This window comes from Hypoxylon fragiforme (genome assembly GCF_022984875.1).
Source record: "Hypoxylon fragiforme strain CBS 206.31 chromosome Unknown GGS25scaffold_1, whole genome shotgun sequence".
NCBI lineage: Eukaryota > Fungi > Ascomycota > Sordariomycetes > Xylariales > Hypoxylaceae > Hypoxylon > Hypoxylon fragiforme.
The window spans coordinates 1548-236864 of record NW_026054756.1 but is presented as its reverse complement, the minus strand read 5'-3'; the positions used below and the strand labels follow the sequence as shown (position 1 = coordinate 236864).

The window sequence follows — 235317 nt, the reverse complement described above, 5'->3', positions numbered from 1 at the left end:
CACATAAGACAACATACCTAACTTAGGTATGTACCTGCTTGTAGGTAGTTTGCTATGGAACTTTTTCCTTTCTTTACATTTGTAGATGCCTAGAACTAAGTCCTCAAGCCGCTGATGGGAGTATGACGGCGAATCGATACAGTTTACGTACACTTGCATATAGTTTTCAAGCTACTTTACTTACCTATATCAGTTTACTCAACTAATGTAAACTAGCACTCGTATATCAACGAAGTAACATAGTATTTACACTATACACGCACATAAGTATCTATGAATGTATGAGCAATTCTTTTCGTTCTAGTGTTTCCATAATGATACCCAAGACAGACCCATTTAAGTGCTCCTGTTCCATCCGTCCACCCTCCCGATGCCTTGGATCCATCTCTGGACCAAGGACGTCGAGATCGGAGATCGAAACGGGGGGCCCTGAACCCCTACCACTTAGATACGGGATGTGCCTTTCTCCCTACCCTGTCTATCCTCTTCGTTCCTTTTCCCCCTTGTCTCTTTCATCTACTAGTTACCTAGATAGTAAGATGGAAATTTTGACCTTCTTAATAATATTAGAAACCTGGATGTTTCGTTGCTGGCGTCCCTTATTTTCTTTTTTTCGGGACCGTAGCGAATCTTATCTAGTTCGATCAATGTGCATGCAGTAAGAGTGACTGCTCAAAAGGTCCCAAGGCGGCAGTTTATAGCGTGATAATGGACAAGTTTTGCGGGTTGGTCACCTATTAGAGTGGAGTAGAGTACCAGAGTTGTATACTAGTGCTACGACAGCACTTTGCAGTATACTTTTCTCGTACATGCCTACATACATAGATACAATACATCAGTGGCTTTTTACTAAGCCTTATTCTCCCCCCTTTCCCCCTTTGTTCCTCGTCCCCTACTCCTTACCCCCTTACCCTTACCCCCTACCCCCTACCCCCGACTCTCTTCCCTGTACAGTTATACGTCCATTCATTCGAGGATTCTTCTTGCTACATGTACATACATGTACCTACTTACTACTTAGCCAGCCCGCTAATATTAGAAATCATAATTATATCACTTGCCAAGCTATCCATCAACCCATCTAGCCACGGTGGCTCGTTCGTTCCTGGACATGCAGGCAGGCAGGGCATATTTATACATGGTTACGAGAAAATCAGGGGGATCAACGTTCCGCATCCGCGTAGGTGTGGGACATGGAAGTTGACACGGGCCCGCCATGATGAGGTGATGTCCGCTTCACTTTTTGCCACTCCGGCTGCTGGCAACGGCCTGACTTTCATCTACACTACATAGTATGTAGCGGTACTACTAGACCGCTGCGTGCCGGTCTGTTAATCTGTTAAACACAAATGAATGTCGTTGTTCTTGGCCTCACATCGGTGAAAGGGTGCAATTTATAAAAAGATGCTTGTAAACCAGGATAATTCCACAAGCGTCGTAGCACGTACCAGTCGGCTCATCATCTGCAGCGACACAACATATTTGTACATATGCAACTAACTCTGCATGGAGGCGGCTGTTTTGGGAGGTAGTTTAGGTTAGCTTAGGTAGGCAAGATAGTCATTATTGAGTATCTACCTACTGGTCGCCTGCATACTTACCGAGATGCTGATACATACCTATACATATGTATGTGCCTCTCTAGGTAGGTAGGTACATATTAGCCCAATGCCTAAGCCATATACATACATCCTACACACTAGGACCGTAGTAGGACGGCTAGGCCAGGTAGCTGGTGGTACATATGTAGTAACTGCCGGTTGCTATCATCCGGATCCGCGCGGTAACATAGAAAATCAAGCCACAATTTAATTTAATGACCCGGTCCTGTTCCCACGACATACACCGACTTACATACACACATAGCACACACATACACACACCTCTACATTGCCTACTAACTACATGCTAGGCAAGGTAGTACATACACTACCCACGAGCTTTCTCACGTGGCGGGGGGCGGATTCAATTTACGAAACTGACATGTCTCTTTTCTTCTTCTCTATTTCACAAAACCACATTGCCGTAAATCTCAGCCAACGAAGATGGAACAAGAAAGTCATCTCTTCGGTCTAGATCGCTTAGATCCTTTAGTCCTACACACTATCATACCTTTACGACATGCCGGCATGAAGAAGTTGTTTCGGTTTTAGAAGCGAGAGAGCGAGAGCGAGAGTGAAGGGGCGGTCTAGGAATCTAATTCGAAGTTCAGCTTGCCATTTCCTGTGAAGGAAAAAAGGAAAAGGGGAAAAAAAATCATGGTGATCGGCAATGGAGTTGAAACAGAGCTGACCCCGTGAAGACCCTGTGCTATTGTATCTGGGCCTGGACTCCCTCATTATTCAATTATCCTACCATCTGCGACCCACGTTATCCCCACGTCAGAATGTTGTCAATTCATCAATTCAGCAATTACTTACTACGGCCTCGCCTCACGCCACAAAAAACGCTAACTACAGTCAGCCTCCGGAGAGTACCGTCACTGGATCGGGGTCCACGGAACTCCTGGCCGGCGGCACCTTGCGGTAGGTACATTTCCTTCCTACTAACGTCGTACCCATTCTTTCCCTCAGCACTAATAAGGAAGACTGTCATATCTCATATAATATCCTGCAAGTTGTAAGAATTATTCAGGAGATTGGGTGTGGCAGGACGTAGGCATCATTCTGATTTGCTTTTCTTTAGATTACTATTATTAAAAATTATTATTTCTTATTCTTACTGTTTTTATTTTTATTTTTATTCTTATTTTTTTTTTGCTTTTTCACCGATTTTTGCATCGTGAGAAGAATTTGGTGTATTCTGTATTCAGGGGTCTTCTTTTGTGTAACTCCTAAATATATCCAATTCTGGTATGCCGTGGGCTATTAGCTAATCTCTTAGATCTCCCGAACGAACATACATAAAGTACGTACGTACGATGTGCCGTCCATAGACCATACATGGAACCCCGTTCCCAATATATGGAACCAAATTGCCAACAACCTGGCGGCTGGCGGATAGCGACACCTTGGCCTATGAAATGTGAAGGTACAGCGGCAGTACAATCCAATATCCATAGATGGAGGAAGGAAGGATACGCACAGGATGCGCAGAGTCAAGCCCTGTCTGTCGTAGTGGTGCGCCGAACGCCTCCACGGTCGCTGTACGGTGCCGCTAAACACGTACCAGGTTCCAGGGAGCCAAGCAAGCCCCTCAAAGCACCTATCCACACCCTCCACTCTTCAGATCTGAGGTATGGGGCTAGGCGCATGGGTACGGGTATGTAAATTTTTGCAACGCCTGTAGGAAGTCTTGGTACCGTGACAGTTATTAATACCGTTAGCCATGTAGCTTCTGCTGCAGCGTCTCGGGATGCAGGGTTCTCATGCAACAGGCAGCATGGATGAAGTAACGGGGTACTTTACTAGGTTATGTAGGCCTAGCATTGCAGCATATACGCCCTGCTAGGGACACCCGCGGACGAGCCAAGGCCAAGGACTGATGTATTTTTTATTATTTTCTTTTTGCCATCGGGGGGCCACGACACGAAGCCATACGAAAACGCACGATAAGGAAGACCTGTATCAAATCGATGCTCGTCCCCATACCATAACACAACGAAGAGACGGACGACGATCTCGGCATATTCTAGGCGTGTCCATCAAGGATCGTGTCATCCTGTCCATATCCGAGCAGGAATAGGCTCCCCCGCGGCCAAGGAAATGGAACAGATCTCGATCGCGACGCGACGCTTCTCTATCTCTGCCTCTCTCGTGCGAAGAGAGGAGAATATGGAACACCAGCGCCCTCTACGGTTGTCGACAGGTTTTCAAGCGGTGTGACACGGCCACGAACTCATGAGCTGTGCGCGATATTGGAGTTATTGGAGTGGGGGAGGTTCTGGACGCACGCACGCACAACGATTTTCTGTTTTTCCTCTTCGGGAGTTTTTTTATTATTTTCCTTCCCTTCCAGTACATACGTCGATCCTCGAGGGGGAATTCGTGCGCTCTGAGTGCAGGAGGATACGAAAGGCGCGCTTGAGAAGAAATAGTGACTAATAAGACGAGACGACGAGTATTTTCGTCGCGTAGCCCGTGTGCGAGTGTGTCAACGGTAGTGTAGTTAGAAGAGTTTGGGACGGCTCCATTTCGAAGGGGACGGGTTTCGGCAACGCTTCTGCATGCTGACGAATGGAGTCGGGGCCAAAACTTCCATCTCTCCGGAAAAAGCCAGTGTCAGTGCGACATTTTGGGATGTCGAAAGTGTTAGTTGGATGAGCTGGATTAGTTGGATGGGGCTAAGAATAGCCCATCCCTCCGGCCTTACTGCCCAACCTAATGGGCTACCTAGTGCTATTCCCAGGCACACCACGTCCATATTCCCTACGAGTCTAGCTTATAGGCAGACGAGGGGGGGCCCCAAGATCTTCGAGTCTGGTCGTTTACGTACAGGACTGGCATGGGATGGGATAGGATGGGATAGGATAGGATCCGTACCTAAAAAAACTGCCCGGCTAGTGCCATCGGATAATCAGGGGTCAGCAGGTAATCACATACCTACACGCAACACACACACGCACACATCCAGCTATACATCATGTATACATATAAGGAGCACAGGAGTAACTTGCCTTCCTTTCCATGTGTACCTAGGGAGGTACCTGTTGCAAGATGATGTAGATACATACCTACCTGCCTGCCTACCTACATACATACATGTAAGTAAGTTAAGTTCCGCGGTAAAGTGGATGAGACAGGTTTCATGTTCGCAATATGGATTTCCACGTCCTGCGGTTACATTGGTAGATATGTAGGTAAGTACGTACGTACTCACGCAGATATGTATGTTTGTATGTAGTATGTACCAGGTAAGTGAGTAGGTAGGTAGGAGGGCAGGGAGGTATGCGAATATGGGTCGTATCTCCCCGATCTCTGGAGAAAGAGAGAAGATGCCTCCACTCCAAAGGCTTCTAGCCAAGTCATTGGTGTATAAATTGCTGGATTCATTCTACTTTGATCCCCTCTTCATCGCAAAGGAGCTGGCTCCTAGGTAAGTGACGTATCCTATCCTCCTCTTTCGACAAATATCGAGTCCCCAGTCTTTCCACGGGGACCGCTAAGACATCGGAGGATATCTGAGATGCCACATCAGTCAATCTGCAGCCGGAATGCGTCGGATATGCACGCTCGCCGAATCACCTCGTCATCCTCTCTCATAGTACATACATACCTATCCTCTTCGGTCTTAACTTCATACCCGCTCCAATGGAAGGGGGTCATCCCAAGTTTCGATCTCGTAAGTTCAGCATGACTAATTCCGGCCGACCATGTTTAACCTGTGTGGCCTAGTTCGGAACGATGTCCCCCCGAGAAATAATACACCACTTTTGCTGCACGAAAGGTCTTTCATCGCACGTCCCTCCAGGACCCCGGGCGCTTTGATCTCACCGGATCACGTCGATCTGAAACGAAACCAACCCGGTTTTCACATCAGGGACGACCCTGTATCACATCATAGGTGATTTGTCCGTATAGTACCTAAGCCTAGGTAATCTTCAAAGTGAAAGCCATTGATGATAATCACATGAACCATCATCGAAACAACGACGTCCATCATGGAAATTCGGCCCAGCTTTTAGCCTCATAACAACTAGGAGTTGTTGGACCATGAGGCAATGGAGACCTCCGTTGAACAAAACGTACTCCTAGGTATTCATGAAGTCCCTTCCAAAGACAGAGGACAGTCTACCTAGTATGATTCGGATGGAAACGAAGTTTGGAAAACACCGACTCGGCGAAGAGATGTTGTTATCTAGAAGGAGAAAATTAGCTGAGGTGCGTTTGAGGGACCCATCAAAGCTATATATTAACTCGAGCACGCCCAATCTGACCATTTACGAAAGGCTTTTTTTTTCTAGGCGCAAAGCTCTCTACCTAGTCATCATTCAAAACTTGTGCAACAGTCCCATCTAGACTTTTTTTTGATGCCATTCCACCACCTCGTGGGGCCTACTCGTGTCACGGCAGCCAGGGCGGCGGGCCGAACATAAGCACTAAAAAGCGGTTTCTGTCTATGATCACCTATCACTCCATCATTCATCAATCTCTCGGGGACGCCTCCTTGGGATGAGATGGAGTATAATGGGCGTGGCTCCCCCCTTACCTTAAGCCGCATCCCAACGCAAACGGTCAATGCCGAGCTGCGGCTAGGAAAGCCCTGAACGCGTGGGCTGGCGACCCTGCAGATACCAATGGATTCTGCACCTGCCTGCTTACCTGTTTGCTCACCTGCCTATGCGATGCCGAGTCTGGACTTCCGTCATCATGGCTTGCAGCTATTGGGACCCAAAGCCTTCGCGAACCGCAAGAAAGCCGGCGTTTCCCGCAGCGGCATTACAAGGCAGAGGGGTGCGCCCCCCGGGTACATGAAGAGCTGAGAGAGAAAAGGGGGGCTTGGCTTCGTTTACACATCTTAGTACTTGCTTCGATGGGCGAGGCTCTGTTATACATACGAGAGACAGCCAAGTCTGTGGGTTGGCAGGTAGGCAGGCTGGGAGATCTGTTGGTATAGTAGAATGGTATTATACGATGGAGCGGAGACAGGGCCGGGCAGGTAGCCAATTAGCCCGAGTTTTCGGAATACCTAGACCGATGTTTCTTGCTCCTTACTTTCACAAGGCTGTGTGCGTGTGTGCCTAAGATGACTTTGTTTGTTTGCTGTTGTCTGGATGACCTATGAGGACATTATGACGTTTCTACGATGATGGTGCCTGTGTCACATGCGTATATGTTACCTACATACCCTACAGACATGTATACCTACCTAACCTGCCTCCGACTTACGGATCTACGTTGGCTGGTAGGTTGGCAGCTGAGTATGTACGGAAGCAATGAGAATAACGACTACTAGGTAGGAACAGGAAAAGAAGCACTTACGCCCACACCTACCCACCTACTCAGGCACATATATACATGGTAATCGGTACCTAGATTCAGGGGGTGCATGTGCTGTGCATACCATCTATCCATCCATCCATCGATCTCTGTCACGATTTCCCAAAGATCTACAGATTAGGTACCTACCTAACCCCTAACCGACCTACCCAAAACCCACAGACTCATGCACTGGAGATCGACGGCTTGGGAGTATGTATGTATGTAGGTAGGTAGCATTCGGGAGCGAGGGAGATCCACGATATCTCTGGGCATTTACCGAGATCTGCGATCGCGTCATTGATCCAGGGATTTTCTGGGCTTGGGTGATACTTACCTACACCTACCTAACCTACACCTACCTGCCTGCGTACATACCTGTCTAACTACCGGTCTACCTACTAAAGAGGCACCTCGTGTAGGTACACTGGTAGGGCTTTCAAGAAAGCTCATTCAAAGATACCCTCCCATCCACCATATCAATCTATCTTGGCTGATCTAACTGACAGGGGAGAGGAGGCATCGAAACGATTTCTCGGGATATACCTACACATAATATGTAATGTTGGCTCATGGATGTATGGTGGATGATGAGGTTAATCGAATGCCTACCTATTATTCGTCGCTTCTACCGAGAGAAAGAGATAGTTAGGTACAACTACTGTGATCACAATCGGAGGGCCTTCCATGGGTTGGGCTGCTTCTTATTCACAGCCAAGCGGGTTTATGCCATTCTCCTTTTCTTTCCCTCCCCCTCTCTCTCCCCACCCACCCCATTTACTTTCTTCTCCTTCAGTCTTTGCGATAGGTACCTAGCCTAGGTATCTAGTATCTTTGCCTACCTAGTACATGTGTTGGGCTAGTTGATGGTTTATGGTAAGTTGCTGGTCTTGTGGTTTTGACGAGGGGGGTCGTCGCGTTGGTGGGGCCAGCTGAGGATGGGTAGTGGTAATGGGAGACGTAGTATGTGCCTACCTACCTACCTATAGATGGTGATATGGGCATGTCGACGTATGGAATCCCTCAGGTGGCATTTTATGAGATCTTTTGTGCCTACCTAGGTAGGTAGACCCCAAACTTAGTATCTATGTTGTTGGTCAGTGCCATGGGTAGATAGGTCAGATAGGTATCCCACCGTGAGAAGTTGCCGTTGTTGAAGAAATTCTTCCTCCGCTACGCTATTTGATATGATATAATGGTGTGTGATATGCAGACTGGTGATATATGCCTACCTACCTACATATCCATTAGCCGTCTTGGTCATCTCACGATCCGTCATTTTATAGGTACTAGGTAACTGACAAGTACGCAACTTCGTCTTTTCTAGCACCCATGAGGATCTTGAGTTTCAATATTCGTAGACTCTTGGATATAGGAGCTTGAAGCTTTACCATGCACCATGGTGAAAGCTAACAAGGTAGCGATGTCACAGGTCCGTTGAAAAGCCAGTAGGAGTTCATTTCACGTATGCGATACCCCTATACTTGGAGTCAAGGGAGGTTTTGGTCGGTCGATATCTAGGTAGGTAGTTAAGGTTAATTTTGGATTGCAGAAACATGTCTACCTAGGTAGTTATTCTAGGCAGCGATAACAATGTTGAAACTCTCAGGGCTGTTGGTGTTATTGCCTGCCCTAGGTACCTACAGACCACCCAATGTTCGTCTTTCTAAGGGGAACAATTTTTGGATCATGTATTCGGTAACATGCAATAACTGGCTGCTCCCTGTCAAGCAAGCTGATAAGTTGGCACTGGCCTCCAGCTCTTATCAGGTTTTGTTGGCTTCTACTCCATTCATTCGTATGTTCGACTTCTCCTCCTTTATATTTCAGGTAAGACGAACACCTCGTGGCTTCTTGGTAGCTTTTGAGAATGGTAGGCTACCTTTGTATGACGCTTCTCACATTCGAATGGTGATGAAGTAGAACATCTATCATATCTCGCCAGGGCTGGTATCTTCCGTTTCTCTTGGGCCATTATTAGATAAGTACCTACCTAGGTACCTGGCATCCATCGTTTATCTGTAAAGCTACCAAAGCAGGTGATTCGCGAGGAAGTCGACAGCGTTCACTTTACATATGCTAGGAAAACTGCCAAGATAATACGGCAACGATATGATACTCTTGTCTGAGGTTCGAGTAAGGTATTGTACTTATGGATGGACAGTTTGAGAACGAAATTTGGCCTTGAAGCGTGAGAGATTCTAATGACACAAGTCCTGGTTGAATTAAAAAGGGAAAATATTATAAGATGAACTGCGATGTTCATCGTATAGCCAAAGGCTGCTGGATCTCAGTCGGCCGCTTCACTTGAATGGGCGCAAAGAAGACTGACTAGGTACCCGGGTACCTAGTGTCACAGTTGATATTATCCGCCTCAATTATTTGGATATCTTGCTGGCATAATACTAGTATCTACTTAAGGTAGTCAGTAGATTGATGTCAACGTTGAATATATATTCTGGAGTCTAGAAGAGAGGAATGTATGTACTGAGTAGTAGGTACCTAAGAAAGTTGAGGTGGCTCTCACCATCAAGTTCTGGTGAATCACATGCACGTGTCTGTGAAATTGATGATCGTACCTACCTAATGTGCTTATTACATATATTTACATATCTAAGTTAGGGTAGTATTAGTAGTAGGCATGTATGACTTCCTAGGGTAGGTATTGTACTACATAGATTGATGTAGGTACAGAGTATGGGGAAACGATTTGAATTGTGATTGGTGGAATGGATATGGATAGATCTATTTTTGTATATAGTTATGTATCTAAAGAACCTTGCTGAACATGCCTAACCTTACATACTAACCTAGGTAGGTACATATGTCAACTACATAAGGTTAGAGTGGATAGGAATACTTGAGTCGGGCACCTAACCCCACTGTCGTCCCTTACAGCTAGTAAATTAGCTCTATGCGTCAAGGTTTATCAGTCATTTGGACCGTCAACTACAACGTCAACTACAACTTAAACTTCCCAAGCTCAATTTCAAACGTTGAAACATCCAAACATCGGAAGGTCAACGCCGAGCTTTTGCAAATTCATCCGCATAAATTGCCACTACGCCGAATCATCAATTAATTACTCAGCTATCTCCTTGGATACTTGTCTAATTACTACATACCCAACACTCAACATCTAACGCCTAACACCCTGAGTCGTATTGACCATAACGGTGATACCTCTGTTAACCTATGATGTCATGGCTAGGAATATGACCTCGGATGGAGAGCTCCAAGTGGGCAGATGCTTTTGCGAGACTGGTCGTAAGAGGGTACGTTCAAACACTTTTAAAGCTTCCTTCCATTACACAAATGATTTATACTAACATCTTCCCTTCTACATATATAGCTTCGTGTTCCCAAATCTGTTCATATCCCCTTTGAGATTCCTCAGGGAGATTTCCACGACCTAACCGATGGCGAAGAAGACCTCGGAGCTGACGATCACAGTGATGGCGGACTATTTATTCCGGATGAGCCCGACGCAGAGGAAGAAGTTCATGATCCTGTACATGAGTATGTGCCTCCTCATCCATGGAATAATACTGTGTCTCATGTTGGAATTAGTACACCACTCTCAGCCCAAGCACCTGCAATGGGCCCACCGCCCCCACACATAATTGACATGATTGCCGCACTATTCGACCCATCTCCAGAAGGTGAAGGGCTACTAGAACTAGAAGGATTATGGGACGACCCGGAGATTCTATTTGCAGGGCAGGCGACCCCAGGCCCTATGGAACTTACCCAGGGACTTGTTCCAGAGATGGACCTTCTGCCATCTAACGAAACTGTGCCGGAAGTAGACGAAGCACCAGAGGATGGTGCCTCTGAGGGTGATCTGCCAAAGATTGCAACATGGAGACTTAACCTCACAGCATTGTCACAGGTTTACAACATCTATATGGCTGCATATGCAGACAAGATTCACATCTCTCGACCCCGCAGCTGCGTTACCAACACTTTACCCCCCAAACCAGATCTAATTCTACAACCTAACCCCAGTTCCAAGGCTCTTATTATCGGCGGCGATTTGGATCAGGCATTCCCACATCAAGTTAACCATCTCATCATTGGTGATCTTGGGGAAGAGGAAATCATTCTTCTTGCTTATGATGATGGCGACGTCATCGGTTACTATACCCGTGATATTGAGACGACACTCCTGTGCCAGGAACGAAACGAAGAGACTGCTGTCCCGACACCATTCTTTCATGAAAATGTTAACAGGAGTGCCTGGGGACTTGCAATTCACAAAAAGTCTCGTATTATCGCCGTTAGTTCAAACCTGCACGAAGTCAATGTTTTTGTTTTCGCTCTTAGTGGTTCTGTCTATTCACCTACTCGGAATACCCACCCTACCGACCTTTTCAGGACTATTGTCAAAACTGAGAATGGAAACACGCCGCAGACTTCTGCACCGGACATACTGGAAAGCATAGTCCGACTTCGAGAGTCTAACTGGCGCATTGTTCTACGAACCGGCCGCTTAGGAACTAATATACCAAACATTGCCTTTAGCAACGACGCTATTGGATTTGCAGATAAGATTGTCGCCGTAGACATTAACGGAAGGCTTTGGTTGATGGATATATGGGAATTTGGACATCATCCCAACCGCACCATTGATAGTATTCAATCCAAACATGATCGTGACACACGCTTTGAGCGCCCAAGGTGAGTATTAGGTAGTTCCGATGACCTACAAACACAAGAAGTCGAGCTAACAGAAGATAGGCCCAGGGGCTGGGGTGTTCTTGTGCTGCCGAAAAGCAGTTTCTTGCCAACAAAAGGCTGCCGTAAATCGCTTGGGCTATCAATAGACGAGGCCAGAGTAATTGACGACGACGAGGTGGGAAAATGGGTGGATATCAGTCAAAGTATCCATGCGCTGAAGAACAATTCGATGCTCCATCCATGGGTCAGATCTAGTAATTCCGACCGGTTCGTTGTAAACCCTTTGGGAGCCAGATGGAATGGGTCCTGGTATGACTATAAGCATAACAAGTGCTTTATACTACGGCCTAATCTGGCTCACACAGGTTCTGACGCAGTTATGAGCCGTCCAAAATCCAAAAAAGTCCTACAGGATGGCAGCATCATCATGCGCACGTACGAGATCGACATTGAGCTTCGTAGCTCTGAAGTAGATGGTTATGGGGTCATGTTTGAGAAAGTGATCGACCAACTCCGGCCCCGATATACGGTGATACCGGCATTGAGAATGACACATGAGCGCCTGGCCAATCTTATACATGTCCCAGAACTATCGCTAGTCGTGGCAGGTTCATTGTGCGGACGGGTAGCACTTGTGACTCTTACTCACACGATGGACACATTTGAGGTATTGCAGGAGGCCTTCAAGGTCGAAGCTATTCTGCCCACGGAACGAGATGAGGATAAAAAGTTGCGGCCTATTTGCCCATTGCTAGGCGTGGCTGTCTCGCCGGTTGCCTTCTCGGGTAGCATGGAATCCAAAGGCAAAGCGGTCAGTCGAAGGCGTTACCGCATCATGCTTCACTACTACGACCTCCGTATCCTAAGCTACGAAATATCTCGAAACTTGGAAACGGACACCCTCTCGATTGATTAGTGGAATTATTTCCCTTTGCCCTCCTCTTTTCGGCATTTGGCCTTTGGCTTTCGGCTTTCATCTTTTCCCTAGATTGTTTACTATGATACCCAAGGTTTTGATGATTATGGAACGGATTAAGGCCAAACTAGGCTGGTAGGCCTTTAGGTTGCACAATGAGAATTTTTGATGAAATGAATCAATACAAGGCTTTTACGATGTGCTGCCGCTGAACATTCGAGCTTCTCAGCTACATACATAGTACTATGTACTGTACTAACCTTAGGTGTCTACCTCATATATGTGATGACTGCGATGAGCAGTTAACTCGTGGGGGAATCAAGCCAGACAAGGGTACGACTCCTTCTAGAAATAATCTCTAGACAGGGATGCCACATGCATGTGTTCAATGTACCCAATGTACCGTAGGTACTACTAACTACCTAGTACTCAGTGCTATTATAACATAGCACAACTTGCACAAGGCTTCAAGCACTACATGTATGTAGTAATAGTATATTCAAGTAATGCTCGATTGCTCTTTGGTATTTCTCCTTTGATATTTTTTATAATAACTATCGTGAAGTAAATAAAACGCGTACATGATATGTAGGCCAGGTATGTACATAGATGTAGATGATGAAAATGTACCTAGGTACATAGTCGTATTGGAGATCGGGTGCCAAGTTCCATCAATTCGATTTCATGGAGGAATGATAAATCAGTCAAGGGGATGATGACTTCTGATTGGATGACATGTCAGAGATAAGGCTCGAAGTTTGACTTTTCCATCTCGAGTTTAGAGGGCTTGGTGTGGGTCACATTTTATTTCCGGGGCGGGGGGAAGGGACTTGAAAGATCGAATAATCGAATGGGAAGCAACTATGTAATTTTGATAAGGGACTCTATCACTTGGCTTGGGAAGTTGGGACTTGGGAGGCAATATTTACAACTATTCGGTAAGTAGTAGGCAACTTGAACCTTGAAGTCTATCATTTCAGCCCTTGCTCAGCCCGGGGATTCGTTGGTTTTAATCTCCGACAAGCCATATGCGTCTTTTCACTTTTACTTTTTTTATTTTGTTCTTTTGGGAACTTCTAGAAATCTTGCACATATTAGGATGGTAACACGACAACACCATTGGGATTTTGGCATAATATCGAGAAGGCTATTATTAGGTGCCGCCGAACAGCGGGCTTCCTTTCAGCGTTGCCGGAACGGGGGTTTTTTTTTGGCATCATCTTCAGGACTCAAGTGAGATAGATACATGCAGAGGGATCCCCTACTCCCAATTGAGCAATTGACCTATGGTCGATCCCGACACTAGCAAGTCCTAGTAGCCTAGTAGTAGGCCCTTTCTGTTTCGGAGGGTCCTGCTGAAAACGAACTTGGGTATAGCTGATCAGCGCTGAAAAAAAAAATGAAAAGAAAAGAACCTGGTCAAATACGAAAAACAACGCAACGCATGGGGTATTGCTATGGTAGTTTCTTGGTGCTGAAAACTCATTTCATTTTCTAGACACATTGGTTGATCATGTGGCCAGTGGCTTGCGTTAGATAGATGAGGACCTATAGAGTAAGTAAGACGGTAAGCTTGGGAAGAGACATCGAGTTATTACGAGTTGACAACTTGATGTTGATAATTACCAATTCTGTCACATCTATGGACAAAGGCATATTTTGCGGCTACAAAGTCGCAGCTCTAGAGGCTAACTAAGCTTTGACGGGCTTCAGGCCAAGCCTAAAGCACCCGATCTCAGCCCCATCGCACGACTCATTCGCGATACAGCCCAGAGATAGGAATTGTTCGGGCTGAAGGGCTGGCGTTATCATTCGCCTGTGTCGAGGCGGTTGCAAATGGTTTGCAGGGAACCAGACAAACTATTTCGTAACAAATACTCCTGTCCCACGCGATCTAGACGGCTCGAGCTTTGGGTGCCCTTAGCTTGCCGAGCTAGGGCGGACCTGCATCGAGGGTCCGTCCCTTGGCCCTGGGATTTTTGGGTTGAATTGATGACCAAGAAATCTATCTAGCTACCTACGACTTCACCTCGCGATGCTTGGTAACTGTGTATGATTTTACCAGATCGTGGATCGTCTGTTCGTTGCTTTGTACTTTACCCTAGGTATGCAAGCCTTCATGAGGTCATGCTACAACCAAAAGCAGATAGTCGGCGTCACTTCTCTACCTTTTCGCGGGCAAGGGAATACCTACATAACTACATGTAGCTACTAGCTACTACCTACTAGGTAGTTGCTGGTAGGCATTTTGTGCAGTGAATAGTAACAAGCCAAATCCTGGCCACTGCAGACTACCGGGTAGTTCAACGCACCCCACACACGGGCTACAGAGAAAGTCGACGACTATGATGACAACGCCCCGGGCGGCATCGAAGGTTCGATGGCAGAAGTTAGACGTCCCGAGGTTAAATATTAGTACCTTAGGTAGGTACCTACATGTATATGTATACACACACACACACACACCAACACATATACATGCAAAGTGGCTCCCCCGTATTCACACCCTCCAGATCTGGATGCTGCGTTGCCCTAGTACTTCGTGTGAAACATATCAATGTACAGTAGGTAACTCTTGGAAACCTACCTAAGCATGTATGATTGGACTCGGAGAATTCTTGGTCACTTACTAAGGCATAAGGTATCTATCCTTGAATGGAGCAGAGCCTCAAGTGTTCTCTAATTGCATGGTATTCACCGTCTACTGTGTAGGGCTATGGATATCCCTTTGAACGTTACAAGGCAACATATTGAAGCTCAAGTGGAGCGGTACCAAAAATGGGTATAGGCATGTACATCGATACTTAAGAATTCAATGTTGTGTGACACATGGGGGTCCCTTACAAAGCCACATGTGCCTGACCATCATCAGCGCCCTTTAGGTTTGGGGTGCTGGGGGGTTTTTGCAACTAGTGCTAACTATGCCCAGGATATGTAGATTTAACTCACATATACCCCGGCATCCCGATTACATCAATTACATACGACTGCAAGTAAGACGCTTGCTCGTGATTGGTCCGATAGCTATCTATCATCCTAGATTTGGTTCCCGTCTCGTTAAGGTCTGGCCGGACTGAACTCTCAAGTCCACTATGTGTGTATTGGCAGGTGGTTGTGTAGGTACCTTCCTTCTCATATATATTGCGTAGATCCCATTGCTGCCGTTGGTTAAGTCCGACGTTGTTTCATTTTTACTTTTTCACTTTTTCGTCCAACCTTTCTCGCTTCTTCCCGGACCTACCTACCTAAGTATTCACTTACTTACAAGCTACCACCGTAGACTCCTTCGATATTCTATTATTATCTGGAGAATAAGTTTATCTACTTTGTCTATTTAAGTAGTCTATGAAATAAACAAAGGCATTATATACTCAACACGGCCATTTAATCACCCGTTCGGTTTTCTGTCCTAATCACACGACTTCTCGTCGTCGACAAGATGTCGTGGGCACCCTCCTACTCGTGGACGGGTGCGCCCGCCGAGTTCAATGGCACAAATGCCGAGACTGGCGGAGATTCCAGTATGAACCTTTACAATAGACCCCTAAAGTTTTTTTTTAATGATAGAAAGAGAAAAAAATAATGAAATTGGAAAATGAAGAGAGACACCTAGAATAGAAGCTAATGTGATATTCCTCTTATCATAGGTACCGAGAACTTAAACCAATGGTATCAATCCGGTGATCAGGCCTTCATCCTCGTCGCGGCATGCATGGTTTTGCTCATGATTCCCGGAATCGCCTTTCTCTATTCCGGCCTCTCCCGAAGAAAGTCGGCCCTCTCTCTCATCTGGGTCGTCATGATGTCTTTCAGTGTCATCATCTTCCAGTGGTACTTTTGGGGTTATTCGTTGGCTTTTAGCACCACAGCGACCAATGGATTCATCGGCGACCTCCACCATTTCGGTCTCATGAACACCCTCGCATTGCCCTCTCCTGGCTCTCCGCTTATTCCCGAATTACTTTACTCATTCTACCAGGTAAGAACTCGATATATGCGCAGTCATTATAGACTCAAAATGGTGTCGTGTAACATAGTGATGTGCTAATGTATTATCGTGAACTCAGATGATGTTCTGCGCAGTAACGGCAGCTCTTGTCATTGGCGCGGTCGCCGAACGAGGTCGCATGCTTCCCGCCATGGTTTTCACCTTTTTCTGGGCCACTCTCGTCTACTGTCCTCTCGCTTGCTGGGTCTGGAACGTGAATGGCTGGGCTTTCAACTACGGTGTTCTTGATTATGCTGGTGGCGGTCCCGTCGAGATTGGTTCCGGTCTTTCCGCCCTCGCGTATTCGTGGGTTCTCGGCCGACGCCACGAGAAGATGATGCTGAACTTCCGACCCCACAACGTCTCCCTCGTCACGCTCGGCACTGTTTTCCTGTGGTTCGGCTGGCTCGGTTTCAATGGCGGCTCTGCATTCGGTGCTAACTTGAGGGCTACCATGGCATGCTGGAACTCCTGCCTTACTGCTATTTTCGCCTCCATGACTTGGTGTCTGCTCGATTTCCGCTTGGCGAGGAAGTGGTCCATGGTTGGATGGTGTTCTGGTGTTATTTCTGGACTTGTTGCTGCTACCCCTGCGTCTGGGTTTATCCCTCCTTGGGCCTCCATCATCCTTGGTGTTGTCACTGGCGTCTGCTGCAATTTTGGCACAAAGAGTATGTGAAACTGATTATTTTATTACCATGCATTGAGCACAGACTAACAACTGAAAATAGTCAAGTTCCTCGTTAGAATCGACGACTCGCTCGATGTGTTTGCTGAGCACGGCATTGGCGGCATCGTCGGACTCATCTTCAACGCTCTATTCGGAGCGAACTACATTATCGGCCTCGACGGCGTCAACAACGGCGTCTTCCCTGGCGGCTGGATCGACCATCACTGGGCACAGCTGTACATCCAGATCGCTTACATCGTGGCCGCCTGTGCCTACAGCTTCGTTATGTCGGCTATCATCGCCAAGATCATCGACATGATTCCGGGGTTGCACCTACGGGCGACTGAGGAGGCAGAGCTCCTCGGCATGGACGATGATCAGCTCGGCGAGTTCGCGTACGACTATGTCGAGGTGCGCCGCGACTTCCTCGCCTGGACCCCCGCCAAGGAAGAGCCTACCGCTGGCGGCCATCGCTTCATCCCCCAGCATGGCATCGAGGAGCACCAGAACATGGCCAACACTAACGGCCAAGCCATTGAGCGCGAGCTCGAAAAGGCGGGCGCCTCCGCTAGAGCACCTGCTAAGGAACAAGCTGTCGAGGCCGACGTGGATGAGAAGAATGAGAAGACTACACAAGGGAGCGGGGCAAGCCAGTGATTTGTCGAAATACTGCATCTACTTATCCACGTGACCTGCGTTGTACTCTTTCATCCTTTCTTATTTCCCCCTCGTTGGCTATTTTGTTGATATATACTGCGTGCGTGCGTCTCTCTATGTGTCTGTACATGTACATATTGAATACCCATCAGCCTTTTCCTCCTTCACATTTTTTCTATATATAAAAAACACTATGGGGAGTTGGGCCAAAAATCGGGTTCAGGGTGGCTGGTTTGGTTAGGGTATTTTTGAAGAAAAAATAGTTGCCCCCTTCCTTTTTTTCTTGGGGGTGGGAGTGGGAGCATGGTGCATGAGGCGTTTTATTTCGTTTTTTTGTTGGGTGGAGGGGCTTTTATAGAGGAGAGAAGCTCGGCTTGGGCTGATGAAAGTAAAGGGGGGGAAGGGGGGATAGGGGTTGTTGTGTAAAAGACTTGGGAGATACCTACCTACCTATACCAGCAATAAAGATCCATCTAACGCATCTTGTATGGTTTGTTACGAGTGCCTACCTTAGGTACCTACCTATGTGTGTATCTGCTCGCCTGTCTTGAGTCTTGAGCCTGGGCTACTAGATACCTAGGTACTTGGGTGGCAATGGCTACGGTCCTACTTCAATAGAGTAACAGTAATAGTAGCAGCAATGGTAGAAGCAACATAAATCTAAGGTTACTAGCATCAAGGCCCATGCTACTGATATAGGTACACACCTACACAAAGAACTCGACCATCAATATCACAGATTCAATTGCAAAACGGTTCCAAAGCTCGAATATCGATCGACCCGTAATCCATTCATCTATTTGTTTATTTAGGTAGGTAGGTGGTACCTATCCGGTATTTATTTCTTCATTCATCAACCCACCCACCTCATCTGAGTAGCTCGTGACATCTCTCCCCTTCCCTCCCCATCCGTCATCATATATCTCCGAAATCCCTTTAGGTATTCCAGCCTGGTAACAACCTCTGCACAGCACCACTACTCCAACTTCAAGCTCTCAAACTGCCTAATAGTCTGCGTGAAGCTATTCGCCTCGGACTCAAGATCCGCAAGCCTTTTCTTGTCAGCCTCCTGGAGGGCGGCGGCGACCTTCTGCTGGTAGCCTGGGTCGGCGAGGAGCTTCTGCTGCTTGTTGATGGCGGCGCGGGTCTTGTCGAGCTTCTTGTTGGCCTTGGAGATCTCGTCGTCGAGGTTGACGCGGCCCTTTACGTGCAGGAAGACGGCGGCGGCGCTGGAGACGGGGAACGCGACGCAACCCGCGGGACGGGCGTCCGAGCCCGGGATAACTTCTATGCTGGTCACGCCTTTGCCGCTTAGGGATTTGATGGACTGGACCTGCTCTACGGCGGTTTGGTGGGCTGTATCATCGTATGTTTGGACGAAGACTGTTATGGTTGAGGTTAGCTCTAATCAGAGGAGAGTGCCAGTACAAATAAGTAGCTTACCTTTAGCTTCGTCCTTGAGTGCATACTCAGTTGTCAACGACCGGATACCCCTGGAACATCCTAGGACGAGTTCGTAAGCAGCCTCGGCTGAAGGGTTATCGAACTCTGGATTATATAGAGGGTATTTCGCCAGCATAATCGACTGCGTCTCATCACCAGGTCGTCGCGGAAGGCGTTGCCATAATTCTTCCGTCAGGAATGGCATAAAGGGGTGAATCAGTCTCAGCGCGTTGTCAAGAGCTGTGTATAGCGTGTCAACAGCTGAGCGCTTCTCGTCCTCGGTACCATCCTGGATGAGAGCTTTGGAGTTCTCAATGTATACATCGCAGAGATGACTATACCAGTATTGATACACCGTCGCCGTTGATTTGTTGAATTCTCGGCCAGCAATAGACTCGTTGATTTCCTTGGCAGCTGTGTTCATCTTGTGAAGGATCCACTTCTCGGCAAGAGATTCCTTGCCGGTAAGCTTCTCTGTCTTCTGAGGGACGAAGTCCTGGTCTAGTTTACCTAGCACGAATTTTGTAGCTTGGTAGATCTTGTTACAGAATTTCCTGTAGCCGTGCATAACCTTGATGTCGAAGTTGATGTCTCCGCCACCAGTAGTATAGTTGATCATACAGAATCGAAGGGCATCCGCTCCGCACTGTGGTATGCCATCTGGGAAGGCTGTCTTCTGGTATTTCTTGGCCTTCTCGACTTCGCTAGGATGTAAGTTTCCAAGAGCCAGTTTGTCGTGAAGTTGTTCAAGGGGAATTCCGCTAATGACATCGAGAGGATCGATGACATTACCTAGAGATTTGGACATCTTTCTTCCGTCAGAATCTCTGACGAGAGAGTGGCAGTACACCTCATGGAACGGAATTTCCCCAGTCATCTTGAGGCCAAGCATGATCATTCTCGCGATCCAGAAGAATAGAATATCCCAACCAGTCTCGAGGATGCTGGTCGGGTAGAGGTTCTGTAGGTCGTGAGTCTGATTCGGCCAGCCAAGTGTGGAATACGGCCATTGTCCGGAAGAAAACCACGTATCAAGGACATCCTCATCCCGCTCCAAGGTGAATTTCTTTCCTGGTAGAGCTTTTTCGGCCTTTGCTTGTGCTTCTTCCTCCGTGCGACCAGAAAACCACAAGTTGTCGTCCGCCTGATCGCCAGTCTCGCCCTCAATGTTGGCGAAGTAGACGGGACATTGATGACCCCACCAGAGTTGACGCGAGAGACACCAATCGTTGATGTCCTCCATCCATCTGTAGTAGCTCCTTTCGGCAGTCTCGGGCTTGATATTAATCTTGCCTTCTTTCACGACCTTGATAGCCTCGCCGGCCAGGCCCTTCATCTTCATCCACCACTGGGGTTTCATAATGGGCTCAATGACATCCTTGGACTTTTCGCAGAGGGGTACCTTCATGGGGTTGTCCTTCTTGTCTACATACAGCCCACGCTCCTTTAGCGCCTCCTGAATGGTATACCTCACGTCGAATCGCTTCTGGCCCTTATACGGCCCGGCGTTTTCATTCATAAACCCATCGTCCGTTAGGATGTTGATGAACTCGAGGTTGTGCCTCTGGCCTAATGCGAAATCGTTGGGGTCGTGTGCCGGTGTGATCTTTACGGCACCGGTTCCGAACTCCTTGTCAACGTAGTCATCGGCCACGATCGGCAGTAGGCGACCCTCAATAAAGGGGTGAACGGCATTCTTGCCGACAAGGTGCTTATATCGTTCATCCTGGGGGTGGACGGCAATGCCTGTGTCGCCTAGCATGGTCTCGGGACGGGTAGTGGCAACCTCGATGGTCTCGTTGGAACCTTCGATTGGGTACTTGAAGTGGACAATGATACCAAATTCAACCTTCTTGTCGTATCCCGGAACATCCAGTGTTGTTCGCCCAGTTAACTCCTTATTGACCACCTCGAGGTTGGAAAGCGCCGTGTTGAGTTGGGTGCACCAGTTCACAAGGCGGTTTGCGCGATAGATGATGCCTTCTTCATGAAGCTTGACAAAAGTCTCGGTCACGGCAGCACTTAGGTTCTTGTCCATAGTGAATGCCTCCCTACTCCAATCAGTAGAACCGCCCATCTTGCGCTGGGCATTATTGATGCGCTTGTGGTAGTCTTCCTTCCATTCCCAAACAGTCTCTATGAATTTCTTACGACCAAGGTCGTGTCGTGTCTTTCCTTGCCGCCTCCATAACCTAGTTCGCTGTTAGTATATATTCCACTTCACAGGTTGGTTGACAGGGTCTAGCACGGACATGTTCTCCACAACGCTCTGGGTGCTGATACCGGCGTGATCACAGCCTGGTAGCCAGAGAGTAGTCTTGCCACTCATACGCGCCCATCTGATCATAACATCCTGAAGAGAGTTACCCAATGCGTGGCCCATGTGTAAAGCGCCCGTCACGTTCGGGGGAGGGATAACGATGACGAAGGACCCTGCCTCCTTGACCTTGCCCTCAGGGGTGAACTCAGGCTTGAAAAAGCCAGACTTCTCCCACCACTCGTACCAGGCGCTCTCGACAGCGACGGGGTTGTAGGCTTTTAGTTGGGGGTCATCGAGGGGCCTTAATCGCTTCTTCTCGCCGAGAGGGGTTTCTTCGACATAAGGGGGAAGAGGCTCTTCTTCGGCTTTCGGTGCCTTTACCTTCTTCTCCTTGGCCTTGGCATTGGAAGCAGCGGGTGCAGCAGCTTTAGCCTTCTTTTGTTCGAACTTGGCTGCCTTCTCTGCCTTTTTGCGCTCCTTCTCCAGCTCCTTTTCGGTCTTTACCTTGGGCGCGGGTACAACTCCTGCATCTTGTCCTCCGGCATGCACACCAGCACCGTCTGCCTGTCCCGCAGCTTCCTTTACAGCACCTTTGGTACTGGTAGCTAGGGGAGGAGGAGTACCCTCTCCAGTCTTACTTGGACCGTCGGCGGCGTCGATGGGATTGCCGCGACCACTGTTGGTAGCCATTGTGGCACGAGTGAGGTGAAGAATCGGACTGTGTATCGGCCTATGCACTCGAAGTGCTCGAAGAAATAACTTAGACAACTTGGCGGTGCTGAATGTTGAATATGATAATTAGGATAGAAGTAATCTTGTCATTGGAGGTGGGATCATATATTAATTAATATTTTTTTTAATATTCTTTTTCGGCTTTTACTTGACTCACACCTTTTTTTGTACCTCGTTGACTCAACTTTTTCCTTTTTCCATTTTCCTTTTCCATTTGGAGGAGTAAAAAGGGTATGGAGGGGTAAATACGCCCTATCGATAAGAGTCATTCAATTGCATTGCCTCTACTACGTCGCATGTACTACTAGGTAGTACTACAGTACTACTACTATGAGTCTACTACATAGTACCTAACTACCTAACCTAGTAGTATTGCACCTTTGTAAACCATTCAACTTTCAACCTTGGAACATTACAACTACAAATCATACATCTTGTAAGCACTTATACTATTGTATTCAAGCCGCAGTCGAGATCTTCACGCTCTCTGACGCATTACCTTCATCCCCGTTCGTGTACTCCGAGATCGTCGGCATATTGTCGACTTTCGAAAGCTGCGGTGGTCCTTGTTTCTCCTTACTCTTCCCTTCGCGCTTCTTGCCTCCATCTACCACAGCCTCCTCTTTCCCCTTCCCGCTTTCCTTTCGCCTCTTCACCCTCTCTTTAGCAATCCACGCCAAGAACAGGGGCACATCCTTCCAGATGACTCCCGGCGCTGCCAGATTCTGTACCCACGCCGGCAATGCACCCGCCGCATCGCTCGCTGTCGCCATGAGCCACTCTATCTTGCCCGCATCTTCGTCACTATCTTCGGCATCTAATATCCGGATCCTCTCAACGCTGACATAGACCCCAATCAGCGCATCCTTCTCCTTCGCCAACACACTCGCCTCTGAAGCCGTCCCAAAGTCAGGCACCGGGATACTCACAACCACAAACTCCTTCTTCCCAACAGCCCCACACGTCATCTGCAGCACCGGAAATGTGCGGTCCTTCAAAACCGGCTTCCCAATTCGATGCCGCATCTCCAGGACCATGAGCCCAAACCCACCCCATGCCAGCCCGCTCCCTTCCTCCCCCTTCTCTTCCTCCACCGTCACCTCAACACCCGCACAATCCCACGCAACCGCCTGCCGCGCAGCCAGACACGCCGGCGTAAAGCTCTTCTCCGACTTGGCGTGCTCCTCGCGGAAGGATTTCTCAAATTCGTCCCAGTCAGCAGTGCCTTTCTCCCGTGCATTCGCATGGACACTGCGGCGACAACACCACGTCTCACCGCGCACTTTTCTCTTCTTCCCTTCCTTTTCTTCATTAACCGCAGCAGCAGCCTTGTCTAACTCGGTGCTCAACACAACCCGTTCCAAGACCTCGATTTTGGCCGCCGAATCTGCGTGCGCGTGCGTGCCCTTCAGCTTCCAGAGCTTGTGGTCGGGCGCAGCCTTCTTCTTCTTGGGCGCCGCGCCGTTAATAAACGGGATAGCTTCTCGTAGGACCGCGGCGAGGAACGGCTTCAGCTCGTCGGGCGACGCGTTAGCCGCAGGGAGCTGCGCTGTGCGTAGGCCCCATTGGCGGACGAGGGGACCAAGGTCGCTCGTGGACATGGTGTTCCAGTAGGTGAGCAAATTTCCAGTGATAAAGCGAGAAGGTAACCTGGTAAGTAACTATCTATATTTTGTTTCTCGCGCGGCTTTGCCTAGCTCTTGCGTGGATAGATAGATAGAGATTAAGTAGGTAAGTAGGTGCTCTCGATTCCCACGTTTGTAATAAGTATGTCGCGATACCAGTTACTACTAGTACGCCAGGTAGTGCCTAAATATCGTTCTCGTAGTTTTATGTGTAGAGCAATAAAGGGAGGTGGGCGATTTCAAGTTCGATGGTGGTGTTGGTCTGTACCCAAGGTACCCAGGTATCAATGCAACGGGCCGGCAAGGAGACAGGAGCAAGTTACCTTAACCTAACCTAGCTGTTTCAGAGCTCTCTAAGTTCATAGTCGCATCATGTATTTACCTAGTTAACTATGAAAAAATAAATATGCATAACTGCCGGGATCCCCCTAGGTAAATAATCATCAATTCCACCTTCCAACGAAGAAATCACATCCCATCATCCATCCCATCATCCATCCCATCATCCCATCCCGCTGCAACAGTAACGTTAGTGAGTGTAGTGATAGGAGCCAAAAAGACATACGTGCAACTCATACGGCAAGAAGAAGGAAAACAAAAAAATAAAAAAATACAAAACCAATATCAATTATCCTGAGGGTGTACAGTCAATCACCGCAGTAATACCTACCTACCTACCTACCTTCCAACCACCCAATCCACCCATCCATCCATCCATCCATCTGCGTCATCAATATCCATCGTTGCCACCTTGGCCTTTTCCGTCTTCGTGGTTGTGTCATTTCCAATTGCCGACGAGGAAAACACCCTGGGACAAGATACCCCCCTCCCTGATGCCCTGATGTAGCAAGGAGGTAACTATTGCCAGGTAGGTTATGTAGGTTTCTTTCAAAACGTCGAGAGGAGCTTTTGATGCTTCATTACATACCTATCTGTTCGCATGCATGCTACAGTACCACAATACCACAGTACCACAGTACCACAGTAATCCAGTATGCACCTCGTAGGGACTTATCTTTGATCTTTTCACTTATTAATTATTATTCTAATTATGTTGTGTCTTCTGCTCTCGTGTCATGCCCTGCCAGAGCTGCTTTGTCTCCGGCGTGTTCGTCATCCAGTGAAAGGTGATATGTACAGATTTCTAGGTAATCAACAAAATGCGCCTCATTTCCTCCCTTCTCCGTCCCTCTCTTTACTCCCGTGTTTCCCAGAAGATGTTGGCAGGCTCGATCGGCCTGGAGAAGAGCGAAGCGTAATCTGTGCCGATGATGTTGTTGCTTCCATCCACGTTCCTGAACTTGTACAGGCGAACGATGACGGCTGTGATAGTCTGCAGTTGGACATTGGCAAACTGTTCACCAATGCAACGATGCCTTCCAGCACCGAACGGCAGGTAAGGCGAGTGACCACCCTTGCTCACTAACCCATATCCGTAATCAATCTTCTCCTCGTCCGCCTCGCTACGTAGAGACTTGGGCGCAAGAGATGAATCCTTGGCCCATCGTGTAGGCTCCCATAGGTCTGGCTCGGGGAAGTACTCGGGGTCCGTTGCCGTTACACCAGAGGCCGAAAGTAGAGTGTGGCTAGTAGGAATGACGTACTTGGTTCCAGGGACAGGCATGGGGGATTTGACAGCGCGCATAATGGAGTGGATGGGTGCGTGTAATCTCAAGGTTTCCTTGACGATGGCTTGGTTGAGAGGGAGCTTGGCGAGGTCTTCGTACTTTAGGGGGGGAAGGTCGGCACCTAGAGCCTCAACTTGTTCGCGGTACAAGGCCTCCATGATATCCGGGCGCGAAGCGAGACGTAGCATCATCCAGGAACTTGTCGAAGAGGAAGAGTGTTGGCCGGCCATGAGTAATGCAATCAACATATGGGCGATTTCGTGGTCGGGGACCTTGACACCATTCTTGTAGCTAGCGTTCATCAAGTGCCACATCAGATCCTGGGAATCAGTCTTGCCAGCCGCGCGACGTTCCTTGATGGTATCCATATAGACCTTGGAGATAGTCCTCTGGGCATGGTCTCGTCTCTTGTTCCACGGTAAGGGAGCCCAGTGAAGCATGAAGTTAATCGGGGTAAACCCCATATCCAAATCGTGATACAATGAAGCCAACGACTCATCAAACTTGCTTCGGACCTCACTGCCCTGAAGAGAATGCGAAGCGGTGAAGATAGTGATTTCGGCCATGTTCTTGGGGATGTTGACGATTCCAGACTTTCCTTTGAAGTCGGGGCATCTCTTGAAATAGCTGGTTACTTCATCGGCAATGATGGGTACATAGGACTGGAAGGCTGTGGTGGTAAGGGCAATCTTCATGAACTGTTTCCCGTTCCGTTAGTATGTTTGATGTCTCGACTATAGCATTGGGAATGGTATTGGAAATGGTGGTTTACCTTCTTCTGTTCCATGAGCTTGGAGTTGGGGCAATCGTAGACCACATCCTTTCCGAAGACAGGGGTAGTGAGGACGGTATATATATCCTCTGCACAAACATCCTTCACCTTGCCGTTCAAGATAAAGTCGTTGCCAGTGGTGCCAAGGTATACAGTGGTTTTCTTTCCGAGGAGTATGAAAGTGAAGATATCGCCATACTGTTACAAGGAGCAACTATGTTAGTACTCGCTGCCTGACTCGTTTTCAGGGGGTGGGTAGGTAGCCAATGACTGTAGGGATAAGACGTACCTTAGCTCGGTTCTCCTTGAAGAAACGCGGAGGGTCCATGCCATAGGTAATGGTGCTTCCTATTAAAGGGAACCAGTGAAAGACAACGGGAGGTTCATTGCGATTCCTGAAGAGGACCTGATTTAATACGTTGAGGAAAACGATGAGAAATAGACCGGTGGCAGCAACAACACCAATTTGCGACGGCGTGGTAAGTTGCGACATGTACTGGGACACATGTCCCTGGACATCCTCTAGAAGTCCCATTGCTAAAACTTGCTTGCGACTGACTCGGCTTGTCGTCGACGGGCACTCTCAGCTATTTGGACTTATGAGAATACTTTTGTTAAAAAGGATGAGGTCGAGATAGAAAAGTTAGGAGGGAGTTTGATAAATAATAAATAATAAATACAAGAAAAATGATGGTCAAGGATAGACGATTTTTGGTAAAAGATGGCAAGAGATTGGCCAATCGATAGGGGGTCAGAACATCGGACCATTTAGACATCGAGAAAAAAAGGGTACATGTAAGAGTACGTTAGTACAGAGTTACCTCGTATTCGCATTCACAGGTACAAAGCTCAATGTATCTCAAGCTAGTTACCTAACCTAGTAGTTATTATGTACAAGTTGAACTTAAATGGCCATTGAACTTCGAAGGTTCCGCGTCACTCACCTAGGGTAGAGATAAATGTGGGTGGACCTGTATATTAAAAGGATAAGATCTAAGGATCAGACCTTGCTACTGAAATGTTCTTAAATACATGACCACAGTGCTTCGCACTTTCCTCTCTGGCGTACCTGCCACCATCTGGTAGGTATTGTACATGTATGTATCTGACAGCAGTCAACATAGTTACACATTGGATATGCACTTCAACCTTGCAGCTACATTCAATCAAATCAAGCTCATTTCAATTCATAATTGCACGTGAGAAGGACCACCACATAACATCATGTGTTCCTGGCCGATGATCGAAGCAAAAAAAATGCCATTGGCCTTACACCGCTTAGCACACTTATCCATCGAGCCCATCGAGTTGCACCCAATTCGCAATCCCCTCTAGGGTACCACTAACTTACCAGGCATACTGATTGGAAAAAAGCTTACCAACGCAAGAGATATGATACGAGCACGATCGGTCTGTAAGGCATGATAATGATACGATTTGGTATTAGATTCGAATACCTCTCTATGTGTACATGGCTGGCCTTGGCGTTGTTTAATCTTATATGTTATCCACCGTGAACTACTAGACGCCTAGGTATGTAGTTATAGCTTAAAAGTTAACACTTTAGATCAATGTCTTCCTGATCTTACATCTCCTAGGAACTGTTATTAGTTCAACCAAACGCTTAACTACAACTCTTATTCATATATTAACTCTAAAACTAAGCCCAACCACGGCGGCAGTGATAAAGAATAATCAGATTCTTCCTCACATCGCGCGTCAGACACACGATAGCAACGAATAATACCTATTAAGAGGATACCTAAAAAGGCCTTGGTATTCTTCTAAGTTCTTCTCACTCTAGAACGATTAGGATAGGGATTTAACTATAGGTCAATAAGAAGAGGATGATCTTTCAAAGGACAACCACAGCAAAAATATTTATATGCTCGCGATTTCGCGATCCGTGAATAGTGGGGCGGCATTAGACGGCAGTGGGGCGATACTGCCGTGTATGCAGGTACACGCCTACCGTTCTGCGGCACGGAGCGGGAAGGAATATTTTACTCACATTCAGCTACCGGCGCCTATATGGTGGTTTTTGCCCGAAGGCAAGTACTACTAACCTTGGAATGGAATACTGGGTAGAGACGGTATACATAGTATGCCCCCTTCGTTCACTACTAAGGTAGGTAACATACTAACCTAGGTAGATGACAGGCGTCAATACACCCTCTACCTAAGACTCAATCGAGAGGTCCTGCCCACTCAACTAGGTTAGTAGGTCCTGCTCTGATTAGAGCATAGGAGAGTATATATGGTACCTTCCAATAACCTAGATAGTTAAACTATATAAGTATCCTTAAAGATTAGAAGGCTCAGCTCTTCTAATCCCCAGGCTGTATAATACCAACTCTACTACAATACTTGATTTAACCGATTAGAATGGCCATACATGTATCATGGTCTCTCATTAGAGCAGCCTGGTGCTTATAGTAGAAGCCTTCCTCCCCTCTCCCTCCCTATGGCTACCTATGGCTACAGCCCCTTCTTCTCCTTATTCGATACGCGTAGGAACCATTCATCATCATCCGACCTAAAGCAAAACAAGTCCTTGCCAGATAACTATCTAGGTGTCATAGCAATACTTTATCTTTCGTCACAGCATCCCCCCTCCCTTATCGCCACTACCACTACCCCTACCCCTTACCATCCCGTCCCCATTTCTTGATATCTCGCAAACCTAAGTGCCTAACCTACCTACTTACTTTGTATGTGCGTACATTCCCATAGGTACCCCAAGTTCAGGCCACCGACGAAATAGGCAGGTATTCACAGCAAGAGGCTAAAGGGGCTCGAGGGACCATCTACATTAGCTAGCACCTACCTCTAAGTTCCCAGTCGTATTTTCACTCCTCAAATAGTTATGTAGACAAAGGTCCTAGCGATAGTAGCATAACAGAGAACGTTTCGAGAGCTACGTTGAGCTTTGACTAGGCACCCACCCCTTGGTTCAACGAAGCCTCCAGGAACATTAGAGGAGCACGCAAAGTGTTCTTCATACCCTACCACTCAAGCCGAAGTTACTAAAGATATCGACATTACGGATATAGATTTAGATGTACTGTCTTGCCATCTGAATATAAATGAAATACCATTTGTAGCCGGTATGGCTTGCCTACGAAGGAAGTGCAACGCCCTCCCCTCCCCCTAACCTACCCTACCCTCGCGAGTGGGCTATGCTGCTCTCTAGATACTCTTTCTCTTGACGCCTCTATTCACCCCCCAACATGCTTCATCCCATGATGTCAAGATATCTCATGCTTCCGTCCCACTCGTCGAAAACTTAGTCCGTCTTGAAAAAAATAAAAATAAAAACTCCTTCTTTTCCCTAAACGCCCGAGATTGGCTATGCTGTATGCAAGGATATCTTTTTACTTTGTATGCCGGCTCGTCTGTTTTGGGAGCAAACAATCAAACGCCTGAAAAACGCCACGCCGGGTGCTCATGATAGCGATAATGCAGTCCATCGGAAGTCCCCATCGATGTTAACCCATCTCTCTTCTTCCATCGCCTTTTCCCAGCCCATAATCACTGCTAGCAATCGACATCCCATTGCGCTCATAGTGCAAATGACAACATCACTAGCTTGGCCCAGTACAGCTAGGTCCAGCATATAAGCTCGTCCGATCAGCCCCCTTAGTCGCATAGTCTCTGCCGACGGTTTGAGCGTTGTTTGCATTTCGCCTGCTGCTCCCGCGTTGGCGTTGTTCAAGGTCGACCGGCCGAGATTCCAGAACATGCTCGCGAAGAACCCCCCCTCCCAACCGAAAGCCTCATCGACAAATTTGTGCATTACTGTCTTATCCGGGTTCGCCTTCGGGGCGCGTTGTGTACTGGCCAGCTTGATTTGCTCCTGAGCTCGAAGGGAACCCGAAAACTCTTCCGTTTCGTACACGTCGGGATCGTCTGATGCAATAATAGAGAACGAGTGTTGCTTCGCAGCCACATCCTCTCCCCCAAAGGGTGTACTAAAATTATGATATTGCTCGATGAGTTCCCTTGACTTCTGCACGTATATGTTTAAGGGTACGTATGCCCCATTGTATTGGTATTCGTAAGGGTGTAGATCACCGTGTCGAATATGAACGCCAACAATCAAACCATCGTTATAGTTTCCCTCAGCCACTTTGGCCATTCTTCTCAGCCCCTTGACACGCTGCTCCACGTAAGGTTGGTCATCTTCGTTCAGATGAAATAAAGCCTCGTAGCCTGCCCGTGCAAGGTTGTATACTGGCCGTTCTCGTTTTACGTCGCTTCGTCTGGAGTTTTCGTATTCGAGATGGAAGCTTTGGCCGAAGGTCTGAGGGGCTGTGGCGGCCGATACAACAAGATGTCGCGCTGTACGGGGACATGGTAACATCTCGTGACGTGGTGGCGGATTGCAATCTGGCATCGGTGGCGCCTTGAAAATCGTAGTATATTCGCCATACGCCCATCGTGAGTCGTCAATGAAAAACGACCTCCTCTCCTTTTGCGCGAGACCATACGCCATCCATAGCATCATCAATGTATGGCCCAGCCCAGCATCCGCCGATTCGAGGACAAACGTCAACGATGTTTTGCAGAAGCTCTTATCGACTAGCCCGTCTGCTTTCTCCCCCACCAAGTGGCCGCTTTGAGCCTTTGCTGTCACTTTCCACGCCTTGCCCTCCATTCCAGGAAGAAGTCCACGTTTCTCGGCATCGCTGACGTCGACAAAATAAGGATCTTCATAATAATAGTCTGTTTGGATATGCTTTGAAGGATTCGTGTAGCCGTGTAACTCTCTAACATGGGCTGCCACCTCCCGGCATTGGACACACATGTCTGTATACTCCTCAATGGTCAAGGGAAATTCAGACGTAGGTGGAATGGAGACAGTCCACTTAGACCTGCCATTCCGGTCTGTCACGGCAATAGGCGTAGGAAAATCAGGTAAGTCATATTGTCCAACCATTTCATACTCCTCACTGTCCGTCAGGGTCCAGCTGACGGGCACCTGTATATCCTTCTTTACAATACTCCTGACTACGAAGGAGATCAATACTAACGCGGCGATCCACGCGGTTATTCGGAGGACGCGGCTTGGTCTTGGCCCGCTAGAGGACTTCCGGGGCCGAGGTACCAAGGCAGGCAATCCAGGAGAAGGCGGAGGAGAGAACATGAGTTGGTTGATGGTGAAGCGGGAGGAGGTGGATGATAGAGGTGCCTTTTCATGCTGGTACGATGCGGCCCTACGCAAGTTCAATCGAGGTGGTGAGACAATCATTTTGGCGTGGGTGCTCTGCGGTACGTTTAAAGTCGGCGCCATCATTCGGGCGGGTGAATCGGTGGTGACGTCGAAGACGACTTCACCACAGGGGCCTGCAATGAAACGGAACGGGATGTCGGGATTCGGGTTGACCCGTCAATGAAGTATTAATATAAGTTTGAGGAGTATAAGGAATGATAGGAAGCTGAGCTGCAAGCTGCTGCAGCGGTGGTGTGGGTACTTGGAATGGAAAGGTGTGAAAGGAACGACAAGTGGTTCAAGAACGGCGATTAGCCATTAGAGGCAGGCCATCGGGCATACAACGTATGGAACAACGTATGGAGTTCTCGTCAACTACATTTGTGGTGTATCGAAGAATAGGTTACCTAACCATCTGACTGCCGAAAGATGGTGAACCTCGAATCGCAAAAAGGTAAAGGCAACTCCGGGTGGTGGCCGAGCTTTGTGCGACGCGGTACTTGTATGCCTAATGTCTTCGACACAGGGAGACGATCGTGTCCAGAAAAAGTAGGTGATGGTTCTTGCGAAGGCGAGTGACGATCCGGTTCACTAGCGAGTCCCTTTTTTTTTTCTCTATCGGCACTAAATCGTAGAGAGCCCTCCGCTTATGTATACACGGTACAGTGATCCCAGGAGATGGGGAAAAATGGGGGTTGGCATGGGGCCAATACTAATATGATTTGACCATCCAATGCTTTCCCGTAGTGAAGCGACGATCACAAGGAAAGGTGGTCCAATGGGGCTGAGGACCACGAGGGAAATGGAGTACACAACTAAGAACGACCCAAGCAGCCAAGTTTTATTCAAACGCTCCGGGCATACGAGACGACGATAGCTACACGCCGCGGGGGGGCGGGTTGCTTGCCTAGTACCAAGTACAGTAGTGTACAGTGACTGACCAGATGTCCGATGTCGTCAAAGGAGTACATATGTAAAGAAGATTTAATGTTGAACGGAGAATATTATGCAGATCGTATAGAAAAGTGTTCAAATGTTGGTAGCTGGTAGCAGTACCTTACACATATAACTATACCGTATGTATAATTAACAGTGCTCCAGATAAAAAGGAGTTGGTTCAATGTTATAATTGCGCTAACTTGAACTGACAAAAGGAAGAAAAAGAAAAAACATGAAGGAATAGCATGAGTCTGCATGACACCATCGTGGTTACGCAGGGCAGGCGGGATGATGTCAGACCAAACAGACATAGACAGCATAGACAGGCCAGAGAAAGGACCAATACTGCATAGTTAGTACAAGTAACTACCATTTTCAAACCCTCAGGCTGGGAACATTAAAGATCGACCTACAGTAATTTTAAGAATTCCTGATCTCCGTCGGCCCTGTTATGGATTTGCAAGGGGCCAATAATTTGACGCAAATGGAATTGAAATCGAAGTCGTCTTAGATGACTCAATGCTTGATCGTCGACAAACCCTCCCATTCCATTATCGACAAACGGATGGGATGATGGATAGACACAAACTGGAGGATGGATGATGCACTGAATTGAGTGAGTTGAGTGAGTACAAGTTGGTTGGTTGGTCCATCAGCCAGCCCACTACAGCCCACCAACCTATTTACCTACCCTAGGTAGTAAGTAGGTAATAACTAGCTCATAAGGCAAACGGAGCTAGTTATGTATTAACTATGTATGGAAAAAGATGAAAAAAGGGTCCAATGTTGGACAAGCATCTTAATAGTTAGTACATCTACCTTCCTTTCTATTGTCGCTTAGACGAATAAGGTAACCGGGTCGTAGTGTCATTGGATGAATTCCATCCCCTGGAAATTTTAAGCTTTGCAAGTGCATCCGAACCTCGTTTCTGGTCCCCTATTAAAGAAGTTGCATCCTACGATCATAGTATGATGTACCTACTATGTACATCACCTCCAAGGTTAGTAGGTGGTGAGTTTGGATATCTTGAACAGTTGAACTGTTTCAATCCTCTGTCTCTCCTCTTTTTTTCTTTCCCTTCTCAATCTGATATTAATAAAACTTTTACTTTTTTTTGTCCCTTCTAATATCCCCACACAAACTGGCATAACACCTGCATACCTAGTAAATACTTACCCCAAAGTTCGGGTGACACGGTATTATTTTGATACCATCATCCTTACGAGGTGTACATTGCTACTACATTAAAATGATTATGTAGGTAAGAGGTACTTACATACGCTAGAAACGGTATAGAACGATTGGACGGATTCGACCTCGAGAGGATTAACCATTGCAAGACCCTGGAAAGTCTGAAACAACGCTAAAAGTACGCTCCAAGGGGTCCCGTCTGATTGGTGCTTTTGCTCTCGGAAGTCCTGGTAGGTTGGAGGCAAAAGGCGCAGGGGGGAGGGAGAAAAGGCTTAGAGGCTGTTTGGGAGCATAAGTAAAAAAAGACTTATGGGGAATTAGTGGGTTTTCAGCAAAAGGATAAGTAAAGTGTTTGTGAGATAATTATTCTGAAACCCACTATAATTCTGCTTGTGGATCGAACCATAATACTTTTTTTTTTATCCAATCATCTTTCTTGAAATAGCTTATGCTTATTGCCTTTTCATGAGCAGCTATTTGGATGCTTATTTCTACTTATGTCCTTACTTACAGAGGGGCCACAGGGGCCACAGGGGCCACAGGGGCCACAGAGGCCTTAAAATATACGAATAGCCCTGAAAGGCTCTAAAGCCCTTTGTCCTAAATTCAAGGCCCGATATAGCGGCGTGGCAGCTCCAAAGGGGGTCACGTGGACGCCTTAAGCTTAACACACAGCGGCGGCTACTACTGCTCCCGGTCTTCAACCTCAAATATCACCCGAACCGGGTCAATTGAAACGCTGCAAACTGATATTCTTAATCAGTCAATTAATGCGATTCAAATAGGGCCCTGATCAATTGATTTGAGATAGTATTGAAGAAATTATTCAATTGCAAAGCTTAAAAAAGGTAACATCTGTGGAATATCAACAGGTACATGGCCGTACAGCAAATTTAGGTTTGACCCATCGTACCTCCTGTTAACGCCTGGACAATAGGTTATGTACTGTAGCTACAGTCCAGCTCAAATTCATAAATAACACACACAAACATCTCAATACTTATCGACATCGAGAAATGCGTTGATTGGTCGTGGTTTTAGTGGAGAAAACCCCCATAATCAAAACGCACTTCAGCATACTTATGTACTAAAGTGTCACGGACCATAAGTATAAGCAAAACTTATGCTCCCAAACAGCCTCTTAGAAACCGGGGCTTGGGGGTGGCTCACTTTTTTATCACTTTTCACCACTTTTCACCACTTTTTTTTTTTTTTTTTTTTTTCTTTCTTTCTTTACATCGTACATAACTAACTACTTAGTGCTCGATTTCAGCTTCAATTACGGCTTATCATTTCCTTCAACACTAAAACATCTAGTTCACTTGAGGAAATGCTCTGCAAATTTCACCACCATTCGATGTCGGAAACTTCATCCTAGTTCCAAGCTTCCCAAACCTCGGCACGTCGGAACTCGTGGGTGTCCCAGAGGAATGGCGGAGGCGAAGTCACCTCCCAAGTCACCTCCTAATACGGGTTGGTTTCTTGACCGGATGTTGATGGTCTTGTCAGCTACCTCTGCCGAATTGAAAGGGGCACACACGTACACCAACACACATACATGTAGTTACAACTTACATGTACATGTCTATCACACAGCTACATAGATGTAGGGCTGGTGGGCAGTATATCCATGCATCCATACATCATGTCTACTCGTATTGGATATGTGCACTATATAGATAGGCTATGCCCTCATTGGCCATTCCCACCTGCAATTGCGTACACCACTAACTTAACTAAACCTACACTTACACTTACATACCTACATACATAAGTCGTAGTATTGGGGACAAGTAGTCGCCGTGGAAAACACAGGCGAAACAATCTGGTTGGACGAAGCCGACCTGTATTCGCCGAGGCGGTCATTTTGGCAAACACCCACGTTGCAGAAGATGTGGTACGGCACTGGCGAGGCGAGAAGCGCAAATAGTAGGTGTCGCTCGTGTGGATAGTTGTCATTCTAGCCCTCACCGCGCTGTCTGTGCCCTCAAGCTTCTGCGCTGCTGTGTCACCAGGAGTTCGTAAAGCCACGAGATTACATGTACGAATGCGTGTGGGGATATCTTATGAGATGTTTCTTCTTGCGTAAGTAGGTGCCTCATTGGAAGGAATCTTAGTCAACCACATGAGATCCTCCGTTGTCCTGACATTGGAAAATGGGCCTGCGTTTACAGGCAAAACCCAGTCTTAGACTCTCTCCTTTCGGACATCTGGAGCTATGTATTCATCCTCCATGATGATTTGATCAGGTAAATTATATTGAATGGGAGTCGTCCGGAATCGCTATACCTCCCATCGGGTAATATAAGAGTCGTTTATGTGCTACTATCAAACATAAATAGAAAAACGTCGTTTGATACCTAGTCGTATAAGAATAGCAGCACACAGAAATAGCCCTTTTACATGTTGAACCTTTCAGATGTTTTTATCCACAGGCAAGCCTATTTGCCAACCTCTTACATATATACCTACCTACCCACCTACCTTACTACAAGCTGAACTCGGCTATTAACCGTAGGAGTTTTCGTTAAAAAAAAAAAAAAAAAGGCATCCGGCACGATATCATATGAGTAGGCCAATATTACCACCCTGCGAGAACCGTATGTGATTGCCATATTGATTCGAGGTTTCATCTCTATCACCCTATGTCTATGGATATATTAGATTAATCGTCGGCACCGTTATTTATGAACTGGGCCCAACAACCATCTCCCATCCATAATTGCATGCGTGTGTGCCAACATACATATGTATATATTCATTACCTACCCTAGGTAACCTGGATCGGTACGCACTCGCAACCCCTTGTATATAAGTATATGTATACATACATGTACGATCCCATCCTGTCTGCTAGGTAGCTATGTATATGAAAAAAAAAAAAAAAAGCGACAAGGTGATGTGTATATGTATATGTATGGCGAGAGAGAGAGAGAGCAGCAACGCGAGGTAAACACAGACTTGCGTGACATATGCCATAGACAACCACATGTCAACACCAGCACCAGCACCAACACAGCGCCAGCGCCAACGCCATCATCCACCAAATGCAGGAACCCGGCGTAGGGCAACCTAAGCTAGATAGTACCTATCTACTAATCTGATCCCTCCAACACCAAAAGCGGACATATATTGTACATATGTATGTATGTAGTGTGAGATGCAAGCCAAAGCCAAAGCCAAATCATGATCATGTAAGCAAGTAAAAGCAAGCCCCTATAGATGCCCCTATAGATCACGTCTATGTAGATGTGGATGTATGTACTACATACCTACTACATATGTAGTTAGGTTAGTAGTTTTAACAAAGAAAATACGAACAATGTGAGCAAATGCGGGTGACCGAACTCCGGGCGCCTGCTCGTTTACCTACCTAATGTACAGCGATGGCTACCTCCAGATGTCCAACTTCAAGCCATCCACTCTGCCACTTGTTTTACGTAGGGATGCTTACATGTACATATTAAACATTCATCACATTCAAATAATATACATATTAGGCATGTGGTTAGCTGGATACATACTAAAGAAACAAAAGAAACTAGGCGTATCCTTGGGGTGTGCCAAACGAGTCCGTCTACCTAGCTAAGGCTCGTATTATTCATACTGATCTGGACCTTACAAAGCCGCCTCGGGCGTGAAGTGCGGTTTCACAGATTCAATAGCATCCTTGCATTAGAGCTCCGATCAAGTCTACATATGTAGGTAATCTGAAAATATTAGGTACAAGGTATCAATAGCAATTATAGATCATATTCACGCCCCTTTTTAAACGAGCATCAGCCCGGCATAGGATAGGTAGGTTTCAATAATATACAAGACGAATAAAGCCCCTAAAAGGGGAAACAAAGGTTGCCCTGCCACCTTTTCACCCTTCCCGTGAACTGTCACCAAGAAAGCGAAAAAAATACAACCCACACCACAACTCGTTTGATACATCCTGATAATAAAACATGGTCATTGTCTGATGGCTCGGAAACGGCTCAGATGACCCGCTAACCTCCTTTCCTTCGTCAGGACATTCACGTTCCACAGGCCCATTGCCGTAGCAAACAGTCGAATTCGATAGGGGTATAAAACAAACAGCAGAAGCAGACCCTAACCGGAACGCCTCGTTAATTCGCAAATATGATGGATGTTGTGTCCTGCATCGCCCATGGGGATATCTATGCCTCAAGTACGACCTGTCTTGACTCGTTCAGTACGGCTGGGCTCCCTCGTAGGGGCTCAAGATCTGAACCCGAACCCGAACCCGAACCGTGCTGCTCTACTAGAGTCTCGCGTTTGCCGCCGTTAACTACCCGAACGCTGCCACGAGAACCCCTAACAATATCGCCGGCCTCGACTCGGTCCTGAATCATTTCGTCTAAGATGCGACTCATCTCGTCAACGCTCCTAGTCCGCTTACGAAGTGACGAGTGGCCCTTAATACTAGCAATGGGAGGATCGGGAAGAGCTCCTTGAGGCGGCGGGCTTGCAGCATGCTCGTATAGGAGAGAAGACCGAGTCTCGGCCCTTGAAGTCTCAGCCCTAGTCTCAGCCCTTGAGATCTCGCCCCCGCTCCTTGAGGTCTCAATCCCCTCGGCAACATCTCTTGAGCGGGCAGCATTGCGCAGAGCCCCTAACATTCGGTCCTTGTCTTCAAGTCTTGCTCTCAGCTCTGCAATCTCGGCATCCTTCTCCTTTAGCACGGCGGAGACACTATGGTCTTCTCCGACCATGATAGCCTTGTTAGGTGCCGAGAAGCCACCTGACGTCCGCCCGGAGCTGGCCCGCCTAGCTTGCAAAAGACGCTTCTCGAGGGTGGAGATATATCGATTCTTATCGGCGAGATCTGCCTGCAATGCTTGGTTTTGAGATTGCAGCGACGCTGTGCCGTCGCCATATTCACCCGTACTGTCATCTTCGTCATTTGATGCTTGGTCTCCAATGCTCGTGCGCCGCCGTCGAATTGACTGTTGGCCAATAGTGGAGCAAGAGCCCATAGAACCTGTTCTCTCTAACATTGGACGACTGCCGGTAGACGTGGCGATCGACGTCCGGATGGACGATTGAGAAAATCGGGCATGCATTCCCAGCGCACTGAAGGTTCCACCAGTATTTACTCCAGTGGATTTCGAACTGAGAATCAGTCGGTTTAAGTGGTCGATCCGCTCTTTTAGTGCTGTGCGTGCAAGCTGCATCTCCAACATTTGCTCCTCGTGCCTCGCCTCTGCTTCCTTTTCCCGAGCACGCTCTTCCTCCTCGTCCCTGACCTTGTCTTCATCATCAACCTTGTCTTTATCTGTCTTTGCTTGAGTCTCAAGTTGATTCCTGAGCTCGAGAATTTCCATTCGATAGCGTTCCAAGAGAACCCGGGCCCCTCCCTCTCCTCCGGCACCGAGTGCTTCTTCAGCCTTTTTAGCATGACTAATAATGCTGTTCTTTGCTCTCGATGCGAACTTGAGTGTATTCAACGTCTCGGTTGCGTGACTATTCGTGGTTGCTGCACTACCAGCAGATCCGGTCTGAATTGTACAGAGAATGCTCACTAACGAATTTCCAGAAAGAGCTCCTTGAAGGAGTCTGGTCAACTTGCTATCACGGTACGGCAAGTGCTTCGCATCCTTGTCACCCCCTTTTCCTTCCTTGTGTTCTGACAGCTTGGAGATAACTGTCCCTAGGGTTAGTAAACTTTTGTTTATGTGAGATCCCTCAGTTCGGCGTTCTTTGGATTCGGCTGCCTTTTCTGAGCCCGCTAGATCGATCAAGCTCAGCGTAGAGACACGAACACCGCCTGGCAATATGCCCGAACGTTTGCTCTCCGCGCCCGCATTACCGGGCATTCGCTCCCTGCTCTCGACAACGATCTGTACCACAGCGTGACTTCGAGAACTCCTCGAGTTAAATTGGGTGCTTGCAGTTCTGCGAGCTTGGTCACCGCGAGCAATCACTCGCAAGAGCTGCGTTGGACTCTGGACGATCTCTTCCTTCAATGGAGTAGCGTACACACCCCGCTTGCTGTCTTCTCGTAGTTTAATCTCCTCCTGTGCGCCGTTCCCAGTACCGTTACCAGAAGCCATACTTAGAAGGTCATGAATCCGTTCGTTGTAAATTTCTAGGTAGCTGACCCGAAGTAGGAACTCTCTAGATGGAGTCTCGCGGATATACGAGAAAATATCTGTAATGGCGAGTGGGATCACACCCGGAGATGAGGCTGTTCCTTGCATCGAAAAAGTCTTTCCGGTGCCCGTCATACCATATGCGAATACAGTACCATGATATCCTTCCATCACTCGACGTACGAGGCGCTTCGCAAGGTGGTCGTAGACTCTGCTATTATCGTCATGTGTCGAAAAGACATTATCTATGAGCTGGTTAGCCAGGCCGCTAGCTCAGCATGCAAATATTGAATATGCTTACCATAGTAGTAATCACCCCCTTCGCGCCCACGATAGGCTATCAAGGATTTCCGGCCATCTACCAGCCATTCACCTTCTGGGCTGCTATTACTATTGTTTCCTACATCCGGCCTGACTCGTACGCTAACCAAGACATTTCCCTTGCCATCCAATCCTTTAGAAGCACGTCTGTCGCCCATCGAAGTTCCGGTTGTATCGGCGGGATCATCGTAAGTTGTTGCTGATGTCGAGTATGAGTCTTGGGCAGAGGAGCTTCGGCTTTGCGGGGGAGACGACACGCTGATCAGTCCATCCGAGTTCCTCGCACCAGCTCCGCCTAAGAGAGATTTGCCATCCGCGCTACCGTTTAATAAACTTGGTGCGCTACTCCCTACATGTGACATCTTGGATGTTGGTTGCGGAGTACGCGCTTTCCTCACCGGGGTGATTGAACCGGATAAAGGACTTGGGGGAAGGCTCGCGACTCGGCTCGGCGGTCGAGGGAATGAATTGATACTGACGGTTTTCCTAATACTTCTTCCAGCGCTATTGATCCCATGTGTGCTTCTCGGCACTGGGAGAGCCGTGGTAGGCGCAGGAGATGGAGGAGGGCCAGGGTATGCGTTGGATGAGGGTGCTCGTAGACCACTCTTGGGCGAACCTGGAGAGACATTGTGAGCTGATAAGGCGCCAGTGCTTTTTCGAGTTTTTGCGATGGGTAGGGCGGGAAGTGCACTGTTCGGCGGGGCATTCGAACCGCGTGGTTTTGGCAAGGTGGTAGCCATGGCGGTGAGAATAGAGAGCGTCTATGCCCTGACACCAGATGAAGCGAGGAATGGTCCTTTCGATAGCGTCTTCTTTGGCACCAACTGAAACTCCAAGTACTTGAATAGTACTTAGGAATGTTATTCGACTACCGCAAACGATCCGAGAGCGACACTCAAAATGCCGAATGCAGGGTTATACCAAAATCTGAAAGCGTTCCTTTCGTTTCATATTAAAATTCTTGGTATAAAATGATCTCGAAAATCAAGGTCGTTACTCCCTAGACGGACGGGTTTCGGCAATCGAAAATCGTCGGACGCTGGGTAGATTGGACTCGATCGAGTAGGGTCCAGGAAGCCGAGCTGTTGCTATGATTGTAGCTAATAACCGCGGTCTTTGTTGGATCTGGGAAACAGCTCTGTTGATATTAATAATGACTAATTGGATCAATCAATGGCGAAACTTCATGTGTACCAAGGTAGGTATAGATCACGGCCTTTTGGTTAATCTAACTCGACATCTTATGTCAACAAGCCCGCAACTTTACAAAGAACATCAAACCACAGCATTGCACAACTTGCGACAGTAGGCGACAGAGGAATAAGGAAACTAGGCAACTTACTTGGGTCGCAAGTTTAACACTATGTTTTTTTTTGTGTTTTTTTTTGTGGTGTTGTAAAGTCGGTATGGTGTCTACTCAAGTCCAAACGGCATTCAATGGTTGACGCCGGAATGGGTGTGTGAGGAATGAAATATGGTATGGTTTAGAAGAACAGAAGGACCCAGTGATTTCCAGGCTTCGGCTCGTAAGAATGGTAACGGGATACAGAGGAACAAATGGGATTGATTGTATTCAGTGGTCAGTGGTTGGTCCACCTATGGGCACGTTGTAGTATAGATGTTGCTTTTCTGGTCGATTAAGTCCCCTCCGAATTAGACGATAGGGCCGAGACAATGTTTAGAGACACAGTTCAGCTCCTTTGTGGACAAGAAAAAAAAAGCAGTAAAAACGGCGAAACCAAAAAGGTATAAGATGATAAGATGAATTGGAAATAATGAGATGAGATTAATTTAGTAGGTACGGCAGGTAAAATATGGAGAAGCACCTATGTATTCGTATGTAAAATAGAAGGTACAATAAAGTAACTATAGTAAGTGAAGGAATGAACGACAACTTCAAATTGAAATGTCTAGCTCAAGGTAGGCAGCAGCAGCAGCAGTTACCTCACTCCAAAGCATCAACAGTGAATCATCTCAAAATGCAAAATGCAGGCGCGAATACTGAAAGTTCAAGGTTGAGAATTCGAATTCAAGCTCCAGAGTCTGTTGACCGCAGTGGAGTACGACGTAGAGAGGAGAAACACTAGCTCTGGAGGGAAGGAACTCCAGCAACAAGGCCCTTCGAGTTCAATGTGGCCAGAGCTTGCACTGCATTCAGGGGTGTGGTTTTGGGTTTGGAGTGCATCATGAATTCAACTCGGTAGTAAGTACCTTGTAAATGAGGTCAATCTGTGCATAGCGACCGACATCTACTAGGTTAGGTAGTTAGTAGCTGCTCTGATTGTCCACTTGTCCACTTGTCCACCAATCCAACCAGTTCACCCCCGCCCGCTTCTGTGCTTTAAATGTGCTTAACCTTAAAATTGTTAACGCAACTAGGTAACTAGTTACATGTAGGGATAGCCCCAGCATGATGGCAGCACAGCATCAACTCATCTTTCTTACTTGAAATTCTTGAATGTTGCTCAAGGTTCTACTATGCATAAGTACATAAGGTTTTTGACTCCAACATTGAACACTTACTCATTGCTTCAATGTTCTTATCCAACATTGCTAGTTATCGATTCTTTTTCTTGGTGACTCAACCCTTTATCTAAACATGAAGGGTGTCTGTCTACATGATAGACACTAACTAGACCTACAAATAAGAAACACGACTCTGAGGCGAAAAAGAGAACATTACACAAGGACATCTATTCGATGCTCTATGACAACATCCACCGACCAATAGACGCTCTTTACCATGTACACCATGCTCGTAACCCCTGATAACCTGCACGCTTTCAAGACCAATCTACATACGTCGTAGTCCAGCTCCAGGGATTGGACATGCACTCTCTTTACAGTGAAGGGGTCCCCTGTCGTGATAAGGGTCTCCAATCCTTACTCTCGTCGATGGGTTCATTGGGTTGACCTTTTTGGGGAAAAGAAGAGTAACTTCGCGTAAATCGAAGAGTTGCCTTGACCTTGGTGATTCCCCTACTCACACGCAGCGCAGCATCTTAAAAGCTCAGTTATTGATCCTCTCTAATCTTCAGTCTCTACAGTACACTGCCTAGGTCCTGGTCCTAGGTACTAGGTAATATAGTACCATCATAGCTACACATGTCACATGTATGTAGTGTATGTACTTCGTAGGTGAGTACAGATCTGTCCCTGGCTCCAGTGACTGACAAACTGTGAGACCCAATGTCTGTCTCATTCACTCGTGGTTACTGTACTTCTAAATTAGAAAGCGCCATTTCGGTTGTGGCTGGCATAAGTTGGTTTGATAGAAGTTGGAGGAGATGACTGGATAATACGAGATGACACTAATATTCCTTTTTTTTCTTCCTCCTCCCTTTTTTAATCGGGCAAACATCCGCTTTTGAAACTCGTTTATCATTAGGAGAGCAATGCTTGGTAACAGGGTTGTTTGCTAAAGCCTAAGACTGGTTGACTTCAATTCGTATAACATGCTGCATGCACACTTGTGTCTATAAGGCTTTAAGGCTTGCTTTCGAACCTGTCAGCCAGGCTGTGTGCCCTGGCTTTTCCCTCCGTCATAACGGGTTGACTGCCTCTTTCGAAAAGAAAGACACGCGAACTTTGGGAGAAATGCCTGCTTAGGGCGTGATGGCGACAACACAAAAAATTTCCTCCCGCTTTGGAGATTTTTTTTTATCTCTTAATCTTGGTCTCCTCCCTAGCTCATCTGTGGGCTAATACCTACTATTATATGTACAATGTAATAGTACCTATCTACATTACATTACGCTCGCTGATCCGAATGGTTGCTAGCCTTTCTAGCCTTTAGTGCTCTGGGTCTGCTGCACGAGCGGGAGTCACACATTTGCAGATGCAATGGAACTGCACCCAGTGCCACCCACGCAGGTCCCGCAACTATTCTGGAAGTCCGGTTGCCGGCCAACCCGGCATCCTCTTTTCGTTGCTTCAACAAAAACCACACACAATACTATATAATATAATAAGATGTGCGCAATACACGAGCCTTTCCGCAAAGCTGAGACCTAAAGTCTTCCTTAAGAGATTTGAGAAGTTATTTAGGGGTTAGTTAGTACGTATGGATTATAACCACATGGTGTGAACCGTGTGATACTACTAGTAGTAATTACATATACATATTACATAGCTAGCTGGCTGGCCGCTGAGTCCTTTTAACTAGTGGAAGAATGGAGCGACGTATGTATGTACTACTACCCAGCTTTCAGGGGGGGCTCCTTTCTTATTCCTCCCCACAGTCCACAATTCAACCCAAGGCCCAGGGGGGGTGTCAACGCACGTCAGCAACCACTCGTCACGTCTTTGTCATAATATGCTACGCATCTTGGGGTTGCTTGAGATCTTTCGGAAATGTAATGCCCAACACGTTATTAATAGGTGTAAGTTAGGTATTATGCTTTCAGTATAGGTACGCAATAGGGTTTCTAAAGTGTAGCACTTTTCGGAAAAGTGCTGAATAGTGTAAAGTGCTGTTTAAAACAGCACTTTACACTTTACACTTTTCCCCACTTTTCCCAAAACATCACTAACCTTAGTGTACTACCGTTACTATCACCACAATAACTTACACTTAAGCTTCAATCCATAATGTTTAGGGAATATAATATCGAGCTTGCTGTCGCTACGATATTACGAATTTGTGACTATCACGATATGCCTCTTAAAGACACGCGAAGAGGCTCAAACTTGAAATAATATTACGGCTACAAAAAAGCAAAAACTCAAATTTGGTATATTCAACCAAGATATTTATCAGGAATTAACTGAATTCATATCTTAAATATGGGTCCCAAATCCTACATATATGGGTCCGGAATATTTCCGGCCCGAAAAGTGCTACACTGATTTGAAAAGTGCAGGTTTAGAACTGTTTAGAACTGTTTAGTGCACTTTTACACTTGTGCAATCCGAAACCCTAGTACGCAATAAAACGGCCGAAAGGTCAGAGGTATATCGTGGGTAGTTAATTTCGGAAAATCTTAACGATGCCACCACATCTGCAAGATAGTAGGTCTGTGCTATTAAAGGTAGTAAGCACCTTACATCGCAGGACTAAAAATTGTTGCATAACTAAACAGTGGCCTATGTATGCCGTTACCAAGCTACCTACCTATCTATGAAGACAACTTGTACTGTACTTACATACATACCTAGGTGTGTACGTATTACGAAGTGTACGTGACGTCGTGACGTGATTAGACTAACTAGCAAAAATTCTATCTAGCGTGATGTTAACGAATCTCGCCCACGATGTTACAACACGCGCTACCGGTTTTAGGTCCCAAGGTAACTAATATTTTACCATCTTTTGCCAGCGTAGCCAAGGAGACCTCGACTCAGGAACAATCCGTGCGTAACTAAACCGCGGCGTCGTGACTAGTGTAATATGCCGTGGGAGAAAAGAAACTCCATTACTATCTACTCAACTGCATGTATGTAAGTCCCAGCCTGCGATCCCAGTAACGCCTACCGTTTCCAATCGACTTCCCATTGTCAAGACGAAACTTGATCTAACCACAACATCGATCCCCAGAAAAAAAAAAGCCGTAGGTGCCCTTGCAAGTGGGATACTTTGTAAATAGGTAGGTAAATAAATAAATAATCCTAACTAGATCATCGATGTGATGTGATAGGCACAAAAGTAGATAAACACATCACACGTAATAAGCAATAGCCTCATATCTCAGCGGCTAATACCTAATACCTCAATTATACAGATCTTTCCTATTTCTTCATTCCTTTCGAAAAAAAAAAAAAAAAAAGCTTTTCGCCGACATCGTTTCATTCAGATTGATGGGTGATGGAAGGATTTATCCCACGATCAGGCTAGACCACATACGATAGGGATATGCAGGAACCAGTGTAGCTTAATAGATAGGTCTGCAACGGTGCTACACCACCGTACACTCAATTAGGAAGAATACCACCGATCTGCATAGGAAGGAATCATCCCGTGGATAATTTACCTCGAGGTACATGTACATCTACCTTACTACTAAGTAGACTCTAGGTATGTATTAGGTGTACTAGATAGGGAAAAGGGGGTCTTCTCTTCAACATACACTAGGTACCTACCTATTACTCCCCAGAATGAAAAAAAAACCAAAAAACACCATAGACACTCAAGGCATCATCGACACATGGGAGCCTTACGTAACCAGGGCCCCGAGGCTACGGCCCTGGGGTAAACGTGCTATCTCGTACCTAGACGCACGTATATAAATAGGTAGCTAGCATGTCGACTATCATACCTTAACCCCCCCAGATTCCCATGCCAGATACCAGGCGCAGGGCAAACTGTGGAGAGAGGGGAAAGACATGCCGCCGGGGAGGCAGGTGTCTTGGCTTTCAATGCGTATATACATATACAGCAAGATCCTACAGTCTCGAAGGCCTGCCTGCTTCTGTTGTCTAACCGCCACGTTCATGCTGACTAGGTCTATTCTCCAATAAGTACGGCAAGAATAACAGCACAAGTAGAAAAGTCTCGGGAGGGTGCCGGTATATCGAATGAAGCTTGCCATAAATGGCTATAATAAATGCGAATACCGCCAGAGGTAGGTTGTTGATAGGTTCATACTTCGAGATCGCCGTCTTACCACGCCCAAAGGACGATCCGGCTCTCATTGATCTGCCCAATCTCCCGCGGATCTGTTTGATACCGGACCGTGGTTACGGCTCTGGCTTGACGCTTCATACCCGGCTCTCGGGCTCCAGCGCTCTCCTGAGACATCTTCGAATCCTCATATAACTAAGGGTAGTTGATAGGATCTACCACCATAGCATAAATAAACAAAAAGGCATGATAGAAGCCACCGAATTCGAATCTTGTAGATGTCTCATATTCCCTTTCTCCATGGTGTTTCCAAACATTTACTTAAGCCTAGAATCATTCCATCGATCATAGCGTAGCCTTACAAACTCACGCATGCTAGCTTCGGTGACGTTTCCAGTAATAATGCATCTCGCAAAAATTACCTAATGCAATGGAACAAAAACATCCACGTTCGTTATGTAGGCAGGCATATACCCTTGCAGTACTCGGCATGCAAGGAAACGGTTATATAGCACGAACTCCATGGCCAACGCTCCGAGTTTCAAAGACCTCTACCAAGCCGGACCCGACAGCCTCCTGCAACACCCAGTCGAAGGATAATCCATAGAACTGCCTCCACTTCTTGGTCTGGCCGGGCAATAACCCCGCAAACTCCCCTCGCGCCCGCTTCGCCGAGCAGCGTGCCTCAGATTTGGCCACGCCGCCGTCCCAGCGATCGCGAAGCACCGACTCCGGCGCCTCGTGGAACTGTGACTTACTCAACAGCGAAACGAAATGTTCGAGCGCTGACGAGAGAAGCTTGAGGAATGTACCGTTTCCAGGCACGGCGAGCTCGAGCTCCGGGGTTGCGACGCTGAGTCTGGATCCTCCGAGGGATCCCCCGCCGCTACCACCGGCTTCGCGCAGGGCGCCACCGCCCCCGACCGCGCCAAGTGTACCGGTGGGTTCGCGCGAGATCCTTTCGAGGGACGTGAGCGTTATCTTGTCCTCGGGCCGCGAGTACCGGTTCATAGTATGCGACATGGACCCATGATGGATTAGGCCCGTATGATGAGAGGTTATAAATCCAGCCCGGACTAGCTGGCTGATCTGCGACGCACTCAGCGTGCCCCCCTTAACCATCTGTGTCCCCGGGTTCTCTTTCAAAAACGCTATGAATCTGTCTTTTGTATCCTCATCTAACGCGGCAGAATCCTTAACCATCTGCTCAAAGTCCGTAGCCAGTACCACCGTTTCTCCTATATCTCCCCGCCGAGCGACAACCACCTTACGTACGAAGCCTGCCCGGGCAAGTTCTGCGATCTCGCGCTCGGCCGCACTCGGCGACGATAGTAGGGTTTGTATATGTGAGATAGTCACGATAGGAGGCAGGCGCTTTCGATAATTGAGCACTTCTGCGATTCGTGTAGAATTCATCCCAGCTGCCCGCTCAGGCATGGGAGAAAACATGTGCTGGCGCAAGTATAAGATGGCCTGGGAGGTATCGCGTAGGTTTAGATCGGTGGCTAAGGCTCTAACAAGTCCATAATCGTCGAGCTTGTCACCAAAAAGGTCGTCATTGTCATCGTCATCTTGTTGATTCCCTTTAGATAACTTCTGATGCTGGGCTCCTGGTTTGCGACGGGGTAATGAAGAAGTCCATGATGAAGATGATGGTGTCGAATTCGATAGATTTGTGTTGGACCTTTTGGTAGACTTTTTAACCCGGCTGGAGCCTCCTAAAATGGACCTTAGGCTCATCTCTGGTATGACAAGACATGAGAATGTCTACATATGTATGTATAAAATTGAAATAATTAAGGTGTACGGCTGGAGGGGTTGAACAGGAAGTAAGTAACCGTTCATTTAGGTGAGTCAGCATGCTGTGGTCGCTCTTTCAACGTTTATGTTCAACTTGAATACATCATAAATAGTACGAGTGACGCTAATGGTGCGTGGCGTAATTAGCGTCATACCCTTAGCTGTACGAAGTTACCGTTTCTAATTGGTCAACTGACGGATAAAAGGGTTCGCTAGTATTTAACTAAACCCAATTCGGCTTTCTATGAATATCAAAACTCTTCTCTCTTGCCAGTTGAAAGTTCTGCCTGCCTCTCCAGGTATGTATATAATATATCTAGGTTAGAACACTTTTTTGAAATATTTATCTTTGATCTTCTTTAGTCTTCAAATTCAAATAACTTCATAATTAAAACCCTGGAACTCATACTGTGATCCATTCATCTACGTATAAGGATATATGAAATTATGCATTCATCCAAAAAGCACGCCCATAGAAACCTGGCCTGCTTTGTAACTCACCTCCTTTTCTTTAGCCTAATCTAGGAAAGACAGACAAACACCTGGATGATTCATCGAAAAAGCATCAAAGATGGGTAAAACAATCATTCTCATACGCCATGGCGAAGCTGAGCATAGTAAGTCGTCTTATATCTCACTCCATAATGACAAGTTCTAACCTATCGTAGATATTGCTGATAAGTGACCTGAACACTTACTTGTATGTGCAATCTTGAAGCTTCAGGAACTAACATATATCAGCACACGACTGGCAATTACCTGATCCAGGCCTGACCGAGAAGGGCATAGAGGAGTCAAAAGCTTTGGCGTCGAAGCTGGAGTTGATATTTCCACCCCAATCTGAGGAGAATTGTCGTATAGTGGTCAGTCCTTTGAAAAGGACATTGCAGACTGCTCACTACGGCCTCCGGTGGCTTCTGGACCGTGGTGTACCCGCGGAGGTTCGCGCCGAGTGGCAGGTATGTACACACAACGCACAATAAAAGAGACTACCTAGTACCTCTTAGTTACCAAGCTTGTTGGTTACCTAGAAAAGTGCTGACAATGATTAGGAAACAACGGATAATCCTTGTGATATTGGTGCTGAGCTTTCTGAGATCAAGGAAGAATGGCCAGACTATGATTTCTCAAGTCTAGATCCTATTTACCCGCAAAAGACTGGCATGTACAAAAATTCAGAAGAAGCGTTCCAAACAAGGGCATCCTTCGCCAGACGTTGGCTCTCGGAGCGAAACGAGGATTGCATCATCGTTGTCACGCATTCAGGATTCCTAAAGAGAGTCGTCAAAGGACCGAAATTCCGGAATGTGGAGTATAGGACTTATGAGCTTGTTGAAGAGTCGGGAGAGCTTAAGCTTATAGAGATTGATACATAACAGCGGCTACCGCATCTTCGTTGGGTAGGAGTCCCCCTTCGGCCTTACGGTATACATCTCTACTAGCAAAGGCATTTTGGGAGGAGAATTAAGAAAGCATAGGGATAGGAACATGAATAGAATCGAAGATAAGAAAGGGGAATTTGATTAGTGCCTTCGCAATGTAGGCAGAGGCATGCGCGTCTTTGCCAGCAGAATGGTTGCATCAACCAGTCGTGGTTCAAACGACAGAAGACAGGCAGATGGCAACATTGCACAACCCCCTGAATATCCTGAATCACGAGTAGGACAATGGAACAGGCAATGGAACAGACATTATGCAATGCAACGGCTTGACTTTATCATATGTGAAAAAAAGGCCTGTGAAGGGTTAATGGATGACACGTGTATAGATTCAGATGTCACATTGGAAGACTGCCATGTTGCGATCTTGGAATGTGGCCGAGATTTTACCATGGGAACCCAATGTTGTGAGTGTCACTGAATTCCCTCAAACGAACGGCATGTTATGATCTTGCACTAGACTCAGCTTTGAAGACGGTAGAGAAGATTCTCGTCCTTGAGCAACCAAATTTTAAGAAAAAGATGATGAGAATCGGGTGTGCTGTTTGAATGTGAAGATTGGAAAAGGAAGGAAAATAAAATTGCTGTGCACTAAAATTGAGGTAGAGCACTCAGTTGCTTAGTAAGTTTTGCCCTAACCTGACTGCTTAAAGCCCTTAAAGCCATAAACTGTTTAGTTAGATTGGTTGAAACTGCTAGATGTATTGTCATTGGCTAGGTAGGAACAGTCTCCCCTCTCCACCCCACTCTCCCTCCCGCCCTGCATCTTTTTTCACCTGCATCTGTTCACCTGCATCTTTTTCACCTGCATTTATTCCGTATTCTTCAGCAATAGGATCACTTCCTAAGATCTTGTAAAGGTTGACTCAATGCAACCTCAACTTAGACGTTGACTCCCAAGAATATTATATCATACTTGACAACACTCACCATCTGTCATATCTTGTTACTACTAGTATAGTATACGTTTAGTATCTCATTCATTCTTTAAAGAGTGGTTCATCCACCTATATTTATACCTAGTGTAGTATTAATATGGCCTTTCCGTCTTACTCTAGCAATTTATTCTCTAGTACGTAAGAGTGTGACGTCACACAGCTTGAAGAAGGAAGGGAATATTGAACTAAGAAGAGTCATCCAACCTTTGGGCGCGAGTGACACTGGAATAGCTACATTTGCATATAGGTATGTACGACCTTGATGGGCACTTGACTTGGCATTTCAGGCATGTTTTAGTTGACTGCAGGTAATTTACGAACGGCATATCGGCAAAGGGAAACCATCCATTCGACTTCGATCCAACTTCCCTCTTCATCATAACCCGTAGCGTCTTTGACAACTCCACCTGACAACCATACATTGGTCTTGCAGTCTAACCCTAGCATTCTCGTTGCATATGACCTCCGCAAGTTCTCGAGTATTGATATTCGAATTGGAGGAGTTGTGGATCTGACCATTGTCGTGTGCAACATTTGTGGCGCTAGAGTGTGTACCACGATGTCTCAGTCTTCTCCTCGACCTCCCTTTTCCGCTACTAACCTTGTACACGTGCGAGGCCCGGCGCTGTGATTCGTCGTTTATGGTCAGCTTTCAGCCTTACATGTAAGAACCCGCTGAACTTGGTTGAGAAAAAAAACCATATTTTAAGAAGCCATAAGTCGCCTCTTTTTGTATTTGAAGATAAGGAGACCTGTCGGTTTGGTTGGCTTGAATAATGTTGGCTGCTTATGTTTAAAAACCCTTACTCATACATGCCTACCTAATGTACTATGTAGGTAATATTGGTACTGACTGCAGTTTACGGAGGTCTTGTTCGCCATCATCAGAATCCACTTGGCACCGATCCGTTAACTACTACTAGTAGTAAAGGGCTGTTGCAACACGTTTGATTGGACCTTATAGCAACCAGGTAGCCCTGTTTTGCGCCCCTCGACGATCATTTGGCTGGTAGGTGTTACCTATATCTATCCCACTCCTAGGTACTTAGCACAGGCTTCTCGAACCTACGGCCGTCAGTCCATTGATGACGGACATCTGGAGTTCTTATATTAGAATATAAGACACACGACAAACTTTCAAATAACTTCCTTCCCATCCATTTCATATAAGCTGATATGGTGTCTCTTAATTAGGCGCTTCGCCTTTTTCTCCAAACCTACCCCATAGCTCTAAAAGAGTTGTCAATAAATATCGTCTAATAATATGACGTTTAAAATGGCAGCGTGGGCTTGGGCGGTCCCCAGCCTGCTGGCATCTTTCGTCATAGGTGCTCCAACTACCGGCGTTCAACATGTCCTGCAGGCGGGAAATCATGGCAGCCAGTCTGCGTCGCGACACAAGTTGCACGGCAGATTCCTTCATATAACAGGTATGTAACAATCGCAACACACCTTTATATCTTTAATCATACACTGCTAATCTTCAATTTGTACCTTGCATAGATTTACATCCTGATGAACATTACAAAGTTCACACATCTACTGAGGAAAACATCGCATGCCATCGAGGCCATGGTCTTGCCGGTACATATGGCGCCGAAACTTCGGATTGCGATTCTCCTTTAACACTGGTCAATGCGACTCTTAATTGGGTTGCTGAGAATTTGAGAGACGAGATCGACTTTGTCGTTTGGACAGGCGATTCAGCCCGCCATGACAGCGATGAAGAAATTCCCCGGCATGATAAAGAAATTCTAGCGATGAACCGTAGGATCGCAGATGCTTTTGTCACCACATTTTCTGACGACGATGGCTTGGTAGTCCCCGTCGTCCCAACTTTTGGAAATAATGATATTTATCCACACAACATATTAATGCCAGGCCCAAACAAGATTCTGACGACTTACACCGATGTTTGGAAGAGCTTTATCCCGGAAGAGCAAAGACACTCGTTTCAGTATGGCGGCTGGTTTTATGTTGAGGTCATTCCGAATAAGCTGGCTGTCTTCAGTCTCAACACTTTGTATTTCTTCGATCGCAATGCAGGTGTTGATGATTGCGCACACCCGACCGAGCCTGGGTACAAACATTTCGAATGGTTGCGCGTTCAATTGCAATTCCTTCGGGAGCGTGGAATGAAGGCTATTTTAATGGGACATGTTCCTCCTGCGCGAACTTCCGGCAAGCAATTATGGGATGAGACATGCTGGCAAAAGTATACACTCTGGCTGCAGCAGTATCGCGATGTTGTTGTGAGCTCCTTATACGGTCACATGAACATCGATCATTTTCTACTTCAAGACACACACGAGATCGATCTTTCCCTCCTCGAAGCTGAATCTGACGAGAGAGTAAGTATTCGTGAATCTTTGGATGAGGAATTGTCGGTCGAGTCGAGCAAGGACTATCTCATTGAATTGAGGGACGACTGGTCTAAGTTACCGAGCCCCGTTCAGTCAAACGGAGTAGAAGAATCTGGCAAAAAGAAGAAACATAAGAAAAAGAAGGGCAAAAAGGGCAAGAATAAGGTCGGCGGGCCATGGGCTGAGCGTTACCAACTGACCCTCATCAGCCCTAGCGTTGTCCCTAATTATTTCCCAACACTCCGAGTCTTTGATTACAATATAACCGGAATAGAGGACACACCGATATGGGCCGACACTATGCGCAAGTCTGGTGTGAAAGCTCCCTCACCATCTTCACCAGAATCCCCTTCTTTAGAACTACGCGCCGAATATGATACGGAGGAGATTGAGATGAGTAAGAAGAAGAGAAAGGGGAAAGGTGGTCAAAAGACAAAAATGCAAATCCCGGACCCGCCAGCCGAAGGAGATCAGCCGGGACCGGCGTACTTCCCGCAGACCTTGACTTTGAGAGGATACACCCAATACTACGCCAACCTAACATATATCAACAACGATGTTGCGGAAGACAGCGTTGAGGATGAGACATTATCAACAGCAGGCTGGAATTCCGGGAAGCATAAGAACAAGAAGCCAAAGCACGACAAGCCGATGCCGAGGAAGTTCGGCTTCGAGGTCGAATATACCACTTTCGACGACAAGATCTACAAGCTGAAAGACTTGACCGTCAATAGTTTGCTAAGGCTTGCGCACAGAATTGGGCAGACTTCGTCAGATGGGACCGAGGTGTTAAGCCAGGACTTGGAATACGAGAGTGGGGGCCATGATGCTGCTACTCAACTTGTTGAAGAGAAAGACTTGATAGAAGAAGAGGATGATGATGATTCCGAGAACGGAGCTAGTGAAATAGAGGAGGACGACGAAGAAGAAGACGACACAGACGACGAGGAGGATCTAGACGCCGAGAAGAAGAAGCACAAACACAAGAAGGGGAGGAAAGGGAAGAAGAAGCATAAGAAGAAGAGAGATACCAAGATCTGGCTCCACTTCCTCAAACACGCTTTCGTCAGTACTAAGAGTATCGACGAGCTGAAGGATCTCGACTAGGTGCTTACCTAGATACCTACTGGAAGAAGATGGCGTTGGGACATTGCTTTATGTATGGCGGCTGCTTTTGTTGGCTTTATTCGAATGCATATCAAGGTGCATGCATAGGTGTCTACTTACTTACCTACCTCCTAACTCCTACCACCTCCCCCGCCTACGTACATACATACTCTTACATCACTACAAGGAGGTAGGTAGGTAGGTAAGTAGGCAGATGCATAGACGCATAGTAGGCGGCAGTCTTTTTCACGAACGAACGAACGAACGATACGGAGTACTGCTCACTTGGCTTATGGAGTCCGTTTCGCTTGGCCCATTGGTCGGCTGGATTGTTTGGTTCACTTGGGACATGGTGCATACATCATGTAGCTACTAAATAGGTACCTACCTACCTGCTACCGGTAGTTGGAATGTGCTTTTGTTACGGCTGTTTGTTTATTTGTGTGGTTTCTTTGGATGATAAAAAAGCCTTGTTTTCTGAGGAGCAAGTCTTGGATTAGGTACCTAGGATAGGACAGGATGTGGGTGCATTGCATCGCATCAGATAGGTAGTATCGAATAGGATAGGTAGCATTATATATGCTGACGTGCGTTACTTAACAGAGAATAAGAGTTCAGTTGAATCAAGGGGATAGAGTTAGCAGGCACAGAAAGTCATCATAGTTCAAGTTGTCATCCGTCCTTCAATTATTTTCAAGTCGTGCCATATAGACAGGATAGCCATATCGCCTAGAAACGACATCAGGGCTACCTACACATCTATGTACAGGCAGGTACTGCAGGGTATCAAAACAATACAGTAAGCAAGCTCCAAGCAAGCAAAAACTCGATATGGATGAGACCAACAATACAATAACTCCTGAATGCAAATGCAAATGCACACTGAGTTCCATACCAAAGTAGGTATCATCATCCAGCATCCTTCGTTCAATCGTTCTCACCATGTTTCTCGTATCGACAGCATCTTCATTGGTTGGTTGGCCTTGGTTTCTTCTTGTCCCTTTCGCGTCAATCACGTCCGGTCCAGTTCAGTCCATCACACTGATCACGATTGCTCTTGGTCCCAATCATAGGCTTGGTCATCATTATCATCGTCGTAATAGTAATCATCACTGTTGGCGTCACCTTCATCCTCGTCATCGCCCTCTTCCTCGCCCTCTTCCTCCTCTTCCTCGCCCTCTTCCTCCTCTTCCTCGTTCTCTTCCTCTTCCTCATCCTCGTACTCTTCCCCATCCTCGTACTCTTCCCCGTCCCACTCCCCATCTTCTTCTTCGTCCCAATCCTCGGCCTCGTCCCAGTTAGCGTCATTATTCACAGGAGGGAATATACCCTCATGTCCTGTCACCGACACCGCCGTTCTGTTCCGAAGGACCCAGCCCCCCGCACCATTGTCAACAATGACCAGGTTGCTAGCCCCATGATTAGGATTAACCGCATTGCATGGTTGATTCTCTCGCGCGGCCTGTAGCCGTGCTTCTGCTTCATGAAGCAACTCATAAAACACTGGATCATTAAAATCGTAATATTCACTCATCCGCAGATCACCGTAATGACGCCGTTCTTCCAGGTCAGAATGAACAAAGCTACTCCTTTGAACATCCATAAGTCGGGAAACCACTTCAGAGATCTAATCATTGGAGTTAAATCGACTTTCGGGGTCTGCCTCGGAGCTGTTTGAGAATCCCTCCCATTCGTCTTCCACTTCATCAAGGGATACTCCAACAGGGTCTGGTCCACCATCTTCATCCCTGTCGTCGTATGTCTGCTCTTCGACCTCCTCTTCATCCTCGGCAATCTCAAGTGTGCCGGAGATGTCCCATCTATCACCTGGCGCCTTATGACTGACATATTTGACGAATTTGAGGGCACCGCTATCACGTAGCACAAGAGTCAGTTTATTCCAAGAGGCAGCCTGGAAAAAGAGAATATTCTCATCATCCCCGCTTGACTTGTATATGGCTGCGTCCTCATTGGCGGCGTCATCATCACCAGCCATATAAACTTCATGGCCTCCAACCTCTACAGCCTCTTCTTCTTCCTCTGGCTCCTTTTTCTTGCCCTTCTTGTTCTTGGCCTTGGCCTTGCCTTTTCCTTTGCTACCATTGGCTTTAGAGTTGCCGTTGCCATTGTCTTCAGTAGCTGATTCTTCGGCATCTCCATCGGCCTCATCGCCCCATCCGCTAGTGGGCGTGATGCCTAGAGTTAACTCAAGGCGTGGTTTACCCTCATGGCCCGTGGCAAGGGTGTAGTCCTTACCGCGACGGAAGCGTCGACCCAAGAAGTCATGGCTTTCGATTGTACAGTCTGTCGCCAGTTCTAGCCATCTGAGGAACTGTGGGCTGGGAAGGAATTTCTCCAAGAGCTCCTTGATGGGCGAATACTCTTCTTTCTCAGAATTTCCATTCGTCTTGGCAGCGGCAGTACTGCCTGGCTGCAGATAGAGATATCGATGCTTATGCGGCGGCTTCGCGACACGCCAAGGACCTTTCTCAATCTCGGTACTACTCTCTGGTAGGGCAGCCTTGTCTTGGGCTGTAACAAACTCTCGAAGCTTCTTAGCGAACTTCTTGTTGAGGATATTAGCTAGGGTGATGCTAGAATTCTCGTCAAAGTGTTCCGATACTTGCTCGAGGGTGTCGGGAACAAGATAGGTTGGTGATATATACTTGAGAAGGAACTCGAGATCGGCCTCGTTGAATAGGTCTTGAGGGTTTGACTGTAATGATTTGACTTGGACAGGCATCATCTGCGGAGTATCATACTGCTCCGGATTTCCTTGTAGTTGCATTAAGCCGCTGTTCTTGGCCAATTTCTCCTCGGCTCCCACGACGTAGCCATCTTCGCCGATCTGTGGGATGTGGAACCATCCACTAATAGCCATTCGGACTCTGCCTCCTTCCTTCTCTAGCTGTTCCTTGGATTGCGCATGATATACTTCCTCAACGTCATGGAAGCTCTCGCCAGGTTGAACGGCAAAGAAGCTGAGTTGATTCCAAGCAGGAGGAATAATCTTGGAAACATCAGGGGCAGGTGTTCTCGCAACTTCGCCATCCTTGCCCTCAATTGTGCGCACAGGAAACAATCTCAGCGCACCACCCCACTCAGGCTTCCATGGTATATCGGGATCGGTGAGGTAAAGTATGTAGCTGACTTTGCGACTGCCAATGACGTCGTCATGGCACAAGAGGTAACAACCAGGAGTATAGACATTGATAGCCATATCAGTCTTCCTGCCACTCAATGGGCCACATCCAGTAATGTGCGCGACGTAGTCTCGGAAGGATTGCGAATACATGGCATCTCTAAGGGTAAGGAGAGATGGCAACTTGGCTAGGGCATCATCGTCTAAACCGTCGAGGTTGGCAAGGTCACCAGATTGGTGAATCTTATAGATGTCGGTCTCTTTGGGGGTGAATGAGACATTCTCCTTGATCTCATCACGAACTGCGCGCAGCAGGTTATCGTCGATCAATTCGTGAATGACGCTGTGCTTGTACGGAGTAGATTCGGAGTAGCCCTCGGTATATTCTTGTAGGACCTTCTTGTCGAAAAGGCCCTTTCTAAAACTCTTTTTGGCGTCCTTATCGCTCAATTCTGCGAACAGTGTTAGATGTTTGACGCAAGATCGTACCGTAGGTTGGTCGAGTAATGTTTAATTGAACATTGGACTAACTTACCAAGCTTAGATTTCTTGTTTGAAGGGTTTGAACCTTTAGCTTGTGAGTGTCCTCGGCGTTTCATGTTGAATTGCGGGTTTTCTCATGTACACATAAGGTGAATTGATGGGAAAAAGAAGAGGTTAACGGCGAAAGGTAATAAGTAGCATGGCAGGAAGCTGGAAGTGTTTTTAAAAAAAAAAGAAAATTAAAAGAGTCGAATGTTAATCCATGCACATCAGCACATTTTTGGGCGGCAGAAAAAAATCAAAGAAGAGGTAGCGCGACCTATACCCCTGCAACCTAAGCTACCCTAGCCTCTAGGTTAGGTACTGCGTAGTACTTTAGTGTCTTAACTGAAGCTTAAGTTAGTTGCTTGTATGATCTTCACCGCCCGACCCACCTATAAGTTTATCATCTGATATTGATAGTAACCCCTCCTACGCTGCCCCTCTGTCTCCCCATACCCCTCTCTCCCCTCTGAACATGCAACATGCAACATTCAACATTCGAATCTCTGAATAATCCAATAAATGATCTGACTGCATGATATTTCAAACGCCCATCCATCCCGAGTTTGTTCCTTTGAAAGGCCTTTTGAAAGCCATTATTGGCGTTGTACTGGCGCTTAACCCATAAACCCCGATCCCCCCAAATTCTACATATTCTCACTATACAGAAACATCCCTAGACTGGACATCTTTCATGCTTACTTCCATTTCCATTGACACACTTGATTGAAGGTGCCGTGGATCTCTTCCTAGTATAGAAGGCAGTATCGTACTACTATACTTCGGATTGTTCGTTTTCTTAATAGGACACATCGAGAGAGACTTATACAACACCCCATCTGCGTATGGGTTACACTTACACTACTAAAGACACCTTGTTTTCCTATGTATATAGTACTACTTGCAAATCCTGCGTATCTACATCAGTATACCCCTTTGATTCGTTTCCATCCATTGCCGATTGAATTAGTCCTGCTTACTTTTACCGCCGGCATTCACGCATGCTGCATCTATAGCATCCAGTAACATTTGAAAGTTGATGTCTATGAGCTACTGGTACAACTCCTTAGACGCTTAAGCTTGGAATAGCCCTGGCGGGGAAATATAGTCAAGCCCCTTATTTTAATGCCTTTAGATATGCTATCAAGCTTACTAGGTCTGGGCATTGGCATCCCTAGTACTTACACACTTACTGCTTCAGTCGTATTGTACATATACACCCCGCATTAGGGTCGTTAGTTGGACTCTAAACCTCCTGTTATAGCTTGAGTGTCTGTCCTATAAACATCTAGGCCAGACACATATCCACGCTATAAAGGAAGCTTCGGAGATCTGAGGTAGGGAGACCTAGGATACTTTAACTGATACCTCAAAGGCAATTCATCCAAGTAGACATTCTCGAAAATACCAGCATATAAAAAAGGGGTATTCCGGCTAGTAATACGACTAAAAATGGCCGACTTTGATGTTGCGGCCGCTAGGTCCAAGTTCCCGGCCCTACAAGAGGACCAAGTCTTTCTCGATAATGCCGGGGGAAGCCAAACACTGGGTACTGTCATTGAAGCGTGAGTAAGGGGAATGAAGGGCCTCCTCTATAAAAGATCGATATCGTGTTCTGAACAGCCAATAGCATCAGCGATTACCTGATCAAGAGCAACGTCCAGTTTGGCGGCGGCTACCGGACCAGTCAATTATCTAGTTCACGGTACAACGCCGGCGTGGAAGCCGGTGCCAAATTCCTTAACGCCCGGAAAGATGAGATTGGTAGGTCTACTTACCTATACCTGCCCATCTTACCCCTATTTACACCCCCCTATCCTCATCCCTAGACTCATCTCCAACCCATCTCAAAGACACAGTCCCTACCTACCTACCAATCTAACCACCCCCCCTCCCAATTCCAGCTTTCGCATCATCCGCGACCCAAATCTTCCGAAACCTCTCCCTCACCTTCCAGTTCAACTCGGGTGACGAGCTCATCCTATCATCCATCGACCACGAGGCCAACATCGCCGCATGGAAGGACCTCGCCTCGCGCCAGCGCCTCGTCATCCGGTGGTGGCGGCCTCAACCAAATACCACGAACCCGATTCTCACGCCCGAGAGCCTCAAGCCCCTCTTATCCCCGAAAACGCGCCTCGTCGCCTGCACGCACGCGAGCAACGTGCTCGGCACGATCCACGACATCGCCGCCATTACCGCTATAGTGCACTCTACTGTTCCCGGAGCGCTTGTGTGTGTTGATGGCGTGGCGTACGCGCCGCACAGGCCGGTGGATGTAAAACAGCTGGGCGTGGACTTTTACGTGCTGTCTTGGTACAAGGTGTACGGCCCCCACGTGGCGATGCTGTATGGCAGTCGGCGCGCGCAGGAGGGGGGGCGGATGCGCTCGCTGGGGCACTTTTTTAACCCGAGTGAGACGTTGGGGGATAAGGTTGGTTTGGGTATGTTATATTTGCTTGCTTATATGTATTTGTGTACACCCCTTTTCGGTGCAGGCGGGTATTTCTAAACACAAAATATACCCATATTTCCCTTTTTCTACCCCCCCAAGAAGCCCTACTCACCCCTAAACAGGCAGCACAAACTACGAGCTCGTCGCCTCCCTCCCCGCCATAACCGCCTACCTGACCCCCCCCACCTGGTCCTCCATCCTCTCGCACGAATCCCTCCTCCAAACCACCCTCCTAACCCACCTGCTCTCCCACCCTACCCGCTTCACCATCTTCGGCACCCCCGACCCGGACCCGTTGCGCCGCCTGCCGACGATCAGCTTCGGCGTAGCCGGGTGGGACTCGCGGGAGCTGGTCGAGGAGATCGAGAGGGAGGCGCCCAGGTACGGGGTTAGGTGGGGCGCTTTCTACTCGTATGGGCTGGTGCGCGAGGAGGTGGGGTTGGGAGGGTTGGGGCTGGGGGAGGGGGGCGTGGTGAGGGTTAGTCTTGTGCACTATAATACTTGTGAGTAGCTGTTCTTTTCCCCTTTCCCCCCCCCTTTTTCGGTTTTCAGGAACTAGTGGTTTGAAGGAAAGAGTGCTGATGGTTTTATGGTGGTGTAGTGGATGAGGTGAATGGGTTTATTGAGGCGTTGGAGGATGTTATAGCGAAGAAGACGTGATAGGACTGGGCTATTATCACCTAGGTAGTAGCTGTTTGGATATTTGTTATGGTAGGGCTTGAAGATATCTGTGTGTCAGGGGGGTCTTTGGGAGTTAGCTATAGACACACGGTACCTAACTCACAAATCTCTAGAGCTAGAGAAAGGAGCGATTGCTTTAATGATATGCACAGATTCATAACTGCAGTTATCTAACAAATTTCTATGAAAAGTATGGTACTATTGTAGAATAATCCTAACTTCTTCCAATCTACCAACTTCTCCCCAAAAAGCCAAAAATATTAGGTAGGTACTTAGGGACTCTAACCAAACTACCTACACTTTTCATAGCTTGCCAACCTTCTGATCAACAGCCGTCCGCAACAGCGAGATAACCTCGGCGGGGTCCTTGGCGCCGAACACAGCGCTGCCGGCGACGATGACGTTGGCGCCAGCGTCGGCGGCCTGGTCGATGGTGCCGGGGCCCAGGCCGCCGTCGACCTCGATGTTCAGGTCGGGGTACTTCGTGCGCAGCGCCTGCACCTTGGGCAGCTCTGAGGCCATGAACTTCTGGCCGCCGAAGCCGGGCTCTACTGTCATGATGAGGACCATCTATTTTGATGAGAAAAAAGGGTTGGTTAGCGGCTGGGGAATTTGAGGGTATATGGTTGGCTTATTATACGTTATGGTAGAATAAGGGGAATAGGGTGAGAGAAAAGGGGGTGGGGGGTGGAACAATTCGGGTCCAGGTAATATCAAGATAAATAGAATGGGGAGAAAGAAAAAAAATGATAGTAAGAAAGGGAAAGGGAGGCTTACATCAGGTCGCTCTTTCGGATCCTCACTCTCAAGTAGCTCGGTCAGAACCTCAACGCCGGTCATGGGCTTGAGTGCGATGCCTGCCAACAGGCCGCAGTCGTGGATATACCGGATCAGTTCCTTGGGGTTAGTGCGCTCGTCGGTCTTGCCCTCGGGGCTCTCAGCGGCGCTCGAGAAGGCAGCTTCGTAGTGGAAGCAGTATAAATCACAGCCGGCCTTCTGGAACTCCTTGACCCATTTCTTCGGCTGTGTTTTATCGGTTGGTTGTTAGCAAGGAACGTACGTCTGGATCGGATAGGTCTTCATGGGATCATAGTCTTCGTAGGATACAACGTCGAGGTTGACCGAGAGCAACATTGCTATGATGAATGTTAGGGGTAAAGGGAAAGACATATCCATACCTCAGCAATCATCATGTGGCAGTCAAATGTACCGCGCCCGTAGCTCGTAGTGGGCTTTTCGACATGTTTCCGGACCTTGGCCACGACCGGCGCGCCAAAGGTGATGTTGGGCACAAAGTGGCCGTCCCTTTAATCATCCCAAGCTTTAGTTTTTCATCTCATGTTTATGCTCAATTATGATCACCGATATCCCCCTCCTGGTAGGAATCACTCTTGAGGGTTACTCTCGTTATATCATACTATATATCCCCCTTTATAAACCCAACCCTCACTCATCTCCGAACGATATATACAAGGTAACCTAAAGAGTATAGGGAGGTTGGTGAAGGCAGATGGGTAGATAGGTAGGTAAGTGAGTAAGTAAGTAGATATACCGCAAACACTTACATGATATCCACGTGAAGCCAGTCAGCACCCTGCTCCATGGTCCGGACGCAGTCGGCGCCGAGCTGCGCAAAGTCCGCGGACAAGATTGAGGGCGCTATTATGGCCTTTGGCGCCATTTTGTTTGTTTGTTTACTTTAAAACGCTGTGCTGGTTGGCTGTTTTTTCTATTTAATTCTCTCCCTCCCTCTCTGGATATACCTAATGCGAGGGATCTCAAAAAAAGTTCCTAGCGAATCGGAGGTGTTGGATTTTGACTAAAAAGCCAAAAGTGCGTAAAGTGAAGGACTTGGATAACGGGTCTCTGTCTCAGATTTCGATAGCAAACTTATATACGATAGCGACGTAAGACACAAGCACATGTGAAGAATATATTTATGTACAATTCGGGTGGGATCAGACGTCACGGAGGAAGAATTGGCGGGGCAAAAAGTTGTTAAAAAGTTGTTATAATACTACCTACCTCCTTCTATTAACTATGTGCTATCCAATGTGATAACAGGCCTAAAGCTGCAAGCTTGGAAGTTGGTGGGGGGGATTTAGGAGGGGAAGGGGGACATGTAATAGTTGAGAGTGGGGCAGTATTTCTCTTATTGACTCTTCGGATAACTGGGCCAGATTATGTAACGATATGCTTAGTCGTTCATACGCAATTGCGACACACTCCTTAGATAGTTTTTACTTCAATCAATACCTAATCAATCAGTAGTATACTATTATGTCGATTCATGAATGTTTACTTGGAAGCACTTGAGTATAGTAAGAACATCTTGTATCACGGGAAATGCTTGAGTATCATTGTATTCCATTCGAAATATAGTCCTACGTAGAGCCACTACGCAACCCCAAAATCTATCCGAGGCACTCTCGAGGTAGAAGACTCGTAAAAACACCGGACTATGTTCCTCATAATGCTTCTAATTTTTTAAATACAACCCCATAAACACTTTACTCCTCCTCAGCAACCGTCTCGGGCACCAGCTCATCGTCGGCGTCCTCGTCGAAGCTACCAGCAGGCACCTCGTACAAGCGAAGGATCGACTTATTAGGATCCTTGACAAGCACAAACTTGCCATCGCCACGCTTGAGGCACATGTCGGCAATCGTGCGTACGATACCCCAACCGTTGGAAAGAGACAAGTTCATCTGGTTGGCGAAGTCCTTGGGTTTCCAGCCGATAACTCCCAGAATGACGTGCTTGTCGTTGGTCTTGGGGTTAGCTCGAGAAACGAATCTGAAAAACAATCAAGTTAGCCATATGTGTATATACTAGAAGTAAAGGGGGGTGGGGGATACGAACCCAAGCTTCATTACGTCTGCCTTGGACAAGATGCTCTGCACCGTCCATCGCGCAAGCTTGACGCTGTTGTTCTTCATCTCCGTTGCGACAACCGCACCACGCTGACTAACCAGCTTGGTTCTCCAGTCCAAGGCACCACCACTACCTTGTGCCTTACTATCGAACTCGTTCAGAGCCTTGACGGTTACGAACTGGTCGTCTCCGCTGATGGCATTCTTCTGAACCGCATCGAGTTCGGTTCGGACCACCAAGTACATCGGATCCTCATCGCTAGTGGAGAGATCAAACCTACGGTACTTGTAGACCTTGCTTGCCGGAGGCTCGCTCTCCTCGGAAGCGTTGTAGAAGGGGTTCTCATGTGGCATATCTACCCTCTGTGCCTCGTTCTCCAGAACCACCTGGTTGGCGAAGTTGTGGTTGATGTAGGTAGCCTCTTCCGCAAGAGCCCCAGGCTGGTTGATACCTTCCTTGTTGCCGTCAGAGGCCTCCATGGGCGCATCGGCAGCGTTCTCGTTCACAGTTACCAGGTCAAGAGTGGCATTATCACGCTTGTCAAGGAAGATCTTGTTGCCTTGCCGGACGATGACAATATCCCACGGATAGACTGAGCGAGTGGAGCACATGACCATAGACAGAATGCTGTCAGTGGCAAAGATGGTGGCTTCCTCCTTCTCTGCTAATTCTTGGATGATAGGGTCGGAGGAAGTTGTGACGTTGTAAGCGGCACGGTCAATAGGTATCAGCTTTCTCTCAGCAGCTTTGACCGGCTGCTTGTCGAAGGATCGATCGTAGTAGTAGAGGAAACCGTAGCTCTCAATATCCTCGCCCTCATCAGCGTCGAGGTTGAGTTTGGCCAGTCTGTTAAAATCGATTTCTTCTAGTAGCTGCCAATCAGGTTTGATGTTGATGGAAGCATCGCGATTGCGGGTTGGCTTGTCGTAATCTTTCCAGCCGAAGCGGCGACCACGAGGCGCATTAGAACGTCCACCACGGCTATCATATCCATAACCCTGCTGACCACCACGGCCTCTCTGTGACTGTCCACGGCCGCCTCTCGTATCCTGGCGGGCACCTCTTTGTCCACGACCACGGGTGAAGACGGCTCCGCGGCCGTAACGGGTCTTGGTGGTCTCTCGGCTGACAACGGAGAAGGTGTTCTCATCCTCGGCAACGGGAGCAGTGAAGAGCGCGGCACTGCCAGCACCGTAAATCTGTTGATCTATATGGGTACGTAGGATTAGCAACTGATGATATCTGGTGATTGGCGATAATGTGTTAATAATACCTCTGTAGTTGCGGTTATACTGTTGTCTGCCTCCGCGTCCATCCCTGCCGTCCTTGCTGTCGGCAGTCCAGTCAGCCATACGGCCTAGCTTATCGCCCTTGGAAAAGGGCGCATAGGGAACACCATTCAAGGTGGTTTCGGTGACGGGAGGGGGGCCCCATCCATCGCCTTCAGGCAAGGCCGCAATGAGGTCGGCCAAAGAGGTTTGCGCCATGATGAATGTGTTCGAAGACTGGATATCTATAGCGGAAATATAGATTTTGTGATGAAAAGTGTATATTAGTATGCAACAGACTACTCCAACACTGATTGGTGTTGGTATTTCGTAGATTGCTGAGGTTTGTCAAAATTGTCGAAAATTATCGAAATTTTAGTTCATCAGCAATAATTTGTGACTTTTGGTGGGGTGTGGGGCAAAGTCAAGTCGCGAATCGACAGATTTAAGTAGTAACTAGTTAGTTACCTAGGTACCTAGTTAACCTAGGTTAGTTAAGTGCAAAAGGTACTTGTCCAGGGTGCATGTAGTTAGTTACTATGTACAGTGTGAAAACTGTCAACGTCACAGGTGGTAGCACTGTATTTAGAGCTTCCAAGGTGCTATAATTGATGTTATCGTCGATTTCTCCTGCCATTTGAAAAGAGCTTAATAATAACTACTAAACTACATTATTGAACTAAAAGAATAAAAGTTTAAAACTCGCTTGCCAAGTTTGTACTGTAATACATTTATATGCATGCACCCGTCTTAGATACTAACTCTGCCTATCTGCTACTCCCATCTCCATTATCACCATGCTGAATACCTACATACTATGTGCCTGAACACTTACTCTTTAACGCCAACGTCGCATACAAAAGATATATCCAAGTACCTATTAGGTATCCATGAACACGGAGTAAACGAACGGTCAACCTAATATGCAATGGCTATCTCAGGCTTCGCGGAAAAGACTGCGTTCAAGGCATCCCGGACCTCAAACTCTTCCATCACAGCTCCGAAACTAAGAAGCAGTCAGCTTATGCTCATGACTACCTACCTGCATACTAGGTATGTAGATAGATATAGTAGGTATATGTGAGAATAGGGGAACAGTAAAGAATGACGGTGGCTCGTACCCGTAGCATCGGACTTTGCCCTTGAGATCATCCACCAGCCTCTCCAAATCCTCCCTCTTCAGCTCTGCCAGTCTCGGGTGAGCCAGGACCATGCCCCAAGCCATCACCGGGGTGATTTCTCCGTCTAGATCCAATCTCTTGCTCAAGTTGAGCAAGGTGGCGAGATCGGCTTTGGACAACTCCCATGTCTGCTGGTTGGGTCGCAAATCCCCGTTTGCGTTATTGGCGTTATCGCTGTTGCCAATATTGCTCGCGTTGTGCGCGCAGAGGAAAGGTTGTGTGGGTCCGAAGGGGATCTCATCGTCCAGCTCGGGAAACGGTTCCGGGGGACATGATGCCATGAGGGCGTGGCCGCACGCCTCGCCCGCCGTGTCTTGCGCTCGCTCTATCAGCCACGGCATATGATCCATGCATGGTCTCTCGAGCCTGTACGCCGTCAGCAAATCGCTGGGTTCTCAGGCTAACGACATTGTGGTGCGTCCAAACCCCCTTCCCACGCAGTGCCCTGGTTTTGATGGTATCTTGTTTCTTTATTTTCTCAATTCTTTGGGCGTAGTGGCTAGATAGGATACCTAGCAGGGTAGTAGGTATATACCTTCACTGCTTCACTGCGGGGGAGGTGATATGTACGCCTTCGAGGAATCATCGGGGTTCTCGTACGTTAACACGAAATCTATTCCAGCCTGCTCAAAGTCCACGCGGTTTTGATTCGGCTGTGCACGCTGCTGCGCCTGGTTCTGGTTTCTAGCCTGATGCTGACCTCCCACCCCTTGCGATGACAGAGACATAGAAGGGGGGCTTGGCATCGATGTCAGGGGGGGCGTGTACGCCGTGTTGGAGCTGCCAGGTGCGTAGCTACCCGAAATGCTGCCACTTGATGTATACCCTGGGCTTAAGCTGTTACTAACATCGTCTATGCCAGCACCCGAGCCGAGGGAGAGGCCGTTTTGTTGTAAAAGCGTTTTGAGTTGTCTGTTCTCATCGGCAAGCTTGTCCTTGTCTTGCGAGACGTTGCTATATATCTCTTTCAACCGTAACACCTCATCCTCGAGAGCCTTTATGTACAATTCTTTACGTTCTCGGTGTGTTCTATAAGCCTGTTAGTAACGGACATCAACTCAGCTTAAGTAAGACTCTTAATATGCATACCTCTGTGCTTGACGATTTAATTCTTGGCGTCGAGTTAATGCTGGCTTGCTATCGGGTTTAGGCCCTCGTCGCTTAGGCGGGTTGCCGTCGCGAGTGGTTCTTTTATCGTTCAAGGACTTGAGGAAATTGAGGTTTAGTGACGAAAGCGGACTCTTATCACCTTGTGAACCGTTGGGGTTCGGAGGCGGCGAAGAAGACGCCATTGAGACGTGTTCGTAGAGCGAACCCAATGATGGTTTGTGATCGGTGGGAGAATAATGCGTCGGGGGTGACGGGTAGCTATCTGCGGGGCCTGAGTCAGCCATTTTGGCCATGATTCATTAGACTAAAGCTCGACGACGAGGTGCGCAATCGAGACACGCGAAAAAAAAACAACCAAAAACCACAAAATTCTAGAGTTATGGAAAGAGAACAACGATGGAGGGTATCTAATCAGGCGATAGTGCCCCAATTGATGGGAGATACCTCATATATGTCGCTTCGCCGAGCGGGGTGGGAATGCTACGTACTATGTTAAGATATACTATATGTTTAGATGAAATCGTCTGCCACACTTCTGGCTCGCTCGATTCAGTTCCGGATGGTCGCGGGAACGGAACTCATTCAGGATGTCTAAAGAACGTGTGTACCGAGGAGGGTTGGCAACCGGCAGAAACGCCAACCATGCAGAACACTTTATGAAATCTAATATGGGTCGCGTGGTGACTATTTTGAAGATTGGGGTGAAACAATCGGCCTTCTTAAGAAGAGCGTCTCTGGCTATAGGACTTGAGGCGGTGCATTATTCACTGACGAATGCTAGCTATACATTCTTCATGCGTGAGCTGATAAAAGCCAAAGCCCCACGATGGAGAAGAATGGAAATGGGGTGAGACACAGGTAAGGTAAGATACATGTAGCAAATCTGAAGGTCCCTCGCTAACAATTGTGTTAACCTACAATAGGAGTGAAATGCCGCTTAGTTGGCCAAATAAATATAGCCAGGGGTTGTTATGTCTATACATTCCAGGGGTGTCGCCGGATAGCACATAATATCGATACACAGCCTACCTCACCTCTCTCTGCCTCCTGCAGGCCGTCGGCGTCGGGTCAAGTGCCGTGCAAATCATGGGGTTTCTAACGACTTAGTAAGGAGCTTGATCTTTTTAGCCATGGGCTATTCTCTTTGGGTTGCTTGGATATTGTATGTTAGCCTATGATGAGGTTACGTATTCCCCTTTGTTTCTGCTCGCTATCAATGAGGATCATTTCATCTCGAGCTTTTCTTTTTAATTGTTTTTCTAATCTCCAAGACCAATCATACCCTTTGGCTTGTTGGGGGGGAGGTCCGTTGGCGAGGTGGTATGTTTAATCGCTAGCTCGGTGTCGTCATGTCAGCGATGATTCGATGAGGTACGCGGGTATTATCAACTATCTACTATGTATTACGGTGAGATCCTCCTCCTTTCTTCAGTGGCTGTTGCCAAATAACGCCATACATACCTGGGCATCTAACCTAGGTACCTACCCACGTTTTTTCTTGCTTGTCTACGAATTCTCTCTTTCCTAACTGAGGAACGTCCATAGTAATATGCCTCTAAGCTGTATGATTTGCCCATAAGCAAGCTGATGGGGAAGGTGTTCCAGACCACCGGAGACCACGCAATCCCGGCACCAAGAGCCGTCTCGATAAGTCCTACTTACTCTCATAACATCTCTCTTAACTGCCCATCCATTGTTCAAGGTGAGATCCGAAATGAGAGCCTGGACAGTGTTCATTCGCCAAAATACTGTGAATGTTCGCACTGTTAGATATCTCGATCTTTCACTCTGCAGGTGGTATCTACCTAGTCGAAACTCAGCTCAGATCAACTCCGGTATGCCTTCTATCCATCGCATCCCAGATACTTAGCATTGATTGGCAAGACCCGTATGTTGTATAACACGGCTTGGCAATCTGTCACACAACGCCAGCAGCAATGACGATAGACAATGACCTATGTGGAGGGAGGGAGTGGAGTTTCAGCTTTCATGGCTATACTATTTGGGCTCTACTTTGCTATCTGAGTAGTTAAGTGGCGTCGACAGAAGGTGTCACAATTGGAGTGAACGCCCTCAGATTTCCGTCAAGTCCATACGGAATCTGACTTGAGAGAGGCTATAAGAAGGCACAATGTTTCCATCCGAGACTTGTACTGTGTATATCTATTCAGTCGATTCTCACCTAAAACGTTACCTCAGGAAGAAATAAACCAAATATCCTTCAAATATGGAACTTGTGCCAACGCGAGCGATATCAAGCGAACTTGTCTGGGCTGGGGGTCTGCTGCTTTTTTCGATGGTGATGAGACTGCTCCCTATCTTTGTGAATACTACTGAATACTACTAGGTGATTGTTCGTTGGATATGTCAGATAATCTATAACCTCTATTTCCATCCCCTGTCCAAGATTCCAGGGCCGCCGTTAGCAGCCGCTTCCGAGGTAAGTTGTGCAACGGTCTATATGAGCTCAATACTTACGACTGGTAGATTCCGTTCTGCCGATGGTCGCTCGTAGGCCATCTACCTTACAAACTTCTTGAACTGCACAACAAATATGGTATTGCTCAATCTCTTGGCATATGGCCCGGCAGAGCTAATGTTACGAAGGACATGCTGTTCGCGTTGCGCCTAACGAAGTCTCCTTTAGCAGTGCGCAATCGTGGAAGGATATCTATGGACAAAAAAAGGGTCATCGTGAGTTCCTCAAGGGAGCATTTTACGATCATGCTGGTTTCGTCGGCCGCGGATACAGATCCATTGCAAGTGAAAGGAGACCAGAGGCTCATAAGGAGATGCGGAATTACCTTGCCAGTGGCTTTTCCGAGCGCGCCACTCTAGAACAGGAGGTGCTCATCGCGCCCTTCATCGATAAGCTTGTTCGACTAGTTGGCGTTAAAGGCTCAGGGGAAAAGGGGCTGGATGTGACGACGGCTTTCGAGTCAATGACGTTTGACATTGCTTGTGACCTAACTTTCGGCGAGACGTTTGGGGCACTGGACATGGGTGAGCTTGATATTTCTCTATAGAAACTTACCCGACTAGGTACTAGTACCTACGTAGGGAGATGTTGACGAATAAGCATCAGAAACCCGACACCCCTGGATAGCTGGTACGCTCGAAGGCAATGACAGCCTGACACTACTCGACATTCTTACTCGTTACCCTACCGTAGCAAAGGTCATCGGCGTATTTGTGCGCCAGAAACTCCGCAAGAGAATGGCGGAAGCAGAGAAAAAGGAACAGTTGGAATACGAAACAACACGAAGGTACGTCGAGCCCATTCAAGATTGATGTACATATATGCAACCCCGGCTAACATCACTCAAGACGAATACAAAGAGAAACCAACCGGAACGACTTCCTCGCCCGCGTCATTCGGGACCGAGACCCCAACGTCGTGTCGGACATGCAACTCGCCGCCCACGCCGAGACCCTGATCCTCGCCGCGAGCGACACGTCTGCCAGCTGTCTATCCGCCACGCTCTACTACCTGTTGCAAACCCCGTCTGCCATGGAGACACTAAAGGCCGAGATCCGAGGTTCTTTCGAGAAGATGGCGGACATAACCTACGCTTCTACACTCGAGATGCCGTATCTCTGCGCGGTCATCCAGGAGTCGCTGCGCATTTTCCCTCCCGTACCCGTTGGCCTCCCGCGCCTAGTCCCCGATGGCGGCGACACCGTCGACGGGTACTACCTCCCCGGCGGAGTCGTCGTCTACACGAGCCCGATCCCCGCCAGCCAATCCCCGGCCAACTTCCACGACCCGTCGGCGTTCAAGCCGGAGCGGTGGATCCGGCCCAGCGGCTGCTGTGATGCTCGAGATGCGAGCCAGCCGTTTTCCCTCGGCAACAGGAGTTGCCTGGGCCGCAACCTCGCGTGGCTGGAGATTCGGACGACGGTTGCGAAGTTGGTTTGGGTGTACGACTTGGAGGCTGTGGATGCGAGCGTGGATTGGCCGAGGATGTCGCAGCCGCTGGCGCTGTGGCATAAGGCGGCGTTGATGGTTCGGGCTAGGAATAGGGGGGTTGTGCTTGAGTAAGCGTTAGGGATGATTCCAAATGGGTAGTTATTGTCACTTAAGGCATGTCAAGGAGATGTGGGATATAGCTGGATGCGAGACTGTGAACGATGCTATGACTACTCCTTGATCCTTCTGGTACTTAACAATAAATTGAGCTTCACCATTAGCCAAGTAGCATGGATAGTGAACTGATCTTGGCTTCAAAGAGTGTGCAAACCAGAATAGTGTCCAAACTTCCATATATGACATCCTGTAAATACCTACCTGGGTATATACCCTGAATACAAGCCCAACTCGCTACCTACCTAACGCCCACCTAGCTTTCATTTTCACACTCGGTACATCTCTCATCCAACAACCCATTAAAAAACCCCGTCATCTGGTATATCGGCGCGTGCCCTAACCCCTCCACGACCAACGACTTCCCCGGCTCTAGATACTGTATCAGCTTCCTCCCCAGCTCAACCGAGATCATCTTGTCCGCCGTCCCATGGAGCACCATGATCCTGTGCCTGCCAACCCGATCCGCCAGCTCCCGCAGCTGCTCGGGCGTCTTCGAGTGAAACCCGCCGGCGACCGCCTGCAGCGCAAACCCGGCCTTGCTCCGCTGCAGCTGGATCTCCTGCGCCGCGAACCGCGCGTAGTTGCTTGCGAACTGCTTGTACCCGCCGGGCGGCACCTCGCATTTTGGTGTGGTCGAGTCCGGCACTGAGGCCTCGTCTGCGGCCTCGAGCCATGCGTGCGGGAAGCAGCCGTCTGCTGTGGAGCGGATCTCGGTCTCGAGGCTTCGGGGGAATAAGGCCCCGAGACGACTCGTCATGTCTGTGAGCGATGACCCGCTGGTGTCCAGCTTGGCGGCGGTGCAGTGCAGGTTTAGGCTGGCGATCCGCTGGGGTGCTATCACGGCGACCTCCTGCGCGATCATGCCGCCCACTGATTACGACAAACATGATTAGTAGCTGTAAGAAGAAGAAGCAAGCAAGAAAGCATGGCTTTATGTGTGGGAGGTAGGTAGACACGTACTGCTGCCTCCAGATATATGAAGCTGGCGCTCCGCGGTCCAGCCAAGGTGATCCAAGACCTCGAGCAAATCGCGCGCCATCTCCGACGTGCTATACCGCATGACCGGCTTGTCCGAGGCGCCTGCGCCGCGGTTGTCGAACACGAGCACGGAGTACCGGTCCCCTCGCTCGTGGCCAAAGTACTTGGTCTGCGGCTGCCAGTCTGCTTTCACGAGACCAATTCCACCGATGAGCTACAGAGGTACTGATTTAGTATAGAGATAACGAAACACATGTTTGATGCACGGGAGGTACCCAGGGTTGCTTACAATGAGCTTCATGGGTCCATCGCCGTGAACCTCCCAGCTGATGTTCAGGGGCCCGCCTCGACCCGCGGCAACTGGCAAAAAGCCGCTTTGGTGCGGTTCGAGCTTCCAGATCGCTGTGGGGAATGCTGGGCTTTTGGACACTTCTTCGATAGATGGGAAACCCATATTCGTCATTTTTCCGATGATATAGCTACTGACTGACAAAGACCTTAAGTATCGAGAAAATTTGGGTTGTATAGATCCTTCTCATAAGCGGGGTTGCATTTCCACGTTATATATGGCCTGTTCATTCGGCTATCAAGTTCAGCTCTGATTACGAGACCCCCTATTGTCTCCTTGCTGCCTAGGGTAAGCGCCATCTTAATTCATCTCTCCTTTTCCCGTAAACCCATATTCTGGCTTTGATTTTCTCTCATATCTTTCTCTCGTTAATGCGTGAGCGCACATCCTACAGTAATATGAATCCGGAGACGAGTCGGCCTGAGTTGAGCAAAGGTTTACCCCTTTCCTTCGTAAAGTTGGTAGGGCTATTACAGCCGTTGAGCTCAGCTGAATAATAAAAACGCGGAGCCGGCCCGGCATGTCTCATCATAGGCCACTGCAGGTAAGCAAGTGCTTAGTAGCCAAATCCGCATTTGTAACATTGTCACTAAAGACAGTATAACAGCTGGTTGGTTGTCGGCACTGAGACGAGCTGCATGTTCCGTGTTACACGATATGTAGGTAGGAGAAATCTGGGAGAGTAATGTGGTATAATGTGGTATAATGGGATACATGCATAAATAGATAGACTTCTAAGTTCTAACCTATGTAGTTACATCCTAACCTAGTTTATTCAATGTTTCTTAAAATATGGAGCGACTACTAGTTAGTAGTTACACAATTTCCCCAATAACATCTACATAGTACATAACCGTAAACAACTTAACCCGTACATACATACCTTCAGCTACCTGTCATTTCAGTGTGCTATATTCTGTCATGAGGCTCACAACTCTCCCTGCTCTGCTCCTCGGTAGCTCGCAAGCTCTGGGCTCTAAGCTTCAGCAGCCTCTCAAGACGACCCAAGCCACAACCTTCAGCTCTAATTCGCATACATCACCTGCCTATAGAGAAGACCTGGTGTCGCTACACAAGTCCCTAATTGATATATCTTCGATCAGCGGCAACGAGAACGAAGTCGGCAATTTCCTCGTCGACTATCTCACCTCCCGCGACTTCATTGTCCAGCTCGAGTTCGTACCCCCGCAGACGAACACCTCCGACCCCGACCCCGAAAAGCCACGCTATAACGTCCTTGCATGGAAAGGCCCAAACCGGCGCCCTTCACCCAAAGTCCTCGTGTCGAGTCACATCGACACCGTGCCGCCTTTCATCCCTTACTCTCGAACCGACGACCCTCTCACTGCCGACACCGTGATTGCGGGTCGCGGCAGTGTCGATGCCAAGGCGAGCGTAGCTGCGCAGATCATCGCTTTACAAACGCTACTAGACTCGGGCCGCCTCGACAAGGCGGAAGATGCCGTCATGCTGCTGTACGTAGTCGGCGAGGAGACGCTGGGCGACGGGATGAAGTACTTCTCGGACACGCGTGGCAAACTGGACCCGCCGCCCGACTTTAAGGCTGCCATCTTCGGCGAACCGACCGAAGGCCGTCTGGTCTGTGGCCACAAGGGGATCTTCGGGTGCGATATCACTGCAACCGGACACGCTGGGCATAGTGGATATCCGTGGCTAGGCAAGAGCGCGACCGAGGTGTTGATGCGTGGGCTTGTGCGCGTCTTGGATACGGACTTGGGTAGTAGTGAGGAATTTGGTAATACAACGATTAATGTGGGATTGCTTGGGGGCGGTGTTGCAGCAAACGTCATCCCTGAGAAAGCTACGGCACGAATCGCGGGACGTGTGGCGATTGGGCCTGAGGCCGAAGGTGGTGAGGTCGTTGCCGAGAGGTTGCGCAAGGTGATGCAGAGTGTGGACGAGGAGGCATTCGAGTTTGATTGTCGATATGGGTATGGTGTTGTGAAGTGCGATTGTGATGTCGAAGGTCAGCATGCCTCATCTATTACCTATTGTCTCATACCCTAGACTATTCCAGCTAACCATTTACTCAGGCTTCGAGACCACAACGGTCAATTACGGGACAGACGTGCACAACTTGGAGGGTAATCACACGCGGTACTTGTACGGTCCAGGAACCATATTTGTAGCCCACGGGCCGGACGAGGCGATCAAGCTTGGGGATCTGGAAAACGCGGTCGAAGACTTCAAGAAGCTCATCTTGCACGCCCTCGAGAGCTGAGCGATTTGCATTTTATAGAGTGTCAAGAAGGATAGAGCTCGGCCGACTCACTTGACTTTGTTCGTATCGGCTAATTCGCACATATCATAGGATACCCAAATGAGATGCTTTACCTTGCGATTCGTCGCCAGGGCTAGGTGCACATTCGATACTAACTGTGAGGCTAGGAATTTATTCTTCTATATTCTTCTTTCCCTTGCAAGGCATCCGCCAATGTCAGTTTCCGACAACCTTGGCCCATCGTTCTGGCATGATGTCTTTGAAGTCAAAAGATCCATCTACACCCTTTACGACCACACCTCGTTCCGTAACTATAGCATCGATCAACTCGGCTGGGGTAACATCGAACGCAGGGTTCCAAACGCCAATGTCTTGATGCGCGGTCGCTATGCGCGCCGTCTGACTCACATCGACCTTCCCATCTTTTCCAACTACAGCTCCGCTGATCTGCGTCAGCTCCTCCGGGTTCCGCTCCTCGATCTTGATTCCGGCGCCGTTTTCAGTTTGCAGGTCAATGCTCGTTGTCGGTGCCGCTACGATGAACTTCACTCCGTGGTATTTGGCCAGCACAGCTAGAGAGTAAGTGCCTATCTTGTTGGCGGTATCTCCATTACGCACTACGCGGTCGGCACCAACAATGACTGCGGCAATGTTTTTCTCGTCCTTCTTGGTAGCAAACACCGCGCCTGCCATGGAATCTGTTATGAGTGTGGAGGGAATACCCTCGTACACCAGCTCGAATGCAGTGAGACGACTCCCTTGATTATACGGCCGCGTCTCGGTGCAGAAGGCGTGATGAAGATGGCCACCCGTATGTAAGCTCCGGATAATTCCAAGCGCTGTCCCATGCCCCGATGTGGCAAGCGATCCCGTATTGCAATGCGTCAAAACCGATACCTCACCGGTCGCGGATTTCGTCGGCGCGTTCTCGAGTAGCCATTTGCTGCCGTGCTCGCCGATTAGTAAATTGGTCTCCGTATCTTTGCGGAAGATCTCCTCTGCGGCAGCGAGGTATGCATCAATGATTGCCTCCCGTCCGTCTGGGTGGTCTTCCTTTCCGGATACATCAACGGACCGGACCGTGTTCTTGAGATGTTCAATGGCATTGGTAAGATCTACAGCCGTCGGCCGAGACTGGAAGAGGTAATCTAGACGTGACTCGATGTGGGATATCGTCTCGTCTGTGGTTGTCGCATCTACATTTGGTGTTAGCTAGTTCACAGTCATCATTGACTAGGTACGATGAAGCAAGTTAACTAAACGGGGATACTTACCGCCACAACTCCCACCGTGCAATTCCACTCCGTGGGCTAATGCGGCAACAATGGCAATAGCTGGGGCGCCTAGATACTATGATGGTGAGAACTCATCCTATGGTTATTGGGTATTAGAAGCCAGACGGGATTCGTACCCCTGACTCGCATAGATTTTATGCATTCAAATGCCTCTTCGCTTGTCAAGATTTCATCGTAGTGGTGCTCGTGAGGTAGTTTTAGCTGGTCGAGGACTTCGAGCTTGCCTCGTGTGTATCGGATGGCTTGGAGGCCTGACATTGTCTCCTTATTTTTATGGTATGACTTGAATTTTATTGTATTTTATCAGCTTGCCCTTTATGTTGGACTATAAGAAGGCGTATAAGTCTTATGCGACAACTACATACAAAGAATGCACCAAAATTCCCCGCGATGAGCGTCGCATATCAATATTATGTATTAAGGCGAAATCTTTTTGATATTCTGCCGGACCCGGACCCCGCCAATGCATGATGCGATCTGGGAATTGGCCGGAAATTACTGGATAGCCAATCAATCAACAGCGTGCTACTCACCGCCTTTGAATAGCTAGCTTAACCCTGGAACCCTGTTCTATCTTAGTGTGAAACTTTGTATGGATAGCTTCGATCACCCTGTCAGCTGTCACTTTAATGTTCACCTAACCTAATAAGTTGTACCTAGGTAGTTGTACTTGGTAGCTTCAAGTTTCACTTTACATCCAAACCAACTCCTGTCTTCTTATTCTACGTTCTTATTCTACGTAATACTCTATACGATTGCTGACATCAGATTACGAATGCGACTAAAATATCATATATACCCCGATCATGAAGTAATGGGCCGCTAAAGCTGTTTCGCCATGGAACAGCCATTCTCCACCTCCAAAGTTACAGGTGCCTTTCATGAATCTCCCCTTTCAAGCTATGCGCCGGCCTTGCTAACCTGGCGCAGTCGAATATTTCGACCCCCACGATGTCTTCAAACTTCTCGCGCCTGGATTAGTGCCCCGACTACCTTTGCGCAACCTCCATTGGCAATCTCATGCTGGCCCCTTACGATCTATCGATACGCTTCACATCGAGCTCGTCTCCCCCGGCGACAAGACTTCTGTTACCTCCTCATTATCCCCACAACCTCCAACTCAGCAGCCTGATAGTGCTTCTTCCCGTGAAGATGGCTTTCAAACACAGATCGGAGCAGCATCGTCCTCTGACGCAGTCGACCTGGCTTCGAGTCGCAACAGTGCACCCGTGCGACGACACCAGATCCCTGGACTAAGGAGGACGCCTTACCTCAAGGTGCTACTAGTACGATGTGATGATAATGACTCTTATAAGGGACATGTAAGGCAGGAGATCCGTGATTGGGTAAAAAACCATACACCAACGACCGGCTCTAAGAGGAATACGACCGAGAACCACGATGCCTTCGAATGGCTTATCATTCATGTAGTCATACCGAACACAGTTGCTGCCACTCAACCACGAGACTCGGGCACCGTAACCGAAAAGGCCACAGCTGCTTCCAGATGGAGACCTGGGTCGAGCACGCTCCTCGAGAAGATGAGGTCTGATTTCAATGTTTCTAGTAAAGCGTCTTCAGATCGAATCGCTCAAATTCGAATCGGTGTCAACGATGTTCCGTACGATATTCTACCACGCGTGGTACCTGCAGTACCTAGTGGTTATACCGAAACGGAACAAGAAACTGAAAATTCCTGGACCGATCTTATATCTAAATTTCGCAGTCTCATTCTATCTAGTTTTGATCTACGCGTCACTCTATACGAGGAAGATATTAGAGAGAAGGACGCCCAGAGAAGTCTACCTGGGTGGAATTTCTGCACCTTCTTTATCCTAAAGGAGGGACTTGCTCGAGGCTTCGAAAGCGTAGGGTTAGTAGAAGATGCGTTAGTTGGGTATGATGAATTAAGTGTAGGTCTGGATGTGGTCGTTAAAGACCAAGCCTCGACAGGGGAAGAGTCTGCCGCAAATGCGCTATTAAGCTACACCGACGATATAAAACAAATCGCTCTCAAGGCTAAGGCCGCGATTGCTGGCGCTGGGGACGATGGCGAGGATGAATTAGTCGACCTGCAGTTCTCCCCAGCCGAGGGGGCCCAACATAAGGATTTATACCACGATATACCCATCAGCTCTACTAAAAAGTCGTATCGCGACATGATCGTCGCCAATAATGTTTCCGTTTTCGATTTTAGGTGTTACATCTTTTCGAGGCAAATAGCTCTCTTACTTCGGCTTGGGAACGCATGGTCGACGAGGGAAGAATTACTCGCGAAATTAAAAGAGCAACAGGAATCGGTTTTACACGGCGTTGCGCCTCGGGCACAGCCACCCAAGCAGAAGGAAAATGAACACGAGGATCTAACCATGCTTGCGGAGATATGCCGCCGCACACTTGACTTTATTCCCACAGTCTCCCAAGTTATGAGACATGATGTTTTTGCCGCACTTTCAGAGATGGCGAAAGCAAATGGAGATGACGATGCGATTCCAAAGCAATCTGATCCTCTTATATCAGAGATCGTCGATAACCTGGTGGCTTCCTTCGCCTTCTCCGTCGCACAGCAGATCCTAGCTCAGACTTCTACTAAGGCCCTGCCAATACCCCCATCTACTCTACCTACGCCTGACAGCCAAGAACAGAAAGCAACGATCCCTGAACCAAAGACGATGATGCATCCAGCTAGAAATTCGTCCTTGGCGATACGGACTGGTATTGGCGCCAACGTTGGTCGCCCGCCTCTAAGCCCAAACATATTCCCTGGTCGCAAGCCGAGTTTGACGGACGATCAAGGATCTACGTTCCTGAAAGCTGGGTTGGAAGAGCTCGCTGCTAAGAGAGCAGAGCTCTACATCTTATCAAGGAACATTCTCGCTGAATGTGGAAAGAAACGTGGGTGGACCGATGGGTGGGATAATGTCCCGGTCATGGGGGAGTCCAGCATGATCGACATGGTTGAAATTGACCTCGGAGATGATACAAAGAAAACACCGGAGGATGAGTCCTCGGCTGATCGTGAAGCTGTGGTTTCAATCTATGGCATTGGCAGTAAGCTGCTTAATACGGCGCTCGGCAATAGCGAGGACTTTTACCGTTTATATGAAATCCTTACTGACAAGGCATTACGGCATTATACTGTTGCAGACCATATTCACTCAGTAAAAACTAGCTTGGCAGACATTGCAGTTCTCAAGTACCACCTTGGCGACTATGCATCGGCTGCCGCCTCCTTTTGGGAAACAACCCCTTTCTTTGGTGAAAGTGGATGGAGCCTCCTCGAATTATCTATGTTGATAATGTACTCGAGGTGTCTTGAGAAGCTTGAACGCAAAGAAGAGTATGTCAAAGTTATGCTGAAACTCTTGACGAAGGCGGCTGCAGCAGAGAGAGACCGCCAGGAACAGAAGCTGGCGTTTCGTTTTGGGAAGACGGATGATACTGATTATCCGGACAGCGAAGCTATCAAGGGATCCTTGGACAGCCTGTTGTCAGCAACAAAGACATTACCGAACGAACTACGGATACCCCTTACCAGCTTCTTTTCCGTGATAGAGGTCGACGGCCCCCCAGAGTATCACCAAGACCGAGATTCCGTCTCTCTTAATCTGAAAGTGAGCAGTTTATTAGCAGACAATATCCAAATTGACACTGCGAGAGTACGGATTGTCAGTCCAAACAGTCGGTCCGCGAAAGAAATCTGGTTTGAGCTCCCGGAGCCAACAACATTCAAGCCGGGCAAAAACAAGCTCAAGCTAAGCAGCAATGTAAGTTGGAATCATGAAGCATCAAGTGAGATGGTATACTAATTGTAGCAGTCTGTGATTCCTGGATCCTATGAGATCGACAAAGTAGATATCGCAGCTGGTAACCTGCGTCTCCATCATGAACGCGAAGTAGGCCAACCCGTCAGCAAAGGGTTTGATACCTTTCGATCTCCATATGTTGTCATCTACCATAGAGCCGACACGCTAGACGCACGAATACATGCGTCCAAACATATCCAGTTAGATCGAAACACCACGGTAGATCTCGACTTAGACTCTGGCTGGAACAGCTTGAATAGCGCAGAGATTCGAGTCAAGTCGGCTACAGGAGGTCTAAGACTTCTCACTAGCGAGGCAAAGTGTATCAATTCTTCCGTGGATTTCTCTAAACCTCCAGAGGCTGGCCTCTTTTGTTTTGACTCAATACCTAAGAACCAAACTGTTCGAATCCGCTTTCCATATACTGTAGAACAGGAAAGTCTCAACATATCCATACGCGTTGAAGTATCTTACACCACGGATAATGGCACATTCTTCTTCTCGAAGACCCCTATTATTGATACTGCTCTCGCTCTTGGCGTCAACGTCCAAGACGTTTTCAAACACAAAGCACTTTACTCTCGCTTCACCGTCTCCACTGCGAGTCACATCCCGCTACGGTTGTTTAAGAGCGAACTGATTGCGTCAGATGTGTTCGAGTCGGAGTTTGGTACATCGCCTAGTGCCCCTGTCGTCGTATTTCCGAAGCAACCAGCTAGCCTTCTTTACAAAATTAAGCGTAAACCAGGCGTCAAGATCAACTCCAAAACCAAGAAGACGCTGTATCTTAGAATATGTTACAGTGTCTTACAAGATGAAGTCGTATCCCTATTCGAGGACTCGTTAACCGAGTCTTTGGAAGACAATCCGCTACGCCCCTTTTCCCGACTTCTTTGCTCAACTATAGCGCCTCACGTACGACGCAGCCTTACGGGATACGAGCTAGAACGCGCGGCTCTGCTCCGATCAGTACCTACCGTATTCTTGTCGTCGGTCAATTGGGCGAAATACTTCACGGGGCTAGGTAAGACGCCGGACGGAGTTGATTACTCACAGGCTTTGGTATCTTTTCTCCGCACTTGGCAGACTGAGAATCCCAGATTGGTGTTCGAAACGGCCTCTGTCCCCGCCGAGCCCATTTCGATCCTCATTCCAGTGGACATACCATCCTTGACCATCGTCCACACAGCGGATATCCGCCTACAGAACCCCCCCAAGCCATCTCTCGCCTTCCCTTCCTCGCTGTCCAACTCGGTCACGCCCACAGTGTACACCAACCAGCTACTCCCTGCTGTTCTGTACCTAAAGTGGACCCGCATATGGGATACCACGACGCCAACCTCCGAACAAGCCGACCTCGAGTTCAGCTACGAGCTCGCCGCACCCCAAGACACCTGGCTCCTCGGCGGGCGGCGAAAGGGCCACTTCGTCATCCCCGCCCCCTCCGACGACGCACCCTCCAGCATCAGCAGCACCCCCGACACCGAGGCCGCCATCCCCATCCTCCTGATCCCCCTCCGCGAGGGCTGGCTCCCCTACCCCACCGTCGACATCCAGGAGATCCGACCCCTCGATGACCCGGTCGCCGTCGCCACCACGCCGCTCGTACCGGGGCAGTCGCACTTCGAGACGGATTCGAGGAACCTCGGCGAGACGGTACGGGTGGTGGCGGATAGGACGCGCGTTACGCTGAGCTTGGACGCGAGTGGGCCGGCGGGGGGGCCGCTGGTGTTGGATGTGGAGAGGAGGGCGGATATTGAGGTGGATATTGGGAGGGTTGTTGCCTAGGTGCCCTAGGTACTGGGTGATTACAAAGAAGCTTGAAGCTTGTTGCTAGGTAGATTACTATTCTAACCTAGTAAACTAGCTAAGCTACCTCTTAGGTGGTGGTGGGGGAATGGATGCTAAAATGGAAATGGACTGATTGGATGATGTGATGGGTTAGGTACATAGGTTAGTGGTAGGTAGTACTAGGTAGACGTGAGAATGAAGCCATATTACTACTGGTACCTAGTAACTATCTGCCCCTGTAGATCTAACCTAGCTACCGGTATGTAATCGTAGATTTTGAGGCCCGTGAAGTAGACATTTGAGACGGTACCTAGTGTTGTAGATAGCGCAGAGGAGGAAGTTCTGCCAGTTTCTTCACGACAATAGATCTGGGGGGTATCATTTTTTTGTTCATTGTAGTACCTAACCATTTTCTATCCATCTCCTTCTCCTTGTATTTTCCTTTTCCCATTTTTCCTCATACCTACAGCACATCACTGTACTACCTACCCAGGGTACATAATCTCATGGCCGACAAACGGTTAGATACCTTATCCGTCTACTCAGCAAGCAAGCCATCCAAATCAGGCGGGTTATACGGATTCCACCGATCCATCTCGTGCACGGGGATTTTCCCCTGGGCCCTCCACTTGGCCTCGAGCCGCGCGATCGTCTCCTGCATGTTATCCCAATCGAGCTCTTCTTTTATCTTCTCGGTCTCGAAGCCCCAGTCGTTATCATCATCGTCGTCGTCGTCGTCGTCGTCGCTACCATTATCTTCTTCGGCGGGGGCACGCAGTAGCGCCTCCCGAGCCTTGGCAACCCGCGCGGCGGCCTCGACACCGATGCACAGCTGGGCGTCAAACTTGCCCAGCCCTTCTTCCTTGCCGCTGCCATCATTCTCGGCACCCGCGATGCTGGCCAGGGCGGCAAGGCCGAGGTACGCGTGGTACACGTCCGGGGGGGCGCCGGGGTGCTTGCCAAAGCCGCCGATCATGTGCTGGGTCTTCTCCAGGATGAATTTCCGGGCGGGGCCGCGATCGATAATCTCGCCCGCGCCGAGCATCGCCAAGGTGCCGCTGACCCACCACGTGTAGCAGGTGTCGGCGACCTTGTTCAGGCGGCCGTTGAATCCCACTGTTGGCTCTGCGTCGGATATAGTCAGTGTGGATAGATCGGGGGGTGTATTGTCTTCGGCATCTTCGTTTTCGTCGGAGTCGTCGGAGTCAGGGTCGGAGTAATTGAATTGGCGACAGGCGAGAAAATGTACTAGAGCGGGAATGGAAGGAATACCGGCGTGAAGGTACCGGTCAGGTTCCGTGGCGGAGTTGGGGTTGGCGAGATCGAGCAAGGAGAGAGCTGCTACGGCGCAATATGCATACCCGGCGTGGCTCTCATGCATCGAAGTCTCGGATACACCCCCGTCAAAGGTTTGGCCTCGTCGGATGTGCGCCACGAGCGCATCGATGTTGAAATCCTCGCCGGCTTCGGCGCCGCCAAGAGCCCATCTGATGGTAGCAGCCAGGTAGCAATACCGCATATCTCTGCCTCCTCCTACGAAGCCATCCTCGTCGATGATCTCCCCAAAACTACCGTCCTCTCTCTGCAGCTTCTTGAGCCAGCGGAGTGTCTTTATTCGGTGGACACCGTCGAATGCTTTGGTGCCGTCGTCTTCAGCCAAGACACCTAGCATAAGGAGGGCAAAGTAAGTGGCGGCGATGTTGGCATTAGCCGGGTCACGCGCGGATTCGGTCTTATTCGCAGCATCCCACTTGGTGGTGTATACTTTTGGCAGAACATGGTGGGGTGAGCCGCAAAAGCCACCTTGGGGATGTTGTAGGGAGAGAATCCAAGCGCGGATGCGAGTACGATCTTGTCGGGTTATGAGAGAGGCCCTAACGGGATCACTTGGGGGCTCGGAGTAGGAAGAAGAAGAAGATAAGAGGTCGAGGGCGGCTACTATGAAAAAGCCAAGTGTAAGTCGACTGCTATCGTTGCTCGTATAATGGTGGGGGAGAACGGAGCGGAAACATCGTTGCCAGTATCTAGTATGCCGAGCTGTGTCGAGGGGAGGGTTTTCTGAAGATGGGGTCATGGTGATGTCAGTTTGGGTGTTTCTATGCTTTTTGTTTTTGTTTTTGTTTTTGTATCCAAATAATATCCAAATAATATTCAAATAAAAAGAAAGTAACTAATAACTAACTTTAACTCATGGCAACTTCAATCAAGTTCAATGTTCAAGTTGAATGCCCCGCCATGCCCCTCCATGTGGCTACTGCCGCTGACACTAAGTACACATTCGGCATAGTACGATCTTGAAGTATTGAGTACTGAGGCACAAGATGAAACAAGCCACAACATCCTGGTCCTTCAATGGTCCAGGCCCGACACGAATACATCTACATCTAGGTACATCTACAATCTAGTTACATCTTAGTATCTTACACATGTACATCCAACATACGTGTCGCAGGCCGGTACACTTCAAAGTTGCTTCTTTCAACTCCATTTTCAACCACTCCACCATATTGAAGCAAACACTCGTTCTTTTCTTCATATTAACTACGACAAGTCCGACAAGTGCGACGAGAAGACAAAAGCCACAAAGGCCACAAAGGCCACAAACAGTACAAGTGAACAAAAGAACATAAATCAACTGTCCTCGTTCAATGTCTATCACGGGCATCGTGACCTATTTCTCGGCCCCATCACCACTATTCAACCATCCACCTATACATTAGTTACGCCTATACCTACACATATAGGTGTATAGGTATACGGCAAGAGATTACCATTGACCCGCATCGAAGAATAATATCATTCCGCCACGAATTTGTACCAACATGGCCCTCATATCCGTCAAAACCATCATCACCTCCCTCTCCCTCTTCCACATCACCCTCGCCTACTTCTTCTACACCAACCCCAATGCCATCGCCGACCAAGCCCTAGTCTGGGTACTAGGAGAGGCCATGGGCATGGTGAGTTCTCCCCTTCTGCATTTCGCATATCCTCGGAACGAACAAACTTACTAACCTTCAAAACCCCAGTCGCACACGACAGCCTTCGCAACCCCCAGCGTCCCCTCCTCCTTCCTCGCCATCGTCCTCCTCCTCACCGGGCTCTCCGACCTCCTCACCCTCTCCATGCCCGAAGAGATCTGGCTGATCCACTACTGGGGCTCGCAGGCGCCCCTGCGCATAACCCTCTTCGCCTCCCTCTCGCTCTTCTCCTTCTTCTCCGCTCCCTCCCACGGCCGCTCCGGCCCCGGCCGCATGTCGCACCCCCTCGCGCCCCCCTCTAGCGCCGCCACCCCCTTCGCCACTTTGACCGGCGCCGACGGCCTGCGCAACCGTGTATTTTTCACGTTTGCGTTCCTCGAGTTCTTGTGCTGGTTCTGGGCTTGGGTCACGCTCAAGGAGGAGGTCGGCCGCTTTAACTCGAAGAAGAGGAGGAGGGGGAGCAGTAGCAGTAATGGTGGCTTCCGGGGCTGATGGGAGCAATCGCTTACCTACCTGGGCAACAAATTAGCTAGAGTAGCTGGACCGAAAGAAGACAGCTTGAACAACGATTATGTTGGCATGAATCAAAGTATATTCGCATTACCATTCTACTACCCCAGTGGAGGACTACGATTCGATTTTCGCGACACTCTTTCAGCAGGATCTTCGTGAAGCTTATCATGCATAGCCTGCTTGGGTCAGATGCATAACGGGCAGGGACAATAGGTGTATCTATTTTCGCGGCATTGGGCATTGGGCATTAGGCATTAGGCATAGGGTTCACTAATCGGCGCGGGAGATTGCTAAACACATAGATGGACGCGGAACGGCGAAGAGCCTAACCTAGGCCAGTACTTAGATTAGGACATGGAAGATACCCCCTTTTCTTCTCTTGGACGTTAGTTACGCATGCCTACCTACCTACCTAGGTACCTATTCACGGAATGTAATTAATAAAGACTCGCGTTAAAGTGTGTGTATGATCAGTTCTTTTTCATTAGTTCTCTGATATCTGCATGTGGTACCTTATGTACTAAGCTTGGGCGTCCCGTATTTACAACTTGGAAGAGTCCAGGTGTCTCGAGCCACACCGGCCAGCAACAACGTTCCATGCCTGATAGTACCTATGCATGCCTTTCGCATTGGGTTCTCTTTTTCGTCGCATCTTGCATTTTTCTTTTCATCGTCTTGCATGCATCTCTTTTTCATTCATGTCACATCATCCGTATTTCCCCCATCGTCCATGCATCCATCCATATTACCCCTTTTTCTTCCCGATCCCCTTCTCTCCCCGTTTTTTAAAAGGAAAATACCACCCATCGCCTAAACGAGAAACACGTCGGAGAAAGCTTTCATGATGATGATTCATCTTGAAATATCAAGCTCCCTGTTCTGGATAGTAAATTAGGACATTGTCGACGAAGATTAGGTAAGTAGGTACCTAATAATAAGATGCAAGAATCGAAATGCGTATTCGGAGAGGTAATTATTGCAACCTCCAGTGTTGGGGAATGAAATAGGATGCCAGGTGCTCAGTAGGTGATGAAGACTCAGTCGAACTTGACGTTGGCCCATCCCCTCATGACATCTTGCCAGGATGCGCTAACTGAATCTCCCCACAACTCGGCTTTCGCTTTGGGCACAATGGCCTTAAGCTTCTCAGTCATCTCAACTTTGAAGTCCTTGTTCTGGTCGTATGGATTGGGGGAGTCGTCCAAGGCCCATTCGCATAAGCGATCCCTCCAACCGTTGACGTTGTCGAGATAGCTTTTAAGGAGCTTGATGCGCGCCTTGATCGTATTCTCTGATTCGGTTGCTGCTGCTGTCATCTTCTTGATCTCAGGCGCCAGCCATGCAAGGTCAGCCGCAGTACGGCCCTTGTCCATGTTCTTCGCCTTCTCGGCAGCGGCTGTGAGATAGTTTGCCGTGTACTTGACGGCGATGATCGATTCGCGTAGCATGCCCATAGCATGTAAAGCCGCGAAGCCGTGGAACCCGGATCTTTTGGATTGTATGTTATTAGGTACGGCTAGGAAGTCATGGGTCTGGCCCTCGAGTGTCTGCACAATCCCCGTAACGATATGGCGGATAAGGTCGCGAATTTGATTGGTAGGTGCTGAAACAATTGCATGTTCCATGATGTTCTGCACTGCGCTTGCGAGTCTGTATACGATGCTATGATACCAGTTCTCCGCTGAAGTGAGTGTTGCTTTGAGGTCCTCTTGTTGGCGACATAGTTTGGCTTTCTCTTCTACCGAAAGCTTCGAGTCGGCAACGCCTAGAATGGTCCTCATGCTATTTTCTAGGTGACAAGAAGCGGCGACTGCATATTTCCAGTCGAGTTGTATGATCTGTCCGGCCTTTGATGGCTTATACTCTTTCGGCTGCACATAACAAACAAAATCGAGGAAGCGTTCAGCTAGAAGTCCAAGGTGGGCGCGAGTGCCCTGATAACCCAGTTAGAATTGACTTGACCACTGGAACGAGAAATGTCACTTACCGTTGGGAGAGGTCCATAGTTTACAATAGCGTGTATAGGCTTCGACTTCTCTCCACCCACGTACTCCTCGGTGTTCTTGCGACGTGGTATAGCATAGGCATTGTAGTCAGTAATGTCTACGAGGTCATGCTCGATCGAGAGGTTTCCTTTCAAGTTAGCTTCGTTTGATTCCTTAGTATGGGGGCATAGCTCGACTTACGAACAAGGCAGTTGTCATCAATACAGGTCTCGATCTTGCCTGCTTTCATCCGCAAGCCTCGCCGTTCCTCTATTACGGCCATCACCAATGTACAACTTGCTGTCTGCTTCTCAGCAAACTGTATCATCGACCCAATACTCGGATAAGTTCCCATTTCTAGAGAATTCATAATCCTCTTAGGAATAGTGCTCCTCAGCCCTCTTGTGAAATGCACCATGAAAGGTTCGACGGGATTGTCATAGCTGCGACCCGATAGGAAAACTCCGGGGGCGATGGAAGACAACCGATCAATATAGAGCAACCCTAAGGAATCGAGCAATGCATTTTTTATGTCCAGTCCACCCCAAAGGGCCTTAGCACGGGCCACACATCCCATCAGAAGGTATAGCTTGGCCAGTAATAGAGAATGTGTCGTGGTTTTAGGCAAGGGGGTGCTCGCGTGGAAGTCCAGCCATAGGACAGCTTGCAGGAACAATTGGATGTCTGCGTTGAACAGAGAACTATTTCCTTGCGGCGAAGGCCCACGTCCAAGTCTTGCAAGCTTCAAGAGACATGTAGCACCAACCACTGCGATATCTGAAAGTGGATTCACGCTTTGTTTAGGCAGTATATTTTGAGTGAGATTGTCGTCGTCCATGCCAGACTTATAAGCCTCAAGGGCACTAATCGCGATTGACCGAAGACAATAGACACAGTCAGATCCTTCTAATGCATTATCACAGAGCTCGCATGTCAAGCCACCCTCCGTTGCAATTGAGTACCGCATGCTCAAGCTGATGGACATTAACATAATGCCTTGGAAATGGTCGGCACACTGATAAGTAAGAGTCAGCTAAGTCCACTATCGGCAAAATCCTGAACAAGTAATAAATTACCTTAATGCCGCGGGTACGAAGAGAATTTAGGAGTAGAGCAAGCTCTGCCTTGCTTAAAGTCCCGAAGAAGGACATAGCTTCGGTCAAACACTGAGGGTCCTGGTAGTGCTTGATAACGTAACTGGTAAGGTTGATGATCCGTGTAGAGGAGCCACGGCCTAGCGCTGCCTGTGTATCTCTCTCAAAAAGAATACACATCGCAAGAAGATCATATGCTTTTTGGAATATGGGTTTCATGCACTCGGCTCTCACCAAAGCCTTAGCCATCTTGTCACATAACTGGCGAACCTTTTTGAAAGCCCTAGTAAAAGTAAGCGTCTAAGGTATTCAAGTGTGTTGGGAAACTTACCGCTTGCGGTCTGGCTGAAGGCTGGCTGCGCGAAAAAGGATCATTAGTAACTCATATTCGCAGCATGCGTTGACATAGGCATGATCCTTTAAGCTGCGTCCAGGCCTAGCCTTTTCTATAGCTCGAACTAGGTCCTTTTTAACTGACGACTCCGCCGTAGATGAGTTTTGTTGTGCTTCATCCTTTGCCAGTGCACGCAAACTGATCACATTCTCGTCCGCTTCAATGGCGGAAGCCTCGTTCTGACAAATCCGGGTCGCTTCTTCTAGAATCTGCTTCGCAACCTGGAAGACGTAATCCCAGGCAGGCAGATCTTGTAGGTAGTTCATGAGGCTCCAATAAGGCTCAAAATGGCCAGCTTCGAGAAACGCAAGAGGACCATACTCAGGCTTCTTGAACAACTCCGCGTTGTCTTTTGGCTCGCAGTGAGTTAGACGAATAATGAGCCACATCCACCCTTCGGATTCATCATTGGCACCCCTAGAAACATAATAACCCGAACCAGCAGTCTGAATGCTACAATCAGCTTTCTATCCGTAGTAGAACAATGGATCTCGAACACTCACCATGACACGGAAGTCAAAGGCCTTATCAGCCTGAGCTCTCGCAAGAGATCCAAAAATCTTCCTGCTGTTCTCGGGACAATCATCTGATAGCTAATTCGAGTTAGGATTCGGAGTATTAACAGCTCATGAGTGCTAGTTCCTTACAGCGTATTGATGGGTGGCCAGTATGTATCGAAACAGAAATTTATGCTCGCTCCCAAAATTCTTGTGCAATGATGCTGCAATCTGGATATAAATGTCAGCGAGCTTGGGGCTTCAAGGCCAAGGTAGAGTTTACCTGCTGAGCATTTTTCCAATCCGAATTCCAAACACAAGCGTCGAGGCAGCGGCTGCAAGATGCCTGATCCTTTGGAATGGCTTTCACTAGCCTTGCGCGCAACGCACCGATCGTTTCCGAGTACTTGATGTCTACTCGATGGCAAGCGAGCTCGTAGAGATCAAGAGTATCGACATCCGTAATAATAGTCTTGTCCTTGACCATGGCCTCAACTGCCACCTTTCCAGCGTTACGGTCTGCAACATTGTCACTCTGTGATTTAGCAGCAACTTCAACAGCCTAGAGGAATACATTTGGTTAGCTTCGTGCAAAGGGGGGAAAAGAAAAAGAAAGGCTTGGAATTTAGGAGGATATCGCTAGATGGTTTTATGCAAAGGCAAAGTGTGAATGCAATTTGCCCAAAGTCATCAGCACATCAGTCTGTGTAGGCAGCCCGTAGACTAGGAATCCTGTCGTTGTCCCATCATGAAGAACCCCTGAGCAGAATCAGGGGGAGGGGTAATCATGATATAAGCTATCCGAAAACATAATTCTCAAGCTCTTGATAATATACCAGAAAAATCTGTAAATATGAGGCAGTGGAATCTCTACTTACCAAGTAGTAAGGATCTTTAGTGACTCTGTATCGTTGCCTTGCTAGATTGGCCGCATTCACCCATTGTTCATCACCAAACGAGGTCTGCAAGACAGCAGGAGTTGATGGCTTGAGGCTAACAGGCCTTGGAGCCGGAGGTATCAACGGCGGCTTCATAATGATTGATCACTGGCGCCGGGATGTGGAAATAGGCAGGTATAATTTGACTATTTCAGAAGTGATGGGGATGATGGTAAAGTGTCTAAAAGTGTGAACATAGAAGAGAACGACAGTGGGGTATCATTGCAAGAGGGAATACAATGCAAATTCGTACATTAAAAATCGAATAAAAGGAAAAGTATTTCTTGATTTTTCGAGAATGGATACGGAATAACTACTGACAATAAAATAATCTCCAAGTATTTATTGTACCATAGTGGGTAATGAATAGTGAACGACGGAATATATGATATCCATTGATGTCCGGGTCTGGTTCTCTTACAAGATTTAAAGGCGAACATTGAACATTGAACATTGAAATTTGGTAGGTTCAATGTTAACTAAACGGCGCCAAATTCTGCCTGAGGAACAAATCTACGCATGCCCCTCCATGTACCCGAAGTTGTGCCGGATGTAAATACCTATTCACCTCACTGGGACTGAATCCGACTGATACATGCAACTGCCTGCAGCCTCACCCTCACTTTCACCTTCCGTCTCGGTTAGAAATGTGCATATATTCCCGTTGCATGCCTGGCATCTTGACCTGAACCTTATCTATTTATAAACGCCATTGATCCATCAATAATCAACACAACTTGAACCTAAGTAGTATACACATCCTCATGAGTTCTAAGGTTGTACCTATCATTGAAAACTTTTCTTCATTCAAGTTCGTTCATTGACGATACTTTTACGATATGCTAGTAGTACTACATAGTCCGAATCTCAGCCCATTCTCTGATTCTCATCACTTCCGGCTACTGGAGACGCACGCATATTTGGACCATTCTCAAGTCCTAGAGCAATCTAGCCGAAAATAGATCCTCCTTCCTTCTTGCGCTTGTTGATCTTTTTTGCATGAAGCGTCAGTATATCTAACCAGTCATATTATAGACCCTATATCATATGGACTCATCAACTCACCCATTCCTTTTTACATGCGCGATACGCCCTGCCATTCGCATTAGCACTCATGGCCGAGCAACCACATCTCACTGCCTAGTCCCACTACAGGTATCATCCAGATAAAGGAGCGAAGGCCTCAGGAAGACTCACTCAAAATAATCGGTACACATTTGCCTATCGCCAGCGTTTCGGTTCAGACACCGGATGCTGCGCGCGGCAGCTGCTTGGCAAGGGTCAAAGTATTCGCTCTTGGATTTGCTGTCGCAAATATTGTCAGTGAATATTGTACTGATTGAATTGGAATTTGTCATTACCATGAACCTACTTTTCGAACTTTTGCTTTGACTCCTTACCCCAAGGATCTGCTTTGGAGTCATCTTTTGAAGACATTTTGAGCCACGGAATAATGCGTATGAGGTGGAATGAAGCTTAAAAGCTTCCACGTTCGGTTCAGCGCCAACTTATCAGCATATGTACTAGGTTAACCTAGGTACAGTACTTTGTAAGTACCACAATAAAGTTTCAGGGATTACCTAATGCCACCCAGGCACTGTATTTAGGTGCTATGTAAAGTGGTCTAAGCGTCACCTCCCCCTTTCAAGTTCAAGCCCTTAAAAAGGGGGTAATCATCACCATCACACTCTTAATATCACAAACACATTTTTTTGCTAATTTGAACAGGAACAAAATATATCTTTCTAACTAATGAAAACTTGTGTAGGCAAACAAGTAGTCTCATAGATCTCCCGATCTCATGCCGGTACCTACCTAACTACCTAACCTAGTCATATATGTGAAGCATACTAACCTAGGAATCTAGGTTGATTCTCACATTTCTGCGTACTCATTGACACTCGAATTGTTTACCGCAAATCTCTCCTTATGAACCAATACACCAGCCTTGTCAACCCTGATCTGCTCTGTCCAAAATCTGACCTCGACCCCAAACTCTGTGATATTTGATCCAATGAGCGCGCTAGTCTTGTTCGTCCATTCATCCAAAACCTCATTATCCTTGGCTCCATACCAAAGGATCGTGTAAGCTTCCTGGTGCGGATTTGGCACCTGCCTGAATTCTGCTAGGGGAAGGAGCTCAAGAGTGACGTTGGTCGACTTGTCTGGCTGGGCAACTTGTGTGATGTTGTCAATGAAGTTGAGCCTACCAAGGAGGGCTAGCCATAGACCTTCGATGCAAGCAGAGCAGAAGCTTGCAGAATAGGTGTTGCGCATCAGGCAGAGATCGTTCGTGGGGCGGTATGTGGTTATGTTTTCATCGGAGAATCTAGACAAAGGATCACAATATCAGCGAGATATGATAAATATAGGCAGGCCAGCTCATGCTGATCTAGGAGACTTACGTAGGATAAAGTCCATGGTATTGCGGATCGAAATTAAACCTAGAGTTACCAAAATGTTAGAAAACAGCGCAACCTCAAGCAAGATAGCAATCAACTCACTCTTCGCCGTACTCTATTACTTCAAGGTTGCAAAGCTGCGCGCTCCCCTGAATCTCCTCGTTGAGAAGGGTGAACCTCACCTCATGCTCCCCCGGAGAAAGCGCCGAATCAATCTTCATGTTGTAGATGTACCGATCTACTCCGACTTCCGGGTTGATCTCCCAGCCCACGTCCTTGCCATCGATCTCCACGAGCAAGTCGCTGCTGGCTGTCATCCCGCTCACACTGACCTGGAGAAGGTGAGTGGCGTAGGTGCCGGCCGAGGTAAAAGTCTGGCTCCAGCTCTGCGACGTGTTCAGCAGCGTCCAGGGGTATGCTTGTATCGGCATGTTGGAGCGCTGGATGTTCGGCTCAGTCGACGGGTCAGTGTACCACTGCGTCCAGGGAACCTCATCAGTGGACTGGGCCGCGTTGACGCCGCTGTAGATAGCGCCTCCGTCATATTCTTCACCGATATTTATGATGGAATGGCCTAGTTCGTGACGGATGATCGCCGGGCCGTTGATAGGAGAAGCCGTCACGACGCTATGAGATTCAGTAAAGAGCTCAAGTTAAGAGAGTTTGGAGCTTACGTGAATTCACCGCCCAGCCCTCCATATAGTGGGTCGTTCCCAAGGAGAATAGGAAAATCACACGCTTCTGTCGATTCACAGGCAGCGCGAGCTACATCTTCTTTATCGTAATATACACCACGCAGCTCAGTGCCATCTCGATAAAGCCCGTAAACGGTACTGTGATAATGTCTTGTAAGCGACCAAAAAAGCACAAGATCACAGGCTGGGAAGCACTCACTCTAGAGGTTTCCCACCGGTACCAACGCCGCTCTGTTAAGAGGTTAGACATAGGAATTATCATAATAGGTGCATTGCAGTTCAATTTACGTACTTCCGCACTCGGCGAGAACCCAGCCCAGAAGTTCAATGTAGGGAGCACGTCAACAAATGTCTGTCCAACTGTGACATTGTTTGCGAGGAAGAGAGCATCAGCAAAGAATTTGTCTTTCTCTTCCTCGGTATCTATATCGTATCCAACATCGCGTTAGTTGAGAGATGAATTTCAATTTTACGATAGCATATCAATTACGTACATCCATCGCCGAAGAAAATTAGATCGACGCGGTTGCTCGACGGCCCGTTCACAATGAGAGGCCGGATCTCTAGAGGCGGCGGAGGGACATCCTGCCTCACTTCCAAATAAGGAACACCGTCGACCTTGTGGTTTGCTGCAAATTTACCCTCCCATTGATGCTCACAGCTATGCCCCAGGGCGATACGCGCTGTCGCGGCGAGAAGGACGACGATATTCTCGAGATTCTTCATCGTGGAGGTTGTGATGAGCGAGCGGGGAAAAGATGAAAGCGGTGAAATCTCGTATTCGAGATTCAGCAGCACCCGTTTAAATCATACCTATGTTCTCCATCATCTCGAGGCCCGCCGCACCCGGATTATCACTCCAACATTTGGGATAAATCTACCTTCCAGAAGCAGGGTTCAACGTTCCAATGGATATCATATATATATCTAACTACCTACCTAGGTTAGGTATACACACTAGGTAGATAGGTAGATAGGTGGGCGTGGTGGGCGTGGTGGCCCGTTATTGCCAAGTCTCATATCTGCCAAGAACATGCGAATGTAACCTGAGTGCCGAGAAGATATTCGGGATACTCGTAAACTCGGTGTTTTCTTCCGGCAAGAATACTCTGCTCTGCCGAAGTATGGTGCCAATTCCATGAGCATTAGATAGGTCTGGTATCTAACATAGCCAGTTTTATAGATAGGTAGGTTTGAATTTAAGCAAGCCATAATATTTCTAGTCGGGCGATCTAATGCAAATCATCGGCGGCTTGCCGAAATGACTTAAAGCGTGTAACCCCCTGAAAACTCTCCCATCCCAGGAAACACAATACTTGGTTCAAGATATCGCCATCTCGTGTGGGATCTTCGAAACCTGAACTGTGACTAGGTAGCATGATTCCATCCGTAGGACTCAAGTGATAGTAAATTTAGAAGTGAATTGGTACCCGATATTGATTGGAGTAGGTATGTAGGTATACCAGTTATTATGTATCTGCGTTCCACTATACTCATTTAGTTTGCGCTGATGGTTCCATCATGGAGAGGCATGCATGAGACAGGTGTCGATAGTCGCTCTTTGTGGGGAGATGATATCTTACATGTCTTAGTTGTGTAGTATCCATGGGGAGAAATTAGCTACCGAGTGTAATCTACATGTAACTTACACATCTCGTGGCAATCTCAGCCCTGCCCTGCCCATTATAGCTGGAGTACTATGTGCCTAAACAGTGATTCCGGCAACTAACCTACCAGCCCTATCTAGGATTCTAGGTACCTAACCACAGACACCTAGCTTCGGTATGTAGCACCATGCCATGCAATGCCCCCCTACATTTTGAGTCCTACATACCTATTTGAAAGTGGTTGACCCGTGTTTCGCGGATGTCAATAAACATGATCTGGACCACTTGAAGCTGAATAGGTATTATTATTCATAGGCATCACATAATACTTCAGACAGCCGTTTGAACCATTTCGAAGGATTTTCTGCATGAAGAGTTTGGGTGGTGTACGAACTGTCCAATCGCATCAGCACCTTTCTGCAGGCCGCCGGAGCTGATGGCGCCAGACTTCCCAGGTTCATCATCAATTATTTCCTTATTTGGGTTGTGGCGACGGTGCTGACAGGGGGGATCATCCACGCTCGATATGCCGTGAGAACCAATTTCATATGCACAAAAAGGCTCTTTATTATAGAATAAGCACGTCTCATATCTCAGCTGTAGCAGAATGAGTTCTTACAAAACCCCCTGTGGGCCTAATGTCTGTATAACTCGAGCTCTTCTACTTTTCACCCCCGAAAGGTTGACGAAGTAGCTGTAGCGTAGGTAGATACTGGGAAGCAAAGAAAAAGTCACTCGTTTGAACACCCATCCACTTACTGGATCGACAATGACGTTAAGCCATGATCAACCTGGTCTGGAAGTAGCACCAGAGTCAGAGCTACATGTTGTTCAAGCACAAACCGTCAACCAAGCGCCACCCCAAAGTCCGGGCCAGTACGCGTACGGACATCAACCACAACCTCAACCGGGCAACGCATACTTATCCGGTGCGTACTCACCTTCTGGATATCCCCCAGGCTATCCACCAAGCTATCCAGCAATAGCGTCTCCGAGCCAGGCTTATTGGAAAGGCTCCCAAGATGGCACACATATCACAGATGGAGACCTGCCGAAGCCTGCCCAGCCGACGATACTTGGGTTGAGGAAGACGGTGTTTTGGTTGATATTCGGTTCACTCATCGCTCTTTTTGTCGTCGGTTTAGCTATCGGCTTGGGCGTTGGATTGGGGGTTAAACATAACGATACAACGTCTGGGTACGTGAGGCCAAAACTTGCTCTCTACCTACCTAGTTACACCCTGTTCAGCCCATATCCGCTAACATCCGTTCAGGTCAACATCCAGCGAAACGGCAGCGCCGAGCCCTATAGCGTGCCCCGCGGCGAACGGAACCATATACGACGCTACGGGTAGCACCCGTTTCCTAGTCCTCTGCAACGTGGACTACAACGGAAACACGGATTCCAGGACTACGGATATCGCTAATGAAGGGACGAGTAGCATTGAGGACTGTATCAATGCCTGCGCGGGGATGTCGAACTGCAAAGGCGCTGGCTGGGGAAATATGGATGGGCAACACACGTGCTGGATGAAGGGAGGATTGGGTTCATCGCAAAGTGCGCCGAATTGGTTCTTTGTTATCAGGCAATGATCGATTGCCTCCTGAATACTTGGCTGGGTGCCTATCTATGGGTGTAATATCGCAGACGGGTGTCCATAAAATAAACATACAATGGGAGGCAGCGCTGGACTTTCAATTTGAATATACCTACTCTGTATAATAACTCTCGGGTTCCCTTTCTCATTTCTCAATCGGGGCACATATAGCATCAAGTCTCGATACCTTCCAGTTGTCATATATAGCACTCCACCTTGGAAGCCTCCCTAGGTCGGTAGCTCTAAGTGTTATATTTACTATATATACCTACCTACATGTCTAATCTACGATCTTTCGATATCAGCCTTGGCCCTAACCGACGTATCCAGGCTCTCTTATGTGCTTTGCGATGTTAATATGGACATAGCTCTGAACACATCCATCATGACGGAGAGGGGGTTCATGTATGTTCGTGAACCTGCGCTGTGAACCTCTGGCTGGTTGGTACTATTGGTATTGTTGCTGTGTGGTGACATGTTAGTAATCTACCAAACTTCATAGAAGAGGAAGACGGAATAAAGGGATAACAGTAAAAGATAGCAAGGATATACGCACCCACAACTCCAACTCGCCGCATCGTCCACATTCCCCGATCCATCCCAAGTCGCCGTCGTAGGATACGTGCATATCGGCCTCTGGCGCTTAACCCCTGACGACGAATCCGTCGGATCATTCCACGTCGTCGCGATGACCTGGTCGACCGGCGCTCCATTCTCAACCCAGTCCACAAGCGCAAGCAATATATCGTGCGCCGAGTCCGTGAACCCCGGAACCGAGTACGTGTTGTTCCCCAGAATGGACGCCTGGCTCGCACCCCCAAACGCCCACGGCGCATCCACGCTAGTGTACCCGCAATGCTGCATCCCGGGCACCTCGAGGCGTCGGAAGAACTCCCGCATCAGCGTCACGTTGCCCCCGCTCGTCCCGTCCACCGCGCGCTCGTAGTACAGGCTCGCGGCCGTCGTCGGCACCAGCCCGTCGGACGAGCCGTGGTACATGACGACCTTGCCGCCGCGGTCGCGGAACGCCGAGAGGTTGTAGTTGTTGGCCGTCGCGTTGCCCGGGTCGAACTCGTCCGCCAGCTGCAGCAGGCTGTCGTTGTACTGCGTCGCCTCGAACATCGGGTCGTTGAGCAGGAAGTTCCGGATGTACCCCAGCCCAAACGGGCTCGACTGCGAATAATTGAGCACCGTGTACAGCTGGCTTTCGGAGCCGGGGAGGTAGCCTGGCAACACGTGTTCGCCAGCGTCCGTGACGTAGCCCTTGTATAGGGATTGGAGGGTACCGATCTGCTCTTCGTTGAGACAGTTATCGGACGCGGCGAAGTCGGACGGAGCGTGGCCGCCGTTGCTGCAGCGCATGGCATCATAGTCGATGTTGCACTGCTCCGGTAGGCTGATGATGCCGTCGGTAACACCGTCATTGCCATCGCATTGCCGTACTACCTCGTCAGCAATGGGCGGTAGCAGCTGCCAGTCGATGTGCTTGGGCTCGTTAGAAGGCCAATTATACGATGCGATCTTACAGACCCAAGTGTTGAGATGGCTGGTATACCATGCCGGGGCCCCGACTAGTACGCCGTCGAAGCTGTTCGGGGAGATCTGTATCTCCTTTAACCCTTGTCGACCCCTATATGTAATTGTTTTAGCATAGTCAGTCAAGGGCCAGGGGCATAGTATAAAAGCTCACCCAGTCGAACAGCCACTATAGTACGAATAGCTGATAGGCTTCGAATAGTACGTTGACACGAGGGTTTTGCCCAGTTGCACGGAGCCATGCAGCGCTCGCCAGCCCCAGTCTGTTCTTATCTCCGGGTTGTCGAAGGCCCAGAGCGTGTCGCCGGTCGTGGAGTTGTGACCCGTGTCCGTCGAGATAACGGCGAAACCATGCTTGACACCGGCACCCATATCCAGCCAGTTGATCCCGCCTCCAAACCCCCCGTTACCGACAGTGAGGAAACGGCCGTTCCATTCCATAGGCAAGAATATGCCGAACCTATATGCCGAGGTGACCGAGGAGGCAACGGAGATAATGACGGCGCACAATTCCGGCAGATCTGTCGGCGGAATTGGGTACATGAGATCCGTCAAGGGCTCGCCGAAAGAGCTTCCGGCACTGACATACTCGACCCTCTCGACCTTGGCCGAAGACGGGAGCACAGCTGATAAGGTTTCGACATTGCAGCCCGAACCGCCGGTCTGTCTACGAGCATTGTTGTTGTCGGTGTTATGGAGATTCTCGGCCCAGCCAATGGCGGTAGCCGAGCCCACCACCAAGAGGTGAACAGATAATTGGAGAAATCCTGAGCACTTCATCGCAAATGTGTCATAATTCCTTTCGGGTCGATGTGAAACAGAGATTGCTCATCTAGGATATACGCAGTCTCGCTCGTTTACTTCAGGCTGAAGTTGAGGTAGGTATTATATATGTGTCACCACAGGGTCGGTAAACAATCATTACCTAGGTAAGGTAGGTATATAGTCCTATTTCGTAGACCCCTTTCCATTATAAAACCTCGCTTACGAGCCGTCGTATTTTGATTAGAGTCCGTGGAGGTTGGGGGTACCTACATACATACATACATGTTTGTATGAAGGCAAAGACGCCACACGATCACAAATGTATTGAGACTTGTGGTAGCGACCCCTGTGGAACCAGAGCACCGGCGCTGAAAGCAGCGATCTGCAGTATGTCACCCTTGGCCCACGGGCCATTACCAAGTGCGGGGTTTCTCATCGGAAGGGACAACAAGTTTGCATTCCAGTTCCGGTTGGAATGCTTCAAATGTCTACTATTTATAACTGTATAGGTATACGTAGGTACGTGGTACAGTATTTAGGTAAGGCAGTGAGTACGAAGTATTATCTGTATCATCTACATAGTTCAAGGTAGATCATGAAAACTAAGTCCGAGACGCTAGTCGAACGCTGCCGAATAATGCAAGATTCAAGTGGGAGTCGTAAGCGTTTAACGTGGCAGAGACTCCCGTCGGGATCTGGGGAATCCCGGATCATAATTATGAAGGCTGGCAAAGGCCATTGTGACGCTGTGGCTACCTGGATAGATGATAGCCTACCTACCTAGGTATATACCTACTTGAGGTGCATACATGTGATAGAGATAAGTGCCTAACATAGGTGAGAAACCTAGAGGTATGCAAAGCATAATACATAGCACATATGTTAATATGTTCAGATGAGACGTACGTATGTAATCTTCAAGTTATCCAAGATATACCTAGTACTCATGTCTTGGAAAATTCAATATTGGTGGAACAAAAGCAAATGCTACTTGCTGCCTAGTATGTTACACAGCTTCAGACAAAGGGGTAGGTAAGGGGCAAAAGTCATTACGGGTAAATAGTATTCCTAACCTAGTATCTATTATTCTATACCTAGGTGGACAACCATGCATGTACCTATTCACGCAATACCTCACAGTTTGTACAGCCGAGGCACAATTCCTTCCGCGGCAGAACTGAGCAAGACCCTGTTCTGTCTACCGTAATAGTATCTTAATCCGAGAGCGGAGATAGCTACGAGAAAAAGCATAGCACAGTTCACAGCGTGGCCTGTTGGGTAGCCGAGAAGCGCCTCGTCGGCCTTGTAAATCCAGACACTCGGCATTGACCCTGCACCACCGCAGCTCACGTTGATACCCACGGCCAAGCCGATGGATGCTGTGCTCCATAGGTTTGAGGTGAGCCAACCTAGCATAGCAGGTACGCCGGCGAAAGTGCACGCTGTTCCAACGATAAGGCAGCCATATCGTCCACGGTAGGATTCCGGGGGTAGCACGGCGGCTACTAAGAAACTTATACCGCCAACTATCGCGGAGCCTGCGGCGTGGTAGCCCCGGGCGTTGAAGTGATCGGCTGACCACGATACAAGAATCATGCAGACTATTTCATTAGCTCTACCTACATTAATCGGATCAGATGCCCAGAGAACCTACCATAGGCGACGGCCCAAGGTGGGATGGTCATCAGCTGAGCATCTAGATCGTGATAGCCTAGGCCCGAGACGATTGTAGGCGAGAAGAGAGAAAGTGAACCGACTGGAAAAGACACGACGAAGTATATCAAATAATGAAAGCTTGGATAGTCAGCTCTTAACTAGTTTAAAGGATCTTGAAAAGCCAGGGCGGCACATACTAGAGCCTCCAGTCAGTAAGTGTAGTCTTGACATCTTCCCAAGTCAGATTAGATGCCGAGCCTTTGGACCCCTCAACATAAAGCCGCTGCGCGGCCAGCTCTTTCTCAGGCCCTGTAAGCCATGAGGCCCTCTCAGGATAGTCGGGTAGAAAGAACCAAGCGAGCAAGGCAGATACGCATGATGGTGTACCCTCTAAAATGAATAACCATCTCCAACCAGAAAGGCCGCGGATTTGGTTCATATGGCCGACCCCGTAAGCGATCGCACCGCCGAATGCGCCCGCCAGAGTGGCAGATGCTAGTATAATCGCTACTCGTGTACTCCGTTCGTCGGTTTTATACTACCACAAGACTCAAATTAGTCGAAGGCACCTAAATAGGTATGTAGTTCGTGAAGATGCGGCACAGCTTGTGTAGGTCCCGCTTTTCTTGCCCCTTATTCCCTATCATACCTACTCACCCAGAATGTCAGATAGTACACCAACCCAGGAAAAAGTCCAGCTTCACAGGCTCCTAATAAGAAGCGGACGCCGATTAACTGGGAGGGGCTCTTGGTTCCCCCGAGACCAATAGTAACGCTACCCCAGCAGAGCATGAGTAGTGCCAGCCATCTCGACGGACGAAATTTCTTCAACATGATATTGGACGGGACCTCGAACAAGAAGTATCCCATCAGGAATATCATCAAAGCGATGTTGAACTGCCACTCGGAAGCGCCTGTCTCGGTCTGCATGTCGTTTCTAGTCGAAGAGTTCAGCACCCTGGCATTGCCGATGTTCGATCGGTCCAAGTAGCAGAGGAAGTAAATGGCCGCGGATAAGGGCAGGATGCGTTTGTCTTGTCTCCGTACCAACTGTCGTTCTGACCCAGCAGATGCGAGTACGGTGTTGATCGGGACCTAATAAAGATGAGATATTGTCTAGTATGCTTAGAGTTCATGGGATTTCCCTAAACCTACATCGTTTACGCGTTTCCCTTCAGCTTCCTCTGCAACGGAGCTATCATTCTTCTCTACATCGCTGGGAATCTCGTTGGAAGCCATTTTGAAGAGTCAAACTACCTGAGGCGAGGTAGTAGGAAACGATAAACATGCGGCGTGGGGATTGAGGGTTTAAAGACCATCTTCGACTGTGTTCCCTAACCGGAACAGGACGGACACTGAGCACACTGAGCAAGTATCTTGACACATACTGCTTAGCTCTGGCGACAGCCCCCTTGTGCTACGCTTCCTGGAAGCCAGACCAATATAATCTCACGTTCCCACAGCCATTATCGCCATGACGAGGCATTTGAGGTGTGCCATCTACGTATGTAGGTATGTATCACACCTACGAGGCTGGGTACATTGGCAGATAAAGCTTTGATAGTATCTCCGAATGGAACTCGACAGCCACCAATAAGTGATGAACCGGGGGTGTCTCAATTCTGCGCCACGTTTTAGTTTTATCCGTCGCCAGACTCAGGATCACCGGCCTAGATATTATGAAGCAACGGCCCGTCAAAAAGAAGAAAACATTATGTTTCGTCCTGAGGTTGTTAATGCTTAGGTTAGGCAAGTACCTATTATGTACGAAACAATATGGGAGTCGGCATCGAGGGGCAAGCAATACACGCATCTGCATTGCTTCGGAATAGTAACGCCCTTGTCAAATAATCGGTTCTCTTTATCATTGTCGGGCTGCAGATCAAGTAAAGATCCCCTTCAATTGCTTCTTATTAGACTCTCCACAGGCGCCATGTCTTACTTATATGGATATTAATATTCGCCAACCCCTTTATACCCTGCAGTTTTTTGTCTTGTGGAACTCTGGACCTACTGCCGACGCCCGTCTTATTCTCTATCTCGGTATATATAAAGTAAGCTCTCCAACGTCACTGGCTTGTACTTTCTAAGTTGTACGAACTAATGGAATCTCTGTGATGTGGTTGTTCTATGCCTTGAATTATGAGATTAGGTAAGTGCTCGACAGCGTTGCCATCTTTCTAGAACTGGTGATTACCTACCTAACCTAGTAACTTCCAGGCTCATACCTGGCTGCGCGTACTGACACACCATCCACTCAAAGAAATCTAACCTTATTTTTATTTACCTTCACGATCATAATATCGAGCAAAGACCTCATGCTTTGCCCGGGCCACCAAGATCGGCGCCGTTTTGGTGAATATTCGGCTGACGCCATTGATGCTCTGGGCACAGCAAAGTGAGAGCAGCGAATAATAACGACACAGCATATAACTATGGATAGGTAGGTACAGTAACCCAGTTACATAATGGCGGGGATCAAATATGAAAAACAAAGAGTATCATACGTACCTACTATGTTTGGGCATCAAAAGGCAAACTTTTTACTACAACGTTGCATGAAACTACAGTACAAGTACAAATTCACCGCCTCAATCTAGGGATAGACTCGTGATCTTAGCGATATTTTCAGAAAATAACTCACAGCAAATAGTAATGGCGTGAAAGAACTACTTACAACACGAGATTGCTGAGCTGCGCTCTATTTTTAAACTTCTTAGTCCTGTAGGTGCTGTATAATCAATGGTAGGTATCGTATAACGCATTCGGAGGCTTAAAGGGGTTCATTGGCCTGCTCCGCTAGGACTGTGACTGTGCCATGTGCCTGCAGCCCTACGGCAGACATGGTTTAGCAGACGTGAGATTTGGGCTTTTGCCCGTATTCTATGGCGACCTCTAAGTGCTGACTGAACTACTATCCAATGAAATAACGAGACTTGGGCAAATTCTTTCCGTGCTACCAAGCAAACATCTTGGAAGCTGACTGAACAGCTGAGGGGCTGATAGAATTAAATCTCCCTTTTTACTGGAACCGACCCAACAGGAGACAGCGCAAAGGAACACGATATCTTGGCATTGCATCTTGAAAGCAGCAGCTTTCTTATGTGGCATGACTTCATCCAAGCTCTCCTTACAAAGCTTCCAGGACTGTAAGCTACTAGGTACTGAATGCGCCGCTGATGCCAGCATAACATGACGATGCTACCGCGGAGCATGAGATGAGCAATCATGGCAGGTAACAGATGCATATATGTGCGTGAGTATATATATCTTCACTAGATCCCATCGTGAATCAGAAGAAATATCCTTATATTCCATACTCACTTACCAAGCTCTACCGACACACCAACAACATCCAATATCAGAATTAATATATATACCTATAATACCTTCCTACCTATAATATAATTCCTAATTCCAGTATACAAGAAAACATTTCACAATGAAGTCTTTCACTGCCATCTCCTCCCTCCTGCTCCTCGGAGCCGCCTCCGTCTTCGCCGCTCCCGTCTCGGAGCGGGAAGTCCCGGCACCAACTGAAATGGACATCACGTCGTTCAGCGCCAACACGTTGCCGCACGGCGATGGTGCCTTGTAAGCACCCAATCTCTTCTATATATGCCTGTACTTACATAGGTACTAACACACTCCCCAGCATCTCCTTCAACCTAGCCATCCCCGGCACGACCATCAACACGCAGTGCGCGTACTCCGACGGGACCTCGATCTCCTCGCTGCCCCGCGTCCCGCTGCGCAATTGTGCCGACCCGGCCGTCTCGTGGCAGTTCAACCAGGACCCCTCGCAGCCCGGCACCCAGGGCCAGTACCGCGTCGTCATCACCTACGCCTACGACGGCGTCAAGCGCGTCGCTGGATACCACGAGTGGCCCGCTACTGACTTCCCGCTCGAGGAGTGGGGATCCACTTACGAGACGTTCTACCGTGGGCAGGCGGATTTCTCGATCAATAACTTGGCTTAGGTCTTGGGTCTGGGGATAGTTGGGGGGGTTCTTACGGCACGGACGGGTTGGGCTATGGAATAGAAGCATAGATTTTTGCTTGTCTGGCGTTAGTTTAAGCGATTGGGGGTTGGGAAAGCGAATGATGAAGACATGTAAGCTACCTAGCCTAGATACTCAGGGGTACCTATCTTAATAATTATTTGCTCTTCATGTCTTATCTCAATGACCGTGATATAGCCTGCCTGCCTACTTAAAAGAGTGAACCACCTCTACGCATCCCCCCCTTATAAGCCACCTACCTAAGCACGAAGCACGATCCGCAACAAACCCCCCTACCCCTACCCCCTACCCACACAAGTCCTCCGACAACACCGCAACATGCACCACAGCGTCCACAGCGTCCACATACAGCCTATTCACCACCGCGCACTCCGCCCCCGGCCTAACCCTAAACACCCCATGGGGCCTCATCGCAACCTCCCGCTCGTGCATCTGCACCTGCAGCTTCCCCGCCCCCACCGAGCACAGGCGCAGCTTTCCGGGTCGGCCGCCCAGCGGTACATGGTGCCCGGCTTGGCGGTGAGGATCTGGGAGGCGATGGCCCGGCTGATGCGGACGGCACGGTTTTGGGAGAGGTAGGCGGCTGAGAAGGCGAAGTCTGGTGGGTGGGTTAGTGGAGGCTGGGTTATGTTGCGATGCGGGATTGTAGGGGGGTACCTACTAGGTTAGGTGGGTAGGTACCTAGGCTAGAGGTAAGCTCGCAAGGAGGGGAGAGTAGGTATGTGGATGGCGCAGCTGACTCTTTCATCACGATCCTCATAGACCGTCTTTCCGGCAGCGCCTCGGCTCTCGCTCGCGGACTTGGTTGAGGTGGGCTACTATGGAGGATTGTCAGTTCCGGATACACCTCCAACGACCAATCTCTCAGGTCGCAATGGGTTTGGCTGTTTTTGTAGTAGCAATTCGCACAGCCCAGAATAGCTTGACGAAGACTATTCCCAGCGTTATTTACGTCAGTCAGTTGGCTAAGAGGGGGAGTTAAAAGATCAACGTCGCGCCACACGGGAAGTACCAGTTCTGTCGAGCTATCGTTGCCGACTGTCCTCGTTGATTCTTCAGGGGGATCAAAAGGATTATGAGTCACACTCTCAGAATAGGAACTATCGGTGGGTGATGGATCAGACTCGTTGTTAGAAGACGTGAAATCTGAAGATTCCGATAGTTCATGAACTCGGTCGCTAGGTAGATGCTAGGGAATGAAAAGAACCATCCACTAAAGCATTAGGTATAGAGTTGGTAGAACGATCACGAGACTTGGATGGAACAGGAGAGTCTTCTGAAGATAACAATCAGTAAAACATTGCTTTTTCATAGGTATGTTACGGTTGTTCAAACCTGATCAGGCTTCATCCCGCTTTCTCTTCAGGCTTCTCTTTAGTGAGTCAAAACTCATCGGCTTTTAACACTTTGTTGATTGCTTCCCATCCATGGGCTTCGTCACTGGCGCAATGATTGACGATTGATTGATGTTCTGGTTAACGTCTGACATACTAGCTCGACTGAGCTCGAAAGCCCAGGTTATATGTTATGCGATACAGTTTCTAGAACTTATATAATTCATCGCTGCTCATGTCAATTCACGTTCTTGGGTGGCTTGTTTAGTAAGTTTGGAAGTTGATTGAATAGACTGTGAAGACAGCTGAAGGTATCGTGAAGGCCATTCACAGCCAAATACCTACCTAGGTTAGGTACATACAAGTTGTATAAGATAGCCAGCAGGTAACATAATAGTCGGCCAAACCTATGACGCCTGTTACAAGACGGGTTAACCTCGACATCTGAAGTTGAAATCTAACCTGGTAAGGAGAGCGGCACTTGTTGAACCAGGGATTGGTTCGGGGCTAGCCAGCATATAAAAAGCTTCGACTTCTTGCTTCCAGTAATAATTAAAACTGGTAGGATATTTTTGAGTTGTGAACTTCGGTGAAGTTGTTATCCTGGTCTAATGATAAGCGCTATGATCCTTCGTGCCAGGCCTAGCTGTATGTTATCTGCAAGCGTTTGCTTCTTATTATTTATGTATGCAGCCGTATCACTCATGCATACGTGTTCAAGATACATTTGAAGTACTGTATGCAGGTGAACGATGAAGAAATCTGAACAGTTAGTTGCTATAATTGCATCGGCTTATCATTTTAGAATGAACGAGGAGCTGGAGAGAATAGGCAAAATTCTAGGGAATCTCGTAGGGGGGAGTCCGGGAGACCAGGGGTTTTGTGGTGATCTTCATAGATCAGAGGCCGCTAGCATACCAAAGATCGTCATCATCATATTAAGTAATATTATCTTCCGACATTTCCTTTACTCTGCCTACAATTCTCTGCTTACACGGCTACAGTCTAGTTACATACAATTGATGGTAAAGAGGCACGTAGCTGAAAATGCTTCAAGAAGTATGGATAAACACCTACCTACCAGTAGTATGCCACCTTATCAAATGCTTCAGGATAGACAGCTGTGACTTAAGTCGCGTCCGGCATAAATAAGCCCTAGGGGTTCAACAGGAGGATCGACTGGACCAGTGAGCTCATACTAACCTGGGAAATTTGTTGATCATGCCACAGAACAATCCAGCTGAAGCATCATAGCTACCATGTAGGGCTGCCAGATACCTGGCTAAGGGTTGGTCCTGTCAAATATAGATCCGTCGATCCACACCACGAGAACGAGCCTCCACTAATAGAACCAAATCCTCATTTCGCGCGGCGTTGGACGTAGCTAACCTAGTTCTAGGCTATCCGCCCAGGCGTTCTCCCCGCGCACTTAAACATCGCGTTGGCCGCTTGATGTCAATTAAGGAATATTTCTAGCTTGAACACTTTGAGTAGTCATCTTCAGTCTAATCTACATACATACCTGTTCTTATTTGTAGTAAAGAAAATCCTACCTTGTAAAATGTGCATTTCGCCCTGAAAAGCTCGCAAAGCGGTCACCATCCACTACAGGATATGTTGAGGAACACTCGTAGACGAAGGGCGACGAATGTTATACTAATATTATCCGCCTGCTTGCTCCTGCTCCTTACCCGGGACTACTATCAAAACGCCTCGACTCGTGGCCGCGCCAACTTCCCGCCCATCAAAGCCCACCCCAGCTCGCAGGGCGAGAGCCGAGCCAACGAACTAGAGCTTGTGGTCGCGAGCACGGCACGGGAGGATGTGTCGTGGCTGGAAAAGTACGTGCCGCGATGGCCCAAGAATATCTACGTCGCGGACAACCGCAGCAGCCCGCTGACGGTGCCGGAGAACAAGGGCCACGAGGCCATGGTGTACCTGACCTACATCATCGATAACTACGACTCGCTGCCCGACAACGTCCTGTTCATACACGCCTCACGATTCCAATGGCACAACGACGACCCCGACTACGACGGGCTCCCCGCGCTCCAGCGCTTCCAGATCCCGTACTTGCAGGCAGAGGGCTACGTGAACCTCCGGTGTGTGTGGACCATTGGCTGTCCGGCAGAGATACGGCCCCTGGAAGACGACGGAGTTGAGCAGAACGTCGTGACGGCGAAGCACGTGTACAAAGAAGGGTTTCAGGAACTGTTTCCCGAGGAGATAGTACCCGAGGTAGTGGCTGTCAGCTGCTGCTCGCAGTTTGGGGTCACGCGGGAGACGATTCGAAGACGGCCGAGGAGCGATTATACGCGCTTTCGCAGGTGGCTCCTGGATACGTCGTTGGATGACAATCTCAGCGGAAGAATCTTTGAGTTTTCTTGGCATAGTAAGTATCTATCTAGTAAAGACTTTTTCAAAACCTCCAATTCTAGATTGTGAATAGGCGACTAATCAGTGTTGTGGCATTCTAGTTATATTTGGCAAAAAGGCATATCACTGTCCTTCAGCAGCAAGCTGCTACTGCAATGTCTATGGGCTGTGTAATTTGACCTGCTCAGAAAAAACTTGCGATGGGAGATATGCACTGCCTCCGTTCTCGAACCTGCCGTCCGGGTGGCCGAAGAAGGGTTGGAGACAAGAGGATAGGCATTTCTCTGGGCCATTGGATGAAATTTAGGTACAACTCTTAGGAGTATGGGCTGTCTAGCCTACATAATAGACAACATAATAGTAAAAATATGTATTGTAAATAAAGTGACACAGTCCCGGATACGCTCCCTGGGCATTAGGTCTATTCTGGACGCCCCTCAAATACTATTATCATAGAGGCTGGCCAGCTTCTCTTAGAGATAGGCACATCTATCACATTCACATTCATCAATATTGCAATACTTGCCTACTACATGTAGGCGGTCAATTGCCAACCTAGATACCTAAGGTACATACCTAGGTATTTACTAAATAGCCCTGGAGGTAGTAATTAACCTACTCCCTAGTAACCAAGCTGTCGGTGTCCATTAGGCTACTTCGATCCCCCAATCTGGCCTGGGGGGGGGGGGGAGACCCGCCTGCTGGGTTGCATGGTACTGTAGTGTCACTTCGTATCGACGTTCTACTATGTATGCACCTCATCATGACGTGACTCCCACATCATTCTTCTTCACCTACAGATCAATTTCATATGTATGTGCAATGCATGTAAATAAAGGGGGACCAATCAACGACCTAGCATCCATATACCGCCAATCTTAAGTTGTTTACACGTCAATCACTCGTTCGAGAAACCCCCTTTCTATTGAATTGAATTATTAATATTGGATTAATTTTTCCTTCCTAAGTATCCTTTACATTTCGTGTACGTCCAAGGCATAACTATGTCGTAGATACGTCCATATAAAATATGTACCTAATAAGTACCTATTTTATAGCTTACTCGGTCGACTCAGCCTGACTGATCCTCGGCATGAAGCTCTGCGGCCGCGCCCGTCCCTGCCCAGCAGCATCCGACCCCGTAGCCCGTTCCTCGGACCGGCTCCTGCGGTGTCGCCGAGTCCTCCCTTCCGCCGCTGCGCTCGCAAGTGCTAGATACAACGACCCCGGGGCATTTCGCTCGCGAAAGATGGATGTTCGCTTCCTCTCCGTGTCGGGGCTGTGGCTGCTCCGTGCATTGTTGGCATTGCTCGGCGCTGTGCTGGTGCTCGCGACCGCTTCTTCTCCTTCTCCGTCTCTGGCTTCTAGGGAGCGGAGCGTGTACTGGATTGACTTCTCGCGCTTATCGTAGTCTTTCTCGTTCTCATCTTCATCTTCATCTTCGTCTTCTTCCTCTAGGTCTTCGTTTTCTCTCATCTCCTGCCTAGTGACCTCCGATAGATGGGACACAGGCAAGCTGAAAGGTCTCAAGCCTTTAGCCGTGTTGTCTTTTCGTTCAAAAGACCGCTGCCTCGCTCGCCAGTGCGGGTCTTTTCCTTGGCTGGAGTGTGTGGATTCTGCGGCTCTCTCGTTCGACAGCCGCTGAGATGAATATGGCCTCGGAAGCTCCTTTCGACCCCTCTCGCCCTCTGAAATCCACCGTTCAATCCGCTTGCGTTTACCAATATGTGTTCCACCTTCGTACCATGCTCTTATGATATCAGACACGGTAGTTATGTCTGAATCGGTCCTCACGGAAGTTTGCCCTCGTTGTTCCATTTCTGGTGCTTCTTCTTCTTCGTCTGCGCCTAAGTCTTCGGCGTATTCACTGTACCCATCATATCCAACGAATCCATCATCTTCTTCTTCCTCTTCTTCCCCCTCCTCCTTCTCCTCCTCTTCCTCTTCTTCTTCTTCTTCTTCCTCTTCCTCTTCTTCCTCTTCGTCTTCTTCTTCATCTTCTTCCTCATCTTCTGGGCTTAATTCCGACGGCGAGTCTATGGCTTTCTCCAAGGCCGGATTAGTGACCAACTCAGAGTATCGTATCCCATTCAGAAGCTTCCGACTCAGCGCAACCACAAACGGACTGTACGTCTTCGGCACCTGGAAGCCGTTCCGCCGGGACGACTGCTGCGGATCTGCCTCCGTATCTACGGGCTGCGATGGACCGCCATCCTCTTTCTCTTTCTCTTTCTCTTTCTCTTTCTGCCGCTCGCCATCAGCCAGCTCGAGGTCAAACGCCCGCTTCTTCTGCGGCGGCTTCTGCCACCGACAGCAGCGGGAGACCAGGGCGGCGATGTGCTTCTTATCCACAGCATTCTCTTTATCCCTCACCGCCGCCCACAGCGCCCACCAGTCCTTCGCTCGCGCATAGCTCTTCATGTGCCTGCTCAGCAGCGCCTTCCACTGCTCGTCCTCCTCGCTGCCGCAGAAGTGCACGGCGACGTACTCGGCCCACACGGGGAGACACGCCGCGCTGTCGAAGCCCAGGATGGCCGAGACTTTGCCGTCGTCGACCAGTATGTTGGCGCAGGATAAGTCGCCGTGCGTGAAGGCGCAGGGCGCGGATTCCGGTAAGTACTCCTTCAGAACCCGTATCACACGCGCGTCGACCTTGTTCTTATTCAGCCGCGCATAGATGGCGTCCCACAGCTGCTCGTCGGATCCAAACGGCCCGAAGCCGTCTCGCGAAGTCCCGAAGAGGTGAGTGTGGTAGCGCACGGGGCCGCCGCTGAGACTCGAGATCCTGTCGGCCGTGAGGCGCCGCCACTGGTCGATGTGGCGCGCGACCTGTTTTGCGAGCTGCTCCTTTTCGTCGGTTTGAAGGTTCCACCAGATATCGTAGAGTCGTTTGCCCGGTGCACGTTCGGTGATCGTGATGATCTTCCCGTTCTCCCTCCAGCCGGCTATAACGTTTGGCACGGGGACCCTCGTCGACCTCCTAACCAGCTCGGCTGCTAAGGCTAACGTGACGTCCGTCTCTCCAGGCGGTTCTTCGTCTATTATGTCAGTCATGATATACTTGTCGCCGATATGCCATGTGTGTGTTTCCGGGTCGTTGTAGCTGAGCGTTAAACTGCTCTTGAACGGTAGGGAATCGATGGCTTGGCAGTATGGCGTAGTGCAGGCTGGGCAGATGTCCTGAACATCCCCTATGTCGATGTAATCATCCCCTACTGCTCCCTTTCCACCGACATCTGCTTTGTATTGCTCTTCGCGGTCATATTTTCCAGTCTGAGGGGTACTCTTAAGTGGCTGTTGCTCAGACTGTTGGTCTTCCTTCACTACCACATTCCGTCCTAAAATCCAATCGAATATCCGATGTACAGGAGGTAGGCATAGTAGCCCAGTTTGGCTAGGGTTTGGGGGTGGCTTCGCTGGTTGAAATTTCTCAGGCCCTGCCGTGTCGAAGGTATCATAAATCTCAAGTTCCTCGAGGTATTCGAAAGGAAAGGTGCCATAAAGGGAGTCTGTCCCAGTCAAGGGTGTATGTATCCCTTCGGCGTCATCCGTGATGAACCCTTCTGACGCCCTGCTGAGACTCCGCTTTTTATCCCCCACCGCCGACATGTTTTCGTATATAGACACTACAAGGTAGTTATATAAGCTTTTACCGTTGACGAGTAGCTAGGAAGAGCTCGAGGCGACTCGGTAGCAGGAGAAGATTGATTATAACGTCAGGTACGAGAAGAGCAATACGTAACTGCCGGGACTCCGAAATTTTCTAAAGCTTTCTTTTTGTCTCGATGAATCAATTAATTCAATTCAATCTCGATGACGGTTACTTCCATGTTTGTAACTCTTCTTTCCAATTTTCCCTCCAACTCTGTGCCGTCTGTCCGGACAGGTAGGTACTATTCCTGGGTATGTCCGGGCTTGAGCTGCACTGGAATGTCGCCAGAACCATACAACAAAGAGCACCACCTACTACCGAAAACATAGTAGCTAACAACCATACGGATTGAGAAATTAAGACTATTGTACTAAAATGTTGACATGCTCTTCTTCTTTAACCATCCCTCATTCCATTGCGCGTCTATAGTAGAATTGTAATGACCCATAATCGGGGGTGTCTTTAGGGGCTCATATAAGTTTAGCAGGTACCTATTTATCGCGATCAATTTGATAGAAGATAAATCATAAAAGAATCCCCAGATAAACCAAAGAAGACAGCGTCCACTATATATAAGTAATGCTGCATCAGCATAATAATGAGGCTTTGGTATGTCTGGTTTATATGGGCAGAGTACTATATACTACGGATTGAGCCCTACTAGTTAGAGATGATTAGGTATGTTTTATGGAAATAGACAATTACTAGGCAGTCAACTACAGACACGAGAAACCAGATAATAATCACTGAATTGAATCCGTAATATGTGAATGTTTCTTGATTTCAATGCCCCCTCCTCATGATGCCTATGTGTCTACTCATCTCATCAAGCAAAGCGAAGAGAACTCCTCTACCTAAAATAGTAAAGGGCTACCCAGTATTCAACTCCCATTTTACTTCTTGGAAGCCGAAAAGAAGTGAACCAAACTCCCCCATCCTTCCTCAATAAACACCATGGCTTGTAAACGGTATGTAGAACGAAGGGTTTCGTCAGTGATTAGATACGAGGTAGGGATGAGAAAAAACAGTTATTAACCCCTCCACCAGTTCCCGGAGAACACAACGCAACATGCATAATGCTATTAACTAAAAATGCTGATCAATGCTTTGCGGAGATCTAAAAAGTTGGTTTAGGGAAAGAAAATCGAATCGAAATGCGTGGGCATAGATGCGGGATTTTTGGGAGGGAGAAGAGTGACGTATGAACTTTATGAATAATCTTCTGCCACGTCGAGAATGATGGTAGGTGAATCGAATTGGCGAGTATCCAAAAAAAAGGCCCCCAATACCAAGAAGAGCACTGGATCTCCCGAGTTCTGCTACCCACACCAAGATGCACGCTAGTCAGAAAAGGGTATCCGAGCCCCTTCTCCTCATTTTTCAGACCTTCCTCCCTGGTTTCATACCGATGGCTTCTCTGCGATGATCCTGTAGGTCGTGGTGATCAGGCGCATATTATCCATCTGCACAAACGCCTGACCGTCGAGGCACAATCTGTCGATTAGGACCTTAAAGTGCGGCGGCAAAGCGCGTACACGGACGAGCCCATGAATAACTCGCCGGACGGAACGAAAGTAGATATCAACCTTGTCGATGAGTGGGGCCTGAAGGCCGTCTATGCTAGGATTGTCCGATTTTGTGACAGTGAAGCCGGCATCCGTGAGAGCCTTTTCGAAGCTTACCGGTGTCGGAGTGCCGACAGCACCGATCAGCGGTTTGACGCGGCGCATGAGTCCCGCATGAACAGGATCTTCCGGATTATACGGGGGAAGGCTGACCCAATCCAATAACGAGAACTTGGCACCCGGCTTCAGCACTCTGTATATCTCCTTGAAGGAAGCCGAAGTATCCTTGCAGAGACTGAGCGCTTGGATCTCGTAAAATGCATCGAAGGATTCATCAGCAAAGGGTAAAGGCAACTCATTCTGGTCGTGGACCACGAATTCGTTCTTGAAGCCGACCCGTTCATTCCATTCTCTGGCTTGCGCGATCTGATTGGCGTCGATATTCAAGCCCGTCACCTGAGCTCCGCAGACGCTCGTCATGTGGGCAGCAACACGCCCACGACCGCATCCCAGATCGAGTACCTTCATACCCGGTTTTAAATTAATATCCTTGGCGACAGACTCCTCGTACAGCAGCTGATTATCGAGGACTGAAGCCTTCTTGTCCATCAGCGGTGGGATATACATTTTCTCCACATCACCGAGACTGCATAGATGGTTGAGCACCGAATAGTAGGAACGAAGGCAATCTCCCACGCGCTGCTGGTAATCTGGGCCGAAAGCTTTTACCATTTCCTCCTCGTTAGCCCAATCCAAATTGTATATCTCATACGACGCCATGAAGTCATCGACTTCCTTGGGAGTCAGATTGTGGATATGCTTGAAGGCCTTGATGAAGGTCTTCCACCGCTTCGGTGAGGCAGAGCGGTCGACCTGACAACGGTCATCTTGACCAGTGCTCTGCTTGGATAATGGCGATGTGGTGTGTAGTGGAGAAGTGAGCTTGGCCTTCTCATTGCTAGTCTGGCTGGAACGGGAACTATCACTGCTGTCGTTCCGGCCGGGTATTGCAGCAGTAACAGGAGGTTGCGATACAGCGATGGTAGCCATTGGTACTCCTCACGACTACTTGTACTCCTGGGGAGAAGGGCAGGGGTTGGTAGGGTTTGGCGGGTGATGTACGGGAATATGATAGGGCTGTCACAAGTGTTGTGTGTGTATGTGTGTGTCTGTGTGTCCAGATACGGAATATGAGTGAGAGGTGCGTATATTGCGCGTCTGCTTGCGTGGTCTTGCTGATATTTTTACGAGATATGGTAGGTATGGGGTTTGGCTTTCACATAAAAGGAACGCAGCGTAGACGCTTTTGAGATGGTTTGGTTTATGTTTGTTTTGTTTTATTTTTGGTTTATTTTTCTTCTCGCGAGGTCCGGTTGGAAGATCACTTTCAAAATATCATTAAAGGGTTTTCGGCTCGTATGATTTAAAAAGAAGTTTGCTCCGAACGACCCGAAGTATTGTCAGGCGGAAGTCGGTCAAGTAAGGTTATCAAAGTGTAGGTGAAGTAGAGACAAGTTGTAAGTACTACATATGTATGTAGTAGACAAGAGAAGGGCAGGCAGGATGTAGGTAAGTAAGCCCAAGTAAGGCAGAGGTAGGTAAAGACGAGAAACGAAAAGGAGCGTTGGAAGTATGTATGTGACAGGCAGTAGTACCTACTACTATGTATGTGGTACTAGGTAATGGATTCAAGGTTGTATGTATGGTATGTATGTATGGTAATAATGGTATGTATAAGGAGGTACCTCCGTAATACAATGTACTATGTATGTATGTAATGAAGAGCAAGGTTAAAGGGTTCAAGCAACATTAGCTGAAGTATTTGCTTGGGACTAACAATGGTTGACTGAATTACCTATGACAGATACGTGTGTAGGTAGGTAGTCAGTCAATGTTGCGATGCAATGCGATGCGTTGTGCTATGCTGTGTTGTGCTGTGCTGTGTTAGGTACATACTATGTGATGTTTGCACGTACAATGTGGTTCAATCATAAGTTCAAGCTGAATGTTGTTGCTGTGTAGGTCCAGAGTCTGATGGTGACGATGAAATGTCAGGCTAGGCTAGGCTAGGTACTAGGTACTAGGTACTTACCTACCTGTGTACTACATAAACTTGAACTAACCAGTTAGTACTACATACTAATAGTACCTTCAACTTTTAGATGTCGACATCAAATGACATGCAACTTCCGTCTACTAAACTACTAGGTAGTAGGTACTAACTATGTATCAGGTGTACATAAAGTACAAACATGCATCATGGTTTGATCGGATTGGCTTAACACAATAGAAAGGAAGGGACCTTTCTAACCTTGAGGGGAGGCGCCTGCACCTCGGACAGGTCGGACAGGTCGGCGCGCGTCAAATTCTTGAATTTTTTATTTTTAAAATGGGCAACCACTTATTCCCGGCTCGCTTCGGCGTATGCAATTGCAGTGGATATTATATCATCATAGGTGGTACTACAGAACTACTAGCAGTAGCACGGTACCTACTATAGAACAAGGGGGTCCTCTTCTTTTCTTCTCAAGTGCTCCGTCTTTCCCAACTCATCCCAATTTCAGCTCATCCATATCCACTATCCAGATGTCCTATCTACCACTTGACCTTAGTATAATCCTTTTACAGTACTACTGCAGTTTCAAGTACTTACATACTACTTACATACATCAAAAAAACAAGACGAGACAGAAAAGAAAGGATTGTATGTAACTTATCCATCATACCATATTCCTCAAAAGTCCATCGTCATTCAGCTATCCCACGCCGGACTGAGTCAAATCTGACTGACTTGACTTGATTACCACCCAGCCACCTATTCCTTTGTCCCCCTCTCCTTTATTCATCCATGTCTAATGCTTCTTAATGCTTACCACATTACCATTCTCGTAGATAGCTACTACATACCTAGATACTTGCTTCCGATTTCTCTTCCTGTTTGCGCCTATCATGTCTCCACCCCAACGGTTTTACCGGGACCGGAGCCCCGGGGCCTGCACATGGCCAGACATCTGCTTAGAAATCCTATTCCATCTCTTTCTTTTTTCGTAAGATAATGGTCACCATCTAGCCTTATTTGTCTTCGTTGTTTATAATATTCATTACCGAATTACTCATTCAGCTTGTCCCGCATACTGATATTCAGCAGCTAGCATCATGTATAGTAGCATTAGAGCATATCCGAAAGTCGATCACGGGCCATTCTACACATGATACATATGACTAACACACCCATTTAGGCGCCACCCAGGCGCCATCCTGCAGTTGGTGTTCTAACGGTGAACAATCCGCTTATCCCGGGTCGGAGATACGTAGAGCTAGACAGTAATCCCCACTTCGACCCGAAATTGCCGCTCCCTTTTCACCTTCACTCTATCGACCTACTCTGCTAGTATATGTCGTCGCCTTATCAAGTGAATGCAGAGTTTGTGGTTGATATAGCCCCAGCTATATCAAGTGACTTAATCACTCACTTCAAACCCTTTGACCTTGTATAATGGCCCGTGTTTTCCGGAAGACCATATTTTGCGAGTTCGACTCTCAGTGACGATAAAACATACTCGATCTTCTTCACTGATTGGCTGTTATATCCAATCAGGGGGCTAGGATATGTCGAGCATCTTTTTTGGGTATGCGGCTCTTTCTCAGTGCTCTCTGGACGTCGAAATAAGCTCTGGTTGCATTGCCACAGCTCTAGTGAACCAAACCCAAGGCGATGCTTCGCTGTGTCACAGCTGAGTATTACTGTATCCTACTTAGATCAGCACCCGCGAGTAGGGAATATGGGCATAGGCCGCATAACTTACTAAAGGAAACTGTCGGGAGGCTGAGCCAACGAGAAAATAGGGGCTTGGAAGTATACCCTAAGGAAAGAAGACAGCTACACGGACAGCTACAAGGACAGCCACAAGGGATTTGTATTAGGGGATGGGGATGCAAAGCCACGCGTCCAGCGACCCCAAGAACATTCTATTGGTAACGACGGTGCAACCACCTAGAACAACCACATTACAGGGCGTTAAGAATATACTTAGTAGGTAGGTAAGTAACTACATGAGGCATGATCTAACACTTGTTCCTTGTTGCTCGAGGTGAAGCGATTCGACATGATTAGCTATATACCTAGCTTGATGCCAGTAAACCCCCCTATTACCTATTAGGTACATAATCGTGTTTCTTGGGATACATCCACACATCTCTCGGGACCTGGTACCCAGTACATGAGTATACATGTAGTAGATATTAATGTACTTATCCATTGCGGACACGTTATGTATAGCCTAAGAAAGTCCACGATCATACGATCCCCCATCTCGACCCCTATACTTAAGGTTGGAGGAGGCACCACTCTCTACATAGGAAATTGTCAACAATAAATCTCATCAATATATTGAGCAAGCAGCACGGGCGACCTCCAAGACTCGAAATAGGTACTAAGTATTTATTCCGTCTTGGTAAGCTGAATAGCGTTAGTTGTTAGCTGTGCTTTTGGCCCTATGATCACCTCCCCTTTTGGTGTCATGTCTACCTACCTCCTACCTAGGTACCTCCTTCTTTCCCATCAAGGCAGTTTAGCTATCAAGGCCCAGACTTCATGTAATATGCTTTATCCTTTGAACAACCACCGTTATTGCTTCTGAAGCCTTGAGTCTTTACCTGGTAAGAATGTTCTAGGCCCAGCACTTATGTGTATATTTCTTATGAAGTGTTGTATGTTAACTAGATGGGTAAGTACCTAGATTATGATACGAAACTGATGAAATATATTATACCAAGCCTTATTGCCCTTCTACTAGTCTATTTAAGCCCATTACTGTCAGGAAGACATAGGATAGCATTCACTACACACACACCTCCCTATCTCTCCCACAAGCCAGAACCCCATAGTTCATAACACGGAAAGCCTTCATAGATACATTATTTATATCCGGGCGCTTACTGTACAATATTCTGGTGCTCATTGCAATGGGATATTATGAGATGTCATAAGATCTGACTCGATCCTTTATCCCTTGGAAACAGATTCTACCCCTCTAACCTGCTTACAATTCTCCGAGATCGAGACATACAATATAATAACCTTAACAACTGGACTCACGGCAGATATATAATCTATCATGGCACTCGATGCCTGTACAATACCTAGTTATTTGAAGTTCAAGGCTTATCCGCCTCACTATTTTTATACCCAATGACGACACTGCCCAGCTATAGCGATTTCAGAACATGTCAAATATGGGTGGATACCTCACACTAGGAGATTATCTTGCCAGCAAATACCGGTACTAAAGTAAGATTACCGTCCTACTAAGTGCTTAGCACACGGCACTTCAGCTGCGGCACTTGCAAACAGGATTCGCGATCTGGCCATGGCTTTGAATCCCTGTGGAAGTTACCTATATGCCTCCAAGTACGGATGGTTGAGCGTAGATGTAATTCCATCTCGATCCTCGAACTCTTTTGATCCTCTCACAACTCAATTTCAAGTCCATCTGCTCACAGGCTTGGAACTTCTCCAGGACAATCACATCAAATAAACAACAACACAAAGACGGAACAGCTAGGCTTCTGAGGTATTATAGGTAAGATAAAATAAAAATAAATTATCTACATTATTAAAAATTCAATTAATAGCTTGGTGTCGGAGTTGCCTAGTACCCACCAAGCCGAGCAAACCTCCATTAGGAGTTCTTCTTCAGCCGGGCGAACGTAAGTTCCTAACACGGATATAAAAGTCTACCAATGTGTAAAGAATCATGTTCCACGTGAATGCAATTAGTATCGTGTTCTTTCTTCCCTTTCCCTTCCCTTCCTTCCTTCCTGCTTCCGTTCCTGTACCCATTCCTTCCCTTCCACTACTCCTCTCCTTTAGACTCCTATCTCCATTCCTCCGTCCAGTTCATCCACCCGTCACTTGTCTATTTCCTGATTTAGAAAAGAGCCACCAGGAAAGCGGCGAGACCGACAACGGCACCCGTGGCACCAGTTCCGACGATGGCGGCGCCAGCGGTGGGGATGGCGGGAGGGGTGGTTGACGATGGGGGCTGGGTGGGGTAGCTGGGGGTGGTGAATGAGGTGATGCTGTAGATGGTCGACAGAGTCGAGGTGGAGGGAGGGGGAGCAGTGGGGTAGCCGGGGACGGTCGAGTTGCCGCCGGTAGGGTACTTGGGGGTCTCTACCGGGTAGCTGGGAGTCTCAACAGGGTAAGACGGGGTAGTGACAGCAGAGGTCGTGGAGATGCTGCTGATCGGGGGAGTCTCAACGGGGTAAGACGGGGTCTCAACCGGGTATGAGGGAGTCTCAACCGGGTAGGACGTGGTAGTGACAGCAGATGTCGTGGAGATGCTGCTAACAGGAGGAGTCTCAACGGGGTAAGACGGAGTCTCAACTGGGTAGCTAGGAGTCTCGACGGGAGACGTCTGCGAGGTGCTGCTGACGGGGGGAGTCTCCACGGGATAAGTTGGGTATCCGGGAGTGGTGATGACGCTACTCGATGTAGTAGGGTACTCAGTTGAAGTTGAAGCTGAGTACGACGAGGTTATGCTAATGGTAGGATAAGTCGCCGAAGAGACGCTGTAGGTCTCGCTCTCAGTCTCCGGAGGGCAGTCGTCTGTGGTGGACGAAGCCGGGTACTCCGTGGAGGTGCTTATGACCGGGTATGTAGGAGTAGACGGGGTGCTGACCGGGTATCCAGGGGTAGTAGACTCCTCAGGCGCAGGATAGCTGGCATTTGCGGTGGCAGCCAGTAGGGCGCTGGCGCCAGTGTACTTCAATAGACGAACCATCTTTCTTAACTAGTGACTAAATTTCTTCACGACAAGCGAATGACTGAAGTTGGAATGATCCAGCGATTGAAATGCTCGAAACGGACGGGAAAGCGATTGGCAGGTGTGGTGAGTGGAAGGGAGTAGAAGTCGTTCAAACCGGGTGGCAGCAGCCCTTTAAAAGGAGAGGGCGGTGGACTTTGCAAGAGCCGGTCGTTGTAGCTATCTTCCGGCAGCATGGTTCGTTTGCCTATAATTCTCTCTTCGTGGGTCACTCGCTGAGCCATGGCTGTACATTGAGATAGTACAGGGATCGTAAGGCGGCCTTGGCCAATATCAATCTCGGTTGGACTGGAACCTTTGGGCTCTGCATTGTGGGTACAGAACTCCACGGAGTCGGTATGCAGGCACAAAATAGGCAGGGGGCTGTGGTTATTGTAACCACATGAGGAAAGTCAAGCTCACACTAGATCCTTCGATCTGGAAGAAGAAAAATTGCAGTCCGTATTTGTGGAATAGTCTGTCTAAACCACCTTCCATCATTCGCAGAACCACAGTAACAAACCATTCACTAATTTCACTTACTATGATCACAACTGAAGCTCATTTTGGACTATTGGCACTAAAGTACTTGGCTCACAGGCATTCTTTCGGGTCAACTCGTAATAGTATGTACATACAACATACAATATACAACATACATAGTACATACACCATACATACGAACGCACATAGGTTGGTAGACATGTGGTTTCGCAGCATCGACCAAGGGCCGTGGTCGTACATGAATGATCGACTGAAGAGCCTCTTCTAGTTGGTGATTCCTCTATTTGCTGATGTCTGATTTCAGAACTGAACACCAAAACGCCATAATACACGGTGGCACGAGTGATGTGCTGTATGCGGCTTAGGAGCCGGCATATTCCTCCGCGTTGAGTCTTGAGGTCGGCAGACATAGGCTATAAGATGTAACTAGTCATCTTATTTGTTTTACCCCTGACTAGCCATAAGCCTCCTTTCGGTTAAGGCACCATTGTCACTTGAATCTCGTCATCGTTCGTATTTGAAGGCCATATGAGGCAGAGGCACATTTGGCACGTTTTTGGATTAGTGTGTGGTTGACGTGGAGAAGATACGCCGAAGCCCGAAGCCTCAAAGCGACAAATACAGCATGAACTAACACATGTAATTACATGTAGTTAATTACATGTACATACATATATGTATGTAAGTATTTAGTGTGTACATGTGAACTACCGCAGCAACCAGCTGCACTAAACGGTGATTCAATTTATGGAGCAAGTTGGTGTTGATCAATCAACCGTGGAGCCGTAGAAGCGTTGCTAGAAATCTATCACTGCGGAGCCGCGGGTACAGGCTTGACACTTGGCCGTTTGACCTCGATAAGAAAGAAAAAAACACGAGGAATAATGCATTTTTGTAGCAGATCTACACAACCAAAACTTGGAAGTGAAAGTTCACTACTTTTGAAAAGGAAAGGTTCATAAATCATGACGTAGAAATGAGAAGCAATGATTGACAATAATAAGGCTGTTTATTGTTCATTAGTCTCTGTCTCAACTTTCAAATAGTCAGAACTGTCGATCAGACAGAGACGGACTGACAGAGAGACTGACGAACTGACAGGCCGGACACTTTTTCTCTCTCTTTTTTTATTCTATCTCTGCGTTTCTTTGGTTACGTACCTTGGATGGTGGAGTTATGAATTTTGGTTACTTGTGATTATTCCATGTAACATTACAACGGTCTTGTCGGAGTCTTGTCCTCTTGAAGGATTCTCTAAGTACCTAAAAGGTAAATATTTACCTACCCACCCATGTATCCATCAGTTCATGGGTTGCTTGAAGAATTTTCGTGCTATGTAGCATGTAGCGATATACTGTGCGTGACTACACAGTAATGTTGTTTATCGCCCTGTTCTGCCCACCGAGATATCTTTATTTTTAATATTTCGTAGTTGATTGCGCATAACGGAACCCAGCCGAATGGTGAGGAACATGATCGCTGTGGAACCTCTTTAAGAAATTTAATGATATGTTACGAAAAAGTGGCGCGTAGCTTGGCGATATCGGTATGGGTTGCTTTACAGCACCCACCAACCACAATCGAACTCCAGCAATTATGGCTTTGAGCGAGCGTAACCACGTCAGCAAGTTGATGCTCCCATGAAGTCTGCTACACATTCAGCCTCCCTGTTCGATAAGATAATAACAATACCTTTTATAATGAGACTCACCATGGATTTCTGTTGGTTATTCGGCGCATGCCAAGTCATTGTTGTCGTATCGTAGACTTCGCCGTTCGTCCCATCTGGGTAAAGAACCAAACTGGGCTGTGCCGTAAGCCGACCGGCTTTTGCCAACCTAGAAACAGCAGTTGAATACATGCGAACTAGTTCAGGCAGTTTGTTTATTTTTGTGCAATTGATACCGATTCCCCACGGGAAAACGTCCGAAGCATCTGGATCCAACATTGCGTCGACCACTTGATCGATATCGCTGCCATCAGGAAGAGTATAATCATCGTTGGGAAACACGCAAGAGATCCAAAATGGAAGACTCCCGTGGAGAATGGGGCGTGCATTTGAGCTAGATGATGGAGCATGGGTGAAAAGCTTCCGAATGGCTTTGATTTCAATCAATTTTGGAACAGTTTCGAACGCAACGAAGCCGACGCGAGATTCAAGACGGTCGATCTGATTGAATAGGCCAATGCGATCCCGGTGCCAGTCACAAAGTTGTTCTATCGAGTCATGTTCGCCGTCGTATTTACCGCTATACTCTTGACTTGGAACCATGCAGGATCCATACGACCCGAGGCTTAAGGCAACGCGAGCTTCAGGGGCCTTGACCTCCTCGGCAATAGAAATAGCAAGGTTGAGAAATGGCAGGATTTCAGAGCGACTGATGCCATGTGGGTGGTCCGAGGTCTTGGTTCGCGCAAAGCCCTCTGCAGATACTTGATATGTCGCCGTAGACAAGATATCAACGGGGACGTTCCCAAAGTCCCTCTGACACGTGCGAAGAGTGTCGGGGTCATCCACAAGGAGGTGTGATGACCATAAAGGAGTATGCTTGCCAAATTTGACACCATAGTTGTCCTCCAGAGATGTGCCCAACCCCCCATCAAGGAAAAGGACAGGAGTAAGCTCTCGCCTACTCATTTTGGTTTAAGTTACGCCCTGAAGTTAACAATTAGCATTGGAAGAATAGAGTGGTCAGCTATATGCTGGCTGTACGAGATCGCAGAGATGGGCCGAGAAAGGAGAGGTATAATTTCAGGGCGGTGTCAGCAACATTGAAAGGTAATACTATACTACCTACATATTACTTCCAAGGTAATGTTACTTACTCGTATGTATATGCCACACGTTGTATATATGTGCGCACAATCTGACACCTAGGTATGCAGGATGTGGTATTGTACTAATAGGCGCCGATAGGGCTGGTAAGGCTGATGAGCGATGATCAACAAGATGCGCTAATTTGCGTTTAAATCAAAACCACAGTGAGGTTAATCGTAGGTAACGTCCAAGTGTTACCCGTTAACAGAAGTGATCGATTGAGTCCTACCAACCCAGGTAGCCTCAGTGCATATGACGATGTTCGGGTTCAAGATCCGGTTCGGGTAGAGAGACAGATCGGAAGGTCGGCATACATAAATTAAGATTAACTAATCATCGATCCTTATCAATTAAAGCCACAGTACCGTCGGATGCAACCTACCTAGGTACCGGGTACTTTAAAACCAGGCACTTATATTGAAAGATAAAGACGACAATGTCACGACATCCGAACCTTAGCGCGCGATGTCTACTAAAATTCATCCATGGATGTATTTGATTGGCCTCATCGTGCGCTAAGCTCTTGCTTAACCACAACCTTACGGCGTAGTATTATCATGACGTCAAGCTTAGCGACTTATAGCACCGCCACATGCTGCGTATCGGTATTAGAGTACATGGCCACTACTAGCATTGATGTACCTACTACTATTTACTGGGTAGTCTGACTGAAAATAAGCCCAATCCAGCCGGCAAAGCGGCAATTGCAGCAATTATTGAAGAGAGAGAAGGACCAGCGCCGTCGCGTTATTTCTTTCCAACGAAAATAATTTTACATCTTCATCCAACATTAAACTATTAACCATTAATTCACTAATTGAATCAGTCCATCACCAATTCCATCTCCTAATTTCTTGTCGATAAACGCCTTTTTCATATATATTAAACAGCAACAGTTATGATCTTATTTGCCAAGCCTGTTGACAGGGTTAGAACGGCATAGTAAAACGCTTGTTTTCCATTCTTTATTCGTATTCATCAATCCTTTACCACCTACTTCATAGGCTACATGTATGTACTGTACTAAAGTCTTGCGCCCTACACGAAACTGTCTGTATCTTAGGTGGAACCGATAATCCACCACCCACCAACCACCCATCAATCGTTCGACCAGCCACCCAACCATCCTCTACCAGGTAACCCAGACCACCGCCTTGGCATCTATCACCGCCCACTGCGTCGGAATTCCGAATCGCGCAAGCATAGAATTATATCCTCCGGCTTGCTTTGCCTTGCCTCGTTTCGTACTCTAGGTCTACGGCATAGTATCAGGCGAGCCGACAAAAGAAAAAGAGCAATACTGACATCATTGCGCGTCCGGTTGCTCCCGCAATGTCTTCTGGGCCGGCTGGTACTCAAGGGGCCGCCAATTCGGTGCCCCATAGCCAAGACCAATCGTCGCAGGGAGGGGCAGTCAATGAGGTGAACAATGAAAAAAATGTCCAACAAGTTTCGGATGACCACCTACCCCCTGAAGATGGAGATCATCCCCGTATAGATAGCGCCAATGAGAAGCGAGAAGAGCCAAAGCAAGACGAACCAACTCCTCGGCGTAGCACCTTGAAGAATAAGGTCAAAGAGCGCAAGGACAAGCTCAAGACCAAAGCCAAGCCACCAGGTGGCTTCGACCCGACGCCATTTCCTGATGCGCCGCCGGGTTATACGGTGAAATTTACTTTTCATAGAGCCGAAAACTTGCCTGCCGCCGACTTCAGCACGGGATCATCAGATCCTTTCCTTACAGCTACTTTAACTACTTCATTACCGAAACGGCATAGAGAAGATCCTGATCTCGTCTACCGGACCCGCACCTTCAGGAGAACCCTCGAAGCCAAATGGGAACAGGATTGGATTGTTGCTAATGTTCCCTCGTCTGGATTCAAGCTCAAGTGTCGCTTGTACGATGAGGATTGGCCCGACCATGACGACCGCCTGGGGAATGCGACGATTATCGCCGGTGGCCTCAGTGAGGACTGGGAGGGGTTCCGAGAGAAGGAGTTCGAGGTTAAGAAGCGTAGCGGTAGTAAGCGCGCGTACATTCTCAAAGCCTGCACGAGCGCCTTCACCAAAGACGTATCTATGACCCCCAGGTTGTATATGAGTGCTGTTGTACTAGGACAATCAGATCCTCCTTATGGTCATATGTATACGGTTGGTCCTACTTACTACTTCAAGCATTTCAGCCCCATGATTGGCCTCATGACCGGCATCAAGGTCAACATTGATGAATCTAACGATGCTGCGTCTGCATCGGACTCCCAGGGAAATGGAAATGGAGATGGAGATGGCAAACAAGTAGAAAAGAGGGTTCAGAAGTACGATTTTCAAACAAATGAGATACAGTTGGTTGGGCCTGTCGGCGAAAGATTGTATCATAGGTTTGTTGAATTCCGGCCTATCATTGGTCTCCTGTTCAGAGGTCGCGGACTACGCGGCAAGATTTTGAACAAGGCTCTCCATCATCAACACCGTCGTTTGTATAACTTCGACAAAAGTACGCAGTTTGGTACTTTCGAGCCGTGCTCCGAAGAGGCCAGCCTTCAATTTTTGAAAATGGCACACTTCGATGAGGGGAGTCGTACCTTCACCTACACTATTTCTCTCGACGGGATGATGCGATTTTGTGAAACGGATGGTGGTAGCTTCGGAATAGACTTACTCAGTAAGCACACGATGCACAGCGATGCATCGGTTTATATTGCATGCTCAGGGGAATTTTTCATCCGGAGGTCAAAGAAGCACAAGGCCCCCGAAGATCCTGAATCCATTGAGCCGGTTCAATCTGATGGCCATGCCCAGAACGATCACCCGAAAGAATCTCGCACGGCGCGACCGGAATATTATCAACTCATCATCGACAATGATAGCGGTACCTATCGCCCGGACAAGTCGGTTTTACCTGACCTGCAAAAATTACTAGAGCGCAACTTCCCCGGCCTCAACATTCTCACACTAGCATGTGATGATCCAGAGGACCAGAAGCTCAAGGAAGAACAGGCCAAAGCGAAGAAAAAGGCAGGCGGTACTGTCAACATGGTTCTCAACCGTAGCCCAAGTGCTAGTTCATTTAGCTCCGACGACCTCAGTGACCTCGAGGATATGGAACGAGCAGGTGGTGCAGGGCGAAAGAGCAAGAGGGAGAGAGCATGGGATTTACTTGAAGAACCGCGACGAATCAAGGAGTTGGCTGGTAAACAGTCGGCGGCCGCTAACTCAAGTGGACCAAGCGGACCAAGCGGGAGTGGCACAAAGGCCTGATGAGTTGGTCTCACTATATCGACTTCCCTTACAATTTCTATTATCATGGCGTTCCTGCGAGCGGGAGTCTGTTGGGTATTGAGATCTGTTCTTCCTACGACCTTGGTGAAATAGGCGGCTGAGTTGACTTCGATGCTGGAAACACACAATTGGTAGATTTCTCTACTACTCTTTTATTTTGTCTTGATTCCCCAATTACATTTTTAATCACGCATCTCAAGATGTGGTGTATTCTCACATTTCACGTTTCTAATGACTCCCTCTTCAATAGCTTAATTAATAACAATACCAATAGTTGGTCACAATGAGTTTCTCTTCAAGTATATAGTAAGCTAATCTACATAGTATTCAACGCACTAGATGAATATACAGGTCTTGGTCGTATCGGTGTGTTATTGATAGGCTTCAGGAACTATGCGCGTTAGGGCATGCGAGGGGGTAGATAGGGGCGAACTTATTCAATGTTCCTTCAGGAAGCTACCCGGCAAAGAGCTTGTCTATCTAGGTACCTTCTGAAACTATATGAATAGGTAGGTAAGCAGGAAGGTGTTGTTCATCGTCGTAACCTCTATTCAGAAGCAATATCCAAGGAAGTAGGCACTATTTCGGAATACCAGAGAAAGAGGTGCTCTGTCAACCTTTAATGTTTACGAAGTTCTGATTCGCATATTTATATTGACTCCTCTCCTTACCTATAGAGGAGAACAGACTTGGCCGGGGCTGTAGGAATTCCAACATTGATAATATAGACAACCATCAATATTAACACAATATGGAAGAAATACCACTGCCGCCGCCACCGCATGAGGCCCACATGTATGATTTTCGATCGGATACCTGCACGATCCCAACCCATTCGTGAGTGTTATTGGAGCCAGAACTCTTCATCATGCTTCTTCATTGACGTCCCCTCAAAGCAACCTGATATACCTATGATCTACCTAGGTTAGTACTTGTTAACCAGACGTCGTAGTATGCTCGAATCAATCCAATCCGCCAGCCTCGGCGACGACGTCCTGAAAGAGGACAAAACCACCAACGAGTTCCAGTCCTGGATGGCCTCCCTCACCGGAAAAGACGCCGCCCTCTTCTGCCCCTCCGGCACAATGGGCAACAAAGCCGCGCTGACCGTCGCCCTCCCTTCCCCCCCCTGCTCCGTCATCGCCGACCCCCGCAGCTTCATCATCTCCACCGAGTCCGACGGCGCGCTGTGCGGCACCACCATCGTCTCCATCAAGCCGCGGAACAACCACCACCTGGTACTAGAGGATATATGCGACTACAAAACCACCGAGGCGTACGACAACACGCGCCCGCCGCCGGCTCGGCTGCTCTGCCTCGAGATCACGCTCCAGGGCACCGTGATGCCGCTCGCGGACCTCCGCGCGCTGTGCTTCTGGGCGCGCGCCCAGGACCCCCGGATCCACGTGCACGTCGACGGCGCGCGCCTGTGGGAGGCCGTCGCCTCGGGGGCCGGCACGCTCCACGAGTACTGCAGCGCCGCGGACAGCGTCTCGCTGGTCCTGTCCAAGGGCCTCGGCGCGCCCGCCGGCGCCGTGCTAGTCGGCAGCGCCGAGTTCGTCGCCAAAGCCCGCATCTGCCGGAACATCTCGGGCGGCGCCGTGCGCGCGGCGGGGATCCTGGCCGCGCCCGCCATGGCGGCCGTGCAGGAGACGTTTCTCTGCGGCCAGCTGAAGCTCGCGCAGCAGAACGCGGCGTACCTCTCGCGCACCTGGGCGTTTCACGGCGGCCAGCTCGTGTTCCCGACCGAGACGAACATGGTGTGGCTGAAGCTGACACAAGAACAGAAGGGGAGGTTTGTGGAGCTGACCAAGGCGTATGGGATCAAGGTGCTGGAGAAGGGGCTGGGCAGGGTGGTGGTGCACTATCAGATTTGCGAGGACGCGGTCGATCGCATGTGTCGCGTCATGGAGATGCTGCTGATCAACCGGACGCCGGGGGGTCTTGCGGATTGAGGGATGGGGTGGGTATGGTATATATGTTGGGGGTTAGGGTGTTAGGGGTTACGATGCTATGGATGGAGGGTTAGGTGCTCAGGTTGGTTTGCACATGGATAGGTTAACCATAAATAGACTATGGATTGGAAGATAGAAGATATCGTCTAGTACTTACCTACCTAGGTATGTAGGCAACTAGAGTCTTCCTTCAATGCTCGTTCCGTCTTGAGATCTGTGAGGAATCGGCCTAATTTAATCATCGTTTAGGTATGTTTCTCTCGTTAGGTACCTACCTAGGCACAGAAATCTGAGAATATGAGAATCAGGGGCACTCAGTAAACTCTTCTACTCAGCAGTCTTTCTTTCCTGGCGTATAGTATTGGTATGTAGATACCCTACCTAGGCAACTGATTATTTCTTTTTAAAATCAGAATCATTCTTCAGTTTAAAATGGTTTCTCCTATTTTCTATAATTGGGATGCATGGATTCATTCATTATATGAAGTTTAGAGTGATTCTCGCAAGTAAGAATTCCCGCCATGGTAGTTTTCCTTGACAACCTGTTGAATCCCAAGACAAGACTTTTAAATCACTTCCACTTTATTAATACAAAGCTTGATACCTAGCTTAGAAGAATACGCATAACTCATGACAATCTATCCAGATAGATATACCTTCATAGTCATGACCTTTCCATCCTGCTTGTTGCTTCCTAGAAACCGCTGTCCCGCTTTCGGCCATCTACGTAGGTAACTATCACACTAAAAATCAAACAAGTCGCACCACGGAACCGCACGTATTGGTAAGACAGAACCCGAATTATTTCATGAAAAGAAAAAAATCTATCCGGGTATCAAATATGTATGACATTAGTAGCTCTTCCAGCCTCATTTCTTCCCCCCTTGCAACCTTCCCTCCTTGACCTCTCCTTCCTCATATCCCCGTACCAAGGCGCAACTAACTAGGTCATATTCGTCTTCGGGAATCATCATCTCGGGGTATGCTACCCTCCCCTCATAAATATAAATCCGATACACTGGCCTATTGTCACCAAGTCGTTCAAGCCAAGGCCTTTTCCATCCTTGGCCAGGTAGGTTCTTAATCCTACACCATGTGGCATTTCTCCTCCCAAGTCCCTGACGGGGAGTAGCAGTAGTGTTGCTAATATGCAGTTGACCGCGGGTAATCACGTGTCATACACATGGACCTAATCTGACTGGATATGTATTTCAAGGCGTCAAGTACGTCTCTTCATATCGTCGTCCTGAAAACTCTGGTTTGTGGCCTCACTCAGTCCCAGCCATTGGTCGGGAACGTTGAGCGACTACTTCTCGTGCGTAAAATTCGACTAGCATTGTGGCATATGCTTCCAAGTCCTCGACGGGCACGGCGAGCCGGAAATCGTTCAAAAGTAGAAATTGTAACTCAAGATGGTTGAGCTCTGCTAACGGAAGGCCGCCAACCTATTTGATATGAGTATTAGCTCATTGACTAATTGCAAAGGGGTGGGGGGGGGGGGGGGGGGGGGGTGCGTTGACTACAACATACCTTGCCATATCTCGAATTGGTATAGAAAACATCCGAGAAGAATTTGCTCGCACAAGTAATGCCTGCAATTATCAGACGATGTATGTTGAAGCTGTCAACAACAAAGTAGGTAGCCGGCGGCGAAGAAGGTTGTGCTTTGACACGCCTTTCGCGCGTTGTTCTAGCCTTTCCTTTTTCATCAGCATCGTCAATAAAATCAGAGTCGGTTGCGTCACTATCGTCGCTGCCGCCGTCTTGCATTTCGATATCATTAGATTGGCTGGGTCGAGCTTGTGTTTGCTTCCGCGTTGCTTCTGCCTCCATGACCTTAGTATTAACTCGCTCTGTCATTCGATCAAAGTAGACCAGAAGACTGAGAAACACCTCATAGGTGGTGGGACAGTACTTGTGGATCCTGCTCAAATAACTCAGAATCGTGATTGCTGGGATGTTTTTGCCATGAAACGCAAGTACAGAGCTGCTAAGGGGGCTCATGGAAGTGCCCTCATTGTTGTGCGTAGCAGCGGTTTGCTGATGCGTTGCATTTCTATGCAGGGCATCGTGTTGAAGGTCGTTGGTGGTGGTGATCTTCGTTAGAAGAGCGGCGACCATCTCGATGATATCGCCAATGGGCATTTGACTAATTTCATACTTCATGGCCTGAAGCGGGGCATCGTTTAATATTCCTGGGCCATTTCCTCCATTCATTATATCAGCCCGAGCAAGGCTTTGAATGTGAGCAAGATCGCGCACAATGACAGTATGGCCTTGTTGCGGGCTCGGGGGAATGTCAGCAAGGACCCGCGGGGTAGGTGACCTGTGTGCATCGGAATCGGGGGAGGGTTGCTGCTGGGTGGGAGTAGGCGTAGAACTACTTGTTACTGCAGACGCGGTATTCTGGATTTCCATTGCCATAAATTCGGACGAGGGACTCTTCGCATTCTGTGCTCTTACGCGGGCAGAAGCGGGGTTCGGCGAAGAAGAATCGGGCGGGGTGGGAAATCGTGAGGCACCACCGGTGGATGAGATTTGTCTAGGATCTGCTTCCGTCTCGGCAGATTCCCAGGATCTTTTAGAAGGGGTTGCGCTCGGTACGGAAGGGCGATAGTTGGGCGAATGCGCTCTTTGAGATGAAGTAGTCTCACGCGGTCGGTTCCTTGAATCGGAACGAAATGAGGATTCGCGAGGTCGCGAGTGAGAATGGTCGTGGGGCAAACCTGAGGCTGCTATCATGTTATGAAGTCGGGTGTGATCCGTTACGAAATCCCCAATTACAGCAGCCATTGCATAGTATTTTTATGAAGAGCAATACTGAGGGTAAAAAAATATGATAATGAGGTCTAGGTTGCTTCCGTGGTGACTAGTCGAGTACTAGGTATTATTGTGGAATGGTGGAATATCGCCGACAAGAGAATTATAAAGGATCCTTAGGTTTGTTTTGCTGGTAGAAAATCTGTGTTAGTGAAAGGTATATGAGTGTACTGTGTGTAAAATTATAAGTGATTATTATTAGGTATTCTCGTCTCTCATTTCTAAAACGACTGTGCTGCTCTCGTCTCACCACTGACAATAGTCGTGAAGTGATATGAGTGAGTATGGCCAACTATGCCTTGGTTCACACAGAAGAGACACAGTAGACAAGTCTCGACCGATTGAGTTGAGTCTGGGCCTTGGTGGTGGGGAAAAAACGGGTAAACCAGAAAATAAATCCAAAAAAAAAAGTTCGGGCCACAATTCTCGATAGCCCAACCGGCCACGACAAGACTGATAAGGCCTAAATGGTAGAACAGCTACTATTCATCGATGTCACTTGTCGCTCCTTTGGTGGTGGCATTGCTCGCGCCTTCATTCACTCACTGCATTGCCTCACGTAAGGAAAAGAAAGGAAATAGGAACAGTGTATTGTTTGCGCTCTAGGAGTTTGCTCGAAAGGATGAATATGATGGAGGACAAATAATTAAAGAAAGATAAAAAAGAAAGGATCTTTGAAGGCTGCAGTATGGGCGCTAGGACTGGATTTACATCAACCAGTCCTATCAGTGATCGAGCGAGACACATGTCACAACTTTCACCATGTTCAAACATGCTGTTTGGACTAGCCATGAAGCGCAGTCGCAAACAGATGATCAGTTTAAGGAATGGCAGGAGGTTCTGAATGACAGAGTATGGCAAGGTATGGCAGGCAAGGCAGGGCATGGCAAGGTGCGTTCGTGTAAAGATAGAACTGAGCGATGCAGAACGTGGCAATATAGGCAGACGATACCGAGAGCAATAGGAAAGTAGAAGACATGAAATCATAATGCTTACCTTTCGCAATGCAAGTCAGAATGACGTTGTAAGCAATTATATATATCTTTTTATTGTTGTCCGTCGCTACCGAATGATAACATGCGATTTGATTCGCGTCTCTTTTTTTTTTCGGTCTTATTTGGTAGATCAGCGAAGATTACCAAAGGTCGGCGTAATGAATCTGGCGCCTGTGAATGCGCAAAGGCTGGTGGAATGGTTAATTATTATGTTGATAAGTCTCGTCGTTGTTGTCGCAAAAGGTTCCAATTATATTGTCTTGGGAGACAGAGTTCTGGAAACTCAAACGTTGATGCTGATGATGTTGTTATTGGTTGTTAATTTGGAAGAGTGTTGCGAAATTGCGAATAAAGAAGAATGTTGGATTATGTTGCTGGTGTTGGTGTAGTTGTAGTTGTAGTTGTAGTTGTAGTTGTAGTTGTAATAGTTCAAAGTTCTAAGTTGTAGTTGTGGTAGGTGGGTTAGCGCCTACGTAGGTACGTAAGGCAGGGGTACCTAATAGATGATTAAAGGTACTCGGTTGGTGAGGAAAGAACTTAGAAGGGGGGTTGAACCGTTGTGCCAGTTTCAAGATGGCAGCAACTCTGGTGGCGGCGGCGAAGATCAATACTAGTATGTAGCGACACCTAGAGCAGGCATACGTCAAAGCCTCAATTGTTTCGGCGCTAGCTAGGATTCTTGCTTGTTTGATAGGCGCTCAGACTTCTAAGTACCGAATAATTGATTAAACGTTATCCAGGGTTGCAACAATCTACGGAACGTATGACATAAAAGCCGCCGCCGCCGCTACTGCTTAACTTTTATTGCTAGCAAAAGAACAAAAGAGTACGAAATTTAAAGGGAAAAGATTGAAATAGAGGGGGAAAATGGAGGAGGGGGGGGGGAACCGATATACTAAGAAATACCAAGTACATATGCACTACATGTAGTATCATTGATGTATGTAGTTAATCGCTACCTACATACCCCGGTTGTATCCTTTCAATTGTACTTGTACCTGGATTAAGATAACTACATATGCCTAGGTATTAAATAGAGATTAAAATAGATAAAACACTTCAATGCTTAAGCCATAAAATCTCAAATTGGTTTAAACAAAATGGGACAAACTAGGGTGTATCAAAAAACCCCAAGGCCGCCTTAAACCTGATTTTTATAAGGAGACAGCGGCTACAGGTTAATGATAAAATATACATAAAAACCTAAGCGAATAAAAAAGGGGGGGAGGGGAAAGGGTTGAAGGTGAGATAGGTAGTTGATGGCGATGTGATGGCATGCGATAAGCTTGAAGATCGTTAGAAAGCATTACCCAAGATCATTCATCCAGGCTAGCACGTGCTAGCAATGCTCGGAGTAGCTGGAATGGATTTAAAGATCCGGCTCCGGAGCTGCAGGTAATGATTGGCATCTTACCCAAAGAGGGAATAGGGAGTGAGGCGGTGCACAACCGCCAGTCTGCCGCGACTCTGCGACTCCGAAGCTTGTTGGTACCTAGTAGTATTGTAGAATATTCCCAGGCGTCCTCAAGGCATCCTCAAGGCATCCTCAAGGCATACATAGTCTGCCTATCAGAGTGCCTGATAGAAGCCTGTCTAGGCAAACGCAAGAGTAACTGACCTACATCTGTAGGCTATCTTGGACGAGTTCAATATTGTTCCAACACGGCCATTTCGAGTGACGTATAAGAGGTTCACATGCTTTCAATATTAGAAACCTGTCTTGGCTAGGTTCCTGTTTATTTACTACCATGCAGCCTGGAGGTATGTACTGGCCCGAGTTAGCACTATTATAAGCTGAATAGTAACATTAAATGGCAATTATTAAAATTGCTTCTAGAAGAAATCTACCTAGTTAGGTAGTTATGGACTACGGCAAAGACCGGGCGGCCGTATTTAGCCCGGGCTCTATTCTCGGCGTCCGCGATTCAGGGACCTGTTCTAGATAAATTTTGTATGCCGATCTCTTACTGGATCTCTTACTTGATCATTTATTTGATCACTTCTTTGACCACTTAATTGATCTCTTAATCGTTACTCTACTCCAACTCACAACCAACATCAAAAATCTCATGCCCGAGGGTCGTATTGCTCATTCCCTTAGATTGATAACCTATCCCACTCCATCCCCGTGCTAAGTACCTCGTAAACGACGGCTTCTTGCCTTACCCCCACTCCAGCGGCTGACATGCGGTGAGTGAGTTCGAGAATTCGCAATACATTGCATAACACATCGCCATGTCTCTTGTCTACCTTAGTTTTACCCCCACGGAAATGTACTAGGTATGAGATTACAGATATGTAAGTAATGAGATCAGAAATACAATCTGCGAGGTGGACTTTATTCAGCTTTGTAATAGATCTCTAGTAGGTATTATGTAGGTAGTATTGGGAACTCCAACTTTCCCCTTATACCGAATTAATGTAAGACATTGATAGGCACCCACTGTCAAGCTTTCGAATCTTTTATCCTGGTCACTCGACTCCAACCAAGCTGTAGCAGTGTGAACGTCTGGGCGTTCAACATTCAGGCTAATAACAAGAGAGCCCCCCCTCCCTCTCCCCAATCCCGTAAAAGAGAAATGAGAAATGTAAGTTGATATACCCTGTCTACCGGCCGTAGTAAAGTCCTAATCATACTCTAATATGCGTTAGGCGTCGTCAGCGTAGCACCGATGACGATGGAAGGCGGGAACGGGAGGCTCGTTAATTGGATGGTTGGTTGGGGGTAGTGTGTACATATGTGCCAGTATTGCAACAACCAACTTGAACCAAGTACTTACAACATGATGCATACCTAGTATGCATTTTTTATATTAATATGTAGACATGTACTACATAGGCACTGTAGCTTCATCTGCTTCTGCCAGCCATGCACGTGCTAGTAGTCTGTGTTAATCCTCGACTTGGAAGGAAGCTACATAAGGAAAAGGAAATTTCCTTGCACCTTTTGAAATTAACCCGATGGCTTGAGGGGGGAGAAGAAAAAACCTCACGTACGTCCCCCCCTAGGTTAGTAATATCAACAAGACAGTTTTGAAAACATTGAGACATCGAGGATTTCAACGTTGCCTGATTTGTCCCGAAACTGACCTTGCCCTATCAACGACGAAAGAACAACACCAACCAACACGCACACCTATTATAAATCTGTCATTCTATTGGTGATGCCTTCGTTGTGCCATGTGATAACCCTAAGTCGATGATTTGCTCCTTCGCAGGAACATATGTACCTAAGTCCACATGTATCTGCCTACATATGTAGTAGGTAGCCCTGGAGGTGTGTATGCTCACCGCTTGGAGAAGTGCACATGTCGCTAAGGATTCGAGCATGAAAGACCCCCAACCCTGTAGCATGACATATAGTGCATCTCGTTTGGTAGGGACGTGTTACCACAGATTGACGATCGGATCACCCAAGAAACGGGATACCTGATGCCTCATTGTAATGCTCTTATTAAGCCTAGAGTAAGTTGTGCTACGCACCTAGAGGGCCCACGATAATGTGGGTTTGGGCGATACTCTACACGGCACAGGCACGCCCAACCCTCAAAACGCAACTGGGTCTCGCATCTTCATGGCTGCCTTCAATGCCATCTATTAATGCCGCGCCTCGTACTTCTCATCAGGTAAGTACAAGTGCCGGTCTGCGCCCTTCTTTGTTAGCACCACCATGCGAATGACACCTCCTGAGCTGCCATCCCACTTGATCGCCTCCTGCAAGGCCCCCTTTACGAAGTTGACGGCATCCTTCTCTTCCATGCCCTCCTTCCAGTTCGCATCGCAATAGCCATATATATAAGTCGAGCCAGAGCCGCCGATTGAGTAAGATTGTTTGTGTAGAGAACCTCCGAGAGGAATAGCATAGACTTGGCCGCCGTGTCGTTCATCCCAGCCCGCGATGATGAGTCCCGCACTATAAAGTACATGCTTGTTAGCATCGTTCCTGCGCTTGGATTATGCATCGCTGCACCATCAATATTTACCTCAGCCGATCCTTATTGGAATAGCAAACTTCTTGGAAAATGGCCGCAGCTGTCTGAGTGGTGGGGGGCTTTCCGTTCCGCATCGCGAACATGCCCAGCTGGTATTGTACTATATCGGCGACGGCTTGCGTATCGGCAGCCGAGCCGGATCGGCAGCACCAGATGGTGTCATGAACTTGGGTCAACTTGTCAGTGACTCGGTTTGCGATGTATGCACCGGTGGTGGTTCTCGAGTCGGCGCCTGAGTGCACGGTAGTATTAGTATGGGTTGGTGAACGGAGAACCAGGTATAGCATCGGGAGACGGACCGAGAATGACACCATCCTTGAAAGTAATGGCCATACTAGCATCATGTTAATTCTCAGTCGATATCACAGGCAACCCCTAGAGGACTGAGCTCACATCGAAGTACCAAGACTAGTGGTCAGAAGGTTAGTTAGAATATCCAACGGTATGCACCTTGAAACTCACTTGACTTCGCCCTTCTTTAATCTCTCCATATCAACATGAATTCCATCTAGTTGGGTTATCGGTTAGATTGAAATAGCGCTTAGAGTACTTCTATTGGTAAGCTAGGCTCAGCTCAGCTTTAACATACCCTCATTCAAAACTCCCCTGGTGCCGAACTCCATCTTGTGGGAATGGTGAAGATAGTGTAAGGTAGAATGAATAGCGCAAGTTCGGAAAGCGGTCAGATTACTACGGAGGTAGATTAATCGAGTTCGTTGATCGGTGTCTGGTCGGTTGGATTGTCGTGTTGAATGTTCCAAACTTTTAGTTGGTGGTTGTAGGTATGGAAGGAAACAGCTTCATTGAGTTCTACTTCTAAGGTTTGTAAAGCTCAAGGCAGCTCCGACACGCAAGGCTGGAACCCGGAACTTAGTGTTACCTATCTAGGTACGTAGTAGCCCGTTAGCCTTAGCAGTGATCCACCAAAGCTTGGACCACATGCCATATGTTACCCTCCCGCTCTTATCCCCGCTTTCAGGTATGATGCGGATTTTGGCGGTACCCAAGTATACTACCTAGTATTAGTTAGTACACTGTATGGAATTCAAAGTTCTCCTATTATGCTATAGGTGAATTGGAGGCTTCCAAGGTTGGCATATTAGCATATCGCGACTATAAGGTGCATACACATATCCAGTAACGTTTAGAGCTTCGAGGCATTCTGGGTATATATCACAGTATTACCGCTGAGGAGCACATGTACTTATCTAGTACCTAGGTACCTAATATTGTATTGCTCTCTTGAATTCTACTCGAGAGGCGATGAACATTGAAAAGACTAACTAGTAACTCCAGTCGCTATGCTTCCATGCCGAAATGACAATGTCCCGGGCTGTATAATTGTACAGCAATCAACCACCTTTGGTCAACCTATCCAGAGGGAATTAGTATACTTGGTATCCATAGATTATAGCAAAGCGTTGGGAACTAGTAGCAAACACTCACCCTTCTTTCTCTAACTTCAGCTCTCCTATGCTTTCTGTTTCTGCTGCCGTCTTCTTTTCATCTCCGCAGCCACAGTCATAGAAATCTCCAAGGTTATTACAGTCGAAGGCCGGCTTCTTAAGTCTTTCATTGACCTGGTTATGCACGAAGCATGCCCACCCCGCTGCCACATTCCGTGAGCTGACCTGCGGTGGAAATTGCGCAAGCAGTTTTTGGAAATGCCGTGCGCAATCGCCGCACGGATATAATCGTGCGAACAGCTGAATGAACGTCTTGAGCGCTAGCGAATCCTCCTCTGTCGGCTCTTCGGGAAACCGCGCCATCATCGTGTGGAAGAATTTCCACGTCGACCGACCGAGTTCCGCCCTGGAAGTCACAAATACAAGTTAGCAGGATACATATATGTCTTGCGCCGTGCCATCAACCAAGTTCTTGGTCATGCGCTCAAACAGTCGAGGTAGTCGAATTGTAAGATATTTATAGGGGTGAAAGGGAAAACAGAAATGCGCACTTGATCGTTGCGTTCTCGAGCTTCGGAGCTATTGCACCACCCGAAAGGATGTCGGCCGATAGTAGTGACAAACCAGCACCCGCATCCGTTTTCACTTCTGGCTTCGCATCAGGCTTCGCCTCTGGTTTCACGGCTGACTTCGCACCAGCTTTCGCATCTGCTAGGGTCGCTTCTGACTTAATCGGTGGCTGTTCCGGTACGGCCGCAGCGGGTAGCACATGTCGTATTTGCTCTGTTCTATTGCCGAAAGACGTCATGAAAGACAAAACTACGAAGGCGGCAATGGCCAAGATGACAACGACAGATAGGTGCCGCGCCATTGTTGAATGGTTCGAATAGGATTGCAATAATTATTGAGCCAGGGGCTAGGCAAATGTTGGAAGGGATATACCTAAAAAGTGGTATAATTGATAGGAGAGTCACTGGTAGAATATTGCTAACCACCTGTGAAAGCCAAAGAAAACGAACATTTAATATTACGGAACGTATCGAATTGTGTTCGATGAAGCGTCGAAAGGTTTTTGGTTTGAGAGTCACAGTTTCAAGGATCAATCATGAGATGGGACGTTCATAGGTTTCCAGGGGTCTAATTAAGGGTGCATGCCTTAACTCGATATGGAAATATAGTTCGTGTTAAGTTCATTGTATGTACTTGTATGTACCTACTGATGTAGTGCAGTGACTCCATAATGTACCCAGTACTCACTAGTGCGATACCCCTGAAGATTCTAATAAGATGTAAGAGGTAACTACTACTAGTAGTAACTACTTCATACATTCGAAATAATCATGATGCTCTTTGAGCCTCTTTCTGCTTTTCTTCTTTCTACAACATCCATTGTCGATTGATTGCATCCTTTGTTGCGTATTTCCCGAGGACCATGCTACCATATATATGCAGCTTATACGAATCCTACCTACCTACCTGCATAAGTGCCTCGGTAGATGCTAACTAGATGATATTGGTCCACCGCGACGGGCTATATAGTCGTATTACTATAGCGTTCTGTGCGTCACTAATAAGTACGAAACGCGTCTATTCACGTGCACACGTAGATCTGCAAGTTCAACATACCAAACTACAAAAAGCTTCTAATGACTCTTACTACGCTGAGTGCCGAATTAAAGTTGCATTGATAGACACCATCTATAGCCCGCGTTTGCCGTGTTTTCAGGGGCTACTCAACCGGGTATACATAGTATGCGGGGAACCTCACTTCCTTAATTATTCTAAGGATCAAATGCGCGTTGGGGAGAAGTTACTCAATCTGCCAGTCAATTAATACTCTGTCGCGGCTAATTCGTATAGCAGATGTGGATTGTACTCTGAGGAGCAACCCAACACTTGCATAGAGGTATGTATGTCCACCTTCCTACATGTAGGCTATAGATGTAGCTGTGGATATATAATGCCACGATATACCCATGAACGCGCTTCATTCTTACCCTTGAGCCACTGCGCTTAACCGCTGGGGTTTCCGTTGAAGGCGAGCTTGTTGACAGTGCCACTTGGGACGCTGGTCAGGACGCCCGAGTTAGCAGTTGATCCTATGTACTTGCAAAGCTCCTCGGGAGTCTTCTTCTCCTCTAGGCCGAGGAGATAGGCACCGAGACCGGCAATATGGGGGGTGGCCATGGAGGTGCCAGAGATGGTGTTCTAGAGGAAGAATTAGTTTGTACAAACGAGACAGAAAGCTGTCCAACTTACAGTGCGGCCGCTAACCCAAGTGCTGAGAATGCTCGACTGTTAACGACAAGGTTAGTAGTTGTTTATTTGTTCGAGTGAATACCGGTAGTCTTAGGACCAGCCTTGAAAGCAGCAACACGTAAACGAATCTACCAATGGAACATGACTTCCGAAAAATGCTGAAGAGGGAAATGATTGGCTCAATGCTACTTACACCAGGCGCGAAGATATCGACTAATGATCCGTAGTTGGAGTAGCTAGCACGCGCGTCTGAGGAGGTAGTAGCCCCCACTGTGCAGACAGATGGCTCGGAAGCAGGCGAGGCATTAGAAGCGTTTTCGTTATCGTTGCCGGCTGCGACGGCAAGGAATACACCAGCATTGACCACAGCCTTTGCGGCACTGTTGATGGCAGTGGAAAACCCACCACCGAGCGACATGTTGGCGACTGAGCCCTTGGGACAATCCCTGGTCTTGACATCAGTGGCGACGAAGTTCATGCCAGCGATAACCCCAGAGGTGCTTCCAGAGCCGCTTGAATCGAGGACCTTAACAGCAAAGAGCTGGGTCTTCTTCGCGACACCATACGTCTTACTGCCCTATATGAGAGGTCAACCGACTGAACAGGCTATATAGGTAAGGATGGAAGCAAATTACAATTGTGCCCGCAACGTGTGTGCCGTGGCCATTGCCGTCTGTGTCAGAGCGGTCCGCGTAATTAGCCAGGAACTCAGCACGACCCTCAAATTCCTTGCATGGATTTTGTCAGTATCACTTCGTTAGGCATGTTGTAGGCTCTGCATACCGGGTGCGCCGTGTAAATGCCAGTGTCAACGACGTAGGCACAGGTACCGGAGCCGGCACTCTCGTCATAGACGTAGGTGTCTGTGCCTGTCTTGTGGGACATCCGTGAAATACCCCAAGGAGCACCGGTCTGGGTAATATAGGCGTTGATGCTCATGACAGCATCTTGTTCGACGAACTCGACCTGTGCCTATGTAAGATTCCTAACATAACTGGAGAAACTATCGTGGGGCATACATCAGGATGGTTCTGCAGCGTCTCGAGGTTCTCGGGCGTGAGGGTGGAGGCAAAGCCTTTGAAACCTTTAATGTCGTAGATGTGGTCGGCATCGCCCTCGAAGGCACTCATCGTGTCCGCAAGAGCTGAGATGGCGGAGTTCTCATAGAGCTTGACAATGTACTTGCCCTCAAGGAGCTGAGACCCTCGCGGCTTGAGGAGAGGGGCTGGCTCGGCCCGCTTAGCTGGAGCAGCGAATGCCAAAGGCAGAAGAGAGAGGAGGGTAGCGGTACGCATGTTGGAGCAAGTTTGAACGGAAACGTGTAGAGGGTAAAGTTACTGAAGCAGTGTCTCCTGAGCGGATGAAGGTCAGAAGTCTCTCCTCAAGCTGACGGCATGGCGACTATTTATCTTGGCGAGTGCTTCGTCTGAGCCCGGATGTACATCTCGTACCGGCTGATCCCCACTCGCCCGGGGAGAAGACTCGCAGATCTCCTGTACCTGCTGGGTCTTACTCGGCGTACAGTCGGAAAGGATAGATGACGATGTAGGTTGCCATAAGGGTTCTTTTTCAAAGTATTGGCTGTGAGGCATTGATGACCTTGGAAAGGTCACCCTGATTCTTATCATCGATCCTTGCTCTTCAACCGCCCTGCAGCAGCCACTTAGCTCTGTGCTGTCGTACAAGAAATTCTGACATTCTCATGGGTTGGGGAAGCGCAGTAGAGCTTGTCTCCCAGGACGAATATTGACACCCTGTGGGGCACCATTTTCTGAGAGGAGCTGGCGGCCAGTATAGGCTCCGAGGCCTCTGCAACCACTCACGTTTAGGTCACGACCCCTAACCAGAGAGACCTGGGGCCTTAGATCCGATGAAGGGTCAGTGCAAGGATGGTATGAAGATCGTGTAGTCTTAGGAGTATGGTGACTTCGGGCGGTCGGTTACCACATAGGCTAAGACTTGAACCCAATAGCACGGGGAGGACAAATCTACCAGGTAGTATCAACGTGTTGTACTCGATAGCTGCGCCAAGTCAGCATCATCTCGCGCAGAAGGGACCTCGAGCTCTTTCGCGTGCTGAACAACGCACGGCCTTCCTAATCAGGCCAAAAGACCCTCCTTACTCGCATTACCAGATCACTTACAAAAAGAAGAGCCAAGAAGCCAAGACTGAGCTTGTTTCTAGGTTCTAGATTGCACATAGTATCTCAGCGGCACGTCCAGCGAGCTTTTATATTAAAATGCAGGTATTACGACATAATATGATAGCCTCTGAATGACACAATTACCGAAAGTCGGCAATACATAATAACATCATAACGTATTCGCTCTGAGCAATCACCGCAGGCAATAACTCTTATCAACTAGCACATCACGGGCCCCTGGGACGTGATTCATCGCTAATATATTCTACTCGACCGACCTAACCGGACTGCGAGGTTTGTCAACATATATTAAACTTATCTAAGCCTTCAACTATTCACTCTTCTTTGAGTACCGATCGTGGAGATTGATATGGAGACTACATATTTTCAAGTACCGCCGTATGCCCCGCATCAAGATAGTCTGTCGAGTTACGGTATGGATGGTATCAGAGACCTAGATCTCTATAGTCTCTTCACCTCTTGGATGGCGCACATGAGGACATGTATTGAGACATGCCCTACATCACTGGAAGTCGGTGCGCGTATCAACAAGCAACTCTGGATATGCATTTAGCCACTTAGCCGGAGCCTCGGTTTCGTACCTAGGATTAGCTCAGGTACCTGACTAAAGATCACGCTCTGATAGAGTAATCTTGTAGAGTGATCTCGTAAAACTATCTCTAGGCCGATTAAGAGCCGGGCATGTTGCTATGAACTTCTGAGTTCGTTCCAGCTGTTGTCTCACCATGAGTGAAGCAACAGCTTCTCGTCAATAAGCTAGCCGATATTAATGTCGTATACATAGAGCCCTGTGGGATTAAAGATAACTACCTAGGTATATATCTTCTTACTAGGTAGAGATGGGCCAATAGTAGACTGTAGATATCGGTGTAATGTCCTGCGAGCCTTAGAGTAGATCTCGAAATGATGTAAGAGGTCGTACATGAACAACGTGCCGTCTTCCTATAGTAGTTACCGGGCCTATTACTAACCTGGAATGCATACAAATCACCTAGTGTGTAATTCAGATGGATACAAAGAAAGCTGTTTGATTAAACATTTGTTCTGTATAACATAACGCCCCTTTATGGGGAACTACATATAGCTTGACTGGAAGCTGCAAAGAACGCCACTACCTAACGTTAATAAGGTCATTGTCTGATTTCTAGGTATTGTGAATTGGTATTGATATGTCTACAGGAAAAAAAACCAGCTCACTATGAGTTAATAATTAGCCATTCTGTTCGAAGACGTGTATCCTGTTCGGGTTGGATATATGTAGGAGGCAGGCACCCTACCTAGTAGGTATGTATATGCGAGCCTAGTAACTTAACCAGGAAGTTTCGAACAATTCATAAGTTTCATTATAAAGCAGCATGATACGAAACAAGTTGGCAAAAGGTTGTACATATCTTCCTATATAATCTCATCAAATCAACCACCTACCTAGGTAGTATCTGAGCAATTTATTCTTAGCGTCTTCCACCGCTATCACAAGAATATATCAACCAACCAACCGCTATCACAAGCGTTCAACAAAAAAGCAGTTTCACATCAACCACTTAACTATAATGGATAGCATTGCATCCCAACAGGACTTTCCCGAAGAGGGGACTTCGACAAAGACCCCCCCTCGTAACTTGCTTATTTGGGGCAGCGTAGCCATTGGATGTGGTATTTTACTTTGGCTGCTTGCCATGTCCTGGTGGGTATATAAACTATGGAGTTTGCACAAACCAAATCGCCAACCCAGAGATGTCGAAGCGCAGTTTTCGACGGAGGATTTGGAGTTTCAGCAAAGGGTACAAAGAGAACAAGATAGTAATAAGTCGCAGGGAATACGCTCAGAAGTACCGCCGTCAACGCCGACAACGAAAGACGGCGTAAAGAAACATGTCAGATTCTCTGACCCTAACTCTCAACATGCGGCGACCGTTGAGTCGTGCAATGAAGAAGAAGATACGCAGCCATCGCCCTCGACTTCATCGGTTAAGCCGGCCACAAAGTCGTCTAAAGAGATCCCTGAGGTAGATCTTAGTGATCCGTTTGCTGATACAGAAGAAATACCTGGCGGGGAGGAGGACATACCAGGAAAGCCTACTGCAGCCCCTGAATCGCCTGACAAGCTCGAAGAAATCGAGCTAGGACGTAGGCAGGCAGGCAACGATGAACCTAGAGATTTGGTGAAGATATCGCAAACTAAGCGGTTATCTCAGATTGAGAATAACGAAACTTAGTTTTTGGAAAGTGTTAACGTAGGTAGGTAGTTAGGAGTAAATAAAGAATAAGGGGCTAGGTAAAGTGAATTAAATACACTGTGTACTAACCAAGTATTGGAGCTCTTACTTAACCTAAGACGTTCAATCATGTTAACTGTATCAGAAGCTTGAGGATAGAACACTTATGAATAAATGGTGCATTTCTTAAATTTAATTCTTACCCATCTAGGTAGGTAGGTACTTTTTTTTATATTCAATATCCAATCTTTAGCAACGCCGCATGGGTGGACTGTATGTGCCCCTTGCATATGTAAATTTAATCCATCAATTTCTCAGTCATTATTAGCTCAAGGAATTTAATAAAATATTCTCATGGTGAAGATAAAGTTTCAATTCATCCAATATATTTTTTTCTGATGTTCTAAAATTCAGTGTGGTGTTGACACTCAATGCTTGAACGGCCTTGTTTTGGTGTAAATTTCGTTGTAAGTCCCCACCCGCTCTAAAAGGGGGGGCTCACACAGCAATTGTTTGGTCCAGACACAGATCATCGAAGTGACACCAGTAATGATTAAAAACTATGTTCAAAATGAGCTCCTTTGTAGCAACTGTGACTTTGTTTGGTCTTTTACTCTATATCCCCTTGCTTGCATATTACAGGCTGTATTTACATCCCATCGCCAAGTTCCCCGGCCCAAAATTGGCTGCATTCACTCGCTATTATGAGGCCTACTACGATGTCTTCCGCGGTGGCCAATATACCTTCAAAATTGCTGAGATGCACCGGAAATATGGTGAGCCATGGCTCTGTCATTACTCTGAGACGGCAAGACTAACTTACAACATGCCCGATCATCCGGATAAGTCCTCATGAACTTCACATCAGCGACCCTGCCTTCTATAAACAGCTTTACAGCCATAACGCACGATGGGACAAATATGATTGGGCGGTGGAAGCATTTGGGGCGCCGACAGCTACGCTCCATACCGTTGACTTCTATCAACACAAGCGTCGTCGCGCTGCACTGAACCCTTTCTTCTCCAAGGCAAACGTCATTCACAAGTATCACGTTATTGAAACAATGGTGAATAAATTCTGCCACCGCCTACGTACACAGCCGAAGGGAACGGTGATCAACCTTGGCAATGCCATTAGTGCTCTGACAAGAGATATTGCTACTGAAATATTAATCGGTGGGAGCTTCAACCACTTGGACGTTGAGGACTTCCACGCAGACCTAGCTACATTGCAGCAGAACGCAGGGGAAGTATGGCGCACGACTAAGCATATCCGGTGGTTTGGGTTGCTTACGCAGTCCATTCCTAGGAGTATCATTGACAAATTTGGGGATAAGGGTCTCAAGAACTTCCTCTCCTATCTCGACGTAAGTCTTGAACTCATACCTAGGTACTTTTGATAGGTGTATCCAGGTACTGATCAAGAGCAAGAGAACACTGACCTCAGACTAGGCAATGGCCAATATCACTGCCAACATTTTATCGCAGACCGAATCAGTCGATGCTAATATCCCCCTGGTAAAGGGGGACACCGCTCATACGATCGTCCATCAGATCTTGGCATCTGACCTTCCGCCATCTGAAAAGACACTGGATCACCTTGCACACGAAGTTATAACACTCACCAGTGCGGGCATGGAGACGACCGCTTATTCTCTGCGCGTCACTATATATCACCTATTCAAGAACCCCAACATACTCGGTCGGTTGCGAGAAGAACTCGCTTCCTCTAATATAGAGTTATCTGATGCAGAGATCGGTAGCACCGGCCTTGCCGCCCTCGAGGCATTGCCATACTTGAATGCCGTGTTGATGGAGGGCCTAAGACTCGGTACGGTTGTCGCATCGCGCCTCCAGCGAGTCGCACCCGATCGCGACCTGCAATACGGACAATGGCGAATCCCTGCTGGCACGCCCGTGGGCATGACCCCTCTTCTCATGCACCAGGACGAGACTTTGTTTCCGGAGCCGAAGGTGTTTCGGCCGGAGAGGTGGCTGAATGGTGATGGCGACCTAGTGAGAATAGACCAAGGGTTTGAACCGTTCAGCAGAGGCACGAGGATTTGTCTCGGGATGCAGTAAGTCCATTACCAGTCTACCCTATTACCCCTGAGTTATAGCGCTGGTTCTCTAGGATAGTAATGGCGCGCTAACCTATTTCCCTTCAACAGTCTTGCATGGGCTGAGCTGTACACAGTTATCGCGAAGCTGCTATGGTGCTTTGATTTGAGCCTGGATGATGTTGGCCCCCTTGACGTTGAAGCTGCGAGTGATAAATTTGTCACGGCGACTGCTCGACAAAACGGATTCAAGGCGTTGGTGAACCCTAGAATATGAGTATTTTACATACAGGACACATGTATATCACCGACAGAGTCGCACTCAACTCTACAGCCTTAGAAGCTCAGCTGTGAGCACCTAGGCTTCTAGTTACCAGTCTACCTAGGGACCTATACTAGATAAGTAAGATACAGGTAGCCTCCGGAGGCCAATAGATAGGTACCTAGAGACAACGACACTACTCAATCATTGTGTAGCAATCAATCTTCATATACCGAATTAGAGTATCAAGACTCAAAACATATGACACCGTTCTCGAACCATACCTTGATATTCCATCTTCTGATACTTAACGACCGCACGCGTTTCGTGGTGAAATGTATGAACCGGAACGCAATGTTGACTTTTGGGGGGATATAAGGCCGGCCACCCCCTATTAAATTCCTATCAAACCAAATCAAGCCAACAAAGCAATACCATCACTCTAAGCTCTTATCAAAACGTCCATTAACTACTTCAATCAAAGGAAGCGTATCCGTTCTTACCTAGTACCGATTAATCATGTCCGACGGCGAGGCCGGGGTTCAAGCCCTTAATATCACTGAGGGGGTAATCCTCGCAGCGTCGCTCATCCTGGGCATACCCACCCTGATGGGTATCACGTTCCTCATCTGGAGGTACATTCACCGCCGCTACCGCCGTGGTCGTCGACAGGAGGCCCGCGATGCCGAGGACCACCAGCAGCCGCCGCCGCCTCCCGCATACCGCCATGGAATGGAGTTAACCCGGATGGAGCGGAGCGAAGAACGGGCGTACTCGTCTGCCTCGCCGTCGCCGGAACTACCCCCGGTTATCTTTTCCTCCAGGGCGAGCACCTTTGTGGCCCCCCAGCCTATCCGGCCGCTCCCGGCAGCTCACATCTTGGAGGAGAGAGCGATCGTCTTCCGCCTCAACCCGCAGCAAACGATCGTGGAGGGGGCACTTGGGCGAGGAGAAGTGCCGTCGAGCCAGTGGATGCAAGACTCGAACGATGAGCTCCACTTTGGCTATGCTGTGGACAGGGTCTAAGGATCTGGGGAGGGGTTCAAAGTAAGTTGAGTATTGTTGGTGAGCGGGAGGTGATCATTAAATGATGGTAAATCTCTAAAAAAAAAACCAAAAAAAAAAAAAAATCTGTTTCTGCATTGTTTATTGTTTAATAGCAGATCAACTAGTTAGAACGTAAAGTTAGCAACAATAAAATCTGTTTATCTGTTTCCAAGTATAAAGAATTTGTCTACGCACACGTTGGGTGATGAAATAAAGGGGCACTAACCTACCTCTTCTCCTGCATGTGGCATGTATTGTATTGTGCTAACCCCGCAGAATCGCACTGTGATTTGAATGCCAAGTCTATATGTCATTTTCAACACGACTTCAATCTTCATCGGCGTTAGATTTGGTTCCGCCTCTACTAATCAACATTGAAGGTTGTGTACCTCTTGATCTAGTCAAAAGCTTGATAGATCTTCATGAGAAGCCTTTATGTCTAGATGTTAGAGTGACTGGGAGACGTAACCGTACTGTCTAGTTCGTTTTCACTTTTCCGCACCAAACCAATATCATGTCTCTTCCGCATACCGTTGAAGTCTTGGTTGTTGGAAGCGGCAATGCGGGCTTCTCCGCCGCCGTTTCCGCCGTACAAAACGGAGCCCGCAATGTTCTTCTCATAGACAAATGCCCCGAAAACTGGGTTGGAGGCAATTCGTATTTCACAGCCGGCGCATACCGAATAGCCCACAACGGGCTCTTGGACCTCCTTCCTATCGTCAACAATGTAGACGAAGAGCTTGCGGGGAAGATCGACCTTGATCCTTACACAGAAACCAGTTTTGCAAACGACATGCAACGCATCTGTTTGGGGCGATCAGATTCTAAGCTGAGCACAGCCCTGATTGAGGATTCTAACTCGACTGTGAAGTGGCTGGCAAGTAACGGCGTTCGATTCCAGCTCTCCTTCAATCGACAGGCGTATCTGGTCGACGGACGGTATAAATTCTGGGGTGGCCTGTCGCTTAAGACTGAAGATGGGGGCAAGGGACTCATGGAGGATCATATTGCTATCGCCAAAAAGCATAGGGTGCAAATGGTTTGGGACACGGCGCTGACTGGAATCTCGGTGGAAAGTGACGGGTCTGGGGTATCTGCACGGGTGCATCACAAAGGCCAGGAAGGCATCATTCGGACGAAAGCGCTCATCCTAGCTAGTGGTGGTTTTGAATCCAACCCCAAGCTTCGTTGCCAATTCCTAGGTCCGAATTGGGATTTGGCCTATGTTCGTGGCACCCCATACAACACTGGAGACTGCCTCGAGATCGCTCTGCGTGATCTCGGCGCCCTACCGGCTGGCAACTGGTCGGGCTGCCACTCAGTGGCGTGGGATTACAGCAACGCGGACCCCCACACAGGGGACCGAGTAGCCTCGAACGAGTATACCAAGTCAGGTTACCCCCTAGGACTAATGTTGAACGTCGAAGGTAAGCGATTCGTGGACGAAGGCGTTGACCTGAGGAACTACACGTACGCTAAATTTGGTCGCGCAATTTTGGCACAGCCCGAGAGCATAGTATTTCAAGTCTGGGATGCTCGCACAACTCCATGGCTACGATCCGAAGAGTACCGCGAGGAGCGCGTCGAGAGAATCACTGCGTCGACAATCGAAGAGCTCGCCGACAAGTGCCAACTGCGCGGCCTGCACAACCGGGATGATTTCGTTTCTACCATCCGCGAATACAACGATGCAGTTTATGCTCATCGCAGGGAAAATCCTGAGGCGGTTTGGAACCCCGCGATCCGAGATGGCTTGTCCACTCAATCATCTTCGACGAGGCTTCCACTGGCCAAGTCTAATTGGGCTTTGCCCCTGGATCAAGCCCCTTACCTTGCGGTCAGAGTCACATGCGGCATTACTTTCACTTTTGGTGGTCTCACTATCGACCCTGAGAGTACCCAGGTCATCAGCAGCTTGACTAGAAAGGGCGTGCCCGGAGTCTTCTGTGCGGGGGAAATGGTGGGAGGTCTTTTCTACTCAAATTACCCCGGCGGGAGCGGTCTCACTTCAGGCGCAGTTTTTGGTCGTAGAGCTGGCAAAGCAGCGGCAGAACTTGCGATGCGGAGATCTGAGGGCTCTGGGTAATCAGTACTAGGTACTAGGTACCTACCTCCAGATCCGACGTATTCGTTTTTCATCATATATATATCTCTGGCGTCCCCGTGCCTGATTGCTTGAAATCCTGGCCTACCTGACTCGGTCTCCCGAGTCACTAGTACTAGCTACCTAGTATCCAATATGTGGGATGCTACTATATCGTGTTGAAAGGACAGACCCTTCTGCATCTTAGAACTAACCTACAGCACGCGAGCAAGGTCTAGAAAACGACATAACATAAACGAAGGGGGAATTGTATAAAGATAATTTGAGAACAGTTATATTCAAAGTCAATCATGAAATTTGGCATTTGGATTCTACACTCTTAGTGGTATCTGCTTAGGTACTAGGTACTTTTAAGGGGTCAGATCTGAACCCCATGTTAGCTCAACACTTAGATCAACGCTTTGAGCCAACGATTATTCTATCATATCAAAGCTAAGTCCACTAGCATTACTCACGTTCTCGTTCTACGTATTGTAGGCCCTTCCGTTTACACGCTGCTGCTAGTCAGGAGTCGGCTGTACCCTCGTTAAGCAGGCCCTATCCCTTGTGTTGATGGTGTAGATACAACTTACCAAGCTCTCGGAATATAGTATGTGGTAGGTAGCTCAATTCCCATCCCAGGGACACGCTATGTCAAAGCTAGTCTTGTTCACGATACTATTCTCCGCGTCCGCCCCAAGTCCTAGCGATGTATGGCATCATGCGTAGAGTCGTCTCTAAAGGAGTCGGCAAGCTTTATATATATCGCCCGCTTACACGCACGGCAATATGATATACTTTAGGTATGCTTCCGTGGTCCTACATTATCAGTAAAAGCTCATATCTCCCAGGTGACGGCCTTGTTTTAGGCGTTAATCGCCATCCAACTCCTCGTCGTTTGAGTTGTCTACTACCATGGCCAACTTAAAAAGAGCCCTCGTTGGCTTACTAGCCACGTCATCTAGCTACTTTATATACGGCGTAGAAGCTTACTGGCGTATGTCCTGCAGCCTCATCCAAACCAGCCGTCTTGATCCCATCGTCTCCCCTGGGGCCGTCTCGGCCCACGTGCATAAGGTCTCAGGGGCAAGCAACTTCGGCCTCTCCAACACGTATCAGGACCTCATTGATTCGCAGTGCACGTCGTGTGAAATTCAAGATGACAAGTCCATCTACTGGACGCCCCAGCTGTACTATGAGCACGCCAATGGAAGTTTCGAGGAGGTTCCAAATGGCGGGACTGTCGTCTATTATCTCGGGCGCGGTGAGAATCGGTCCAACATCGAGCCCTTCCCCCCTGGCTTTAAGATGGTATCAGGCGACCCCTATCTCCGGGCGGACTCCACCACTGCCGTGACCTCTTCCAACAACAACAATTTCCAAACCCGTCCCATCTCTGATCGTGTATCGTTCAATTGCCTCGATAGCTCAGGAAGCGCTCCGGAGAAGAACTACATGTTCAGTACAGATTGCGACAACGGCCTGCGAGCCCAGATACAGTTTCCTTCCTGCTGGAATGGACAGGACTACCAACGCGATCAGTCACACGTGGCTTACATGTCCGGAATCGACAACGGTATATGCCCGCCCTCGCACCCGCGCCAGCTGGTACACCTGTTTTTCGAAGTTCTCTACGGCGTGAACGACATAAAGAAAGAGGCTGGCGGGCGATTCGTGTTTGCCAACGGCGACCCCACCGGCTTCGGCTTCCACGGCGACTTCATGAACGGGTGGGAAATGGACGTTTTGAAAGCCGCCATAAGCACTTGCGCCAATGACGACTCCTCCAATGGCCAAATCTCCAAGTGTCCGCCGCTAGCCAAGTCGCAAAACCCTTACTATGCCACCAACTGCCCTGAGCGTCCGGCCATCGTCAACGAGAAGGTGAGGGGAATGATAGACTGCTTGCCTGGCTGCAATGTCGTAACTACTGGTCCCGAGCGAGCGGTGCAGCTTATATGCCCTGACGATTCACCATCTGTCAGTGAGAACAAAGATGAAGGGCCCTTTACCATGTTCAGCCCTACCGTAGGGCAGGTACTTAGCGGAACCACATTCGCGTACGCCGGCTGTGCGACTGACAATGGGAACCCGAGAACGCTGGGCGGATATTCATTCAAAGCTCATAACATGACCATCGAATCCTGTACCTCGGCCTGCAAAGCACAGGGTTATATTCTTGCCGGTCTCGAATACTCTACCGAGTGTTACTGTGGAATTTCCATCAACAGCGGCGCTTTGTCAGATTGCTCGACTACGTCTAAGATGGTGTGTGCAGGCAATGCGACAGAGTGGTGCGGTGCGCCAAACCTCCTTACTATTTGGAGCGATACTTCATACTCGGCATCCGCCACGACCCTAAGCATTGACTCCACAACCATAAACAACGGGAGTGCGACATACTTAGGCTGTTTCAGCGACCCGGGCGGGAACAGTAGGGCGTTGCAGGGAGATTCCAAGGTCAACACCACGGCCATGACGAACGAGATGTGTGTGTCGTATTGCAGGGAAAAGGGCTACCCACTCGCAGGAACCGAGTACTCGCAGGAATGTTACTGCAGCAATGTTAATACCGGAACATTGATCTCGGATGATAGTCAGTGCAGTATGAAGTGCAAGGGGGATTCACCACGAGCCTGTGGCGGAAGCTTGAGGTTGAGTGTTTGGAACATCACCCAGAATAGGGGAGTCCAATCCCAGTCCACACAAACACAGACGCAGACCATATCTACTCGATCCACCCAGTCACAATCGCAAGCAACCTCTACGCAACTGAGCCAAGCAAGTGCCAGTGCCAGTGCCAGCGCCAGTGTCCTCAAAGCCGCAAACGGAACAGCCAACTACGTCGGCTGCTACACCGACAAAGGCTCCGACGGCCGCACATTAACTGGCGACTTCCAGTACGGCGACTCCACGACCGTCGAGTCCTGCGCAAAGTACTGCCAGGCCAAGAACTACGCCTTGTTCGGCATGGAATACGGGCAGGAGTGCTACTGCGGGAACGCGCCCAAAGCCTCATCCGCCCTCTCGGCCGAGGCAGACTGCGGCATGCCCTGCAAGGGCAACCCGACCCAGCTCTGTGGCGGGAGCTCGAGGATATCTATCTGGAATAACACGTTGTACGTCCCTACTCACAACATGGTCACTAGCACAGATGGGGGATACGCGTACTTTGGCTGCTATACGGAAGGGACAAATGGAAGAGCGCTGGGCAGCGGTACAAAACCGAGTGCTTCGTTCACTGATGCTGGGATGACTGTGGAAAAGTGCGCAAGTTATTGCTTAGGAAAAGGTTACAGCTATATGGGAGTCGAGTACGGGCAAGAGTGCTACTGCAACAGCGAGGGCCCACGCAACGGAGCGGCGAAGGCCAACGAGGCGGATTGTGGCATGGCTTGCAAAGGGGACATAACGGAGTGGTGCGGTGGGAGTTCTCGAATAAGTGTTTATAAATCTCCCTGACCTAGAAAACCAACTACCTACCTACATAGCAAGCTCTTCAGGAGTGCTGCTATGGTTTCCACCGCCGTCCATACCTATATCCGATTCTCTTCGGCCGAGGCCCTGACATATATATGTATCTATAGATCTGTTCGTAGTATTGATGTCGGATGGACAAATCGACCAACGGATTTTTTCGGATCGCCATTTCACCTTCCCCTTCACCACTGGAAAGTTATATAAACAGAGCGGTGTATGGCCATCGTCTTTAATCTTAGACGTATCGACCTTTCCATCTCCTTTAGAAAATTGTGTGGCACAGTCCAATGCATTGTTATACATGATACCTAAGTCCATGGCGCCAAAGTCTGGCTCCAACATATGATTGACGGTTTCCCCTTGGGCTCCGTCGCCGCGCAGCTTGTCATTGTCCGTAAACCTCCAGATGTCCAAACAGTCATTTCCGTGCCAAATTCGTTTAGCACCATCACGGAAGCAGTCAGCCGATGACTTGATGTCTGTATTGATGAAGACAAAATAGCGCTGCTCCTTGAGGATAGCAACGGACATCGCACGTTTCGTGGACTGGTCCCACTTCTTGACTAACGGGCTATAGACCGTATCAATATCCCCGACCAATGCCCGTCCTTTGTCAAAGAAATTGGAGATAGGGCTGCTGTAAGAACCTCCGGAGCCTGGCAAGTCTTTGGTGGTCATTTTCTTATTCCCGGCGAAGGTTCCTGCTAAGGCCAGTGCTAAGGTCGATTCTAGCCCACTCATTCCTTGACTGAAGACGGTGCTGAGTGTGTCGGAAACAGTCTGTTCGGAATCGATAGCCTTGTGATTACTCTCGGCTACGGCCTTGCCGTTGATACCAACATTGATAGCACCCACCCCAAAGATGGACGTTGGTCCCATTTTAGATCCAGCTGCACCGCCATATCCACCTGATATGATCAGGATAGCGGCGAAAATGGCAGGGATTTGTGAGTGGTCTTTGGGCTTCGGGTCGCCAAAGGCAGCGACGATCTTATTAATTAGTATCGAGTCCTGGACTGTGTTGATGCGGAGCCAGGTATACAAGTAGTTGAACGTAGCTTGAGTTCGCTGCCCAGCCATCCGAATCCAATAGAATTCAGCCCTCTTGAAATCCATACACTCTCCTGGGCCAGAGCATATACTTCCTCCCAAGGTGTTGCAGGTGTTTTGGTATTTAGTGCCGGAAGGGGAGAATTCGTAGTCCATCTTGCTGAACCACTTCTCCTCTCCGTTTTTCTTAAGCCAGTCTTCCAGAAATTTACCGACACCTCCTCCTTTGTCGCTCCAGATGTATTCTCTTTGCTCCGCGGTGCCGGATGGAAGTCTACAGATTCTCTGTTTTTCTTTCGTTTCGTTGTCCTTAGCTTTATCTGCCTCAGACTTGCATTTTTCCGGGTGTAGTCTGCATTCTTTCTCTTGTCCTACAGGAGGAGCAGCATCCACAGATGCCAAAGATAATAGTAGAACCAGGACTTGTTTGAATTTCATGATGGAGCTGGGCCGTATACATTTGTAAAACAATATGCCTCATGAGCATTGAAGTTAGGGGTGTTGGCCATACTTATAGTAAGTACTAGGTAGGCTTTCACCAGTCCGATGAGCCTTTCTCTTTCACATGACTAAATTGACTAAATTGAATTGATGTTATGTCATGGTATGGCATGGCGGCATGAAGGATTCCAAGAGGGACTGGTGTATATAGGGGTATATACGAAGTAAACGACATTCCATGTTTTCACGGTGTATACATACATAGTAGCTGGAGGTACATGTAGGTATTTCGAAGGATTAGGAACAACCTTGAACATGTGAACTCTATCTAATAAATTCCCCAGAAAAACATTAAAATGATCTCCATCGGAAATGCGGGGGAGCTAGCCTTGAAACCTTATTGGTCTACGTTACGGCGCACCCCCTAGGCATGTACATACTACGTAGTAGGTTAGTACCTATCTAGTACCTAGGAGATGGTGGCAGGTACGCCAGAGAGGAAAGTGCGAAGCACTATAATCATGTATTTAAGAATATTTCAATAGCAAGGTCTGATCCTTAGATCTTATCCTTTTAATATACAGGTCTACCCATATTTATCTGGTGACCCCCCACCAGAAGAACTGTGGTGATAGCCTTATTTTTGGTTTTTGGTTTTTTTTGATAATTGGGACCTTTATTGTTTTTAAAGTTATTTTAATCCTTTTATTGATTGAAACGTTATTGTTAATTGAAAGCTCTATTCTAAAAATCAACGTTTATTCAAAAAGTCGTTTATTCCAAAAGCTGTTTATTTAAAAGTCGTTTAATTAAAAGTCCATAGTTAGTTTATTTAAATCAAAAAGTCTAAAAATTGTTTATTTAATTTAAAAAGCCTATAATTTACTAGCTATTATGGCTTATTTTAAAATTTCTCCGGCCTTCCTTCAAAAAAAAATATCCAAAAGTGATTCATCGGCCCGTGGCCCTCCGCAAGCTCCGGGACGGGCCTTCGAATCACTTTTGGATATTTTTTTTTTCAGGAACCGCTGCGCTGGCCGTAGAAATTTTGCTCGTCCAATTAAAAGACTATCTTAGAAAGTCAAAAAGGGGTTAAAAGTCAGGAATGGGTGACGGAAGGAAGGCGTAACCATCCGGAGGATAAGGTTTAGCAAGCTGTGGCAGCAGCAGCCATGGAGATGCCCACATGGCAGTAGCCATGGATAGCCACGGGAGTGGCTATCCACGTCCATGGCCACATCCACGTCCATGGCCATGTCCTAACATCACCCCCCTTTCAATGGAAAGGATAACGTCCACGTTATCCAAGTCCAATAACCTATATACACACATGTGTGTTGATCCCTGATACGAATCTCTAAGCAGACCCGTGCTGCTTCAATAATTGAAATAACTCCAGACAATCCTCCTAGCGGGATACATGTGGTCTTAGTGGTTGGGTTGCTTGAGGCTCTGCCGATGGCCTGTGCGTTGAGGCTCTTGCGGCTCTGCTGATATATAGGGATATGGTCAATGAATAAGGATGGGGTCCATGGTTGGGCAATCAATAAGTATATGGGCAATGGATAAGAATAGGACGGTTGTTGATTAACCCTTCAACAACCAAAAGGTCTGAGGATTTTCTAGGTGAGCATATTGCTCACCCCTCGGATGAACCGGGATGGTATGGGGGTTGGAGGTCTTCCAACCGTAGCAAGAGATGGGACTCAAAAGGTCAATCAGTCAATCAATATATAGAAGAGAAGAAGAGAGCTGAGCTCCCAGCGTCTCAGGCTAGCTATATATACACCGATAAGGTTCAGCAAGCTGTGGCAGCAGCAATGGAGATGTGCCCATACGGCAACAGCTATGGATAGCCACACCTATCCACGTCCATGGCCATGTCCTAACAAAAAGCGTTGAAAGAAACGCACGGCTATGGTTGACAAAGTTTGGGACAGCTGGCATAAAGGGATGCAGCCAATAAAAAGCGTTTGCTTTAAAGGAATGCAGCCAATAAAAAGCTTTTAAAAAGAACGCACGGCTGTCGGGCAGCTGGCGCTAAGAACGATCTGACCAATCCTGATTTTCCTGCACGGGTTTTTGGGAATTACAGGGGTATTTAATGACGTAATTAATTCAATAATTTCCCATAGTAATTTTCTGAAAAAGTTCCAGCATAAAAATATCCTCCGGATGGATTACTTTCTATATGGGATGTATTATATTTTATTTATCCGATTAACCTTTTATTTTAAAAGACCATATTTCTGGCATTTTATTGCTATTCTAATATAGCGTTATCTATCTTTGATATTTATTAAATGGTTGTGTGGTTTGGGAACGTCTATATTAAAGCTTATTGGCGTTATTAAAACAAAGCTTGGAAATGCCTAGAACAAACATTATTATCCCCCCCCAATAAATAATGGCAAATACGCCAAAGAGGAAAGTGCAAAACATTGTGGTTATATATTTAAGAATATTTTAGTAGCAAGGTCTGATCCTTAGATCTTATCCTTTTAATATACAGGTCCACCCACATTTATCTCTAGGGTATTAGGTAATAAGGCTATTAGGTATTAACAACATGGATACTACCAACTTAAACTTGAATGCATTGTCTATTCTTACATCTAAATATAAAAATTCACATCCTTACTTGGTATGCGGCGCAGTGTGCAAGAATTAGACATTGGAGTGGATTAAGGCTGTATATACTTAGATTATCAGGATGCTATAGCGTATAGCGTAGGATGCCATTAACCCCCTTTGAAGAAGGTCTCTAGAGGCATTAATAAGAGGCCCAATTAGTAGGAAGTGGCTCAGTACTACTATATGCCTAAGGTTAGGTAGGTAGGAAGACGTCGTTTGATACTATCAATGATTATACTACTATTCAATGATGTACCATGATCCTTTTTGCTACTATAGGTAGGTGAGCTTCATCTTTCCTGCCTGCCAAGTCCATCCCAGGTTTGTCCATTAGGTACATATCTACATAGTCATACCTGCATAGTAGGTAGGCTAGGCGGTAGGTGAAATCCTCGTATACCCTAGGTAACCAACCTCAAGCGTGATATCATCATCTACCTACCTAGGCCAGGTAAGTAGGCACGTAAATCATTTTGTCTTGTTTCTCCATCCATCATTTGCGCCTACCCCCATTGCACCAGCACCTTCTTCCTACCCTTGTTCCCCTTTTTTCCTTTTGTAGATCCTTCCCCACCGTCCTCGGTGTTGTCACCCCCAGCGCCAGATCCTTCACCCGCCGTTCCCCATGCAAACCCCGTGTCCCGCGAACCCGCCGCATCTCTACGCACGCTTCCTGTACCATAACCAAATATCGTCGTGGTGGGCTTAGGTGCAGCAGGAAGGGCAGGGAATGCTTCGTCCTGGTTGGCCGGTTTGGCGCGTCTCGATGAGGATGATGTGCCTCCTGAATTCCAAAGGGCAGTGCGGACAGTATTGGTATTGCTTGACAGAGCAGGAAAGGCCGCAGTCGGTGGCGGTGGCGGTGGCGGAGGATTTCGAGAGGAGCTCGCATGGGAGAAGGCAGAGGACTGTTCTACACTTGAACGTCGTGACTGCTGTGTAGAACTCTTAAGCTTGAGCACTCGAGTGGTATGTCTTTGGGCCGGTGCTGCGGTAGCCGTGACGGGCGAACTTGTGGCTGCAGCAGCCCAACCCGTGCTAGATGTAGTAGCGCCATGCATGCCGCCCAGGCCTGGCAGAGTTGGATAATCATCATTGATAGCTCTCCAGTCGTTCCACGCTTTCCGTAACCTGTCACCTTTCGTTTTGTCTTCGAAGAGATCGGCACACTCACGGACCAGTGTGCCAAGGGCGGAAAAAGAGGCGTCTGAAAAAAGTGAGAAGAGTGCATCGACGAGCGCCGCGGCCGACATCGAATTTTGTTTGTAAGAAGATATATGATTCCGAAATGTGGCAATCTTGTCGCGATCATTCCGTAAGAGGCCCGAGGCTCGCTCAATAACAGCAGAGTGTCGTAGGAGGGATACGCGGTCTTCCGCCGCTAGATTCGGGTCTGTTAGACTCAGCCCCTCCATGTCGGTGGCCACTGTAGATGCAGTGGTGGTAGCAGTGGGGAGGGTGGCAGATGCTGCAGGTGGAGGTTGCCCTGATGGGTTTGATGACGATGATAGCTGACCGCCAAAGGTTCGGTTGGACACTGACTGTGAAGAGTGTATAGCCATCTGCCTTTGGAAGGCAAGCTCATCCCGTCGAAGCGTCTGCGCAGAACTGACGGGGAGAGGCTCCGCATTGGGATCGCGACCCCTTCCGCGCCTTTCTCCCTCCCCATCCCGATCCCGACCCCGTGCAGAGCCACCGCCTCGTCGTTGCTGTTGCTGTGGCTGGTAAGGCTGCCGATAGTCAAAGGTAGAAAGATTTACCACGCGAGCATCACGTCGCACATCCTTAGACAAGGAGTTCGCATGCTCGCTGAGTTGATGCGCCTTTAGGTCCATCTCCGAGGCGAAGACAATGAACTTCTTCTCGAGACATTCATGGTCAAGGCAGAGAAAATGATCCTTTTTGTAGTGCTCCTCAAGCGCACTGTAATCGCGATAGTAGTGAGGCTGCCTGGGGTTTTGCCGATCACAGATGAAGCAACGTTCGTGTTTATCTCGACAATGCGCGAAGAGCTTGTCATCGTCGTAGAATCGCGAACCACAAAAACCACACAGCGGGTGCCCTTTAAATCCTGTCTGGTCTACAGCGCCAGGGCGATCATCCCCATGCCGCATGTGGGTTTCTAGCTCCTTGTCGGTAAACAGCTCATGTTCGTGAGTGAAGACTTTCTTCGTCCTAGTGCAAAGATCGCACATCTTCTTGTGATGTATGCTGCGAACATGTCGATGTAGATCGGGCCAGCCAAGTCCCGCGAAGTCACAGGAATCATCAGGGCAGTTGTAACGCAAGAGCAAGACAGTGTCCCCAACTATGTCTTCGTTCGTGTACCGGATTCCAATATTATCGTCGGTACTTGTGACGTCGGCGTCGGAATAGTCGCCGTATCGTTTGGTAGATTCATCAGTAAAGAGGACAAAGGGGGCAACTGTCTGTGGCGAGGTTAGCATTTGATATGAGACAACAGAGGGAATATAATACATACCCGACAGTGTGCGCATTCCCTGTTCTTATACAATGCTCTCATACGTAGAGCGCATATATGGCAAGTCCGATGGTTGCAGGGAGTAAGGGCCTGATGAATGACCGGGCTTGCGCAGATGAAGCACACCTCAGCTTCTATGTCTTCCCCGTCCTCGGCAGTGTTGGCAGTCACAGTTGGTACGCGAGTTTGCGGTAATGGTTGGCTTGGTTCGCTCGGATCTGACTGGGGAATGTGTGTTGAGGTCTGGCCTCCCCTACCTCTCCCACGTTGGGACCTTCCTTGTCCTCTTTCTTGTCCTCTACCCCGGCCGCGACCTCTGCCTCTTCCTCTACCATTACCATCACCTCGGCCGCGGCCTGGCGCATTTGACATAGGGGCAGGTACAGTAGGGGAATCCATTGAATTTCCTACTACTTAAATGGGCAATAGAGGTAACACAATGGATTCCAAATGAGAGGATGCGCTCCTTCTTGCTGAGATACGGCGGACGAATCGAAAAATGCCCGCGAAAGGGAAAGGCAGTACACTGAATAGCGTCTTAGTTGCTGGTTACTATGTAGTTCAGATGAGACAAGCGTTGGCCGATTTCGGATTCTTTGCTTGTTGTAGGGTTTGTGGGAGAGTTTGTGGGAGGATTTTGGGATGCTTCCCTTCGTTGTTAACACGATGCGTAAGAAATGTGTGAGAGAGAGGTGGGGGATGGTCGTATTTACGGTGATTGATTGCAAACGCAGGTGTGGTGTATATGGAATGATATTTGATAAGACACCCAATTCATCTCATACCCATAAATTTTGGTGGGTGGGTGCATGTGCAACATGTGGCTTAATCATGGATCATAATGACTCGACACCCTGAGACTCCACTGAATGACAAAACTCTCAGTGCGGGAGTCATCGGTAACTAGTTAACTAAGCCTTAACAATGAAGGTAAGCAAAGCACCGCCACACCAGGGACGCGGGGTCACTGCAGTGGTCAAATTTATATAACCAGCCATCAACGCTGTAGGTTAGTTATTGTATTGTACAATACTTGTACAAGCATCCTTGACCTTCAACGATAGAACTTGAACATTGAAGTCTTTTAAAAACAACATCATTGATTGATGTGCGTACATCTATATTACATAACTAATCTTACCTATATTTAGTAGATGTACTCATTACTCAGTGACTGTCAGCTGACACATTGTACATAAGTACACAGAACCAACTTGGAAGTTATCCGTGCAGTGCATCTCTAAGACATAAAAGCTTCAAGATCAGTCAAATTCAATCACTTTGAGCTACCTAGTCCCAGGTCTCAAATATGATACTAGGATAGGTTAATTACTGCGCCTTGCCCGCGCCAATTTTGACCCATCACAACGCCTCCCGGTAATCTCAACCGGAACATACCTCCAGTACATATATCACGGCTTAATAAACGGCTTAATAAAAAGTAACGCAGTACATATCATGCAATACCTCCATACTACTAGGTACCATAGTAGTAGGAGGTACATAAAAGATATGGCCTAGCTTATGAGAAGCAGCCATAAAGCTATTCCTCGTCCACGGGATAGAGATGGTTGCCAACTAACTTGTTCATCTGAAACATGTCAACTCTAGCCTGCTTAAAAACGGCTTGCATCCTCTCATCGCATCGAATTTGGCGCCCGTCATTGGGATCTTGTAGCTGGTTGCCTTTGATGTGTTCCCACAGTTTCTTGACGACTTGCGGTCGCGACAGCTGCGCAAGTTAGGTACTTAATTAGCCAAGTAATACAGCACCGTAGAATTGAAGTACTCACTTGCGCTTCCCCGCAAAGCTCGGCGAGCGGATAGCTAAGGTTGAAAGGCTTTTGGAAGCCCCCAATGGCCTTACGCCGCCGACTTCCCGACCCCTCGCTCCCTTCTACGTCGCTATCGTCATCTGGTCCGACTTTCTTGTCGCTCTTCTTCCGAGGTGTCGCTTTCTTCTTCTTCTTCACAGGCGCCTTGGGCTTGCCGCCCCCACGAGTTGCACGAGTTCGTTGATTTTCCTGGGCTTGGAGAAGTGCCGCCAGCTTGGCATCGGCATCTTCGACATCCTCGCCTTTGTCTTTGCGTTGCTTCTTTTTAGGCGGCGCTACCGACACCTTAATCTCGCCTCCATTGACATCCTCTTCGATACTGCCATTTTCGTCGTAATTGTCTGCTTGTCGTTTAGATGACGGGCGTGGGGATGCTGACTCGGTCTTGGGAGCGGCAGAAGAGGGTGGCGGGACAGCCGAGGAGATGGCGTCGAAGCGCTCTTCAATAAGTGCCTTGATCGCATTCTATTCAAGTCAGCAAATCGTGCAACCTGAGAACCCGAGTCACGCACTTTCTGGTCGCTGAGATCCTTCCCACCCAGTGCAGCCTCAAGGCCCATACGGATCTTCTTCCGCGTGACGGTCTCGAGGTCGGCCGTCGCCAAAATGCCATCGATGACTTCCGTATAACGAGTCTCCTCATCTGCAGTCACTAGTTTTGTTAGTAAAAGCTAGCTAGAATCGCATAGAGGTGATATTGATGATGCATGGGAGACTAGAACTCACAAGGCGTGGCCATCTTGAAGTAATCAAAAAAATAAATAAGAATTCAGCAGCGTAGGAAAACGATATTCGTGAACGTGACGTAGGCAGGCAAGTTTCTTTGGGGTAGGTCGCCTCCGATATCAGAGCATAGCGCCAATAGAATATTGGAGGTGAACGCGCTGAATGAAGACCTAAGTGGTAAGCTACATAAGATAGCAATTGGATGACAATTAGAAGGCAAGAACGTTTCCAGCAAGAAGCCAATATCCCGGAGACGTGGTTAGCGACTCCTCAGCGATAGTCGGAAGTTGCAAATTGGAAGCTGGAAGTTGGAAGTTGGAAGTTGGGATGGTAGATATGATAGATTAATCGCAGAAGTCTATACAGTGAAGTGCGCGTAGGCTACGAGCTTTGAGGGTTTACAAACAGAAAGACGAGCGCCAATATGTAGTTGCGCAGGTTGAAATAAATTAGGCCGCTGATTGATTAGCATATGGAGTTGTTGGGTATATGATCTGTGTGAAATGTTATCGGCTGGTCTTGTGATTGAAGTTTAGATTTTAGGATATCGGAACACAAAGACTTGTCGTTGGCACTTTCCACCGAACTTACTAGGTAGGTTAATCACTGGACCAATCGCGCATATGTACTATATATGTATGTATTGAGTATATCTGGTTTAATACATACAGAGTACTAATAGTAGCACTGAGGCGCGTAGGTATGTACCTATTGCATGTATGTACTAACTATATAGGTATCAGGTATTTATGTTTACAAACCCCATCGGCCAGAATCATCAGATGAATTCATTTCTTGAATGAACATAACTAGGTAACGAGTTACCTGTATGACAATATAATTACTGATGTTGAGTTCTGATAATTTCTGTTCTAGGTAAAAGATGGTCGAGTTATATGTACTTACCTAGGTATGCACATATCCCTCATTGTCCGTCCGCAAACATTGAAGCTAACTCCAAGGTGGGTAAAGTGCGGCTACTTCAATGTTCTGACCAATCAAGGGGCTAGTAGTCTTACATCATACATAGGTACCTAGTACTACATACCCAAAATAGTACCACGTAAAAACATTGAATACATCGATAATAGGAACTTGAATGCATTTAATATCGAAACCCTCATTTGAAGAGAGTACACATATTGTATAACTATCGATATGTATGTATGTATGTTTTCTGCAAGGCTGCGATATTTCGATAGGTATACTCATATATGCATGTTACTATGTACTTACCTAGTACTAGGTAGTATCACTACATCCATAATAAGCCTTATTAGTACATAGTTATATGAGAAGTGTGCAGTTATGCAACTAAGCAGGTACTTAACTAATAGGTGAAATAAAAATGAAGCGAACATTGAAATAGTTATTCTACACTCTACACAGAAGCATTGCCGTTGGGATGTACGAAGGTTGTGGCCAAAAGTTTAGACCAAGATATACCTTAGCCCCACAGTTCCTCCACTTTTCTACCACTGTAAGAAATATCATCGCCAATATACTTACCTACTTATAAAGCCTTATAAATTTATTTAATAAATATTAAATATGCTATTACGTTATTTAATTAGTATATTTGATAATAGAAATTTTTGTAATTTTTTTTCTTTATTAAATTAATGTAAATATATATATAATAATCTAAGGTTGTTTAAGACTGAAAGCTTTAAATTTATAGCACATTATAGCGCTTAAATGTGCTATAAGATGCTATACTTTTAAGGGTTGTAAGGGATTTGACGTTAAATGTATACCTATTATTGGTAGAGGCCCAAAAAAGAATGGCGCACTATGGGGCAGAGGTATATCTTGGTCTAAACTTTTGGCCACAACCTTCGTAGGCTAAGTATGATGCAAGCCCAGATACAACAAGCTCATGTAGAAGCTTGGATCTGGAACTGGCCTATGTAGGTACGAAGTAGATTGCTATGAAAAAGCTAACATTGTTATTAATCCTACTATGAGGTATCGTGGGTGTTGTCTCCACCAGGTACCCAAATATGCATATCTATCATCCAGACGGATCAGTCGCCTACCAGCAAGGAAAGGAAAATCCTGGGCAACCAACATGTGCGCCTGTAAAGATGCATCTCGAATTGTAGATTGGTGAACAGGATCGGCAGGCTAGGATATCGAAAACAAAAAAAAAACATGAAGCATGCCGCTTTGACAGCTTCTCCATAGTGTATATTGAACATGGTTCTTTGTTCGAACAAATGAAGTGGGCTGACATTCTACGTACTTAATAATAGACAATCACATCTACGGTACTCGGTACCTAGGTAACTTTTACAATCAAATCACCATTTTAACTCCCTACCTATTACCTACGTTGTAGATACTAATTATGATATAGGAAAATAGATAAGTACTAGGGGGTCCATGTCCCTTAACTAGCCCACGATCTTATTAGAATATCACGAATGAGGCTGGGTTTAGGTGCGTTCAGGGGCGAGACGTGAGCTGAAATATAGCCAAGCTAAAGGTCTGATCCATGCTACCTGCACGTCACATCCAAACTGGGTACCTAGCTTCTGACATGTGCACCGTAGGGTGTAGCTATTTGGGCCTACTATATATGTAGTGTTTTAAAAACAGATCTACGGTGACTTTTGGCTCGTATCAATGTTATAGTAGAAGTTCTTACAGATATCAATAGTAAGTAAATAGATGTAGAAATGCAGATTGGGTAGACTGGGAAAGCTACAGTACATCAAGATATCGCAGATATCTTCCTCGGTCTAATTATGTAAGTTAATAACTATAGTGAGCTGAAGTTTGTGTTTCCCACGTGGGCAGAGCTACTATCTCAATAGAGCTTAGGTATCGTTCCACTCATCGACGAACTTCTTGCTAAAATGACATTAGCTGTGCCGTTAGACTGGTTCTTATTTCGCTCCACTTGGTAACTATGTATCTGAGGGCTGATCCACCTAGGCCGTCTCATCGTCTCTGTAGCTGCCGAGAAACAGACAGGGCGAAACGTCCATGGGTGTAGGAAAAATATCCGGGCTCTGGGTCTCTGGGTCTCTTAAGAGGAGTCGGTCGACCACAGCAATATTACATAGGTAGTATACTTCCTACCATCTCGACGCCGTTCATATGGTATGTAACTGCTATTGTCGAGAGTAGGCTCTCATCCATTATAACATTGGCGAGGTCCATGCATTCTCTGGCCCACTTCCTGACATCGTTGAACTGGAACTGCTTGAGAAATAAAACCAGAGAGAGGGCTTTCCGCTAGCTTTCTCTTTCAGCAACTTCTACTTCGTACTCCAGTCAAATACATAGTACAGAGTTATGGCATACAATGACGTTTACGGGCCATTAGACTCCATCAGCAACACCATCTCGCCTCTACCCACTGGCCATCGCAATGGGCTCATTGCCATTGCTGTCTGCGGCTTGCTGTCATTTGTGACAACAACAACGCTGTTCTTATTTTTGACGTACAAATTGATCATTTGGTGTATGCGCCCGGTTCAGGAAGGTGATGCTCACCAAACCCCAGCAAATGACTTGTCGTTGGGCCTGGCCCAAAGGAACTTTGCGAAGAAGGCGATTCCCGAGCAAGGAATCTCACGGCAACGACGAAAGAAAGGATCGCCAAACCAGTTTCTCATCCTCGTTTATAACCTGTTCTTTGCCGATATGCACCAATCCACGGCCTTTTTGCTAAATATCCCATGGATTCAACGAAACGAGATTACCGTTGGCGACCCGACCTGCTGGACTCAGGGCTGGTTTGTGTCAATAGGGGATCTGTCCGCAAGTTGCTTCGTTTGTGCCATTGCCGTCCACACGTATGTTACTGTGGTGAAAGGTTGCAACCCGCCACAACGGCCGTTTTATATTGCTATAACATGTTTGTGGATCTTTATCTACGCCATAGCCACCATCGGTGTGGTGGCAACTAACAACGGAAAAGGAGCCGGTGGTTTTTATGTTCGAGCAGCGGCCTGGTATGTTGATGTTCATCCCTTAAAGTCTAAAACTAACAAATCAAGGTGCTGGATAAATGTCAGGTTTGAAAAGCTTCGTCTCTGGCTTCACTATTTCTGGATCTTTCTTTCGCTTTTCGTAACCAGCGTCTTATACGTCCTGATCTTCGTCTTCCTCCAGCAGAAGAAGAACTCGCTCCAACCGCTATCGCACAGTCGTCCTTCAGCATCGACTCGACCAAGAAAAACTTCCAAACCGCCGGATCCGTCAGGCTACCACCCGGCATTCCTGATATACCCCGTCATATACATGCTCTGCACGGCACCGCTGGCGTTAGGACGTGTGTTTACGATGGCTGGGAGGGACGTGAGTATAGCTTACTTTTGCGCGGCCGGTGCCATGATAGCCTCCAATGGCTGGCTGGACGTGCTCTTGTTTTCAACGACCCGCTACTCTATCATCTTCGAAGCGCCCCTAGACTCGGAGAACACGGGCCTAGAAACATTCTTATTTATGAGGACACCGCACTGGAGGCTATACGGGAACATGATCTGGGTGCAAGGAGGAGCACAGAATACTGACGACGAGGAAGGTCAACGACACAGGAAACGTAGAAAGGCTGTCTGGGGCTTAGATCGCCTAGGGCAACTCGTGGGTCGGGGTGGGAGAGATGGGCGATCTAAGATAGGCGGCCGAAGCAGCGGGAGTCAGGAGTCTCTGAGGGGCATTATGAGGAGAGCAGAGACTGGAATTCAGATGGATACAGTTACGACAGTCGTTGTGGAGATCGAACAAGACCTCGGCAATACTAAAACAAGCTCGCGGGAACCCTCCGCTCACTCGATTGACAGTTCGGAAAAGGAAATGGCCTATAGGGTGGGAAGTTTGCGGCTATAATGTGAAAATAAAAATATAAAAAATATGAAAAAAATATTGACTGATAAACATGGAATGATAACTTGAAGCTATTTAGGTACATATGTGCCTATGTATGTGCCTATGTATGTGCCTATGTATGTGCCTATGTATGTGGTTATGTATGTACCATGTGTCATGCATGTAACCTATGGCTTAAATGGTCTTAAATGATACCTCAACATGCAAATGTAACTAAAAGGATATATTTATATGATTGTATCAGGATAGCACCTCGACCACTAACTTAGGGTAAGTCACTGGTACACCTCACTGGTACAACATGTACATGCAGGCCCAGCATTTTAGTTGACTTTACCCGCCAGCCCGTCGTCAGACTCATTCTAATTCTCGTTCCAGTTCCATCCGAATTCCCCTTGACCGTCTTGACGAAACGAATGCCGGGGGGTCGTCTCACCAAAGACTGGATCCCACCCCAAAAGTTAAATTTATTACTTGAAGAACATTTTATTCACTTTTTTTCCATTCTTCACAAAAAGAAAATAAAAAAAAAGGAAAAAGAAAACCCATGAATAGAATAAATCCCGTCTGCTCTATTTAGGTAGGTAGGTACCTAATCTATCACTCATTTTCAAGGTTTAGGTTGTATTAATGTGTAATGTCGGTATAAAATAGGGCACGCCGCAGCACGACTACGGCGCGGCAGCGCACACAGCAATCAGCAATCAGCAATCAACGTTATTTGAGTAATTATCTTCCACTTAACTTAACTAGAAGTTAGGGCTGCCGGGTTGTCGGGCTGCTAAATAAGCTGCTAACCTACCTACGGTCCTACGGGGTCCTACGGGCTAGTACCTACCTAACCTAGTAGGCTGCCAGGTAGTACATGTAGGTAATACCACCGATCACCCCGAGTAGTCTCGTTCTTCTCCTACTACATTGAATTTCTCTCTTTACCTACACTACTCCAGATATCAACCCTTTAGAGCAGGCTACTTGATTACTATATTCTCACGTCAAAGGCTACGTGCTAATTTACCTACGTTACCTTAGGTATATTGCTATTGCCTTTGATTAATGTCTCGCCATATTAGTAATACCAACATTGAATCTAAGCCTCCCTTCAACCGGGAGGACAAATTCCCTCTCTCAACTCAGCCAAGTCAAGTCAAACCAAGTCTCGTTGAAGGACGTGCAACGTTATACCCTCCCTCGAGTCTAGTTTGCTGCCAGTGTTGATTCTATTACCTCACTTCTGGACCTTCCTATCCACCGCATTCAACTTACAACTCATTCCCCACCTGTCCGGTCTTTTCTTTCACCGGACAGCCGAGTCGAATTAACCTCAATATTAGCATTGCACCGTCGAATCTTGTCTCCCTTTTGACCTTTTCCAACCAACTAGCAAACATCATCCTGTCTTTTTGTCTTTTTTGTCTTTTTTGTCACTAGGTACTCATTCCACGTTGACGCCTTCAACATGCTGCGACGGCCTCCTGGCGAGGGACGGCTCGTTGCTCAACAGCGCAAGGTCCTACTCGCCTTAGCCGTCTTCCTTCTACCATGGCTCCAGCTTGTCGATGCTCAGCAGCAGCAAAACCAGCAACAATCTCCGCCCGAACGCGCTCCCGTTGCAAATGTTCTCCACGATCATCATAGCAATGTAGCTATAAATGACAAACAAGAATTTCACGACCGAGCCATCCCCCCTCCTCGACACGAGTCCGCCTTCAGCGCAGATCAAGCTGCCATTCCTTCCAAGGCGCGCAGTGCCTACGAGAATCCATCCCTCGGCCGCAGAAAAATTATGACTATGAACAATCAAAAAAACATACGCATTCCTAACGATGCGAGCGCCCTCGCAACTTTGGCTCCGGCTCCGCCCGTTCGAGCACCAAATTATCCAAGACATCTGCCTAGCCTGCTCGCCGGTGCTGGGCTCTCTTCGCCGCAGATTGCGCGGAGTCTGGAGAAATGGGAAGTGGAAGATTATATTCTTCTGGCGACCGTCGATGGACATTTATATGCTGTCAACCGCGAATCCGGCGATGAACGCTGGCATTTGCAGGTTGAGCAGCCTATTGTTGAAACTATTCATCACCGTCCCAACAATTCCCTATCCGATCATCAAGATGAACACCATCCCCTTGACGATTACATCTGGGCTGTCGAGCCTACGCATGATGGTGCCCTCTACGTTTGGTCACCTTCTGGCTTTGGCAGTGGTCTAATGAGCACCGGGTTCACTATGAAGCAGCTAGTGGAAGAATTCGGCTCGTATGCCGTACAGAATCCGCCCGTCGTCTATACGGGCCACAAGAAGACCACCATGATCACCCTGGACGCTGCCACCGGTCGCGTACTCAAGTGGTTCGGACAAGGTGGTTCCCAAGTGGATCAAAGTGCTACCTGCTTTCCCCCGAATGGACGTTTCGTAGACGCAGACAACGAAGAATGTAGTGATAGTGGTACGATCACTCTTAGCCGGACCGAGTACACAGTTAACATACACCGGTCTGACGATGGGAGGGAGATTGCTACCCTAAAATATGCTGAATGGGGTCCGAACAATTTTGATAACGACCTTCATCAGCAATACCGAGCAACGCAAGACAACCGATACTTCACCAGCCAGCATGACGGCAAGGTTTATGCCCTTTCCCACCCCACTGGCATTACATCCTTTGCACTCCAGTTCTCCGTTCCTGTTGCTCGCGTCTTTGATATCGCTAGGCCACAAGATGCCCCGCCTGGCAGCAATCCTGAACTTGTTTTACTTCCGCAGCCCATTCCTCCGGTTCAGGACGAGGACTCGGCCCGCGCCCGAAGTCATAGTGTTTTCATCAACCAAACTGAATCGGGTAGCTGGTATGCCATGTCCGGCTGGTCATACCCCCTTATCGTCGATGCCCCAGCGGCTCAAGTTGGCCATAAAGAAAAGAATTCCTGGCTTACGGTAGACGCGGCTTGGGCCGATGAGGTGCTGGTTGGCACTCATGTTCTAGGGAATGCAAAGAGCGTCACATACTGGCCACAGACACTCCCTCCAAGTCTGCCTTCTCGACCTTTCCCACCGGAATCCGATCACGATGACAATGAATCTGCCGTCCCGAGCACATTTCCCGACCCCGGACCAGAGTCGGGGGGCATCGTTGACAGGGTTGTCACCCTCCCCCAGTACGCTGCGGATAAGACCGTCGATTTTTTTATGAATCCAGTTCTATTCCCAGTTCTCATTTACCTCCTATTTCGTTACTACAAGGACCTGGTTCGATGGTCGAGACGACGCATCAAGCCTAAGGCTTATCTCGATGACCTGACATATGTCCCCTCGACAGACCTAGACACTGCTCTAGATGAAGTTCATTCATCGAAGCTAGTTACAGACACTAAGCAGCAGGAGCCCATATCGATCGAGTTGGAAACTGCGGAGAAGCCTACGTCTGCCACTGTCGCCGTTGTAGAGCCACCTCCCGTAGAAGTGGATGGTGAGCAGCCACAGACAGAAGGGGAGTCTCCTGAGAAGAAAAAGAAGGCGCACCGCGGTCGGCGAGGAGGTGTGAAACATCGAAAAGGAGCCAAAAAGCGTGACCCGTCCACGAATTCTGGAGAGAGGATTTCTATAGATACCAAAGAAATTCCGGGTCTTCAAACGGTCGGCATTCCAACGAAGCTTGAGCCCAACGTGACAACCATAAACAATGACCCAGAGGATGTCAGTGGCCCTATCGTCAAGATTGGTGGAATTGAGGTCAACCAAGATGAGCAGCTTGGCATGGGTAGCAATGGTACCATTGTCTTCGCAGGAAAGTTCCACGGCCGAGACGTAGCCGTGAAGCGTATGCTCACGCAATTCTGGGATATCGCAACGCAGGAGACACAGCTATTGCTCGAGAGCGATCACCACCCGAACGGTAGGCCTGTCCATTCCAGTGGATACTAGCAGTTGCTAACGAATGTGCATAGTGATTCGATATTTCGCCATGTCCAAGAACGACAGTTTCTTGTACATCGCATTGGAGCTCTGCCAAGCCTCTCTCTCTGACATCATCGAGAAGCCGGCTCTATATCAAGACCTAGCACAGGCAGGCGAAATGGATTTACCTCGTGTCCTACTCCAGATTGCTCATGGTTTAGGATTTCTTCATGACCTTCGCATTGTTCATCGTGACCTAAAACCCCACAATATTCTTGTCACCATGGGAAGGGACGGGAAACCGCGGCTTCTTGTGTCGGACTTTGGGTTGTGCAAGAAGCTAGAAGGTGGACAGTCGTCCTTTGGCGCGACTACTGCCCATGCGGCTGGTACTTCGGGCTGGCGTGCGCCCGAGCTCCTCCTAGACGACGATGCGCGCGAATCATCAAACATGTCTATGGCCAGTACACATAGCGACTCGAGTCAGCTCGTGAGTGCCGATGTGATGCCAAATCGCCGTGCTACCCGGGCTATCGACATCTTCAGTCTTGGTCTCGTCTTCTTTTACGTGCTTACGAAAGGTCTGCATCCCTTTGATTGTGGCGATCGGTACATGCGGGAAGTCAACATTCGGAAAGGCCAATTCAATCTCAAGCCACTCGACGTCCTGGGTGACTTCTCTCACGAAGCCAAAGCGCTAATTGAAACCATGCTTCGATCTGACCCAAGGGCGCGGCCTTCGGCCAAGGATGTCATGTCCCATCCGTTTTTCTGGTCGGCAAAGGAGAGGCTTGCTTTCCTCTGCGATGTGTCTGATCATTTTGAACTGGAGCCTCGCGATCCACCATCCGATGCCTTAATGGAGCTGGAGGGACATGCGCCTCAGGTTTGCCGACATGATTTTCTCAAGGCGCTACCGAAGGAATTCGTGGAAAGCTTGGGCAAACAGCGCAAGTATACTGGGTCCAGGCTGTTAGATTTATTACGGGCGCTCAGAAACAAAAGATTTCACTACGGAGATTTGAGCGAGCCGCTGAAGAAGATGGTTGGGCCCTTGCCGGATGGTTATCTGAGCTTCTGGACTAGACGGTTTCCCAACCTTCTCATAGTATGCTGCATGGTCATTTACAGGTTAAATCTGGAGGAAATGGATACGTTCAAGGAGTACTTCAAGCCGAGAACACCTCTATGAAACTACTGGGTAGGATTTATAATCTAGTACTATATATCTATCGAGCACTTTGCAATTGACAATTTACATTTCACTGATTTACTCATCAACTGCGATTTACTTACATCATATTCACTCCTGCATGTAATTCATTCATTCACATTCAACTTGGAGTTTCACGTCGTTGATATATATACACCCTATCACACCATTGGTACTACATGTAGGTGCCCCATGTATATACCTGTATACAACATTGAAATTTCAGGGTTGCTATAACTACATAGTACATGTGTATCTACTATGTAGGTAGGTATGTATGGGGATTTTTGCTTTTTCTTTTAGATAACCTTGAAGTGATTGATCATTTTCATAAGGAATACCTAGGTATTTCGTACAGTATGAATACTCTATTCAAACAACGATCAACCTTACGATACTTAGTTCCTATCCAATTAGATGTAACTAAAATTGTGGATACTACATGTAGGTACTGCATATGTACGTACTAGGCTGGTACAGTACAAGTAGTACTGTGTGAATCGATACATATGTACATATCCATCTTCTGTTTGTTTGATTGTTCCAAATTCACCTAACATTAGAAATTGATGCGTTTACGATGATATGTAACTACGTATATGTATATAATCCTTCAGCTCAGCTGTGAATCCCGACATTCATGGATACATAACAGACTACGTAGGCTAGGTAGGTACCTTAGGTAGTATGTGGGCATACTAGGTACATACTAGGTATTCTGTCTTCCTCCGGGGCAGCAGGGCTAACCTACATGTAGATTTTATATCTGAGTGTTCAAGTCGATGCCTGTCGAGGGTTAAGCTGTCGCTGCTTCCTTGCTTATCAAGATTCATCGTTCAAGTGTTAAGGGTACCTAGGTAGGTTAGGTAAGTACGTACAGAATATAGTACCTAAGGCAGGTGTTTCTCACCTCCTGTCTGTTTGGATGTAATGACAGATTTACTTTTCCCTCCCAAATATCTCCATGTACTGGAAGCTATGTCATAATTGTACCAGCAACCAAACTTTTCGAGTGTCAACATCTATCTCTCTTCTCATCTTCACTTTCCAACTGTGCTTACCTTGACCAACAACCTACCAGATGATTTGCCCCAAAGTGGAAAGCCTACCCAAGCAGCTATCAACCTACGTATAAGAATATACGAAGCTATAACGCCGGCATTTTCGTCATCTTCAGTCCAAATCCATTACTTTCGCTATTCCGAGCCCATCTTTGCATCCATACTCAAAGGCCTATTTCCTCCAGTGCCCGCCTGCTTCCTCGTTCTCACGGCCTGTGCCTCCGAGTTTCGTAGCCTTCCTTAAAGGTCTTGTTCCATCTCAGACATCTCAGACAAGACTTTTTGTAATGTTCTCACTATGTCTACCAAGTCCAAGAAGCCGGGGCGGCCAGACACCTCTGAAAGCTCCACACCAGTATCCCAGGCGAAGCAGCTAGGCGCTCCTAATTCCAAGGCCAGGCTTGCTGTGAAAGATATGAAGTCTCGACCCAGGCGTGACATGTCGCACGCGCCAGCTAACATAGAGGCGGCAAGAACAGCCGCGGTTAAATCGCCTCGAGGCTCAGCCAGAATGATGAAACGCGATTCAGCCCAGCCTACCCGTCATCTTCAGGCTTTCCAAGCCTCCACCAAGATGCCCACAAGCAAGGCAACGATTACGAAGACTGTGCAAGTAAGCCAAGCCTGCGCATCCAACAAGGGCCCCCGAGACCCGTATGAAATTCCATCTGATGATGAGGCCGACAATACATTGTCTACGCTGGTCCATACTAGACGGAACAAGTTGATGTCTCAGATTCAGGTAGCCCGATCGAAAACTCATAATACTACGATCCCATCAACACCGCCATATCCATCTGCCAAGGCTATCGGGAAGCGCTCCAGTCATTCGATTAATGGACATCTCAATATCGTAGATATTAAGACTCGTGATGGAACACAAGTGTTATCTAACATACCCTCCACTGATGAAAAGTCGAAAGGACGCGTCTACGAACAACTGAGGGAGAAGCCTCACAAAGATGGAGACGGGCAACTATCACCTACTCCAAGCAAGGAGATAAATAAAAGCAATATCATTTCGATTGCTAGTGGTAACCCACAGGTTCGACTAGATGACTATGCTTATTCTCGAAGGCGTAGTGACGTCGGGAAGTTGATGAGGCATGGTCAGCCTAACCTGTCTTCCCCAGGACTCCGAAGTTCTAGTAGCAGCTCCGATAGGATATCAGGGACAGATAAAACCTGTGATGTTGTTGCCCAGAGGGGGATTACTGAGTCAGTCCGTGGCATATCCTCCCAGAATCCATTCCATCTTGATGGGAGGCCTGGGGATATAAGTCTTCCTCGCTCGCAAAATTCAAAGGCCATAGATAGACAGAATTCCATCACACCAAAGGCCGCTATAGAGGATGTGAAGAAGACTACAAAGATCAAGTTTGCAAAGAAAAGTTTGTTCTCCCGTTAGATGGAAATACTTTTGCACAGTTTTGCTGATTTAGCCCTAGGGAGAGAAAGGGATATTCCAGATGCATTCTTTAAAGAACCGCAATACTCTGATGACGAATATCGACCACTTTCTAGTAATGGGGAGACATCAAATAGTGATTCGGGTGAGGATAGTTCCCTATCACGACGGTCATTGCTCGCTGCGTCGTCTCGTGGTGTAATGCATGCGCAGCCAGCACAGGCCGGCCCCAACCCAAGGCCCCGCAACGGACTCAGGCCGAAACCTACGAATCCGTTCACCCCTATAAACAAGTCTGATCCTAAGGCCAAGGAGCCTGAATCAGCCTCCAAACTGTCTATGAAGCTCGGCCGAGCATACCCAAAGCATGTACGCGACATATTTTCCGATGGCTACAGTTCCGCCGAATGCGACGACGACGACGACGACACAAAGAAACAGAAACAGAGGGCACGAAATATAGATTTGGATAACCAACAAGATTCCGCAGGAATCGTGGCAGAACAACCTGTGGCTGGATTCGAAAGGAAGCCCTGGTGGGAGCCATTGAAGTGGATCAAAAGATATGAGACCGATTTCGTAAGCGACTCAACTGGTAGACTCTGGCTCGCTGATGGTCCGTATAAAGGTTGGATCTGGGCTGGACCGGGGGCAGGATGTTATATTCCCAACTGTCATGCTCCAGATGACGCGATGCTGGCCAAGGCAGAGGAAACGGCTATACGCAATCCCACATATGCATCGAGTTACTTCGAGTCCGAGTCTGAGGAGCACTCAAGCTCCGAGTTGGAGGACTCAGAAGGTCATGATACAGTCAAAGGGGCTGGGAGTGACAAGCTGGCTATAGAACGGCCTATTTCCAGCACGCACCAAAACAGAGTTGTTATGGAAAAGGAAGCACGTATGAGAAGAACCGAGCAGTATGTGCTTAACAGCAGCAGCTCTGTCAGGGAGGAGGAGCTAAATGCAACTCAGGATCTTGATTCAACTTGTTCAACAACCAGAGACAAGCTTCCATCGACCTTTGCACCAACTACTCCTCTTAAGCGTACTCCATCTCCGCCGTCTGCGGTTTCTGAAACTACCTCTATCTTAATTACGAGGCAACTAATGAACGATTGTGCGCCACCGTCTAATCAAGAGTTAGCAGAGCTAATGAGCTCAAGTCCTATGAAGCACTTTGCGAAAGATTCTTCGCCAATACGAAAGTGTTCTAAAAAGGCTGCAGGAAATAGCCATATGAGCAGCAACAGCAGCAGCAGTGAATCGAGCTCTGGCATTCCTGCTTGGGTTGGCCCCAAGAGATCGCCCCAGCCTGTTGTAACATCGCGCAAGCAAGATACACCATCTCTCAGATCGGAGTCCAGCGCGATGTACATTATGAATGGAATTGCGGAAAGGCGAACGACTAGGCGGTTACAAGCTTATCAATCTCCAGTTGTGGAGTCGAGCCAAAGTTCCCAGATCGCCAGTCAAGAATTGCCTACCTCGCTGGAAGATAGCCAGATAAAAACAGCTAAGAGAAAGCTCAAAGAGCCCAAAGGGCGAAGAGCAAATAGAGTGGAACCAAGCTGGAAGGATAACGGGGTTACTGCAACCATGCCGACGCATGTAGAAGTCATGTTGCCGCGCATGGCTACAGAAGAGCGAGCGGAGTACGCCGCGATCTCTCCCGTAGAGGAAGACGACAAATTCTCGACGCCTTCCCCGAAAAGCTTCAAGGAGATTAACAAGAGCACTTCACGAGATGGCGTACAGTTTAGTGACTCTGATATAGAAGAACTGAACTATGTGTTGCGTCAATCGCCTCGATGGCTGAAAACCACCACAAACGTTGATGAAACTACGGAGAAGGGAACAAACATGCTCAAGTCACCATTCGCGCCACTAGCCAAATCATCATTGAAGCATAGGTCCTTGGCACATATATCGGGGTCCATCGCCTCACCTCGTACTGGGAAGACTTCCAGCACACCCGACCCGAATTCGCTAAAGATGTCGTCCACATCTATTCCTGGTTGTGGCTGTATTGTTCAGGAGGAGCAGAAATGTGTCATGAACGAGAAGCCACAACAGCGGGATTCCCCATCTACAACTAGACCGACAACCACCATAAATAAAACCGGTGAACGTCATGGCAAAGATGACAAAGATAAGAGAGGAAATAAGCGCAAGACCTCGTCCGCGGATGCTTCCGTGCTAGTAGACGAACCCGTGGCCCCTAAGAGGCAAAAGATGGAGGAGCCTCGCAAGCGCCGCCCAAGAAAGAAGAAGAGGAGACCTAACAAGAAAGCGAGACGACGACTACAACGCGCAGCAGCAGCAGCACAACAGCAGTAAGGCCCGAACGAACACCCACCGTAGGCCGTCGCTAGTAACTAATGCCAAACGCTTTTACCCAGACATACAATGATGAGTCCCCCGCTTACCTCGAGGCCCACAAGCGCCGAGGTCTGAGGTCTGAGATCTGAGATCTGAAATACAAATTTGAGTAAAGACGTGTTGGATCGGTACAACCAATGCGCCACATGACTGACGAGGCTTAGTAAAGATTATCCCAGGTAGAAACAATTGGGTTCGCAACTTGAATACCTATTTGGATTCCCCTCGTGGCGACATGGCGAGCAAAGGGGGGTATGTAGGTTGCCTGCCGATAGAATACCAGTCATTATACCCGACACTTCCTTATGTTAATGTGAAGTCTTGTTTCTTGATACCTATGTACCTATATTCTGGCGATGGATAGCAGTGATCGATTTTGATTTCGATTTCATACAGAAGCAGGACTATGTACTTAGGTACTATCGTTTAATGAACTCCGATACCATTACAACATTCAAGGCCATTTTATTTTATCCCGTCGTTTGCGTGGCGTCTCAATAATATCTATCACCATACTATTGCCGCTTTGTGGGCTTGTATCCAGCACATACATACAGTACCTACAAAAATAACACATGACTTTGTAATACTTGTATAGTGGGGAGTTGATTACTACTAGGTAGGATGATTGACAGCGGGGACTACATTACCTACACATGTACGAACGTGGATGATCCGATCTCCTCGGGTCTCCAAGTATTAGAACAGAAGAATACGTATGTATAGACCAGTAGGATTGCCATGTTTGGCTGACATCCATCACATATCACGGATGGGCCGGAATGGACTTTCCCTTTTCAAAACTCCATCTGGTATTTATGTATATAGAACTCCCCTTCTCGACTTCGGACAAGTTTCTTTTTTTTTTCTCTTTTATATATCGCGAACGACTCACTGCAATCGAAATCAAAGGGTACGATTAGCATCGTTTAACGAGGTACTTTCGGCAGCAAGGCCATCTGTCTTATTCTATTTCTATTTCGTGTCGCATATGTCAAATTAATCATAGCTTTTCCGCCATGCTCTTTGACTCCTTTTATTTCAAATCATAAACCATGACCAGAGCTCACTCAAATACGTCTCTGCCAATTTTAATGGCAGCAGATCGAAAAAGACCTCGTCGAAGAGACGGAATCAGAATGAACACAGCTGGGAATACGCCAATCAGCATATTCTGCCGGTTGGCCGTATCCAATGGTTACTGACAAGGCCGACCAGTGCTATAAACCACGCCCCTAATGAATTTGGAGCGAATCCATCGGGTCAATTTACTCTTCCGCCCCAATCTTCATTCCCTTGGTGGGGGGGCTCATCTTCATTGGCTTAGGGCCTAGACCGTTGGTATTCCGGAAGAATAGAACCCCCTTGCCTTCACCTTTGGCACCCTCACTGGGCTCAACCCACTGGCACATTCTTGCAGAGCGCCACATAGCCTTAATGAAGCCAATAGAGCCATCCTTGGTGTCCGACCGATAGTGGCGTCCCATCACTTTCCTGATGGCATCGCTGGCCTCGTCGGCATTGTAGAATGGGATGGTGGAAATGTAGTGGTGGAGGACGTGAGTCTCGATGATGCCGTGTAGCATCTGTCGACCAATAAATCCAAATTCGCGGTCAATGGTTGCGGCAGCACCACGAACATAGTTCCACGACGATGGCTGATAGTGAGGCAAAGATGGATCAGTGTGCTGAAGAAAGGTGATGGCAACTATATCATGATTAGCCATAAAGCAAATTTTCTAGGTGGTAAGTGGTAATCGACTCACCAAGCCAGTGATTAACCCAGAAATAAGGTATGAAATACCAGACGAAGAGATTCCCCCAGCCGAACTTGTTGCCGAGAATTACTAGCGCAGTAATAGTGATAGCCAGACCAAGGTCGCTCAGAGCAATCAACTTGGCGTCCTTAGCCTCGTAAAGCGGGCTGGAAGGGTTGAAGTGGTTCACTCCGGTAAACCAACCATTCTTCTTTCCCTTTCCGCGACCCTCGCTTTGCCGCTCGTGGAAATTGTGGCCGGTAACGTTCGTTAGTAGGTAGTTAGGCCATCCAATGAGTTGTTGCCCAACGAGATGGAGGAATGTTACGATAGGCGTCTCCTCGCCGATTTCGCTAAGTTCATGGACCAGCTTGCCGATGCGACTGGCTCTTTCCTCTCGGGTCTTGGGAACAAAAACCATGTCGCGCTCCATGTTTCCGGTTGCTTTGTGGTGCTTTCCGTGAGAGATCTTCCAGCTAAAGTACGGCACTAGAAGGGAAGAGTGTAGAATCCAGCCAACAGTGTCGTTAAGCACTTTAGAGGTGCTGAATGACTGATGGCCACATTCGTGAGCCAAAACCCAGACACCAGTTCCGGAAAGGCCTTGAATGAAAGAATACAGACCCCATAGAACAGCACGAGCTGGGGTAGAGGGCACATTCTCGGGAGTGAGATATGTATGGAAGAGGTAGAACGTCGTGGCTAGCTGAGCGATGTCACGGAAGACGTAACATAAGCCTTTGACGGCGGATCGTTCAAAGCAATGCTTAGGAATAGCATCGCGAATATCCTTGATGGTGTAATCGGGGATCTCAAACTCATTACCGTACGTGTCGACTAACTTGCCATGGGAGGCGTTATTGGGCTCGATGGAGGACATGGAAGAAAGCGACGTAGACGACGCTGAGGGTCTAGGGGAGTCGATAGGAGAGCCCATGGCAGTGGATGGTGACGAAATATCTGTGTCTGTGGTAGAGGTGACGGTTCTACGAAGAGCTGGATTCTGGCGTGAAACGCCCGAGGCCACCGAGGAAGCCATTATGGATAGATGCCGAACGGCTCAACTATTTTTTACACCACGATCTTCTGTTACTCGAGTGGTGTCTTGGATTATGGCGATAAACCAACTTGCCCAAGGCTGTGGTTGCGTGGAACCAAAATATAGAACAAGTAACAAAAGAAGGTGGGATCGGAGCTGGCTATCTCTTCTAATAAACGACTATAACTGCCGAGACACTTGGATAGCCGGTATTAGGAACAAGAGAAGCTAACTTTGCCGAATTGTTGAGAATCAGCGAAAGTCCCTGTGCTCCAGAAGGAACAAATCTTCAGAAGGGGGGGAGAGGGGGAGATAGATATGAGGGAAGGATCCAAGGCAAATTGACACAAAGGAATATTGCCTATAATTTTGGTCAAGTAGGATAATTGTTTTATAAGAAAAGGAAATGTACACAGGTAGTTATGTATTAGAAGTTGTTGTTCGCCTCCTCCTTCTAATTCCTACCATACGAAATGCATGTGGTATGGGTATAATGTCCGTACCTACCCTAGGTAGCCCAGGTACTAATGGAGACGAAAAAAGGTTCAAGGTTAGTTAACTAACTATGTTTTCGTTTGAGGGACACGCCAAATTCGATGCTAGTAGGTACAAACATACATACATGCATAGTACATACGTATATAAGGTTTGGCGGAAAATTCCATAGTACATATTAGTTATGTAGTATTCCACATACCACATAGTTACATGCTATTCAAGTTGTCTCTGGTATCAGTGGTATGTAAGTAGTATTACAGGCGTACACCATTTCAAACATAGTTCACATAGTACTTACTGCACGTGTACTTCGTGCTACCATCCATACCATTAAGCACATCAATGATGCATTGAAACTGATTCGACCCCAAGCTCGGGTACTTTAGCTCATTATCAGGGTTCAACGCTTGCCCCCTATGGGTTAATCAGGTACAAATCGGGTCTAGGAAGTGTGTGGACAGCAAATCCACTATAGGTTTTATTACGTTAAATCTAAATAACTTTACCAGCTTTTAACTTTAAAATATCAAATTAATATATAAATATTCCTTGAAATTTTCTGAATTTAATGGTGCAAGTTTTATAAGTAAAACTTGCGTATTTGTAAGTATTTATTTAATTTAAAGACTTTTTTATTTTTTTAATAAAATTAATTACGAAAGCAGTTCTTTTAATTTAACATGAAACTTAAAACAAAAAATGGTTTTAATATCTTTAAAGTTTGAAGAAAAATATGTTAAAATTTCATAATTTTATATATTTTCTTAAGTTTTAAAAGTTAATTTTTAAATATATATAAAAATAAAATATTAAAACTTTACTTTCTTTATTTTATGATATTTCATTTTTTCTTATTTTTATATAGGCTTAGTAGAGCTTTAATATAATAAAAGTGAAAATAAAAAAAATTAAACGTACGTTTTCGTAGAGTTATAAATATTTTTCTTATATTTTCAACTTTTATACTATGTTTTCAAACGTTGAAATAAAATATAAAATAAATCGGGAAAATTTATCTCTTAAATCTCCTTATATATTTCGAAGCTAAATTAAATTAATACATTTTTAACTTAATTTAAGAATTAAAATATAAGAAATAATAAAACGTTATAAATGATAAGCGTTTTAAAACTTTAAGTTTTTTAATAAAAATAACAAATACTAGTATATCCTTTTCAACTTAAAGTATATGATTTTTTTACATTTTTTATTAAAAACTACGTAACTTAATTTAAGTAAAACCTTTAATTACATTAAAATAAGTAAGGTTTTCGTAAAGTTATAAGTTTTATAAGTTATGTTGATGTTTTAGGTCCACTATTTTAGGTGTCCACACACTTCCTAGACCCCATTTGTACATGTAACCCTGTCTGCACATAGGCGTGTACTACCTACGAGAAAGTACTTGACATATGTAGCTACATATTAAAAAGTAAAAATATCCCCCTTGAATTGTTGATGTACCAGTACTCACCGCCCTTCAACAACTGCTAACTAGTCCAGATCTCAACTCAAAATGCATGTGGGCTCTGTGCCAATTCGATGTTGCAATCCGCATAGTTATGTAAATCAAGCAGTGGCAAGCACCGCATGATGATCATACATCCCCATCCTTTACTAAATTACTAGGTAGTTAACTATGTATATGCATTCATACACATGCATACATAGTACAGTACTACATACGTAGTATCACAACATTGAATATCATTGATGTCAAAGCGACGTCTGGCTGGCAGAACCTTCAATATTATCAACAACTTATGTACATATAGTATCAGGCATGCCTATGTAATGTTCGTATATGTGTACGGATGCAGTATCCAGTAAGGCTTCCCCCGCGGGGCTGCACGAACAAGACCGCCTCTGGGGGGCCCTTTGATATCCATGGATGAACATGCTTCTATGGCTGGCTGCAAGCTCCCTCCCCAGGTGAATCATCGCATGTCATCAGACAATAGTTACTTCGTTGTCGTTCGACCAATACAGGCTTCAATACCGTATGACCAAAGACGAGAATGGCGCGTACTAAACCGTGCGCCACGCCAACTACAGAACAAATATACTTCCCTAGGGCTACTGTGTGTTGCTGACCTCTGCTAGCCTAGGAAGAAAGCAAATAGGCTTACGCCATGTGGCGGGAACACTGAAGCTGAGAGATGTCACATCTTATCTTTGCTTCGATCTACATACGTATGTCTGAGGTACATACCTCCCTAACCTTACTTGAATCTTTAAGTTGTGACTCTGAATGTGGTGCTAGAAACAAACTCGAGGCTATTACATATATACGTTATTGAAGTAACTATGTTTATATAGTTATATGTAAGTATCAAAACTTGAATGTACAATACAGTGCTAGGTACCTAGTATGATACTAGGTATAGTACTCCCTTAAACCAGATCCCCCGCACGAATATGATTTATTACTTCAAATGTTATTATAAGAGGTAAGCGCCCCATTTCACATAGCGATTTTTTTTTCTTCTAGAATCTAAAATCTAAAATGCCCTAAAATGGGGTTGTACCTACCTATTCTGCTATTAACTTTCGCCAATCGTGGTGAAGAAGGTTCGTCCAATTGATCCAGGGGTATGTTCCCGATCAAGGAAAGGGTTTCTCCGCTATCCCAGGGTCCTTGTCTTTTTTTCTTTCCTTTTTTTTCTGTTGGGGATTGCCTGGGGTATTTGTCCTACCAAAATGATCAATTGTTGAGGAATGCAGATCCTTGTTCTTAGATCCCTGTGTCCATAAACCACCTAACCTAGGGTATCTAGGGTACCTGGTAATAATAATACTTTCCTTAATCCACTTACAGCCCCGAGAACTCTCGCCAATCGGCTAATCGGAAATCCACGTGCAGCCGTAACCTTTTATCAACCTCCTTAGACCAATATCCCGTAATCCGTACGAGAAGCCGAGGAATAATAACATTTTTAAACTACCCTAACCTTAGGTAGGTTCATAGTAATAGTTATACCGAACACTAATACATAGACACACAGAGCCATCATGGTGAATAGAAGTTGTAATACACCAGCAAATAAATTCAACCCAAAAATTAGTTAATCACCATACCATCCCTCGTGTTTCTTGTCCTCCTCGTCGCATCCATTCGTCTCCTCGAGACAGGTGTTACCTACATATCATAATGAAAAGAGTCTTAGCTATACATTGCGGTGTTATCTGTTCATATCGAAGAAACTAGCCAATTGTTTTTCTGTTTTATGAAGCTCCTCCTTCATATCTGTTACCTTATGATGTAGATATTCGTACTTCCTATCCGGGCTAAAACTCCTAAAATCTATCGTGTTCGTTGTCATTTCTCTAATAAATCTGTTGTCTTTTCCCCTGCTATTAGGTCGAGGACGACGACTTCGCCTCCTTCCATTTCCACCACCCTTTCGTCTTTCCTTGGACGAAGCGTGGGGAGTATAGGGGCCCGAGCTTTTGGCTGACGATGCCCAGGGCTCGGCAATCTGCGCAAGATCGCTAAGGCCTTGCTTTCCTCTTGGAGGTTGAATTGAAGTTGGTGGTTGGCCGTATGGTGTGAAACGATGAGATGGTGTCTTTCTTTCAGGCTTCGATTTCCATCTGGACGAAGAAGGCTCACCGATTGTCTTCATCGACGTGGGCGTAAAATCGCGGGTGGCAACTTTTCCTTTGCCTTTGCTCATTAGGCTATCATTGGGGTGTTGAAACTGTTTGTCCTTGTCAGGAGAAGTGGGGGCTTTGGCCGAGCCTAGACTGGGCTCCGGTAGATTCAATGAAGCGGACGGTTTGACCTGCGCCGGGCTTTGGGTCCAGGTGTGGCTCGGTCCAGACTTTGTCACAGATTTGGAACCTGGTAACTGCTTCCATCTCTTTGTCAAACGATTGCCATCTGTCGAAGACAGAAGATTTGGAGATTCAGCCATCTCAACATTATCTTGCAGGTCATGGCCCGCTGATTTCAACATAGACTGCCCTCTCGTGCGTTTCTTCGACTGCGGGCTCATTTGAAGGCTCGTTTTATCGCTTTGGGCCTGTGACTCCTTACCCAACCCCTCTTGGCCTCCCACATTCGTATTTAAGTGCGGGTTTGGGATGCTTTCTACCGAAGGCACCTTCACATCTGCCTGCGACAATTCTTGGTCGTATATCTGTGCACAGGATGATGGAGATGCACGGGGTTTTCCATACGCCGACGCAAATTTGCTGCCGGTATACTCAGGACTCTGTACCCGTCGTTGTTGCGAAACAGACGGATTACTAGAAGCCTCAGCCTCCTCTACGAACCACCTCCTTCTGTATAATTCCTCGATATCGGGGAAACTCTCATTATCAGAGTCGCTCTGCACTGATATAGCATATGATATTGGCGTGTTCAGGGATGGTAGCAGAGGTAAGCCATTCTTGGAGTGAGGCTCTTGGGATAATCTAGCCGAGGCTTGGGTATCCGGATCGGAATCCTGCTGCCGTAATAGTGATTGGTCATGATCAGCACCACCGTGACCCGACAGCTCGGGTTTAGCCCCGTAAAACAATGGGGGTGTGATTCTACTCATGATAGTAGGCCTCCCGACGTTGCTTTCTTGCTTCTGAAATGGCCGCCCCCCGCTACATGGTATTCCTAGTGATGCTATGGGGCTCTGCTGCGTTTTAGCCTCGCCTTCAAGGGGCCTTGGGGCATCATATATGCCCGTCTTATCCGGGCTCGGTACTTCGACGGGGTTTTCATTCGAATCCTTGCGTGAGGTATTTGGAGAGAGGCCTGTTCTAGATTGCACAGATGGATTGCGTCGCCGTGTATCCAATGTGGTGGAAGAATGTAAAACGGTTTGATTTTCTTTCTTGTTGATGGCATCTTCTCCGGTAAATGCATCCAGCGTGCCAGCTTGTCTCACTAGGGCTGTGGCTTTCTCCTGCCTCGTCCTTGCCCGGAACTTGGTACCTGTATCTGTAGCATTGACTACCGCGGTAGTCCCGCTCAATAACCTATCCCTAAGCTTTCTGGACGAAGATCCCAGCTCAGTATCATTGCTCTCGGCCAGCGGTGTTGGCATCCAGGAATCAACAGTGCGCTGGCTGATGGGAACGTGGCTTTGGCGAGCTACTTCTAACCGAACTTCGTCGTAAGAGATACCGCGGAATTTGGGATAGTAAACAATATCACTGTGGGGGACGGATATTCTTTTGAGACGGAACTCAGGCGGTACTAGTTCACCCAGCATATTTTGGCTACGAAGTCGAAAATTCACCCGACCGTCGCTACTGATCGTAGCAAATACACCTTGCCTGTAGTCTCGCTGAGCGGTAACATTCGCACCAACTCGCTTCAATTGCAGCCTATCCCACCCAACCGCTACTCTCGCGCCGGCCGAAAACGTGCCGGCTCTCAGTCGCTGTGGTCGGCCAGAAGCAGTATGAATACTGCGCGAAACGTTAGCCTGGTTACGCGGTGTTTCCTCAGCGACTGGGGTGGTCAAATGGTCTTCGCCCCCTTGGTTGTCAACGTCATTATGGTATGGGCCGGACGCTCCAGGCTTTGGATCCTCCAGTCCACCTCTTTGCAGCCGAGTTTGCTTGGTGTCCTCTTGACACTTCTTCTGAGAATCCAGTTGGTCTGAAGACGAGGTCTGCTGTTCTGACACAAAAAGTTCCTCGGTCAAATCAAATATGGCTATGCCGTCACCTGGCGGCTTCCCAGTTGGTGCCTTCTTGGACTCGGTTACGAGGGCATCTTCTTCTGGCTCAATAAGTTCTTCTGTGGTCGGAGATTGATCCTGAGGTTCTTGCTTTCTCTCGACTCTCGGCGTCATGCGAGACAATCCATTTTGGTCTTTCTCCTCTTCCTCAATTGACTGTAATAGTGGTTCCTCGCTAGTCACTTCCACTGCTGCGTCCGCGTCTATTTCATCTTCATCTTCATCCTCATTTGAGTTATTCCCGTCAGGGGATGGGGACTTAAACTGACGTTTCAAGGATCGCTCAACAGCCCGAATCCTCTTTTGCATTCCTTTCCACAACAAAGGCGAGAAGGTGAGTACGCCAAGCTCCTCAGGCAACTCGATCCCGTCCATCCTGTGTTGAAACATTCGCTTTAACTTCTTGGCCCCCAGTGTTTCGCGGATCGAGTCGTGAGCTATAGCAACGCTAACAATCATATCGCGACATTGCCAAACACGCACCCATCGGTCGATCCAGACATCAAGGTAGCCCATGTAAGATCGTCTTGGGGGCGTATTCTTTCCTTCAGTTTTCTTACGCCGATTCCTACAAATCTTGTTGGCCACTTTCTTCACCAGAGTGTGGTCTGTGAAAAAGCCCATGCGGACTGTCGTGGAGAATTCACCCATGATTAGCCTCCAGACTTCGTCTTCCGCATGCTTATCCGATGTTGAGCAATGCAGGAGCGTCGTGCCGTGCCTACAGCAAATTTTGAGAAACTTGATCTTCTCTTCCAATGAAAGGTACCTTGAACTATGAGGCGTGCTGGGTTCAGCCGTAGAGTCACGAGGATGCGAATTCGATAAATCTGATACTGATATCGCGGCCTCATTGAAATCCCCGTCTCGATTTTCCTATTTGCTTGTCAACCGATTATATCATACAGTAGTGTCGCCTCTATAAGCCCATACCGTTGGTGTTGGGGACTCATGCGTAAGGCCATCTCCCCCTTTCTTCATGCCTCTTACACTATCATCATGGGTAGCTGCTGAGGGACTTGACGGCATGAGAATTCCCGGGGACAGTGGAGAAGCGAGCTGGGTCCTATGCTTGGATCGCAACTCTCGGCCGTTTAGTCCTCCAGACCCTAATTGTGCGGTTGAAGTTGCTCGCGGATCACGTTTGCACGCCCTCCTTTTGCTCTGTCTCCTAAGACTAGTCATTAGGACTATTTGATACTTGTAGCAATCTGCCAAGTATATTCTTGAGGCTGTATAGTCGATTCTGCAAGCCAAATGATTGGGTTTAGCAGATAATAGCTTTTACATGAAGAAGTGATCGCGAAAGACTGCTTTCCATTGAATATTTCAGTTTCTTGACCCAGAGCCGAAGAAATAAATGAGAGAGCTGACCCTGGAATAACCCTGAAAATCCCTGCCCTGCCACAAATTTCCCTCTACTCCCAAGCGAGCTTCGTTAAACACGAAATGCGGTTTTACATACCTAGTTACTAGGTACCTTCGCAGCATGCTTGAACCTAGCGCACCTAGGTTAAAAAGGCAAAATATCCTGGACCTTAAGCCACGATATCATCGTGTGAAAGCCCCTCACAGTGCTACACTACGAGGGCTATACAGAATGCTTCTAGATGTGATGCATCACATTTATAAAGAGCCAGCCGCTTCGCACTGTCGCAATAGGCACCCAATAACGGCAATACTATACATACATATAACTATTTACATAGTAATAGATAGTAGGTAGGTTTGAACCTACCATCGGGACCCCCTTATCTACCTACATGGAGTTATGGACTTACCACCCTTGACTGTACCAAGAGCCTGGTAATCAAGCAAATTTTCTTTACTACCTACCTACGTACCTTATGTAACTTGAGTAGGTACATAGCCCTGGAGGTTTATTTATGTAAAACTCATGTATAGGTAGGTATGTATGTAATCACTCTGCTTTTTTCTCGCCTAGACCTGTTGCACAATGTGAAGCGTAGCAAACCTTCGAATTAGGATGTACACTTCTGGCAGTGGTACTGTAGGTATGTACTGGGCATAATGCTGTTAGGTATAAAGCGAGTTCAGTCACATTGTGACTACAAGACAATCTTTCATCGATAGCTACGGTATAGGCACGAGATAGGTAGATACCTTTCCCTACCTTGGTATGTACCTAGGTATCCGTGTTTTGGGGTTGAATATGGGTTGAATATGGGTTGAACTACAGTGTAAGACATAAGAGGGTTGGATGATACCTGTATAGATCCCGCCGCCAATATTCGCTGCAGGTGGCAATTCAGAGGCCTTTGAGATAGTTGCCATCCAGCACACTGAAGAACATGATCGGCGACAGATTGAGCCAGGCGTGCATAGTAATTTCAAGGTACCTACCCTGTATATACATAGCAGTAGACCGGGTGTGTTGATATTGAAAACTTACCTAGGTACATAGGTAGGCACATACTAAATATTCTTAGGAGTAACGAACTCTCCGGCAATAGAGCCTACATATGTAGGGCCTTCCCATCTGTGGTTCATATACATACATCTACGTACCTAGTCTTATTTTCTGCGTCTCTTTCGAAATATATCTTACTCTATACCGTTTAATATGCCGATTGTTACCGCCTTTGAACCTGTTAGGGTCTTGACTAGGCACCTATGAATATCAGATTCAACGTCCTCGTTATAGCGGGTATTTTCATAGTCCATGAGCCTAGTCTACGATTATTTTACATCCGTTGGTTGTCCACTAGCTATTTTATATCTAATGCCTCTCTCTTCTTCGCGGCGCCGCTCGGATTATGTCGTCCACTCTTAGAAGTAGCTGTATGAAGATTAGTATTGTCAACGTATTGGGGGACCAGGTAAAATCACGTACCTCTGCGGCTTCACCTGCCGATGAGACAACAGCCTTCTTAAGTTTATAACTCTCAATTACCCCTAGATCCCGCATATCTGCTATCCCCCCTCCAGGTGTCATCAGATCTAGGCCATAGGTTGACATACCGTCATAAATGGCTTTACGCAATCTTGCGACTAGGTCGCTCGAATCCAACCCTGCGTTGTCGGCGAGGATTGTTGGTAGCTGCCGCAAAGCTATCGCAAACGACGAAACGGCCATCTGCTTTTTACCCTCCACTCGAGTTGCTGCGCCTTCTACCGCCTTGGCCATCAGCATCTCAGCACACCCACCACCTAGCGTTGTCCTAGGCTCATTGACAGTTTGGGAGAGAACAGCCAAAGCATCATGTAGTGAGCGTTCTGCCTCGTCTAGCAACTGTTCAGTAGCACCTCGTAGGACGATGGTGCAAGCTTGGCCAGCAGCCACGCCGGAGAACTTGATAAGCGTGTCTTCGCCAATGATGACTTCTTCGATCAAGTCGCAGTGACCTAATTTGACTTGATCCGGGTGGTCGAAGGTGGAAGTGATCTCACCGCCAGTGACCAGCGCTAGGCGCTCGATGCCGTCAAAGTCGGCATGCTCGATGGACATGATGCCAGCATCGGTAAAGAGCTGCTCGGGCCAATTGTAGATTAGCTGTCGGTTTATAAAGCAGTTGATTCCATGAGCCTTGATCCTATCCACTTTGGCCTTCATCTTGTCCTTTTCGGCCTTCTCGAGCTCAGCCAGCTTGCCCGTCGAGCCGACCTTCATACGCGCACCAAAAATCTTGACCTTGTCCGTATCCATCGAGGTATTGGCCACCAATATCTTGGCCTTTTCTAGTCGCTTAGGTTGGTTGACACCGATCTTCTTGTCAAGAATGAACCCCTCGTCTAAGTACGAGTCACTTAACTTTCCACCAGCTTTTTTAATGATCTGAATATGACTTAGGTCCGAGGAGCCCTTCAACCGTAGTACTGCGTCGACGGCGAGCTTAGAGAAGAGATCTCTATCTTGAGCGAGTACTTTGGAGCTCAAGGTGGTGCGAGCGATGGCAAGAAGGTCCTTCTTGAAGGCTTCGGGGTTCTTGCTGTGGTCTACTGCAGAGGCCTCTAACGCCTGAAGAGCGGCCTGGCTGGCTATTCGGTAACCTTCGATGATGGTTTGGGGGTGTATTTTCTTGTCGACGAGCTTTTCAGCTTCTCGGAGAAGTTCTGCGGCTAGCACAGCGACCGAGGTGGTGCCATCTCCGACTTCGTCATCTTGGACTTTGGAAATGTTGACGAGGACCTTGGCTGCTGCGTTGTCGAGGGCGATCGACTTGAGAATAGTGGCACCATCGTTGGTAACCATGATTTCGGACGTAGAACTTGGTGGAGGGGTAAGTAAAAGAGGTGCATGGGTTATTAGGAGGTTACGTACGCTGATTGCAATATCTTGTCCATGCCCTTAGGACCCAGAGTACTCTTGACTAGATCTCCGACGGCGATGGCGCCAACGAATGCAGCAAGACGTGCATTTTCTCCCTTTTCTTCGGTAGTACCCTCCTCAAAGATTTGGGTAGGACTGAAGGAAGACTGGGGGTATGTGTTAGTAAGTGAGCAAGCAGAGATAAATATAATAGTTCAACTAACCATATTGTCTAATATGAGAGAAAAGAAAGAGCGTGTTTGAATATGATTTTGAAGAAGTTACCAAAGGGATTTGGTGTAGTAGTTGTAGTGTTGTGATTGTAGTATGTATGTTTCTAGCTGCCTTGTATAATTATGTTTGGTACATAATTATATCGAATACTTCCTCCTCCCGCCTTTATGGTGGGCCTATCGACAGCTTCAAATGTAACTGCGGGTTGAAATTGCCCAGAACTTTTTCTCTTTTTAGCGGGGCAGGGCTGGAAAGGGAACAATTATTTCGCCGAACCTCTTACGCGCAAATTAAGTTGGAGCTTCTTCAACTTAGGTATGTAACTAGGTACCTAAGGTCCTAGCTCAAGCAATCCATCAAGATAAATAAGTGGATCAGCGGGGACACACACAATTGGGGCTTTTTTTTCAACCTTTTGGAACATCAAAAAAAATTCACCTCTTACAATATTAGCCTTGAACGAACGACTCTATTTAATCATAATTTGGCTGCTGGATCCGGTCGCGACAACTTCTTCTCGCGTCCTTCCAACATACAAGGATAGATAATCAAATTTATTTGATTTCTTCTTTGCGTCCTAGGCCCTGCGATCTAAGCACTTTCAACCAAGTCTTTAAAAAAAAACTCCACGTCTTTTTGACTTCATCGTCACTTTTTCAACCCCCCCCAAAGGCGGGGCATTTCTTCCACATCCCCCACAAACTATACCACACACATACGAGCCGTATACTTTGCAAGCCACCCAACATGGCGCCTTCATTTGATCATCTGCGCGACGCGGATGTCGACGAGGATGATTACGACGAGGATGAGATCGACATTAGCGATCTGCGCGAGAAGTACGAGGTTCAACTTGAGCTGGGCTACGACACCTTCATCGTCATCGATGGCCTTCCCGAGGTCACCGAGGATCAAAAACCCAAGCTGGTCAAATTTTTATTGAAGAAACTGAACCAGGTCGGAAAGACCCGAGAAGATCAAGTTTACATGCCTATGGAAGATGGCAAGTCTCTTCGGTACGTAATAATATTGCGACATGCCAAATTACAATCGTTTTAAAGATGGACTGGTAGATTATATCACACGGACTGACAGATTGACATACTTATAGATTTGCCTTCGTCGAATATACCTCCCCCGCCGAAGCCGCTGCCGCTGTCAGACAGCTCGACATGGTGCCTCTCGACAAGAAACACACCCTTAGGGTTAATAAGATGACCGACATTGACCGCTATGGCCGAGAAGGACGCGTAAACGAAACCTATGTGCCCCCTGAGATCGAGGAATTTACCGAAAAGGAGCACCTACGTTCATTCCTGGCTGACCCGAGCGGCCGCGGCCGCGATCAATTCGCCATGTATCGGGGAGATGTCGTTGGCGTGTTTTGGAACAACGAGAGGGACCCCCCCGAGAATATTGTCGACCGACAGCACTGGACCGAGAGCTTCGTACAATGGTCGCCCTTGGGAACATTTTTGGTATCCGTCCATCAACAAGGTGTGCAACTCTGGGGCGGTGCCTCATGGTCTCGGCAGAAACGATTCGCGCATCCGTTCGTCAACATGCTCGACTTTTCCCCGAACGAGAAATACATCGTCACGTGGTCCAACAGGCCTATCTCCATACCTGATGAGGGACATCCTCAACTGTCAATAGACGAGGATGGCAAAAACTATGTGATCTGGGACCTTGAGACTGCTAAGCCACTCCGATCGTTTGCCAATCTAGACCTACCAGCCACCAACGATGCCCATGCGGCCGGAGCGAAGCCCCCACCAAAATTCCCCTGGCCGGCATTTAAGTGGTCATCTGACGACAAGTACGTAGCAAGAATGACCCAAGGTTCCTCCATCTCCGTCTATGAATTGCCTCGCATGAATTTATTAGATAAGACGACCATTAAGGTGGAAGGTGTCATGGACTTTGAATGGGCACCTTCAACCCCGCAAAGAGAGGGTGTGAAAACGTACGAGCAGCTCTTCTGTTTCTGGACTCCAGAGATTGGCAGCAATCCTGCTAAAGTTGGCCTGATGAGCATCCCCTCCAAGGAGATTGTCCGATCGTTGAATCTTTTTAGCGTCACCGATGCCAAGCTCCATTGGCAATCGGATGCTACGTATCTCTCTGTTAAGGTGGATAGACACTCCAAATCCAAGAAGTCACAGGCTACTACTCTTGAGATCTTCCGCATCAGAGAAAAGGGCGTGCCAGTCGAAGTGGTCGACACAATCAAGGATACGGTCATCAATTTTGCTTGGGAACCTAAGGGAGAACGCTTCGTCATCATCACGACCCCTGAGCCGACGGGCCCCACCGCCGTCGCCCCCAAGACTTCTGTATCGTTCTTTTGTCCCGAAAAGGTCAAGGGGTCCGCTGTAGGTAACTACAAGCACCTTCGGACACTAGAGAAGAAAAACAGTAACGCCATCTATTGGTCTCCTCGCGGCCGTTTCGTGGTTGTTGCGACGGTTGCTAACCAGCAGAGTTCCGACCTCGAGTTCTTCGACCTTGACTTTGAGGGCGAAAAGCCTGAAAGTGATAAGGATCTTACCGCCAACCTGCAACTCATGAACACGGCAGACCATTATGGTGTTACTGATGTGCAATGGGACCCATCAGGCCGCTTCGTGGCTTCCTGGGCATCTGTATGGAAGCATACAGTAAGTTATCCCCCCCCACTCTCCCTCTTCTTTACCCTTCCTTGTCTTCTAGAGGATTTAGTGCTTGTTCTGGGCGCTAACAGTTAGCGATAGATGGAAAATGGGTACCATATCTACGACTTCAGGGGTGAATTATTACGAGAGGAACCCATTGAAAAGTTCCGCCAGTGGTTATGGCGGCCCCGACCTGCGACTCTTCTCTCCAAGGATGAGCAGAAGCAAATTCGCAAGAACCTCAGAGAGTACTCTAAAGTTTTCGAGCTGGAAGATGCGGAACGTGGAGCGTCTGCCGACTTGGCGGTGGTTGAGGCCAGAAGACGCCTGCTCGATGAATGGCTGGCATGGCGTGCGTCAGTCGAGGAGGAGCTGGAGGAGGAGAGGGTCGAACTAGGCTTGCCAAAACACCCTGTCGAGACTACACCGGACAATGGCGAGGAACAGGTGATCGAGGAGATTGTGGAAGAAGTGCTTGAGGAGAATGAGGAGATTGTTCCTTGAAGAGAGCACTCGGTGTGATGGGAAAATGGCTAGCAACGAACGGCGTTCTGTGTACTGTGTAAAGGCATATTGAGATTTGCTGCTAGCATACTAAGAAAAATAAGGCCTTAGAGATGGCTGATATTCTAGTGAATCCAAAGCTTCGCTTTTGGATATATGGTTTCTACGCTACCTACCCTACCCTGATGTTTTTTTTTTTGTTTTTTTTTAACAAAAAAAAAAGAAAAGCATCGCTGTTCGATGTAGATTTCATTAACCTCGCAAACAGACACAGCTATAATCGGGACTCAAGGTTGGTACTTAGTCTCTTTGTGATTGAGGTATACATGACCGGGAGGATGTCTAGCCCAGGCGAGCCATGGGCTTCTATTATGCAACAGTCCTGATGAATTCCGAAGTTACCGTGCCTGGGTTAATACTAACAGAAAGACTTTGAAAACGCTCGACAGTCAATACTTATCTAAGTAGCTGAGCTTATTGGATGCCTATCTGCTATTAAGATGGTTAAATAGATAAGCTGGACTTGCATAGGGTGATTCCCCCTTGTGGGTTGATATCATTGACCTTCTCCATGTAAGGGTTTGAAGCGAGCCTACCTACCTAGGTACCCAAGCATACATATCACATGAGCCTACCGTTGCATTTTACACACATATGTATGCCTTTCATTTTTCTAACCTGTGGGATGCTATTTTTAATTCCCGTATTAGATACATATACATACATATGTATAGGCTAGTAGGGTTAGGTATGTATTTTACACACGGCATACATACCTAACTTGAAGTACTAAGCAACATTCATTCAAGGTAGACATGTAGAGTCTAGACATGTAGGCATGTAGGTACTAGGTAAGGTTAGGTATTCGCACATGTACCTGCATTATGTTGAGCTAATAACCTTGGAAAGGGATGAAGGTGTTAATTAGGTAAAGCAGCGAGGGGTAGATCGATGACAGATCCACTGTTCTGCACAAGGGGTACTGTGTGGTATGTTGCATGATTGGCTTAAAATGAAATTATGTTTCATAGTCCCACCCCCGCGTTCGCGTTTCTTCAACCCCCTAGGCAGCCTAGGGTGGTGCCAAGGCAACTCGTCTTTTCCCAAACTACAAACTTGAACTTGTATCTTGCAAACCACATCATCTTTCCTTTCCAATTCCAATTTTGCAATCCTGTAAACTTCCCTTCCTATCTTTCTGACGGGATCCATTCATTAGGTATTCAAGGAAGCCAGGACGCCGCCTTGTTTATTTCAGAATATCCAAATCATTTTATTTGATCTTGATATTCGTCCACTCTTTCAACAGACTTATTCGGCTATTATTCATTCGTTTTCATTCAGTTGTATCCATCTGTCGCCTATTACACTGCGCCCTCTTCTCCCACTATTCACCCCTTGCGAGCATCTCCCAAAATCATATCTGGGCATTGGTGTCAGCGCTGTGCATAGTATCACCACATAAAACTTCGGCCTTCCTTCCAAACGACATGACAAGATCCGCTATATTAGACCTAGCCCTATAGCTATACAACTAATACGTATATTCACGACGACAGCATATAGCATCACTCATCATTGGTATTGCAGAATTGTACTTAACTACCTAGTAATATCTTCGACTAAGCCTTATTGCCTAGTTAATACCACCTCACATTTCCGGGGGTTCTCACAATAACTGGTTATTAACTTCATTCGCTATCACTATTTTATCAACACTCGCCATCGCAAACTCGATAATTCGACCATCGGCTAATCTTTTATTTTAATACTTGTCCTACGCCCAGAGTGATTCCTTACTACGCAGCTATAATCAACATTTGGTTTTTGGCACGCTTGAAATATAGGGGTCTTGCCTGGCTAGGATCGTGAGACAATTGATAGATCCTATTGCACTCACTCACGACAACCTTGCAGCAAACTAGGGGCTCTTTCTTTCACTGAAAACATTCAGCACCATCGCCATTCGCCTTGGCATCTTATCTACTCCGAAACATCTCCCCATCTTCAGCTGCTATTCCTGTCTACCCTGCCGCTGTTTTTCTATTCCTTCGTTGTCTGGAGTCGAATCTCGAACACCATATCAACAAGATATCCCACTAGTCAAGGACAGATCAATCAATACAGTCGCCTCTCAACTCACAAGCACCTGCACTACTCAACACTGATTATCTAATGCTTAACCATGCGATCATGAGCTACGGCGGAGGACATTTAGACGGGGCTGACCTCGCAATTCCGAGTCCTGGCTCACCACCCGGTATGACTTCATCAGCCATAACTTCTAGGGCGTCTTCTGTGCGGTCCCTCAACTCCGACGAAGGCGACGAAGGCATTGCAGCAAACGTTGCCCACTTTGAGGAGATTGGCCTAGATGACGATGTCGCCTCCATGGACCCTACCCTTTTCCGCGACTCTCACACAAAGTCGGCTCCGAACCCTTACAGCGCTTCTTTCGCTTCCGACCTTCGCGCTTCGTCTGCAAAGCATGTCAGCCCCAATGTTCATCCCCAGACCCGCGACCTAGCTCGTCCGCGCCTACAATTGCGAAGTGCTTCTTCCTTTACGGGATCTCGATCTAGAGCTCCGACCTTGACCGCACAATTTCGCGACACGAATACCCGCAGTCTTAGTAATGGCATTAACCCGGAGACTCAGATCAGCACACTACCGATACGTAGTCTTTCTGTACGATCTACTTCCTCGATGAATCCATCTCATCGACGTCGAAGTCCAAACCAGAATATCTCTGCTCGATCTGTCAGTCCTCTGGGCGGCAATTTGGCAGTGCCAAAACAACGGCGACGCAGCTGGCAGACTGGCCGAGAGCCAAAGTCGGCAATTGATTTGGAGAAAGAATGCGACGATGATGATGACGACAACATTCCTGACGACCTTATTCTTGATAATGTTCCGCTATCGCCTCGTCCTCCCTTGGAGCGGTCGCTGAGCCAATCGGTATCTGCCTCTGCATCACCTGAAAGACGCCCAAAGGAACGCGTTCGCAGCGTTGGAAATGGCACACCCGCAGTGGCTGCTGCTCAAGGCTGCCTTAAATCGCCAACATGGAAGACGGGCTCATCATCATCATCTACAGACTCGCTACAGTCTGCGACGTCTGCTAAAGGACGCGCTAAGAGTTGGACTGCCGCCATCTCTGAGCTTAGCCCTGAAGCAAAAGCCCTCACAGAGAAGCTTGAAGAACATGCAAACGAGGTTGACAAAAACGGTGTGCACCACTCGATGTACGACCGCCCGAAACCCAAGCCGCGGGTAAAATCTGCGCTTGCCGAGCTACCTCCTCTTCGGCGGACGAATATCATGATCGATCCTCTACCCGTATCCAAAGAGAAAGAGGCTGTCCTCTCGCGGACGAGGCCTTCCTGGTTACCGCCAAAGGATCCCATCGAAGAGAGAAGGCATATCAGAGAATACCAAAGGATGATGGCAAGCAGCATCGAAGCGGACAAGAAGCGAGAAGCGATGCAAAAAGAAAAGGAGCGCACGAAGGACAATGCAGCCAAGGCGCTTATGCAGGTTTGGGAAGATGGTGTTTTGAAACGATGGGACGCTGCGATTCGCGAAAGGCGAACTCGAGAATTATGGTGGAAGGGTGTAGCGCCACGTAGCCGAGGTGCTGTGTGGAGCCGAGCCATCGGGAATGAGCTTGGTTTGACAGAGACATCCTTTCAAGCGGCTCTGGCGAGAGCCTGCGAGGTCGAGGATCGCTGTGCGGCTGGGAATGCGAGTAGCGAGGATGAACGCAAGGCAGCTTGGTTTGCGCAGATAAATGTGGATGTGGAGGAACGGACCTGGGCTGATCTCAAGATCTTCCAAATTGGTGCTCCACTACATTCGAGCTTGATCGATGTCCTTCGTGCGTATGCTATGTATCGCAGCGACATTGGTTACGTGTCAGGTTGCAACGTAAGTCTACCCAATTATTATCATATACCTGCAGTCTCTCTTGGATATTATCATATACCTGCAGTCTCTCTTGGAAATTGTAAAGGGAAATTTATGCTAACTTAGTTAACTATCTAGACTATCGCAGCGATTCTCTTATTGAATCTTCCCACACCCACTGCCGCCTTTGTTGCCCTGGCAAACATTTTGAATCGTCCTCTCCCGTTTTCCTTCTACGCCTCCGACGTCGGGGCCAAGACATCGGCATTCAATTTACTTCTTCAGACTCTGTCAACCAAGTCACCTAGACTTCATCAACATCTTACCAGCCCAGAGCTTGATCTTGAGCCAGATATCTATCTTGGCGATGTATTTATATCCTGCTTTACGCAACATTTCAGTCTCGACGAATGCACCCGGTTGTGGGATGTGTACGTCTTCGAAGGTGATGCACTCCTCATCCGTGCGGCGGTTGCATTGCTACTAGATATCGAGGTTCCCTTGCTGAGTGCCAAAAACACATCAGAGGCGCATAAAGTGCTACAAGAAAGAAGCAAGCTGGATCAACAGGATAAGGTTGACTCGTGGATGACTAGAGTCCGAGCTGCCGGTAAATCATAAACAGACATGGAAGCAAGTAAGCTTCACTAAACAATAATTTGCTTAATTGCTCTTTCTCATCGTTTCGTTCCACCATTGCCATTAATGTACAGCACTGCAACACTACAGCACTTACGTATTTTCGATAACTATTGTCTCGTCTCAGGATAGGCCATTGCCTATTCTACTTCAACGTGGTCTGATTTGTTGCCAACAAGATATTTCGGGGGTGGGAATTGGTGAGGTAGGAATATAGATGGGTGTGGAAGACGGAATTGCCGCTCAAATCTAGCGCAGATGGATTGGCAACAGGGTGCTTATAAGGAATGAATCATTCACGAAATGAAATAGGAGTATAGATCTTGGAAGGCGATGGATTGGACCAGGGGGGCGGAGTTAATTGTTGCAACCCGAGACGCATCCATTTCTGCTACCACACCACATTACTACTTACTATCAAGTCCGACTCCTTATGTACCTACATAGTAGTACATGCATCTAGTACCTCCAGGTACTTTTCCCACTGGACTCCGTCATGTATTTCTTTTTAATGTTTCTCTTTCCCTTTTCTATTTTCTACCTTGGAATCGGATACGAATAGACTACCTAGGTACTTTGGAGATAGGGGGGTAATATTGGTTACTAGGTTAGATAATTCACGGCCCATTAGGTAGTTTGATGGTAATCTAATACAACCTCTGTTGAGTTATGCTGTTAGATCTCACTTGTCTATTAACCATGGATTCAAAATCATGAATGACCAGAGAAGGGGAGATGTGTAAATGTATAGGTAGGTATATATCCGAAATCATCCAATGATATACGTACCTACATACCTCGCTTAGGTAGGTGGGTAGGTATAAATATGTAGTTATTATGTTGCGTACTTTTCGTTTTCCCCTAGGTAATGGTATCAAGTGCAATAGTGACTCCAGAAAAACCAGTAACACCGCACCTAGTAGTCGCATTATTCATTCGTCCCGTCCGCCCATCTCTCTATCCATTGCCTGCCCACCTAAGTATGTATCCTGTATATACCTAACCTTTGGTTTTGTCTTTCCTTTTCGCTTGCTATTCTGCCTACAATCAGAGGGCAAACCCAATATCTTCTCTGTGATCGTCTACCAGACGTCCCCACTCAAGTAACAGCCGAAACATATAAACCTGCATGTCTTCTTTCCGAAGCGCCTTAAGTGCCCACTCGCGGCCGGCTTGCGCTATATCGTCTGCATCGGCGAGACCTGGCCCACCTAGGTACCCCACAGCGCTCCAAAGATCGCTCAATCGCACGTCTAGCGGGACAAAATGTCTCCAGGCGTGAACACGTTCCTCCCACCAAGTACGAAAGAGGGCTGCACGGTATGGCAAGGACCCTGACTTCAGGAATGGCAAGAAGCGGCCACTGAAGGCAGCACCGTCAAGATCTATGAGATGACGATGACGCCAGTGTTCTTGAAAGTCTATAGATGGAGGTGGCTCAGCTGTAGATGAACCATAGAAAGTTATATGCTCGGCTGCGCAATCACGCTCGTCGCACCTGTTGAAGTTACCAACGAATGAAACATTGACAACGAGATAGTCTGCCGAGGACGTCTTCTGAGGGTTGGAAGACGATGTCCTTGGGGAGAAGGAACGCAATGAAGAGACAATACTGCTGCGGGACGGTATGAGGCTAAAGAGGGATTTCGCCCGGATGGAGAATTTGGCATGAGATGCCATATGCACAAACCTGGCCCGTAGGAATGTGTGCCAAGTACCATGGATGGCAAAACCATCAGATGAGGCACCACGCCAGTATACACTGTTGAGCTTTTGATTAGAGATGCTGTCGTTCGTCTCGATTTCGACCTTCTCGCCAAAATTCCATGGACTTGGATACAGAATGTCAGCGAAGTTGGAAAGCCGGCTTTGACTGAATACCGGGAATAATGTTTGTGAAGGGGCCATCGCAGATGGAGATAACAGCACGCCGTGCAAATAGGCAAGGTCAGGTTGATGACACAAGTCTCCGGATAGTGCCCAGTCGGATACGAAGCCGTTCGTCATATGGGGAGCAGAGCAGCCCAAGCACTCGGCCTTTCTATTCCACCAACGGTACGTATTTACTGGCGAGTCGGCAGGACAGGTTGGTGAGATCCACTCATAAAAGATCTGACGCTTAGATCTATCCAAGAACCATGGCGACTTTTGGTCCCATATACTCTCATCTGCATTCAAAAAGCTGTCTGCCCAAGGAGGCTCTTGGGTGCTACTAAAAGACTGCAGCTTTTGTTTTGTGCTCAACTTCGCCCTAACTTTGAGGCCTTCGTCCGTATAAGCTGTCATTCTGTCGAGGGGCACCGAAACACGGCATTCGTCGTCAAGATTAAAGGCGATTTGCATGTCGGGTAAGAATTGCGCAAAGGGCCCAATCATCTCCTTGGTGACGTCCATCATCCATCTATGAGTTCCATGAATGTGTGGTGATATATCAACCTCGCCGTCCTTAACGATGATGCCACCCATAGAAAGCGAGGGATGCTCAAGGAGATGGGTTGTCCTCTGGCGTAGGACATGCGGCTGTGTACCCCAGTAAGGAAGTAGATCTGCGTGAATTTGGTCGAACGTGTCCAACACTGGCGATTTGACAGAGGCTGCAAAGTCGTACCACTTGTCGAAGTTGGGAGGTGGCGGTATACCGTAACGCTCTTTATACTCTGAGACAGCGGCTTCAAGCGATTGACTTTTACCAGCACTGGCTATCCAGGCATCCGATTGAGTTCTAGCCCTAGCAATGGTGGAAACGGGGGTAGGCCGCAATCCTCCGGGGCTCATGATCATTGTCTGACAGAAAATGAAAAGGAAGACGAGTAGAGTATAGAGAGCATATCGGTTTCTGGAAGAGATGTTCTCAGCAGAAGAAGGCAGCGGAAATGTAGCAGCTATGCCAAGATGAAGTAAGATGCCTGCTCCAAGAAATAACCAAACACCTGTCAGGAGGCCCCACCAGTTAGACCAGACCTTGACCATGGTTCCATCCATAATTCTCCATTGGATGTAGACGAGGATGCTTGATACTGTCAGCAGTAAAGTCACCACCGTGGCGTGGAAGCTACCAAGTAGGTAGATAGTAGACAAGATACCAATAGTCACGGCAATACTATCGACAATTAAGTCTTCTACAGCTAAGCGAGACAGGAATATGTTCCAATGAAAGTTAGCTCGGTCGACTGACGACCAAATAGCTAGGAAGGTCAGTAGGGCCGCAGATGTAAGAAACAAGGATCCTAAAAAGTGCCACGTCTTTGACTGATCCTCGTTGCCTTGGCGAATTTTGGCAATCTGGGAAAATATTGTAGCATCTAGAGCCAATGTGACTAACTGCGCGAGAGGTATTAGGCGTTCAATGCGGGGTCCGGCGGGACATATGGCACCGGTGGTGCGCTCGGAGAGAAGGAGGGTGTCGGTGGCAGCCAAACCCCATAACAGTGCTACTACAGCATACTTCTTGAGCGCCAACGATGCGGCTACCGGCCGCCCTTGCGTCTCGCGTCCATGCCTCGGCAAGTAGACAGGCCGGAGGCCGAGCGAGTCATATATCGCTAGGAGGAAGGGAAGAAATGCCTGGAATGAGTTTTAGCAACCGATCCCTTGTGATCTTTTGGTTGTTGTTGTTGGTGGTGGTGGGGGAGGGGGGCATTGGCGCAAACCTGAAGTCCGTCCCACGAGCAGTGGATGGTACGAATGATCCTCCAGTACAATATCGTACGAACTACCATGCAAGAAAGCAACAGCGTGAAGGATGGCGATAGGTATCGAAGCCGAAATGAGGATTTTAGGATACCGAGGAGGGAAGACTTTGAGAGTGCATTGTTGTCGGACAATGGCGCATAATTCAACTCGGACTGAAGTATGTATCTTGCGTAGGCGCATAGAGAAAGGCCGGAGAAGAGGAAGACCGAGATGGAAAAGTGAATTGGACGTTCTGCGCTTGCAAGGTCAGTTTAGTGTTATGGTTTCACGCCGGCTATTTCGACAAAAGGAGGGCCAAGAAAGAGAGATTTGTAAGTCTAGACAGTGCACAGAGACGGGGACGGGCCGTACCGAAGGCCGCGCTTTTGTAGTATCGAGACCAGACGAAGGTGGTACTTAGGCCAAGGATGCTGCAATACGTTAGTAAGTATGATCAACGCAGACTGATATTGATGTATATTCAGTTTGGGTGGGCGTAGCAATCCTAGGAAGCCTTTGACTAACAAGGAAAGCAAGCCATCGCATATGCCATCTGCAACTCACCAAATAGCCAAGACAAGGAGTTTTCGTGGTGGCGGCGCCATGTCGGAACAGCACAGATGTATCTGTATCGTTATGCGCACAAGTCGAAGAACATCGTTACCTACTTCAAGTCAAGGCGAATGAAGCTTGTTGATTGGTCACGATCCAAAGAACGGGTGGACCATAGCGGCGCAACGAAGGGGAGGAAGGAGTGAGATGTGATGAAGTTCAATGTTGTTTGGGTGCAAGGTGCTAAGGTACCTAGTAGGTTGTGGTAGATACTAATAGTTAAGTACTACCTAGTAGGTAGCTGCCCAGTGGTAAGTAGGCTACCTACCCTAGGTATTGTATTGTACTTATCAGTGGCAGCTTACTACCTAGTACTAACATGTATGTAGATATGGGCCAGTCGAGACCAAGAATCGAGACTAAAGGTTAAGGTTTGGAGCGTCTTGGCACCAATGCTGACCGATGTCCTAAAGGCTAATGTAACCCCGACAGCCTGTGAATTTTTAAACTATGATCATCGCAAGATTGAATTGAACTATTTCTAGTTTTCAATATGATGATATCATATTTATGGAGATGTTACACAATGCCCACCCATCTTACCCAGGTAGATAAGATTGCGCTTCGGCATTCTCCAGCTGGCTACAGTTGCCAACTACACAGTTTGTAGTGCCCCTTTTCCCCTTTCCCCCCTTTCCTACTTTCACCAGATACACCAGTTGCATACCTAGTAAGTTATCTGCCTACTAGATCGATCACTGATCAAATTGATATGTATTGAAAACATGGCAACCCCAATGAAGCTACATAGCATATTTTATCTAGGGACTATCTAGTATAACTCATAACTCATCACACTTGCTCCCAGGTCAAGCTGAACACTTCTGTCCCAGCCTTGGAAATCCCTACCTCAATATCCCCCTTTTCACTTACTACACTTACAGGTATCTTCTCCTCTTTTCTCTCCAAAATGATTCTATTTTCCGGAGACTCAGGAAGCCTATAAAATGTTCTGCCAAAGCGGCTGAGGAATCCTTCCAGCTTGTCTTGTGTCACGTCGGCTTCCATAATTACACCACGCTCAATTGCCTCCTCAAGGGCTACCAAAACGAGTTGTGTCACGTATGGTTGTGTGTAAACTCCTGCTGGCGCTTTACCCTTAGACGCAGATGTTTTGGACTGAAGGGGGTGGGGGGCGCTATCACTTCCGCTGAGACACGAAATGTTAATACACCCAGTCATCACCTTATAGAGATAGATATCCATTCGAGGAATTCTGCACGTACAAGAAGAATTTTGGGTCGCCGCTCGTAACTGCCCTCACCAGAGCGTCTCTATCTGTGGGCTCCTTTGGGATTGGCTTGCAGAAGGCGAAAGGATCACAGCAGGCTTCATTAGAGGTCAGATACAGATGATGTGCGGTAATCGTCGCTATGATCAACCCGAGTTAGCATCAATGGACGTTCATCTGAAAGCAATCGAATCTAAAGTCATACCGCCAACTGTAGGCCCGCAAGCCCGGACAGCCTCTACAGCTGCTGCAGTAGTACAGTGCTCAAGCTAGAATGTATAGATTTAGTAGCTGTTTCCAAAAGTAGAGAAGTAGGAAGGGCCCATACCACGATACGTAGGTCCGGGAATCGCTCATGTAGCGTTTTTAGAGTGGGAAGAAATGCCTCTTCCAGGGTTGTGCCTGACGGGGCAAGGGACTCTAGGACCTCACCATGCAGGTTAAGTACTATTCAGAGCAAGTCTTCATTAGCTTCAATACTTGACAACCTGTCGATGGTTGGGATGGGCTCTTTGAGAGCTAAACTGGAATCGAAATGGCTTGATGTGCATACCCAATCCGTGTTTTTCCATGGCGGAGAAGGTGTCGTAGAACGATTCAAGGTTGGAGACTCCAGAGTCGGAGTTTGTTGTAGCCCCTGACCAAGTTAGCGGCGCAAGAGGAGCAAGTTACGGGTGCGAGAAGCTTGCCTTGGGGGTACATCTTCACCCCCGTGATTCCCGCTTCAGCAGCTTGGGCAATAACCTCTGGAGTGATAGAAGGATGAAGCTTAGATGATTAGAAGGTTAGACAAATTTGGCACTGACCGGAGATGTAACTAGAGAGTATAAATTTACTTACAAAAAGTGACATGAGAAATTTGACGCCGTGAGTTATGGCCATGAGTTGTTTTTGGTATTCAAGCACCTTACAGGTTGTTTATGAGTCATTTTACACCACCTGATATTATGGCTAATAGATATGTACAAACCTGAGCAACAGTAATTAGGGGAGGTACCTAGGTTTATGTAGTGTGTTAGCAAGTAATAACAGAAGGAGATAATCCCTAGTTATGGTTTTGGGGGGGCGGAGACAGGTATGTAGAGGAGGCATATAGAGGCTGGATCACATACGAGATTAGGCATGCTGTACTCTCGAGTTAGCTTGTCACTTTTTGATCAATGTCCTAGACAAGAGGTCATACACAAACGCCGTATCAACACCTCCTTGGCGCACAGTGGGAGCAATTAATTTCGCCATATCGCCCTGTCGCAGATGAACGTGCATATCTGCGGTAGCCGGCAGCTCAAGCCGTTTGATATTTTTCAACTGCATTATTCCAGATGAGTTGGTGATGTATGTTGGCGAACTTGTTTGCGTCTCTTTACTGGATATTGAAAAGAACGTTTGATGGAAAATGTTGTTGAAAGATATATACCCTAGGTAGTAGGACGGTACTTGACATAGTAGGTCTAGTTTGGGAGTAGGCATGTCACGTGGGCTTAGCATCAGTTAGCACTATGTACAAACTTGAACAAACCGATAAGAATATCAATTGATATAACTACATACCCTATGTAGGTACCTAGGCATTATATACCTAAAAGAAATATGCACATACATCAACTGATACAGGTATTACTATGTAGGTACTACTACTATGTATGGATGTATCATTGGAGATGTATCAATAATGTAGGTTCTGCAACTCACCACTAAATAACACCCTCGTAAAAGGTGACTTGAAACCTCCCATTGTCCGAATTGATTACCGGATCAATGTCGTCCTCTAAATAGACAACCCAAGGGCTCAAAAACCTCCCTTCCCACTCTCTTGTGATATTGTTCGCATCTGGGCCAATGATCTTGTCGAGGCACCATGAACCCGTCGCCTTTTGTGCTAACGCATCTGCCGGAGCGTTAGATAGAAGGTCATCAGTGAACCCTTTGATCCTTGGGTTTCCATCTAGTGACTGGATCACGACCGCTCCATCATTCCCTTGCAGGAGCGATACATCACCCCAGGTAGACCCAGTCCCGTTGGCATGCCAATTTAACTCAGCCCAAGTTCCCAAGAGGTGCTTCTTTCCGTTAAAATTGGTCACATCGCCGCGCATAATACGTCCTCGGAAGGTTGGGCACACGGTAATGAATGCACTGCCCCAAGGTGGTATCTAAGGATTGTCAGTGCTTTGCTGTTAAGCTAGTATTTCTTTGCGTTCTAGGTAAGTAGGGTTGCCTTGGGCAAGCTCACAGCCGTGTACTTGTAAGGAACGAAGTCGTGGTTGCTTTCGTATAGGAAGAACATGGTTCCGTTGATGTTGCTGTGCATATTCGGGTCATAATTCCAGATGAGCACTCCAGGTCCACCGAGGTCCTCGTCACCGGCTATGCTTACACGATAGTATTATTAGCGGCGAGGAAATCAAACCACAAAGGGGTCAAATAGTTGTCGAGGATATATTGCTTGCCTGTGTAAATAGGTGGTTGAGACTCATCGTGGCAGAAAATCTGCGGGTCGCTTGGCATCTGGCTGCTGTTGTACCAATGTCGATGTGTAGATGTTTTCGAGGATGTTTTTGCGAGGGCTTGGTGGCGTTTCCTGCCGATGATGCTAATAGCTGAGATTCGACCTGGGGACATTGAAGCAGGAGGAAGTATCAAGCTCCATAAAATCAACATGGGAATGGGGCTTTTAGTGAAGCGCATCTTCGTAAATATACAGTTGGTAGGTATGGATGTAGGTACTAGGTAGGTATGTTTGAGGGTATATTTTAGGAAATACTTCGTAGGGTAAGGGGGTAAAAAGAAAGATGAGTTGAGAAGATCGTGGGATTATGGGATTCTAATGGTTACGACATCTATCTACATATAAGGTACCTAGATATTTGACTTCAGATGTTAAAATGTTGTTCATATGTATTACTCTAGGTTACCTAGGTAGGTAGTCTTTAACTTGAACCACTGCAACTTGCAAGCTACCGTTTACCCAGGCACCTATCTAGGTGCCCGGAACCTAACCCCTTTATCACCTTCAAGTTAAGGAACCTTGTTAAAAAGCTAGCTTTTATCTGATTGCCACTTAGGTACATTCCTGGATGTAAATTGGTATCAATACCTAGTAGTGGCTTCTTCTACTGGCAATCTTCTTTGGTCACAGAATGATGGTCTCCCCTTCCATTAGGTTAAGTTGAACACACACCGTTACAGTTGTGCACGTAGATATTCTGATACATTTTCTTTTTCTCAAAAAAGTCATAAATTATAATAATGAACATGCGTCCGATTTCATATTCTTAATATCCCTAACCATACCTAAGTAAACCATCCTAAAACATTAAAACATGATAAATGACCAACACAACAATATAAAGCACTAAAAAGTAAAACCCAGACACATTCACCCTATCTCCCCGTTCCCGACTAATTTCACTCAGCTCTTCCACCTATTCGTTCATAGTATAGCCCAGGCAAACCGGAAACTCGAATATGATGAAGGGACTCTTCCATCTCAGTCAGATATGATATGAGATCTCGAAATATACCTTCCGCCATTTGGTCTCTAGAGCGTATCATCGACTGCAGATTTAATATACGCTGTTGCTGGTCTACAACTTCCCTTGTCAGCCCATTCAACGCGTTATCCTTGGCAATGATAGTATCATGCTGAAGTCTTTGTATATCGACCAACATCCGAATTCTTTCAGAGTCACGCTGGGATGTCCGGGTCTGTCGCTCAACTACAGATTGTAGCTCTTGTATGGTCTGACATTGACTTTCATCTTGGGCCAAGGCCTCTTCAAGTTTCCTTTGGTCCTGCTTACGAGTCTTTTTAGCGGCGAACCAGTCGGCGAGTCGTGGTGCGACGAAGTGCAAAGCAGCAACTCCGATGAAGATTGTTGGCAAAATCCTTGACGCCATATTCAATGTAGGGAGACTCGTTGTAAATGAGATTGTCTGGTATTTGGCGGATCTAGATAACAAAGCCAGCAGCGGAACAATGGACAAAGGGCGTTGAAGCTTTAGGCACACGAATATAATGTTTCCATTATTCATTAGGGAAAGTGTGCGGCTTCATATAAATTTCGTCCAGCACCACAATCCCAGTGTTTCCATACAGAGTTATCGTCTTGAACTTCATGAACAACTGAGAGTTCAAACACAACAATTTAACTATATTGTTAACAATCAACACCAAGCAATCATAACTTCATATGCTGATTCGGAACATGAAAGGTAGTTACAAGGTGAGCTTGCCGACATGCCATCAGGCTTCACTTGGAGAATGATGATTCTATATTAGGAGAGGTAATTGTATTAGATTCATTCTATCACTGAGATCACTGAGTAAAGTCTTAATAGTCTATAGTATAGTTACGAACGGTGTATATTAATTCAGATCAAGGATATTTTATACTTATTAACTCTAGGTCTATCATATCTAACTTACTTAGCATCATCGAAGAATGCAGAATAATCATGAAGGCTGAGCATCTTGCCTTACTGGCAGGCACTCTTTCATCATTGCCGCACCGAATGTAGCTCTACCTAGGTACCCATTGATATATCACAAGCGCAACATTCCCCTAATCCAAAACAAATATCTCATCCCAACTTATTTAATACATACCACCAAAGACAAGAGGGGGGTGGCACACATGACCATCATTTAGTGTTGTTTCGTCCCCTTTTCTCTCTGGACCTTCTGTGGAGGTTTCTTCTAATCTTTCGTTCAGTTGCGCCAACCGCCTTTTGTACGTGTCCTGTGGGCTTTCAACGACTGGGGGTTCCGGCTGCCAATTGTACTGGTCTTGTTGTAATACGAACAACCAATACCGGTGCGTTGAGATGGCAACCGAAAGCATGTCGAACTGCTCTGCTAGATAGTCATTCCAAGCAAACCAGACAGTTGATCGCTGATCTAACCCTGACAGCGTGAACTGTAGTTGTATTCGTATCTCGGAAAGCCTTACAGCCAAACTTCTGGTCCAATCACCTACTATCAGGAGTTGGGCTTCCGGGTCCAACACTCCCTCGACATACTGTGGAGGATCTTGCTGTTGATATGAACATATGAACGGGTTTGACTGAAAATCGTATGGAGAGGCCATCGTGTCTATCTATTGAGAGTGAGGTTCCCTTGCAGCAGCTGCTGTATCTGAGTGTGTATAATCTCGAATTATGAGTAAGAATGAGGATTTGGATAATGAGAAGCCTGGGATAGTTCAACTTAGGTACAGAGCAACAAGAGCGCTGTAGTGTATGAGAGTAGTCATAAAACGTCTCTAACTATTATGCGTGGAGTCTGGAGATCTAAAAGCACTTATGAACAAGAGCGTCTCAGATGAGCAGATCCATTGTTCCATAACTAGCTGGGAGGTATATCACAACGTAGCTGTTTCGCTGTTGTGCACAGAACTATACCATTCAGTTCCTAGGTATGCAACTATTTGGCACATGAAGCGATGTGTTTGTGTGGTACTCCCTGGATATACACTTCATATGCTTTGGCATGTTGAATATATTGCAATTTTAGTCGATGAAGGGAGTAAGGCTAAACTTCTTAATACGTTCCAAGGTTGATAATACATGATGTCTAGACCATGTGAGGCATGAATGTTTTCATTTGGACAGTTGCCTATTAGGTGTCTGGTGCCTAGGTACCTACCTACGCAGCAGCCTACCAGACGTTCAACGGCACTACGTACCAAATCTAAGGTGCCTGTATGGATATGTAGTTGGACAAATTAATTTCTTATATTTGATCAGATAAATCACTTGGCATGATAACGCTGGCTTGTATACATTACCGCAATGGTCTTGTAAGAAGAATCAAACACCAGAGGCAATGCGAATTTTAGTTTGAAAGCACGAAATAACCTAGTAACATTTGGCTTTCGAAAAGGGGGAGGGGAATCAACATCCCCATCCAAAACCTGCCTGTCCTGAACTCCAAGACCATACATACATTTTGCCTTCGAACCCAATCCTGAAATGTATGCGATGCCATCGTTTCCAAAGATGCTCTTGAAACCAACCTATTATAAACCAAAATAAAAATGTTTGCCATGAACGCCCGTTACCTATTTATGCTTTTGCCAAACTAATTCCACGACTGAGTCAAGTTCTCCGATAGAAGCATTGCCAACCCGTAGATACAACTGTCTCAGATCACCATTCTCGGTCAGTTCTGCATCCCTCAGTTTGTAGCTCTTCTTCTTGTCTGTGGGGTATGGTTTTCTGAGTGGACCAATGCTGAAGTCGTAACCCCTACTGGCCCCGGCCCACGTGCCCTCCATTGACTGTAAATCGACCGATTCTACACCATCTTCATATATCGCAATGGAAAATCCATTTGAGAATACGGTGTCCGTACCAAATCGCCACCGCTGTAAGAAACAGTCTCCGCAAAAGACAGCGGCCTTTGCCATCTTTTCAACGGGCTCCCGGTACCAGCTCTTCCAGTGATGAAGGCTGAGAGGCTTCAGTCCGGCCTCAAAGAAACCGCTAACATCGTTGCCCATATCTTGTTGGTATAGTCCTTGAAGGATCGTGAGTTTCGCTTTCGAGTTGGTGTACACGCAGTCACGAATGATGATATCGCCTTCTTTACTAGTGGCTTCATCGATGCATTTGAGTACTTGTTCACCAAGCTTTCTGGCAAGTGGAGCCGAGAGGAAGGCGCCAGCACCCCCAAAAGCCATAAAGCCAAAATTTTGGACAGCAGCGAAATCTTCTGAGAGCGCACCAACGTAGGCATCGACTTCATGGTTTAACATGCTAAGACTGTCTGAGAGCGGTTTTAGGCTCGGAAAGAAAGTATCGTCGTCAAGAAGGCCGTACCATTGTGTTTGGGCAGAGCTGTGGTCGAGCATGTTAACTAAAACGGCAAAATGGTTCTGTGAAGTCGTAAATTTCTCATCTATAGGCTTTACCAAAGTGACATTTATGCCATTAGACTCAAAAAGGTGTTGTAGTTGTTCCATCTCTTTAGCTGATTTTCCTTTCGCGTCCGTAACAACAGCAACTAGCTTGGCCTCGGTGTGGGAAAGCCAGTGCGCGAAAGGGACGACGGATCGATTTAGACGACTATAGTCGGTAGCAACACCAAAGGTGAGATGTGGAAATGTTGCCTCGGCATGAGGCTTTGGTACGTGAAGTTGAATTGGTGCAGTGTGAGGAATTGTTGTATCGTCACAATTGTGGAGGTCAACTTGTATCCCATCGTTGAGGAGGGGCTGCGTGATGTTTGCGACATCGTCCCTGTCAATAGTATCGGAAAAGACGGGCTGTATGTAGCGTCGGACGTAGCGCACACGCCCGGCTAGCTTTAGATCGGTGCTGGCTCGCACTATAAATTCCAGGTCGGGACAACCTTTTGGGTTGGGTAGCAATGGTGGATTGCTTTCCTTGAGCCGGCCTCCTACGTCCGTGCTAATACTAAAGGGACCTGGCCGGGCTGATAGTTGAGATGACGGGTGAGTTAATATCTCCCCAGTCTCGGGCTTGTGGACTTGTTCTTCGACCTGAGTGGTGGGACTGGGCGTGAGAGCAGGTAGGTCTGGATCTGAAGCACCACCGATGAGGTCACTAACGACGACATCATTGACATTCGATGCTTCTTCTATGATATGTACGGTGGTCCCATCCTTGAAAGGGGCCACCTCCAAGTTTGATACCGAGTAGGTTGGTGGTATCCGATGATATAGGCGAAGGGTAGTGAAAGAGACGAGGAATAGAAGCACAACGCTGGCAAGGACAAAGATGCGGGGAACTTTTGACGAAAACATGAGAACCTGAAAAAGCCCTTTTTTCTATTGCGTATTCAGCATAGTTGTGAGAGAGGTAGAGATGAGTTAGAATGGTTCTTCTAGGTTCGATAAAGGTGAATGGCTCATGGGCGTTCAGAAGCGAAGTTGCCGGTATTAGGCGTATTGCGATTAGCTAAGTTTGAAGTGAAGACTCTCTACTAGGAAGGAACTCTAGGAAGGGAACTCAAGTTAAGACTTCAGTAACACAAGCAGGGTGAAACAGGGCAAATCAGGAGATCAATATATATAGGTATGTAGGTACTACAGCAGGTAGGTGATTTGATAGGTAAATACATGTACTTACATATGTAGGCGTGGTGGATATTTCGATGTAACTAGGTTAGAGTACATACACGAAACGAAACCACTTTGGTGGTCAGGTCTGAATACACATGCATATCCCAGTACATTGATGTTAGTAGTGTATCTACATGTACATATGAGATTCAATGTTTGTACTACATTGCTACTAGGTACCTAGTATCGTGCCTTCCTCTCTTCCTCTGTATAACTACATGTATCTTATTGGTACAGTACGTGTGACCACTGAGCCACTGACATCTTGTTTACTGGACTTGAATGTATGTAGTTATCAATCTGCAGGGGGTGGCAAGCGGGTCGGCAAGGACATGCAAAGAACATTAAAGTACAACATTGAAAATACTAGTGTATACTACTATTGGGTACTTGCTAAACGCATGTATGCATATAATATAAGTGAAACAAATGTAAACGACGACGATGATTTGAATACGTATATATGTACTTGTCCCGGTCAATCTTCAACAAGAAAGGATGACGCACTTTGACGCCCTCCTTCCGAGGGTGTACCTGAACTGGGTAGGATTTTCCTTTGCGGTGGGTTTAACAGCCGCCTAAGTACACATGTACATTTTATGTCCAATCAAATAGCTGGGAAAGGAGCTAACCTAGCAAATATCTCGAGCTACATATGTAGTGTCGGCGCTTTAATGTCGTTATTACTATGTATTTACAAGGGATAAAAGTCATCACCTACAAAGGTATGTACTTATACGTAGCTGACGACGTCTTAGTACTCACATTATTGTACCTTGAACATAGCGAAGGATTCAGTTGCGATATTTATAAAGTGCAAGCCATAATTGAGGATAAATAACTGAACAATACCTGCAAATGTAGTTGAACCCATTTTAAGACCTACTTCAATCTTCAATTGCCTACTATGTTGATAGTATGTAGTTGGTTACCAGTCATAAATGGACATATAGTCTGGCAGATATTATGAGGGTACCAAACTGACGTATCTCAGTATGACTGGCGACCATTGCCAACTGGCATTAGTGATATTCCAAGCCTAGAACCAAACATAACCACGCTACGAGAAAATTGTGATTCACTAAAACGCAGAGGGGCAAGAGTACGAATTCATTGTGAGACGCGTCATGTAGCCTTGCCGTCTTTCCGCAAAGCAGCATTGCTTTATCTAACAAATTCTACAAATTAGCCTGCATAATACGTAAACCATTAACTAAGACATTTGCCTTTTACATATACATGTATACATTGAAGGAGGTAACATGTTGGTATGTAGGTATGTATCCACTTCTTTGCACTATGTAGATACTAGGTATCTACATGTACATATGTATGTACGTGTAGTCGCACGCGGCAGAACGGCTGATTTTGATTGATCGGCAAGCCATACATATCATAGTACAATTAGAAGTAATACTTAGAGTACATAAGTGTAGTTTTATAAGCGAAATGGACAGTGGAAATAAAACGAATTCGAAAAGCAGGAGAAACAGTAACAACCCCTCCATGGCATGCCACGTGACAGGTTTCTAGTCTAGAATAAAGGCATGTGACTTCAAAGGGTATCACTTGCTCAGGCCCACGTGATTGTATAAATCATAATGACTTCAAAAATGGATATGTAGTCTCTAGGTATATATTTCGCGGACTGGTAAGAAGCAGATGAATATTGAATTTCTAAAAGAAAGTGTATGTGATATTTACCTAGGTACTTAATAGCTTTCATATGAGAAATCATCTACATATGCCACTAGGATAGTGAATATCGTATTGCTTCAAATGTGACTTAACCTCTAACTAGGTTAGTACAAGCTCAGTCTTCAAAATCTCCTTATATTCCTACGTAGGTTACATTGCACTACCTATCTTTACACAGATATTAACGGAAACCAGGAACCGCCTCTTGAAATGAGCTGAATCATGAGTTCTCACGGTTGCTGTTTGAAACATTGCTCAAAGTTTCGTATACAAATACAAGCCACTGTTGCATCATCCGTCGTTGCTCTCGCCGGCCTCCTATTCCCCACACCGTTCGTTGCTACTCCGTCCAGTCCTGATAAGGCGTTCCGCAGATATTGGAGATACAGGTTGGGATAATGAAAGGCAGATACATTAAGAACTGGTCGATGTTATGCTAGTGCTAGGGTATGTGGCAATCCCGTCCGAACCAAAGAAGGTATGAACAATATGAGTGTATTATAAACAGACAACAAATGTCAACAGTCAGATGGACATTTTTATGCAGCTACTCATCTATAATTTATATCTGGGGTACCTACGGAGTAATCCGATTGCGAATGAGGTTTTACTTATCGTATTGAAGTCTTCTCCACATGATAGTCTTTCCTGGGCCCTCTATTGCTTAGACAATAAGACGGTAAAGATTAGGTACGTTTTCAGGCTTTATAGATAAAGAGTCGTATTTAAATTGTAAAAAGTTCCATTTGACCTAAATTTCATCTGGGAGTGCATGACAGATAACTTGCGAGCATCAGTCTCTGGCTGAATTCCTCAGGCGGCTACCCTCTTCATAGGTTAGGTTTAACTCTGCAAGTTACACCAACGGGTGAGCTGCTGTCTGCTGCAACTCGTCACGCCGGAGAGGAGGATGCCATAATTAAACTATTGAAGGAAGCATCACCCCTGCCCCCCGTGTCAATTTCGTGATTATAGGGCTGAAAATCACGGATCCTCCAACTTGCCTGAGGTCATAGTTTGTGGCTTGATTCCTCTTCCATGCCGCGGACTGTGGCATACTAAAACTGTAACGGATAACCTCTTCTGACGAGCGACGGGAGGAAAGGTATATCACGAGCAAAATCCAGGAGAAACTCGAGGGAACATATCATGCGAGGATCAATGAGATATGGATAAGAGATATAAAGAGGGGATGTCGTATCCTAATACTTCGTGAATACAGGGGCGTCAATACCTAAGTATGTTCAAGTCTAGATGGTACTGGTCTTAGTATGCTAGTCTATCGAGGCAATGAATTGTCAAGTAGACAAATAGCTGAAACGAACCTCTAGTTACCCCGGATATGCCTAGCATCTGGGTGTGGGGTATGGGGAGAAGTGGGTATTTGACACCCTAAAGCAGTATAAGCAGTGATGAGATGAGGAGTATTGCGGTCGTCTACCCCACGTTCTTACCCGGCAGATTGCCAACCACCAATAATAAATCCGGTGGATAAATGCCGACTAGGTATATTTGAGCTGAGTAATGACTAGCGGATTATTTGACCGAGGGTCATCAGTAGGAGTCGGAGCATTAATAACAACTCCCCCCTTTCCAACGAGCCTTAAGGGCTGAGACAAATACGGTGAATTATTTCATGGTCTCATTCCAAGCCCGTCATATTAGGCGTATCCTTTGCCCCCATACAGACTTGTCTCGTTGCTTGAAAAGTGTGTGGACATTTTGCTTGGCCAAGTATGTTGTTTGACCAGCTTTTAGCTGGCCTGAAGGCGGGGGACAAGAGCAATATATTGAGCCAGGTCTCGGTGTCGCACTTGGTTACTTCTATCCTGCTCATTGCCTCCGTCACACTGATAATCGATTATACTTATATGTTATGGTTGCGATCTAAGCTGGTAAGTTTCTTTGAGGAATAAAACTCACCTTAGTAATAAACTAAGACGAACAAACCTTAGCCACCTGGTCCCTTCCCTCGACCTATTGTAGGAAACACATTTATGCTCCCAGAAAAAAAACCATGGATCTGGTTCGAGGAGCTCTCTAAGAAGTACAATTCACCGCTTATCACGATATGGGTTGGACGGTAAGAAAAAAGAGCCCGCCTGCTAGAAGGCAAATCGTCCACTAACTTACTGCTAGAAACCCCACTATATGGGTCAACGATGCCTGGACGGCCTCGGAACTTTTCGACAAGCGTGCTGGGATTTACTCGTCGCGGCCTCGTATGCTCGTCTTCGCGGAGCTGGGTGCAGGTCAGGATAATCTGGTGAATATGTATACGGCGACTCCCGAACAGCGTGACCGGTGGCGTGTCCACCGTAAACTCATGCACCAAGGTGTCGGCATACAGTCTGTCCGACGGTATAGGGATTTCCAGAATAATGAGAGTCGTGTCGTCGCATATGACTTGCTTCAGGCTCCGAATGATTATGTCAAGCATTTTGAACGGTACGCTACGAGCGTTGTCTCCATAGTTGCTTTTGGGCGGCGCGTGGAGAGCTGGGACGATCCCATTATTACCGAGGTTATCGCAGTAATGCATTTGGCCGCCGACTTGAATGTTCCGGGCAAAAAGTTCCCGATGCTCATGGAGACGTTTCCCTTTCTTGCAAAATTCCCTAACGAGATTGCTCCCTGGAAGTACGGCCTAGGAAAAAAGAGCACATTCCACTTCTTCTATGCTCTTGCCGACGAAGCTGCTAAGAAGGAGGGCCACAAGGATTCATTTGTGAACCACTTGCTTTCCGAAGGTCCAAAATACAACCTAACCGAAGCCGAAATTTCTTCATTAACCGGAAATCTGTTTGGTGCCGGCTCTGATACAAGCAGTAGCACCTTGATCACGTTCGTTCTAGCCTGCTGTGCCTTTCCAGAAGCTCTAGTGCCGGCATGGGAAGAGTTGGATCGTGTGGTTGGTGCACATAGGAGTCCAGATTGGGATGACGAGGAGAATTTGCCATATATCAAAGCATTTGTGAAGGAGGTACTGCGATGGCGCTCCGTAGCCATCATCGGGGGTCAGCCGCACGCACCTACGCAGGACGATTATTACAAGGGATGGCTAATCCCAAAGGGTACATGGGTCCAGGGAAATGTTTGGGCCATCCACCATCACGAGCGCGAGTTCCCCGATCCCGATCGATTCAACCCGAATCGATTTCTTCCTGGTCATCCCGATAGCCGACCGTTCCCAGGTGAGAGAGGATATATGACATTTGGGTGGGGTCGTAGAGTCTGTTCTGGTCAGGCACTTGCTGAACAGGGTACGTGGATTACCGTAGCTAGGTTGCTATGGGGATTTAATATCCAGAAGAAGAAGCGGGTAGATGGCAGCGTCGTCGATGTGGACATCTTCAATTATACGTATGTGAACCTCGGCGTGAAATCGATACAACTTGCGCGGTTTAATAACATGGGTACATATAGGAACGGGCTCAATATGCGACCTCAGCCATTCGAATGTAGCATTACGCCACGAAGTAAGGAGATCCGGCAAACGATCGAGCGGGAGGGTAAGCAGGCACTGGAAGAATTAGAGGAATACCGTGGGGAGACTAAATATCGGATGTCAAGCTTTTATTCCAGGAACGATCACGCGATGAATTTGTACGGAGATGGTAAGAAAGCTTGATAGAATATGTAGGTAACCTAGATATGTATGGACACACAGTATCTCGCAGCTTCAAGTTAGTTACCTTTTTCACTTAGGCAAGTATCGATGTACATACCTAAAGTAGGATTAGTACCTAGGTAACACCTAGTATGGCCAATTATGAAATTTTGAATGGTTTCCAGAGCAACGTTGAATGTGAATTATGAGAACATGAAAGTGTAAAAGTTGAAATTATTTGAAAATAAATGTATCCATGGACATTGATATAGAGTACTATGTAAATACAACTAACAGGTAAAAATGTTAGTACTACTGTACCAGTGACTACCTAGTTATTTACATAAGACAATCAGCCTCGTGTGGCGCACCAATTCTCTGAATAATCAATGATGCAACCTGGAAGTTTCAAGTTACGGGCTACTAGTACATAGTTACCCTATCCTAGGTAGGTAGTAAACACTACTAGGTAATTAAACGAAACATTAAATCTCCCAACTCCTGTTTATCATTCATAAATCGTAGAGTATCATAGTGTTCGACAACTATTACACGCAGACAACATGCAGATAACGGATTTCGAAGCCCAAGAAGAGTCTGGACACGTTGACCTGCTTGTCCTTGGAGCGGGTTGGACCTCAACGTACCTCCTACCCCTCCTGAAGTCTGAGGGCGTCAAGTATGCAGCCACAACGACAGATGGCAGAAACGGCACAATTCCCTTTCGATTTGATGCCGAGTCTAGCGACCCAGCACCTTTCAAGGCTTTACCGAGAGCTGGAATGATATTAATTACGTTTCCACTTAAGGGCCAGGGACAAGCCACGCATTTAGTACATTTGTACGATTCTACGCACGGGAGATCAGAGCATGGCAAGACTCGCTATGTGCAACTAGGCGCCACTAGCATATGGACAGCACCATCATGGCAAGATGAGTCATCACCTTACGAGAGCACAAATCTCCGCGCGATTGCGGAAGATGAACTCATGAGGTGCGCGCAAGGCGCTATACTAAATCTCGCTGGACTATACGGAGGTGTGCGGCAGCCACGAGACTGGGTGGACCGGGTCGTGAAGTCGAAATCCGATCTGAAGAAGAAGGGTGCGCTGCATGTAGTTCACGGCGACGATGTTGCCAGAGCAATACTTGCTCTACATAGGAACTTCACACCCGGAAAGCGCTGGATTGTGACCGACTTGCATGTCTACGATTGGTGGGACTTGACAGAGGATTGGGCAAACCAGACGCTAAGGGAAGTGGGCACTAACGATGGACATACTGATACCCCAGTAGCTAAGGTTGAGAGGCAGAAGGAGCTGCTGGCATGGGTAGGCGAACTCATGATTGAAGAGGGCGTGCGAGCCCTGCCTAGGGACGCAGCTTCATTAGGTAGGGTTCTCGATGGCAGGGGATTCTGGCAGAAGATGGGCATCTGGCCGGCCCAAGGACGAATTCGATGAATTACGAGCTCCTTCAAATGATTCACTCGCCGGAGGTTCCATATCGCAAGGTTAGCTGTTTATGCCTTCATTAATCTAAACTACTAGTCTAAGCTATGGATGCGTTTATAAATCTATCACAAAGGTGGCGCTGTTGTGATCACCCTAATTTAGCGACTCCTCCTTATGGATCTCTATGGATGGCGGCGCACCGACAAGGGTCTTGCAATGCGCATAAATGACGAATTGGCCAGCGACCAGACCGCACGTCATCACGATACGTGGACCTAAGCCCGTCAACAGCAGTCTCCTAGGACCAAACTCCCGCGCAAGAGAAAACATTCTACTCGATGTGCTTTGCTTTGGGTCTCCTGCTCCCTTGTTTATTGCTGACAAGAGGGTATCAGCCGGATGGGAAAGGACTGCAGCAGCTACGCCGGCAATGACACCAGAACCCAACTCCACACCAGTGGATTGCAGTGGTGTTAGTTTTGCCTTCCTCTCGGGACCCATGTAGCGATATATAACTTCGACAGCAGCTTCGTGTACAGAAAATTGTCCCACCGCGTACGGCACCTGCTTGAAGAGCAGGGGCACGAAACCTGAGTAGAATCCCCGTAAACCCTCTTCCCTAGCGAGACGCATGAAACCTGTCGATAGACCCGAGGCGAACCCGCGCTGAGAGACTAAGCGAATGCGCGTTGCCTCGAGTGGGCACAAAGCAATGTCGGCGAAGAATTCTGCCGTGGCACTAGCGCCTAGGTAGATGGCCGTACGACGTTGTGTAGCCTTTTCCTGGGAGCCCGTGAAGTCAATGAATTTCTTCTTGAAGAATTCGTATCCAGCAAATTTGCCACCGCCTTGGACGAGGTATCCAACGGCTGTAGGGCCGAACCCGGTTAGCAGAGCTGAGGCGCCTTCTTTGGATACTATTCGCCGAGCAGCGCGGACCATGTTAAGGCCCTTTAACGAGTCGTCTACCTGGATCCGGGTCTTAACGACATCGATAGGAGTTGCACCCTACGGGCTAGTTAGCTAATGACGGTTTGAACTCATTAATCGCCATACACCGTGAGTTAAGGTCGCTGCAAGAGCGCCACTAGCGAAGAACTTGACATAATCACCCGGACCAAAGGTCGGCGTTCTATTCGGAGAGCTCATTCTAGTGGTTTATATGAGAGATGTTTATGGGGAAGGAAGTTGTAACAAGGATACAATATATAATATTGCCTGCATGTACATAGGTATGTATGTACATAGATATAGCTTTGAAGTGTTGAAATATGTCTACATAGAATGTAAGGGGGGGGGGTTCTCACAGTGTTCCTTGACGTCATCATGTCTTATTGCCCTCTTACCAAGCCAGGCACTTACTAAGAACCCATACATGATACTAAGTGTCTGATTAATGCATAAATACCTACCTACATGGTAGTAACTAATTATGAAGATTCCAAGGTTTACAATATGAGTAATTATCGCTACCCACATACCTTTGTACCTATAGGTAGTGTTTATCGTAAACGTAGAATGGACCAACTACTTACGACGCGAATACGGAAAAGCCTACTCTAGGTATTGTCCATACCTAGGTAGGTGCAGGAATCCATGTAATTACATATATCCTCTCCCTTTAATAACAGGAATTATGCCCATAGAGCTTCCGGTGCTCACCGTTGCCAACGCAGCTGCGTGGTCAACTTGGTTAACCCGTAGCAGCAGCACTTCCAAGGGTGTCTGGCTTACGCTCTCAAAGAAGGGCGCAACATTTCCTACCTCAATAACGTATGCCCAAGCACTCGACGAAGCATTGTGCCATGGATGGATTGATGGACAAGCACGCAAGGGTAAAGACGAATACGCGGACGTGTCGTATACACAGCGATTTACGCCTCGGAGAGCAAAGAGCTCTTGGTCGCGACGAAATGTCGAACACGTCGCGCGACTTGATATTGAGGGGCGTATGAAGGATGCGGGGTATCGCGCCGTTGAAACTGCAAAACAAGACGGACGATGGGACGCGGCATATGCAGGACAGGCGACAGCAGAACTCCCACCTGCGTTTCTCGCCGCAGTTAAGGCATCGCCTGCTGCACAAGCCACCTATAATACAATGACACGGCAAAATCGCTTCATTATTTATTACCGCCTGAATGCGCTGAAGACTGAGACTGGGCGTGAGATAAGGATAGCTGCGTTCGTTGAAATGCTGGCGCGCGGCGAGACACCGTATCCTCAAAAGAAATCAATACAAACCTTGAGTGCAGCTAGCTCGAGCTCGACTAAACGAAGAAAGTTACATACTACTTACTAGTAGTATCTACCTAGTAGTACCCCCATAGCTCATCAGACAGCATGAGTTGTCGCAATAAGAACATCTGGGCACTTGTGCCAGTGTACAAATGAATGATGTCTACATTTATTTCGTTAGACTTGTATGGAACTCACTGCGACTTCATATTAAACATTAGGGTCAAGACTGCCCAGGTGTACTGCCATCTACCACCGTTACATCTGATGCGCATCCCCTTTTTATCCCTCCGATGACCCCACCCCATCTCCCATCATTACACGAATTACTAGGTATTCATTGCAACATTTGCTGCAAAGCATTGATCCGATAGCTCTCACTTCGCTCCATCAAATCTGTGTGGCTGCCCTTGTCTATGATCTTACCACCCTCGACCATCAAGATGACATCAGCTTTCTGCACGGTATGTAGTCGGTGTGTTATGGCAATGATTGTGATCTTCCGCGCAATCCTTTCCAGACCAAGCTGTACCGCTCGCTCGCTTTCAGCATCCAGTGCGCTGGTGCTCTCATCTAACAGCAAGAGACTCGGATTTCGCACGAGCGCACGGGCAATGGCCAGCCGCTGACGTTGACCTCCGGACAGTCTAGAACCGTTTGATCCACACTCTGTCTCATAGCCCTGTGGGAGGGCGACAATGGTGTCATGAATATTAGCCATGCGGCAGGCTTCCTCAATTTCCACGTCGCTAGCATCGTAACCAGGACGAGCACCCAGGCCTACGTTGAATTTGATGGTACCGTTGAATAATGCATTGTCCTGTGGGACAACTGCAATATCATGACGGAATTCGGTATTTTTACGCGTGGATATATCAAGGCCGTTGAACTTTATTGAGCCAGTCGAAGGCAAGTACATCTGTTGAATGAGGCCCATGATTGTAGATTTTCCAGCCCCTGAAGGACCGACGAGCCCAACAAATTGGCCGGGCTTTATTTCGAAGGAAACCCCTTGAAGGATTTGCTGTGCTGGTCGAGATGGATACGCGAAACAAACGTCACGAAATGCTACACTCCCTCCAATAGCAGACGGCAAATCGGCTCTTGGGTTATTGCTTTCTGCCATAGCCTCGATATCACGTTTCTTTTCATTTTCCGAGTTACTGCCGTCTAAATCTAGACGCTCGGGGCCTTTAGAATTTCCTTCCTTTTCCCCCAACTCGATGAGACTTAGCGTCCTAGAAGCAGCATTTTTGGCACGAGAGAACTCTGGCATGAGCATGTACATGTTCCCGAGCAGATTAGAGCTGACGAGCATCGACACAGACACAATGTAGAACTGTGTTTGGGTGTATTCACCGCGCATGATGAGTTGTGAGCCCCACCAATATGACAGGGCATATATGAAGAAGCCGGTGCTGATGGAAATTGACATATAGATGCAAGTGTGCTGGCCTTCCTTTATCATGTCCGTTCTCGGACCTTTTAAGGCCCCTCGATATCGATTTAGGACTTCGTCCTCGAGTGAGAGGCCCGCAACGGTTTTGATCTGATTAACAGCTTCTACGGTGATTCCAACTGCCTTGACAAACGCCTTGTGATTCCGCTCTTGGTATCTGGAAGTAGCCCGAGCCTGGAGGATACCTGCGGTTAAAAGTATAGGGACCATAGCTAGGCAAACAAGGGCAATCTTCCAAGCAAAAATATGAGAAACGATGATGGCGACGAAGAAATTGATCATTATAGAAAATGTCGTGGCGATGATGCTCCCGCTGAATGCCGCCAATGCTGCACCATCCTTGGTGATCACGCTGAGTAGTGCGGTTGGAGTCCGGTCGCCAGAGCTATGCCACTCAACGCTTTGTGCCATCAAGGTCCGGAAACTCAGCACTCGGATCCGGTAGACTAGGTTTTCCGATATGCGTCCAAATGAGGACCAACTGCTTACATTGGCAAATAATTCGACGATGGCCAACATGAAGATAAGTCCACCGAAGAAGCGACCGAGATGTAGGATTTCGGAGACGGTACTTCCGCAGCCGCTGAGACCGCTCACGGTATTTCCGAAGATCAGAGCCATTGCGGTGAACGTGGCCCCAACGAGGATAGAAGCTGGTATAGCAAGAGCCAGCCACTTACAATCAGGCCTGATGATTTTACTCATACCGGCTAGGATAAAACCAAAAGACATCGGCTTATCAAATCCTTTAGGTGGTGTTATGTTAGGGGCGGTGCGTGGATTGTCTTCTGTCGGGCTGGCTTTCTCAGTTGGGATATCCTTGGCCGTACTTGATGCGATGGTGTCACTCAAGGACTCTAGTTCTGCGATATTCGGTTGCGATACATCCGATGTCCTCCGCACCGAACTGTCTAAGCCCTGGAGAAAAGCTAGACGAGCGAAAGCTCCATCTCGGTCTAGAAGTTCTTGATATGTCCCTTGTTCCACTACTCTGCCATCTTGCATGACAATGATATTGTCTACATGCTTGACGGTAGAAAGCCGGTGAGCAATCGAGATGACGGTTCTGTTGACAGCCACACGGTCAACGGCTGCTTGTATCCTTTTCTCGGTAGCCGAGTCTAGCGACGCCGTAGCTTCATCAAGGACCAGAATCTTAGGATCGCGAATAAGTGCTCTAGCTAGGGCAATACGTTGCCGCTGCCCCCCACTGACCAGCTTTCCACGATCGCCAACTTGTGTACCATACCCCCGCTCGAGATTTTCCACGAAGGAAAGATCAGCTAAATCGCCCGCTTTCTGGACTAGAGCTGCTACTTCCGCAACGACACCACCCTCGCGTGCCGCTTCGTTTAGAACGTCTTCGTTATTGCTGTCGACAAAGTGCTGTAACTCAGGGCCGACGATCCATGACTTCAGATGTGCATGGTCTGGCCGAGGAGAGTTCACAAGACCAAGAGCTATGTTTTCGAAGATGGAGCGATCAAACAACTCAGATTCCTGCTGCACCAAGCTTACAAACCCCCTCAAATTGCTAACTTTGAGTGTCTGGATATTCGTGCTGTCAAATACTACTGTGCCACTGCTAGGGTCGTATAGCCGGTTCAACAAAGCTGCCACAGTGGACTTTCCACTGCCAGATTGGCCAACGATGGCGGTGTGTTTTCCAGCCTCAAAAGTCATACTCACCTCCTGTAGAGCTGACTGCTCTAGTCGGGACGAGTAACAGAAGGAGACAGCACATAATTCGATGCGCCCAGGAGTATCCCATGGCAGCTTGAGCCCAGAGTCTGATATTCCATCGATAGATGATGTATGGTCCATGTCCTCTCTTAGTCGCTCATATGCCGACGATGCGGCCCCAAAAATAGGGAAAAAGGGAGCAAGTCCGCCCATGATGATACAAGCTGTACAGTCATACAAATTAGTGTCGTTGCACTTTTTTGTTACGAGAAGTTCTTAAATCAACTTGAAATATTGGGCCACTAACCATCAACAACCAAAAATACAACTGTATATACTTGACCAAACGTCGCGTTACCCTTGCCGTTAAGTGAGTCAGCAATCATTCGGCTTCCCTGCCAGTACGCGAGAGCATTCGAGCTATAAGAGATGAAATATAGCAAGCCCGCCTGTGAGCCTGCTATGAGGGCCTTCTTGATACCAAATTTGCGTGCCAGCTCAATATGTTTTGAAAATTTAGATTCGAGTCTCGGTCCAGCATCGAACGCCTGTACGACAGTAATGTGCGAGAGGGCCTCAGACGCAATGGAACCACCGGCAGCAAATGACTCGGCGGATTTTTCAGCGAATTTCTTGAAGAAGTAGCTACCACACACGGTCATGAAGAGGAAAGCGGGGACGAGCGAGATCAGGATTGCAGCCAAGACAGGTTGTTTGATGAAGGCAACAATGAAAGCAGTGATGAAGAAGCTGCACTGGCCAATGAGGCGACTGACTTTCTCGCTCGTACCTGTCTGGATTGCGGTGAATTCATCATCTAATCTAGCACTGATTTCACCAGCATGCCTATTATCGAAGAAGCTGGGTTCTTGATGGAGCAGGTGTCGGAAATACCGGTCCCTTAACCTGTGCATTAATCTCTGGGACTGGATATTCCAACACACGCTGTGGCAATAAATAAGGACGAATTGCGCCGCGGCGATGCCCACAAGTTTCGTCAGGATCATGGAAATATCACTTTGAAGTTCAAAGGCATCCCCATGTGATTCCACATTGCAAGTGGCCGCGTTGAGGTTGTCGACCAGCTGACCGAACAGGATAGCTATGAGCGGATACGGAATGCCGGCCCCAACTGCCGTAACGAAGCCAACGGACATGAGGCCGATATCACTCCATGTCGGATCCGTACAAAGAAGAAGCTGCAGGAAGGTAAGGAGACTTCGCCATGCCTGTTCACGAATAATCAGAGAGACATAGATTAAGACTTGGAGACTTTAAGTTACTTGCCGTCTTCTTCTTTGTGGGCTCATTGGCCTGGCTCGATACACCTGCTGAAGCCATACTCGTAAGTCAACCTGTTGTGTCTGTCTACCAAGTTAATGGTCTCCTGTATTAGTAGCCAATGATGCAAAAATCACATTTAAGAGAGTTTTTCCATGACTAAAGCTCGCCGAGGTCTTAAAAACGAGAGAAGAAGAAAGAAAAATCGGCACAGCAATAAATTATCCAATATTTCTTGGCCTTTTCTGGGTATATACATATGTCTTCTATTGGATGTAAATCCTTCGGATCTGATACGAAGACAACGCGGATCTGATAACTCTTTAAAGTGGATACATCCTCTGGTTAGGTGGTCGGACGATCCCCTTTTACGTAACTCCCCAATTTTAAGGCGACTAGGATTTGATCTGATAAAAAAGAGCATGGGCATTACTGCGGGAAGATTTTATTCTTCGTCTAGAATACTATGTACGCCGTAATAGCGGGTACCAAGTAACAGTAACTATACTCGAGTCTCGTCCAACTTATCCATGCATGATATGTATAAGGTAGGTATGTAGGTGCACGGGTCCCTAGCCAAAATATATATGTATATTCATATTTACCTAAGGTATCTTACCCCTGAATATACGCTCTTCTGGACGCCTCTCACGTATATAGACCTCGTCTGGCCCAGCTCAGCTGGCCAGCTTCTAACCAAGGTAGTCGCACTGGGTAACCTAGGTACGGATTTTGGTATCAGTGGTTGAATCGGACTTGTGGTTCTTATATGACGTGTAGTCAGCCATAGCTCTGGTCTTCGTTTTATTCGGGTCAAATTTGGGGAGCAGGGGTTCATCTAAAAGTTCGTGGAGAGGACGATGCCAAGGCAAGACGTTTTTAGGGGCCCCAAAATGGGAAGAAAGGATCTGGCTAAGACTCGTGGCGCGGTCCTACTATGGATACCATCTGTGTCCACCTAGCATTATAATGGGTTCGTGTCTGAAACTACTTATAAATGCTTCTCCAAGGAATCAAAATGTTCTCACCATGTAAGCTTTGGTCAAGAAATGTGACAAGATGTGAAATAGTCTCCAAACAGCTCGTAGGGTGAATAATTACTAAATCTATACTTTCCCAGATCGGTAATGAAGACATAGAACCTTCCGAGTCCATCCAGAAACTGTGACCTTAACCTTTTACCTGAAACCATAGTCGCCCATTCGCCAAACGTTTATTGTCAGTGTCCACATCTAGCGCCTCTCGAAACCTATGGTCTAATTCAACTAATATCGAGATGGATGTGGCCATGATCAAGCCCATGTGCTAAGAATCCGGTGGCATTGAACACTCTCCGCTCCTCCAGGAACTGTTTCAAAGAGTTGTAGTCATGGCATTCCCGCAAGAAGCCGCTGCCAAGAAATCCATTTGGGTCAGAAACATTAACAGTGGGCTCGATTGTCGTATCTGACGAGCATGTCAGGCCTTGCTGGAGATAGTCAAAGCAGTGGGAGACGTGTAGTGTACGATTTTTGCCGAAGTCGAACTCCTGGAGGTCCTGTGACCGAGAATAGAAGCTACGTCGTATAATGTATAGACAGTGTAACTGGTGGATGACTGTCGGTATAGAGACGTGCGGCGCTATATGATCATCTTGAAAGTATCCTAGACCGTCTACTTACTTGTCAGAGGAATTTGACTTTTGATCCATATGGATATTAATGAAGGGAATTGGTGTTTGGTGGCCACTGCAACTCACTTGGTACCAATGCATCCCAGACTGGTTCGGACGGGGACGTTGTCCCTGATTCCTCACCCTGTGGAGGTTCTCGGGAAAATGGTGAAGAGTAGACAAAATTACGTAGAATGATTGGAAGTTGTATATGGGATGCTCCATGTTTAGATGAATGGCCATTTCTGTTATGCAAGATGCTCGCCACAAGAAGGACTCCAGTGGTAAATCCAACCACAGCGGAGATAACAGCCCATGAAACAATTAAAAACTTTTGAGGGTAAACCAGTGTCGTTGGCTTCGGTGTTCGAGGTATTGGTGTTTCGCTAGCGGATTCATTGAAATCATCCTCTACTTTATTAAAGAGTGGCTGATAAGCGTCTTTCTTGAAAATATCCCTGAAAAACATCATATAGGATTTTAATGCTTTCAAGAACCATAAGATAGTGCTACTCGTAATTGTTTGTCCAATATGCTCCTATTCCTATACAAAAGGCTCATACAAAAAGTAGTTCAAGTAGTATGTCTAAGAAGAGTGGAAATTCGAGTCATGAGAAAGCTCCCACCACCCCACCACAAGCACGCAGCCTCGCCCTCACATCGATAATACAACCTATATGACCTGTTTAAATCCCTGCATGGAAGCACGCCGCAGGTAGATGGAATGTGGTAAGAGGCTTGTACTCCACGGCGAGTCTGCATATGCAGTCACTCCACAACACTACTATCACTGATCGCATTACTTGGATACTAACATCAGAAGGACACGAGCTCTACTTGATAAGTCCCATAGAAGGGTACAATGGGCTAATAGGTTTTGAGCTGAGGTTCTATTGAGCTAATAATTCCTTTTTAGTCTACAATTGTAGTCTTTAGGGCTCCTTTATCCCCTCAACCCTTACGTTACTTTATATATATATATATATATATGTTGTTTTACATAATTTGGTATGCATTTGATTTACGCCGATGCCGTTATATTCGGCCTAACCTAGAGGCATATGTACGTTAACTTCATTGCTATCCCGCATCCCATCAGCGTTACGTTCCATTACCCTTACTGTACGTCCTGCTACTTGCCAATACTGATGGGCAGCCTTCACCTATGACGGGAAGCTGCAAAGTAAGGCCGAATATCCAGTTGTATTACTTCTGGATCCAAATTGAACCTGTAGGTCTTAATGTGAGCGGCAAAAAAGGGTTTAGACTCTTCGATTACCACCTAGGTATGTAGGTGGCAGCCAATAAGAACTAGTAGGAAAAGCCCACACCACACTTGCGACACCAACACGAAATGCATTTCCAAGCATCTCCGTAAGGAAACGCACTCCGATGTTGGTGATGATGGATTACGCCATACCAACGTATTCTCCATCAGGTACTCCCGGGATCAGGCATCCTCAATGGCTTTCTGATACTCCACGGAGAAGATACAAGCCGGCAGCCTCAGCTTTGGCCAGAGCCCCCTTTCACCGGTAATACGGCAATGAGGTAACATAGTAGAAACACCAACTACCTCGAGAGGCCTTTTCTCTTGGAGGGGTTAAATTTTGGATAAATGTAACAAGTTCCGCTGGCTAGTAACTCACCCATCTATATCTCTTTCATGATCATCGATCTACTACCTAACTAGTATTTACACAATTATTATCTGCATTCGTCATAACGAAGACACTCAAACATGTGGTCTCTAGCCACGTTCACTGCTGTCGTCCTTGGGGCTTCCGTGATGGTTAATGCACTCCCCAGTCCTCGTAAGTTAGAGTTCGAATACATGGTTTTGAATTATGCGCCAAACTAATTCAGCACCAGCAGCTCCAGAGATCATTGACGTGGCAGATGCGTTCAAGCGTGCGGATGTCGACCCAAACGTTTCAGATGACTCTGTTGAGGCAGACGTGGCAGATGGGTTCAAGGGTTGAATGAGGTTTTGGCTATGGACTGAATCTACGAGATTGGTGAGATGGATGTTGTGTTAGTCGGTCGTTATAACCAAGTCCACGACAAGGACAACATCAATAGTATGAACACAACTAAATAATAGTTTCAAGTGTTGTGGGGGCAATAACAGCGACAGAGAAGGCTAAAGTAACACCGTCGTTTAATTCCAGATTCATCTACATCATCAATATAAACCCTCTCTAGAGTTCTTCATTGGTAATAAATGCTGAAATGAGTGTCTAAGGACTGCTCTTAGGTACAGTACAAGGAGTCACGGCGAGAAAATGTATATAATCAAGTACACATCTAAGCTCATTGTTGCAGTACATCTGCAACCAAGAAGAAGAAAGAGGAAAGGAAGAAAGCTTGCTTTATTCCCAACTACGAATGGCGGAGTGCCAATATATGGCCATAAGGGCCATATGGAGCCTAAGGGTGCCTGAGGCACCTGCAACACTCATATACCATATCTTTTAGCAATCAACATGTATACTCTAGATCTTTGATTTCTACAGAATCTGTTCCAATGGATGGATGAACAACTCAATAATGTGGACGAAAATTCAATAAAATAAGCCCTAGAGACATAAATTCGAATGTTCAAATGCTCTACAGAACAGGTATTTACATAGGTATGGAAGCCCACTTCTACAATTGCTTATGACTTATGGGCCATTTGCAAGCAACAGCTTGTCGGTCACCGCAGAAAATTCCAATACACTGGTGTTATCCAAAATTCGACCACAAAGCTCCGGACTGCTCCTCAGTGATCATCCAAAGATTCTGCAGGCAGCCCTATTAAGAACTTGTCAGAGGGCACATAATTGTCGGCGATAACATATCCACTACCAGGCGGGCAGTGCTTAAACCTTTCAATCATAGATTCTGAATCCGTCTCTGGATTCTCAGGCCGCTTGTAGCAACCCGTGTGACGACGTGCAAAATCCTCCAGGTCTTCCCAGCGGCGGCATTTGCGATGCTGCAGAAGACCGCTAACAACTTCTGCCCGACGGTCCGTAGCCCGCGGCGTATCGTCAGCATCACACAGGATCTGCCGCCTCAGGGCGTCTAGACAGTGGCTTATATGGTGCCACGAACGGGTTTGCGGAGCTCCTCGTTTGTACTCGGAGAGGGAGATGTAAATGATTTTGAGGCAGTGCAGGTTGTGGTAGCCGTGGAGGATGTATATTCCTTTCGTCTGGTCCCAAGGGAATCTCTGTGCAGTTCGAAGGTCGTGCCGAGCTGCCCATTCGTCGGAGAGTGCGACAACTGCGGAATCGACATTGATATTGTGCCAGAGCTGGTCTTGGAGAGTGTCATTGTCCGAGCTGTATTGAGTCACAAGAACATAGGGCTCCTCGCGAGTGCGCCGGAGGTTTGCGTACCTCGACGATGGGTCGGTCCTTACGGTCAAATGGATGATACCAAAAATCAATAGTATATTGGTTATGATTGAAATTGAAAAGATTACAATAGGGACTTTGTGGGTTTTCCATGTGGAAGGGGAGGTCGTCACTTGAGACTGGGCTTTCTCATCCAGGCCTCCGGCCGCCCCATCATCAGCGAGCAGGCCATAATGCTCTTCTCTCTCATGGTATGAGACCATATTGATTAGAGTGCGATGGTGGATAGCTTCTTTTGCCAATATGAGAGTAACCCAAAAGTGACTCTACATTGTAAGCCAGGGCATCGTGTTGGTCTTTGTAGGTGGGCGGGCGGCCATCTCTCTCGCAGATTCTGGCAATTTCCAAGGCTAACCGCGCATGTCTCATCGGGTCCAGTGCTACCAGAGACAAACGGATGCAACCCATGGGGTTGCACAGCCTAACCAGTTATGATACCTGAGTACACATTAGCATCACGTACCATTCAAGCTCTCGCCCCCCCTTCCCCTTTTCTTTTTTTTACCTGCTGTGTTACTTTATATTGCGCTTTTGGATACTCATGATTGGTCAACTACAGCTCCTGCTGTTGTAATGTCTGCAGCCTTACCGGTAGTTTATGGGGGTTTGTCGAGGCCCCGATCCTATTTTATCATCGAGATAGTGTTCTGCTTCTTCTCTTTCATCAACGCCTTCATGTGAACCAAATGATACACACTGGCTCAATTTCTAAGGCATCTTCATGATGGCTAACTCTATAAAATTGCAACAAGCCAACAGTCGGACCGGCCTCATTGTTATGGCCTCTATTTTCTCCTTGATTACGACAATGGCAGTTATGTTCAGGTTCTATGCTAGGCGTATAGTTGGGGTTGGATTTGGCATAGATGACTGGCTAGCTCTAGGGGCACTCGTGAGCACGACAAGTCCTCCTCAAGTTCGAGAAAAATGAGACTATTCTGACAGCCCCCTAGGTTTTCGTGCTTGCACTGAATGGAATTTTTCTCGGTGGCACTATTCAGGGAGCGATCACTGGCCATTCTCCGGTTGTGGATGATTGGCCCGTAACGACGGAACTTGAACATCTAGCTCAGAAGTACAAGTATGCTTTTCAGACAACCGAGAAGATAGCGTTCGGGTTGATCAAGCTCTCGCTTCTATTCCTCTGGAAGCGTATTTTCAGCCGAGCTAGGCTGTTCGTAATATTCTGCTGGGTAATGATAGGTGTCATAAGTGCTTGGTGCATCGCTTTTTTCTTTTCGACTCTGTTCCAATGCGGGACACAGTGGGATTGGAATTGGGCCCCTATTGGCTTCTTCCTAACGGAATGCGCGGATACCCTTGATATGCTCACTGCTTTCACGGCAACAGACTTATTTACCGATTTTATAATCATGTTTATGCCGGTCCCCCTAATCTGGAAGCTTCGTATGCCGATGAGAAAGAAGCTTGGTGTAACAAGTATCTTCATGGTTGGTTTGTTGTCAGTTGCCCCTTAATATTAACCCTGAGCATTTAGAGTAGGTACTGACTATAGTTTAGCACAATTGGCGCGGGTATAGCACGCATGTTTTCCTATCTCGTGACGTCTTATCAGAAAGAGGTCAATCCCGACTTCATCGCAGATTTCACGCTTTTCATTCTATGGTCGGAGATTGAAGCCAATGTTGCCATGATTGTGTGTTGTATGCCAACATTAGGTCCAACACTAGGAAAAGGACGCGATCGACTCGTATCTCTCCTGCACTCAACGCTTTCCCACAAATGGACCCTGCTCTCTTCTGATCGGGCAGGCAATAAGACATCCAACAACGGGATTGAGCTATATAGTCCCGCGAAGGAGAATTCGCTATCACCAAGGGCACTTCCGGGAAACGGAGCGCCTTGGCAGGGCGAGTTTGGGTCAGTTACAGCCGCTGGTTCCATTACTAATAAGCGGCGATTCGATCACATCCCGGGTATCGTGACTCAGACGGAGATTGTTAGAACTACTGAGCCGAGGTTGCTAGAGACTTGGAAAAGTGGGCAGCAAGAAATTGTATAACAACGAAATAAGGGTGAAAAGGTGGTGTGGAGATCACGACCTGTGGCATGATGGAAAAAATGTGCACCCAACCCCCCACCCCTTATTTTCAGCTATATAAAGAAAGGACGTTGGAAGTTGGAGTAAATTTTATACGCAGAAAATATGCAGGGCAATATAATGCGATATGTAGTATTTGTTAGGTATACATTCACTTAACTCGTAGCATGCCTACATATATAGTTACTTACACCTGGTTGCATTGAAGTTGCACCAATATCGGACATCTGATTTCATAGGTGTAATAAAACCAATAGCAACATACATACATATAGTTATATGTACCCGCTTCCTTTTTTAAACGTAACATTGATGTTGCTTATTTATGCATGTAGTATGTATAATATTGTAGGGCACCATTTCATACGTAAGCACCTGGTAGGTATTGTTGCACCAACAACACAACATGCCCCTGGTCATTTTCAATAATGTCATTAATGTATTTTGACATCGCGTATGGACGCAAAGCATTTCTCGGACAAAGAGAGATAAGTTGGTACATAGGCTATCAGGTTTCGGAACAGTGGAATAGTACAGCCTGCAGCTTTCATGTGTAGCCCGAGACATCAGCGATCGGTGGTACGGTGTGGTTATACAGGAACTCAGCCATTTCTCCACTTTATGCAAGGCTCTAACTACTTAGTATGTAGTACTCCAGATGTCTTCAATGAAAGATCTGTGATCTGGTATGTATTGATGTATGTACCTAGGTAAAGAGCGATCCGAGCCGCACAACTTCGTTCCATTCAAACCGTTGATCTCCCATTTACCACCAGAATGCTTCATCCAAAATCCTTCCACCTCATTTCCCATCTCATTGAATTCAACCGCCTTTTCTGGCTTTGGTGAGATCTTGCGAGAAAACAATATTTCTGCTCCCACCCCACCATCCGCAAGCGCTATGGCACGAGGCATTCTCACGTGGACTTTAGCTCTAGGAGCACTGCTGTTTGCGTTTACCGCCATTTACTTGGGTTCTGCTTTTGACATTGGAATCCCCTTCGCAGCCGTCTCTGCGCCTGTGGTTATTGATTCCGCGCGATACATTCGGTATATCGGCAGCCGTCTCGATGGCGTAGAGCACTTTCAAAACATCTTCTACGCGGAAGATTCCACTGGAAGGAACCGCTTCGCACCGCCCGTTCCCCTGCAGCATCCACAGGGGTCCATTATTGATGCTTCGCAGCCCGGTGCTTGGTGCCCGCAGGGAACTGGTGATATACTTCCATTCACGAGCCGGGTTACTAATATCAGCGAGAACTGCTTGAGCTTGCGAATCTCTCGACCACATGGTACCAGACCAGACGCAAAGTTGCCTGTTGTAGTATGGATACATGGAGGTAAAATCTTGATTTAACCGTTCTATTCTGGCTTCAGTCACACACCACATTATGCCATATATCTATATATTTGTCTTGAATCGCTGATGGCGACTAGGTGGCCACGCCCTGGGCTCTGCCTACGATGTTCTCTACGAACCTGATGGCCTGGTAAAGCAAGCTGCGGAAGATGGGCAGCCTCTGATTTTCGTTGCGATCAACTACCGCCTGGGCTGTACGTCAACTCCTACATAACTTGTCGTCGGGAACATCATCTAACAAACTTATATCCAGTTTTCGGCTTTGCAACAAGCAAGGCCATGAGAGACGCGAAACATACTAATGCTGGTTTGCGTGACCAGCGTGCAGCATTAGAGTGTATGTTAAGCCCAGACCCAGACCTCCACGTGGCTGGCCAGGTTTACTGACGTATATGCCTAGGGGTTCGTGATAACATCGAAACCTTTGGTGGCGATTCGAAGAGAGGTAAGATCAAATCGACATCTTACCACGCCAGATTATCACTAACCACCATCTTAATAAAAGTAACGGCAATCGGCCAAAGTGTGGGGGCGAATGATATCAGCTTTCAGCTGCTAGCATTTGGAGGAACTCAGGATGCCCCTTTTCAACGTGCAGTGTAAATACTTCTCATTTCAACCTTGCCTACTCATATCGTACTGACCAGTATTTGACAGGCTGATGTCCGGCGGGCCGGGAATGAACCACAATAGCGATCCGGCACATCTAGTAGAAGAAAACACGGCTGCCATTGCCCGGCAAGTGGGATGCGTGAAAGGAGAGGATACTCAATCAATAGATACTCTAGAATGTCTACGCCAAGCGCCAGTAGATATACTGACTAATTTGTCAGTCGCTGCTTCTCGAGCTGCACAC

General features: G+C 47.4%; 72 protein-coding genes across 72 annotated transcripts in view; 30 read left to right on the top strand and 42 right to left on the bottom strand.

The window, feature by feature from the left end:
* The first annotated feature begins 3747 nt into the window (after positions 1 to 3747).
* GGS25DRAFT_3313 (uncharacterized protein) lies at positions 3748 to 4961 on the top strand. Its single transcript, XM_049257900.1, has one exon. It carries the CDS (start codon positions 4166 to 4168, stop codon positions 4796 to 4798), a length of 633 nt encoding a protein of 210 aa, XP_049120865.1. The 5' UTR covers positions 3748 to 4165; the 3' UTR covers positions 4799 to 4961.
* A 5159-nt stretch (positions 4962 to 10120) lies between these two features.
* GGS25DRAFT_516397 (uncharacterized protein) lies at positions 10121 to 12513 on the top strand (the record flags this gene model as incomplete). Its single annotated transcript, XM_049263191.1, has 4 exons — positions 10121 to 10192; positions 10270 to 10436; positions 10488 to 11597; positions 11658 to 12513. The coding sequence occupies 4 exons, from the start codon at positions 10121 to 10123 to the stop codon at positions 12511 to 12513; spliced, it is 2205 nt and encodes a 734-aa protein (XP_049120864.1).
* Positions 12514 to 15520: 3007 nt separating this feature from the next.
* GGS25DRAFT_467568 (ammonium transporter MEP1) lies at positions 15521 to 18412 on the top strand. The gene is made up of 5 exons (XM_049259010.1): positions 15521 to 15629; positions 15794 to 16034; positions 16161 to 16492; positions 16581 to 17172; positions 17233 to 18412. The coding sequence occupies exons 2-5, from the start codon at positions 15953 to 15955 to the stop codon at positions 17826 to 17828; spliced, it is 1602 nt and encodes a 533-aa protein (XP_049120863.1). The 5' UTR covers positions 15521 to 15629; positions 15794 to 15952; the 3' UTR covers positions 17829 to 18412.
* GGS25DRAFT_3060 (tRNA synthetases class I-domain-containing protein) lies at positions 18239 to 22304 on the bottom strand. The gene is made up of 3 exons (XM_049257686.1): positions 21524 to 22304; positions 19272 to 21463; positions 18239 to 19211 (listed from the first exon to the last, which is right to left on the bottom strand). The coding sequence occupies exons 1-3, from the start codon at positions 22219 to 22221 to the stop codon at positions 18805 to 18807; spliced, it is 3297 nt and encodes a 1098-aa protein (XP_049120862.1). The 5' UTR covers positions 22222 to 22304; the 3' UTR covers positions 18239 to 18804.
* A 210-nt stretch (positions 22305 to 22514) lies between these two features.
* Positions 22515 to 24273, bottom strand: GGS25DRAFT_467565 (uncharacterized protein). The gene has a single exon (XM_049259009.1). The coding sequence runs from the start codon at positions 23862 to 23864 to the stop codon at positions 22722 to 22724; it is 1143 nt and encodes a 380-aa protein (XP_049120861.1). The 5' UTR covers positions 23865 to 24273; the 3' UTR covers positions 22515 to 22721.
* Positions 24274 to 24897: 624 nt separating this feature from the next.
* Positions 24898 to 27318, bottom strand: GGS25DRAFT_467562 (cytochrome P450). The gene is made up of 3 exons (XM_049259008.1): positions 26578 to 27318; positions 26289 to 26486; positions 24898 to 26214 (listed from the first exon to the last, which is right to left on the bottom strand). The coding sequence occupies exons 1-3, from the start codon at positions 26821 to 26823 to the stop codon at positions 25084 to 25086; spliced, it is 1575 nt and encodes a 524-aa protein (XP_049120860.1). The 5' UTR covers positions 26824 to 27318; the 3' UTR covers positions 24898 to 25083.
* Positions 27319 to 29262: 1944 nt separating this feature from the next.
* GGS25DRAFT_467559 (uncharacterized protein) lies at positions 29263 to 32194 on the bottom strand. Its single transcript, XM_049259007.1, has one exon. The coding sequence runs from the start codon at positions 31582 to 31584 to the stop codon at positions 29734 to 29736; it is 1851 nt and encodes a 616-aa protein (XP_049120859.1). The 5' UTR covers positions 31585 to 32194; the 3' UTR covers positions 29263 to 29733.
* A 5489-nt stretch (positions 32195 to 37683) lies between these two features.
* On the bottom strand, positions 37684 to 40971 carry GGS25DRAFT_2943 (kinesin-domain-containing protein). Its single transcript, XM_049257593.1, has 2 exons — positions 40034 to 40971; positions 37684 to 39977 (listed from the first exon to the last, which is right to left on the bottom strand). Exons 1-2 carry the CDS (start codon positions 40794 to 40796, stop codon positions 37798 to 37800), a joined length of 2943 nt encoding a protein of 980 aa, XP_049120858.1. The 5' UTR covers positions 40797 to 40971; the 3' UTR covers positions 37684 to 37797.
* Positions 40972 to 46851: 5880 nt separating this feature from the next.
* Positions 46852 to 48497, bottom strand: GGS25DRAFT_2901 (serine-threonine protein kinase 19-domain-containing protein). Its single transcript, XM_049257549.1, has one exon. It carries the CDS (start codon positions 48353 to 48355, stop codon positions 47120 to 47122), a length of 1236 nt encoding a protein of 411 aa, XP_049120857.1. The 5' UTR covers positions 48356 to 48497; the 3' UTR covers positions 46852 to 47119.
* A 184-nt stretch (positions 48498 to 48681) lies between these two features.
* On the top strand, positions 48682 to 50420 carry GGS25DRAFT_467547 (phosphoglycerate mutase-like protein). The gene is made up of 4 exons (XM_049259006.1): positions 48682 to 49032; positions 49084 to 49092; positions 49160 to 49374; positions 49468 to 50420. The coding sequence occupies exons 1-4, from the start codon at positions 48987 to 48989 to the stop codon at positions 49789 to 49791; spliced, it is 594 nt and encodes a 197-aa protein (XP_049120856.1). The 5' UTR covers positions 48682 to 48986; the 3' UTR covers positions 49792 to 50420.
* A 1359-nt stretch (positions 50421 to 51779) lies between these two features.
* Positions 51780 to 54930, top strand: GGS25DRAFT_467540 (Endopolyphosphatase). Its single transcript, XM_049259005.1, has 2 exons — positions 51780 to 52222; positions 52296 to 54930. The coding sequence occupies exons 1-2, from the start codon at positions 52057 to 52059 to the stop codon at positions 54260 to 54262; spliced, it is 2133 nt and encodes a 710-aa protein (XP_049120855.1). The 5' UTR covers positions 51780 to 52056; the 3' UTR covers positions 54263 to 54930.
* Positions 54931 to 55307: 377 nt separating this feature from the next.
* On the bottom strand, positions 55308 to 55865 carry GGS25DRAFT_516386 (uncharacterized protein; the record flags this gene model as incomplete). The annotated part of the gene is made up of 1 exon (XM_049263190.1): positions 55308 to 55865. The coding sequence occupies one exon, from the start codon at positions 55863 to 55865 to the stop codon at positions 55308 to 55310; it is 558 nt and encodes a 185-aa protein (XP_049120854.1).
* Positions 55727 to 58215, bottom strand: GGS25DRAFT_2691 (Oxoglutarate and iron-dependent oxygenase degradation C-term-domain-containing protein). Its single transcript, XM_049257372.1, has 2 exons — positions 57940 to 58215; positions 55727 to 57856 (listed from the first exon to the last, which is right to left on the bottom strand). The coding sequence occupies exons 1-2, from the start codon at positions 58001 to 58003 to the stop codon at positions 55890 to 55892; spliced, it is 2031 nt and encodes a 676-aa protein (XP_049120853.1). The 5' UTR covers positions 58004 to 58215; the 3' UTR covers positions 55727 to 55889.
* Positions 58216 to 59381: 1166 nt separating this feature from the next.
* Positions 59382 to 61044, top strand: GGS25DRAFT_516384 (PLP-dependent transferase; the record flags this gene model as incomplete). The annotated part of the gene is made up of 5 exons (XM_049263189.1): positions 59382 to 59494; positions 59560 to 59693; positions 59834 to 60373; positions 60507 to 60887; positions 60986 to 61044. The coding sequence occupies 5 exons, from the start codon at positions 59382 to 59384 to the stop codon at positions 61042 to 61044; spliced, it is 1227 nt and encodes a 408-aa protein (XP_049120852.1).
* Positions 61045 to 61242: 198 nt separating this feature from the next.
* GGS25DRAFT_467523 (ribulose-phosphate 3-epimerase) lies at positions 61243 to 63158 on the bottom strand. Its single transcript, XM_049259004.1, has 4 exons — positions 62631 to 63158; positions 62244 to 62370; positions 61843 to 62088; positions 61243 to 61635 (listed from the first exon to the last, which is right to left on the bottom strand). The coding sequence occupies exons 1-4, from the start codon at positions 62744 to 62746 to the stop codon at positions 61369 to 61371; spliced, it is 756 nt and encodes a 251-aa protein (XP_049120851.1). The 5' UTR covers positions 62747 to 63158; the 3' UTR covers positions 61243 to 61368.
* A 162-nt stretch (positions 63159 to 63320) lies between these two features.
* GGS25DRAFT_467520 (eukaryotic translation initiation factor 3 subunit D) lies at positions 63321 to 65613 on the bottom strand. The gene is made up of 3 exons (XM_049259003.1): positions 65213 to 65613; positions 63928 to 65146; positions 63321 to 63861 (listed from the first exon to the last, which is right to left on the bottom strand). The coding sequence occupies exons 1-3, from the start codon at positions 65424 to 65426 to the stop codon at positions 63576 to 63578; spliced, it is 1719 nt and encodes a 572-aa protein (XP_049120850.1). The 5' UTR covers positions 65427 to 65613; the 3' UTR covers positions 63321 to 63575.
* Positions 65614 to 65627: 14 nt separating this feature from the next.
* GGS25DRAFT_2416 (uncharacterized protein) lies at positions 65628 to 67995 on the bottom strand. The gene is made up of 6 exons (XM_049257116.1): positions 67987 to 67995; positions 67478 to 67760; positions 66989 to 67417; positions 66329 to 66754; positions 65746 to 66213; positions 65628 to 65683 (listed from the first exon to the last, which is right to left on the bottom strand). The coding sequence occupies exons 2-5, from the start codon at positions 67678 to 67680 to the stop codon at positions 66126 to 66128; spliced, it is 1146 nt and encodes a 381-aa protein (XP_049120849.1). The 5' UTR covers positions 67681 to 67760; positions 67987 to 67995; the 3' UTR covers positions 65628 to 65683; positions 65746 to 66125.
* Positions 67996 to 69402: 1407 nt separating this feature from the next.
* On the top strand, positions 69403 to 71689 carry GGS25DRAFT_2365 (benzoate 4-monooxygenase cytochrome P450). The gene is made up of 6 exons (XM_049257060.1): positions 69403 to 69797; positions 69846 to 69938; positions 69986 to 70055; positions 70106 to 70501; positions 70584 to 70764; positions 70826 to 71689. Exons 1-6 carry the CDS (start codon positions 69726 to 69728, stop codon positions 71538 to 71540), a joined length of 1527 nt encoding a protein of 508 aa, XP_049120848.1. The 5' UTR covers positions 69403 to 69725; the 3' UTR covers positions 71541 to 71689.
* Positions 71690 to 73119, bottom strand: GGS25DRAFT_2356 (alpha/beta-hydrolase). The gene is made up of 3 exons (XM_049257049.1): positions 72853 to 73119; positions 72546 to 72777; positions 71690 to 72455 (listed from the first exon to the last, which is right to left on the bottom strand). The coding sequence occupies exons 1-3, from the start codon at positions 73024 to 73026 to the stop codon at positions 71839 to 71841; spliced, it is 1023 nt and encodes a 340-aa protein (XP_049120847.1). The 5' UTR covers positions 73027 to 73119; the 3' UTR covers positions 71690 to 71838.
* A 562-nt stretch (positions 73120 to 73681) lies between these two features.
* On the top strand, positions 73682 to 75581 carry GGS25DRAFT_2221 (Zn-dependent exopeptidase). Its single transcript, XM_049256977.1, has 2 exons — positions 73682 to 74899; positions 74967 to 75581. Exons 1-2 carry the CDS (start codon positions 73834 to 73836, stop codon positions 75152 to 75154), a joined length of 1254 nt encoding a protein of 417 aa, XP_049120846.1. The 5' UTR covers positions 73682 to 73833; the 3' UTR covers positions 75155 to 75581.
* Positions 75217 to 76871, bottom strand: GGS25DRAFT_2218 (methylthioribose-1-phosphate isomerase). Its single transcript, XM_049256973.1, has 3 exons — positions 76566 to 76871; positions 76429 to 76497; positions 75217 to 76350 (listed from the first exon to the last, which is right to left on the bottom strand). The coding sequence occupies exons 1-3, from the start codon at positions 76705 to 76707 to the stop codon at positions 75371 to 75373; spliced, it is 1191 nt and encodes a 396-aa protein (XP_049120845.1). The 5' UTR covers positions 76708 to 76871; the 3' UTR covers positions 75217 to 75370.
* Positions 76872 to 77073: 202 nt separating this feature from the next.
* On the top strand, positions 77074 to 82264 carry GGS25DRAFT_467468 (trafficking protein particle complex subunit 10). The gene is made up of 3 exons (XM_049259002.1): positions 77074 to 77321; positions 77380 to 80216; positions 80268 to 82264. Exons 1-3 carry the CDS (start codon positions 77288 to 77290, stop codon positions 82041 to 82043), a joined length of 4647 nt encoding a protein of 1548 aa, XP_049120844.1. The 5' UTR covers positions 77074 to 77287; the 3' UTR covers positions 82044 to 82264.
* GGS25DRAFT_2209 (terpenoid cyclases/Protein prenyltransferase) lies at positions 82008 to 84221 on the bottom strand. The gene has a single exon (XM_049256959.1). The coding sequence runs from the start codon at positions 84118 to 84120 to the stop codon at positions 82585 to 82587; it is 1536 nt and encodes a 511-aa protein (XP_049120843.1). The 5' UTR covers positions 84121 to 84221; the 3' UTR covers positions 82008 to 82584.
* A 492-nt stretch (positions 84222 to 84713) lies between these two features.
* GGS25DRAFT_2129 (increased loss of mitochondrial DNA protein 1) lies at positions 84714 to 85995 on the top strand. The gene is made up of 2 exons (XM_049256890.1): positions 84714 to 85006; positions 85076 to 85995. The coding sequence occupies exons 1-2, from the start codon at positions 84869 to 84871 to the stop codon at positions 85517 to 85519; spliced, it is 582 nt and encodes a 193-aa protein (XP_049120842.1). The 5' UTR covers positions 84714 to 84868; the 3' UTR covers positions 85520 to 85995.
* Positions 85996 to 86481: 486 nt separating this feature from the next.
* Positions 86482 to 90623, bottom strand: GGS25DRAFT_2134 (N-acetyltransferase B complex non catalytic subunit-domain-containing protein). Its single transcript, XM_049256899.1, has 9 exons — positions 90389 to 90623; positions 89794 to 90072; positions 89661 to 89741; positions 89517 to 89606; positions 88951 to 89459; positions 88602 to 88902; positions 87727 to 88540; positions 87528 to 87673; positions 86482 to 87474 (listed from the first exon to the last, which is right to left on the bottom strand). The coding sequence occupies exons 1-9, from the start codon at positions 90542 to 90544 to the stop codon at positions 86578 to 86580; spliced, it is 3273 nt and encodes a 1090-aa protein (XP_049120841.1). The 5' UTR covers positions 90545 to 90623; the 3' UTR covers positions 86482 to 86577.
* A 431-nt stretch (positions 90624 to 91054) lies between these two features.
* GGS25DRAFT_467463 (uncharacterized protein) lies at positions 91055 to 91998 on the bottom strand. Its single transcript, XM_049259001.1, has 4 exons — positions 91821 to 91998; positions 91646 to 91753; positions 91514 to 91541; positions 91055 to 91438 (listed from the first exon to the last, which is right to left on the bottom strand). The coding sequence occupies exons 1-4, from the start codon at positions 91883 to 91885 to the stop codon at positions 91397 to 91399; spliced, it is 243 nt and encodes an 80-aa protein (XP_049120840.1). The 5' UTR covers positions 91886 to 91998; the 3' UTR covers positions 91055 to 91396.
* Positions 91999 to 92086: 88 nt separating this feature from the next.
* Positions 92087 to 94271, bottom strand: GGS25DRAFT_526695 (IgA peptidase M64-domain-containing protein; the record flags this gene model as incomplete). The annotated part of the gene is made up of 7 exons (XM_049265035.1): positions 92087 to 92777; positions 92854 to 92892; positions 92953 to 93477; positions 93525 to 93683; positions 93745 to 93776; positions 93838 to 93968; positions 94040 to 94271. The coding sequence occupies 7 exons, from the start codon at positions 94269 to 94271 to the stop codon at positions 92324 to 92326; spliced, it is 1572 nt and encodes a 523-aa protein (XP_049120839.1). The 3' UTR covers positions 92087 to 92323.
* Positions 94272 to 95739: 1468 nt separating this feature from the next.
* Positions 95740 to 96762, top strand: GGS25DRAFT_1849 (uncharacterized protein). Its single transcript, XM_049256661.1, has 3 exons — positions 95740 to 95792; positions 95853 to 96349; positions 96426 to 96762. The coding sequence occupies exons 2-3, from the start codon at positions 95922 to 95924 to the stop codon at positions 96742 to 96744; spliced, it is 747 nt and encodes a 248-aa protein (XP_049120838.1). The 5' UTR covers positions 95740 to 95792; positions 95853 to 95921; the 3' UTR covers positions 96745 to 96762.
* Positions 96763 to 96795: 33 nt separating this feature from the next.
* GGS25DRAFT_1757 (tannase-domain-containing protein) lies at positions 96796 to 99168 on the bottom strand. Its single transcript, XM_049256593.1, has 3 exons — positions 98440 to 99168; positions 97306 to 98379; positions 96796 to 97212 (listed from the first exon to the last, which is right to left on the bottom strand). The coding sequence occupies exons 1-3, from the start codon at positions 99063 to 99065 to the stop codon at positions 97086 to 97088; spliced, it is 1827 nt and encodes a 608-aa protein (XP_049120837.1). The 5' UTR covers positions 99066 to 99168; the 3' UTR covers positions 96796 to 97085.
* A 1016-nt stretch (positions 99169 to 100184) lies between these two features.
* Positions 100185 to 101945, bottom strand: GGS25DRAFT_516368 (MFS general substrate transporter; the record flags this gene model as incomplete). The annotated part of the gene is made up of 5 exons (XM_049263188.1): positions 100185 to 100651; positions 100705 to 100844; positions 100904 to 101244; positions 101364 to 101801; positions 101862 to 101945. 5 exons carry the CDS (start codon positions 101943 to 101945, stop codon positions 100185 to 100187), a joined length of 1470 nt encoding a protein of 489 aa, XP_049120836.1.
* Positions 101946 to 104148: 2203 nt separating this feature from the next.
* Positions 104149 to 104686, top strand: GGS25DRAFT_516367 (uncharacterized protein; the record flags this gene model as incomplete). The annotated part of the gene is made up of 2 exons (XM_049263187.1): positions 104149 to 104300; positions 104362 to 104686. The coding sequence occupies 2 exons, from the start codon at positions 104149 to 104151 to the stop codon at positions 104684 to 104686; spliced, it is 477 nt and encodes a 158-aa protein (XP_049120835.1).
* A 310-nt stretch (positions 104687 to 104996) lies between these two features.
* Positions 104997 to 106697, bottom strand: GGS25DRAFT_1603 (uncharacterized protein). Its single transcript, XM_049256490.1, has 5 exons — positions 106525 to 106697; positions 106425 to 106469; positions 105410 to 105546; positions 105195 to 105326; positions 104997 to 105145 (listed from the first exon to the last, which is right to left on the bottom strand). Exons 1-5 carry the CDS (start codon positions 106578 to 106580, stop codon positions 105117 to 105119), a joined length of 399 nt encoding a protein of 132 aa, XP_049120834.1. The 5' UTR covers positions 106581 to 106697; the 3' UTR covers positions 104997 to 105116.
* A 793-nt stretch (positions 106698 to 107490) lies between these two features.
* GGS25DRAFT_1659 (uncharacterized protein) lies at positions 107491 to 108930 on the top strand. The gene is made up of 3 exons (XM_049256524.1): positions 107491 to 107552; positions 107606 to 108454; positions 108540 to 108930. Exons 2-3 carry the CDS (start codon positions 107677 to 107679, stop codon positions 108743 to 108745), a joined length of 984 nt encoding a protein of 327 aa, XP_049120833.1. The 5' UTR covers positions 107491 to 107552; positions 107606 to 107676; the 3' UTR covers positions 108746 to 108930.
* Positions 108931 to 109265: 335 nt separating this feature from the next.
* Positions 109266 to 112047, bottom strand: GGS25DRAFT_526691 (uncharacterized protein; the record flags this gene model as incomplete). The annotated part of the gene is made up of 1 exon (XM_049265034.1): positions 109266 to 112047. The coding sequence occupies one exon, from the start codon at positions 112045 to 112047 to the stop codon at positions 109498 to 109500; it is 2550 nt and encodes an 849-aa protein (XP_049120832.1). The 3' UTR covers positions 109266 to 109497.
* Positions 112048 to 113490: 1443 nt separating this feature from the next.
* Positions 113491 to 114705, bottom strand: GGS25DRAFT_512199 (S-adenosyl-L-methionine-dependent methyltransferase; the record flags this gene model as incomplete). The annotated part of the gene is made up of 1 exon (XM_049262768.1): positions 113491 to 114705. The coding sequence occupies one exon, from the start codon at positions 114703 to 114705 to the stop codon at positions 113491 to 113493; it is 1215 nt and encodes a 404-aa protein (XP_049120831.1).
* Positions 114706 to 119207: 4502 nt separating this feature from the next.
* GGS25DRAFT_467388 (uncharacterized protein) lies at positions 119208 to 120984 on the bottom strand. Its single transcript, XM_049259000.1, has one exon. The coding sequence runs from the start codon at positions 120438 to 120440 to the stop codon at positions 119586 to 119588; it is 855 nt and encodes a 284-aa protein (XP_049120830.1). The 5' UTR covers positions 120441 to 120984; the 3' UTR covers positions 119208 to 119585.
* A 1141-nt stretch (positions 120985 to 122125) lies between these two features.
* On the bottom strand, positions 122126 to 124315 carry GGS25DRAFT_467374 (Homocysteine S-methyltransferase). Its single transcript, XM_049258999.1, has 2 exons — positions 123792 to 124315; positions 122126 to 123621 (listed from the first exon to the last, which is right to left on the bottom strand). The coding sequence occupies exon 2, from the start codon at positions 123601 to 123603 to the stop codon at positions 122587 to 122589; it is 1017 nt and encodes a 338-aa protein (XP_049120829.1). The 5' UTR covers positions 123604 to 123621; positions 123792 to 124315; the 3' UTR covers positions 122126 to 122586.
* A 104-nt stretch (positions 124316 to 124419) lies between these two features.
* GGS25DRAFT_467373 (uncharacterized protein) lies at positions 124420 to 127490 on the top strand. Its single transcript, XM_049258998.1, has one exon. It carries the CDS (start codon positions 125116 to 125118, stop codon positions 127039 to 127041), a length of 1926 nt encoding a protein of 641 aa, XP_049120828.1. The 5' UTR covers positions 124420 to 125115; the 3' UTR covers positions 127042 to 127490.
* Positions 127491 to 127813: 323 nt separating this feature from the next.
* GGS25DRAFT_516359 (l-allo-threonine aldolase) lies at positions 127814 to 129017 on the top strand (the record flags this gene model as incomplete). Its single annotated transcript, XM_049263186.1, has 2 exons — positions 127814 to 127899; positions 128015 to 129017. 2 exons carry the CDS (start codon positions 127814 to 127816, stop codon positions 129015 to 129017), a joined length of 1089 nt encoding a protein of 362 aa, XP_049120827.1.
* A 552-nt stretch (positions 129018 to 129569) lies between these two features.
* GGS25DRAFT_467368 (cyclin-domain-containing protein) lies at positions 129570 to 131969 on the bottom strand. Its single transcript, XM_049258997.1, has 2 exons — positions 130548 to 131969; positions 129570 to 130462 (listed from the first exon to the last, which is right to left on the bottom strand). The coding sequence occupies exons 1-2, from the start codon at positions 131808 to 131810 to the stop codon at positions 130286 to 130288; spliced, it is 1440 nt and encodes a 479-aa protein (XP_049120826.1). The 5' UTR covers positions 131811 to 131969; the 3' UTR covers positions 129570 to 130285.
* A 4338-nt stretch (positions 131970 to 136307) lies between these two features.
* GGS25DRAFT_970 (proteasome A-type and B-type) lies at positions 136308 to 137854 on the bottom strand. Its single transcript, XM_049266187.1, has 7 exons — positions 137768 to 137854; positions 137414 to 137708; positions 137287 to 137332; positions 137218 to 137232; positions 137124 to 137158; positions 136816 to 137056; positions 136308 to 136745 (listed from the first exon to the last, which is right to left on the bottom strand). Exons 2-7 carry the CDS (start codon positions 137445 to 137447, stop codon positions 136430 to 136432), a joined length of 687 nt encoding a protein of 228 aa, XP_049120825.1. The 5' UTR covers positions 137448 to 137708; positions 137768 to 137854; the 3' UTR covers positions 136308 to 136429.
* Positions 137855 to 137864: 10 nt separating this feature from the next.
* Positions 137865 to 139451, bottom strand: GGS25DRAFT_467347 (ERV/ALR sulfhydryl oxidase domain-containing protein). Its single transcript, XM_049258996.1, has 3 exons — positions 138782 to 139451; positions 138271 to 138636; positions 137865 to 138195 (listed from the first exon to the last, which is right to left on the bottom strand). The coding sequence occupies exons 1-3, from the start codon at positions 139099 to 139101 to the stop codon at positions 138177 to 138179; spliced, it is 705 nt and encodes a 234-aa protein (XP_049120824.1). The 5' UTR covers positions 139102 to 139451; the 3' UTR covers positions 137865 to 138176.
* A 581-nt stretch (positions 139452 to 140032) lies between these two features.
* On the bottom strand, positions 140033 to 141995 carry GGS25DRAFT_526686 (subtilisin-like protein). Its single transcript, XM_049265033.1, has 6 exons — positions 141509 to 141995; positions 141273 to 141455; positions 141125 to 141217; positions 140683 to 141066; positions 140490 to 140525; positions 140033 to 140438 (listed from the first exon to the last, which is right to left on the bottom strand). Exons 1-6 carry the CDS (start codon positions 141782 to 141784, stop codon positions 140244 to 140246), a joined length of 1167 nt encoding a protein of 388 aa, XP_049120823.1. The 5' UTR covers positions 141785 to 141995; the 3' UTR covers positions 140033 to 140243.
* Positions 141996 to 144204: 2209 nt separating this feature from the next.
* On the top strand, positions 144205 to 144870 carry GGS25DRAFT_516354 (uncharacterized protein; the record flags this gene model as incomplete). Its single annotated transcript, XM_049263185.1, has 1 exon — positions 144205 to 144870. The coding sequence occupies one exon, from the start codon at positions 144205 to 144207 to the stop codon at positions 144868 to 144870; it is 666 nt and encodes a 221-aa protein (XP_049120822.1).
* A 365-nt stretch (positions 144871 to 145235) lies between these two features.
* On the top strand, positions 145236 to 147274 carry GGS25DRAFT_467340 (cytochrome P450). Its single transcript, XM_049258995.1, has 4 exons — positions 145236 to 145646; positions 145699 to 146237; positions 146323 to 146948; positions 147042 to 147274. The coding sequence occupies exons 1-4, from the start codon at positions 145433 to 145435 to the stop codon at positions 147205 to 147207; spliced, it is 1545 nt and encodes a 514-aa protein (XP_049120821.1). The 5' UTR covers positions 145236 to 145432; the 3' UTR covers positions 147208 to 147274.
* Positions 147275 to 148435, top strand: GGS25DRAFT_467339 (uncharacterized protein). The gene has a single exon (XM_049258994.1). The coding sequence runs from the start codon at positions 147712 to 147714 to the stop codon at positions 148216 to 148218; it is 507 nt and encodes a 168-aa protein (XP_049120820.1). The 5' UTR covers positions 147275 to 147711; the 3' UTR covers positions 148219 to 148435.
* A 92-nt stretch (positions 148436 to 148527) lies between these two features.
* Positions 148528 to 150774, top strand: GGS25DRAFT_467337 (uncharacterized protein). The gene has a single exon (XM_049258993.1). The coding sequence runs from the start codon at positions 148754 to 148756 to the stop codon at positions 150323 to 150325; it is 1572 nt and encodes a 523-aa protein (XP_049120819.1). The 5' UTR covers positions 148528 to 148753; the 3' UTR covers positions 150326 to 150774.
* A 463-nt stretch (positions 150775 to 151237) lies between these two features.
* Positions 151238 to 153794, top strand: GGS25DRAFT_526680 (WSC-domain-containing protein; the record flags this gene model as incomplete). The annotated part of the gene is made up of 1 exon (XM_049265032.1): positions 151238 to 153794. The coding sequence occupies one exon, from the start codon at positions 151238 to 151240 to the stop codon at positions 153782 to 153784; it is 2547 nt and encodes an 848-aa protein (XP_049120818.1). The 3' UTR covers positions 153785 to 153794.
* A 64-nt stretch (positions 153795 to 153858) lies between these two features.
* On the bottom strand, positions 153859 to 155384 carry GGS25DRAFT_526678 (uncharacterized protein; the record flags this gene model as incomplete). The annotated part of the gene is made up of 2 exons (XM_049265031.1): positions 153977 to 155384; positions 153859 to 153903 (listed from the first exon to the last, which is right to left on the bottom strand). Exons 1-2 carry the CDS (start codon positions 155288 to 155290, stop codon positions 153859 to 153861), a joined length of 1359 nt encoding a protein of 452 aa, XP_049120817.1. The 5' UTR covers positions 155291 to 155384.
* A 2736-nt stretch (positions 155385 to 158120) lies between these two features.
* Positions 158121 to 161405, bottom strand: GGS25DRAFT_467331 (uncharacterized protein). The gene is made up of 2 exons (XM_049258992.1): positions 160410 to 161405; positions 158121 to 160356 (listed from the first exon to the last, which is right to left on the bottom strand). Exons 1-2 carry the CDS (start codon positions 160806 to 160808, stop codon positions 158431 to 158433), a joined length of 2325 nt encoding a protein of 774 aa, XP_049120816.1. The 5' UTR covers positions 160809 to 161405; the 3' UTR covers positions 158121 to 158430.
* Positions 161406 to 161461: 56 nt separating this feature from the next.
* Positions 161462 to 163562, bottom strand: GGS25DRAFT_467329 (SWIB-domain-containing protein). The gene is made up of 4 exons (XM_049258991.1): positions 162971 to 163562; positions 162757 to 162896; positions 162203 to 162709; positions 161462 to 162141 (listed from the first exon to the last, which is right to left on the bottom strand). The coding sequence occupies exons 1-4, from the start codon at positions 162981 to 162983 to the stop codon at positions 161953 to 161955; spliced, it is 849 nt and encodes a 282-aa protein (XP_049120815.1). The 5' UTR covers positions 162984 to 163562; the 3' UTR covers positions 161462 to 161952.
* Positions 163563 to 165708: 2146 nt separating this feature from the next.
* Positions 165709 to 167928, top strand: GGS25DRAFT_467326 (G protein-coupled glucose receptor regulating Gpa2-domain-containing protein). Its single transcript, XM_049258990.1, has 2 exons — positions 165709 to 166935; positions 166981 to 167928. Exons 1-2 carry the CDS (start codon positions 166274 to 166276, stop codon positions 167810 to 167812), a joined length of 1494 nt encoding a protein of 497 aa, XP_049120814.1. The 5' UTR covers positions 165709 to 166273; the 3' UTR covers positions 167813 to 167928.
* A 1040-nt stretch (positions 167929 to 168968) lies between these two features.
* On the top strand, positions 168969 to 173077 carry GGS25DRAFT_796 (uncharacterized protein). Its single transcript, XM_049266027.1, has 2 exons — positions 168969 to 171705; positions 171758 to 173077. The coding sequence occupies exons 1-2, from the start codon at positions 169272 to 169274 to the stop codon at positions 172897 to 172899; spliced, it is 3576 nt and encodes a 1191-aa protein (XP_049120813.1). The 5' UTR covers positions 168969 to 169271; the 3' UTR covers positions 172900 to 173077.
* Positions 173078 to 173599: 522 nt separating this feature from the next.
* GGS25DRAFT_467315 (uncharacterized protein) lies at positions 173600 to 178234 on the top strand. The gene is made up of 3 exons (XM_049258989.1): positions 173600 to 173786; positions 174002 to 175372; positions 175430 to 178234. Exons 2-3 carry the CDS (start codon positions 174280 to 174282, stop codon positions 177727 to 177729), a joined length of 3393 nt encoding a protein of 1130 aa, XP_049120812.1. The 5' UTR covers positions 173600 to 173786; positions 174002 to 174279; the 3' UTR covers positions 177730 to 178234.
* A 672-nt stretch (positions 178235 to 178906) lies between these two features.
* On the bottom strand, positions 178907 to 180770 carry GGS25DRAFT_729 (fatty acid desaturase-domain-containing protein). The gene is made up of 2 exons (XM_049265979.1): positions 179538 to 180770; positions 178907 to 179479 (listed from the first exon to the last, which is right to left on the bottom strand). Exons 1-2 carry the CDS (start codon positions 180565 to 180567, stop codon positions 179040 to 179042), a joined length of 1470 nt encoding a protein of 489 aa, XP_049120811.1. The 5' UTR covers positions 180568 to 180770; the 3' UTR covers positions 178907 to 179039.
* A 2805-nt stretch (positions 180771 to 183575) lies between these two features.
* On the bottom strand, positions 183576 to 188149 carry GGS25DRAFT_467307 (uncharacterized protein). Its single transcript, XM_049258988.1, has 2 exons — positions 187686 to 188149; positions 183576 to 187628 (listed from the first exon to the last, which is right to left on the bottom strand). Exons 1-2 carry the CDS (start codon positions 187935 to 187937, stop codon positions 184248 to 184250), a joined length of 3633 nt encoding a protein of 1210 aa, XP_049120810.1. The 5' UTR covers positions 187938 to 188149; the 3' UTR covers positions 183576 to 184247.
* Positions 188150 to 189215: 1066 nt separating this feature from the next.
* Positions 189216 to 191443, bottom strand: GGS25DRAFT_467305 (chaperonin Cpn60/TCP-1 family). Its single transcript, XM_049258987.1, has 4 exons — positions 191247 to 191443; positions 191035 to 191189; positions 189607 to 190981; positions 189216 to 189552 (listed from the first exon to the last, which is right to left on the bottom strand). Exons 1-4 carry the CDS (start codon positions 191247 to 191249, stop codon positions 189493 to 189495), a joined length of 1593 nt encoding a protein of 530 aa, XP_049120809.1. The 5' UTR covers positions 191250 to 191443; the 3' UTR covers positions 189216 to 189492.
* A 234-nt stretch (positions 191444 to 191677) lies between these two features.
* GGS25DRAFT_467304 (eukaryotic translation initiation factor 3) lies at positions 191678 to 194680 on the top strand. Its single transcript, XM_049258986.1, has 3 exons — positions 191678 to 192272; positions 192368 to 193916; positions 194010 to 194680. Exons 1-3 carry the CDS (start codon positions 192004 to 192006, stop codon positions 194412 to 194414), a joined length of 2223 nt encoding a protein of 740 aa, XP_049120808.1. The 5' UTR covers positions 191678 to 192003; the 3' UTR covers positions 194415 to 194680.
* A 1462-nt stretch (positions 194681 to 196142) lies between these two features.
* GGS25DRAFT_536 (TBC domain-containing protein) lies at positions 196143 to 199474 on the top strand. Its single transcript, XM_049265836.1, has 2 exons — positions 196143 to 198341; positions 198459 to 199474. The coding sequence occupies exons 1-2, from the start codon at positions 196590 to 196592 to the stop codon at positions 198939 to 198941; spliced, it is 2235 nt and encodes a 744-aa protein (XP_049120807.1). The 5' UTR covers positions 196143 to 196589; the 3' UTR covers positions 198942 to 199474.
* A 158-nt stretch (positions 199475 to 199632) lies between these two features.
* On the bottom strand, positions 199633 to 203696 carry GGS25DRAFT_467297 (glycosyltransferase family 90 protein). Its single transcript, XM_049258985.1, has 4 exons — positions 203196 to 203696; positions 203004 to 203062; positions 202610 to 202884; positions 199633 to 202523 (listed from the first exon to the last, which is right to left on the bottom strand). Exons 1-4 carry the CDS (start codon positions 203234 to 203236, stop codon positions 200007 to 200009), a joined length of 2892 nt encoding a protein of 963 aa, XP_049120806.1. The 5' UTR covers positions 203237 to 203696; the 3' UTR covers positions 199633 to 200006.
* Positions 203697 to 203776: 80 nt separating this feature from the next.
* On the bottom strand, positions 203777 to 205921 carry GGS25DRAFT_467293 (amidohydrolase 2). Its single transcript, XM_049258984.1, has 10 exons — positions 205658 to 205921; positions 205587 to 205599; positions 205445 to 205471; positions 205315 to 205380; positions 205164 to 205242; positions 205028 to 205111; positions 204803 to 204921; positions 204680 to 204743; positions 204470 to 204614; positions 203777 to 204393 (listed from the first exon to the last, which is right to left on the bottom strand). Exons 1-10 carry the CDS (start codon positions 205786 to 205788, stop codon positions 204036 to 204038), a joined length of 1086 nt encoding a protein of 361 aa, XP_049120805.1. The 5' UTR covers positions 205789 to 205921; the 3' UTR covers positions 203777 to 204035.
* A 247-nt stretch (positions 205922 to 206168) lies between these two features.
* Positions 206169 to 208374, bottom strand: GGS25DRAFT_516336 (uncharacterized protein; the record flags this gene model as incomplete). The annotated part of the gene is made up of 3 exons (XM_049263184.1): positions 206169 to 206627; positions 206708 to 206841; positions 207999 to 208374. 3 exons carry the CDS (start codon positions 208372 to 208374, stop codon positions 206169 to 206171), a joined length of 969 nt encoding a protein of 322 aa, XP_049120804.1.
* A 1920-nt stretch (positions 208375 to 210294) lies between these two features.
* Positions 210295 to 212652, bottom strand: GGS25DRAFT_467289 (glycosyltransferase family 31 protein). Its single transcript, XM_049258983.1, has one exon. It carries the CDS (start codon positions 212241 to 212243, stop codon positions 210537 to 210539), a length of 1707 nt encoding a protein of 568 aa, XP_049120803.1. The 5' UTR covers positions 212244 to 212652; the 3' UTR covers positions 210295 to 210536.
* A 2903-nt stretch (positions 212653 to 215555) lies between these two features.
* GGS25DRAFT_355 (cytochrome P450) lies at positions 215556 to 217927 on the top strand. The gene is made up of 4 exons (XM_049258077.1): positions 215556 to 216154; positions 216215 to 216342; positions 216399 to 217622; positions 217686 to 217927. Exons 1-4 carry the CDS (start codon positions 215996 to 215998, stop codon positions 217888 to 217890), a joined length of 1716 nt encoding a protein of 571 aa, XP_049120802.1. The 5' UTR covers positions 215556 to 215995; the 3' UTR covers positions 217891 to 217927.
* Positions 217928 to 218302: 375 nt separating this feature from the next.
* Positions 218303 to 219537, top strand: GGS25DRAFT_300 (uncharacterized protein). Its single transcript, XM_049257645.1, has one exon. It carries the CDS (start codon positions 218433 to 218435, stop codon positions 219330 to 219332), a length of 900 nt encoding a protein of 299 aa, XP_049120801.1. The 5' UTR covers positions 218303 to 218432; the 3' UTR covers positions 219333 to 219537.
* On the bottom strand, positions 219405 to 220652 carry GGS25DRAFT_247 (mitochondrial phosphate carrier protein). The gene is made up of 2 exons (XM_049257169.1): positions 220380 to 220652; positions 219405 to 220331 (listed from the first exon to the last, which is right to left on the bottom strand). The coding sequence occupies exons 1-2, from the start codon at positions 220470 to 220472 to the stop codon at positions 219477 to 219479; spliced, it is 948 nt and encodes a 315-aa protein (XP_049120800.1). The 5' UTR covers positions 220473 to 220652; the 3' UTR covers positions 219405 to 219476.
* Position 220653: 1 nt separating this feature from the next.
* Positions 220654 to 221761, top strand: GGS25DRAFT_246 (bacteriocin-protection, YdeI or OmpD-associated-domain-containing protein). The gene has a single exon (XM_049257161.1). The coding sequence runs from the start codon at positions 220960 to 220962 to the stop codon at positions 221623 to 221625; it is 666 nt and encodes a 221-aa protein (XP_049120799.1). The 5' UTR covers positions 220654 to 220959; the 3' UTR covers positions 221626 to 221761.
* Positions 221762 to 226242, bottom strand: GGS25DRAFT_294 (leptomycin B resistance protein pmd1). Its single transcript, XM_049257590.1, has 3 exons — positions 225991 to 226242; positions 225011 to 225932; positions 221762 to 224927 (listed from the first exon to the last, which is right to left on the bottom strand). The coding sequence occupies exons 1-3, from the start codon at positions 226042 to 226044 to the stop codon at positions 221899 to 221901; spliced, it is 4005 nt and encodes a 1334-aa protein (XP_049120798.1). The 5' UTR covers positions 226045 to 226242; the 3' UTR covers positions 221762 to 221898.
* A 363-nt stretch (positions 226243 to 226605) lies between these two features.
* GGS25DRAFT_467247 (uncharacterized protein) lies at positions 226606 to 228597 on the bottom strand. Its single transcript, XM_049258982.1, has 2 exons — positions 227723 to 228597; positions 226606 to 227637 (listed from the first exon to the last, which is right to left on the bottom strand). Exons 1-2 carry the CDS (start codon positions 228105 to 228107, stop codon positions 227246 to 227248), a joined length of 777 nt encoding a protein of 258 aa, XP_049120797.1. The 5' UTR covers positions 228108 to 228597; the 3' UTR covers positions 226606 to 227245.
* Positions 228598 to 230198: 1601 nt separating this feature from the next.
* On the bottom strand, positions 230199 to 231933 carry GGS25DRAFT_467243 (uncharacterized protein). Its single transcript, XM_049258981.1, has 3 exons — positions 231629 to 231933; positions 231545 to 231577; positions 230199 to 231477 (listed from the first exon to the last, which is right to left on the bottom strand). Exon 3 carries the CDS (start codon positions 231240 to 231242, stop codon positions 230400 to 230402), a length of 843 nt encoding a protein of 280 aa, XP_049120796.1. The 5' UTR covers positions 231243 to 231477; positions 231545 to 231577; positions 231629 to 231933; the 3' UTR covers positions 230199 to 230399.
* GGS25DRAFT_142 (uncharacterized protein) lies at positions 231502 to 233326 on the top strand. Its single transcript, XM_049256319.1, has 3 exons — positions 231502 to 231931; positions 231993 to 232501; positions 232561 to 233326. Exons 1-3 carry the CDS (start codon positions 231761 to 231763, stop codon positions 233060 to 233062), a joined length of 1182 nt encoding a protein of 393 aa, XP_049120795.1. The 5' UTR covers positions 231502 to 231760; the 3' UTR covers positions 233063 to 233326.
* Positions 233327 to 233508: 182 nt separating this feature from the next.
* The window catches only part of GGS25DRAFT_467232 (alpha/beta-hydrolase), a 2921-nt gene continuing 1112 nt past the window's right edge, over positions 233509 to 235317 (top strand). The window contains exons 1-6 of the mRNA XM_049258980.1: positions 233509 to 234441; positions 234539 to 234655; positions 234715 to 234798; positions 234862 to 234906; positions 234967 to 235060; positions 235119 to 235317. The exon at positions 235119 to 235317 is cut by the window's right edge and continues 1112 nt beyond it. Coding sequence (XP_049120794.1) covers positions 233802 to 234441; positions 234539 to 234655; positions 234715 to 234798; positions 234862 to 234906; positions 234967 to 235060; positions 235119 to 235317 — 1179 coding nt within the window. The 5' untranslated portion in view covers positions 233509 to 233801. The remainder of the gene's footprint in view (positions 234442 to 234538; positions 234656 to 234714; positions 234799 to 234861; positions 234907 to 234966; positions 235061 to 235118) is intronic.

Bases quoted from the DNA above. Each gene is read 5' to 3' on its own strand.
- GGS25DRAFT_3313 (XM_049257900.1), top strand. From the start codon at position 4,166: ATGCTGACGAATGGAGTCGGGGCCAAAACTTCCATCTCTCCGGAAAAA.
- GGS25DRAFT_467568 (XM_049259010.1), top strand. From the start codon at position 15,953: ATGTCGTGGGCACCCTCCTACTCGTGGACGGGTGCGCCCGCCGAGTTC. The intron at 16,493-16,580 runs GTAAGAACTCGA...TCGTGAACTCAG, and splicing joins TACTTTACTCATTCTACCAG to ATGATGTTCTGCGCAGTAAC. The intron at 17,173-17,232 runs GTATGTGAAACT...AACTGAAAATAG, and splicing joins CTGCAATTTTGGCACAAAGA to TCAAGTTCCTCGTTAGAATC.
- GGS25DRAFT_3060 (XM_049257686.1), bottom strand. From the start codon at position 22,221: ATGGCTACCAACAGTGGTCGCGGCAATCCCATCGACGCCGCCGACGGT. The intron at 21,464-21,523 runs GTCCGTGCTAGA...ACAGCGAACTAG, and splicing joins CAGAGCGTTGTGGAGAACAT to GTTATGGAGGCGGCAAGGAA. The intron at 19,212-19,271 runs GTAAGCTACTTA...CAACCATAACAG, and splicing joins ACTCAAGGACGAAGCTAAAG to TCTTCGTCCAAACATACGAT.
- GGS25DRAFT_467565 (XM_049259009.1), bottom strand. From the start codon at position 23,864: ATGTCCACGAGCGACCTTGGTCCCCTCGTCCGCCAATGGGGCCTACGC.
- GGS25DRAFT_467562 (XM_049259008.1), bottom strand. From the start codon at position 26,823: ATGGGACTTCTAGAGGATGTCCAGGGACATGTGTCCCAGTACATGTCG. The intron at 26,487-26,577 runs GTACGTCTTATC...TCCTTGTAACAG, and splicing joins TCAAGGAGAACCGAGCTAAG to TATGGCGATATCTTCACTTT. The intron at 26,215-26,288 runs GTAAACCACCAT...AACGGGAAACAG, and splicing joins AGCTCATGGAACAGAAGAAG to TTCATGAAGATTGCCCTTAC.
- GGS25DRAFT_467559 (XM_049259007.1), bottom strand. From the start codon at position 31,584: ATGATGGCGCCGACTTTAAACGTACCGCAGAGCACCCACGCCAAAATG.
- GGS25DRAFT_2943 (XM_049257593.1), bottom strand. From the start codon at position 40,796: ATGGCTACCACCTTGCCAAAACCACGCGGTTCGAATGCCCCGCCGAAC. The intron at 39,978-40,033 runs GTAAGCATATTC...ACCAGCTCATAG, and splicing joins AGGGGGTGATTACTACTATG to ATAATGTCTTTTCGACACAT.
- GGS25DRAFT_2901 (XM_049257549.1), bottom strand. From the start codon at position 48,355: ATGAGCCTAAGGTCCATTTTAGGAGGCTCCAGCCGGGTTAAAAAGTCT.
- GGS25DRAFT_467547 (XM_049259006.1), top strand. From the start codon at position 48,987: ATGGGTAAAACAATCATTCTCATACGCCATGGCGAAGCTGAGCATA. The intron at 49,375-49,467 runs GTATGTACACAC...GACAATGATTAG, and splicing joins AGGTTCGCGCCGAGTGGCAG to GAAACAACGGATAATCCTTG.
- GGS25DRAFT_467540 (XM_049259005.1), top strand. From the start codon at position 52,057: ATGACGTTTAAAATGGCAGCGTGGGCTTGGGCGGTCCCCAGCCTGCTG. The intron at 52,223-52,295 runs GTATGTAACAAT...TACCTTGCATAG, and splicing joins CAGATTCCTTCATATAACAG to ATTTACATCCTGATGAACAT.
- GGS25DRAFT_2691 (XM_049257372.1), bottom strand. From the start codon at position 58,003: ATGAAACGCCGAGGACACTCACAAGCTAAAGGTTCAAACCCTTCAAAC. The intron at 57,857-57,939 runs GTAAGTTAGTCC...CACTGTTCGCAG, and splicing joins AAACAAGAAATCTAAGCTTG to AATTGAGCGATAAGGACGCC.
- GGS25DRAFT_467523 (XM_049259004.1), bottom strand. From the start codon at position 62,746: ATGGCGCCAAAGGCCATAATAGCGCCCTCAATCTTGTCCGCGGACTTT. The intron at 62,371-62,630 runs GTAAGTGTTTGC...GGATGATTAAAG, and splicing joins TGGCTTCACGTGGATATCAT to GGACGGCCACTTTGTGCCCA. The intron at 61,636-61,842 runs GTAAGCCTCCCT...TCATCAAAATAG, and splicing joins ATCCGAAAGAGCGACCTGAT to ATGGTCCTCATCATGACAGT.
- GGS25DRAFT_467520 (XM_049259003.1), bottom strand. From the start codon at position 65,426: ATGGCGCAAACCTCTTTGGCCGACCTCATTGCGGCCTTGCCTGAAGGC. The intron at 65,147-65,212 runs GTATTATTAACA...GTACCCATATAG, and splicing joins GTATAACCGCAACTACAGAG to ATCAACAGATTTACGGTGCT. The intron at 63,862-63,927 runs GTTCGTATCCCC...ATTGTTTTTCAG, and splicing joins GCAGACGTAATGAAGCTTGG to ATTCGTTTCTCGAGCTAACC.
- GGS25DRAFT_2416 (XM_049257116.1), bottom strand. From the start codon at position 67,680: ATGGCGTCTTCTTCGCCGCCTCCGAACCCCAACGGTTCACAAGGTGAT. The intron at 67,418-67,477 runs GTATGCATATTA...ACAGGCTTATAG, and splicing joins TTAAATCGTCAAGCACAGAG to AACACACCGAGAACGTAAAG. The intron at 66,214-66,328 runs GTACGAGCCACC...ACTGCTTCTTAG, and splicing joins GGCAAAGTCCGATGCTACGG to TTTCGGAGCTGTGATGGAAG.
- GGS25DRAFT_2365 (XM_049257060.1), top strand. From the start codon at position 69,726: ATGGAACTTGTGCCAACGCGAGCGATATCAAGCGAACTTGTCTGGGCT. The intron at 70,056-70,105 runs GTATTGCTCAAT...AATGTTACGAAG, and splicing joins TGAACTGCACAACAAATATG to GACATGCTGTTCGCGTTGCG. The intron at 70,765-70,825 runs GTACGTCGAGCC...ACATCACTCAAG, and splicing joins GAATACGAAACAACACGAAG to ACGAATACAAAGAGAAACCA.
- GGS25DRAFT_2356 (XM_049257049.1), bottom strand. From the start codon at position 73,026: ATGACGAATATGGGTTTCCCATCTATCGAAGAAGTGTCCAAAAGCCCA. The intron at 72,778-72,852 runs GTAAGCAACCCT...GTACCTCTGTAG, and splicing joins ATGGACCCATGAAGCTCATT to CTCATCGGTGGAATTGGTCT. The intron at 72,456-72,545 runs GTACGTGTCTAC...TGTCGTAATCAG, and splicing joins TCATATATCTGGAGGCAGCA to TGGGCGGCATGATCGCGCAG.
- GGS25DRAFT_2221 (XM_049256977.1), top strand. From the start codon at position 73,834: ATGAGGCTCACAACTCTCCCTGCTCTGCTCCTCGGTAGCTCGCAAGCT. The intron at 74,900-74,966 runs GTCAGCATGCCT...CCATTTACTCAG, and splicing joins GTGCGATTGTGATGTCGAAG to GCTTCGAGACCACAACGGTC.
- GGS25DRAFT_2218 (XM_049256973.1), bottom strand. From the start codon at position 76,707: ATGTCAGGCCTCCAAGCCATCCGATACACACGAGGCAAGCTCGAAGTC. The intron at 76,498-76,565 runs GTACGAATCCCG...CATAGTATCTAG, and splicing joins AAAATCTATGCGAGTCAGGG to GCGCCCCAGCTATTGCCATT. The intron at 76,351-76,428 runs GTAAGTATCCCC...CACCAAATGTAG, and splicing joins GCACGGTGGGAGTTGTGGCG to ATGCGACAACCACAGACGAG.
- GGS25DRAFT_467468 (XM_049259002.1), top strand. From the start codon at position 77,288: ATGGAACAGCCATTCTCCACCTCCAAAGTTACAG. The intron at 77,322-77,379 runs GTGCCTTTCATG...AACCTGGCGCAG, and splicing joins CTCCACCTCCAAAGTTACAG to TCGAATATTTCGACCCCCAC. The intron at 80,217-80,267 runs GTAAGTTGGAAT...TAATTGTAGCAG, and splicing joins AGCTCAAGCTAAGCAGCAAT to TCTGTGATTCCTGGATCCTA.
- GGS25DRAFT_2209 (XM_049256959.1), bottom strand. From the start codon at position 84,120: ATGACCCCATCTTCAGAAAACCCTCCCCTCGACACAGCTCGGCATACT.
- GGS25DRAFT_2129 (XM_049256890.1), top strand. From the start codon at position 84,869: ATGGCCCTCATATCCGTCAAAACCATCATCACCTCCCTCTCCCTCTTC. The intron at 85,007-85,075 runs GTGAGTTCTCCC...TCAAAACCCCAG, and splicing joins TAGGAGAGGCCATGGGCATG to TCGCACACGACAGCCTTCGC.
- GGS25DRAFT_2134 (XM_049256899.1), bottom strand. From the start codon at position 90,544: ATGAAGCCGCCGTTGATACCTCCGGCTCCAAGGCCTGTTAGCCTCAAG. The intron at 89,607-89,660 runs GTAAGGAACTAG...AACTCGAATTAG, and splicing joins TGGCCACCCATCAATACGCT to CTATCAGATGATTGTCCCGA. The intron at 88,903-88,950 runs GTAAGTTTCCCA...TACTTTTACTAG, and splicing joins CTTCAGCCAGACCGCAAGCG to GGCTTTCAAAAAGGTTCGCC.
- GGS25DRAFT_467463 (XM_049259001.1), bottom strand. From the start codon at position 91,885: ATGTCTTCAAAAGATGACTCCAAAGCAGATCCTTGGGGTAAGGAGTCA. The intron at 91,542-91,645 runs GTGAGTCTTCCT...TGCGAATGGCAG, and splicing joins ATGTGTACCGATTATTTTGA to GGCGTATCGCGCATGTAAAA. The intron at 91,439-91,513 runs GTGAGTTGATGA...CATGCAAAAAAG, and splicing joins GCGCATGTAAAAAGGAATGG to ATCAACAAGCGCAAGAAGGA.
- GGS25DRAFT_1849 (XM_049256661.1), top strand. From the start codon at position 95,922: ATGACGTTAAGCCATGATCAACCTGGTCTGGAAGTAGCACCAGAGTCA. The intron at 96,350-96,425 runs GTACGTGAGGCC...ACATCCGTTCAG, and splicing joins CATAACGATACAACGTCTGG to GTCAACATCCAGCGAAACGG.
- GGS25DRAFT_1757 (XM_049256593.1), bottom strand. From the start codon at position 99,065: ATGAAGTGCTCAGGATTTCTCCAATTATCTGTTCACCTCTTGGTGGTG. The intron at 98,380-98,439 runs GTGAGCTTTTAT...AATTACATATAG, and splicing joins TATAGTGGCTGTTCGACTGG to GGGTCGACAAGGGTTAAAGG. The intron at 97,213-97,305 runs GTGCGTATATCC...GTCACCACACAG, and splicing joins GCGGCGAGTTGGAGTTGTGG to CAACAATACCAATAGTACCA.
- GGS25DRAFT_1603 (XM_049256490.1), bottom strand. From the start codon at position 106,580: ATGCTGGCTAGCCCCGAACCAATCCCTGGTTCAACAAGTGCCGCTCTC. The intron at 106,470-106,524 runs GTTAGATTTCAA...CAGGCGTCATAG, and splicing joins AGTGCCGCTCTCCTTACCAG to GTTTGGCCGACTATTATGTT. The intron at 105,146-105,194 runs GTGCTCGGTGGG...CACGAGCGGGAG, and splicing joins CGACCCGGAAAGCTGCGCCT to GTTGCGATGAGGCCCCATGG.
- GGS25DRAFT_1659 (XM_049256524.1), top strand. From the start codon at position 107,677: ATGTTGAGGAACACTCGTAGACGAAGGGCGACGAATGTTATACTAATA. The intron at 108,455-108,539 runs GTAAGTATCTAT...GTGGCATTCTAG, and splicing joins CTTTGAGTTTTCTTGGCATA to TTATATTTGGCAAAAAGGCA.
- GGS25DRAFT_467388 (XM_049259000.1), bottom strand. From the start codon at position 120,440: ATGGTTCGTCTATTGAAGTACACTGGCGCCAGCGCCCTACTGGCTGCC.
- GGS25DRAFT_467374 (XM_049258999.1), bottom strand. From the start codon at position 123,603: ATGAGTAGGCGAGAGCTTACTCCTGTCCTTTTCCTTGATGGGGGGTTG.
- GGS25DRAFT_467373 (XM_049258998.1), top strand. From the start codon at position 125,116: ATGTCTTCTGGGCCGGCTGGTACTCAAGGGGCCGCCAATTCGGTGCCC.
- GGS25DRAFT_467368 (XM_049258997.1), bottom strand. From the start codon at position 131,810: ATGGCTGCTGTAATTGGGGATTTCGTAACGGATCACACCCGACTTCAT. The intron at 130,463-130,547 runs GTATGTTGTAGT...CATATCAAATAG, and splicing joins CCAATTCGAGATATGGCAAG to GTTGGCGGCCTTCCGTTAGC.
- GGS25DRAFT_970 (XM_049266187.1), bottom strand. From the start codon at position 137,447: ATGGAGTTCGGCACCAGGGGAGTTTTGAATGAGG. The intron at 137,333-137,413 runs GTATGTTAAAGC...TAACCCAACTAG, and splicing joins CAGGGGAGTTTTGAATGAGG to ATGGAATTCATGTTGATATG. The intron at 137,057-137,123 runs GTCCGTCTCCCG...CCGTGCACTCAG, and splicing joins CAAGGATGGTGTCATTCTCG to GCGCCGACTCGAGAACCACC.
- GGS25DRAFT_467347 (XM_049258996.1), bottom strand. From the start codon at position 139,101: ATGGCGCGGCACCTATCTGTCGTTGTCATCTTGGCCATTGCCGCCTTC. The intron at 138,637-138,781 runs GTGCGCATTTCT...TGTGACTTCCAG, and splicing joins CTCGAGAACGCAACGATCAA to GGCGGAACTCGGTCGGTCGA.
- GGS25DRAFT_526686 (XM_049265033.1), bottom strand. From the start codon at position 141,784: ATGCGTACCGCTACCCTCCTCTCTCTTCTGCCTTTGGCATTCGCTGCT. The intron at 141,067-141,124 runs GTAATTTGCTTC...CCTCTCATATAG, and splicing joins CACACGTTGCGGGCACAATT to GGCAGTAAGACGTATGGTGT. The intron at 140,439-140,489 runs GTAAGTTGGACA...TTCTTCCTCTAG, and splicing joins CTTGGGTTAGCGGCCGCACT to AACACCATCTCTGGCACCTC.
- GGS25DRAFT_467340 (XM_049258995.1), top strand. From the start codon at position 145,433: ATGTTCAAAATGAGCTCCTTTGTAGCAACTGTGACTTTGTTTGGTCTT. The intron at 145,647-145,698 runs GTGAGCCATGGC...AACTTACAACAT, and splicing joins TGAGATGCACCGGAAATATG to GCCCGATCATCCGGATAAGT. The intron at 146,949-147,041 runs GTAAGTCCATTA...TCCCTTCAACAG, and splicing joins AGGATTTGTCTCGGGATGCA to TCTTGCATGGGCTGAGCTGT.
- GGS25DRAFT_467339 (XM_049258994.1), top strand. From the start codon at position 147,712: ATGTCCGACGGCGAGGCCGGGGTTCAAGCCCTTAATATCACTGAGGGG.
- GGS25DRAFT_467337 (XM_049258993.1), top strand. From the start codon at position 148,754: ATGTCTCTTCCGCATACCGTTGAAGTCTTGGTTGTTGGAAGCGGCAAT.
- GGS25DRAFT_467331 (XM_049258992.1), bottom strand. From the start codon at position 160,808: ATGGATTCCCCTACTGTACCTGCCCCTATGTCAAATGCGCCAGGCCGC. The intron at 160,357-160,409 runs GTATGTATTATA...ACCTCGCCACAG, and splicing joins GGGAATGCGCACACTGTCGG to ACAGTTGCCCCCTTTGTCCT.
- GGS25DRAFT_467329 (XM_049258991.1), bottom strand. The intron at 162,710-162,756 runs GTGCGTGACTCG...TGACTTGAATAG, and splicing joins AGGATCTCAGCGACCAGAAA to AATGCGATCAAGGCACTTAT. The intron at 162,142-162,202 runs GTGAGTACTTCA...TAACTTGCGCAG, and splicing joins AGCTTTGCGGGGAAGCGCAA to CTGTCGCGACCGCAAGTCGT.
- GGS25DRAFT_467326 (XM_049258990.1), top strand. From the start codon at position 166,274: ATGGCATACAATGACGTTTACGGGCCATTAGACTCCATCAGCAACACC. The intron at 166,936-166,980 runs GTATGTTGATGT...TAACAAATCAAG, and splicing joins TATGTTCGAGCAGCGGCCTG to GTGCTGGATAAATGTCAGGT.
- GGS25DRAFT_796 (XM_049266027.1), top strand. From the start codon at position 169,272: ATGCTGCGACGGCCTCCTGGCGAGGGACGGCTCGTTGCTCAACAGCGC. The intron at 171,706-171,757 runs GTAGGCCTGTCC...GAATGTGCATAG, and splicing joins GAGCGATCACCACCCGAACG to TGATTCGATATTTCGCCATG.
- GGS25DRAFT_467315 (XM_049258989.1), top strand. From the start codon at position 174,280: ATGTCTACCAAGTCCAAGAAGCCGGGGCGGCCAGACACCTCTGAAAGC. The intron at 175,373-175,429 runs GTTTGTTCTCCC...ATTTAGCCCTAG, and splicing joins GATCAAGTTTGCAAAGAAAA to GGAGAGAAAGGGATATTCCA.
- GGS25DRAFT_729 (XM_049265979.1), bottom strand. From the start codon at position 180,567: ATGGCTTCCTCGGTGGCCTCGGGCGTTTCACGCCAGAATCCAGCTCTT. The intron at 179,480-179,537 runs GTGAGTCGATTA...ATCATGATATAG, and splicing joins CTGGGTTAATCACTGGCTTG to TTGCCATCACCTTTCTTCAG.
- GGS25DRAFT_467307 (XM_049258988.1), bottom strand. From the start codon at position 187,937: ATGACTAGTCTTAGGAGACAGAGCAAAAGGAGGGCGTGCAAACGTGAT. The intron at 187,629-187,685 runs GTATGGGCTTAT...ACAAGCAAATAG, and splicing joins ATGAGTCCCCAACACCAACG to GAAAATCGAGACGGGGATTT.
- GGS25DRAFT_467305 (XM_049258987.1), bottom strand. The intron at 190,982-191,034 runs GTACGTAACCTC...CCCTCCACCAAG, and splicing joins GACAAGATATTGCAATCAGC to TTCTACGTCCGAAATCATGG. The intron at 189,553-189,606 runs GTACGTGATTTT...ATCTTCATACAG, and splicing joins CGGCAGGTGAAGCCGCAGAG to CTACTTCTAAGAGTGGACGA.
- GGS25DRAFT_467304 (XM_049258986.1), top strand. From the start codon at position 192,004: ATGGCGCCTTCATTTGATCATCTGCGCGACGCGGATGTCGACGAGGAT. The intron at 192,273-192,367 runs GTACGTAATAAT...ACATACTTATAG, and splicing joins GAAGATGGCAAGTCTCTTCG to ATTTGCCTTCGTCGAATATA. The intron at 193,917-194,009 runs GTAAGTTATCCC...AGTTAGCGATAG, and splicing joins CATCTGTATGGAAGCATACA to ATGGAAAATGGGTACCATAT.
- GGS25DRAFT_536 (XM_049265836.1), top strand. From the start codon at position 196,590: ATGCTTAACCATGCGATCATGAGCTACGGCGGAGGACATTTAGACGGG. The intron at 198,342-198,458 runs GTAAGTCTACCC...TTAACTATCTAG, and splicing joins GTTACGTGTCAGGTTGCAAC to ACTATCGCAGCGATTCTCTT.
- GGS25DRAFT_467297 (XM_049258985.1), bottom strand. From the start codon at position 203,236: ATGGCGCCGCCACCACGAAAACTCCTTGTCTTGGCTATTTG. The intron at 202,885-203,003 runs GTACGGCCCGTC...TTGCAAGCGCAG, and splicing joins CTACAAAAGCGCGGCCTTCG to AACGTCCAATTCACTTTTCC. The intron at 202,524-202,609 runs GTTTGCGCCAAT...AACTCATTCCAG, and splicing joins GCTCGTGGGACGGACTTCAG to GCATTTCTTCCCTTCCTCCT.
- GGS25DRAFT_467293 (XM_049258984.1), bottom strand. From the start codon at position 205,788: ATGCAGTTGAAAAATATCAAACGGCTTGAGCTGCCGGCTACCGCAGAT. The intron at 205,112-205,163 runs GCAAGCTTCTCG...TAACTTGGTCAG, and splicing joins GGTGAAGATGTACCCCCAAG to GGGCTACAACAAACTCCGAC. The intron at 204,744-204,802 runs GTATGGGCCCTT...TATACATTCTAG, and splicing joins TCCCGGACCTACGTATCGTG to CTTGAGCACTGTACTACTGC.
- GGS25DRAFT_467289 (XM_049258983.1), bottom strand. From the start codon at position 212,243: ATGTTTTCGTCAAAAGTTCCCCGCATCTTTGTCCTTGCCAGCGTTGTG.
- GGS25DRAFT_355 (XM_049258077.1), top strand. From the start codon at position 215,996: ATGTTGTTTGACCAGCTTTTAGCTGGCCTGAAGGCGGGGGACAAGAGC. The intron at 216,343-216,398 runs GTAAGAAAAAAG...ACTTACTGCTAG, and splicing joins ATCACGATATGGGTTGGACG to AAACCCCACTATATGGGTCA. The intron at 217,623-217,685 runs GTATGTGAACCT...GGGTACATATAG, and splicing joins GTGGACATCTTCAATTATAC to GAACGGGCTCAATATGCGAC.
- GGS25DRAFT_300 (XM_049257645.1), top strand. From the start codon at position 218,433: ATGCAGATAACGGATTTCGAAGCCCAAGAAGAGTCTGGACACGTTGAC.
- GGS25DRAFT_247 (XM_049257169.1), bottom strand. From the start codon at position 220,472: ATGAGCTCTCCGAATAGAACGCCGACCTTTGGTCCGGGTGATTATGTC. The intron at 220,332-220,379 runs GTATGGCGATTA...ACTAGCCCGTAG, and splicing joins CAGCGACCTTAACTCACGGT to GGTGCAACTCCTATCGATGT.
- GGS25DRAFT_246 (XM_049257161.1), top strand. From the start codon at position 220,960: ATGCCCATAGAGCTTCCGGTGCTCACCGTTGCCAACGCAGCTGCGTGG.
- GGS25DRAFT_294 (XM_049257590.1), bottom strand. From the start codon at position 226,044: ATGGCTTCAGCAGGTGTATCGAGCCAGGCCAATGAGCCCACAAAGAAG. The intron at 225,933-225,990 runs GCAAGTAACTTA...ATTCGTGAACAG, and splicing joins AGCCCACAAAGAAGAAGACG to GCATGGCGAAGTCTCCTTAC. The intron at 224,928-225,010 runs GTTAGTGGCCCA...ATGACTGTACAG, and splicing joins TGTATTTTTGGTTGTTGATG to CTTGTATCATCATGGGCGGA.
- GGS25DRAFT_467247 (XM_049258982.1), bottom strand. From the start codon at position 228,107: ATGATGTTTTTCAGGGATATTTTCAAGAAAGACGCTTATCAGCCACTC. The intron at 227,638-227,722 runs GTGAGTTGCAGT...ACAAGTAAGTAG, and splicing joins CTGGGATGCATTGGTACCAA to ACGGTCTAGGATACTTTCAA.
- GGS25DRAFT_467243 (XM_049258981.1), bottom strand. From the start codon at position 231,242: ATGGTCTCATACCATGAGAGAGAAGAGCATTATGGCCTGCTCGCTGAT.
- GGS25DRAFT_142 (XM_049256319.1), top strand. From the start codon at position 231,761: ATGATGGCTAACTCTATAAAATTGCAACAAGCCAACAGTCGGACCGGC. The intron at 231,932-231,992 runs GTGAGCACGACA...ACAGCCCCCTAG, and splicing joins GGCTAGCTCTAGGGGCACTC to GTTTTCGTGCTTGCACTGAA. The intron at 232,502-232,560 runs GTCAGTTGCCCC...ACTATAGTTTAG, and splicing joins ATCTTCATGGTTGGTTTGTT to CACAATTGGCGCGGGTATAG.